Below are 288,358 nucleotides of genomic sequence, written 5' to 3' on the forward strand. Positions count from 1 at the left end.
TGGTCTTCAGAGATGAAAGAAAATTATTCCACAGCCAGAAACCCAGGAGAGGTGGTTTGTCCAGTCTTTTCCAGCTGTTGAGACTGGACCCTTTGGGCTGAGCACCTTTTAAAAATGAAGAAGCAAAGTCTGTAGGGCCTGTATCCGGTGGCCCTCAGGAAGTGCTGGGAGCAAGGAAAGCAGCCAGCCGCTGGTTGGGCACACCGCAGGCCTGATCTCACTTTGGGAACAGGCCCGTTAACGTGTTAACAAAAGGGAACACACAACGCACCCAGGAAATGTACACACGCACAAACACCCACCAGTGTGCCAGAAACAGATTTTACATCTCCTCCTCTGTCTCTCACCACAGAGCTAACAGAAAGAATATAACTTCTGGTTTCAATGTGATCTACCCAGCCATGTCCCTAGAAGAATACAGTCCTCCTTTTTTTCAGGCGAGCACTGTGGTCCTCATAAGCTGGTTCAACGTTGACTATTGTCCTGGCAATCAAAGCCAGCTGCCTCTTTCTTTCTTTCTTTCTTTCTTTCTTTCTTTCTTTCTTTCTTTCTTTTCTCTCTTTCTTTCTTCTTTCTTTCTTTCTTTCTTTCTTTCTTTCTTTCTTTCTTTCTTTCAGAGAGAGATAGAGACCAAGTGGGGGAGGGGCAGAGAGAGAGGGAGACAAAATCCCAAGCAGGCTCTGTGCTCTCACCACAGAGCCTGATGTGGGGCTTGAACCCATGAACTGTGAGATCATGATCTGAGCCAAAGTCAAGAGTCAGAGGCTTAACCAACTGAGCCACCCAGGTGCCCTGGTATTTTCATCACAGAGGCAGAACAAGGTTTCTAGCCACAACAAACTACTTGAGCTTAGGATGGACAAAAACATGACAGAAGCTGGTTCTCTAGCCTGGATAGGTGTGAGCAAACATTCTCCAACCAGCCCAAGGAGAACCCAACCCAGAGACTATGGCTGAAAGCTTCGTGGTACCTGCTGAGACCTGCTGCTTTCTGCATCACTTGACACGATACCAGATCTTATCTATAAAAAGGAAACCTCCAGAGTTTGGAGAAAGATGAATTTCCACCATTCCTTATTACCACATGATTCTTTATAGGGTTTTCCATGCATAATTTAAAATACTTATATAGGTAATGCATAAATGTGCCCTTATAAAGAAATCACACACACAAAAGCATGTAAAGAGTACCCCTACCACTTCCCAATCTCCTCCCCGCTGTTACATTCAGATGTATCTTTCCCACCATGTATTTATAAACAGGTATGTGCATATACAGATAATAGTCTTTTTAGTTTTTACATAGTATTTTTCATATATACATTTACATGTACATAATAGTTTAACACATTGGGTTTCTTCTTTTTTTTTTTTTAGGTTTATTTATTATTTATTTTAAGAGAGTGAGTGGGGTAGGGGCAGAGAGAGAGGGAGAGAGAGAATCCCAAGCAGGGTCTGCACTGTCAGTGCAGAGCCCAATACGGGGCTCAAACTCACCAGCTGTGAGATCATGACCTGAGCTGAAGTTGGACACTTAACTGACTGAGCCACCCAGGCGCCCCACAATTCTTTTTCTATTCACAATGACGTAAAAGATTTAGAAGGTCATTAATTTGCCAGATGAACTCAGTTGGTAGAGCCCCTGGCCACAGACAAATAGTAACATATAAGCTGCACCAGAAGTGTCCACCACGCAGTATGTGTTCATGAAAGCTGACAGAAACAGGTGACTGGGCCTTTGGCTTCTTTGCTGATGTTCTCTGCTCTTTACTGCCTCCCCTTCCTCCTCCTCCTCCCCCTCCCCCCCCTCCTCCTCCTTTTATAATATAAAATACAGGGGCACCTGGGTGACTCAGTGGGTTAAGCGTCCAACTTTGGCTCAGGTCATGATCTCGCGGTTCGTGAGTTCAAGCCCATGTCGGGCTCTGTGCTGACAGCTCAGAGCCTGGAGCCTGCTTCCGATTCTGTGTCTCCCTCTCTCTTTGCTCCTCCCCCACTCATGCTCTATCTCTCCCTCTCTCTCTCAAAGATAATTAAACATTAAACAATACTTTATAGCATAAAATATAAACATTTTTGTTTTAGGGCACAAAATCATAAACCAAAACTTTACTTGGGGAGTTTGGCCAAAGATACAAAAATATATAGAAGGGAAAGTATATTTAACTAATACCGTGTGCATTTTTACAATAGAGCATGTAACATTTGGATTCAGAGTTTTAACTATAGTAACCTCATCTGTTTAGTAATGATTTTTTAAATGTTTATTTTTTACTTTTTTTATTTTTAACTTACATCCAAGTTAGTTAGCATATAGTGCAGCAATGATTTCAGAAGTAGATTCCAGTGATTCATCCCCTATGTATAACACCCAGTGCTCATCCCAACAAGTGTCTTCCTTAATGCCCCTTCCTCATTTATCCTATTCCCCCCCCCCACAACCCCTCCAGCACCCCTCAGTTTGTTCTCCATATTTAACAGTATCTTATGTTTTGTCCACCTCCCTGTTTTTATATTATTTTTGCTTCTCTTCCCTTGTGTTCATCTGTTCTGTGTCTTAAAGTCCTCATATGGGTGAAGTCATGTGATTTTTGTCTTTCTCTCACTAATTTTGCTTAGCACAATACACTCCAGTTCCATCCACGTAGTTGCAAATGGCAAGATTTCATTCTTTTTGATTGCCGAGTAACACTCCATTGTGTGTGTGTGTGTGTGTGTATACACACACACACACACACACACACACACACACACACACACACATATATATATACCGTATTTTCTTTATCCATTCGTCCATTGATGGACATTTGGGCTCTTTCCATACTTTGGCTATTGTTGACAGTGCTGCTATAAACATTGGGGTACACGTGCCCCTTCAAAACAGCACTCCTGCATCCCTTGGATAAATACCTAGTAGTGCAATTGCTGGGTCTTGGGGTAGTTGTACTTTTAATTTTTGGAGGAACCTCCATACTGTTTCCCAGAGTGGCTGCCCAGATTGCATTCCAACCAGCAGTTAACACATTGGGTTTTAACTGTGTATAATGTTGCAGTTCTTTATTTTTCAAATAACCAATGCATCTTGGAGCCCTTTCTGGCAGCCATTCTTGTGAAGGGGTACATAGTATTAATGTCCCATAGTGTACATGAACCATAATTCAATTAACTCTTTCCCTACTAACATTTGGGTTTGGTCCAGTTTTCCACTGTTATGAACAACACTGTGATGAACATTTTTTTACACATACCATTGTGTCTCTGCTTAGGCATTTCTATAGGGAAGATACCTGGAAGCAGAATTGCCAGATCAAAGTTTCGCTAAACATGGACAATGGCCTTATTGATTGACATTCCCCACTGTAGTGTATAAGTGTTCATTTTCATACATCCCATCGACTGTGGATATCCATTCATTATACAAATATATATTGAACAACTATTACGGGCCAGGCACTGTCCTAGAAAAGTAGGGCACATTTCTGCTTTATGTCACTTACAGTGTAGTAGAGGAAAACAATAAACAATTTAGGTCATATTTTCTTTATGATGAAAATATGTCATGTCATATTTTCTTATGTCTTATGTCATATTTTCTTTATGATGAAAGCATGATTTCTTTAGTAAATTATGTAGAATGTTATGTCATAAATGCTATAAAAGAATAGAGTGTGGCAAAGAAAATTAGGAACGCCTGTGGGGTTGAGATTTTGAATAGGCTAGTCAGGAAGGTGTCCCCAAGGTAATATTTGAACCTTTGAAGGAAGTGAGAGTGTGAATTCCCAGCAAAGGAAACAGCCCAGTGCCAAGGCTCAGCGCAGGAAATGTGCTAGGTCTGTTCAGAGATGTAGTAAAGAGGTCACTGTGGCTTGAACAGAGTGGCTGGGAGGATCAGGAGAAAATGGGGGCCAGGGTGGGTAGGGGCTTGTAAGTAATGGAGTGATATTAGAAAGTTTTGAGCACAAGAGTGACATGCTCTGCCTTAGTGTAATGGCCTTGCCCTGGCTTCTCTGTTAAGAGTAAACTATAGGATCAGGGGTACAGGAGCATGGAAGGAGCCAGTGAGGAGGCTCCTGCAATAAACCAGTTGGGATATGGGAGGGCCTTGGGCCAGGGTAGTAGCAGTGAGGTGAAAAGAAGTGGTTAGATTCTGGATACTTAGGAGGTAGAGCCAATATTTACTGTGGGATTAGGGTGTGAGAGAGAGGAGTCAGATTATGATCCCCTTGCTTTTGCCAAGTGGACGAGCACAAGTTTACATCTCATGCTTTTAGTTTTTGTTTCCCTGTCTACTAGTGAGGTTAGCTTCTTTTCACGTGTTTACTGACCGCTTGTTTTCTTGAGAAGTTTCAGTTTTCCTTACCTTTCCTCTGGTTAATGCAATGATTTCCTTAACAAAAATCTTGTCTGTGGGGTAATTTTGCTTTATGTTTATCCAGATTCTGAAGTTAATTTCTCATTTTAGAAATACAGCATTGTTGGAGCTCCTGAGTGGCTCAGTTGGTTAAGTGTCTGACTCTTGATTTCAGCTCAGGTCATGATCTCACGGTTTGTGGAATTGAGCCCTGTGTTGGGCTCTGCACTGACAGCATGGAGCCTGCTTGAGACTTTCTCTCCTTCTCTGTCTCTGCCCCTCCCCTGCTCACACACTCTCTCTCAAAAATAAACTTAAAAAAACCCAAACAGCATTGCTGAGCCTGTAGGTAACCTGGGATTACCCAGTCAAATCTCTTTATAGATGAGAAAACGCAGGCTCAGTCGAGTGACTTCTTCAAGGTCACACAGCTCAGTATTAGAGCTGTTACTAAATTTTAGTTTTCCTGATCACTGCTCTATTTCAATTTCCATCAACTATACCATCTTAAATCTTTTTTTTACCAATAAAACTAATGAGAGTCAACAAACTCATCTCCAAGAGGGTTCAAATTTGGATAGGATAGCTGATCAAAAGGAATGTCAATAAAAATGTACCACCCAGGCTAAGACACTAGATTTGCATTGCTTTTTTTTTCCCACCATAACCTTTGGAACAGGAGAAAACAGGCAGGGTGTCTTTCCTGCCTGCTGGCCCTCTGGCTCCTGAGCCACACTGAGATCAATAATCATTCAGGCTCCTTTCCGCCTCATTACCATTCTAATTCTCCTTAGTCGAATCCACCGAAGGTGTAATTTTTTTTCCAACTCTAATAAACCAAGCTTTCAGATTAAGGGAAAAGAAAAAAGGGATAAAGCCAGCTTATCTCAGTGAAAAACGAATTGGGAAAATTAGAACATGCAAGCCAGTTCTTGCTGAGTCTGGTTTGTTCAGCAATACAGCTGTCTGAGGACCTGGGGTCCTTCTAGGAAAAACCCTATGTAGGGTGCTGGAACCAGGCAAGAGGCTCTACTGAAATAATAAGCAAAATGTCTAAAGAGGATCCATCTTTTTTTTTAATTTTTAAAAAATGTTTATTTTGAGAGAGAGAGACAAGAGTGAGCAGGGGAGGGGCAGAGAGAGAGGGAGACACAGACTCTGAAGCAGACTCCAGGCTCTGAGCCATGAGCACAGAGCCTGATGCAGGGCTTAAACTCATAAACTGTGAGATCATGACTTGAGCCAAAGTCGGATGCTTAACCGACTGAGCCACCCAGGTGCCCCTGAAGTTGGATGCTTAACCCACTGAGCCACCAGGCATGCCACAAGACAATCCATCTTAATCAGACTTTTTTTTTGTTAACTAGGCTCCACACCCAACTTGGGGCTTGAACTCAGGACCCTGAGATGGGGACTCCTATGCTCTGATGGACCAGCCAGACATTTTGTTAAAAACAAGAGGAAAAACAGAGACTGAAAGGGCCCAGGCTGGGAAGTGCTGAGGGCACACACTTGGAAAGGTGAGCAGACACTAGACAAAGCTACTGCTCCTGAGCTCTGCGGGTCCAGATCCGCTCCCTTTCAGAAAGCATCACAAAGGCCTTCTTCCAAAGAGCAGTTATGCCTGCTACAGAAAAGTTAGGAGATCTAAAAATACGCTAACCCTCTAGCCTTTTCTGTGCATGTACACTTTGTGCATACAAAAAACTGGCAAAATGCTATGCATACTGTTTTTAAGCTGTTTTTCTCAGTTAACTTATTGAGCATTTCCTCCATGGATTTAATGTCTCTAAGACATGACTGATAGTGGCTGTGTATTTTATTACATAAATTTTTTCCTCAAACAAGCCTCTTTTGTTAGACAATGTTGATGTGCTTAGATTTGGAGACTGACAAATTTCAAGTAGAGGCAGAATTGCCAGATTGGAGTATTTCTTAAAGAAAAAAGAAAAACAACCAAAACCCCCACAAACATTTATTCTTTAAAAAAGAAAGATTTAGAAGGATTTTCAATGTAAAAAAAATTAGAAATACAGAAAATAAAATAAACAACTATATTCCCATCAACATTCACATTTTGTATGCATATGCTTTCAGTTTTTTTTAAAAACATGTAAACATTCTATACAAAATTATGCATGGTTTCATAACAGAATTTTCTCATTAAATATATAGTAAGAGTATTTTCTCAGATATCTACCGCTTCTTCTAAAACATAACTTTTATTTTTTTATTTTTTATTTTTTTAGTGTTTATTTTTGAGAGAAGGAGAGAGAGAGAGAGAGAGAGAGAGACAGAGTGAGAGTGGAGGAGAGGCAGAGAGAGGAGACACAGAATCCGAAGCAGGCTCCAGGCTCTGAGCTGTCAGCACAGAGCCCGACATGGGGCTCAAACTCATGAACCGTGAGACCATGACCTGAGCCGAAGTCAGACGCTTAACTGACTGAGCCACCCAGGTGCCCTGAAAACATAACTTTTAATGGCTACAGACTTCCATTGTATGGGTACAGCACACACTCACTAGCACAGAACCACAAAGGCAGGTACTTTGTGCAAAGAACAGCACCTCTTGCATAGAAAACAGTGCTCAATAACCACTTACTGAATGAATACATGAATTTACCAATCAACTCCTGGATATTGAGCTTATTTTGGACTTTCACTATTACAAACATTCTTACACAAACATCTTGTGAACAGTGCTTCCTTACACTCAGTTCCTAGAAGTGACATTTATTGGGTTAAATGGTACACATTTTAAAACAGATTTAAGACCATCTGACTTATCATCAAACCACATCACTTCTGAGAGGACAAGGGGACAGAATTTAGGACTGTGATAACATTCCCACCAGCAGAGTATCATATGAGTATCAGTTCCCCCAGGCTTAACACTGTGACTCCACTTTTTAAAAAATTTTTTTAATGTTTATTTATTATTGAGAAACAGAGACAGAGCATGATTTGGGGGAGGGGCAGAGAGAAGGGGAGAGACAGAATCCGAGGCAGGCTCCAGGCTCCAAGCTGTCAGTGCAGAGCCCTACGCGGGACTTGAACTCACAAATCGCAAAATCATGACCTGAGCCAAAGTCAGACGCTTAACCAACTGAGCCATCCAGGTGCCCTGTGACTCTACTCTTGACATCACATACATCCTAGATTGTACTGAGTATCACTCTGCATCTTTGTTATAAAATAATGAATTAAAAAAAAAAGATCTTCCCCTTGGTCCCTTCTCCTGGTCTCAGGTTCCTTAGTCTAGGGGTCATTCAAGCATGACAAAGCAACCATGGGTTGTCTATAAATGAATGTGACTGTAGGGGGGCTTGGGTGGCTCAGAGGGTTAGGCGATCGACTTCAGGTCATGATCTCAGTTCATGAGTTCAAGCCCCGCGTTGGGCTCTGTGCTGACAGCTCAGAGCCTGGAGCCTGGTTCGGATTCTGTGTGTGTGTCTCTCTCTCTCTGCCCCTCCCCTGCTTGCAGTCGGTCTCTCAAAAATAAACATTAAAAAATTTTTTTTAGAAATGTGACTGTGTTCTTATAACACTATTTATGGACACAGAAATCTGGATTTCCTCTAATTTTCATAGGTCACAAAAATATTATTCATTTAATTTTTTTCTCCCCAGCCACTTAAAAATGTAAAAACTATTCTTAGTCTGTGGGCAGTACAAAAACAGGAAGTGGGTCAGAATTTGCTGACTCTTGACTTAGAAAATGTCTGGTAGACAACTAAAACAAACCTAGGGGATCACCGTCATGTAAATGTGGAAGAAATCATCAATTTTTCCTTTTTCCTGAATTGCATAATTTTCTGCTTGCTGTCAAAGTAGAGACGCAGCATATACATCTCCAACTATGTTCCTCATAAAAACAGACATAAATAAAAATGAGAGAGAATTTAATGGTATACACAAGTTTGCCCACTGTCTCACTCAATCGGCACATCCTTAGAGGGAGCACAGGCTGGGAGACCGGGTGCTATTCCCCCGGTTCGCCGCAGTTTCCACATGCTTTTCACAGCATACATATCTCACCTCATGGAGTGTGAGTTTACATTTTGAATATGTGCTTTTTTGTACCACACTGGTCCTAAGCACAAGCCAACACCTTTATCTGATACTCAACTGAATAAAGAACCAACTATCCTAATGCTGAAGGATAGGCTGATCTATTGGATTTGCTAATGACAGTATGTTCGTTTCTAGTGGGTCACATATAATGTACACTATGGAAAATTTAAGGGACTTTTCCAGTGGTAATTTTAATTACATAAAATTTTCCTATCATGCACTAAGTTTAGAGCCTCACTACTTACACATAAGGGATGAATCTATTTTTATTTCTTAGAAAACAAGGATTAAAACATGAACTCGATATACAATGTTCCTAAGGAAAAAAAAAAGAAGGCAGGACAGAGGAATGAAGGTTCGCCGCAAGCAGCAGGTAGCCAAGTGGCTTCCAGCCAGTTGTCCACATAAACAAACAAACAGGGGTGTTTCTAAGAGCCCATGTAATAATAAAATATTGACACTACATTTCTAGAAAGGAGCACTAAATTCCCATTATCATTTGAAATATTAATATTCCCTAGAAGATGGTAGTAAATATTATCTTCATCTCTGAATGAGGAAATGGCGGTCCGGAGTCCAGAGAAATGTAGAACAACTCAGCTAAGGGTACTGTGATTCAAGTTGCTGGGGGCACAAAGATTAACACTTGGTGCTTCATGCATTTTCCAAGCTGTCCACAATCACAAAAGACAGCAGTGACTGGAATATCAAAGCAGATTCTCTCTTGTGTGACAGTCACAAAGAATACTTAGGGCAGAGGAGGATGGTATAGGGCAGAAACAGCTGGAGGGCTTCTACAGCATGAACAATGCAGCAAGTAAAAATAGGAAAAAACTAATCCCAGATATGTTAACCCTCAAAAATAGATACAGATCTTTAATTTAAAATAGAGAAAGTTTATTCACGGAGAAAACAGTTATAGAACACCCTTGGGGCTTTTTTAGTCCAACAATTAAAATTACATTTAAAAAGTCAACAGGAAGAGTTTAGACCTAAAAGAAATCCGGAGAAACTCCTATTCCCCTTTCCTTGGATTTAGGTATACTTTATCTTTTAGGCAAGACAGACAACTATGATTGAGTTCTTTTCTAGGAGATGAGATGTCTAGTTCCGCTATCTTAATGTGTATAGGACTCTTTTGTGAAGGCCAGAAAAGCTGGAAGAGAAAATCGCAGACTCTGAGGATGGCTAGAAGGATGAAAGGGAGGCGAACAGTTGGCTCTTGGAAGCACAATCTAACCACAAATCACCAGATGGGGTAGTGGCAGGGGCTTAACGTTATGTTTCCCATTAATAAAATCTGAGGTATTTAATAAGGCTCCATTAATGTGGAAACTCACTTCTACCTCCCCCAGAGGTAACGGCAGAGGCTGAGAGGGCTGTTCTGGAAGGTCAAAGCTCCTTGGACTTCTCACGTACATTAGTGCCAACACCTAACCAGACTGGACCATAGCAAACGGTCTCTGAGCAGAGTGATGAATTGCTTTCCTCTTCAGGATGGGTTCCAAGGCAACAGTGTGATCGATGATGAATTTTTCCCTGTTTTTGGCTTGTCTTGGTGCTGAAGTCTACAGCAATACAAAAAGTGTGGTCATTTACTTAAGACCTGCCTGAGCAAAAGAACGGGCTCTCCAAGTCTCAGCTGTCAGGGTTTAACTTTGCTCGTTTTACTTGGCTATTCTCATCATCCAGATGGCAGAAACCTTCTGTGGTGATGTCTCTTTTCTTCTCCTCTGTGGGTTCCGAAGGGAAGTCCTGGTCTATGGCCAATACCTGTCGGACAGTCATGTTAACACGAGCCGTTTTCAAGTAGCTGGTGCATACCTGCCAGTCCTCCTCAGAGCAGGGCTCTACCACTGAGTCTCTGGGGAGGACGGCTGGGAGAGGCGTCTCCAGGCAGCAAGGCAGGCCTTCCCCCTGAGAACTTGGGAGGACCCTCGGGACTGCATGGTTCAACAGGCGGCTGAAACCTGACATTACCATGATGTCACCGCTGTGCATAAACATGGCCGTGGGGGCTTCATCTCTTTTGAGACCACCCAGGAGAAAGATAGCAGACTGTCCGAAGCTACGAGAAAATAAGTAAAACAATACACAGTAGTAAGTTTCTGTTACTAACCGTGGCTGGGAAAGTTATTGCCAACTGTACTTTTTTCTAATTTCAGCTTGATATTTATTGCTTGCACATCCTTTTCAAACTGTGCTAAGACCCTTCTCTTCTGGCTTGTGTAAGTGACCAACCCATGATCTGCTGCTTACACTTATAATAGCCCACAGTACTGTTGCAAAATAAAATTTAAAGCAGTTAAACAAGTAGATTAAAAATGAGAGAGAGAGAATGCGCACGAGAGGCGTAGAGAGAGGGGGAGACACAGAATCTGAAGCAGGCTCCAGGCTCCGAGCTGTGAACACAGAACCTGACGCGGGGCTTGAATCCACAAACCATGAGACCATAACCTGAGCTGAAGCCAGATGCTTAACCGACTGAGCCACCCAGGTGCCCTGTGTGATGCACTTTCAAGATTTAAGCCTTCCAATAAATTGAGTCCTTTACTATATTTATCATGCTTGTTCACTTTAAAGATAGGACAATTAATAAAAGACTCTGTTCAGGCACTTTATTTGTGAGATACAGGTGTAGCACTTTGCCCAATTTCACGTATGTTTAGGGAGACAAGGCGAGTAAACTACTCGGGGTTCTGTGCTTTCTCTTCCCTAGTCCAAACAGGTTGCTCACTTTGCCTTACAGCCTTCCACTGCCTATTCCACACACCACTGACGATACCTGTCAATACAAAAGGCAGATTCACACATCTTAAACAGAAATATAACTGTAATTTGGTCATTACTCTTAAGGACTAGGCAAATTTTACTTATAACACTGTTAAGATGCCCAAGAGTAAAAGATTAGAGAGTCCAACCATTTCTTAAAGTTATAGCTTTTATTTATTTATTTTAGCTTAAAAATGCTTTAAAAAAGGAATGAAGTTTTAGGCAGTAATCCCAAATCCCTGGAACCAGCTTACCTGAAAGACAGCAGGGGTTTGGAGTGATCTAGTTCAGATCTGTCTACATGGATTCCCAGAGTGGAGTCCAATCGGTAGTAATTTAGGATGCCTGCCTCGGCTCGGAAACCCTGAAATCCACAGGCTGCAGCTACTTGCTCTGAGAGGAAAGCCAGGTCAGAAGGGAAAGGTGTATAATGATCGGCTGAGTATTTCTTTGATAAAAGTAGGGAAAATAAGAAAAATAAACAATGATCTCAGGAAAACAGGAAACTGTGGCAGAAGATTAATTACCGCTTTAAAATGATCTAACTTACATGTAATTCTAACACAGCATGATTTATCCATCTGTTTTTGAGGCATCCGGTAATCTTATAATGAGACATTCAAAATACTGAGCACCTGACATGAATAGTCACTTCTCTAAACAAGACATCCAGATGGCCAACAGGCACATGAAAAGATGCTCAATGTCAGTCCTCATCAGGGAAATACAAATCAAAACCACACTGAGATATCACCTCACACCAGTCAGAGTGGCTAAAATGAACAAATCAGGAGACTATAGATGCTGGAGAGGATGTGGAGAAATGGGAACCCTCTTGCACTCTTGGTGAGAATGCAATCTGGTGCAGCCACTCTGGAAAAGTGTGGAGGCTCCTCAAAAAATTAAAAATAGATCTACCTTCTGATTGAGCACTAGCACTGCTAGGAATTTACTCAAGGGATACAGGAGTGCTGATGCACAGGGGCACTTGTACCCCAATGTTTATAGCAGCACTTTCAACAATAGCTAAATTATGGAAAGAGCCTAAATGTCCATCAACTGATGAATGGATAAAGAAGTTGTGGTTTAGGGGCGCCTGGGTGGCGCAGTCAGTTAAGCGTCCGACTTCAGCCAGGTCACGATCTCGCGGTCCGTGAGTTCGAGCCCCGCATCAGGCTCTGGGCTGATGGCTCGGAGCCTGGAGCCTGTTTCCGATTCTGTGTCTCCCTCTCTCTCTGCCCCTCCCCCGTTCATGCTCTGTCTCTCTCTGTCCCAAAAATAAATAAAAAACGTTGGGAAAAAAAAAAAAAAAAAAAAGTAGTTGTGGTTTATATACATAATGGAATACTACTTGGCAATGAGAAAGAATGAAATATGGCCTTTTGTAGCAAAGTGGATGGAACTGGAGAGTGTTATGCTAAGTGAAATAAGTCATACAGAGAAAGACAGATACCACGTTTTCACTCTTATGTGGATCCTGAGAAACTTAACAGACAACCATGGGGGAGGGGATGGGGAAAAAAAGTTACAGAGAAGGGAAGGAGGCAAACCATAAGAGACTCTTAAAAACTGAGAATAAACTGAGGGTTGATGGGGGATGGGAGGGAGGGGAAAGTGGGTGATGGGTATTGAGGGCACCTGTTGGGATGAGCACTGGGCGTTGTATGGAAACCAATTTGACAATAAATTTCATATTAAAAATAAACAAACCATTAAAAAAAAAGAAAAACAAAATACTGAGCACCTATAACATGGCAGGCACCATGTCATGCAGTGATAAATTAAACAAGTTCAGGGGCGCCTGGGTGGCTCAGTCGGTTAAGCGTCCGACTTCGGCTCAGGTCATGATCTCACGGTCCGTGGGTTTGAGCCCCGCGTTGGGCTCTGTGCTGACAGCTCAGAGCCTGGAGCCTGTTTCGGATTCTGTGTCTCCTTCTCTCTGTGACCCTCCCCCGTTCATGCTCTGTCTCTCTCTGTCTCAAAAATAAATAAACGTTAAAAAAAAAATTAAAAAAAAAAAAAAAAATTAAACAAGTTCACCCTGTATGGAGTCTATACATGAAACAATTATTATGTCTCTCTCTGGTATACTTTAATCCCAAATAGGATCATTCTCTTAAGATAAAAGAGCAACTCGGGGTGCCTGGGTGGCTCAGTCGGTTGAGCGTCCGACTTCGGCTCAGGTCGTGATCTCACGGGTTTGTGAGTTCAAGCCCCACGTTGGGCTCTGTGCTGAAAGGTCAGAGCCTGAAGCCTGCTTCTGCTTCTGTGTCTCCCTCTCTCTCTGCCCCTAACCCACTCGCATTCTGTCTCTGTCAAAAATAAATAAACATTAAAAAAAAATTAAAAAAAAAAAAAAGATAAAAGAGCAACTCAGAACTGTCACTGCCAAGAGGTACATGATGACCAAATGTAATGTGATGTCCTGGAACAGAAAAAGGACATCAGTTAAAAACTAAGAAAACTGAGGGGCGCCAGGGTGGCTCAGTTGGTTAAATAGCCAACTTTAGCTCAGGTCATGATTTTGCGGTTCATGAGTTCGAGCCCCGTGTCAGGCTCTGTGCTGAAAGCTCAGAGCCTGGAGCCTGCTTTGGATTTTGTGTCTCCCTTTCTCTTGTGTCTCCCCCACTCACCCTCTGTCTCTCAAAAATAAATAAACATTAAAAACAATCTAAGAAAATTGAATGAAAAGCTAAGGAAACGTGTATGAAATATGGACTTCACCATTATAATAATGTATTAATATTGGTTCATTAGGTAAGACAAAGATACCATAATAATGTAAGATGTTAATAATAGGGAAAACTGGGTGTAAGGTATATGAGAACTCTGTACTATCTTTTCAACTTTTCTGCAAATCTAAAACTATTCTAAAATACAAAGCTTATTAAAAAAAAAGCAACTCAAATATGATAGCCAGTTTGGTTTTAGGACCTTCAGCCCACATATGGCCTACTGCCAATTTCGCCGGTCAATTTGACGAGATGCCATGCTCAAAACTTTGGAACTGAAACTGACTTATACCGTGGTCAAGGCGGGACCTTAAAATGGAAGTAATTTTCAGCATTCATCTCTCTGAACTGTTTTTAGCACATAAAGATCACAAATATCCTTCTCTTTAAAAAAAAAAAGGCCAGAAGACTCTTTCTCTCCAAAACCCAGCAATTCAGGAGCACGTCAAGGTGGTAGACGAGGGTAAGGGCTACCCCAGTGAGGTAAGCCTGCAGCAGCCCCAATCCCCTTTGTCTCGCTGCTGCTCTCACATCGCCCTTTGCCCAATCAACCTCAAAATGATTAGAAAACCCACTTCTGTCTTAAATCTCCGCGAGTGTCCTGATGTACCCCAGCTGTAGCAAAGCTCTGGAGAGAATGTATTTACTTTGGCCAGAAGTGAGCTTTAACTTCAGGTTAAGGATGTGATAAGTCTTTGATGGATGGCCAAGTCTCCTCAGTTGAAATTTCTCTTTTATTTTTTCCTTTTCCTTTTCCTGAACTGTAAATAAGAGTTCCTACTTATTCTTGAAGAGAACTTTAAGGGATTTTCTCCACCCTTTCAAGTTTCAGTCCTTCACAAGATCAACTACTCAGAGCCGCTGTTCCAACACAAGGCTGGCTGTGCTGTGATCAAAGAAGAGCCTTTGTGGGCTTCTAACTCCATCCAAACTGTCTATCCACTAGTCTTCTTATATCTCTTCTACTTTTCTCTGCTTACTCATTTAGTTTCTGGTAATTTTTCACTCCACATTTTTCTTAGTAAATGAGAGTACCTTTAAGTCCTGGGGGAATAACAGTACCACCAATAAAAATAACATCATAAAAAACAATGAGCTAACATTTACTGTGTTAATGCATTTAACTGCACAGAACAGCCTAGCACTGCTGTTATGAGGGCATTGAGCCTCTGACTCTCACACCCACCTTATGAGGTAGGCACTATCCTATTCAATATTGAATACTGAATATTCATATTCAATCCTGGGCTGGCTAAGCCAGAAAGAATCACAGGCTATTTCCCCAAACACAGATATCTATATTTCCACTGAATCTGCATCACTGAAAGTAAGAATTATATCATGAACATTTCTGAGCAACATTTATCCTTATTTTGAGCAGTTAAATGTATTTGTTAATAAGCTGGGTTCACTGAAACTATGGAGCTTTTAGAAAGTAACTAGTTAGTAGGAAGATGGGTCTATACCATTCTGTTTATTCAGTTTATTCTAAGAATTAGTCCTTCCACTTGGTGGCAAACATCTCCTGGAGACAGGCTGCCAGTGATAAAGGAGGAACTTTTGGAAGCAGAGAGGTCAGGAAAGGAAATTGTACTTTAAGAAAAGAGAACTTTGTTAACTGTAGGACATTTTTTCCCATCTGTGTCTTGCTCAGACCTTATATAGCAGGCAAAGGTGTCTTTTTTGAGTTCATGGAAAAGTACACCAGAAGTATATGGAGCTCCTTTTTTTACACCAAATAGGTATCATGTAGAAAATACAGGCTCTTAGCATAACACTCTCTAGTTCCAACCACATTGCTACAAAAGGCCGTATTTCATTCTTTCTCATTGCCAAGTAGTATTCCATTGTGTATATAAACCACAACTTCTTTATCCATTCGTCAGTTGATGGACATTTAGGCTCTTTCCATAATTTGGCTTTTGTTGAAAGTGCTGTTATAAACATTGGGGTACAAGTGCCCCTGTGCATCAGCACTCCTGTTTCCCTTGGGTAAATTCCTAGCAGTGCTATTGCTGGGTCAGAGGGTAGACCTATTTTTAATTTTTTGAGGAACCTCCACACTGTTTTCCACGGTGGCTGCACCAGTTTGCATTCCCACCAACAGTGCAAGAGGGTTCCCATTTCTCTACATCCTCTCCAGCATCTATAGTCTCCTGATTTGTTCGTTTTAGCCACTCTGACTGGTGTGAGAATGTATCTCAGTGTGGTTTTGATTTGTATTTCCCTGATGAGGAGTGATGTTGAGAAAGACAGATACCATGTGTTTTCACTCTTATGTGGATCCTGAGAAACTTAACATAGGACTATGGGGGAGGGGAAGGAAGAAAAAAAAAAAAGAGAGGGAGGGAGCCAAATCATAAGAGACTCTTAAAAACTGAGAATAAACTGAGGGTTGTTGGGGGGTGGGAGGGAGGGGAAAGTGGGTGATGGGCACTGAGGAGGGCACCTGTTGGGATGAGCACTGGTGTTTATATGGAAACCAATTTGACAATAAATTTCATATTAAAAAAAAAAAAAAGAAATTTCCAGGGTTCATATCCATCCTAACTAATGATGTATTTTCCACACAATCACTCAAAGTATATAAGTCAAATCATCTACCAATTCTAGATGATCTTTGCTGTCAAATTTATTAAAATCAGTGCTTTTGTTTAAACACCTCTGGTAGACAAAGACAACGTATAAAGATATATCTATAACTATAAACATATCTCAACATGTATTAAATTATTTGATGGAAAAAAAAAGAAAATACAGGCTCAACAAACACTAAACAATAATGGAAATAAAGATTTTAATTGAGAATTGTTCTTAAATACAATAAAGAAAAATCTATATCCCTGAAATGTACTTAGAGCACCAATGACTTCTGATGAAATAATATAACGTAAGGGCATTTGAAGAAGAAATTTCATCCTGGGAAAAATTACTCATTCCTCTTGAGATACTGTTATCAAGAGGATTTTAAGAGACAGATGAAAGAGATCCCTGCACAAATGGATAATCTGATACTTTAAAATAGTGGCCAGAAAAAAAAAAAATAAATAAAATAAAATAAAATAAAATAAAATAGTGGCCAGGAAGAAATCCAATCACTGAGCCCAAGGAGTGTAAAAAGTGGAAGACAATGGAATTAGCAAGAAAATGTGAATACCTTACTGTCCCAGTTATAATGGTAGCCTAGGGTCACCCAGCGCAACTTCTCTAGTAAACTTCGGGGTCTCCGTTTATTCACTTCCTTAAGCCTGTGAAGATTAGGGACAAAAGAGGATTGAATTATTCACCTCAATTGGCAGCAAAGGCCCTCTGCCTGGAGTAAATCTGCTTTCCTTGGTATAAGCTGTTGGCCAAGATCTTGATAAGAAAAATGAGAAAAGACAAATGAGTTGACCAAGAATAAAATAACACTAAAAAAACACGTTAGCATCTCTCATTTTTAGTCCTTGTTCTAAATCCTCTGCTAAACGGGATCAATTTTAAGTGGCAAGTCTCCGGCATCTCAATAATGACAAAATAAGAATAACAACAGAAATGTTTTTACCCATCCACTGGAAATGGGACCACAGACACTACGGGTAATTGAAAAATTGGCTAACAGAGCATGTTCTATTTGGTTTGCTAAAAGTGGGGTATGATTAATCATAGGTATCACTATTTCTTTTTTTTTTAAATGTTTTTTTTAACATTTATTTATTTTTGAGACAGAGAGAGCCAGAGCATGAACGGGGGAGGGTCAGAGAGAGAGGGAGACACAGAATCTGAAACAGGCTCCAGGCTCTGAGCAGTCAGCACAGAGCCCGACGCGGGGCTCGAACCCACACACCGTGAGATCGTGACCTGAGCCGAAGTCGGACGCTTAACCGACTGAGCCACCCAGGCGCCCCGGTATCACTATTTCTAATGATGGTGGCTTCCCAGAATTATAGGTTGGGGGAGAAAGTTTGGCAAAATATAGTATACAACCAAAAATAACTGGTTTAACAAGATTTCTTTAACCCTATAAAACAGCTTAGATAATTGAGGCTTAGCTAACAATTAAGGACCACTGTAATTGATTTGGTTCCGGACATCCATTTCAAAACACAGGGGGTTTCTGTAAAACAGAGAGATGCACTTCTTGCAAGTACATCCTGTCTCATCAAATCTACGGGATTAACTATGTTTTTCCTTTTCTTTTAATGTTTATTTATTTTTGAGAGAGAGAGACAGAGGTCAAGCAGGGGAGGGGCAGAGAGAGAGAGGGTGACACAGAATCGGAAGCAGGCTCCAGGCTCTGAGTTGTCAGCACAGAACCTGATGCAGGGCTTGAACTCACGAACTGCAAGATCATGACCTGAGCTGAAGTTGGACACTCAACCTACTTGAGCCACCCAGGCACCTCATCTACTCTTTTTCTAAAGAGGAAGAAGCTTCTTTGATTTACCTCTGAATACCTAAAAATGCAAGAATGCTAGGCCTAGTAATTTTAGTTTTTTTTTTCCTATGTGATTTATATCATCAATTGATCGAATTTTTTTTGGTCCCAAAACCACTCGTGTTTAAAAAGAAAAGATTAAACTGCTTTAAGGAGTTTATATTTGACAAGAGATGACAGATAAGTATAAGAAGAAAAAATGAGGGGAAAATTCAAGGCAGTATAAAATCTGTACTAAACTGAACATCACAAGACTTTGAGGGACAATAGAATTAAGAAAAAAGGAGAGCTCAAAGTTAGCTGTCTAATCAGTTAAGGCTTCATGGCAGAGTGGGAGTTGAACAAGGCATTGAAGAATGGCCAGCACTTAAACAGGGAGTGGAGCAGTGGGCAATACAGGCATACGACATGAGCAGAAGCAAAGGATTTATTAGAGACTCACACTGTAAGTGGCACTCGTCTTGATGTTTGACAGAGTTTACAGAATAGATGCTATCTGTCCTCACAGAGTTTACATTCTAAGAAAGACACCATGACACAGATATACATCAAGACCAGCAGCTAAAAGGAATGGAACACTGATTTATTTAGGACAGCAGTGCAGAAAAGAAACACAGCAGATCTGACTGCTATCCTTTGAAAGGGGTCATTGGCAAGTATCTGGAACTCGGAATTTGGAGAGGTTGACACCGTTCCCAGAACTGCTGCTCACTGGGCCTAAACTTTTTCTGCAAAATAATAAGGTTTACGTTAAACACCAGCCTCCTTCTGGGAGTCTAGAATTTTGATATATGTCAGACAGAGACTGTCAATGTGACCAGCCCCTAGTCAAAACCTGGGCACTGAGCTTCCCGGGTAGACAACATTTCAAATTTGTCACAACTTGTTATCGGGGGAATTAAGCATGCCTTGTGTGACTTCACTGGGAGAAAACCCTGGAAGCTTGAGGCTGGTTTTCCCAGGACTCTGCTCAATTCATCTTTTCCCTTCACTGATTGTGCTCTGTATTCTTTGAACTGGAATAAATCCTATCCATGAAGACAACTATATCGTGAGCCCTGCTGGTGAATCACCAAACTCAGGTAAGGTCTCAGGGACACTTGGCATGAGAAAAAATGGATAACTAGCAACAATTTAGGGGAAACAACATGTAAGCTTGGCCAGTTACTGCCACTATCTGGGATGAACAGTTATCATGCAGAATGACCATACATTATTTACATTTTCTACATGTAAAAACTAAAAACTGAAAGAAAAAAAAAAGGAATGCACAGTTACTAACACAATCTGAATTCTATCTATGTCTTCAACTAAAGGTACAGATAAAAGAACTCCCTAATGATCCCCCAGGAGAATACAATCTACCTTACTAGACTTGAGACAGAAAAATAAGAACGACCTCTTATTTCTGGACTCAAGTGAATCTGATGTATCAGTGTGTATGCCACTTAGTTTCTGCCAAGTGGTTTCCAAATTTTAATGCTCATGAGAATCATCTAGAGGGCTTGTTAAAATTTGCATGGCTGGGCCCAGGCCTACAAATTCTGATTCAGCAGGTCTAGGGTGGAGCCTAAGAATTTGAATCTCTAAGTTCCCAAAGTAATGCTGATGCTGATGAATCAGGGGCCATACTTTGGGAGACACTATTTCAGCCAAAATTAAAAAACAAAACAAAATACCTTCCATCTTTCTAGATCAATAAAAGATCATTTTATTCTTGATGAGAAACCCATACTATTATACTAAAACTAGACCAGGGGTGCCTGGGTGGCTTAGTCGGTTAGTCAGACTTTTGATTTCAGCTTAGGTCATGATCTCATGGTTCATGAGATCAAGCCCTGTGTGGGGCTCTGTGCTGTCAGCTTAGGATTCTCTTCCCCACTCTCTCTTTCTTAAAATAAATAAACACTAAAAACAACAACAACTAAAATAAAAACTAGACCAGGGCACCTGGGTGGCTCAGCTGGTTAAGCATTGGACTCTTGATTTCAGCTCAGGTCATGATCCCAGGGTTGTGGGATTGAGCCTTGCACTGGGCTCTGCACTGTTAGACCCTGTTTAGTATTCTCTCTCTCCCTCCCTCTGCCCCTCTCCCTGACTTGTGTGCTCTAAAAAAATAAAATACAGGGAAATTAATTAAAAACAAACAAAAACCCCCCAAACTAGGGGCGCCTGGGTGGCTCAGTCTGACTTTGGCTCACTTCATGATCTCATGGTTCATGAGTGCAAGCCCTGCATCAGGTTCTGTGCTGATAGCTCAGAGCCTGGAGACTGATTTGGATTCTGTGTCTTCCTCTCTCTCTGCCCTCCCCTGAGCACACTTTGTCCCTCTCAAAAATAAATAAACTTAAAAAAACAAAACAAAATAAAAAACAAAAAAACCCCCAACAACCTAAAAAAAAAAACCCCAAGCCCCAAACTAGACCAATCTGAACAAATAAAGATAACAACAATGCAGCTCTAAAAATAATATAGAGGGTGATGGTATTTCAGACATCTGATATGGCATCAACAAGCTGCTTTTCCATCAAAAGATTCAAGGTATATGCTATTGTAATTAACAATAGCATAATTAATTTATGTAATTAATTTATGGTATTAGTAAAATTAGTAAATTAGTAAATTAATTAGTAAATTAGTAAAATTAGTAAAATTATCAAAATTATAGTAATGACCAAACATGACCAGAATCCTCCTGTACCTTTTAAAAAATTTTTTATTTATTTTTGAGAGAGAGAGAGAGAGAGAGAGAGAGAGAGAGAGAGAGGGAGGGAGGGAGGGAGGGGCAGGCAGAGTGTGAGCAGGGGAGGGGCAGAAAGAGGTAGAGACAGAATCTGAAGCAGGCCCCAGGCTCAGCTGTCAGCACAGAGCCTGACACAGGGCTTGAACCCATGAACCATGAGATCATGACCTGAGCTGAAGTTGGAGGCTTAACTGACTGAGACACCCAGGCGCCCTGCCCTCTATGATATACCTTTCACAATTTTTTCCTGTTTTAGGAAACCAAAAGAACATCTCTTTTCTACCTTAATTGTATCACTATAAGGATGGCTTTGGGTTTTGCCTTGTATTACTTGGGGGGATTGGCGTAAACGTATAAGAGCATTAAGCCCAGGCCACGTAACAAAAAAGAAAAAAAAGGCTTAAAGACTTGTGCAGTAAGGGATGCCTGGGTGGCTCAGTTGGCAAAGCATCCAACTCTTGATTTTGGCTCAGGTCATGATCTTGCAGTTGTGAGACTGAGCCCCACATCAGGCCCCACACTGTTAGTGCAGGGCCTGCTTGGGATTCCCTCTCTCCCTCTCCCAAATAAACAAACTCAAAAACAAAAACAAAAACTTAAACAAACTTAAAAAAAAGCCGACTTGGGCAGTGAAAGTACAGTTGTGATGACTGAGTGTGCCATTGTGAGGATAATTACATACACACACACACATTTTGTGTAATGTGTTAGACCCATGTAGTTAGTATATGATTCCACCCTTGATTTCACATTGTCTTCTGAGAACACAATTTCAATTCTTGTCTTTGAAGGAATTTCTGGAAGGAAAGTCACAACACTGATAAGACCAGCTTTGCAGATGTGAGAGCACTACTGGCTAACACTGGCCACTTCCTGTCTCAACACTACTTAGTGACATTCTGGTCCTTGTAGGCTTTGGGTAACAAAGATTCCAAAATATTCACTCTTAAGCACTGTGAATAGTTTAAAGCCAAAACCAAGTTTAACGCACTCCCAGATCATTTGCAAGCAGGAAATACTGATGGATTAATAAAGGGGGTGGGCTGTTCTCTTTTTAAACCTGACTTGTCCAAAAGGAGGCCAAGAAGGCTTAACGCTTGGTGCCAACAGAGCTGCCACATCCACTCTAAGGAATGCAAGGGGTATGCAGGCACCTAACTTTATTTATTTTTTTTAATTTTTTTTTTATTTTTTAATATATGAAATTTACTGTCAAATTGGTTTCCATACAACACCCAGTGCTCATCCCAAAAGCAGGCACCTAACTTTAAATCTTCATCCGATTATCGGGGCGCCTGGGTGGCGCAGTCGGTTAAGCGTCCGACTTCAGCCAGGTCACGATCTCGCGGTCCGTGAGTTCGAGCCCCGCGTCAGGCTCTGGGCTGATGGCTCGGAGCCTGGAGCCTGTTTCCGATTCTGTGTCTCCCTCTCTCTCTGCCCCTCCCCGGTTCATGCTCTGTCTCTCTCTGTCCCAAAAATAAATAAAAAAAAAAAAAAAAAAAAAAAAAAAGTTGAAGAAAAAAATCTTCATCCGATTATCTAAAAGAATGTTTTCAACCAAATATGACCTTGATTACTGGTTCTCACTGAAAGCAAACACACTCCACTCCCTGCCTCTGCTGCAGCTCCAGGCACCCATGATGGATGGGTCAGCTGGCCACCTTCTCCCCTGGTCAATGTGCCCACACAGCAGTCTGCTCATTTCCTGTCATGGCTAAGTGCTTTATGTACGCGCTGGCATTCTATGGTGCCGTTTTCAACTGTACCCTAACTGGGTGAAAATGGACTGTCCTGCCTGTCCACTCGTTGTGCAGTGGGGAGTTTGGGTGTCATAACTAAGCACTGGCATGGTCTTTTCTTCCTTGCTTCAAGGGACATTAGCAAATCGTTGTGAAAGCAAACGTCTGAGGGCAGAAAAGGTCTGAAGGCTGTTTTTGATAAAATACTATTACAGGGATTTATTTTTTTCAATCATTTTTAAAAGCTTAGAAATTGTGTCCTTCCTAACTCTGAATATTTCCCTCCATGACAACAACTTTCTGTTCTTCCTCTCCTAGTCTCTCACATCCATTAAACCTAAGGTTCCACCTCCTGTTCTCAGAACTCCATTTTCTCAGAATTTGAGTGCTTCCAGTTGTCTCCCTTCTCAACCTAAACCTCATAGTCAAACCCTGAAAATGGACATCCAGTTAATTCCATCTGGACTGCCAACACTGTTTTGCTATCTTGCAAATATTTACTCTCAGTTAATCTACCTTCTGTTCTAAACCTTCAGCATCCATCTTAAGTTGTGAGTCCTGCTCTTACTCCCTTTGAGGACAACAAGAGTCCAGAGGCCTGAGCAAAAGATCCAGTGAGCAACTTTGAGCTTTCTCTCCCATACCTCTAAACCTTGCATAATCTTTACCCTGTCCTTCCCTCCCTCCTGGTTTCAGCAGGGGTTCTACTTCTTTCCTCGAAGGCCAACTCTACACCTATGTTGCCTCCCATTTCCCTGACACAGCCTCAGAGACATTCCTTCATTCATCACCTTTCCGCTATTTTCCAGTCTTCCTCTGCACTTTGGTCTTTCTCTTGATCTGCAGAAACGTTCAACACTTCCACATACTTAAGAAAAAACAACAAGCATCTTCTTAACTTAACCTCTTAGTCAAGTACCCTGCCTATGTCCCATTTCCTTCTGCCCCACCTCTCTCCTTCCCTTCACAATCGAACCTTCCCAAAAGGACTGCACAGTGGCCACCCTCACTGCAACCTGACTTCTGCTTCCACCACTCCACCAAAAGTAGTTTCTTAATTTCAAGTACACCACTTAATTGTCCCTAGGCCTACTGACATGGTTGGCCCTTCTTTTATTCTGGAAACATTTTCCTGTCTTGACTTCTAATAGCATTCCCCCAACCCAAGCTGATACTTTCTAGAGCTAATGGCTTTCTTTTCTCTGTATGTTTTCCACTAAACAAAAACAATCACATCCATTCTCATCGCTTCATTAGTCTTTTTTTTTTTTTTTAATTTTTTTTTTTTTTTTTTAACGTTTATTGATTTTTGAGACAGAGAGAGACAGAGCATGAACGGGGGAGGGTCAGAGAGAGGGAGACACAGAATCTGAAACAGGCCCCAAGCTCTGAGCTGTCAGCACAGAGCCCGATGCGGGGCTCGAACCCACGGACCGTGAGATCATGAACTGAGCTGAAGTTGGACGCTCAACCGACTGAGCCACCCAGGCGCCCCCCCCCCCCTTTTTTTTTTAAAGTAAACTCTATGCCCAACGTGGGGCTTGAACTCATGACCCCAACATCAAGAGTTGCACACTCTACTGACTGAGCCAGCCACGTACCATGCTATACTATGGTCTTTATGTAGAACCCCCACATCTCCCTCTCTGACTTCACTCCTAAACTCAGTTCCATGTTTCCAGAGGGATACTGGACACACTTACCTGGATACTCCACAGGCATTTCAGAAACATGAATCTCTAAACTACACTAAGGATTGTCTCTGCTCCTTCTTCTCTTCCTCTAATCCTATTTCCATTAAAAATCTTAGATTATAATGTTACAATGAATGTGGAGGTGTAGTTATCTTTTCGAGACAATGTTTTCGTCTCCTCTGGAGATATACCCAGCTGTGGAACAGCTGCACCCTCTGGTAGTCCTATTTTTTATTTTTGAGGAACCTCTACAGTTTTACATAAATAACTGCAGTATTATTTGTAACAGCCAAGACAAAGAAACAACCTTAGTGTCCACTGATGAATGAATGGATAAAGAAAATGTGATACACAACCCATACACGAATATTATTCAGCCATAAAAAAGGAAACCCTGCCATGTGTGACAACATGAACCTCGAGGGCACTGTGCTAAGTGAAATGTCAGACGGGGAAAGACAAATACTGTGTGATCTTACTCATACGCAGAATCTAAAAAATCCAAACCTGCAGAAACCGAGAAGACTGAAGATGCCAAAGGTAGGAACGGGTGCGTGTGGGCGAGATGAGTGAATGTGGTCAAAAAGTGAAAACTTCCAGCTATAGGAAAGTAAGTGCTGGGGATGCAATGTACAGCATGGTGACTATAGCTAACAATGCTGTATTGTGTATTTGCCAAGAGAGCAGATCTGAAGGTCTCATCACAAGAAAAATTAATTATAACTCTGTAAGGTGACTGTTGTTAACTTATTACAGTAATCATTCTGCAATATATACACATATCAAATTGTTATGTTGTACACCCTGAACTAGTAAAATGTACATCAATTATATCAATAGTACTGGAAAAAAAACTCACAACAAAAACCTCAGTTTTGCCCTATTATCGGTGGATAATCCTTAACTTCTTGTCTCTTGATTCCCATAATCTCTTGGTCAGCAAGCCTTGTTAACAATGTCTTTTCCAGACCTTTATCATCTTGTGCATGGATTATTAAGCTAGATTTTTTTTTAATGTTTATTTATTTTTGAGAAAGAGAGAGAGAGAGAGAGAAGAGAGAGAAAGCATGTGCGCGTGTGGAATAGGGGCAGAGAGGGGGGACAGAGGATCCGAAACAGGATCCATGCTGACAGCACAAAGCCCAATGTGCGGCTCGAACTCACAAACCGAACTGAACCATGAGATCATGACCTGAGCTGAAGTCAGATGCTTAACCAACTGAGCCACCCAGGTGCCTCTAAGCTAAATTCTTGTGTTTTTTCCAACAACTGTATTTTCAGTCCATTTTCCTCATGGTATAAGAATTATCTTTCTAAAGTGAAAAATCGGTTACTAATCTTGATGAACTCCCACTGTTTATAGGACAAAGTCCACACTTTGCCATAAGGCATGCAACCCCCCTTATAATGTGGTTCTAACTCACTTTTCTGGTTTCACCTCCAAGCATTCCCCACAGGGAGGGTCCATTTTTCATGGCTGTGCCTTTGGCCATACACTTTTCTCTACTGCCATGTTCTCTCTCCTCTTCTACTCTACTCTCTGTACAGCAGATTTTTCTGACTTGCACACACTTTAACCTCCCTTCTTCTTCAGGGAAACTGTTTTCTAGTTTCAGTCTCTCCCTCTACTGTGCCCCCACAGCAACTTCCTCAACTCACTTACATGGCTTATTCATCTATAAATTCTGTATGTAAGTACTTGAACTCCTTCTTTAATTAGTCCCTTCCTCAAAGGCAGGGAGTGAATTTTAATCTCCGTATCTGTCCTAGCATCAAATATTTCCAAAAACACAAGTAGATAAGTTAACAAATTAATGAAAATAAAGTGGGAAGATACTATACAATCTTCAATTGATCCTTCTCAAATTCAGCATGTTTTTATCAGGCTAACTGAGAGAATATCAACTTAGTTAAAATAATATTTAAAGAACATCTTCTAAAATATATAAAGAACCGTGGTTGGTATCAAGGTTACAAACTTTTCAAAATCTGGGGCGGGGGAAGGGCCACGGCAGGTAGTGGAGAGAAGTGCTTGATGACTGGATTCACTCTAATAAATGTTTATAATAAATAGCACCACAAAGTTTTAAAGGAGTAGAAAAGGAGAAGGGATTAATTCTGCTTCCACACTGAGGACATTAATGGAAAAAACTTTCACATATACAAAAACAGGTGCAAAGTATTTCAAAAGCTAACTTAAGGAATAAAGCAACGTCAGTACTTCCCCTTGTCTTATTCTTTAAAGTTATTTTTGAATAGATAATATATTCACAAAATTCAAACGGTGTAAGAAAGGATCCACTAATTCCACAAATACTTATTGGCAATTACATGCACTGAAGAAAACAAACAGAAGGCAAGAAGATAAAGAGTGAGGGAAAATGGGGTACTATTTTTAACTTGATAAGGAAATCATCTCTTATAAGATGATGAGATCCAAAGACCTAAAGGAAGGAAGTCATTGGTTACCTAAGGGAAGAGCTTTCCAGGTAGACGGAACAGCTTACACAATGAATCTGAGCATTTCTCATGTGTTTAAGGAAACAGCATGGACGCCACTACAGCTGGAGGACAATAAATGAAAAGGAATGGTAGGAGAGTAGGTTGGAGAGGTGGCTGGTGGCTGGATCACCAAGGCCTTGTAGACCATGGTAAAGACTTCTGATTTTATTCTAAATATAATGGAGTTGCATTAACAACAAATTTTCACTGGCCTTTGTTCCTGGTTCTTGGGAGAGAGCTTTTAAATCACTGGAGTTTCCAGGGGTGCCTGGGTGGCTCAGTCAGTTAAGTGTCTGACTCTTGATTTCAGCTTAGGTCATGAGCTCACAGTTCTTGAGTTCAAGCCCTGCACCAGGCTCTGCACTGACAGTTTGGAACCTGCTTGGGATTCCCCCCTCCCCGCCCCCACCTTGCTTGCGTGCTAACTTTGCCAAAATAAATAAACGAAAACTTAAAAAAAAAATTCCTGGAATTTCCAGGAGGAAAAGGAGTATCTTTGTTATTCACAGTGGGCCCTAGGACCACAGCTAAGTTAACGCTGAAGTGATGACTCAGGATATGAGCTTATGAGGCTACGAAAACCAACTATGTGATTAGAGGGGTTGAGACTTTTAGTCAAGTGGTATTAGCTAAATAAACCCAAGGGGCTGAGTAGGGGGCTAGAGACTGAGTTAAACCATAGGGCTAATAATTCAGTCGTGCCTAAGTAGTGAAACTCCAACAAAAAACTGAATGCTAGGTTTGGGAGAGCTTCCTAGGAGGGTGACACATCCGGAGTCCATGGAAAGAGGACATGGAAGTTCTGCATTCAGAACCCTCCCAGACACTGCCCTACATGTTGATTCATTGGATGATCCTGATTTGTATCCTTTATAATAAACTAAATTCCTAAGTATAATGCTTTCTTGAATTCTGTGAGTCATTCTAGTGAGTTATGAACCTGAGAGGGTTATGGGAACTTCCCTGAATTTGTAACCAGTTGGTCAGATGTGTGGGTAGACTGCGGAATCTCTCAAACTTGTGGCTACGGTCTGAAGTGAGGGTGATTTGCTTGGAGACCATGCCCTCAACCTGTGACATCCTTGTCGACTCTGGATGGTTGTATCAAAGGTGAACTGCAGTACTGTAGATCAGAAACTATAAGAGAACTGATGTGATTTCTATACTAATTAGAAAACAGATGGAAGGGGCTCCTGGGTGGCTCATTCGGTTAAGTATCTGACCTTTGATTTTAGCTCAGGTCATGATCCCGGGGTCATGGGATTGAGCCCCAGGTCGGGCTCTGCACTGGGCATGGGGCCTGCTTAAGATCTCTCTCCCTCTCCTGCTGCCCTCCTCCCTTGCTCCCACTCTCTCTAAAAGAAAAAAGAAAACAGACTGAAGAGGCATGAAAACAGACACAGGGCGACAGGTTAGGAGGCTGCTGCAGTAAATGATGGTGGCTCAGACTAAGGTGGCTGTGATGCAGATGCTGAAAAATGATTTTATTTATTATGACTGTAGCCCTACTATATTTACTATAGGGTCAGATTTAAGATCTCTGAGTGGCTGCATAGTGGCTGCGTTGTACTGCTAGGTATGTCATACTTGATTAACCTGATCTCTTGCTGAGAGAAACTTAGGTTATTTCTCATTTTTTCCTGTTATGAACAATGCTGCAATGAAGATGCTTATACCTATTATAATCTTGTGCAAGAATCTCTACCTATTCACTCACAATAAACTCTGAACAAAACACAGAATTGAGGTGCCCTAATTTTGTGAACAGATCTATTTTTCCCTCTAAGTTCAAGTATTTCTTCTTCATTTCCTACTTAAAAAGTTTCTTCTTCCCTGACCACAGAAACTAGAAGATTAAAATGGAAAGGATCCTTAGAGATCCTCTAGTTCAGTGGTTCTCAATGTGGATGTTATGGTCAAAAATCCAAATCTCTAGGGAAATCTTGTATGACAGACCCTCTCCCTTTCTCATATGCTCTGGGAAAGCAGGGGAAGCTGGCATGTACTGTCTAGGTGACTATAATCCAACCACCTGAAATAGCTTCTCCAATCTAATTCCTTTGTTTCCCAGAAGAGGAAGCTGAAACACATCACATAATGACAGAAGGAGAACTAGCGTCCTAACTGATTTTCAACCACCAGCAATGTCTGAGACTATCAACTTCTTCCAACCCATGACAACAGAAGACAGGACCACCACATTTTAAATTTTTGCTAGGGGCGCCTGGGTGGCGCAGTCGGTTAAGCGTCCGACTTCAGCCAGGTCACGATCTCGCGGTCCGTGAGTTCGAGCCCCGCGTCAGGCTCTGGGCTGATGGCTCGGAGCCTGGAGCCTGTTTCCGATTCTGTGTCTCCCTCTCTCTCTGCCCCTCCCCCGTTCATGCTCTGTCTCTCTCTGTCCCAAAAATAAATTAAAAAAAAAAAAAAAAAAAAAAAAAAAGTTGATAAATTTTTGCTAATTTACTAGAGAATTAATTAGTAGCTAATTAGTAGAAAAAAAATCTCACCATTGTTTACTGGATGATTTATTAAAGAGGTTCATCTAAACTATCTTAGAAGATGACATTGGGATTTCTGCAGTCATTTGTCTGAAGAAAGAAAAATCAATTACTTGAAAACACAGGCTGGTTTAGCAGCAAACTCTAACCATGATCTTCCTTTAGTTTACTCTCAATTCTAAACAAGATACCATTAAAAGCTTTAAGACGGTTTTTCCCACTGCTCCTGACTTTACCATAGCCTGCAGACCAAGAAGATGTTAAAGGAAAACCAATGAATTTTAGTTTTCCTTTCCCCTTTCAACTTAAGGAAATCTTATTTCCCCTATTAGAAGCAACATGACAATTTCTGAAAGCTGCACTATTAGTGACCCTAAGTCCAAACAACACACAAAACCAGTGTAATGGTTTTAATGGGTTGTTCTAAACATTTCTCACAATTCTCTTGTTTAATCCTCATGCTATTAAATGAGGAAAGGACTACCATAAGGCATAGAAAGGTTAAGAAACTTGCTCAAGTTTACACACCTAGTTCAAGTCGCAGAGCTGGGATGTGAACCCAGGTGATCAGACTCTAGAACTAGTGCTCTACATCACTGCACCCTTTACAATCTGGCCCTTAATTTTTCTGCTTCATCTTTTGCCAATTCTATCCATGACTTCCAGGAAGCACCTTTTATAAACTACCTCCAGTCTAGCCACCTGAATGGCTATTTCCATATCTTATAAACTATATCTCTGTACCTGTTTATTTTATGTCTCTGCCATCAGCTAACTTACAAATTCCTTGAAAGCAGGAATTGTGTCTTGTCTTTGAATCTCTAACACCCAAGCACAGTATCTGACACACAGTAGAAATCCAATAGGTATTTGTTGAATCAATACATGAACTGTACTCCCACATCCTGTACTACTATTTCACAGAACTTATTCTGCCTTGAATATTCCCTCTTTGCTTAGGCTGCTTTCTCTACCCCAAACAACTTTTCTGCTCTTCTGACGGGCAAACTCCTAATCATTTTTGAAGACCCAGTTCAAATCAACAGAGAAAAAAGAGGATAAAAGACCCAATTAAAATATGATTTTTTTCAGGGCACCTGGGTGGCTCGTTTAAGTGTCCAACTTTGGCTCAGGTCGCGATCTCATGGTTTGTGGGTTTGAGCCCTGCACTGGACTCTGTGCTGACAGATCAGAGCCTGGGGCCTGCTTCAGATTCTGTGTCTCCCTCTCTCTCTGCCCCTCCCCTGCTCACGCCCTGTCACTCTCAAAAATAAATAAACGTTACAAGAAAAAATTTTAAAAAATAGTAATAATTTTTTCTTCTTTGACATCTCTTTCTTGCCTAGAGGAATTATTTCTTCCTCTGGCCCCCCACAGTATTTTTCTAAACACCTATCATAATACTTTCTAAGCTTCCTTATAATGATTCCTGTTGACACTGAGTTGCTGCCATAGACTATGCATTCTTGAGTACAAGGACACTGTCCTATGTATCTTTGTATCTCCAATGCTTAGCCTCATGTCTGGTATACAACTAACCCTCAATAAGAATTTGTGGTATGATAGGATGTCTGGCTGGCTCAGCCAATAGAGCATGTGACTCTTGATCTCAGGGTCATGAGTTCGAGGCCCATGCTGGGTATAGAGATTACTTTAAAATAAAAAAAACTGTGAATGAATAAATGGTGATACTACATTAAGGTGCAAATGTTAGTTCTCAAGAGGAATAACTAATCCATCATAAAACTGCTAGTAGCAGTGACTTCATCTAGGAGAGTGGAAACCAATAGCTTTTAGTGTTAATTTTTTCAGAATATCACAAATCTTCAAAGGAACTCACTTTATTTTTTTAAAAAAGATTTTATTTTTTTAAGTAATTTCTACACCCAATGCTGGGCTCAAACTTACAATCCTGAGATTAAGAGTCACATGCTCTATGAAATGAAGCGGCAAGGTGACCCTGGAACTCACTTTAAGCAGAAAAAGGGCTGAAGCTGAATGAAAATGGACCAGCTGATGAGTAAGGAGGATGAACTTGAGATACAAGTTATAAGCAAATCTTTTTTTTTATGTTTGTTTATTTTTGAGAGAGAAAAATAAATGATGAACCTAAAACAGATCTCAGTTTAATATAACTGTCAAAGTGTCTGTCCAAATGTTCCCAGGGGAAAGAAAATAATTGTGCCATATTTGCATGGGAACGAGGGGAAAACACGTCAGTCACATTCACTGAATTGTTCTGGAGTAGTTCCTATAAAGATGTGCAGTGACCTGAGCTGAATACGAACACTTACCTCAGAAACTCTTTGCTCTGTTCCCAGAGGTCTTGGGTCTCTTCTTTAGTCATGTGTTTGTCCAGGTTACACACATTAGGTTTCTGGGAATATAACTTAAGACACTGCTTCACCCAGTGCCACTGGTAACCTGGGAGGAAGGGGTTTGGGATAAAAATAAATCCTACACAAAAGATGGGTGGGGAAAGAAGGAGAGGAGAAAATTCTCCATCAGTTATATTTAGATAATTTATTTTTGTTGACATCCTTATACCCATTACTGTATTATTTATGCCCCATACCCTTTGCTCATGCTTCGTGGCTTCCACATGTATAAGCAAATGTTCTCCTTTCTATCCTCCAATTTTAGAGAAAGCGGGGAGAGAAACAAATTCTTAAGAGAAACAAATATTCCACACCTATCAACCATGTTACCCCTAAGCAAACCTTAGAATTGAAAATGCCAAAAGTCACTCCTCAAATGCACCAGGCATTTATCACTTACAGAGGTGGTAATCCCTTTCGGCAACAGCGGCCTTTGTGGTATCTCAGTGTTCCACCTTGGCCTTTTTTGTTTTCTAATATCTGGCTAACAACGGTTATGTTAAATTCTCAGTTAAAATAATTGGTGTGATTTCTGCCTCCCAATTGAAATCTGACAGAACAGCGAAGAAAGATGATATATACATCTGCTCACATGGCAGGATACCATGTGCTGAAAGGATCACCTGTGCTGAAAGGATCTTCTGTGACCTTGAAAGTAATCTAATGTCGTTTTTCTCCTGGATAAACGAGGAGTAACAATAATGAACAGGAATCCAATGCACGGTAAGGATCCATTCATTGAACATTCAACAAACACATACTATGTACTTTCTGAAACCCCTGGAGACAGGACAGCAGAGACAGTGATGCAGACAATGAATGCCCTGCAGAAGCCCGGCTATTAAGGGAACAAAGGCTGAGGAGAGTCACAGAGGAATGAAGAATTTAAGAGGAAAATTTATGGTTTTTAGGGTTTGGAAAGACCTAAGCATGCTTACAGATTATGAGGAAAGAACCAGCAAAGAGGAACTGGTTGAACACAAAAAGAGGAAAAGAGCAGAGCAAGGTTTTGAAAGCTGGAAGAGGTAAAAGAAAGTGGGATCTTTTGATAAGCCCTCCCTCCCCCCCCCCCAAAAAAAAGAAAGAGAGGTGAAGGGACTGGCTTTGAATGGGAGGAGCTTTTCCTCCTCTAAAATTGGAGGACAGGAGTGAGAACATTTGCTTCTGAACGTGGAAACCACTTTTGCATTTCACATACAGGCAAAATTCTCCAAATAATTTCAGAGGTGACAGGGGATTGTCAATATTTTGAGGAAAAAAATATGAAAAATACCCCAACAACCTACCATCTATCAGCATTGATTATAACATTCCCCAAAATATCAAAGGAAGAATATCTCTGACTTAGTGACAGGAAAATAAAGACCTCTTTAGGCAGTCCACTCTAGACAACTGTTGATTTCCTTTAATGAATTAAACTTTGCCTTTTAATTTTCACACATTGATCTTAGGTTCGGACTCACAGAGCAACCCCAAATTAGTTTCTTATTCTTCTTCAAAAATACCTCTAGCTTTAAGGCTAACATTTAATGCTCATTTCCTGTGTGCCAGGCATGGATCAAAGTACTTTACATGTACTCACATTTAATCTTCATAATAACCTTACAAAGCTGGTATGTTTTTTCATACATTTTGCATACCAGGAAACTGAGGCCAAGAGAGATTAAGAAACTTGCCCAAGGTCATATTGGATGGTTAGAGCCACAACATGAAGCCAGGTAGCCTCATGTCAGAACCTAGGCCTTAACCAGCCCTTTGTGTGTATGGCAACCTTTCAAATGTTGGATGCTGTCAGGTTCCCTCTCAGGTTTACTCTTCCCCAGACTCAATCTTCAAACTCATGACCCTCCCGCTCATTCTTGTAAGGACAGGTTGTGGTTGCTCGGGTTCCTTTATAACAAGCAGAATCCAGAAGTAAACACAATCCTTCTGATCAAGCCTGAATAAGAAGACACTGTCATCTCCCATGTTCTGGACATTACACTTCTATTAAATGCAGCTTACAATGGCAGGGAAGATAAAGTCTCTAAGGACATAATGAGGTACCAACTCACAAAATGTGGCTTAAATGTGAAATCCTAGAAAACCTCAAAATCAAGTATACCCATTTGGACAGCAGAAAATGAGAGTGGGGTTGGTAACTTTGTAGTCTGAACAAACTTTTTGTTCCCGTTTTGTTAAGGGAAAAAGGCATAGCAACAGAGAAACACAGCCTTGAAAACAGGAGGTAACCTTGAAAGGTAAAAGGCAGCCTTCAAGAAAAGTACATAAAAGACTGCTGGTGATGCATGCTCTCATTTACTCAAACTCATGGAGAGCCGTGCTTCTGCACATAAAGCCATCATTTGACATTCATTCATTCATTCATTTATTATTATTATTCTTTTATTTTTGAGACAGAGAGAAAGAGAGAGAGAGCACACGAGCATGCATACACAAGCAGGGGAGGGACAGAGGGACAAAAACAATCTTAAGCAGGATCCACGCTCAGCACAGAGCCTGACATGGAGCTCGATCCCATTACCTGAGCTGAAATCAAGAGTTGGATGCTCAACTGAGCCACCCAGGAGCCCCTTGTTTCTTCTCTTACACATAACTAAAGTGCATGAGGTCTTTTAAAGGAAGTATTGAAGCTGTTATACTGTCCTATGTTATTAACCAATACATCAGCGATCACAATGTAGTAAGAGCTGTAACACAGATCTGGCCCGCGGTACAATGAAAATTAGTATTTCTTTTTAGGATTTTTTCTTGCTGTTAATCCATATTTGAAATCACAGATACAATGTTAACTTTATGTCCTCTCCAAGAAAAAGAATGCCAGGTAAAATATATTTGGCCAAATAAGGCATTTCTGTAATTTCTAAATAGTTCATAATCATTCAACTACAATGTCCCCATGATCCTTAACAAAAAGATTAAAGGTGTCTGGCTGGCTCAAGCAGTAGAGCATGTGACTCTTGAGCTTGCAGTTGTGAGTTCAAGCCCCATGTTGGGAATAGTTTACTCAAAAAATAACAATGAAAACATTACCCATTCTTCATTATCATCTTAATTTCATTATCTGTAAAGTGAGCTACCCAACATTACTGAAATTCAAAATGCTAGATTATTGGGGCGCCTGGGTGGCTCAGTCGGTTAAGCGGCCGACTTCAGCTCGGGTCATGATCTCGCGGTCCGTGAGTTCGAGCCTCGCGTCAGGCTCTGTGCTGATGGCTCAGAGCCTGGAGCCTGCTTCTGATTCTGTGTCTCCCTCTCTCTCTGACCTTCACCCGTTCATGCTCTGTCTCTCTCTGTCTCAAAAATAAATAAACGTTAAAAAAAAAAAAAAATTAAAAAAAAAATGCTAGATTATTTAGTCTATTAGGGCTTTTGATCTCATTAACTGTAACACTTTTTTCAAAAGCTCAGCCTTAAGGACAGCAATAAATTTTTAAGTTTTTTGTTTTGTTTTGTTTTTTTGGCCATATGAGAACATAGTCACTTTGTGACTAGAATGACCACTATGAATTAATCTATCATTCAAAGCAGTTCTTCTCCCAGAGTAGGTGCTTGGAGTTGTGGCAGGGAGCCTAGAGTAAACATCCTTATTTTTGATTTGTACCTGGTGTCATTTCCTGCATTGTAAGGTAGGCACTACTGAACCCTGTTCTATCCTGCAGGAATGTTAAATAAACAGAAATTTTAGATGAGACAATTTAAAGGGGGTTTGAGAGTGAAATATTTCCGTGTTTATTTTCACTCTTTGCATACTTGCTTACAACTCTTCCCCACTCTCTTCACAGCTCTGAAATTAGACAAATGATTACATGATCTTATCTTTTGGGGTCTGCTGCACTCACCAGGATAGCCTTGGAGTCCGTAGGCTTGCCACTTGCTTACTGGCTGAAGTCCTGCTCTATGTGCATCATGGTCACTGACTGAAGACACACTCAGCTGAGATCTGATCACCTGACAGGAAGGAAACAGAAGTTGGAGGGCTAAAGCTACTTTGCAGGTCAGCTCTGAGAATCTCAAATTTCTAAAGTTATTTCCGGTATGAGACAAAATTCAGAGTCTTAAGTTTGGGCTCCTAAACTTAGTTCTACCACTTACTTGATGCAAGACTTCGATGAGTCACTTCTTAGAGCCTTAGTTTTCCCATCTATATACTAACAAACACTAGAAAGTAATATAAAATCAAGCAGAAATGAGGAGGAGGCTGATTTTGGCCTTCAAGACTACCTTTTTGTATGACGCCACACTTTGGTGATTTCTTCATGAAAGGTGTTTGGTGTACTGAAATACCCTTAGTCAAAATGCTGCCCATCTCAGTTCAGGCTATCAATGCTTTTGAGGCACTTATATACAGCTGGTGCTTAAACAGACCAATGAGGAACATCAGGCAGGAGAGGATAAGAGAATGGAGAGAGTGCTCTCACCAGACAGAATGAACATTTCAGTGAAACACTGGAAACCCTGTTTGCTGAAAGTACGATATTTATTCTTTTTTAGATGAAACTTCAAAATGAAACTCAGAGCTTTTGCCTTTGTGAATTACTTTGAAATTAAGTTTTTCAGGGCCTCATGAAGTTTTCTTTGCATATAAGAGTATCTTAGAGATGCCTTATTAAATTGGTTAAGGGATCCAACACGCAGTCACTAAAGGACATTTACGAAACAAAAACCTTTATTCTTCCACTAATAATAAACTTAGGATCTTGCTTGCCTTAGAATACATCAAATGTTCTCTTCCAAAAAGACAGGATCTCTCATCCTATTAATTTCACCAAGTGTAGAGATTTCCAGAAAAAAATACCAACAAGTGTCTGGTGTAATACCAGTTTCTGTAATAAAATGGCTACCTGGAACTCTGAGAGTCTTAACCAGCGAATTTTTCCAGGTACTGAATGTTTTTATTTTAAACATTTTGTAATGATTTCTTAAATAGACCATATTTAGTAATGTACTGTAATTCAGCAACACTCCCATAGTTGAAGTAAGTTTGTGGACCTATTCTCCATGCTAAGCTAAACCAAACCTCGAAGTTTAAAAAAAAGTTCTGCTTTTCCCCTTGCCTATTAGCTGTCACTTTCTCCACTGCTCATCAGTTGCTCTCAGAGCAACTTTCTTTTCCAATTTGCGACTTTCAATCTGTTTTGAACTGGGAAACTAAATACTGATGTTTTTATGTATTCAATGGATAGTGTATTTATTGAATGCTTACTGTTTCAGATAGTGTGCTAGACACAATATCCTCTTCTCAGGTGGCTTATATTCTAAAAGTATTTAAATACTGCAGCAAAATACAGGCAAAAGGAGCTGAATGAGGGTCTGTCCCATGTACATTATTCTCAGAGTTCAGACTTTCTGTATGTTATTTCGACAACTCTAAGACCATTTCTGCTAACGAATGAAGTTCCTAAAAAGTTCTAGATAAGTATGGTGTTACTACAGCATTCCAATTTTACTGAGAACTATTATTAAGCTTAGAGGGAATGCTCCATCCAGCCATCTGTGGACAACACCAAGGGCAAATTAAGGGATCAGGGATCCTCAGTGTTAACAGCGATTATAAAGAAATTATGCATACTATATACTATAACTGTGATTTTCCCTGTGTCCCCCTTTATGTTACTTTTCCTACTTAACATGGGGAAAGGTAGAAATAATGCATAGTGCTTGAATCCATTTGCCCTTTCCTTTCAAACGTGGAGAGATGATCTCAATCTTTCAATGCCCTTTTTCTGAGAGGTCCGGAGACGACAGGGACCTATTTTATGGACGACGGCTTAACAAAATCGATCCCTCTCAGTGGTGGGGATATCCGGGTGGTTGTTTTTTTCAAGCTGCAAAGCGCTTCCCTACCGTGTAAGAACACGGTTTATGGGCTTTTACACAAACTGAAGTAGAGATGTAAACGAACAGTTAATGTTAGGAATGAACACCAATTCCCAGGCATTCTCTGAGGCCGCAGCCAGGAAAGGCCGCGTGGAGTAACCCGGCAGCACAGCTCTTCACCGCCAAAGTGTCACTCTTCATGGACAATTCAACTCCGCGCCCACCGAGGCCGGGGATTACTCAATAACACTCAGCGAAAAGAGATGAGGAGAGCTGTGAAGACCCTCAAAAAAGCGAGGTGAGGCGACCGGTGATGCGCGCCGCTCCTCTGTCCGTACCTTGCGGGCATCAGGCCCCGTGCCGCGGGCTGTATGGGCCGCCGAGAAGTCAATGACCGCTCCCAGGTCTGCGGAACCGGGGCGGCTCTGCCGGTAGAAGCGGAAAAGCTTCCGAAAGGCGTCCTCCCCTGGCTCGGCCGCCAACGTCGCTACAGAGCCCACGGCCGCCGCCATCTTCCCCATCTCGTTGCCCGGCCTCTTCTGACCCGGAAGCAGAGTGCCGTGCTCCGGATCCGGCAGGTTCTTCCGGGGTCGTGACCACTGGTCACAGAGGTCCTTAATCTAAAGATGGCGGCTTCAGCGGTGAGGGGTGCTATGGCGCTGCGTACTAGTGCTAGCCGGCCGGTGGCTTTCGTCAGAAAAATTCCCTGGACCGCAGCCTCGAGTGAGTGATGGAGACGTATTAGGGGCGGAAGTTTGAGGCTCAAGCGATCCTCAAAAGCACTGCTTTTGGCGGGGCGCTGGAATCAGCGTGGTAGCTGGATTAAGAGCTGTTGCTCCTGAGCAAGCCAGTGAGCAGAATTTTTTTTTTTTTTTTTTTTTTCAATTAATTGGGGATGCGTCTTGAGCTTTTGCGGCACGTATTTAGGGTCTCCTGCCTGCGGGAGTGATTTGGTGGCAGTTCGTTACTTGCAAACGTTAAGATGTACGATTTAGAAGGGACTATTTTGATTGCGGTATGGAGGATGGATTCAAACTGGTAAGGTTGAAGGCGGGGAGACGAACTAAAAGGCAGTTTCAGTAATTTAGTCCTAAGAAGAGGACCTGAAATAGTGTAGTTGTAGAAAAGCGGGTCAGATCCACCTATGTTAACAGAACAAAATCAACGGCTTTTCGCGATGGTTTGAATGGGAAAGAGTACGGAATGACGGAAAAAGAACAACTTCCAGGTTTTTAGCGTTGGTGAATATCGTGGTTAGGATGTGGAAGCAGCAGGTTTACAGAAGAGGAGTTAAAGGTTAAATGTGTTGAGTTTGAGAAAAACCTGTGAGGTCTCCGTCAGCAAGTGGACAGAGAGGATTGTGTAGAGATTGAGAAGTGCCCTTTTAAACATACTGCGCAGGTTAGAATTCCACCTCGGCCATTTAATACTTGTGCAACAAAAAAGGGAGGTAATTTGGGAAAAGGGCTCACTACTGTAATTCAGTTTCATCTGTGAAATGGAGTCAGTAATAACTTTCCTCATAGGATTTTTGATTGGGTTAAAATGAGTTTATATGTAAACCGCTTAGACCTGTGCTAGATACATAAGTGCTCAATGAATGATAATCATTTTCATGATTACTGTAATTGAAGCTCAAGGGGAGAGACCTAGGCTGGAGATAGAGGGTTGGGAGTAATCAGTATTGAAATCTCTCACCAACATTGATTTTTGTCAGTTGCAGTTTTGAGAAAATGTTTTTATATTTGCCTACCAAAAATTAAAAATCCACGGTCAGTTTTATAGGTTTTCATGTATCAGGTCATCTCCCTTAAAGAAAAGAATGGAACTGGGATTACTCACCTCTTAGTTTTTGTGGTCCAGGTGTGGGTAGTGGAATGGAAAATAGATCAGTTTGTGCCTCACTTTCTCAATATGTGGCAGGTGAAGATCAAGCCAGTACAGTGTCTTGCTTAGGCTCCGTGAAACTGTGTAAAGGCCCAGGGATTTCATCAGCATCTTGCAGTTGCAGGTGTACAGACCATAATGGGTTGGTTTAAAACTCTTACAAAGAGTCTATGTAACATACAACTTTGAAACATCCTCTCTCAGTTCATTCATTCATTCAGCAAATATTTAAGGAGTGTTTGTGGTGGGCATTGTTCTTGGTGCTTGCAGCTGTTTTCCCTTAACAGTTATAGGTGATTTGGGAAGAGGGTTACCTTCCAGAACTAGTTTGTTTTGGAAGTGAATGTTTTCTAGAACTTTCAATACCTGGTTTAAAACGTGTATATTTAACACTATTTTGCTTATTCTCCAGTAACATGGTCTCTGAGGTCCTGATGTTGACAACTGATTTGACCAACTGGGAGAGCTCTTCAGAAATTTAGTCCCTATGGGTTGCTGAAGCATTACTAGGCATTTATTCATTCATCAAATATTGCCCTACTGTGTATCAGTTACTATTGACATAGTGGACTCAACACTCGGGAAAGTTATGGTGTTGTGGTGAGGGTGAGGAGACTTACAACAGATACAGGCAATTGTTGAAGCAGTGAGGTTTAGATGAGCTAGGGGAAATAACCAGGTAATATGAAATATCAATCAGGGAAAGTACAAGCACTGTAGTTCAGAAGAGATCATGTATTTTTGATTTTTAAGATTACTATGCATCTTTGAGGACTTGGGTCAGGATAATAACATTGTTTTGTATTGAGTAGATCCCCGATAAATTAATATTCAGTGGATATATTTGGCTTGGATCTTGAAGGATAATTACAATTTAGGCAGGAAGAGACAGGATTACCGACATAACAAGGGGAAATAACGATAGACAAAGATGGAAATCCACGGGACACACAGAATTTCATTTGCTATACTAGAGAGTAACTATGGGCCAGCAATGGGAAATAAAGCAGGAAGGGTAAGCAGGGTCATCTCAACAAATTTTAAAGTATCAGCTTTTTAACTGAGTGTAAACTTTATGGAAGGCAAGGGCTTAAACAACACACTACGGTTAAATTGTCTTTTGTGTGAATTTCTCACAAGGATTGTTATCCATGCACCTGACACTATGATGAAGATACTCCTCTGCAGGGGATGAAGACTACAGTCAACTCAGCAATTTATCTGTGTGTGTCCCTACACACACTTTCCCCAAATCTGGTACATTGCAGCTTTATAGAAATGGTTCTTGACTTACAGTGGTTTCATTTACAATTTTTTGACTTTACAATGTTGCAATAGTGATACACATTCTGAAGAAACTCTGCTTTAAATTTTGATTTTTTTCCCTGTGCTAGTGATATGCAGTATGATACTCTTTTGTGATACTAGGCAGCAGCAGCAGCAGCAAGATGCAGCTCCCAGTGAGCCATGTGATTACGAGGGTAAACAACTCATAGACTTACTCTGTGCCCTTAACCACCATTCTGGTTTTCATTTTCAGTAGTCAATAAATTACATAAGAAATTCAACACTTTACTATAAAATAGGTTTTGCATTAGATGGTTTTGCCTGACTATAGGCTAATGTAAGTATTCTGAGCATGTTTAAGCTGGCTAGGCTAGGGGTGCCTGGGTGGCTCAGTCAGTTAAGTGTCTGACTTTGGCTCAGGTCATGGGTTCAAGCCCCGTGCCAGGCTCTGTGCTGACAGCTCAGAGCCTGGAGCCTGCTTCAGATTCTGTGTCTCCCTCTCTCTGTTCTTCCCCTGCTCATGCTCTCTCTCTCAAAAATAAAAAAATAAACAAAAAAACTTTTTTATGATGTAGGCTAGGCTAAGCTATGCTGTTCAGTAGGTTAGGTGTATTAAATGCATTTTCAACTTAGGATATTTTCAACTTACAATAGGTTTATCAGCTGTAACCCCATCATAACCTGAAGATCTGTAGTCAGTACCATAGCTGCTTCCAAAATCTTAAGGCTTCAAGGAAATGCAAAGTAGCTCCTGTTCACAAAATGTTTGGGAACTCTAGGCCCACTTTTGGTTTCTACCTACAATCTAGGATGAAAGATACAAAATATATTAACTCCTTTTTTGTTGTTTGTTTTTAAGTAATCTCTGTGCCCAACGTGGGGCTTGAACTCACAACTCCGATTTCAAGAGTCACATGCTTTACCGACTAAGCCAGCCAGGTACCCCAAAATACATGAACTACTTTTAACATGTTTTCTCTTCCTATACAGGTGAGCTGAGAGAACACTTTGCACAGTTTGGCCATATACGAAAGTGCATCATACCTTTTGTGAGTATTCTCTTTGAAAAAAAAAAAAGTTATCCTTTCATCCTTGATCCTCAAATTTTATCCTCGAATTCTTGAGTTTTTGTCAAAACATATCAACTTGGGGCGCCTGGGTGGCTCAGTCGGTTAAGCGTCCGACTTCGGCTCAGGTCACGATCTCACGGTCCGTGAGTTCGAGCCCCGCGTCCGGCTCTGGGCTGATGGCTCAGAGCCTGGAGCCTGCTTCCGATTCTGTGTCTCCCTCTCTCTCTGCCCCTCCCCCATTCATGCTCTGTCTCTCTCTGTCTCAAAAATAAATAAACGTTAAAAAAAAAAAAAAATTAAAAAAAAAAACATATCAACTTGTATGACTTTCTAATGAAGTAAAAGCTGTTCAGAGTCTTTATGGATAAAATTATGGGTGATACTGATTAAAAAGTAAAAAAAAAAACAAACTTATCCTGCACATAACAAATTATCACAAATGTAAGGACTCAAAACAACAAACATATGTTATCCACAGTTTCAGCAGATCAGGAACCTGGGCATAGCCTTACTGGGTCCTCTGCTCAGGGTCTCATATAGTTGCAGGCCAGGTGTCAGCTGGGGCTTTGGTCTTATCAGAGGCTCAACTGGGAAAGATTGATGTCCAAGATCCCTCAGGTTGTTTGCAGAATTCATCTTTGAACTGTCGGACTGAGGTATCTACCTTTTTGCTGGCTTTCAGCTTGTAGGGACTACCTGCAGTTCCTTGTTACCTGGGAGGTCTGTAGGCTCCCCCAACATGGCAGCTTACTTCTTCAAAGTCAGCAGAGGAGTTTCTCTGTCTAGTCTGTTAAGTTTGTCTTAGAACATAGTCATGGGAGTGGCATCCCATCATTTTTGCCATATTCTTTTGGTTAGAAGCATGTCACAGGTCCCACACACCCTCAAGGGGAAGGGGTTATACAGAGGGTAACTTGGTGGGACATGTGTAGATCACAGGGCCATCTTTGAATTCTGCCCACTCCAGTATTATAGTAAGGACTTGATACTAAAGGATGATTTTATCTGAAAATTAATTGGTGGAGGGGCACCTGGGTGGCGTAGTCGGTTAAAGTGTCTGACTTTGGCCCAGGTCATGATCTCATGGTTCATAGGTTTGAGCCTTATGTCGGGCTCTCTGCTGACAGCTGAGTCTGGAGCCTGCTTCCAATTCTGTCATCCTCTCTCTCTGCCCCTCTCCTGCTCATGCTGTCTCTCAAAAATAAATAAACATTTAAAAAAATTTTTTTTTCAACTGGTAGAGAATATCTGTTTTAATCTTTATCCTTATTAAGTTGAATGCCTTTTTTCTTTTAGTATTTTTATATTTGTTATATTTCCTTTAAAAATTTTAATGTTTATTTTTGAAAGAGAGAGAGACAGAGCACGCGCAGAGGAGGGACAGAGAGAGGTAGACACAGAATCTGAAGCGGGCTCCAGGCTCTGAGCTGTTAGCACAGAGCCTGACGTGGGGCTTGAACCCACGAACTATGAGATCATGACGTGAGCCGAAGTCAGATGCTCCCCGAACTGAGCCACCCTGGCACCCCTCCTTTGCTTTCTAAGGAAGGTTTAGAAATCAGTTTATGAATTTGTTTTGCTTTATTCTGGGCTGTATTTTTCTGTGGGCTTTCTAGAATTACTGGATTTTTGATGGTGTGATGTGAGTACACACAAAGTTTACAGGTGCTTCACTAAAACTGCCCCTTTTTTCCTCATGACACTGAGAAGACTATGGTAAAATATCAACTTAAAGAAATTTAAATTCTTAACTCTTAATGTTTGTTGCTTTCCAAGGATCTAATAGATTACTCCTATCTAGTGCTAGTGAGGGTGTAGGGAAGCTGGCACTGAAATTGCTCAGAAGTTTACTTCATTTCTGAAGGGTAGTTTGGTAAAATCAAAATCCAGAATTTGTATTTGCTTTGATCTAGCAATTCCATTTTTAGGCATTTATTCTGCAGAAATGGTGTGGTTAAGAATGCTCAAAGCAACATTGTTCACTAATATAACTGGAAAGGGGCGCCTGGGTACTCAGTTGGTTAAGCGTCTGACTCCTGATTTCGGCTCAGGTCATGATCCCAGAGTTCTGAGATCGAGTATTGCATTGGGCTACGTGATGAGCATGGAGCCTGCTTAAGATTCTCTGTCTCTCCCTCTGCCCCTCTCGCCTGCTTGCACTTTCTCTCTTTAAACTAAACTAAATAAAAAAAATAGTAATATTACCAGAAAGAACCTAAATGTTTATCAATGGGATTAAATATTCATTGATACAATGGAGTTTTTTATACAGTTGATTAAAAGAATGAGGCACATGTATTACTGACATGAAAATGTTTCTATAAGCTTAAAAACTACAATTTTACAGAGTATGAAACTTGTGTTTTTTGAAGAGCATTAAAAAATTTTATCCAAAAATAGTAACACATTTTTCTTGGTTCCCATTTCCCTCTCAGAAGTATAAATAAAATAATTTAGGACCTGGAGTTAACAGGTTTAGATTTAAACAAAAGAAAATTTTGATTCTTGGTAAAACTAAATAAAATGTAACAGGAAAAAAGTTTCTGGTAAACAAATTCATGTACTCAAGTTAGAAATCCAGGTTCCTATCTTAGATACACAGTACTTAAGTTTTACACAAACCCAAAACATTTTTTTCAAATGTTTATTTATTTAGAGAGAGAGAGAGAGTGTGTGTGTGAGGAGGGGAAGGGCAGAGAGAGGTGAGAGAGAATCCCAAGCAGGCTCCACATTCAGTGTGCAGTCTCACGACTGGGAGATCATGACCTGAGCTGAAATCAAGAGCTGGACACTTAACTGACTAAACCACCCAGGCTCCCCCGACACACAAAATTTTTAAAGCTTTTACAGCAATGGTCATAAGGAGGTAGAGGAGAAATTGTATCTTTCTGAGGTAAGGAGTGAATCACTGGAACATTACCAGAAACTTCCTGCAGTCTAGATTTATACTTAAAAAGTCACCTTTTAGGAGTGCCCGGGTGGCTCAGTCAGTTGAGCCTCAGACTCTTGATTTTAGCTCAGGTCACGATCCTAGGGTCGTGGGACTGAGCCCTATGCTTTGTGCTGAGCATGGAACCTGCTTAAGATTCTGTCTCTCCCTCCATCTGCCCCCCTCTCCCACTATTTTCTCTCTCTCAAAAAAAAGTCACCTTTTAAATATGGGGGCAACTTCTTTTTTTTTTTTTTTTTTTTTTTTTTTTTTTTTTTTCCAACGTTTATTTTATTTTTTGGGACAGAGAGAGACAGAGCATGAACGGGGGAGGGACAGAGAGAGAGGGAGACACAGAATCGGAAACAGGCTCCAGGCTCTGAGCCATCAGCCCAGAGCCTGACGCGGGGCTCGAACTCACGGACCGTGAGATCGTGACCTGGCTGAAGTCGGACGCTTAACCGACTGCGCCACCCAGGCGCCCCGATGGGGGCAACTTCTAAGAATTTGGTTTGGGGGTGGTGTGGAGCACAACATAACTTTGTAACAAGATTGATGATGATGATGATGTACACTGAGTGAATAGACATCTTTGTATCTGTTCTTTTTATTTGGGTGGGGAGGGGCAGAGGGAGAGAGAGAATCTTAAGCGGGCTCCATGACCAGCACAGAGCCCAATGGCAGGCTTGATCTCACAACCTTGAGGTCATAACTTGAGCCAAAATCAAGAGTTGGATGCTTAACTGACTGAGCCACCCAGGCACCCCTCGTCTTTAAATAGCAGGGTGCTTCGAAGCACACCAGAATCTTTTCCACACGTGCTGATGTATAGGTTGGATAATAAGCACTCTTGTCCTATGCACAAAGGGAAGCACCTTGAAGTCTGGAGCTAGGTAAATAAGGGTAATACTGTATATATTTTTTCTTTTTTCCTATTTTTCATTAGGAATAGGGAGTATGTGATTATAATGTAGTAGTGGTGATGAGAGTAATTGGTATCCAAAATTACCAGAAATGCACCTAGATTTTGAGGCTTAATTAATTTTTTAGTTTCTAGAAATGAGGAAGTTAGAGTACTGTATTTATGTGATTAAAATTTCCCTTATTTTAGTGTGGTTTGTATCTTGAATGACAAAGAAACTTTACTACCTATACGTTACTTCTCAGTGGCATCAGAAAAGCAGAATGTTAAGATTAACATGGCAGTTAACCCTTTGGTAACTGAGTTTTTCGACATCTTTAATAATGTCTGTTATGCCGTTTTGGCAGATGAAAAGTTGGTAGTTTGTTTTGGAGCTCATGGAAACGTTTTTCAAGTTCATGATTAATCTCTTCCTAAATTTTGAATTTTTAGGACAAAGAGACTGGGTTTCACAGAGGTATGGGTTGGATTCAGTTTTCTTCAGAAGAAGAACTTCAGAATGCACTACAGCAAGAAAATCATATCATTGATGGAGTAAAGGTAAACATTTTTCTGTATAATGTCATGAGCTTTCTATATATCAGTCAGTAGGTCAAAAGTATGGAATGACAAGGTCTTTGGGAGATTTGTAACTAAGGTTTCCTTAATACTGGTTAAAGAATGGTGGTGGTGGGAGAGTGCCAGTTCTAAAATGTCTGGGGAGGGTAGTACAGGAAGACCCTTTAATGGTTAGCAAGGTGTATCTAACATAGAGCAGTGGGAACTTACTTACAAGGTAGGGAGACTGTTGTTGAAATCCTGGCTTTTCCACTTACCATGCAACCTTGGGTCAAACCGATTTAGTTTTAAGAGCAGGGAACAAATAACATCCTCTTGACTTATTGCTGCTGACTCCATAATAAAAAGGCAGTCTTAAAGTGGCAGTTTTCAGTCAGTTGTAATGTTTTTGCAGATACTGTCTTTCCTTACAATGCTTATTTGATTTTTCTCAGCTCCACATTCAAGCTCAAAGACCAAAAATTTTGCAAGGGGATCAAACATCTGATGAGGAAAAAGATTTTTGAGACTGTTACTACCTATTAAATAAAGTAAACAAAATTGAAAATTTTGTCTAAATGTTTTTATTTGAAACAAGTAGTTGCACCAAGCAAGAGCTTGCTTTCCCCACTCCAAATGAAAACTGAGCTCAGGAGGGGCAGGCGTCATTTGGCAGGACAGTTCTAGTATGTGAACATCCTTCTACTCACTGTGATTGGGGCAACTGTATTCATCAGCAGTCCTTTTTACACAAAATATTATCCCCAAAGTACTAACATCACACAAAAGGAAGTGGTCTTAATTTCATGTGTGGGGCAGTATGTTCTATAAATGCCAAAAGGTAGGAGAAACACAAACACAACCCACTCTTTAAAAAAACTAAATAGTTCAAAGAATTTTCCACCACCCCCCCCTTACTCCCGTAATAAAAAGTAGTGCTGGGGTCTGACACCCAGATTTGGTTTTTATCCTGGCCATTTACAAAGTGTTTCCCCATCTGACTTGCATCATTAGGGTTATGGACAAAAGTTCATTCACTTTGAAGAACGGTGTATCTACTCCTTCCTCCTCTTCTTGCCTTCATGCTCATGTTCCTTGGGGCGGCTGCTGTCTGAGGGTCTTTTAGAGCCACCGTGCTGTTTGGCTTCTTCCAAAAACTTGTCTAAACCAAAAGGATCTTCCTCAAACTGAACTGGTCCTTCTCGGCCTCTCTGCCTACGGTCTGAACCAGAAAACTCCTTATCGGGAACAAATCTAGGGAAAAAGAAAAAGGACTATGAACCACTTTGTTTTCACTAGTGCAAACAGTGAGACTGAGCTGTCTGCCTTGGTACCTGTTGGTCTTTATTCTGGCTTCTAGGTCATCACCATACATGTCCTTGTCCAGATTTTTACTGGGCCTGTAAATATTCTGGGCCATATCTTTACCACCTCTCCAGGCTTGATCATAAACATTGTAAATTTCATCTTCTCCACCTGCAAAACCACTGTCCATACCCTGTGGAACAAGGACATTAAAAGTTCACATTTTCAGCAATCTGAACTGCAAATTAAAATGATCTTCATTAAAAAAAGTCCACAAATTTTCATTCTTACCACCTTTGGTCCTTAGGTTAAATACAGTGCTAATTAACAAGTCTGACTACTTTAGTGAAGTAGTCATTAAAATTGGGGGATAGTAGTATAAACAGGTACTTGACAATTTCAATTTTACAGACAATGGCAAAAAGATGAAAGAATTGTCAAGTACCATTTACCTGATGTCACTCTGATTTATTTATCATGTAACTTCTATGCCCAACATGGGGCTTAAACTCACATCCCTGACGTCAAGAGTTGCATGCTGTATAGGCAGGCGTCCCTGTATGATTTCATTTAGAATAGGGGCACCTGGGTGGCTCAGTTGCTTAAGTGTCCAACTTTGGCTCAGGTCATGATCTTGCGGTTTGTGGGTTCAAGCCCCACATTGGGCTCTGTGCTGACAGCTTGGAGCCTGGAGCCTGCTGTGGATTCTGTGTCTCCCTGTCTCTCTGCCCCTCTCCCATTTTCACTCTGTCTCTCTCTCAAAAATAAATAAACGTAAAAAAAATTGTTTAGAATAAATGTCACAGCCCTTAACTCCCTGAGAACATCACTGTCTGCCTGCCTGCCTGCCTGCCTGTCTGTATCTATCTATCTATCTATCTATCTATCTATCTATCTATCTAAGAGAGAGAGAACATGTGCTGGGGAGGGGGCAGAGGGCGAGAGCAAGAATCTTAAGCAGGCTCCCATGACCCTAGGATCGTAACCTGAGCTGAAATCAAGATGCTCAACTGAGTCACCCAGGCACTCCAAGAACAATCACTATTATAGCAAGAGACAATAAGGCTCTTAATGAAAATCCTAAGACAACAAGGAACTTGCTTCATATATTTGGATGGTTCCTTACTACGGGATGTCCTTTTTTAGGAAAATTTTTATTACAACTTTGAAATAATTTAAGCTTAAGCTTGTAAGAGGTGACAGTCATAAATATTTACTTACATGAAACTTTCATGCCTAACCCCTTTGCTCAGCCTGGTAAATTACCACAGCATAGTGTTTAAGAACACAAACTTTGAAATCAAGACAGCCCATGTTTTAATCTTCTATCAGTTTCTAGCTAAACCTGTATGTGTCTCAAACATACAGAGGTTGTAACAAATAGTATGAAGTCATAGGGCTTTTAAAGGATTGAAATAATACAAGTAAAAGAACAATGCCAGGAATGTAAAAAAGTACCTAATAAGTTATTAAACTAAAAGAACTTACTCAAATGCTACCTTCAAATCTCCCTGAAGCCTCGGAGTCAATAAACTTTTCTGTTCCATATCCCAGTAGAACTTCACTTCTAGGTCTATATTTTTATTACAGCCTGCCTTGTCCTTATTTATATACATATATGTATTTTCCAGTAGACTTGAAGGTTCCTTGAGGGCAAAGCACATCTATCTTTGATCTAAAGGTCTTATGCCTGTAAATAATCAATGTTGGGTAGACTAAAACATAAAGATACTTCTTCAGTCCTAATGTGTCCTAGCTAGTTAGTAACAATAGCTTCTAGGAATCAGATTTCCTGATAGCTAGTTTAGCACTTAAATTTAGTTTTTTAGCTTCATCTTTTAAAGATCTCAAGTTTATGTGATTCTATAGCATTAAAAAGTTGTTTTTGTTTTTTTCAAAGATCAACAAAGAACCAAAAGAGATAGTTTTGTAGGACACTGGGTCTATTTTAGAAATAAAAGACCAATATATTAGGTTTTTTTTAAATCACCTAATTTCTTTCATTTTCTACTAGTGTCTTAAATCTTAGCCAACTGTAAGAGGGCAAAATCAGAGTTGTTTCATCTTACTTGCATCAAAGATCAAATAAGATAAAGCAGCTAAGTTATAACACATAACTTGTAATATTTTTCTCTCATTATGCCAGCATACCTTACTTAGATTGATCCAAATCTAAGATACGTTAATTTTCTTTTCCCTGAGGACTGTATTCGTATCAACACTTAAGACATGCTATTTCTAAATTCCTTGTACCTTGGACTGGTTGAAGAGCCTTTGGTCATACTGAACTTCATTGGACGTCCGAGGATTGGGTACACCAAGAGCAATGACTTCGCTGATATCTCGATTTTCATTTCTCTGCAGTTTTGACCTGTTTTGAAATATAATGTTGCTAACTGAAAACTCTTCACAGACAAGCTGAATTTCAATTTCAACCTAACCAATCTCAGAAGCAAAGTTAATGAATATATCCTGTTCAGATCTTGTGAACATATATTCCCTGATAATGCATAATTGGGCTGGCAGTCCTTACAGCACTTCAGAGATGTGATTATTAGAAGAGGTGGGGTTTTACAATCAGGCCTTTCTGTTCAGTGAAAAGAACTGTCAAGAGACTCACTCTAGACATGAAATGTTTAATACAAGAAATCACCTTACAAAAAAAAAAAAGGAAGAAAAAAAAAAGAAAAGAAATCACCTAACAGAGCATGCTGAGATAGAAAATTGCTAGTCTATATTTGCTATTATGTGAGGGTTGGACTGGGGGGGGGGGGGCACTGGATGCAAATTAGATGTATCATATGAATCACTGTCAGTAAGCCAGAATCAGTTCTTCACCTGAACCACATTTAGTAATTTTATCCTATAAGAATTTTGAGAAAAACATATCAATGACTGGATTACTCAGGATGATTTTCAATATTCAGATTATCTTAATTCCCCTGCTGTTTCAGTATGTATGCAATCTATATCATAATGAAACCCTGGTAACTGTCATCACTTATTTTACCAGAAACTCAGGTCTGTCAATCTATTTTTTTTGAGAGACAGAGTGCTACTTTTTTTGAGAGAGAGAGAGAGAGAGAGACAGTGGAAGCCGGGGAAGGGCAGAGAGAGGGAGACACAGAATTCAAAGCAGGCTCTAGGCTCTGAGCTATCAGCACAGAGACCGAAGCTGGGCTTGAACTCATGAACCATGAGATCATGACCTGAGCCGAAGTTGGATGCTTAACCAACTGAGCCACCCAGGTGGCCTGAAACTCAAGTCTTAAAATGATTTCTATAGACAACCTAATTTTCACCCAGTCATAAGTTTACAGTCTTTCTACATTATCAATTCTCATAACCACTTTACTGTTTTTAAGGGCCCAATTTATCTACAGAGCCATTTTAATTTTTTACAGCTTAGGAATTTCAGAGCAAGAGTATCATTAATTGTGCACTTTCACATTTCATTCCACTCTCTTCTACACCGCTATTATCCACAATTTGAAATTCAGATTTTCTGCTTCTCCAGGGCTTCACTTACCCAGGGAGATGAGCTATGCCATTAAATAACAAAGACCACCACCAGCAGGAATCTTCTTTTTCATGTTTAGTACATGACTTGAAAAAAAAATGGATTTATCAATAGCTCACAAAATGATGAGAGTGTGGAAAACTGCTCATATGGAAAGACAATGTTTCATAGTTGTATTTAACTCTCAGAATTCAGGCCTCAGCCTTTGAACCATAAACTTTACCAATCCCTACTTTAGTCCAAGTCCCCATGCAAATATTTTGTTTGTTTCACGCAGGTCTGTACTTATTAACAGTGCTCTGGTCCATTTTCCCAAGTAATTTTACATGGTAGCTCTGTCTTTGAATTTTAATAGAACTGCTCATGAGAAGAGGCTGATTTTCACTTCTCAAAATCTGCTCTTATCTGCCACCGTACTCGGGACAGTCCTCTGCATGTAGGAGTATCTCAATGAAAGCACAGAAGCTTTGGGGCGCCTGGGTGCCTCAGTTCGTTGAGCATCCGACTGTGACTTAGGCTTCGGTCATGATCTCACGGTTCATGAGACTGAGCCTCACATTAAGCTCTGTGCCGACAGCAAGGAGCCTGGTTGGGATTCTCTCCCCCCACCCCCCCCCCCGCCCCCTCCCCAACCCACGCATGTGCGCGCTCTCTCTCTCAAAATAAACATTAAAAAAATAATAATTTTTTAAAAAGTACAGACGCTTATTCTCTGCCTGGAGGAACAGGCACATAATGTTGGTCTCACCATTTAAAATAGGAAAAGAACAGACCAGAACAGTCCTATCTACTACCTTCACAAACATGATCTGAACTCCCTTTTCTATATCCCTCTGTCATTCGCAATTCTAGCTTATTCTATACATCTACAGGGTGATAAGAAAGGATTACTTCCAGGGACAGTCAATTCTTCTTCTAAGAAAAAGTAAATAGTTTGGTGTGAGAAAATAGTGCTGATCTAGTAAGTTATCAAACTGAAAAGGAAAGGCAGAGAAGCAAAACTGGGCCCAGTGGACTAAACCTTCTCTCTAAAAGGTTCAGAAAAGCCACTCCTCATAATTCGTATTTATCTCAAATAGCACCTACCTCTTATCAGGAGCTGCCCTGGAAAGATTCCGGTCGTGCTGTCTCTCTTTTCGCCTATCATGCCGGATTTCATCCCTCTCACGTGCCTCCCCATCCTCTGTGTGGACAGAGTTGAAAATTACTTCACCACTATGTTACCCATTAATATCTGGAACCAGAGAATATTCTTTAACCTATGACAGAACATTCCATGAATTTCTTTATAGTCACATTCAACCCTTTTAACTTACTTGCAATTAATTTAAATCCAACAGTATTGATCTAATTTTTTAAAGTTTATTTACTTATTTGCGGGGGCGGGGGGGGCAGAGAGAGAGGGTGAGAGACAATCTCAGGCAGGCTCCATGCTCAGCGCAGAGCCTGACTTGGGGCTCGATTCCCGAATGTGAGATCATGACCTGAGCTGAAATCAAGAGTCGGCTGCCTAATTGATTGAGCCACCCAGGCGCCCCAGTTTAATTTTTGAATGTGAATTCCATAATTATGCATGCAGCTGCAGTGCTTACAGGTAAAGTATACTGATGATGTCTTTAACTTAACTTGAAATGCATCAAAGTTGTAAGGTGAATTGACGGATGGATACAGATGGGTAGACAGGTAATAAAGCAAATTTAGCAATGTTAATTGTGAAAAAAAAAGTTAACTGTAGAATCTAGGTGGTGGAGATATGGTTGTTCATTGTATAATTCTTTCAACTTTTCTGTGTGTGTGTGTTTTTTTTAAGTTTATGTACTTATTTTGAGGGAGAGAGAGAGCGCGTGTGTGCACATGATCACGTGAAAGGGGCAGAGACAGAATCCCAGGCAGGCTCCACATTGCCAGCACAGAGCCTGATGTGGGGCTTGAACCCACAAAATTCGAGATCATGACCTGAGCTGAAACCAAGAGTTGAATGCTTTACCGACTGACCCTTGATTTCAGCTCAGGTCATGACCCGAGGGTCATGGGTCTGAGCCCCACGTTGGGCTCCCCTTGAGCACAGAGACTGCTTAAGATTCTCTCTCTACCCTGCCTCTGCACCTCTCCCCTGCTCGCTCTCTAAAAAAATAAAAAATAAAAAATTAAAAAAAATTAAAATTGTCATATTAAAATTTCAGGAAAAAAAATTATGTGTAAATGTACCCTTGTATTTTCAAAGACTGGCTGAATAAAGAATCTTTTGCTTGTGGTCCACCGCAGCTGGCTGCGTCTTGATCTCTACCTATGGTGTTCATGTCTATCTTCACCTTCTCTTCTCTCTCCAGTCTGAAGGGACACAGTGTGAGCATGTGCTTTGGTGGAGCCAGCCTGTCTGGATTCACATCCTGTTCCTACGACAGGTTAGCAATATGACCCTGTGCAGGTTACTCTACCACTCTGAGCTTTAGTCTCCTCTGTAAAACAGTGACAGTCCTACAACCACTGCATGGGGTCGCTGGAGGGAGTGTATAAGGCAGTACATGTAAAGTGCTCAGAGTAGTGTCCGCCATAATAAGCACTCAATAAACGTTAGTTATTAGTATCTGGCAACACATTTGTCAAAATTTTAACTAATTCTTCAAAAATCATTCTGTGCCTTCTTATCCTCACCAGTGTAGAGAACTTAGATACAGGGAAAATCTTCTAATTACCTTCAGTGGCTAAGTATATGTACAACAAGCAGGTTTTTATAACTTGCCTTATTAAGTCATTCATATATGATTCAAGGGTACAGATCACTACTTATAATCCTGGTTCTTTCTCTACAGCTGAACTCTGGACTCCTATATCCAACTGCCTGCCTGACACCTCTATCTTAACATGTCTACAACTAAACTCCTAATCGTTCCCTCTCAAACCTCTTCCCCTGCAGTCTTCCCAATATTAGTAAATGGAAACTCAATCCCTCCCAACTGCTCATGAAGTTCTGGAAATAATCCCTGACTCTTCTTCTCTCATACCTCTACGTAACACATAAGCAAATTTTAACGGCTCTCCCTTCAAAACACATCTGTATCCGACCATGTTTTCCCTACTTCTTGTAATCTCTCATCTGGATTACTGCAACAGCCCTCCAAATGGTTTCCCTGCTCCTCCACATGCCCATTCCACAGCCTGCTCATATATGGCATATTGTGCTGCTTTGCTCAAACCCTTCAAATGCTTCCCTTGTTATTTGAAGTAAAAGCCATGTCCTTAAAATGGCTAAAAGGCCACCCATGATCTGGCCATTAGTCTTCGTATTTACATTAACTACTCTGACACCTTATCTACTACTCAGCGTGCTCCAGTCCAGCTACACTGGCCTCCCTGCTTTTCTTTAACACACCCAGTATACTCCCAAATCAGGGCCTTTGCACTTGCTATTCCTTCTGTCTGGGATGCTTTTCCGCAGAGTAAGACTCACTTCCCTACTTCCTTCAAGTTTTTGTGCTAATGTTACCATCTAAGAAGTCAGGTCTATTCTGACTATCCTTTCCTTCTGGTACTTTTATCCTCCTTGCCTGTTTTATTTTTCTCCATAGAGATTATTATTATGCTATTGTTATTAATCATCTAGTAATGATAAGTAACTTTTTTGGTCTGTTTACATTCACTGCTATACCCTCAATTTAACTGAAAACCTTGTGTCTAGAAGAGAACCCTGCATATAGTAGATGCTCAATATGTATTGAAGGAATGAATAATTGTACTAGTCTAGGATTGATTATTTGAAAAAAAAATTTTTTTAATATTTATTCACCTTTGAGAGACAGAGCACAAGTGGGGAAGGGGCAGAGAGGGAGACATAGAACCTGAAGCAGTCTCCAGGCTCCGAGCTGTCAGTGCAGAGCCTAATGTGATGCTCAAACCCATGAACTGTGAGATCATGACCTGAGCCGAAGTCTGACTGAGCTACCCCCTCATTATTTCATTTTTTCAAAAATTTTTAATGTTTATTTTTGAAAGAGAGACAGAGCACAAATGGGGAAGGGGCAAAGAGAGAGGGAGACACAGAATCTGAAGCAGGCTCCAGGCTCTGAGCTGTCAGCACAGAGCCCGATGTGGGGCTCGAACTCATGAATCATGAGATCATGACCTGAGCTGAAGAGCTGAAGTCAGACATTTAACTGAGCCACCAAGGTGCCTTTAGAAACTTTCTTTTTTAAAATATTTACTTATTTAGAGAGAGAGAAAAAGCACGGATGTGTGAACTGGGGGAGGAGCAGAGAGAAGGAGAGAGAGAATCCCAAGCAGGCTCCATGCTGTCATTATGGTGCCCAATGTAGGGCTCGATCTCATGAACGGTGAAATCATGACCTGAGCAGAAATCAAGAATCAGAGGCTCAACCAACTGAACTACCCAGATGCCCTGAAAGAGGAAATCTTAAGCAGGCTCCACACTCAGCACAGGGCCTGACATGGGGCTCAATCCCATCACCCTGGGATCATGACCTGACCACTCCATAATATGCAGTTTTAAATGATTTTTAATTTAATTTAAAAATGTCCAGTGTAGGAGCACCTGGGTGGCTCAGCTGGCTAAGTGTCCAACTTCAGCTCAGGTCATGATCTCACGGTTTGTGGGTTCCAGCCCCGCATCAAGTTCTGCAGAGCCTGCTTGGGGTTGTCTCCCTGTCTTGCTCTCTGCCCCTCCTCCACTTGTGTGCACGCGCACGCTCTGTCTCAAAATAAATAAACAAACTTAAAAAAAAAAAAAAAGTCCAAGGGTGCCTGGGTGGCTCAGCTGGTTTAGCATCCAACTTCAGCTCAGATCATGATCTCACAGTTTGTGAGTTTGAGCCCTGCGTCGGGCTCTGTGCTGACAGCTCAGGGCCTGGAGCCTGTTTCGGATTCTGTGTCTACCTCCCTCTGCCCTCCCCAGCTCATGCTCTTTCTCTCTCAAAGATAAACATTAAAAAAAAAAATTCCAATGTAGTCTCATACTACATTGAAGGCCATCTTCAAATATATATTCTTTATTTTCTACTGCTACAGCTCAGTAAAGCAGAAGTTATTGTTTCATTTCTGTATTATTTCTGAAATGTCTACATTTTTATAGGTGTGTACTAGTTTTCTATGCAGTAAGAACAATGGCGAGTCTCTAAATGTTCACAATGTAAATTCAACTCAGTAAAGACAATGTCATACCTTTTTCCACATGGGTTTTGATCCCAGCTCTTCTCTCCCTGGCTTTCTGGGCCATTTCTCTAAGTTTCTCTTCATGTTTCTCCTTTTCTTTCTGAGCCATCTTTCTCTCTACTTGTGCACGCATTTCTACAGCTTCACGAGCCTGTTAGTAAAGTCAGATGTTAAATAATACACAGTTGGAGGGTAAGTCACAGCTATCATCCAAAACCCTGACTGAAGTCTGGCTTCAAAGAGCAGTTATAAGAATTCAGATTTGTTATTACCGATTAAAACAAAAATTCTTGTCCACTAAAACAAAGCTTGCCTAAAAGACACTGCAAACTTAGATTTTTCACTCTGGAAAATGTTTTAATGGTTCAAATGATAATGACCCCAATAAATCTTGTAAGTCGCTGTTTCACTAATGCTTTCTCAGAAACAACCCAAAAACTACATTAAACCAGATTCCAATTAAGCAATTTTCAGTATCAGTAACATAGCAGGAACTGGTAATGTGTTCAAAATCAATCAAGACAATTCAAGATAAAGCCTTAGCAGGAGATGATTTTTTAGAAAGGTGCTTGCTGTGATGTAGGATGTATACTTATCTATGTTTTAAGCATGTGCCATGAGGTATGTGAACTTCCAGGTCACATATTAATAATATTAATGCCATAATATTAATAGACAATTGCTATTATGACTACCATTTTCTACAGCATTCAATTCATCAGGATGTTTATTTGCCCTTCCTTGCTGACCTTTTGGGAGACATCTATATTTAAAATAGAAAAAATTATTAAAAGAAAAAAAGAAAGAAAAACATTGTAAAACCTAAAAATAGCAGTCGACAATGTCTTTAAAAATGAGATAAGCCTAGTGAACCACCATTCTGGAGTGTTCGGAGGAGGCTGGCTGGCCAGCAACGGAGTCTATGTACAAGTCTACAAAGGCTGAGACCAGGCGCAGAGCTGCAAATAGCACCTGCCATGTCTGGCGTCCATGCTACGGGTGACTGTCTCTAGGTACCCAGTACTGTACCTAAAACAGCAGTATCTTGTGTTAATCAAAACATCATGTTGTAGGACTTAAAATTTACAGTGATGAGTCAGTTATTTCTCAATAAAACTGGAACAAACAGTATCTTAGGTAACCAAAAATGGATTTACAAATGATCAAGAGCATTAAACCCGTTAATTATGACAGACCAACCTTCCGATCAGCGATATAGAGGGCTTCAGCCAGCTTGGCAAAGTTCTCATTGATGTGAACTGTCTGCAGGCCTCTTCCATCAGCAGCCAGACGCTTGTCTAATGGAATTGTATAACCCTGTGCGAAAGCAGGCAGGAATCACCAGTCATAAAAAAGTGGTAACAGATTCTTTAAAGTTAGATTTAAATATGTCCATTTTGACAACCACTGAGCTGAAGTTCTTGTTCTTACATCTTTCTTCCCAACTGTGAAACAGCAGCAGAGGCTCACACTGAGACCTTCATGTAAAGTCTTAACTGAAAGCACTTCATGTCTGTGGTCTTATTTAACCTTCACAGTGACTCTGTAAGGCTGGTAACACTGTTGTTTCCATTTCACAGCTGATGATGCTGAGGTAGGGAGCTTAGGTAATGTCCCCAAGGTCACACAGTTAATAAACAGATGAGCTAAAATTTAAACTTGGACAGTAGGATACCAGAGCCCAAGATCAGGGCAAAAAGATTCTCATGTTAATAATTATGAGTTAGGGTAAAAGGAAATCACTATCAAATAGCTAAACAGTTGTTCCTCAAGTAATAGACCAATCATACAAAGTGGAACAAATCACTAACATCAGAGTATACATAGGTAGTTTAATGTGTTGTACTGTTTTAATGACTTGTCAGATTCTTGGAATACTGTAAGTTTTAGTAAATGGAAAAAAGATATTTTGACAAATTAAGATTCTGTGTTCTGAAATTTTGCATCCTATTTTCAGTAACTCAAGGAGTATACTTGAACACCATAGGCATTTCAGGCTTAGCTTTATTCTTCCAGATTTATGATTAGATTCCTAAATGTTGACTCTTGTCCATGGTCTTTACTCCTAATACACCAAAGTACACCCTTTTGTTTTAGGATGAGTACAGAACTTCCTTTAAGAAATACTTTAGGAGCACCTGGGTGGCTCAGTCTGTTAAGCGTCCTACTTCGGCTCAGGTCATAATCTCATAGTCTGTGAGTTTAAGCCCCATGTCAGGCTCTGTGCTGACAGCTCAGAGCCTGGAGCCTGCTTCAGATTCTGTGTCTCCCACTTTCTCTGCCCCTCCCCCACTCGCTCGCTTGCGCTCTCTCAAAATAAAGACACACAAAAAATTTAATAAAAAAATAAAAAATAAATTTAAAAAAGTAGTTCTATTTAATCTACAAATTAAAGTGGCCTTCATCACCCATCAAAAATAGAATTATAAAGCGTGATTTGGGGGAAAAGGGGAAATAGTGATCAGAGAATTTATTTCACATTATTTTACAGATTCTTCATGACTCCTGCAAGCTTTGGTGCTTAGAGATGTACAGGATTTAAAAAGCTTATGCATACATTCTTATAAACAGAAAAAAAATGTTTGAAACTTAAAGCACTGCATATATCCAAACAATTACTCTTTTTTGTCATATTATTAAACTGATTTCTTTCAGAAATAATTTTAGATATCAATTCCAGTTTTCTAAAGAAGACTATCATTCATTGATATGTCACTTTAATTTACCTATTTCTTTTCTATAAGCTTCTGATACCTACAATTCACTAAAAGAATCTACATAGTATTCATGTGACTGGCATACTATATTTCTATTACATTACAAAAAAAAGAAAAAAGTCACATAAGTTGGGTGTTCCTTTTTGAAAACATTCAGCTAAGTGAGATGGTGAGGATTTAATGAAACTTTTTCAGGCTGAACATCTTTCCTGAGTGTTTTCCAGTAGGTTCTAAAAGTAGGAGACTGATTTTATGACAACTTCATTACCTTTGCATTTTTCCAGTTTGAAATACAAGGAGGAATCTTCCACTCTTGTTGTTCCTTCACAGTCATCTGAGTTGACAAAAGAACAGAAAAAGAGACATTTTTAGATTTATAGTCTAGCTAAAAACCCAAGCGCAATGTTTCTCTTCAAAGATAGTTCAATATACACTGACATATGAATGAATGTAGTCCAAGGCCAAAGTTCCATTTGTTTGGTAGCACTATATACTATGTTCCTTCACCATGGATTCTAGTAGTAATTTTAATATAAAAAAATGGAAAATAATCTATACATTATTTTTGACTATTATAAATGGTTAGTATTTTTCCATATTTAAAGTGACATGACTCCTTTGAGATGAAAACTTGTTCTTTTAGTTGGATAATAAATCATATCTAAAAAATGCCACTCAGATTATCAGGGGCTTATTAATCCCAGGCACTTACTTCTTATAACTATGATAATATTCTGCTTGTCAAATAGCAGACACTGTTCATTCCATTAATAGCAGGGGTTAGGCTAACAACAAGAAAACTAATAGCTAACATTTCACATACGTTCTCTTACACACTCTGGAACCACCTACAAATTATAGCCCTGAGTGGCTCCCCATTTGATCTTGAAAGATAACTTAAAAAAGTAGTGAGTGTGGCAAAATGTACCTGTATAGGCACCTAGACTTTGTTCTATGGAAGGTTATTTATAAAATTAATGATCATGAATACAAAAAAAGATGTTAGACTACAGCAAAGATTACCTTCCGGCTAGGGGAATGCATGACAGGTGCAGGAGGAGAAGGTGGTCCTCGGGGAATTTTCTTATTAATCCTGAAGGATAAAATCAAAGCAAAACCAGAGAGTGTTACACAGTTTTCCATTTTAGCTAATATGTCTCAAGTCTCCCCCTCCCATTTTTATAAAGCTTCAAATATATAAAAAAAGAGAGTATAATATATGCCCATCTATCATATATCAGTCACTGAGCTTCGACAACTGTTAAACATAGCCAACCTTGTCATCGTCATTACCCACCTTCATCTCCACAGTATCATTATCATTTCATAGAGTAATATACTTTTAGTAGGCTCCACATCCAACATGGGGCTCGAATTCACAACACCAAGATCAAGTCACGTGCTCTACCAACTGAGCCAGCCAGGCACCCCCACTTTTTTTCTTCTTTTTAAGTAAGTTTTTTTAAATAACAGGTACACCTGACATACAATTAACTATAAATATTTAAATGAACAGTTTAAGTTTGACACAAATATACACCTGTGAAACCATCATCACAATCAAGATGGCGAACACACTCATCACCTCCAAGTTTCTGCATGCTCCTTGCCTATCCTTCTTATTCCTCCCCCCTGCTCTCTCTACTCCCCTCCTTCACCATAGGCACTGATCTACCTCCTGTCACCTCAGATTAGTTTGCATTTTCTGGAGTTTTATAAAAATAGAATCATACAGAATGTATTTGTTTTTGTCTGGCTTCTTTCACTCAGCATAATTATTCTGAGATTCATTCATGTTATTTCATGTATTAAGTTTCTTTTTTATTTATTCCATTTTAATATTAATAGTATTCCATGTATAGATGTTCCACAATTTATTTATCCACTCACTTACTGATGGACATTTGGGACATTTTTCTCCTCTGGTATCTTTTTTAAGAATAGAGGTTTATTCTTTTTTTTTAAATTTTTTAAAATCTTTATTATTTTTGAGAGAGAGAGAGAGAGAGAGAGAGAGAGAGAATGAATGAGCAGGGGAGGGGCAGAAAGAGAGGGAGACACAGAATCCGAAGCAGGCTCCAGGCTCCTAGCTGGTAGCACAGAGCCCAATGCGGGGCTCAAACCCACGAACTGTGAGATCATGACCTGAGCCGAAGTCGGACGCTTAACTGACTGAGCCACCCAGGCACCCCGAATAGAGGTTTATTCTTACAGGCCACCTACTTACTTGAACCGTGGAGGCTCCATTGGATCTTTCTGCATTTCCACCATCCGAATAACTCTCTGTTTAGCTCCAGAGTTGAAAGCCACTCCTTGTTGAGATGGTGTGTATCTGAAGAATGCAGATGAAACTAAAGGTGTAACTAGTTCAAGCTCAATGGGTTATTTCCTTCTGTTATAATCCTAGGCTAGACTATATTGTCAATTCCTTTCACAAAGTATTAATAGAAAATTACAAAATATTTAGGTAGAGTAGATAGCAATGGAGGTAAGAGAACAGCAATTATGAGTTATAAGCAAAATGTGAACTAGAGTCATATTGGTTTGCAAACAATCCATCCTTGTCCATTTTCCACCACAGAAGGCATGGTGTTCAATTTCACAGGTAAGAGGTCTAGAAAATGGTACCTATTTTGTCAGTCTGCGTTTGAGGAAGAAACACCCCATAATATTTCAGCAGGCAACTTAGAATTAGTAGTTCCTGACTAATCATGGGTTGTAAAACAGAGAAGAATAATAGTAGCAGCCCTATAAGCTCTGAATTTTCCTATACATGTGAATCATCTCTCTACACAAAGATTTAGTTGAATGAAATCCCTCACAATTTATAAGTATTATAAAGATGCCTATTATTATATAAATGATATTAGTACATTACTATTATTCTATTATTACATGTTATATAACTATTATATAATGAATTATGACATTACCAATATACTAATATTATATCATTATGAAAATATTATATAAATATATGATGCTTATTATATATAAATGGGAAACTAAAATAGTATTTGTGGTTTGGGTCACATGCTGTAAGTAACTGTTAATTTCTAAAAACAAAAAATTATATTTTAAGAACAACATAATAGTTAATATCTTCAAAAATATCTTAAAAAATTCTGCTTTCAAGAGTCTGCAGAGTCAACAGACTTTAAGTCATTATTCAAAAAATTGCTTGTCTAATTGTGACTAAGTAGGATAGTGAAGGAATACCAGGACCCCCAACCCCAATCTAGTCCAACATGAAAGTAAGACTTCCAGGCAAGATCATACCGGATATACTGAGCAGGAGCCAGTTTATCAGCTGCTCGGACTGGCATGGCTGCAGCAACCTTCTGTGATACAGATTTTTCTAAGGCTACCCTTGTCTTTTCTGTTATCTGAAATAAGAAACACCGCAACGAGTGGTCTGGAAGCTAATAAAGACGTCAAAAGCCATCTAAAATAATTATATATGTATCAATGCCCAGTTACCTCTTTAATGGCTTCCTCATCAGGTCTTTGCAGGTCTGGGTCATCTGCATTCATGACTTCCTTGGGAACCAGGTCAGTGTACTTGCTATAAATGACCTAAAATGTTCAAACACAAGCAGGATCAAGAAAAGCAGAGAATGAGAAGAAGCAACCTCATTAAGTCATTTCAGAAGTCAGCACACTTATAAATTTAGGACACAGATTTTGTCTTTTAGATTTTAAAACCAAGGAAGCTTAAAATATATACACAAATTACTGCCCCAGCTATATAAGTTAATAATTTTCCTTTGACCTCATGCATTTAAATTATTTGAGATCTTCTAATCAAGTCAGTATCCAAATACATTGTGCCAACAAAATCTTATGCATCAGTGATCCCTATTTTTGAGACTCACTAAGACTTGAAATTAATGATGATATAAATTGCCTATTGCACCATTATCTTGGATTACAAACTCATCAGAATTTAAGTCAGGTTACCAAATAATTTCCAAATTCACTGGGCCTGGAAGATTTCATTGACCTCACCCTACTTAATAATGTTTGTCTTTTCTGACAGCAATTCTATTCACAGACTAAGTAATGAACACGTGTCATGGTCAAAAAACCCAGAACACTTCTTCTGGGGGGGGGGGGGGAGTAAAAATATATTCTACATATACCACTTATATTCATTATCCAAATTTACAAAGGCCAGAATTTTTACTGGGCTCCCCAAGTCTCTATGAAGCTGACACTGATGTAGTAGGCCCCTGACAAATAGAGTATCACTTACTTTTGTGCCCACCTATACCTTTCAAATACTTTCATAAAAACTTACATGGCAGGCTTTATTGAAAAAAAGTACTGAGAATTTAGCAAATAAACAGCATTCTAGATTTTGCTGCTTTATTAGGGAATTTTTGATACACATCTAAAGAACAACTAATGATTATAAAAGAAAACCCAATTCTCAGGTACTTGAGACCTTCAAAAATTACTACTGTAAGCCAGAGTCTTCTATCAATAACTGCATTCTACCAGGACATTCCTTAAAAACAGCTTAAAGGAAATGCTGGCTATTCTTAATTTCTTATTCCAAATGGCAGAGCAAAAAACACTTCATAGCCTATAAGACCTGACCTGGCTTTGCCTATACCTTTAATCTCCCCCATACCTCTTGCTTCCTCATTTATTATGCTTCAATCACATCAGCTCTTTTTTTTGTTTGTTTGTTTTAAACACAACATGCCATTCCCAAATTCTGGGCCTTAAATAGTGTTGTTCTTAGTTCTTCACATGAGTTCTCAACCTCTGAGTCTCAGTTCAAAGGTCATGACTGTACTTATGAGTCCTCCCCTGACTACCCTAAGCAGCAACCCCTCCTCATCCCATCACTTAGTGTCACAGCACTGTTTACTGTCTTCAAAGCATTGCTCACAGTATGAAATTATTTTCCATTTTGTCATGTATTCTATTAAAGTAATAATAATAGCTGAAATTTATTAAGCACTTATTTTGTGCCACTATTCTTTAGCTTTATATATATAATTGAATTTGTGTATCAACCCTGAGGTATGCATATGCACAATGATTACACCTATATTATTGATGAGGAATGTTTTATATAAGCTGTGGATTTCCCAGAAAAAACTATCTCATGACTATAGACTAATCCTTTAGCTTGTTTTTCTCAGGAATGAGACAAAGGATCAGGCAAGAAAAGTATAGATCGTTTACCACAAAACATAACCACTGATATGTGAGCTGTAGTGTCACCATCCTCTCAGTGTTCATTTGGAAGGGACCTAAAGCTCACTCTGGGGAGAAGAGTAAGGCTCCATACATTAACATCACACAGCTAGTAATGACCTTAAAAATCTTATTTCTTTTCAAGATGGAAACATCTATGCCACTTGAGTTTAAAATTACATATCAATACTCTAGAAAATAGTATCTAGACTATGAAGAGTTAATTACTTTTACACAGCAATCATTACAGGAAAGGATTCTAAGTAAATGGCTCCCTGGTAGTCATATAAGCTCAACATAAAGTCTCAATACTAATTTAGCATACAAGAGCCATTTGCTGCTTCTTATTTGGGTATTCCAAAGTTAATAACCCTTTAAATGAGCATCAATAAGATTCTAGCATCTCACAAAGCTGAGTGAAGGACATCTGAAGAGCAAGATTCCTCCATGGTAATTAACTATAAAACCTCAAATTTTTATTGCCCGAGAACCAAATGTGCTGAAGAAACTCAGAATATCCCAGGAGGCAAAGGGGCTGGGGAGGGTTATCTGAAAAATACAATATACTCCAGAAGGTAAGAAGAGCACAAATGGGTGCTCGCTTCGGCAGCACATATACTAAGAAGAGCACAAATGGGCTCTGTGAACAAGATAAAGCAATAAATCATCTGTGAAACTTTTTTTTTTATTACTGAAAACTGGCAAAGGACCAGATTGACCTGACTGGATAAATCTGTCAACATACTCACCATTTTGAAGGCAGAAAGAAAACACTATCTTTAGGCTTAGCTAGTTTGTGAAATCATGAACAAGGTAATATATGATTTATCTTGGGGTCAGTTTAAAGTTGCTGGGAGTTATTTGTTTGGGGGGAAAATGTTGAAGGCATTCTTTTAGGTAATATCATATATGTAACATTTGCTATGCAAATATTTCAGAAGGAAAAATGTAAACACCAAGGCTTTTTATTGATGTACCACTCAAATCACAATTGGAAAAAAAAGAACATTTTAGTTCCATCAAAATTTAATTCAAGAAAATTTTTTTCCCTCCAATTTTGTATTACTGTAAGTCTTGTCAATACAGTATTTATTTTACATGTAGAGAGATCTAGGGCCTAGACTTATCCCTTGAAATCTTGCCTTTTTCTTAATCTCTTATACCTAGAGCTAGCATTTACCATTCTTGACCTTTCACTATTAATATTTCAGTGATAACTTTCTGGTTTCTGAAGAAAACCACATCCCGCTGATATAAATCAGAAATCTTTACACTGTAATGCAAATTCAATAATCCAATAAACTATTTTCGTCCTATGTCAAAGACTCTGAAAATCAAGCCTCCTGAATGATAATGAATTTTTAAAGACCCATTTTGTACATTTAGCAGCCAATTCCTACTTCTAAAACTGGAAAATCAGTGGTTTTAAAACAGGGCACTGCTGCCACCCCCAAGGCTCTACAGGTATTTAATAGGTAGTGGTAGTTAAATTAAACATTATACAACGCACAAGACGGTCCCGAACAATCAAGTGTCCTCTCTTCCAAACGCATTTGCCAACGTGTACTCAGTTAATGTTGAATTAAATGCATTCAAAAACTTCGTGCATTAATCCATCCACTTTTTATTTTTTTATTTTTTTTTTTTTTCAACGTTTTTTATTTTTATTTTTGGGACAGAGAGAGACAGAGCATGAACGGGGGAGGGGCAGAGAGAGAGGGAGACACAGAATCGGAAACAGGCTCCAGGCTCCGAGCCATCAGCCCAGAGCCTGACGCGGGGCTCGAACTCACAGACCGCGAGATCGTGACCTGGCTGAAGTCGGACGCTTAACCGACTGCGCCACCCAGGCGCCCCAATTTTTTTTTTTTTTTTTTTTTTTTCAACGTTTTTTATTTTTATTTTTGGGACAGAGAGAGACAGAGCATGAACGGGGGAGGGGCAGAGAGAGAGGGAGACACAGAATCGGAAACAGGCTCCAGGCTCCGAGCCATCAGCCCAGAGCCTGACGCGATCCATCCACTTTTTAAAAAATTAAAATACTTATTTATTAAATTTGTGTAAGAAATTCAAGTGTATATTCCAGGGCATAATGTCCAGCAAGGAAATACATTCACCAGAAACAGTATGAGAACAGTCCAAGTACTCACTCTGTTCACTATCTTTCTTCTCAATTCATTCGGTACCCTGCTCATTTTTTTAAAAATCTTCATTCTGTGTATGCATGTACACACACGCATGTGTATGTGTTCAGAGACATTATGTTTTTAGAGTAGTTTCAGGTTCACAGCAAAATTAAGAGTAAGACACAGAGATTTCCTATATACATCCTGCCCCTACACATGCATAGCTTCCTCCATTAGGGTCAGGGTTAGTATGAACCTCTGAGTGGTGCCTCTATAAACTACTAGTTTTGGATTCATTCCTAGTGGTTGCATTATAGACAAACATGTAATGCTTTCAGTGTATAAAGAAACATTACTTTAGAGACCTTATTTGGCCAGAATACTGAAATCTAAAAATAAATAGTTATAACATTTCTGCTCTACTTTCTTTTTTTAATGTTTTATTTATTTTTGGGGGGGGGGAGGGGCAGAGACAGAGGAGGAGACACAGAATCCGAAGCAGGCTCCAGGCTCAGAACTGTCAGCACAGAGCCTGATGCGGGGCTCAAACCCACAAACCGTGAGAACATGACCTGAGCAGAAGTCAGACACTTAACTGACTGAGCCACCCAGGCACTCCCTCCACTCTACTTTCAAAACAAAATAATCACCAGTATACATGGTTCTTAGAGAAAGAAAAAACTTTCAGACACTTCCTAGACGTGAGAGAAAATTGTTGGTTTCCAGTCTTGAAATTTAATGCAAAATGGGCTACAACTGTGTGTCATTCAAAATTAGTCAACCTGCCAATGCCAAACTGTTGTCCTAAAGTGTTCTTTTTCCTAACCAATGAGAGAGGAAAGGCAGCATGTACCAATAAAGAATAATGACTATTCCAAAGAAGGAGAGATGTACCAAAACAAAGGCAAGTGAAGCCTAGTGAAGGCCTCCACAGCACAGGGCATATTTCCAGTATATGTCCTGTTGTATAGGGACCTGTTTTTCCTTTTGCAGGAGTGGACTATGCTTCCCTACTGGCTCAGGAGAAGTGGTTTTCTGTTATTCAATGAAAACTGCTATCACTCCTCAAACAAATCGTTGATGAAAGTCTGTGTGTCAAGCTGTCAGGCACTAAATTAGGTGCCAAGGAGGAAATCTGAAGATATAATCTCTGTCCTCAAAGAGCTTATAGTCAAATGACATAGATAGTAGTGAACTGATAAATAGAACAAAATGTGATGACTGCTAAGATAAACAGGGAAGAGGAAGGAAGGATACCCCATCTGGTCAGGGAAGATTAGGAAGAGTTTTCCGAAACAATGAAGAGTGAGCTGTGATTTGAAAGCAACAGAATTTAGGGACAGCTGGGTGGCTCAGTCGGTTAAGCATCCAAGTTCAGCTCACGTCATGATCTCACAGTTCGTGAGTCTGAGGCCCACAACAGGTTCTCTGCTCTCAGCACAGAGCCCGCTTTAAATCCTGTGCCCCTCTCTCTCTGCCTCTCCCCTGCTTGTGCTCTCTTTCTCTCTCAAAAATAAATAAACATTAAGAAAAAAAAAAGCAACAGAATTTAGTCAAAGAATAGGGGGAGAGCTTTCCCACACACAGGAGGACATCCATGGGAAGTTCCCAGGGTAAGAGAGAATGTGCCATATTAGGGGAGCTGCAAGAATTCCTTGTGGCAGATCTTTACAGAAAATGTCTGCAAGTTTCTTCTTCTTTTTTCCTTTTTTAAAGACTTTTTATTATTTTTAAGTCATCTCTACACCCAACGTGGGGGCTCAAACTCACAACCCTGAGATCATGAGTCGCATGCTCCACTGACTGAGCCAGCTGGGTGCCCTGAAAATTTTTTCTTAACAACCACATAACAGTGGCGATTATTTTGTACTGAAAATAAAAAGAATGGCTAAAACTGGACTGTTTATTTTTGGATTTAACTTTTCTGGTCATGAAAGTTGAGGCTAGGCTAGAAAGATAAGGAAGGGACCAAGTAGACCATAAGGAGCTTGGCTGGTTCTTACCCTAAAGGCTATGGAAACATTTTTTTTTTTTTTAAATTTTTTTTTTTAACGTTTATTTATTTTTGAGACAGAGAGAGACAGAGCATGAACGGGGGATGGTCAGAGAGAGAGAGGGAGACACAGAATCTGAAACAGGCTCCAGGCTCTGAGCCATCAGCCCAGAGCCCAACGCAGGGCTCGAACTCACGGACGGTGAGATTGTGACCTGAGCTGAAGTTGGACGCTCAACCAACTGAGCCACCCAGGCGCCCCTATGGAAACATTTTAAGTGTGCACACTTGTGTGTGTATACTGGGGGGAGAGAGAGAAAGCTAAACATATAAACAAGGATGAGTTTGTTTTTCTAAACAGGCAAAACAAATGCAAAGGAGGTGGTTTCAGACTCTGCTGCGGTAAATAAAGCAAGAAGTGATAAGGGCCTGAACTAAGTAGCAGAGAAGGGCATATACTTGAGAAGTGTTAAGGAAGAAGATAAATCCCAATGACTAACAGTTGGAAGGCCTGAAGGAAACACAAAAGAATGGAATGACTGCTCAGCAAAGGCTTTTTAGAGAACTATAGCATTATGTGTCACATCTCACATTTGAATAACCTTTGACTCAGTAAGTTCACATAAGTATTTATTTTACGCAAATATTCATGTGCAAAAAGGTATTTGTATATGGACCTTGAATAAAGTACTCTCTGAAAACTAAAAAATTGAAATCTGAAAACTAAAAAATGCTTAAAAAAAACTTAGGGCACAAACACACCTGGAATTCTATATAGATTTTTAAAAAATAAAGCAGACCTATATATACTAATAAAAACCTTCAAAACATACTAAATTAAAAAAAGCTATGAAAGTTATGAATATTAAAATCTCATTCATGTAAAAAAAGATATGTGTGTGTGTGTGTGTGTGTGTGTGTGTGTGTGTATTAAAGTGGGAATATATATATACATCAATATCTAAATCCATAACAAAGGTCTGGAAAGATACGTATTATTATAGTAGTGGTACTTACCTATGAGTAGGCACTACATACATACTTATGTACTGTTGATATCTTCTACCATAAGAATTTATTATTAGTGTATCTTTTTTTTTTTTTTTTTTTTTTTAATTTTTAAAAAAAATTTTTTTTTTCAACGTTTTTTATTTATTTTTGGGACAGAGAGAGACAGAGCATGAACGGGGGAGGGGCAGAGAGAGAGGGAGACACAGAATCGGAAACAGGCTCCAGGCTCTGAGCCATCAGCCCAGAGCCTGACACGGGGCTCGAACTCACAGACCGCGAGATCGTGACCTGGCTGAAGTCGGACGCTTAACCGACTGCGCCACCCAGGCGCCCCCTAGTGTATCTTTTTTAAATCAACAAAATAGTGGGGGGAAAAATAACTCCCAGGCTTTTAGCATAGTCATTCAGGAAGATATCACTGCCAATCACTGAGTTAGAGAATAGAGAAGGTAGATTAAGTGGAAAATTATGAATTTAGGTTTGGATTTGATGAGTGATGTTTTGAGGAAATCTAATAGAGCTGTCCTTGCGGATAGTAAGATATAAGGACCTACAGCTCAGGGAAGAAAACTCGGCTGGAGACATAGATCTAACAGTCATCAACATGAGTGGCAATTTTAGCCAAGGGAATAAATTAGATTAGTCAAAGAGATGGTGTTGTGAGAAAAGCCTTAGAGATCTTTGCCAGAGTTTATCTCCACAGACTGGTTGAGGTGAGGTTGTATTACAGTGAAATGAAGAATGAAAGGGAAGTGAAGAAGTAGAACAGATAACAACAAGCAAAAAGCTTGAAGGAAAATGAAGAAAACTAGGTGAAAATTTGGTGGTAGCTAGAGGGAGACTTCAGGGTAGTCAGGGAAAAACTTTTCCTTCAAAAGATGATAAAAGCAAGCATATTTAAAAGCTAACAGAAAGGAGCCAGTAGAAGAAGGGGAGGTGGAAGTCATGGTTGAGAAGAGTAAAGAAAAAGCGAGGCTGTAAAGGAGAGGGGGAGGAATGAAATCCAGGAAACGCTACAGCACACCTGGCAAGATTAGGTTTAGACCGAAGACATTTCTCATAGAGACAAAAGGAAAAGTCAAGACACAAAGCCAAGTGCAGGATAAAGAAAGCAGACAATTTTCTTCCACTAGTCGTTATGTGCAAACAGATGTCACCTGTAAGCTGACAGGGGACGGAGAGGAGTAGGAGTTAAAGCTTGGAGGAACACCAAGGGAGCGCAGTCTAAACCTGAGACATAGATTTGCATGACTGGGTAACTGTTTTCCCCAAGAACCCAGCACCCATGATGCAGAAGTAGAGGATGGGGTCATTACTGCAATTTTAGAGGGTAAAATGAAAACATTTAGGGAAGAGAAAGAGGCAAAGGACAAGTACTGAAGGCCCTCAACTATTTTTCGCAACATCTTCAATTCTAAAGAGATCTTTACCTATGTGTGGAGTACTTATTTACGAGGGAAAAAACTAGGTCTTCTCTTAAAAACAGTTCCTTGGCTCTGAGCGTAGCTGCTCTGTGAGGAGATTATTTTAAGTAAATTTTATTTTTGGTCTTTGGATTACCTGTAAGCAGGCCATCAAAAATATGGACAGCAAGTGCCAGTTTTATACTTAGGGGAGAAAAAAGTTTAATTCATTACATTCAAGTGAATTATTAAAATAATTAAATATCTATGTAAGTACTTTGTAAGTATATGAGACAGAATTAGAAGACTATAAACAAATCTAAATTTTGATTTTTTGTGTTTTAGGGTGCTAGAATTATAGATTTTTAGCAATTTTCTAGCATTTAAAAAATGTTAGTACTATAAAAGAACTTAAAACAAAATTTAACAATTTCAAATTTCTTTTATTTATTTTTTAATGTTTATTTTTTGAGAGAGAGAGGGAGAGAGTGAGCGAGCGAGTGAGAGAGGGAGGGCATGAGCAGGGGAGAGGGAGACACAGAATCTAAAGCAGGCTCCAGTCTCTGACTGTGAGCACAGAGCCAGACATGGGACTTGAACCCATGAACTATGAGAGCATGACCTGAGCCAAAGTTGGAGGCCTAACCGACTAAGCCACCCAGGCACCCTCAAATTGTTTTTAAAATGCTAAACAAATAAGTGAAAACCCTAAGTATATATAAGCTATCATCAATTTGGGAGATTTGAAATGAAAAAGTCATTGCTGTTATGAAGTCATAATTCATTGTTCATATAATCATGAAGTCATATTTTCAGTTAGCCTAAGTACTAACTGCTACTCATTGCTACTTTTAACAAAGCTAAATGGCCAGAAACGTATTTATCAATAGAGGGAAAAATCAACGAGAGGGTTACCTTGTCTTTTGACTGTCCCTGCCGAGCAATTGCATCATATTTAATTTTTCCTTCAGCATCCACCTGAATGGCCAGCGCATTTGACATTTTTTTCTTTCGTCCCATATCCAGTGGATACTGGGCCACATGGATCTCTGGAAAAGCACCGCCATCTCCAAAATCCTACATATTAAAAAGGAAAGAAATAAAAAGAATACTTAATAATTTGAGGTTCAAGATATATTCATTCATTCATCAAATAATTATTGAGCCCTTGTTATAGTAGATGCTAAGAGATACAGCAGTAAAGAAACAGAGGTCGCTGATCTTGTACAGTGTACATTCCAGTGGGCAAAGATGTAAAAAGCCTAATCTTTGGCTTGTAATAAATGCCTTGAAAATATAATGGGACTACAAAGAAAATCTACTTTCCTTTTTTTTTTTTTAAGCTTATTGATTTATTTTTGAGAGAGGAGAGAGAATCCCAAGCAGGCTCTGCCCTGTCAACACAGAGCACTACTATGCAGGGCTCGAATCATGAACTGTGAGATCATGATCTGAGCTGAAATCAAGAGTCAGACACTTAACTGACCGACCCACCCAAGTGCCCTAGAAAGTCTACTTTTGATACTGCGGCTAGGACAGCCTTTGTGAAGAGGTAATGTGAGTTAAAGCTAAATAATGAGAAATCAGGTATGAGAAGATCTGAGGGAAGTATTTTTTAGGTAAAGCAAGTAGCATGAAGGTACTGCTATAAGAACAAGCTTGGGATGTCCTTGGAAACAAGTGTCCAGTGAGGCTGGAGCTTACCGGGACAGAGGAGCAGACACATAGGTGATAACCTTGCATGGGCAGACAAACACCAGATCATGAAAGGGCTTCTAGACCATGGCAAAGATTTTTATATACATGACAGGATGAAATTAAGTAGAACGTTTAGGACAAAGAAAAGATTTTTAGTTTTAGCATACATAATGTTCTTAGTGAGGCAAAGGTCAAGGTATAACAGGGCAGAAATGTAAAGAATTTTTTCTCGGAACCAGATTTTAATAACATATTTATTCATGTTCCAGGAGAAGCAAATAAATAGAAAGGAAGGCTCTAGAAATGAGTTCACCACATTTCTAATGGTGATGATATGCAATTACTTAGAAGACTAAGACTTCTCAAGTAGCACAAGCTAAGTAACATCTGTTGATGAAGTTTAACATTACAAAAAAGGTAGATGGTCAAATAAACATATGAATGTTAAATACAATTTTTAAATAGCTTTGTTAAACTTAGTAATATTTGCTTAGGAATTATATTGTACACTCAACAATCCACACTCATTTAATTCCTGTATTTCAACAATCATACTTTCATATGGAAAAAATTCAAGTTTAGCAACATTAAGTGATTTTCCCAAGATGTCCTGCATAGGCAGGACTTGAACTCAGATCTTTTGACTCCAAAAAACTGTATTTTCTACTGAACTAAAATTCTTTCCTTTTTAGCTCTAAAAAGGGCAAATCAATACTACTAAAAAATGATAGGAAAAAACATTAAAATTAATCATTTAGAGGGGGTTTGATGAAAAATTTTATGTAAATAACTACTTTTATAAGACCTCCTCCTTCAAGAAATATTCCATTAGATCCTGGATATGTGATTTCCTAGATACAATATACTGACTTGCTAAAGAAAATTTTGACATTTCTAAAAACAAACAATAAAGCTGAGGGAGACATTTCTTATGAATTCGGCAGAAAATAGTTAAAATATTCCCAAGAAAGGTGCTACCTGTAGCCAGGACATCAATCTGACATATGCTCAGATCTGCTGGGGTTCTTCAACTATAATAAGTACTTCAGACTGTGGATGTGGCATTATACGGTCATTAGGCTTGCCAGAAAATCATAGCTTTTACTCTGAACACTAGAACAAAATGCTTTCTCCACAGAACGTTCACTCCCCTCAAGAAGCATTCACAGTCTTTCCAGACTGGCTGGCCATTTTGGTTTGATTTTCAAATAAACTGTTCTGTTCTGCCAAGATGTATGAAACCTTTAGTCAAGTAAGATTTTAAAAAGTACCTGAATGTCATAATGCTAAAATGGAAGCCTAATCTTTGGATGAGGTTTCTGTTGTATGTAAAATGATGTCTGCTACCCCCACTCTGTAATCTATTGAGAGGCAAACGAAGAATATCTATAATCCCTCAAGGGACACATTATCCTTCTATCAGATAATGTCAATCACTACCTTTTTGCCCCAGATAAGAGGGCATTCCAGCCCCCTTGATAATCTTCTTTTGCCCCACATCTCACAAATTACACTATCAGTGAAAACAAAAGTAACAACAAAAAACCCTTAGTAATTTTAGTAAGACTGGCTTTCACACATTAGAATTAATAAGGACTAGAGGACAGCTAAGGGAAAAAAACAAGGAAACTTTTTAAAAGACATGATCTAGTTGGAAGTTTGTCTTTTAGGCTCTATCGAGTGTTCTGGTAGGCAGGGGGAATGCCAAGCATGGGAGAGGCTGAGAATAGAGACAACAACAAATTTCAGTCCAATGAATACTTAGTTCACCATGATCTGCACTTGGAGGCATACGAAAAAAAGTTGAGGGCACAATCCCTTCACATTTGTAAGGTAAAAATCACAACCATAAAAGGACAGAATGTAACAGAGTGATAAAATGAAAATAACTGTGTACAAACATGAATGGTATAGGCACAAAGATTTTTAATAGGGTAGGCACATTCCTTGGGAAGTGGAAGAGAGAAATTTGCAGGAGTCAGAATGAATACTGAGAGACAGAGAAGAAAAAGGCTTGATCAAAGAGGAAGTAGTCTTGGGGAGGCAAAATAGTTGTCTCAAATGTTTGCTTTTCTCCCTAGATGAAAAAGGTGGTCAAGCATGGGAAGACTACCCTGGAATTAGGGAAAAGAGTATGTATTGATCTGCTCTAAAGGATACAGAGTAATTAGGAAGATAGGTACTACCAAAGAAGTTTGTTTTTTGGAAATAAGCTAGAAATATAAAAAGATCATTTCAGAGTCTTCTTTCTCCCTCACTGCCTCCAAATCAACCATCAAATTCTTTTATACCTTCTAAAATATTTATCTAATATGTATATTAGACATATATTAATATTCTCAAATTGAAGACAAGAAAACTGATAAAGAGGGGCAGAATCTGCCCAGTGTCACACAAATAGTAAGCAGCATAGCTATGATGCAAAAACACTTATTTTCACTTATTCTTTTAAACTTCTCGCCCATGCTCTTTCCAATATACTTGACAAGAAGGAAATCAGAAATAGAAATGCTGCTGGAGTTTTCCCTGGAGGAAGGCTGTCTCTTCAGGGTTACGTGGCATTGTGTATGTGGGGAGAAGGGAGGGAAAGGCACCCGAACATGAACTCTTCTTTTCATTTTCTCCTTACTTTCCCATTATTTTCCATATGCAGTAATCCCTGGATTTATAGAGAGTATGCTAATTTCTTTTGTACATGTTTAATAGTTGGACATAAGAAGAGACATAAACAGGTACAATTCTCTTATGATCACAAAGAAGTGGTAATAAGCCAGAAGAAAAAGATCAATCCTCTAAAAGGAGTATATGTCTTAGGAACTCACGACCAGGATTTCTAGCATATTGGCATTCATGTGCAGAGGTTCTAGGGTATTTTACAAGGGTATTATAATAAACGTTAACACAATTATTTACCTCTAATAACCGAGGTATCCAGCCTTTCCGGTACCCGTATGGAGGAGGTTCTCTTCGGGAGGAGACCAGTGAGGTCTGTCGTGATCTCTGAGATCTTGCCTTTTCTTCAGCCTCAAGCTGGTCCTGAGATAGCTGAGTAGGTGCAGGTAAAAAGCTATAAGCAAAGATAATAAAAGTCAGATTAAAAAAAAACTCCTACATTTGATCATTGCAATTTGGCCATCAGAGACTATTTTACCATAATACTTTTTCCCTTAAGCAAAAAAGCAAACATTTCAATGATTCATGGCAGTATTTAATATCAGTCATTTTACTTTGCCTGGAAAGAAATAAACGCTCAGAGACATACAGTAAAAACATTTGACTAAGATGCAGGCAAATGATGCCCATAATAAAAAACTAACAGATATTTCATATAATAGATAAACTACTCAGTGGTTATGCTTCCACATTTCTTTTCTTGTAACAAGCAAGAAAACATTCTCAATTACCCAGGGGCCAACTGTCCAGTATATGGTGTCTTAGTGCCTTTACTACTTTTATACTCCTTATTTTTAACTACTTTACTCTTATTCTTCTTACTTTTAACTATTTTAATGTCAACGACAACAACAAAAAAAAATAATAAGGATTAGCACTGAATGTAACAAAGAGGTGCATAAAAGAAAGAAAACACAAGTTGCATATATGAGTGTGTTTTCCCAAAGGTATCTAATTTAGAATGCAATTTAAAACTTGAGAGGTCAAAGATTCAAAGGAGAAATTCTAAAGACGTAGTTTGTCATTCTTTAATCACAGCAGCCTTTTTACCAAGCTATTCTTAACAACTTTCAAGTATGATAAATGTTATTATAGAGATACCCCAAAGTATCACAGGAAGATTCTAGTAAATTGATATGTTTAATGGAAAAGTTAGGGTTCCTTTGTGATTCTTGGCGACTAAGCATATTTGGATAAGCAGAACTTATTTATTCAAAATATTTATTGATCACTTGGGTGCAGGTACTGTGCTATGTAAGCAATGAGACTATAAGAGAGAGGTTACAGCCTTGCAGAGGAGAGACAATCAAATGCTTACACAATTCCCTAATTACAAATTGTATCAAACGATGAAGGAAAAGTGTACAGTGCTATGACGGTATACATCAGAGGGTTCTAATCCAGTCCAGAATGTCAGGAGTGTGACAGCTAAGAGCTCAGAGTTCAAATCCAACCTATGCCAGGTAGTAACCCAGATAAGTTACTTATCTCTCTGAACCTCTGTTTTCTCATCTGTAATGACAGATCAAAAGACCACCTACGTCACAGAGTTGCTCTAAGTAGTAAATGTGAAAATCTATGACCCCCTTGGCACAGTGTCTATATACTCATCAATGCATATTGTTCCATACATACTTGATTATGCGGAGCCATTCCGTGATTCCACCAATTTGGATCAGTTGCGCCCCACCCATGCTCCCACAAGACACTCTGTGTGCCACTACTATAACATTTATCTTACTGTATCACAATCATCTACTCATTTACCTCTTTCTCTCGCCAGACTGAGCAACTTGCAGGAATCATGGCTTCTGCTTCGTTTCATCCCTAACTCTCTAGGCACTGTCCAGCTCACAGCGAGGGCTACTTATGTGTTTGCAGAACTAAATTCACTCTGCCCTTTGCACTCACCATCTTTATGTCACTACAATCTTATTGCCTTTCCTTTTGCCATCTCAAGATCTTTACATTTGCTATTCCATCTACCATAAAATGCTCCATTTATTAAGAACATTCTTTCCTGTAGTGCTTTTATGGAAAACTCTTTCCTAGATCATTCATTCATTCATTCATTTTAAAAGATTTTGTTTAAAAAATTTTTTTTAATGTTTTTATTTATTTTTGAAGGAGAGAGAGACAGAGCATGAGCGGGGAAGGAGCAGAGAGAGAGGGAGACATAGAATTTGAAGCAGGCTCCAGGCTCTAAGCTGTCAGCACAGAGCCCGATGCGGGGCTCGAACTCACGAACTGTGAGATCATGACCTGAGCCGAAGTCGGACGCTTAACCGACTGAGCCACCCAGGTGCCCCTAAAGATTTTATTTTTAAGTAATCTCCACACCCAATGTGGGGCTTGAACTTACAACCCTGAGACCAAGAGTCTCAAGCTGTACCAAGTGGGCCAGCCACACACCCCTCCTAGATCTTTTAGTCCTTGCTTCTTAGCGTTCTTGTCTGCTCATTTATACCTCTCCACAGCTGTTTTCTGACCACCTTGTCCAAAACAGGACCCCACTCCACATTTTGAGTCACTCTTTGTCCTTTCATTTTTATTTCTAGTAATTCCTATCTGAAATTGTATTGATTTGTTTACTCATATATAGTCTATCTCTCCTAGAATGTAAGCTCTTTGAAAATAAGGAGTTTGCAACACTGATTTAATACTGTAAAACCAGCACTAGAATAGTGCCTGGCACATGGTAGATCCTCAACAAATATGTACTAACTGAAGGATGGATGAATGGATGAACGGAGCCAAAAGTTTTGGGTTTCTACCATACTTATTTTCAGTATACCATGTATATCCAGTACATAGAAGGCATACAAAGACAGTTCCAAAGAAGCTACAATATTTACTTATTTTACTCTTCTCTTTACCTTCTGCTGGAGGAACTGGTCACTAAAATGATCAAAAGGCAGGCAGCCTGTCAAAGTGGAGAATTCAGACAATCCAATAAACAGGTTACCTGGCCTGGATTAGGGTCTGAACATACTCTAGCCTTCCAGAGGGTCTTAAATTTGCAGTTCCTTGTAAAGGATGACATTCCTACAAAGAGGCACACTCCTGCGGTAGCAGGGTAGGGGAAAGGGGTACAGAGTGGGCTGCATATGCAGGCCGAAAGGCTACTTCAGTGGTTCTCAACTGGGGGGCAAAATATTTACAATGCAGGCGTATGATAATACCTAGATACATACAATTCATTAAGATTGTCAAGACTTGGGGGTAGAGAATGGGGGTAGTATCACTGGCATCTAGTGGGAGGAAGCCAAAGATATTGCTAAACATCTTACTATACACAGGACAGCCCCATACCAGAATGAATTATCCAGCCCAAAATGTCAACAGTGCTAGTGTTGAGACAACTTAGTCTACCCTCCCCCTTTACTAAATAAAGCATACTAAATGCAAGTGATGTTATTAGACACATAACCTTAAATATACTTGAATTTAGAAAACTTAATCAGTAGGACTTTCAGTCTTTAGTAACAATAACTGGTGACACCAAGACTATAACATATCAGTTCCGTCAAGTCTCTGCTGTTAAGAATCCTTGGTAGATCTTGGAGATAAATAACACTTCACCTGGAAACTTGAGACCACCTCTAAAAATCAAATTAGTCAGAACTCAACAAAATCAGAACACTATGTAGTCCCCAAGACTAGTCATTTGAAGACTGCACCCTGTCACTGCAATTTTAAGCACACAATACCCACGACATGTTATTTTTCCTGTGTGTCCTTTTCAAATTCCAGCTTTTCCACAAAACCTTTACTCGTAACTCTAGTAATCTTTGCCACTGTGCCTCCCACCTGGAGGTGCACTCAAAAGTCTGCTGTTTGTAACATTTACTAAAGAAAACTTCCAGTCCATTCAACTCATTTCATCTAATTCTTTTTGCACTTAAGGTTAGTACTACACAAGCGAGCATTTGTGTGCCCTTACTTCTTTCATATCTGTATGCCTTGTACCCCCATCTTCCCTGAAAAGACTGTTAGATTTCCTTTTGTATATACACAACCCCCAGGATAAAGCAAGGAACCCAAACCTAATTCCCCCAAGAATTTTCTGCTTAAAACTTTAGGATTCATCAGCCAGGAAAATTAAATAGAAGGAGAATCAAATGTGTTTAGAGAACTCAAGCTTATGTCCTAAAATGATTACTTTCTTTACGACGAACTTAGACAACTCAACTTTTCCCGCTTGCATTCGCATGGAAAGTTTTTCCACTTAGATGGGGCAGCAAGGTCGCACACCAGTAGTAGTTACGTAACTCCTCGGAATCTCCCACTTAAACATATTTTTCTCAAAGGCGGGGACCACTTTATATGCGGTTACCAAGGCAACCGGGAACAGCAAAAATCTGAAGCGGTTCTATCTACGGAAGAAATTCTAAGGTCCAAAATTATAGTGCAGAGCAGCGACGCCTTATTGGCACGCAGCGGTCACTACAGTAGCTAATTTAAAATCTCTGTCCAGCACCGGGCCCGCTTTTTTCAAGAATCCTTGTTTCGGGACAGAGACGAGACTTCGGCAGACCCACCACCGTTAAGCCGGGCAGTCACCTCCCGCCGCTTCACTCCGCCCAAATAAGCTACTGTTCTCCACATTCCCACCGTGCCCGCGCAAGCCGCGGACCGGACGGAGAGCTCGCCACATCCCCAAGATGTTCAAGCGAAAAACACGTGCGACTCCTTGCCATCGGAGACTGAAAAACTATTCACCACGCCGAAGCTTTCGGCTCTAATCGGGGTGGGGGCGGGGGGGTACTCAACCCGGGAAACCGCTCAGGAAAGACCCCAGCTTCGCTGAGGCCTAGTCGCCCCGGAGGCCGGCAAGAGGGCCTAGCCGTGGTCGCGGCCCACGTCGCTCTGTGCCCTGAGCCAGGTCACCGCCCGGAGACAGTGGGCAGAGAAATGAAAAAGGTGGGTACTCCCAGACCCTTCCGTATCGAGGACCCCAATCAACAACCCACCTGGTGAGCGCCATCTTCTTCCGCTTCTTCCAGCGCGAGCGACAGCACCGCGGGGCGGGTCTTTCCCCTTGACGAGAAGTGGAGAGGAAGAAGCACGCGATACGCAAGCGCCTCAGCCGAAAGGCCTTCTGGGATTTGTAGTTCTTTGGACAAGAGTACGCTTTGGTTCTGTCCTAACCAGACCGACTGGTTATTGACGGGATGAGGGCTTCATTTAAGAAAGGCAGATGTACACTGTGACATGATGCAGCGTTCCCTAGGCAAAATAACGAAGGTGAGAGATGCCCTTTAAACTGCTTTATTTTATTCCCCACTCAGTCTCATTCCCCATGTAGGGAGGGATCCCAAATACAAGAGTATCCCGGGAACAGCAACGTTAAATAAAAGGGTGACAGGGTTTTAAAACAATAGGAAATTGTGGGACCGTCGAATGGAGAGTTTTAGGACGCTCTAAAAACATTCACACCCGAAACTTTTCTTTCCACACCCCGCCCCCAAAATACTCTACTGGGAAGATAGTGTGATCCTTGGTTAAGTTACCTTTACAACACTTCCTTTGTATACTATGTATGTTTGTGTTTTAGGTAGTTTATATGTTTCACTTAGATTATGGATTAAATATAATATTTGATGAACTGATAGGATAAATGAAATCTGCTTACAAATATTGGAGAAAGGGAAGTGGGTAGAGTACAGATGAAATGAGAATAGCCATTTTTGATCACTGTTCAAGCTGGATAATGGGGAAATGGATGTTCGTTATACTCATATATTGGACATTTTCCATGATAAAAAGTAGATACAATCTTTTAGTTGCAGTATAGCACACATACAGAGAGGTGCATACACTGTAAATGTGCAGCTTTTTGAATTTTCCTGAACCAAACACACTACTTTGAACAGAAGCAGCAACATCCCCTACCCAAGATGAATCAATTTCTGGTGTGACAAGATGTTATAGGCTAATCTAGTACTTTTTCTGCCCCAGACTTGGAATCAGTCATTTCTCCAAGGAGCCCTCCTTTAAGTAGGAAAGTGATATTTAGAGAAGACAATCTAGATGCTACAAATATTCATGGTTACTGGGTTGATTATTGTTTGTAAGACTTTTTAATTGGCAAAACTAAAACATTTAGATATACACACATATTTTTTGAGAAAATGCATCATGCATTTATATTAATATTTCTGGGGCAAACTTAGGATTTCACAGATTTTGCTTAACTTTGATTTTATATGCATATCTCTTCTGAAAATCTTGGTACCTATTGGCATTAACATAATTACATTTGGCAATAATGGCAATGACATAATCAATTAACATAATTGCTTCATCCTACTGTATTTATGAAATAGTTTCAGAATAACAGTACTAATGTGATTACTTATTGAAACTTAATACTTTCTGATTTTTTTTTCAATTCTTTTTGCCCTTAGAGTATATCTCTCTAGGCATGTATAGTCAAATTGCACGGCTTTAAAGTGACTTGGGGCAGGGTGTGCCTGGTTGGCTCAATTGGTAGAGCATGTGGCTCTTGACCTCAGGATTGTAAATCTTAGTCACATGTTGGGTGTAGAGATTTTTTAAAAAAAGAAAGGAAGAAAGTAAGAGACTTGGAATAGTTCCTCTCTGTGGGACTATGCCACTAACTTGATAGTTTTATTTCTTTTTGCTTTGGATTCTTAGGAGTTGCTTAAAAAAAAAAGTTTTGTGAAACAGTTACATCGTTTCAAAGCCAAAATTTACCAAGGTGGTACATTTAGAGAAGTCTAGGTTCTTTCCCTGACTCTTCTGTCATTTTCCCTTCCTCTCCTTGTAGATAACGTTTAAAAATTTTTTATGGTTTATCTTTACATTTAAAAATAGACACAAATACATATATATTTGTATGCTCCTTTTCCTTTCCTAGACATATGGTAGATACCATACACACTTTTTTCTACCTTGCCTTTATTCCATTTATTGTATCGTGGAGATCACTCCTTTGCAGTATATGGAAATCACATTGGAAATTTTGAGCAGAGAAAACACATGATCTGATTTATGTTTTAAGAAGATCATTATGACTGCTGTGTTGAAAGTGGACTCCAAGAAGCAAGAAAGGAAACAGGGAGACCAGTTGGGTGGCTTTTGTGATAATTCAGGAATAGATGTTGATGGTTTAGGGAGGGAGGTAGTGGTAGAGATGGCAAGAAGAGATTGGAATCTGGATCTATTTTGAAGGTAGAACGAACAAATTTTAATACTAGAATTGATGTGAAATATGAAAGAATAATCACGGATGGCTCTGAGGGTTTATGTTTGAGAAATTAGAGGGATGGAGTTGCTATTTACTATGATGGCAAACTGCAAGAGAGTCATATTTGTGGGAGATCAGGAGTTTGGTTTTGAACATCTTACATTTGAAATGGCTGTTAGATATAGATAGCCAAGTAAAACTGTCAAGTAAGTAGTTGTATATACAAGTTTGAAGTGTAGGGGAAAAGGTCTGGGCTGGAGACCTTTGTGAGTATAGATGGTATGTAAATTTATGATACCAGATGAGATTATCTAGAAAGTGTAGCTACAGAAGAGAAATTTTTCAAGGACAGCCTTCTGGAGTGAATTCCCATATTTAGAGATTGGAGAGATGAGAAACCAGTAAAAGAGACTGAAAAAGAATGGGCAGAAGTTTGATCAATAGAATCAATGAAGAGGAAGCATCCCTCTATCTTTTGGATCAGAAGCTATAAGATTGAGTTGCCAGTATTTATCTATCCTGGCATATAGCAAGACCCTGTGACAGGAAAGAATGAGGCCACCATGCAAAAACAAGGAGACCAGAAGGGTAAAGAGACGGGAAGAGAGATGTTGAGACCTCTGACAACATCATGGAAGTTCCTGGATTCAGCAGTGCCTGAAGACCACACCATCCTGAACTTAAAAAAAAAAAAAATTATTTAAGTAATCTCTACACCCAACATGAGGCTCAGACTCACACCCCCAAGATCAAGAGTCACGCACTTCTCTGACTGAGCCAGCCAGGTGTCCCACCGTCCTGAATTTTTTAAATTAAGTGAGCCAATAAATTATTTTGTTGGCTTAAGCTAGTTTGAATTGATTCTCTATCATTAGCAATGAAAAGGACTTTATACAATGTTTGTTTTCTGTGCTCCAGTAATACTTGTTCTTCCCCCAGTCTTAACATTTATCACACTCGATAGATTTTGATGGTTTACTTTACTACAAAGAAGATTGAATCTCTCTCCTCATCTGTGCCTGAACAATGTTGGGCAAGTCCTCAACCCCTCAATGGATATAGACTCTTTATCTGTAAAAGCATAGAGTGGGCCCAGATAATATCAAAGATCTCTTTTAGTGTCAATATCCTTTTATTCTTGGTACTTTATTCTGTTGTTTTTTTTTTTTTTTAATAGTAAACTCTGTGCAGTATGGGGCTTGAACTTACGACCCTGAGATTAAGAGTTGCATATTATATTGACTGAGGCAGGTACCTACTTTTTTCCAGTTTTTAAACTTCTAGATAAAGAGTTTTAGGGGTGCCTGGGTGGCTCAGTTGGTTAAGCGTCCAACTTCAGCTCAGGTCATGATCTCACAGTTCATGAGTTCGAGCCCCATGTTGGGCTCTGTGCTGACATCTCAGAGCCTGGAGCCTGCTTCGGATTCTGTGTCTCCCTCTCTTTCTGCCCCTCCCTTTCTCATGCGCTTCTCTCTCTCTCTCTCTCTCTCTCTCTCTCTCTCTCTTAAAAATAAACAAACATTAAACAAAATTTTTTTAGGGGCACCTGGGTGGCTCAGTCGGTTGAGCATCCGATATTGGCTCAGGGCATGATCTCACGGTTTGTGAGTTCAAGCCACACATTGGGCTCACTGTTGTCAGCCTATCAGCACAGAGCCCACTTCAGATCCTCTGTCCCCCTCTCTCTGCCCCTCCCCAGCTTGCACTCTCCTCCCAAAATAAATAAATATTAAAAAAAAAGTCTGACTTTGGCTTAGGTCATGATCTCATTGTTGGTGGGTTCGAGCCCGGTGTCAGGCTCTGTACTGACAGCTCAGAGCCTGGAGCCAGCATCGGATTCTATGTCTCCCTCTCTCTCTGCCCCTCCCCCTGCTCACATGCTCTCTCTCTCTCTTAAAAATTAAACAATTTTTTTGTGTTAATTTTCTATTCTATGAACTGTTAATACACATAACTTTGATGAATCTGAAAGGCATCATGCTGAGTGAAAGAAGCCAATCTTAAAAACATATATTAAAGTTGGCCCTTGAACAATGCAAGGATTAATTAGAGACATCAACCCTCCATGCAGTCAAAAATCCTTATCTAAATTTGAATCCCTGAAAACCTAACTACTATTACTTAAAATAAGATAAAATAACTTAAGGGGCTCCTGGGTTACTCAGTCGGTTAAGCATTCAACTTTTGATTTCAGCTCAGGTCATGATTGCACGGTTTGTGGGTCTGAGCTGCACATCAGGGCTTGGGATTCTGCTTGGGATTCTTTCTCCCTTCTCTCTCTCTGCTCCTCCCCTGCTCTCTCTCTCTCTCTCTCTCAAAATAAATAAAAATAAACTTAAAAAAAGATTTAAAAAAGATAAAGTAACTTAAAACTTACAATATGGTGAACTAGAAAAAAGAAAATGTTATTAAGAAAATCATAAGAGAAGATACACTTACAGTACTATATTGTATTTTCAAAAGTCCATGTGTAAGTGGACCATGTGATTTAAACCCATGTTGTTCAAGGGTTAACTGTATAGAATTCCATGCAGTTATTCTTGAAAAGATAAAACTCAAGTGACAGAGAGTGGTTGCCAGGAATTAAGGGTGGGGGACAGATGTGACCCCCACAAGGAAGTTTTTTTGGGTGATGGAATTGTTTTGTATTCTGATTGTGATGGTGGTTACATGCATCTATACATGTGTTAAAATTCATAGGACTGTATACCAAAAAAGTCAGTTTTACTGAATGAGAATTAAAAAAAAAAAAAAAAAAAAAAGCCTGGTCTAGCTCTAATGACCCTGTTAGAAAAGAAATGGAAAATGTATTAATTTTCTTCTTTTTTTAATGTTTATTCACTTTTGAGAGAGAGAGTGAGCAGGGGAGGAGCAGAGAGAGAGGGTGATAGCGAATCTGAAGGGGGCTGTACACTTATAGCAGTGAGCCCAATGCGGGGCTTGAACTCATGAACCGTGAGATCATGACCTGAGCTGAAGTCAGACGCTCAACCTACTGAGCCACCCAGGCTCCCCTGTGTTCATTTTCTATTGTTATGTAACAAATTATCACAAACTTAGTGATTTAAAACAACACCCTTCGTTAGCTCACATTTCTGTAGTTCAGAAGGCTGGCACAGCATGATTGGGTTCTCTGCCCTGGGTATCATAGGCTGAAATCACAATATTGGCCAGGCTGGATTCTCATCAGGCTGAGGTTCTGTAGGAAAGCCCATTCACAAGTGCATTCTTGTTGTTGGCAAAATTTCGTTTCTTGCAGTTGTAAGATTGAGGTGCCTGTTTTGTTGTGTGCTGTCAGTGGGGCTGACTCTCACCTCCTGCTGGCAACTCTCAGGTCCTTCCCACCATGGACATTTGCTTTCTTTCAGGCCAGCTGGGGCACATCTCTCCAACTTTCTCTTCTGCCGCCAGGTGGAGGAAACTGTCTGCTTTTAAAGGGCTCATTGATTAGGTCAGGCCGATCCAGATAATCTCTTTATTATAAAGTCAACCTAGGAGCACCTGGATGGCTTAGTTGGTTAAACATCCAACTCTTAATTTCGGCTCAGGTCATGATCTCACTGTTGTGTGTTCCCCTTTAGGCTCTGCATGGACAGTGCAGAGCCTGCTTGGGATTCTCTCTCTCCCTCTCTCTCTCTCTCTGCCCCTCTCCCACTGGTTCTCTCTCTCTCTTTCTATCAAAATAAATAAAGCTTTTTAAAAAAAAGTCAGCATTAAAAAAAAAAGTCAACTTTGCCATATAACCACATAATCAGGGGACAGTTGTCTCATATTAACAGCCCCAGAGATTATGCTGGGCATGTACCTAAGGGGTGGGCAGGGAGGAGATCTTGGGATAGATCTTAGAATCCTGTCTGTCACAGCATGTAAGCCAAAAGGAAAAAAAAAATACAAAACAACTATTTTGGTAAATGCAGGATTATCGATCACATTGTGTAATGTAACAAGCACAGTAGGAGTCTGAAGATATAAATTCAGGCTATAGCTTCACCAATAAACTGTGTTATCATGGTCTATGTGACATGGACTAGGAGTGAACGGTGTAGAAACAATTCTTGAGGCTTTACGGTGCAAAAGGCATTTTTATGAAAGCATGGAGACAGGACCCGAGGGCAGGAAGAACTGCATTGGGATTGTGAGGAATGATTGATTGTATACTTTTAAGTTGGGGGGGGGGGGGCGAGGGCGAGTAGAGATAAAGGAAATTTCTGATGAGATTTTTATATGTTAAAGAAGACTTACGGGATCCTGGAGGTCTGGCTATAGTCAAACTGAGCTTGCTTTCTGCCTCTAGCAAAACATTAACATTAAGGCAGTTGTGAGTTCCTTGAGGAATGTCATACTCTGCCTGTCTTAATAATTTATCAATGGGCTACAAGTAGTAAGGATATTTAATTTTATCTACATTTCTTTTGCCATTGTTCTCCTCATCAGTCGAGATGCTTCTCTGGGCCCCGATTTTATTAAACTTAATATGCTGATCGTGTTACATGCTGTACATCTATCATGGAGTGTTTAATTGAGGTAGTGCAGGTGAATATGTTTACTCAACTCTAAAGCGTTATGTAAATATATTAGTTATTACTGTTAATATTTTGGTTGACATTGATCTGCTTTAACCTCTGCTCCACGAATGTATTATTTCTAGAAAGAGTATAAAAGAGCAGCAAATTAGACAAGGTCCCAGAAGCCAAGATCAAGGAGCTTAGATTTAATTCAGCAGGTGATTTGGAGCTGAAGGAGGGCTAAAATAGAGGGCTGGGTCACAGAAACTGGCAATAAAGACAGTTCTTAAGTCCGAGTGGGTTTCTATGGTGATGAGAGACAAAGGAGGCCACTGAGGACAAGGTTAAAGTAATTAACATGGGAAGTCCGTAAGATACCGACCAAGACCAGGGATGCTGAATTGAAAGAAAGGGGCGGAGAAGTGTTTCTACCATCCACTCTCGTTTCTCACAGAAGCACCTGCGTGTGAAGCATTTCTACCAGTCATGGTCCCTCACTGTCCTTGGGGTATATGCAGAAGAGCAACTGACTTTAATAACAATCTTGGCAAAACATAATTAAGAAGGCAAATCTACTGCACAAGTAATATGATATTATACCCCGAGGCCAAGCCCTTTATTCAGTTGTGTAGGTGAGGGGGTTTGTGTTCCTCTGTGCTGGGTCTTCCTGCCACACAGCCCTCCTTACCCAGGTATTAGCAGCTCAAAATGGAGGGCCCCACGTGGGTCAGAATTGGTGCTGCTCCAGTTGGCCAGGACCCATCTGCTCACTCCACTCTTGGTATTCCAGGTAGAGGGGAAAATTCATTCTCACAGAAGCGAGGACCTAACCTGATTCCTAACTAGCTGTGACTCTGTAGCCGCAAGTGAGGTGACAGGGTGGAGTGGTTAAACACACAGATTGTGAAGTCAGTGTCCAAAGTGGTTAAACACACAGATTCTGAAGCTCCTCTCCCGACTCGCTTATTTACTAGCTATGCGTCCTGGGCATGCCACCTTGATGAGGGAGCATGAGGCAGGCTAAGGGACAAAGAACAAGCTAGCACAACCCCCCTCCCCCCCCCCGACCCCCAGGTGGAATATGTGTGATATTCCTCAGACACTCCTGGCTACCCGAGAACAAAGGAAAGGGGTTTAAGTACTTGCCATGGTGAAGTGGGAAACTAAGGCAAATGAAAAATTAAATTCCCTTACTGACTAGAGCCCATTGACAAGTCCTTGAGACCGGCAGAGTGACCTCTCTCTAGGACCTTAGCTGCCTCAAGGATGACATTTTGCTGGGGGCAAAAGAGAACCTTAGCTTAACATTATCCCAAACTCCAGGATCCTGCAAGTCAATTTCTTTTATCTCAACTTCTCAAGATATATGCTGGCAATCATGCTCCAAGCTTATGGCCCTCCATATACACCTGAAGGGTCTCGTGACTGATGTTTTATTAAACGGTAATAAATGGCGTTTTCCTATCAACGGCTAGCCCCTCAAGGTCCTAGAAACCTTGCTTCCAAATACCTTAGAGACTTGCTCTATCCCTGATCCCCTCCTAACCTGAGGGTATATAATGAGTTACCTGTCAGGACCCCAGTGCAGCTCTTCCTGCCAATGGGTCCTGTCCCCATGCTTTAATAAAATCACCTTTTTACACCAAAGATATCTTTAGAATTCTTTCCTGGCTATTGGCTCCAGACCCCAAGAACCCCCCATCACCCCAAAACTTCATCAACCTAACTTCTCTCTCAGTTTGCTTACTTATAACTGTTTGCATTTCTGTGATGTTGGTTGTTATTTCTCCTCTCTTATTTGTGATTTTATTTATTTGGGTCCTTTCTCTTTTCTTTTTCATGAGTCTAGCTAGAGGTTTCTCAGTTTTAGTACTTTTTTCAAAGTACAGCTCCTGGTTTCATTGATCTGTTCTATTGTTTTTTTTTTTTAGTTTCTATATCATTGATTTCTGCTCTAATCTTTATGATTTCCTTCTTTCGGCTGGCTTTAGGTTTACTACCAGCATTTTTCACAGAGTGAGAACAAGCAGTCCTAAAATTTGTATGGAACCACAAAAGACCCCAGATAGCCAAGGCAACCTTGAAGAAGAAAAGCAAAGCTGGAGGCATCACAATTCCAGACTTCACGTTATATTACAAAGCTGAAGTAATCAAAACAGTATGGAACTGGCACAAAAATAGACACATAGGTCAATGGAACAGAATCGAAAATCCAGAAATGAACCCTCAATTACATGGTCAATTAATCTTTGACAAAACAGGAAAGAATATCCAATGGGTAAAAGACAGTCTCTTCAACAAATGGTATTGGGAACACTAGACAGCAACATGCAAAAGAATGAAACTGGACCACTTTCTTACACCATGCACAAAAATAAATTTAAAATATATTAAAGATCTAAACATGAGACTTGAAACCATAAATATCCTAGAAGAGAACACGGACAGTAACCTCTTTGACATAGGACCTAGCAATTTCTTTCCAGATATGTCTCTGTAGGCAAAGGAAACAAAAGCAAGAATGGGGCGGGGCACCTGGGTGGCTCAGCGGGTTAAGCCTCTGACTCTTGGTTTTGGCTCAGTTCATGATCTCCACAGTTCTGTCAGTGCAGAGCCCGACGCAGGGCTCAGCCTCATGAACTGTGAGGTCATGTCCTGAGCTGAAATCAAGAGTCGGGACGCTTAACCAACTGAGCTACCCTGGCACCTGCCTCTTAGTTTTGATAATTCATTAGAGGGACACACAGAACTCACTGAAAGGTGTTATCCTCATGGCTTATTACAGGAAAAGGATCTAGATTCAGATCAGCTAAGGGAAGAAAGAAATGCATAGGGCAGAATCCAGGAGGATTCCAAATATGAAGCAACCAGCTGTCCTCTCCCTGTGTAGCCAGGACAGCATTGCTCTCCTGGCAGTGATACATGACAGTCTTCAGGGATTATTGCCAACCAGGCAAGCTCACCTGAGCCCTGACATCCAAAGTTTTTACTGGGTCTCCATCATGTAGGCGTGACTGATTGCTTATGTGGCTGATCTCAGTCTATAGCCCCTCCAGACATCTACTGATACTGGGTAACCTAGACCCCTACACTAAAGCACATTGCTGGACTTTCTGGCCATCCCCTACCCTGACTATTTGATGTGCCCAGTACCCACCCTAAATTATATTTTTAGACAATCTGGTGACCCAAGACTCCCAGGCAAACAACGATGCCCCTCTTAAGCATGACATTTCAAGAGCTTAGAAATTATTCCCCAGAAGTTGAGGACAAAGGTCAGATCTCTGTGCAAGGTTAAATTCTTGACTATAGAAACCTCGGAAACATTATGTTAAGTGAAAGATGTCAATCACAAAAGGCCAGATATAATTCCATTCATATAAAATTTCCAGAATAGACAGATGGTAGGGACAGAATGATTAATATTTACTGGGGGGGGGGGGAGGTGCTCTGGGTGGCTCAGTTGGTAAAGCATGCGACTCTTGATCTTGGGGTCATGAGTTCAAGCCCCAATTTGGGTGTAGAACTTACTTAAAAAAAATTTACCTGGGGCTGGGTTGGGTAGGGGGTGGAGGATGGAAAAGGTGAGTGACTACTAGTGGGTACAAGGGTTTATTTTTGGAGTGTTGAAAAATTATATAGTGCTGATGGTGGCACAGCTTTGTGAATATACTAAAACCCACCAGTCTGTGCACTTTAGAAGGTGAATTTTATGGTATGTGAAATATATTGCAATAAAGCTGTAAAAGCAAAGTCAAGTAAAATGCAAAATTAATAAAATGAATAAATAACTGAATAAGAAGTATGACATAGTATGCCTTCATTAATTTTTTCCAAATTAAATTTAGAATTATTTTGACAAGTATTTAAAAAAATTTTTTTAATGTTTATTTTTGAGAGAGAGAGAAAGAGAGAACGAGTGGGGGAGGGGCAGAGAGAGAGGGAGACACAGAATCTGAAGCAGGCTCCTGGCTCCCAGCTGTCAGCACAGAGCCTGAGCAGGGCTCGAACCCATGAGCCAAGAGATCATGACCTGAGCTGAAGTCAGATGCTCAACCGACTGAGCCACCCAGGTGCCCGAGTATTTTTTTTTTAATGTTTATTTCTTTTTAGAGAGAGAGAGAGAGCATGCGCACGCGAGCGCGAGCATGAGTGGGGGAGGGGCAGAGAGAGGGGGACGGAGAGGATCCTAAGCTGGCTCTGTGCTGACAGCAGAGAGCCCAATGCAGGGCTGGAACTCACAAATCATGAGATCATGACCCTACCCGAAATCAGACACTCAATCGACTGAACCACCCAGGCGCCCCTGTTGAGTACTTTTTGAAAAGCTTTTAGGAATATTGTTATTGAGTTGACCATGAATTAACTTAGATTAGCTGATATCTTTACATTTTTATGTTTTAGGAACACTGTTTGGGTTCTGGCTTATTAAAATCTTCTTTCATCACTTTCAATAATATTTTGGAGTTTTCTTTATATAGATTGTACCCGTCTGTCAGGATATTGATTCCCAGGTATTTCATTTCTTTGTTATCATGAGTGCAATATCTGTTTTTATATTGTTACTAAAGATAACAGTAATTTTTATTAGACAAACTGAAATTGTTCTGGAATGCAGCAATTTTTGAGTAGAATCGATTATTCGACTCTAGATGACTTAAAGTTAGGGTGAACTTGTATGTGGTGGGACGGGCTCCTGCATTTCCTTCCTGGGACCGAGCCGAGCCGTTCTTCGTTTTGAGGTACAGGAAAGCAGCTTTGCCGTCAGCTGCTTCCCTCCCTGAGCTCTGAGACTTCCTGTTTAAAAGCACTGCAAGACCTGCTGACCCCATTTCTTTTCAGAATTAATTATTCTTTTTGAAAGCTGGCTCTAACCTGAAAGGGATTTGAAACGTAAGGCTCCAGTGGGGATGAAGCTTTAGACCCAAGATAACTATTCCTTTTTCTGTTGAATAGCCTGGCAGGGGAACAATTTGCCCCCTGCCCTGAGCGCTGTCATTTGTTTTGATCATTTTCATTCCTATCGAGTGTGCTGCCGGCTCAGAAGGCAGCCATCTGATATCTGAAGTGACTCCTTACATTACTTCCTTGTCTCTTCTCTAGTAGCAAGATATTCCACCTGAATATCCCCGATTGTGGATGAAGAAGCTTCAGTGTGTGTGCTTGGCTATGGATTTAATAACCCTAAAGGGGAAAATACTAGCACAGTAAGAATAGTTATTTGCTGATGAGCTCCTCTGTGTCTGTTTAACTCATTTGCCCCTTAAAACCTTATGAATAGTTAAAACTCTTTTTTTTTTATGAGAAAGAGAGAGAGAAAGGGAAAGAGAGCGTGCAAGCTGGGGAGAGTGACAGATGAAGAGAGAGAATCTTAAGCAGGCTCCATGCTCAGCATGGTGCGTGACATGGGGCTTGATCCCACGACCCTGGGAATTTGACTTGAGCTGAAATCATGATTCAGACACTTAACCAACTGAGTCACCCAGGCAACCCAGTAGTTAATTCTTATTATCTCCATTTTACAGACCAAGTAATGGAGGCTTAGAGATGTTATGTAAATTGCCTGATGACAAATAGAAAGTGACCAATCTGGACCTTAGTTCCAGAGAATATGATCTTAACTACTATTCCATACTGGGCCTGGAGTGGAAGAGTCTAGTTTTCTTTATTTTTTTAATGTTTATTTATTTTTGAGAGAGTGAGACTGAATGGGAAGGGGCAGAGAGAGAGAAAGAGAGGAGAGAGAGAATCCCAAACAGGCTCCATGCTGTCAGCACAGAGCCCGAGGTGGGGCTCGATCCCATGAACCATGAAATCATGACCTGAGCCAAAATCAAGAGTTGGGTGCTTAACCAACAGAGCCACCCAGGCACCCCTGATTCTACTTTTCTAAGAAATCTGGAGTCAGACTTGAGTTTGAGTCCCGCCCCCTTTGCTTCCTAGCTCTGTATCCTTCAGCAAGTCTACTTACCTCATAAGGCTGTGAAGATGATGTGAGATAATGAATGAAAAGTTCTTACATGCTTGGGTCACAGTGAGTGCTAAATGGTTATCTGCTGTTATTCTTCAAAAATTTATCAAAAATTTGTCAGAAATTTTTTTTCTTAAAAAAAATTTTTTTTAATGTTTATTTTTGGTATAGAGAGAGAGACAGACAGACAGACAGAGCATGAGTGGGGGAGTGGCAGAGAGAGAGGGAGACACAGAATCCGAAGCAGGCTCCAGGCTCTGAGCTGTCAGCACAGAGCCCGACGCAGGGCTCAAGCTCAGGGACTGTGAGATCATGACCTGAGCCAAAGTTGGAAGCTCAACTGACTGAGCCACCCAGATGCCCCTGAAAAAAATTTTTTTCTGTACCAGCAAAAAAAAAAACAAAAAAAAATTTTTTTTTTCTGTACCAGACCCTGTGCTAATTTGGGGGACTCAGTGAAATACTGATAGCCCAAGTCCTAACAACCAGTGGATTGGTCCATCTGGGGCTTGTGGACTAAACCTGGTCTTCAGAAGTATTCTGTTTGTCCCCCACACATACACTTTAAACTTTTTGAATTAGTTGCAGATAATTCAAAATGGGGAGATTTCAATAAAATCTGGAATTACCACTGCTTTTGGAAAACAGCGGAGCTGGGCCTGCGTGCTCCCATGGTGGCAGTCCTCTAGAATGCATTTGGTCATGTGGCAATGTGGGCCACAGACCCCGCCACCCCCTGTTGCATCCAAAGCTGAGGGAGTCACTGGCTGTTCATTGTTGCAGCTGTACTGCTTTTCTTATGATAGAAGTAAAACCTTTCATTTACCTAGGATGCTCTCAAAAGAGATAAAAAAATGGGTCGAAGTGGCTGCATGATTTCAGACAAATGAATGATCTTTTTGTTTAAAAGCCAGGATTATTCTCATGTCTGACCGGCTTCACTTATTTTGATAATTTGCTTGGCCTCTGTAGGCATATGCATTTGCAGCCCCTGGTGTAAAAAGGTAACCTCACAATGTGATGAGTGCCATGCTGGAGGTAAGCCCAAAATGCTTTGGAAGTACCAACAAGAGTCCCTTCACCAGGTCTGGGAGTTCAGAGGATGCTTCCTGTAATATCTATCACCTGACCAGGGTCATATACTATTAGTGGGTGAGGCCTAGAAGGACAGTGGCAGAGGTTTAGGCAGTGGGTGGGGTTGAGAGGCTGTTTAAGCAGATGGAACAGCTTGAGAAAGTTCTCAGAGGTAGCAGCAGCAGACTTTGGATCTTCTTTGCCTATTGACCTGCCTTTGACCTTCTACCCTGACCCCTTCTCAGAAGGGGTCATGTCCCTAGCTGTTACATCACTAACAAACAAAAGATGACTGAACCTGGTCAATGGCCAAGTCCTTCTGGTTCCATATACCAGCTGCACTCACATCTTCACATTTCCCTGACTTACCAGAAGGACACACGTGTACCCTGGGGGACCACCTCTCAAAATTCCATCAACACAAGTTCCTAACAGAAGGAGTTTTCACATCCATCACTCAATTACACATCAACAATAATATAAAGCTATTCATTTAGATGACAGTTTGAGAATATTTTAGTGTTTAAGTAACAGAAATCAGAATCTGTGTAGCTGGTGGAATTTACACCCCTCCATAAAATAAACTATCTACATGCTTGTTCCTGACAAAGGCAAATCAAAATTTTCCCAGGGCAATAAAGAGAAGCTTCCAGAGGTGAGAGTGTTTCTCTTTGAGCAGTCCAGAGGAGAGAGAAAGAATCTAGGATCTCTCAACTTGACAATGGAAGACTGTCTGAATGGTCAAGGCCAGGCTCAGCCCATAGGAAAAGTAATGATAGTGGGTAGACCCTGTGAACTTTTTTTTTTTTTTTTTTTTTTTTTTTGAGGGCATGCATCCAGCAAGGGAACTAGCAGGTCTAGCTGTGACTGGTGGGAAGGTCAACTGAAAGTGAAGGACCGGAGCCTGTCCTTGCTCACAGACATGAGTCCGCTCCTACCAGGCGTCTGAGAGACATGGCAGAGGTTTTGTGAAGGCTTGAGGATGGAAGAGACTTCCCTTGCAGAGATCAAGGTCAAGTTCAACCTACAGTCAAGAACTTTGCTCCAAACCATAATAAGATACCATTCCACACTCACTAGGTTGGCCATAATAAAAGAGATAGACAGTAAGAAGTATTAATGGGGATGTAGAGAAATTGGAACCCTCATACATTGCTGGTGGGAATAAAGGGTGTAGCTACTTTGGAAAACAGTTTGGCAGTTCCTCAAAATGTTAAACATAGAGTTATTATATGACCTAGAAACCCCACTCTTAGGTATATACCCCCCAAAATGAAAACATGTTTCACAGAAACCTGTACATAATACTCATAGCCCAGCATTATTCATAATAGCCAAAAGGTGGAAACAACCCAAATGTCCATCAACTAATGAATGGATAAACAAAATGAATCTCCATGGGATAGAATATCATTCAGTAGTAAGAATGAAGTAGCAGCACATGATATGACATGTTTGAACCCTGAAAACATTATACCAAGTGAAAGAAGCCAGTCACAAAAGACCAGATATTATGATTCCATCCATATGAAATATTCAGAACAGACATGACCATGACAGAGCACGGGTTAGTGGTTGCCTGGGGCTAGGGCCAGGGTTGGGGGATCGGAAGGGGGGACCAGGAAAGACCAGTGACTGCTAATGGGTGCAGGTTTCATTTTACACTATTGGAAAGGTTCCTAAAATTAGATACTGGTGATGGTTGTACAACTCTGTGAATATAATAAAAACCACTGAATTGTACACTTTGAAAGAGTGAATTTTATGGTATGTGAATTATATCTCAATAAAGATGTTATTAAGAAAAAGATCTCTGCTCCAAGTTTCCTGAGACCCCCTGTGAGATAACTGGAAGCCACAATGGACTTTCTCCTTTTTTTTTTTTTTTTTTTTTTTTAATTCTTGAGCCTCTATTTATTTATTTATTTTTTTTAACATTTATTTATTTTTGAGACAGAGAGAGACAGAGCATGAACGGGGGAGGGTCAGAGAGAGGGAGCCACAGAATCTGAAACAGGCTCCAGGCTCTGAGCTGTCAGCACAGAGCCCGACGTGGGGCTCGAACCCATGGACCGTGAGATCATGACCTGAGCTGAAGTCGGCCGCTTAACTGACTGAGCCACCCAGGCACCCCTGCGCCTCTATTTATTAACTCTGTATCTGCTGGTTTTTCTTAAGGTTCTGCCTTAGAGTATGCTCCATGAAGACAGACTCCTGGCTTTTACCACTAGTTGTGTGATATTGAGCAAGTTAGTGAACCTCTTGACTTCAGTTTCCTCATTTGAAAATGGAGATGGGGCGTCTTGGTGGCTCAATCCATTAGGTGTCCAACTCTTGATTTCGGCTCAGGTCATGATCTCACGGCCTGTGAGATCAAGCCCCAAGTCGGGCTCTGTACTGACAGTGTAGAGCCTGCTTGGGATTCTCAGTCTCCCTCTTTCTCTGCCCTTCCCCAGTGCGTGCTCTCTCTTCTCTCTCTCTCACGTTCTCTCTCTCAAATAAATAAACTTAAAAAAAAAGCCAATGGAGATAATAATTGTACCTTCTTCATGGGTTAAGTGTGAAATATATGATAAATATATGAGTAAATACACGGAGCCTATTTAGAAGAGTACCTGGCACATAGTTAAGCTCTGCATGTATTTGTAATGATTAGTATCAGCATTTAGCACCTAGTAAGTGCCCTTTGAGTACTAGTTATTGTTATTATTAGAGAGGGTATTGGCTAACTTGTCTAAGACTTTCTGTTCTACTACTGATGAGCACTTGGGCGCTTACAATTTGGAGTTAGTAAAGAACAATGCTGCTGTGAATATTGGTGTGTCAGTTTCTCTAGGGTACATATACCCAGGAATGGATTGCTGAGTCATGGGGTATGCAGATCTTCCTGCTTGTGGATAATGTCAAACCAGTGTCAAAGTGGTTGATTCAGTTTATGTTCTCACCTCCACCACTTAATATGCTCACCTTGTAAAATTTTATATCTGGTATGTAGTGATGGCATCAATTTTAATTTGCATTTCCCTAATTAGTAATGAGGAGAGTGCCTTTGGTTTCCTCTTTTTTTAAAAATTTTTAATACTTATTTATTTTTTAGAGAGAGAGAGAGAGAGACAGAGGGCAAGCAGGGGAGGGGCAGAGAGAGAGGGAGACACAGAATCTGAAACAGGCTCCAGGCTCTGAACTGTCAGCACAGAGCCTGATGCGGGGCTCAAACCCACAAACCATGAGATCATGACCTGAGCTGAAGTCGGACTCTGAACCGATTGAGCCACCCAGGTGCCCCTGATTTCCTCTATTGTGAAGTTCCTGTTCTAATGTCTTGTCCCTTTCTTACAGGTTATGTGTCTTTTTCTTGTTGATTTGTGGGAATTCTTCATGTGGTTTGGAAACTAGCCCTTTATCTACCACATGTATTTCTATTGCTCTGCTTGTCTTTTTGCTCCAACATGGTATCTTTTGATGAACAGAAAATTGTGATTATTAAGCCAATTTATGAATCTTTTCTATTCTGGTTACTGCTCTTTGTGTTGTCTAAGAAATTCTTCTCTGTGCCAAGGTCTTGAACATGCTTCCTGTATTATCTTATGAAAGCTTTCCAGTTTTTCCTTTTACATGTAGGTCAATTCCACCTGGAACTGATTACCATGCATGAGGTGAGATAGGAATGTAATTTCAATTTTTTCTACATGGATGCTCAATTTTATCAGCGCTCTGTATTAAAAAGTCTGCTCCTTCCTTACCGATCTGCAGGCCACCTCTGTCATGTAGCAAATGTCCATAAGTGTAGAACTGTTTGGGGTTTCTTTTATTCTGTTCCTGTTACAACTGGTCCTCTCACATTGGTCTCCTTATTCAGTAGCCTCAGATTTCAGTATTTCCTCTTGGATCTTTACCTTGAGAATCAGCCTGTCAAGTTCCACACCCCCCCCCAAAAAAAAATTAAAAGTCAAAAAATAAATAAAGCCATGTCCCCAATCAGTGTACATCTCAAGATCTGACTGGAGGGTAGTGGGCAGGAAGTCTTTCTGGAAGTGAATGAAGAAGCATGGAGATTTAGTTGCATCTCTTTTATTGGAAAGCTGCCTTATCCCAGGGACATTGGCATGGGGTTGAAAACAACAGACAGAGAAGGGCAGAGCTGCCAAAGTCACTAAAAACAGAGTCAGACCATGTCTTCTAAATCCTTCTTACCTTTGGGTGCTGCAGCTTTATCATTTTGACTTGAGGTTTCTTTGAGATCCAACCAGAAGCATCCTAACTTATCTTAAATACAGCTGGAATGCAGAGGTAAGTAAAAAAGCCTTTTCATGAAAAGGAAAGCAGCTGTCACAAAAGCTAAGAATTTTTTTCTATAGGAAGGTAATATGTAATAATAATAATGATAATGATGGTAGTTATAACTAACATTTACCAAGCCTGGCACCATGCTAAGAAATGTCCAGGTAATATATCATTACATTTCTGATCTTACTCAATGGCCATGATGTCCCAATGTTATTCTTTTCCCAGATCCAGAGAGGTCAGGTAACACTCACAATGTCACAGAGCTAATAGGATTCAAGGATAGGCCTGTCTGGCTTCAACACACTTATCAATTGCTCTTTGGACTCAGAATTCCTTATGAAATAGGGAAAATTAAAACCTCCCAGAAGGGTAAGGTTTGGTAAAAGGGGAATTCTACCTTACTCCTGGCAGGAATATAAATGGGTATAACCTTAGGGAACAGTTTGATAGTATGTATTAAATACCCAAAAATATTTCTCTTCTTTTAACTACTAGCTCTACTTTTAAAAAAAGAGTGGGGCCTCCAAATAAACATTTTCAAGGATGTTCAGAGCAGCAAAATTTTTTAGTAGCAAAAATAGAGTTTTGACTAAATGTTAGGAACTAAAATACTATTGTAACTATTAAGAATAGTGTTTTAGAATTTTTAAAAACATTTATTTATTTTTGGGAGAATGAAAGCAGGGAAGGGACAGAGAGAGGAGGACAGAGGGTCTGTAGCAGGGTCTGCACTGCCAGGTTGACAGCAGTGAGCCTGATGTGGAACTTGAACTCACAAACCACGAGATTATGACCTTAGCTGAAGTTGGACGCTTGACTGACTGAGCCACCCAGATGCCCCTAGAATTTTTAATGACAAGGAAAAATATACTATCTTAAGTGAAAGAAGCAAATTATAAAACAATATTCACAGCAGGATTTCTGTTATATTTAAAAAGCAAGAAGGGTATACAGCAAAATGATAGTAGTGATTATCTCTGTGGGGTGGGATTATGGATAATTTAAATTTTCTTCTTTTACTTTTCTGAAAATTTCAAGTTTCAACCATGAATATGCTGAACATTTTATTAAAAATCTCAAACATAGGGGCGCCTGGGCGTCTTAGTCAGTTAAGCCTCTGACTTCGGCTCAGGTCATGATCTTGCACTCTGTGAGTTTGAGCCCCACGTCAGGCTCTGTGCTGACAGCTCAGAGCCTGGAGCCTGCTTTGGATTCTGTGTCTCCTTCTCTCTCTGCACCTCCACCTCTCATGCTCTCTCTCGCTCTCTCTCTCTCAAAAATAAATAAACATTAAAAAATTAAAAAAAAAAAATCTCAAACATACTCAAAAGTAGAGAGAACAGAAAAATGAACCTGATGAATTTACCACCAGCTTTAATATTTTTCACCATGGGGGCAATCTTGCTCATGGTACCCCTGCCACTCCGTTCCCCAGATTATTTTGAAGCAAATCTCAAATATTGTATTTTATTTGCAAATATGTCAGCATTCTTCTCTAAAAGATATGGACTCCTTTTCAAAAACCACAAAGTACCAGTATTATACCTAAATTTAAAAAATAATGAATTCTTCAGTATCATTAAATATCTACCCAATTTTGGTCTTTCTCTGATAGTCTTAAATGTTTTTGTTTTGTATGTTTCTTGTATGTTCTTGGTTTTGCTGTTTTAATATATATATATATATATATATATATATATTTTTTTTTTTTTTTTCTTATTTGAATCAAGATCCAAATAGGGTTTATCCATTGTGACTGGTTGATGTGTCTCACATCTCTTTTATAGTTTCTTATTTTTTTCATGCAATATTTTGTTGAAGAAATTAGATAATCTGCCTCCTAGAGTTTCCTATAGCTTTGATTTTGCATCTTTGTGATATTGTTCTTCCTCCATTTCCTGTAAATTCTTCATTAGCTCTAGAGGCTTGATCAGATTCAAGGTTTTGTTTGGCTTTGTTTTTGTTGTGGGGCTAGGGGAGGGACAAAGCAACTTCATGCATGATGGTGTTTACTTCTATCAGGAAAATCCAAAGTCTGGTAGTCTTTCTTGTGATGTTAGCAGACATTCATGATCATTGCTACACCCATAAATCATTAGGAATTGCAGAATTGTGATGTTCTAATTGTAATTTCTTTTTTATTTATTAGCCGGCATACTTTTATAAAAGAGAATTTCACAAAGGAAAAGAGAATGAATGCCAGATTCTTTCTCTTTAATGACCCATTTTAAAAATAATTAGGTGGTTTTCTTGCATTCTTCAGCGATGACTTAAAATTTTTTTTTCTTTTTGGAGTACCATCATAAACTCACAGAGGTAAAGATATTTGATGTGTTTCAATCCATTGATATTTTTAGCAGATTATCAAATTGTCCCATCCTTTTGCAAGTGGAGGCTCTTCATGTTCACTTCTGAGTTTTTCTGACCTAACCCTAGTAGTTGTCGATAGCTTCCATGCTTTCTGGTATGACAAGATATTTCAGGATCATCTTATCTCATACATTTCCATCCCCAGGTGTGGAATGAGGCTCTAAAGAGCCTAGATTTCTTTTAGTGGGACAATTGGTGTACTAGGAAGTGGTAAATAAATGCTTTTTAATAAAAAGAGTACCAGAGACTGGATGGTGAATAATGGTACAAAATGAATAGAACTGTAAGAGTATCACCACCCAGGACCCCTTTAGAGAGGGAGACATCAACAGAAATGTCCTCACCATATCATGGACATGACTCCATGTTTTCACCAAGAAAACTTACACTCTGTTCAGCAAACTTATTTTACAAGGTAGTGTAAAACTTTTAAAAGGTTACATGTGTGGGTAAGTCCTAGTTACCTGCAAAATTAACATAAATAGAATGTTTCATTCACTTCAATAGTAGTTCTCAGGCTCATGCTGAGAATACAGTCATTTAGGGAGCTTGTCAAAATACAGTTTTCTGGGCTCCACTCCAGACAGTCTGAATCCAGGGAGTAGTGCTTGGAATTTGTATATTACTAAGACGTCCAAGTGATCTTGATGCAGGTGGTCCTAAAAACCACCCTTTAGTGAACTCTGCCAGATAGATAGATAGGTAGATAAAGTAAGGGGAGGAGGAGAGATGCTTTTTAAGAATGTTCCTGGGAGTGTACTTATGAGAATTAAATCACATTAAAAAAATTTAGTGAGTCTCATTTTCTGATTTTAAAAGGATTTTATTGTCTGTGAAAATTTGAAAAATAGTAAAACAGAATAAAATAACCACCTGCAATCCTATTCCCCAGACACAATGTGCATTAAGTAGATATATCGCCTTCCAGCCTTCCTAGGGGCATTTCGTTGCTCTTTTTCCCCAGCAGACACCATCACTGACTTGCCTGGGGGCACTCAGCTAGTAAGTGGGAGAGCCCACACTGGAACCCAGCTGCTGAACCTGAACTTCATTACGTTCCATTCTAACTGAAACAGAGGAGCTCCCTGTCCGCCACCCCCCCCCCCCAGTATTACTTTACACATGTCTATATAGCATTTTTAAAATTGATTGTAAAATTAAAAAACAATAATCTGTGTCTACCATCAGACTACGGGATTCTCAGCATGGCAGGAAAATCATATTATTTACATCAGTATCTTCAAAACAAGGTGCTTAATAATGGCTCAGCACCTGGGACATAGTAGATACCCGACAACTGTTTCTTCCAGGTGGGAAGGGGGAGACAATTAGGTCTTCGTGGCCTCTTATGGAACTGAACTTCAGGTGCCCTAGATTTTCCCAGACTGGCTTGGTTTTCTCCCAAAGAAGCAGTTTGTAGCATCCCAGTATTCAAGAAACAGAGGACCTTCGTGAAACCATGATGTGGGAACGTGTGAGGGTGTAACCTTTCAGACATTTCCTGTTGAGGCAGCTTCCTTCTGCCCTGTTAATTTTCTGGAGGATGGGGCAGCTGTGAACTGTTAGCAGCCAACACTCACAGGAGCTGAGTAATGGGGATACTGGCCTGGTAAAGGGGACCTGGGCAGAACACTAAGCATGTGTATTACACCACCGAAAAGTACCTAGTGTATGCCAGGGGCACCTGGTGTATACCATAGTGTATACCATAGTTGAGAAAGTCCCAGTGTAGAGAATGGCATAGTGAATGCGGTGTTTTAGGTGGTGTTTTGTGGAATGTCTGTGAGGGGGAGGAGTCTGGAGAAAGGGGGACCAGACGGAAGTCTGTGGAAGAGTCTAGACGTGGGATGTGTGGGGAGCCTGACAATGCTTGTGGCGACAGGAATGGTGAGGAAGGAGAAAGAGGGAAAGATAGATGGAAGGGTCAATAGCCTCAGTGAGGTGGGACTGAGGAGAAGGAAGGGAAAAGGAACCTGGGAGCCTGGGAGAATAGCAGGGTCTGGGCAGCCATCGAGGTTCAGGGCGAAGAAGCTAGCTTGGTCCTTCTGTCAAGACCGAGAGAACAAGTCTCTAACACTAATGTTTGTGGGAATATCTTCTCCTTTGCTTTTGTCCAGAATATCCATTGTTAAAGATAAGGATTTGCTCCTCCACAGATTTCAGTCAAAGGGGCCTCCTGATAGCCATCAAAGCCCATGTGCCCTCCTCTTCCCACAGAAATGCTAACCCACCCACCTGCCCCGTCAGCAGGGTAGGGCCAGGGTGTCAGCAGCTCTTGTGGGAAGCTATAAGACCCTTGCCTCTCTCAGGAGGGTTGAATTAGCCCTTGACATGAGTCACATTTCCAATTGCCTTTCTTTTTTGATAAGAGGGTCCTCACTGTCTCCTCTGCCTCCCTTTCTTGGCAACAGAAGGGTGGTGTGAGATTTAATTTCTCAAGAAAATAAAAAAAAAAAAGACACAAAGATCCCTAGTCTCCATTTCATGTGAGCTAAGATCTTCCTTGGGTGTAGAGGGTCAGTGCAGACAAAGGCACCCTGATCACTTGTCATAGTTTCTCTCTCTAATTATAGAAAGTATTTAGTTATTGTTCCATAATTGCTCATTGCAGTTGGGTTTGAGCATTGTGGTTTTTTTTTTTCTTTTGTTTTTGTTTTGACAAAAGCCTGCTTTTCTGATGAGTTGTTCTTTTTTTCTGCTTTGGTCCACTGCCATCCCAGTCCCTGGCTATTCCACTACATATCTGAAGGAGGTGGCATGGTATTTCTGGAGAAGCCACTTTACCTCATCAAATTGTTTTCATGGCTTCCCCACTCCTCCCAGTTGCGTAATAGAGAAAGGGAATTAAATTTATTGAACATCTACTTAGTCTTTGGCGGGCAATGTACTAAGCCCTTGCATAGGCTGTTTTATCCAGTCCTTATAGCAAGCCTGAGAACAGATATTATTATCCCCAATTTACAGAAGAGGAATCTAAGGCATTTTTTAATAGACTTTGGCTAGTAAAATAGTGTTGTTGATGCTTCCAGCGCTGTGGGAGAATTGGGAATCCTGCTCCCTTACTCTGAAAGTGCCTATCTCTAGGTCCCCTGCTAGTGGTAGGGCTTGGTGGGGAGGCCTGCAGGACTTTGATAGGAGGTGGGATTCCTGTGTTGTGGAGTTCCTGTGTTGAGGTCTGGGATTCTGTGACATGGAGAAATTTCTGATGTCATGGTAGCAGCAACAAGGAGGGAAGCCACCTCACCACCAAGGGGGCAGTAGCAGAAAGGGTCCTGCGGGAAACAGGGGGCATGTTCAAGGGTTTCAATGCAGGGTGTTGAATGAACGAATTGTTCAGTGGAGGCATAAGCAGTTAAGGGAACCAGCCAGTGGTGGGGAAACAGCTAGAAACTGGCACAGCAGGAAGCCATCAACGCTCTCAGGTCTAAGGGGGCACAGTGTGGGAATGGTGGTGTTCCTGCAACCCAATGAGAGCTGGGGCTGGGCAGAAGTGCCCCAGCGGAACTGTGGCAGGAGAGGAACCCAGCCTCTGCTGGAATGCAGACACAAAGGGCAGGAGCGCACACAGGATTCAGTGTGTGTGTGTGTGTGTGTGTGTGTGTGTGTGTGTGTGTGTGTGTGTGAACAGATATACAGATACCTGGGCCTCTCTCTCCTTGGGCCTATCTGTCTCCTGCTCCTGTCTCCTGCTCCTACCACTGGCTAAACCACTTTAAGAGGACAGGGGAGCCCCTGGGGATGCAGCTTGCGCTGGTCAGTCTCCTGGGCACAGGGCAGGGCAGAGAAGGGTGGAGAGAGGACCTCTGGCAGGATACAGAGGATATTCAGTGTAGGGTCTTACTCAGCTATGCCCTCTGTGTCAGTCTATAGGAGGTTGGACATTGCTTCCAGACTCAAAGAATCATGGAATGTGGAATGCTGGAAGAGACTTTAGAGTTCTGCCCCTAAAATTCCTTTGCTTTACTAAAGAAGATCCTGAGTCCGAGGGAGGAAAAATGACTGGTCCAAGGTCCAAGGTCGGCAGCCAACAAGTAGCATAGGCAGGACTGGAACCAGCTAACCAAACTCCCAGTCCATCCTCCCTCTTAACTGAAAGCTGTGGCCACTTAATGGTTGATAATAAAGGATTACTGCTGAGCCAGCTTGCCTATTTCCTGTTAAAACTGCTCAAAGACCTCAGGGCCATAGATTACCTTGGCCCCAGAGACATTTGCCTCAAATGATTCCTTTTAAATATACCTATGATCAGAGTGAACTGCTTATTCCAAAGTATGGGATGCGGAGTCAGATTTGTGGGGTGGAATCCCAGTTCCACCCTTACAGAGTGATCATGGACAAGCTGCTTAACTCTCAGTGCCTTAGTGTGCTCAGCTATAAAGTGGGGGTAATAAAGATGTCTAGCTCATATATCATGAAGGTAATATGAGAAAATATACTTAAAGCACTGAGACTAGCAGCTGGAAATATTAAGTGCTTGATAAATGATAGCATATATATGCAAATATAACATTTATATATATAAATATAGTATGTCCCATATATATGTATATATGTATATTTATGGAATATATATGGGATATGCACACATATCTCTAGTAAACTGATTTAGAATTCTGGTTAAGAATTCATTTGGTTCTTTTTATCAGCTGTTTCTTGCAAGGAATTTTTTTTTCTTCCTCATGACAGATAAGAAAACTGAAGGGTGTGACAATTATATCTCAATAAAGCTGGAAAAAGAATAAGAAAACTGAAGAGCCTGTGTGATGTGCCTTTTGTGGGATCCTTCAGCCAGTCAGGGGCAGATAAGAAATCCCTGCTCTCCATGTCACTCCAGCCCCTGGCTTGGAAATGAATTCCAGATTACTCATCTTGATTTACTTCTTCCCAGGTGTTAAAAAATATCCCTTTAAACTCCCATCAAGTCCAGGCCAGTCTGGCCATCCCACGGGGCAGGCTGAGCAGGTTTCTATCTCATGGTCATTGATACCTAGAAGTGTCCAGAGCCAGCAGGCCTTGCTCTCTTTCCAGCCCTAACCTCTGCTCTTTGACCCTAGCACACAAATGTATATGGCCTATGGATTGGCCTGCAGACTTTCTGGCAAATGTTCAACTGCCCTCTGGGTATCTGGAGGCTGACCTTCTGGTCCTGGATCTAGGTTGATTGCTTTTCTCCTGCTGGAACACTCTCTGTCCTGGGCAGGTGCTAATACAAGCTCCAGCCCTCCAGCTCAAGTCTCCTTCTGTGGTTGTTACCCAACCAGGGCATTGTTCATCTTTGGAATACTGGTGGGAACCAAATGCAGCTTTCTTGCTTCCTCTACTACAGGCCCTAAGACTTTCTCCCTCCTGCATAGCACACAATTCCCTTATTACTCTCTCTGCAGTAATGTTTTCTCATTGTCTTAAGCAAGAATCTTGCTCCTTGGATTCTCTTGCTTTTCCTCTGGTTGGCTGCTGTGTGACGCTTCCTTCCAGATAGTCCACTTCTGAGACAAGACACACAGCATCCTGAATGAATGCCTCTCATGAACAGCATTCTAAATATTCAGTTTACTAACCCCAGGCCTTACTGCCTCAGAAACTCAACTGGGACTTTGTGGTCGGTTGTGAAATAAGTTAGCCACTTCCCCTGATAGCTTTGGTTGCTCAGTGCATTTTCTGTTTAGCTTCTTGGGTCATATCCCATCTCAACAAAATCCTTCAATGGCTTTCTAGTGCACTTGGACTAAAATCCAAACTAGTGAGTGCTCTGAGGTCCTCTACCTGCCTCTCCTACCTCCTCCTATACCATTCTCTCTGCTTCAGTTCCACTAGGCTCCTCTCTGTTCCTCAAACCTGCCAGGCTCTTTCCTACCCCTGGGCCTTTGCACTTGTGTTCCCTCTGCTTGGAATACACTTTCTCATCTTCCTCATGGCTGGTTCGCTCATCCATCAGGTTGCAGTTTCCTCAAAGACACCTTGCCTGACTTCTCCTTCCAAAGACGCCATCTCTGGCCTCTGTTTAGTTATTCTTTATCACACACCCCTACTTCTTTCTTTCACAGGGCTTATTATGTCATGCAATGATCCTGTTATTTCTTTGCTTATCTGTTGTCTATCTCCTTTCTAGGCACCGAAGATCTAAATCCCTGCTCTCATGAAGCTTTAAGTCCAGTGGAGAAAACAGATAAAAGCCATCTAAACAAATGAATAATATAAAGTACTGATGAGTGTTATAAAGCAAGGTAAGGGGATACAACGTGTCTCAGGGAATGTGTAGGGTTGGTGGTGGTTAGATAAGGGTAGTCAGGGATGGCCTCCCTGGAAGGGTGACATTGGAACAGAGAACAGATTGCTGGGATGGAGCAGACCTTTGAAATTATGGGGGAACAGCAAGTGTAAGGGTCTCATGGCAGCAGCCAGTTTGGCAGGTTGAGGAACAGACAGGAAGCTGGTTAGGCTGGAGTGGCCTGAGCTGGGAGGGAGAAGGGTGGTGAGGGTGGAGACGGAGGGAGTAGGAACAGGCCCAGGGGTGCCATGTGAGTTAAGAGTCTGGATTTTCTTCTAAGCTTAATGGAACATGTCTTCACAGCAATATCTGGTTTTCAAAGCACATACCCCATCTCACCTGATCCTCACAAGGACCTCTGAGGCAGGTAGGACAGATGGTGGTTAACACCTTTTATCAAGAAGGAAACCACCATTTTATCATTTTACCATTGGTAAATCAAAAGGAAGGTCAAGCTCTGCCAAATTAGAAAACTTACTTTAAGTCACACAGTCCAAACAAGACTCTTTAACTCAGTGGTGTCTAACGTTGACTGTGCATTGAAACCATCCGGAGAGCTCTACAAAATAGTTACACCTGGGTCCTTTCCCCAGAAAATGACTTAAGAGGTCCAGGGTGTGGCCCAGGAGGATTGTTAAAGCTCTCCAGGTGATTCTAACCTGGCTGAGAACCACTGTTCTCAATCCACCCACTTTTCACTACACGAACTGCCTCCTTGACAGAGCTTTCCACTAAGCTGCCCATTAAAATCACTGAGGGAGCTTTCTAAGAATTACAAAGGGAGATCCACATCCCAGACTAGACTCTAAAATCAGAAATTTCTGGGGCTGGGGCTCACAGGCTTGTTTATAAAAGTCTTATTTCCCTATCTGTGTTGGAGCTCCCCACATTTATTTTTTGATTTTTCCTATCTGCTGTTGTCTCTTGTTCCCTTCGGCTTTTATGACTTTTTTATTTCTTTCTTGTCATTTTCAAGGGATTTCAGGAAGGAGTGGATTTAAATGAGTATACTCAACATACCACGTTGAACTGGAAGGCTTAAAAATTATAATAAATTTTTTTTACATGTTTAAGTAATTAAATTTTAGTTGTGAAAGTTATATGCACATTCATTGTAAAAGAAAATTCAAATATGATACAAGGGCACAGAATGCAAACTGAAAGTTCTCTAGCCTCCCCTCCCCATTTCCATTCCTCAGGGTAGCTGTTAGCCTGCTGGTAACATTTTCATAGTTAAACTTAGGGGGGCAATTAGAGGAACCATATTAAGTTTTTAATATATTTATTCTGTCTTCTCTCTCTGGTTTTAAATTTCCCATTTTATTTTATTTATTTATTTTTTTTTTTTTCAACGTTTTTTATTTTATTTTTGGGGCAGAGAGAGACAGAGCATGAACGGGGGAGGGGCAGAGAGAGAGGGAGACACAGAATCGGAAACAGGCTCCAGGCTCCGAGCCATCAGCCCAGAGCCTGACGCGGGGCTCGAACTCACGGACCGCGAGATCGTGACCTGGCTGAAGTCGGACGCTTAACCGACTGCGCCACCCAGGCGCCCCTTAAATTTCCCATTTTAATTTAAATACCTTTATGTCTTTTACTGTATTTTACTGCATTTTTATGCTTTTTTTTTTTTATAGGATTTTTTTTGATGCCGACAACTTTCTCCAGGGGAGCCCCTATTCAGACTTTAATTCCCAGCCTCCAAGTCAGTTCTTAGTTTATGGAGCATTTCAGAATCTCCTGGGCAAAATTACTGCTCCCTTCTTTGTGTTCCTATATCACTTTGTTCATGCCTTCAGCTCACACTTCTTACACTGCTTGAAAATTATTCATGTTTTTATCTTAGCATGCATACACTGCCCATGTGAGACAGTGGGGCTGTATTATGCAATTCTATACTATTGCTGTCTCTGTACTGCAATTGTCTTAGTCTGCGGCTTGTTTTGTAATGCTTGTCGATGAAGAGAAGTTATTGAATTTAATGTTGTCCAAATTTATCAAGGTATTAAATAGTTTGTGTCATTTAATAAACCCTGAGATCACAGAATGTTTTCCTTTATTTTCTTTTAAAACATCTTATTTTGCTTTTCCCGTTGAAAGTCTTTAATCTACCTGGAGTGAGGAATCCAACAGATAACTAGTTGTTCCAGCTCATATACTGAATAATGTGCCTATCCCCACTGACCTATAATGCTAGCTCTATCATATATCAAGATCCCACCTATTCCTAGATCTGTTTCTGGGTTCTCTAGGCTGATTTCTTCTCTCTCTCCCCACCCGGGATCTTTATACTAATACTAAATGGCCTCAATTTTTTATAGCATTATAATAAATATTGATGTATGAAAGGCCAAGTCCTTGAAACATGTCATTCTCCTCCAGGAGTGTTTTGGTTATGCTTTACCCACCCCCCCCCCTTTTTTTTTTTTGCATATAAATTTTAGATTAGCTTGTGAAAGTCCAGGCAAAATCCTGTTGGAAATTTGACTGGAATTGATTGAATTGATAGATGACCGCCCCCCCCCCTCCCCGCCCCCATCTCTGCTCCCCGGGGAGTGGCTCAAGAGATATTTGTGGAATGAACGTCTGATGAATGTCTCCAAAGCACATCTTATAAACATGCGATACAGGTCAATGAATGAACGAAGGGGGGCCAAAGATAACTAAGATCAATCAGCACATTCTCACCACTCGTTAACTGTCAGTGAATGCCTTCCTCTCTTGTTCTAATACCTTATTTGAAATGCACAAGCCCACAACTCCATCCTCCACGGAACACGAATCTACGCCTCCTTCGGAAAGACTATTGAAAACAAATTTCAGAAAGATTGTGTGTCCGCAGCCCGGGCAAAGAAATAAGTGCCCCTGGCAGGTTAGGTGTCTTGACCCCTCTACCTCCTCGGAAGGAGCGGTCCACGGGGAGCGCGGGTCCGGCGGCTCGCTTGGCCGCGGCTTAGGGAACCACGAACTACAAGTCCCGGCAGGCCGCGCGGCGCCTCCGCTTCATTAGGCGCAATCAGTGGGCGGCTGAGAGCCAAGTCCCGGCGAATCCCGTCACCCAGCTGCGGCGCGGAACTCGGCGCCGCGTCCCCGCGTCCCTTGGGGTGAGTAGGGTAGTCGCACCAGGGTCGCGCGGCGCGTAGAGTGCTGGGGTGGCGGTGCAAACGTCCCAGACGCCCGCCTCCGCTGGAACTGCGCGGGAGGGAACCCGCGGCCTGTGACCTTGTCACCCAGGCCGGCGCGCGGCCACGTGACCGGCAGGGCCCCGCCTCCTCTGCGGTCACTCTCCAGCCCGGCTCACCAGTGGGCAGAAGTGTGGACTGGCTACTTCGATGGCGCAGTCTCGCATGTAGGCAGGGCTGGAGCTGGAGGAGGAGGCATCGGGTGGCTCACCCAGGCGATCTCTGCCTAGGCGGTGTGTGGACTCCGAGCCGCGGGTGGCCGGGGGCTGGGCGTGATCTCTGGACTAGAGCGTGGGGTGCCGCCCAAATCTCTGCCTTCCGTCTGGTAGCTTGGCGTGCCCCGGAGCGCCCCTGATCTCCCACACTTTGCGGGGCCCTGCGCTTCCAGTTCTCCTGGAACTGGAACGTGCTGATGACAGCTGTGCATGGAGAGCAGCCCCTGGAAGACACCTAGCACAGCTCTCTCCCCAGGTTAAGTGGCATTTACTTTCTACTAGGTAGGAAGTCAACCAATTCAACAAGTATTTATTGATCACGTCCATGATAATTGGCACTTAATGGGTGCTCAAGAAATATTTGCCGAGCTGAAAGTGAACTAGACTTTATCTGTGCCTTTGTATGTTTTCTTTAAGCATTTTCTTATTGCACAAGCTATCAAACTGCATCAGAATCATCTGGAGGGCTTGTTACTATACGCAGTGCTCGACCCCATCCCCAGAGTTTCTGATTCACTGGGTCTGGGCTGGGGAGCAAGAATTTGCATTTGTAACATGCTCCCTGGAGATAGTGATGCTGCCCCGGACATAATTTTGACCACTGCTGCTTTATAGGAAAAAAAAAATCCTGTGAATTTAAAGCACCAACTTCTCAGACTGGGTTATGCGTCTTTGTGTCCTTATTTGCCAGTTTAACATTTTGTCATGATAAACATGTGCATATCACTGTGTACACTATTAATTTGCCCCTACATTATTTTATATGCAGATTTACACTTCTGTCATTTTTCCTGGATTACATCGTATCCTCTTGTGTTATTATTGGCTTGGCTGTTTCTCAACAGCCTTTACAGATGTAAGATTTTACCTCTGCCGGGAGAGCTTGCATTTTATTCCTTCCTGCTAATATACATTTTCTTGCAGACAGGGGACCTATAAGATAAGAATAGTGCTTGGTTCTGGTATGCATTCTCCGACTCCCTGTCCAGCTCCCTGGCCCCCAACTAACTAAATCTGGATTTAGATTTTTATGCCAGAGGGACTCCAGTGACCTACCTTTTATCTGCCACTTGCTCTTTGTGCTTGATTTTCCACTGTTTTCCCTGAGTCCCTACTTTCCCAGGATGAACTGAATGGGGAATTTCTATTCCTTGCCTGGGTGAGATTTATTTTCCTTGTCTGTTCTGGGACCGTGGCATCAGCCAAGGATTCCTTTGTTTAATCAATATTGATTCAGCCACCTTCTGGACATATGATTATATTTGGACTGCATCATTGGTGGCAGGTCAGGTTATAAACCTCATCAGGCCAATTAGATGGTCCCTGGGCATTGACTGTGCATCTTTCCAGACTTGAGAAATGATGATATTTTCCACCTTGTTTGCTTTTTTTTTTTTAAGTTTATTTATTTTGAGAAAGAGAGAGCACACATGTGCATGAGTGGGGGAGGAACAGAGAGAGAGAAAGAGAGAATCCCAAGCAGGCTTGGCATTGTCAGCACGTGGAGCTGGAACTCAGGAACCTCAAGATCTGAGGTGAAACCTGAGCTGAAACCAAGAGTCAGATGCTAAACCGACTGAGCCACCCAGATGCCCCTCACCTTGTTTGCTTTTCATCCACATCAATTACCAGATTTCCCTGAAAACCTGATCACTCTCTCCAAGGGTATTATTGAATCTTTTCCAGTCTTGGGAGTAGACCAGAAGAAATAATGCCCATTTCTCTAATAGCCTCTTTAGGAAATGGGAGGAGACTGCGGTTACTATATGGGATTGATGGAATTAGAGCCCAGAGTGCCTTTCTTCTGACCATTCTCACCTGCGCACCAAGCAGGGCATGGTGATTCCATGCTTATTGACCTGGAATGTGGCATGGGGACTGCGGATGATGGTAACTGGTGGGCCTAGCCACTCTTTGGCCCACCACAAACTGTAAGTGCTTGATTCCCCATTTAGTTCTGTCCAGGGGATGGACATTCCATTTGACTATCAACTACCCATTTGTAGAGCTTTCCACACTTGCCTTTTGCCTCATTTCATCACCTGCTGGGGTGTTCCCTATGGTCCAGCAAGATGGATTCCATTCTTACAGATTTGACAATAACACAGCTCTCCTAAATGTTTCATAGACTGGAATCGGTTATTTCTGGTGAGGTGCTTTGGTTGATATTCTGACATGTTGATTTCCAGGGCTCTAAGCAGTGTCTTCCACATGCCTGCCATTTGGGCAGGGTAGAGGGTCAGAAAGCAGAGTCGCTGCCCACAGTGACTGATACGGTTATTTGTGAAGAGTGCTAAGGACATGGGTGAACAGAGTCCCTGCTAAGGAGGCCGTGTGCCATAGACAGGCTCAAGCTCCAACTCTGCCGTTTACTGGTTGAGCGCTTGGGAAAAATCTCCCAACTCTTTCCTTTCCTCATTTATGCCTGTGGATGATGATAATATTTGTCTCATCTTACTGGGTTGTGTGGAATATCTAATGAGATAATGGGTGCAGAGGGCTTTGTAAAGGTTAGTTGTTGCTAAAATTGTCATCTAATTTTTAGGTTTTTAGGGTCTTGGTGTCCTTAAGGCCCCTCCCAAAAGTGTGTGCTCCTGTGAGAAGTAACTCAGGTGAAAGTGAGAAAGGCAAGTAAACAGAACAGGGCAGGTGATTCATTAGCAAAAGGTTTAATAATGAAAGGTGTTTTTCATCGACAGACATATTTCACGGCTGACAGGGTCTTTTAAAATACCCTGAGGGAAACAACTCATTTGCATGTTAAAGACTCACTGACACCGTATGGAAAACTCCAGCTCCAGTCTATTTAGGCACAGTTTGGCTCCTCTATCATCTATTTTATGTTTTTCAATTTCCACCTCTTTTATTACTGAGGACATTTGCATGAAAACCAGGTCTTGGGAATTGTGTCTGTTTCTTGCTGTGGCTTCCCCTCCCAGGGTGGGATGGTCTCAGGGCTCCATTGCCTATAGGGACAGGCCTGGAGGATGGTGCACCAGGAAGATGGGGTTTAAGAGGCAAGAGCTGGGAGGTGGTGCTGGGGTGCTGGGGTAGGATGGCTACTGAATTGATAGCCCTGGAGTGATTCTCACCTGGGGATCTGTGTTGTTACTGGCTCTGCACAGGCCTAGTGAGGTATAGTTTCTCCCTTGATTCATCCATTCAGTAAATACTTTTGGAGCACCTACCACACCAAGGCAGAGTTTGGCAAACTGTAGCCTCTGGGCCACATCTGGCCACACTCATAACTTTATATTTTGTCTGTGCTTGCCATTTGCCTTGTGCTACAATGCAGTATTGAGTAGCTGTGACAGAGGTATTATATATAGTCTGCAAAGCTGAAAATATTTAATATATGGCCCTTTACCGAAATAGTTTGTGACTCGTGTGCTCGACAGGGAGAACAGCAAGAGCAAAAGCTGTAAGGCCACAGTGTGCCTGGTGGGTTTGATGAATAGCTTGGACGTTAGTGCTTTTGGAGTGCGGTAGCAAGGGGGAAAAAGGAAGGGCCTGAGACCTTGGAGGAAACTGGGGGATCAGATCAGATAGGGCCTTGTCGGCCAATGCCTTGGGTCTTCATCTGAGTGAGGTGGGAGCCATTAGAGAGTTGAGAGCAAGGGAATGCATAATTGGACTGAAGTTTCTATGTTTAGGTGGAAAAATTCACTCTCTTACTCATTCAATTATGTATTTGTTAGAAAACTTATAAATTAGTTATGTAATATATTAACAAATTCGGCCCTTTGCATCTAGTAGAAGAGGCAGATACAGGACCAAATTCTTAGAGATAAAAGCAGTGCATAATAAGAACAGATGGGAAGGAGCAACTAATTCTAAGTAGTTGGTTCACTTAGAGGCTTCATAGAAGGATGAGGGGGGACTGAGTGTGCAGAGGTATTTGGGAGATGAAGCAGGCAAGGTGGGGCGGGGTGAGAATAGGGTGGGCCTTGAACCCCTTGCTAGAGAACTTGGACTTTTCTGTAGGTGGAGGGGAGGTAGGATAATGAGTGCATGTGGAGGTTAGGGTCGTGACGACTCTGGTGGAGAGTAAGAGCCAGATGAGATGTGGGGAAATGGCTTTGGAATGGAGAATGGTTGAGCAGTTCAGTCAAGATAAGATGGGCTTCCTCCCTTGCTTTATTAATTGTACAAGGTTGTGTGCCAAATCCTGGTCTCTCAGGTTCTATGAGTTCTTAGTCTACATAAACTTGTTAGTGTTTCTGGGAAGAAAAAATGAAGTTTAAAGTGACAGTAAGGAAAAGACGTCTTACTTGCTGAGTATGTTAGGTATTATGTTAAAACAGCATCTCCTCTAATGCTCACAGTGGCCCTAGGAGGGAGGTACTATCAAGAACTCTTTTGTAGATGTTTACGTGGAGGCTCCAAGAAATGTGGCTTGCTCAAGGTCACAGAGCTGGTGAGCAGCAGAGCAGGATTCTTCCTGGCTCCAGAGGCTGAGTTCCTGACTACCAGTCCCTCCATATGGCCATTTATCTATCTATCTGTGTATCTATGTATCTATCTATCCATCCATCCATCCATCCATCCATCTATCTACCTACCTACCTACCTACCTACCTATCTACCTATGTTTATTTATTTATAAATGTTTATTTATTTTGAGAGAGAGAGAGAGAGAGAGAGAGAGCACACACAGGGGAGGGGCAGAAGGAAAGGGAGAGAGAGAACCAAAGCAGGCTCTGTGCCGTCAGTGCACAGCCTGACATGGGGCTTGATCCCGTGAACTGTGAGATCATGACCTAAGCTGAAATCAAGAGTCAGGTGTTTAACCGAACTAGCCACCCAAGTGCCCCCAGATGACCTTTTTAATGTGGGCTTCTTTTCAGGCCCCACAAGGAATGGTCCCTCATGGACTACATTGATGATCTTGAAGGAGGAAGATGTGTAAGGAGCTGAGTGCACTCAGCCTAATGTAAAGCCTGCTTCCGGGTCCATTTGGGAACCTGTGTTTTGGCAAGACAAGGTAGAGGGTGAACTGAGCATGCTGCTGCCCTTTTTAAACATTTTTTACTTTGGGGTGCCTGGGTGGCTCAGTTGGTTAAGCGTCCAACTTTGACTCAGGTCATGATCTCACAGTTCATGGGTTCGAGCCTGGCGTCAGGCTCTGTGCTGATAGCTCAGAGCCTTCTTCGGATTCTGTGTCTCCCTCTCTCGCCTCTCCCCTGCTCACGCTCTGTGTCTCTCTCTCTCTCTCTCTCTCTCTCAAAGATAAATAAACATTATTTATTGTTTATTTATATAAAAATATAAAATATAAAAAACCATCTTTTATTTTGTGTGTGAGAGAGAGGGCACAAGCAAGGGGAATGGCAGAAGGAGAGGAGAGAGAGAATCCCAAGCAGGCTCTATACTGTCAGCATGGAGCCTGATGCAGGGCTTGATCTCATGAATCGTGAGATCATGACCTGTATGCTACCCTTTTTGATAGCAGATCCTGCAGGCTGAGGGTGTAGAGAACAAGGGGAAAAGGTAGGGGGAAGTGGGAGCCTGCCAGGATGTTAGAAGCGGGGCATGCAGAAGTCCTGCAGAAGCTGATAGCGGTGTAAATGAGGTCCTTTACTGGAGCATGGCATTGGGAGAGGAAATAATTACTAGTAATAATAATAATAAGAGATAACAACAGTGTTGGTGATAGCAGTTGCTACTGTGTTCTTACTGTGGAGGTGGCTCTTTGCTATACATTTTGCATGATTTCCTCGTTCCTCACCACCCCATCCGGTAGACACTGATGTCATCATCCCCATTTTATGGTCACAAGATTCAGAGAGAGTTAGCAGTGTGGCTGCTAACCCTGTGGGCAAATGACTATAGGGGCTCCAATGCAGGCCTGCTGGAGTGCATGTTCTCAACCACCGTGTCTCTGGTCTGGAAGGAACCCTTGGCTTACTAAAATGTTGGCAGAGGGGGTGCCTGGTTGGCTCAGTGGGTAGAGCATGTGACCCTTGATCTTGGGGGTTGTGAGTTCGAGTCCCATGTTGGGTGTAGAGATTATTTAAAAAAAAAAAAAAAATCTTTAAAAAAAATAAAATTTTGGAGGGGAAGGAAAAAAAAAAAAAAGGAGGGAGCCAAACCATAAGAGACTCTTAAAAACTGAGAATAAACTGAGGGTTGATGGGGGGTGGGAGGGAGAGGAAAGTGGGTGATGGGCATTGAGGAGGGCACCTGTTGGGATGAGTCCTGAGTGTTGTATGGAAACCAATTTGACAATAAATTTCATATTAAAAAAAAATAAATTTTGGCAGAAAAAATAATTAAAATGCAGAATGATGTGGGGATAGGGAGGCTTTCCTAAATAAAGAGAATATAAAGAAAATAAAGCACATTCTACAAAACAAGGTTTTAATTTAATTTATTGTTTTTATTTATAAACTCCCTTTTTTTTTTTTTTTTTCCCCAGAACTGAACCAGGAGCTGAGCCAGAGCATTTGTGTTTAGGGAAAGAAATGAGTTTCTGAAATTATTTCTTTAAAAATAATTGTTTGCAGTCACTCTTGTGTGCCAATTGCAGACACTGGGGGTTTGGGAGTAGGTGCAATAAACTGAGAAGGCTTGATTTTTGGGCATGGTTTCACTGATGGATTTGAATGCAGTGGAGCCTCTTTATTAAAGAGTAAAAATCACCCTTATGTTATTAAAATGCAGACTCCTGAGTCCCATCTCCAGGGTTGGTGATTCAGTGGGTCAGTGAGTAGACTTCAGAAATCTGCATTTTTATGTGTTAAACATTTTTTTTTCTTTTTTTCTAAAAGTTTTTATTTTGAGAGCTAGAGCACATGGTGAGGAGGGCGGAGTGTCAGAGAGAGAGAGAGAGAGAGGGAGAGAGAGAATCCCAAGCAGGTTCCATGCTGTCAGCACAGAGCTGGACGTGGGCTCAATCTCAAGAACTGTGAGATCATGACATGAGCCAAAATCAAGAGTCGGACACTTAACCGACTGAGCTGCCCTGGTGTCCCTAAATTTTTTTCTTCTGATGAGAACTTTTAGGATTTACTCTTAGCAACTTTCAAATATGTAATAAAATAAAATAAAACCATACCAATTAACAATAAAATATTGTTAATTATAGTCCATGCTGTATGTTACATCCTCATGAGTTATTTATTTTATAACTGGAAGTTTGTACCTATTGATCCCCATTGCCCATTTTGCCCACCTCCACGCCCTGTCTTTGGTAACCACCAAGCTGTTCTTTGTATCTGGAGTTGGTTTTTTGTTTTTTAGGTTTCACATATAAGTGAGATCATATAGTACTTGTCTTTCTCTCTCTGACGTATTTCACTCTAGGTCCATCCATGTGTCACAAATGGCAAGATTTCTTTCCTTTTCATGGCTGAGTTATATCCCATTATATTCACATATATATCACATTTTCTTTATCCGTTCATCCATTGATGGGCATTTACGTTGTTTTCTTACCTTGGCTATTATAAACAATACTGCAGCAAACATGTGAATATATATATCTTTTTGAGTTAATGTTTTTGTTTTCTTTGGATAGCAATTCCACTTCTGGGTATTTGAGTCATATGGTAGTTCTATTTTTAAGTCTTTGAGGAGCTTCCATACTGTTTTCCATAGTGGTTGCACTAATTCACATTCTCACCAACAGTACACAAGGGTTTCTTTTTCTCCATTTCCTTGCCATCACTTGTTATTTCTTGTCTTTTTGATAGTAGCCATCCTAGCAGGTCTGAGGTAATATCTCATTGTGGCTTCAGTTTGCATCTCCCTGATGATTAATGATGTTGAGCGTCTTTTGGTATAACTGTTGGCCATTTGTATGTCTTCCCTGGAAAATATCTATTCAGATCTTCTGCCTGTATTTTAATCAGGTTTTTTAAACTGTTGAATTGTATGGGTTTTTTATAGATCTTGGATATGAATCCCTTATCAGATATATGATTTGGAAATATTTTTTCCCATTCAGTAGGTTGCCTTTTCATTTTGTTGGTGGTTTCCTTTGCTGTATGGAAACTTTTTAGTTTGAGGTATTCCCATTTGTTGTTTTTGTTGCTTTTGCTGTTAGTGTCAGATTCAAAAAGTCATTACCAAGAGCTATGTTAAGGGGCTTATGGCCTATGTTTTCTTCTAGGAGTTTTATGTTTTCAGATTTTACATTCAAGTCTTTAACCCATTTTAAGTTAGTTTTTGTGTATGATATGAGATAGGGGTCCAGTTTGATTCTTTTGCATGTGGCCATCCAGTTTTCCAAACACTATTTGTTGACAAGACTGTCATTTCCCCACTGTGTATTCTTGGCTCCTTTGTTGTAAATTAATTGCCCATATGCGTGTGGGTTTATTTCTGGACTCTCTATTGGCTTCCGTTGATCTATGTGTTTGTTTTTATGTCAATGCCATACTGTTTTGATTACTACACTTTTGTAATATAGTAGTATAATCAGAGACCATGATACCTCCAGCTTTGCTCTTCTTCCTCAAGACTGCTTTGGGTATTCTTGGTCTTTTGTAGTTCCATATAAATTTTAGGATAGTTTGTTCTATTTCTGTGAAAACTGCCTTTGGAATTTTGATAGGGATTGCATTGTATCTGTAGATTGCTTTGGGTAATATGGAAATTTTTTTTTTAATTTTTTTTAACGTTTATTTATTTTTGAGACAGAGAGAGACAGAGCGTGAACGGGGGGAGGGTCAGAGAGAGGGAGACACAGAATCTGAAACAGGCTCCAGGCTCCGAGCTGTCAGCACAGAGCCCAACGTGGGGCTCGAACTCACGGACCGCGAGATCATGACCTGAGCCGAAGTCGGCCGCTTAACTGACTGAGCCACCCAGGCGCCCCAAGGAAATTTTAATAACATTCTTCCAATCCATGAACACAGAATATCTTGCCAGTTATTTGTGTCTTCAATTCATTAGTGTCTTATAATTTTCAGTGTATAGGTCTTGGTTAAATTTATTCTGAGATATTTTATTTTTGACGCAATTATAAGTGGGATTTTCATAATTTCTCTTTCTGATTATTCATTATTAGTGCATAGAAACCCAACAGATTTTTGCATGCTGATTCTGTATCCTGCAACTTTACTGAATTTGTTTATTCTGATGGTTTTTTGGTGGATTGCTTAGGGTTTTCTATATATAATATGTTATCTGCAAATAGTGGCAGTTTTACTTCTTCTTTCCCAATTTGGATGCCTTTTACTTCCTCTTGCCTAATTGCTCTTGCTAGGGCTTCCAGTACTGTGTTGAATAAAAGAGGTGAGAGTGGGCATCCTTGTCCTGTTCCTGATCTTAGAGGAAAAGTTTTCAGCCTTTCACCATGGAGTATGATGTTAGCTGTGGGCTTATCATATATGGCCTTTACTATGCTGAGGTATATTCCCCTGTATCTACTTTGTTGAGAGTTTTTAATCATTAATGAGTGTTGAATTTTGTCAGATGCTTATTCTGCATTGTTGAGATGATCTGATTTTTATCCCTCATTTTGTTGATATAGTGTAAGAAATCTACATTAAAAAAAGATTTTAGTATAATATGACTTCACTCATATGAGGACTTTAAGATACAAAACAGATGAACATAAGGGAAGGGAAGCAAAAATAATATAAAAACAGGGAGGGGGACAAAACATAAGAAACTCTTAAATATGGAGAACAAACAGAGGGTTGCTAGAGGGGTTGTGGGAGGGGGGATGGACTAAATGGGTAAAGGGCTTAAGAAATCTACTCTTGAAATCATTGTTGCACCATGTGCTAACTAACTTGGATGTAAATTATAAAAAATAAATTATTAGATTAAAAAAAAGATTTTAGGGGTGCCTGTGTGGCTTAGTTGGTTAAGCCTCCAGTTCTTGATTTTGGCTCAGGTCATGATTTTGCAGTTTGTGAGATTGAGCCCCGTGAGATCTGACAGCACAGAGCCTGCTCGGGATTCTCTGTCTCTGTCTGCCCCTCCCCTACTTGTGCATGCACACATGCTTTCTCGAAATAAATAAATTTTTAAAAAAATAAATAAGATTTTATTTTTGAGTTAAATTTATCCTCAACATGGGGCTCAAACTTACAACCCTGAGGTCAAGAGTCTCATGCTGTATCCACTGAGCCAGCCAGGCACCCCTGAGATCTGCATTTTTGAAATGGTATTTTTACAGGTATTCCTCTGACCATTCTTTAGAAATGTTGGATTAGGAAAAGAAGACTGCAAAGGAGAAAAACAACAGAATTATAAAAATTATTGAGTCCAGAAAGGGTCAAGAAAGGAGAGAAAAAGAAATAGAACAGGTAGGAAAAATAGAAGACATAGAAGAAGATGCTAAAATTAAGTCTAAATACATAGGTTATATTAATTGCAAAAAGAAAAAAATCAACTATATGTTGTTTAAAGAAACAGTATAAATTTAAGTTGAAAGTAGAAGAATGGAATAAGATGTACCTGTGAATACTTAAAAAAAAAAAAATCTGTGGGATGCCTGGGTGGCTCAGTCGGTTGAACCTCTGACTCTTGATTTTGGCTCAGGTCTGTAGGATTGAGCCCCGTGTCAGGCTCTGTGCTGAGCATGGAGCCTGCTTAAGATTCTCTCTCTCTTCCTCTGCCCCTCTTCCCCACTCGTGTTCTTTCACTCAAATAAAATTAAAGATTTTAAGAAAATCTGTGGCTATACTATGAGGCATGAGTCCAAATACATTTTAAAGAAAATGAAGACAAGACTGTGTGTAGCAATAGTTTTCATACAAAGAGGAAACAGAGGCACAGAGCAGGGAGGGGATGGTCACAGACTGAGTCCAAAGCAGAGCAAACAGTGATGGCCTGAATCTTCCTGCTGCTTCTATACAGGTTTGCACGTGTGGATGACTTGGTGATTCACTTCTCCTGGGTGGGACTTCTCCCCTGGTACCTGCAGCTATGGTCGAGGATTTTAGTCTGATATAGAGTTCCCAGAAATTGAAGAGGAAGCAGCCCATTGGGTACAGTGACCTCCAAATGCTCCAACAGTCCACCTGGTGGGCTGAGCTGGTACAAGTAGGGTGGGGAAGGGTATCAAAGAGCCTTGAGCCCACTTGAACCTACCGACTGGGAGTATGTTTGGTTGAACAGATCAAATCAGCACGTGGACATCGAATCCCTAACTGCATAGTATCCTGCAAGACTGTGAGTGGACGGTGTACTAATAGTCATGGTGTTTGCCTTCAGGCAAAACTTCAGGGAGCTCACAATCTAGACAGGGAGGAGTTTACTCTAACTGAAATAAATATTTTGGAAATCAGCCAGACACTGAGAGCTTATCTGGCTGATTCTGACCAGCTGCCATTTTGGCTGTGGCCTGAGCACTTCAGACCTGGGCACGGAGGGCTAATGATGCCTATATGTGCATGGTGGTACAAATAATAGTTACAAGTAACGGTGGTTAGTATGTTCTGCCACTTCCCCTGTTTCAAATAGCACCTCTGTCACATATTCATCATCCTAACTCTTACCCTCTTTTTCTTCTCCGTACTTAATACCAGCTGCTATTCTAATATATGTCTGTTTGCTTCTGATCTGTTGTCCCATCTAGAGTGTAAGTCCATGTGGGCAAGAACTTTGTTTTGTTCCTTCTGTCCCCAGTGCCTAGAATGGTGCCTGGCACTGTGGAAGGAAAAATGACCTTGAGAGTTGGCTTGTGCCAGGTACTCTGCTAAGCCTTTTATGTACATGATCTCATTTTATCCCAACGACTTTTGAGGTAGCTACCCCAAAAACGAGGAAACAGAGATCAGCAAGATTGAGAAAATGACCCAAGGTTGTATAATCTATTAAGTGGCGGAGCCTGAATTTGAATCCTGGTCTGACTAACTATGGAACTCAACTGTTCCTTTTCTCTGCTTTTCTTCGGCAGGGTCTGGGGACATGGCCCGAAGGGCTCTCAAGCTTGCTTCGTGGACCGGCATGGCTCTTGCTGCCTCTGGCTTCTTCCTCTACAGCAACAAGTACTTGGATCCTAATGACTTTGGTGCTGTCAGGGTGGGCAGAGCAGTTGCAACGGTAGGTTTTTCTTATTGTCAGGGTGGCAGAGGAATTGCTGTATTACCTGCAGGTGTTTGTACATGTAACAGATATACATGCCAGCCACACGTGTGGAGCTGCATGTGTGCCCTTCCTTGTGCAAAGCTCCCTCTGCACAGTAGCACAGGCATGGGTGTGCACCCTCAGGCACCTATATTCCTGTACGCCCAGCCTCTGTCATACTAAGCCGAAATAGAATGGGATTGCACAGGGTCTCTGTTCTGCAGCTTTGACATGTTAGATTCTGTATGTAATTTTAGAGACAGACCTGGACCGGTGCTCCTCAGCAAATGTATGTGGAAAGACTTTGCAGCCTTGATTAAACTCTACCAGAAAACTTGACTTTCTCTTCAGTGTGCTAGTGTGAGTGGTTCCTGATGCAGGGCTCATAATCAGAACATCTGGGCCTTGGAAAACTTTGGGGCTCCCCTCCAACCCTCAATCTAATCTGAGGGGTCCTGGGTGGCTCAATCAGTTGAATGTCTAACTTTGGCTTAGGTCATGATCTAACGGTTTGTGAGTTCGAGCCCTGCATCGGGCTCACTACTGTCCGCAAAAAGCCCACTTTGGATCTTCTGTCCCTCCCCACTTCTTTTCCCCTCCCCTACTCACAATCTCTCTCAAAAATAGATACACATTAAAAAAAAAAAGAGCATCTTAGTTGAATATTTTACCATTAGAAGTTTTCTCCAGTGGCTCAGGAACATCCTCCTTGTTGAATCATGTCCTCCTAACTCTGCTGAAAGGAGCTCTCCCAAACATGCATATATAACTGCCCCATTTGTGGGTCATTTGCCACATGCTTCGTGCTTTCTTGCCTCCTCTGTCTGCTGCAGGATGAACTCATCCTTTCTTCCCCTTGGCATAGATATACTCTGTGCGCTGTCTGTTTGGGTTGTTGTCTGATCATTTCCTTAATACTCAGTGTTGCGAAGTCTTCTCCCTAGCTAGTCATAGAATCTAATGGACAAATAGATAAATAGATAGGCCATAGAGTATGAAATGATTCCTGAGTGTTTATCAAGTGCTTTTTGGGGGCCCAGTGTGGTCTTTACAGGCTTTGAGAGGTAGAAATGAACCGTCCTACCCACACCCAGCTTTGAAGGAGCTGATGGTTGAGGAGTGCTCATGTAAATGGGTCAAAAAGCAATGGATTTGTTTTAAAGCCATGGATCGGATCAAGATGTGTGATTCAGGTGACCACTGCTACGGGACCTCAGACAGAAGAGTGAGACCCGTAGGCCGGGAGTCAGGATGAGTGCCCTAGGGGAAGCAGGCTTTGATGGAACCTTAGGGGTTTGAATATAGTTGACCCTTAACAACGGGTTAGGGTGCTGACACCCATGCAGTCAAAAATCCATGTATAACTTTTGACTCCCCCAGAGCTTAACCACTAATAGCCTACTGTTGACCGGAAGTCTTACAGATAACATGAAGAGTCGATTAACATATTGTATGTCATATGTATTATATACTGTATTCTTATAATAAAGTCATCTAGAAAAAAATGTTATTAAGAAAATCATAAAGAAAGAGTGCCTGGGTGGCTCAGTTGATAAAGCATCTGACTCGGCTCAGGCCATGATCTCATGGTTCATGGGTTCGAGCCCCATGTCAGGCTCTCTGCTGTCAGTGCAGGGCCCGTTTCGAATCCTCTGTCTCCCTCTCTCTCTGCCTCTCCCCCCGCCTCTCTCGCACATGGTTACGCTCTCTCTCAAAAATAAATAAACGTTAAAAAAAAAAAACCGTAAAGAACATACATTTACAGTACCATACAATGATTTACCGGTAAAACCCCACGTGTAAGTGGGCCTGCACAGTTCAAACCCATGTTGTTCAAGGGCCAGCTGTAGCTGGGAATGAGGGAAGAAGGCATTTACCAGTGATTTATAAACCAGCCACTAGGCTGTGCATTCTTTGAAGGCCAGGGCTCTGGTCTTGATCAGCCTTGTGCTTTGTTCAGTGACCAACTCTTGTTCGCAGTTGGCGCTCAACACATTTATATCGAGTGGAATAAAGCTTTGGGAGTGTAGACAAGGGAGCAGACTCCTCTAGGTATCAGCCTTGTAAGCCTCTTACCTTCCAGGGGCCTCAGTTGCTCAGTTCTAAAAAGAAAGGGTTGGCCTAGGTAATCCTCAAGCCTCCTCCATGTCTGAGATATCTGGAAGCCTGTAATTTCCTGATTTCACCAAGAACATGGGGACTTTTCCTAGACTTTTGGCCAAGGGACCCAGAATCAAAACTTAGGCTGTTAGAGCAAACATAAATGTAAAACGATGTTTACTTGTGGTAATACATTTATCCAACAGCATTTGTTCAACTAGTCTTTACTGAGCATTTACCTGTGTATCTGGCACTGTAAAAAGGGGCTGGGGATGCAGTGATGAGCAGGAAGGACAAGCCTCTGTGTTTATAGAGCTGAAATTCTAGCAAAGAGGAGATAGTCCACCTACCAGGAAACAAATGAGTGAGGTAATTTCGGATAGGATAATTTTGTTATGATGAATAATTGAGAGTTCCTGGTGGGTGGGGCAGCCTTCGATTAGGGCTCTCTGCAGAGGTGGCATTTGTGCAGACTGACAGGAGGAAGCCGGCCAGGCTAAGATCTGGGGGCAGAGCATCGCAGCGGAGGGGTTGTCTACTTCTCTAGACACACTGCCTCTGTCAGGGGCCGGCAGCTGCGGGACCGGGTGGATGAGCAATATTGAATGTCCAGGTGCTAAGCCTCTCTTTTCCTTGGTTCACAGACAGCTGTCATCAGTTATGACTATCTCACCTCCTTGAGGAGTGTCCCCTATGGTTCAGAAGAGTACTTGCAGCTTCTATCCAAGGTAAGGAACCACGGGCCCAGCTGAGCCAGGCCAAGACTGGGTGGTAAGTCCTGAAGTACCTGCCAAGCCAGCGAGCTTTCTGTGTGGAGCTGAAGGGGGGCAGGGGCTGTGCGAGGATCGAGGCTGGAGGCTTGGAGGCAAGGAGCAGAGGATCTTTCCTCATTGGAGGTGTTTTTGTGCTGATGGGCCAGGCTACCAGGCTGACATCAAGCTGGATCCTGTGATACTGAGGTTATTAATCTACAAGGCACTGTTGGGGAGGCTGGTGTATGTTTCTGGGGAGCACAAGGTGTCTGGGATGACTCAGGAGGGATGAAGGCTCTGTTCCTGAGATAACTCAGTTGGCTTCTGAAGTGCTTTGTCAGGCAAAACCCAGTTGAAAGAGGTTAATTGCTTTCCTGTCCTCTCAAGGCTACACTGGGGCTTCCTGTTAGGCCTCTGAGTGGAGCTGTTGACCCCACTCCCTGTCTCCTCACTTGAAACAGTCAGTTGATTTTGATGCTACAATGAGATGAGTTGGGGCATCACACAAGAGGGCATTTTTTTGGATGTGAGTTGAGTTTGGGGTCAAGTGTAGATACTTTTGGTTCCTCCAGAGAGAGGTTTGTGATAGATCTGTATGTCTTTGCTCAGCCTGCAATGCCCTTGGCCCCTTAGAAAATCTCTAGTCATCCTTCTGGTCTCAGCTCAAATACCTCTCCTCCGTGACACTTTTCCTTCTCAATCATTCCTGGTGGATGGGGTAATTAATTTTAAAGTTTTTATTTAAACTTTTCATTATACAAATTCCAACCATTAACAAGAGTAGAGAGAATAGTATAATGAACCCTATGGAACTATCATCCAACTTCAGACATTATCAACATTTTGCCAATCTTGTGTCATCTACTCTATTCATTCATTTATTTTTGCTGAAATATTTAAATTTTTAAAAATATTTATTTGTGAGAGAGAGACAGAGAATGAGTGGAGGAGGGCCAGAGAGAGAGGGAGACACAGAATTTGAAGCAGACTCCAGGGTCTGAGCTGTCAGCACAGAGTCTGATGCGGGTCTCGAACTCCTGAACTGTGACATCATGACCTGAGCCAAAGTAGGATGCTTAATGACTCAGCCATCCAGGAGCCCCTTTGCTCAAATATTTAAAAGCAAATCTTAGGCATTATATTATTTCATCTGTAACTACTTCACTTTGTATCTCTAATAGATAAGTACCTTAAAAAAACTATGATACCATACTCCTAATTAACAAAATTAATAATATGTCCTTAATTTCTTTTTTTAATTAAAAAAATTTTTTAATGTTTATTTTTAGAGAGAGAGAGACAGAATGTCAGTGGAGGAGGGGCAGAGAGAGAGAGGGAGGCACAGAATCTGAAGCAGTTCTAGGCTGTGTCAGCACAGAGCCCGACGCTGGGCTTGAACTCATGAGCTACATGATCATTACCTGAGCCAAAGTTGGCGCTTAATGACTGAGCCACCCAGGAGCCCCTGTCCTTAATAATTTCTAATATCTAGAGTATACTCAAATATCCCTGGTCCCCAAAATGTTTTGTTTTTTTTTTAAAGTTGGTTCATTGCAATCTGGATCCAAATGAAGTGGCATATATTGCATTAGGAAACAGCAACCAAAATCTTCTCCAATCTATAATATCTCTCTTTCCTCCTCCCCCTCCTTTTTTGAGCTATTTGCTTATTGAAGAAAGCAGATCATTTGTCCTGTAGAATTTTGCATATTCAGGATTTGGCTGATTGCGTCCTCAAAGTGTTGTTTAATGGGAACTAGATTCACCTGGCATGCGATTCCAAGTTTGAACATAGAAACATTTGAACATAGAAAATGATCCTCCTCCTGCTGTTCTTCACATAGCTAGTTTTCCTGCCTGGGAGTGATGATCATCTTGTCCTGTGTATCCTTCCAGAGATATCTTCCTGTTTGAATTTAATCATTCTGTCGCCTTTATTCCTACGAAAGATGATAATTGGTTACATGTCTCTCACTTTAGAATATAGATTCTTTTAGGCCAGGGATTGGCTCATCTTTTCCATATTTTCTACTTCTAGAGATGATGCCTAGGACTGAGTTGACTTAATATCTGTTTCAGGCTGCACCCTGCTAGCTCCTTCCTTGGGAGAGGACCTAGAAAGGGTGCTAGGTTTGTATTCGGAAGACCTGAGTTTGTGCTCTGTCTTTGGGATGGTCATTTAGCCTTTGGAGCTGCCATTTTCCTTTCTGTAGACTGCAGTTGGCTATGCCACATATTGCAGATTATATAGATATCTGAGAGGGTGCATTGTGAAATGTAAATGTACAGCAGGTTTCAAAAGTAAGTCCGATGTCTACTGGGAGATGTTCTCCCATGAGGACAGAGACTTGGTCTGTCTGTGTATCTCCATGTCTGTAGCACCTACAGCAGTACCTCAGACATGGTAGGTCCTGAATAAAGGTTTGTTGAACAAATGAATGAACGAAATGTTAGTTTGTATTGGAAAATCTCAAAGCCCTCCATTTCTGGGACTTAATGCCAAACTTCTGCTTTTCCCGGCCCCTCTTTCTCCATCTAACCAGTGCTCCGGGCCTTGGGGCCCCCAGAGTGACATTCTGCACAGAGGCCAGGCCGAGACACAGGGGCAAGTGCTCTGCAGAGGAACAGGGGATGGGTGATGTGCAGACAGTTGCCCTCACGTGTAAGTCATCTGAAAGACAGTGGTGCCGCAGCTCCTGGAGAAGCTGACGACTTTGGGGGTTGCAGGAAGGAAGGTGCAGTGTGATATTTGACAAGAGGGCAGCATGTGGTAGTTGGCACTGATAACAGGGGTGCAGACTGGTCCCTGGGAGTTGTGCCTGGGAAGGCGAGCTGGCTGGCACTAAAGAGCACAAGTAAATACTGCAGGAGTGTGTTCTTCCATTGGAACACTTATCTGTTCTTGTCTTCGTGACTGATAAAAGAATGAGTGAAGGGTAAAACATAATTATCTCACCTGTCAAGCCAGTGTCCCCAGGTCCCGGAGTATGCTAGAGCCAAGAGACAGTGACTTAGAGAAGCACTTTTAAGGTTGGCGCTCATCTGGCTGGTATCTCAGTGACTCAGCTTCACATCAGGAGGGGGTAGGAGTCAAAGTGAAGTAGTGTTTTTTAGGGACTCAGTGGCACTTTGCTGGGCAGCTGAGGGGGTGTGGCAAAGCCCCAGGGCTTTGGAGAACCAGACTCTCGGTGTCCAGGATGCTTATAAACAGAGATGACAGGTGTGAACCAGTATGTCCACAGGCAGAAAGAAGTAACAGCTGGTATGGATGTCCAGACTGGACTGGAGGAGGCGGGACTGCGTTGATTCTGACCAAGGGGTTGGGGTGTGGTAGACATACATTAAATTTTCAGTTCAAGAGCCATTCTTGTTTTGGGAAGTAGCATCCAAAACTTCTTTTGGGGACCCACTCATATTTCATGTAGTCACCATGAGGTTTGAGTGAGGCTCACCCCATCCTCAGCTCCAAGAGGGGGCACTTGACTTAGGTCATCCATAGAGTCCATTCCTCTGGTCCTAGAGATTGGTTCAAGGACGGGCACTTGAACCAGTATTGGTCAGTGAACATCAGGTCCAGGACTTTTGGGGGTATCCCCCACAGGACACTGCCTTTTCTGCTGTATTAGCTGTGGGTATAGGATGTTGACTCGAGCTGCTGGAAGCCATTTTGCCACCATGAGGGGAAAACCTGTCTGTGAATGGAGTCAGTATTGTGGAGAGAAGTAGTCATTTGAGTCCCTAGATCTTGCTGAGCCTGAAATAGACTTTCTAGGTATATGTGCCAGAAAATTCTTTTTTTTTGCTCCAGATGGTTTGAGATCAGTTTTCTGTTACTTACAATCAAATGAATCCTGATACATTGGGGATTCTTGGAGAAGCATGCTGGATTTTTTTTTTTAAAGTTTATTCATTTATTTTGAGAGAAACAGAGAGAGAGAGTGCAAGCAAGGGAGGAGCAGAGTGAGAAGAGGACATAGGATCCAAAGTGGGCAGAGAGCTTGATGCGGGGCTTGAACTCATGAACCATGAGATCATGACCTGAGCTAAAGTCAGGTGCTTAACTGACTGAGCCACCCAGGCACCGCATAAGAAGCATGCTGGATCGTGAAACACAGTTAAGGTTTTGATCACAAAAGGTCTGGTAATTCAAAGAAAGAAATGAAATAGAAATTCCAAGGTCTAAATAGGGTGAGGAGAGGTTTGCATTGTGCAGAGTAGTATTTGAGCCATTTTGGCCCTGGAGCCAGGTTCTTAGGCTCATGATCTGCCACCAAGCACCTGCACTTCCCTGTCTGTAAAGTGGGGGCCGTGACCTTTGCCTCAGCTAAATTTGTAAGAGGTGAGAAGCTTTATTTAATTAAATACTGTGGATTATTTAATCTAGCCAGAGAGGAGATCAAAGTGCACAAGGGTTGCCTCAGCGACTCCTTATCGTTTTGATGAACAAATTAATGATTTCCTATTTTCCTTATTTCTCCATTTGTTAATTGGCATTCTTTTGTGAACCATCCCTTCTCCTTCAGTTGTTTAATTATTTTTGTCACTGTGAACTCATGGATATTTATTTTATTCTACAGGTACCAATCCAAAGCAATCATCAGTTCATTGTTCCAATTATTCTAATTTTGGTCATTAGGAGCTCTTTCAGGTTGATTCCTGTGTCCTTTTGTATGTCTCAATTCTTTACTGAGCACTATCTTATCTTTTTTTTCTTTTTTTAATTTACATCCAAGTTAGTTAGCAAAGAGTGCAACAATGATTTCAGGAGTAGATTTCCTTATTGTCCCTTACCCATTTACCCCATCCCCCCCTTCCACAACCCTCCTGTAACCCTCTGTTTGTTCTCCATATTTAAGAGTCTCTTATGTTTTGTCCCTGTTTTTATATTATTTTTGCTTTTCTTGCCTTGTGTTCATCTTTTCTGTGTCTTAAAGTCCTCATGAGTGAAGTCATATGATATTTGTCTTTCTCTAATTTCACTTAGCATAATACCCTCTAGTTCCATCCACATAGCTGCAAATGGCAAGATTCCATTCTTTTTGATTGCCGAGTAATACTCCATTGTATATATTTACCACATCTTCTTTATTCATTCATCCATCGATGGACATTTGGGCTCTTTCCCTACTTTGGCTATTGTTAATAGTGAGCACTATCCTATCTTTCTAAGCCCCAGACTCCTCTTGTATTTTCCTTGCCCCAGCCCCAGCCCCAGCCCCAGGATCAATCACTTCTCCAAAGAGCCCTGGCTCCTTTTCTTGGAGAATGGTATTTAGAAACCAAGATGTTGGTGCTAGGTCTGCGTTTTGCTCCCAGAGTGCCATTGTTTCTAGGCCCTCCCAGAAGACAGGGCTAGGAAATATATGTATGTGTACTTACTCATGCATACACACACTCATCTATTAAAAAACCATGAGTTCATACTGATATCTCCAATTTCAATCTAACATCATAGAGTTTATTTTAACTTTCTCCCATTCCTTATGTGTAACTTCTCTGACAGTGAGAAACCTGCCTCTTATTATCTATAATATATTCATGTACACTTGTTCAACCCTAATATACCCTAAGACAGTTAAGACTCCCGAGGTATATCAGAGCAGAGAGAGTGGCCCAAGCTAGGTGAGATTGAATGAGTTAAGTGAGTATTTGAGCTGGGTTTGGAAAGGGGGTAGGGTTAAAACATGTAACACTGTGGACAGGTGATTTTGGCTGAGGTTGATGGGTAAAATTTTGGGGATTGTCTATAAGAAACAGAGATTAGTTCGATGTTACTGGGGACTAGGGTATGGGTGAGTGAAGGGGCATAGTGGCAAAGAGAATTAGAGCTAGGTCACAGAGGGACGAGAGGCCAAGTTTTATACCAGATGTAGTAGGGAGCTATGGCAAGTTCTTGGGTAAAATATTTTAAGCCTTCAGGGAATAAGAATGCTTAAAGTCATCAGTCACTGAATATTTTTTTGTGCTTCTGCACTATAGACAATGAGTAGAAGCATGTGAGCCAGAGGGTGGGGGGAGACCAGGGGGAGAGAGAGGGAGGTATAGGGAAAGAGTGAGATCACAGGTGGTGCATCTTTCTTTGTTAATCAGAGTCCTAATGTAGGAGGGACCTCAGCTGCTGCTGTGACTGGGAAGTTTTTTTTTAGCCGAATCCAATTTCTTGTTTCTGAGTAGGTCACTGGGCTTCTGTTGTATCAGATGCTTCAGGTCAGCAGTGTGTGTGTGTGTCATATTAATTGTTCTAGTACTTACGACTTGGGCCGGAGGAGGTAACAATTAATACTCTTTTCCTCTTTGTCTGAGAAGCCAAACCAAGGAGATGCAGGTCTATGCCAGGAAGAGCTCAAAATGTCGGCTTTATTACTGATAAATGCTGGGCTGGAGCCTGTGTCTTGGGTCTGTGAGCAAGTAGGCTTGTTGAACTTTCACTCCTGAATTTAAAAATTTTTTTTTTTAACGTTTATTTATTTTTGAGACAGAGAGAGGCAGAGCATGAACAGGGGAGGGGCAGAGAGAGAGGGAGACACAGAATCTGAAACAGGCTCCAGGCTCTGAGCTGTCAGCACAGAGCCCGACGCGGGGCTGGAACTCACGGACTGTGAGATCATGACCTGAGCCGAAGTCGGACGCTCAACCGACCGAGCCACCCAGGCGCCCCTCACTCCTGAATTTGATAGACTTGCCACGCAGGCACATTCGTGGCAGGACAAGCCTCTCACATGGGAGCCTGCCTCTTAGGGCAGGGAAGGGCTGAGTATCAGTGTCCTGTGGGTGTGTACAGATCCCAAAAAGGGAGGGGAGTGGAAGGGGTGGACTGAGCATGAAATGTTTCCTTTCCCAAACTCACCATTCTGATTGCTGATTCGTCCTCCCACGGGGAGTGAGAGGGAGAAGAGAGGTCAAGAGCAGTACACCCCTAGTGGGGCTCCTATATAACTTAGAGATAGGAGGTTCACCAGCAGTACTTACCTGCAGATAAGAGGTTGCTGTAAGAACCTTTTGTGCCCATTAAATTCTGCTAACATTTATACCTGACCTTGTTTAGGGACACGGCAGCTTTGGGCTTGGGTGTGGGATAACAATTTCAACATTACTGAAATCTGCATTTAGAGGGAAGGATCATATGTTGTCAGCTTTTAGAACCATGGCATGTGGTAGGGTGTTTTGGGGGAAAAGGATACTGATGAGAGGAGTGGAGTAAGGGGCTTAGGTGGGGGGATAACTCTATTTATAATTATGTCATTGACCTTGAGAAAGATATTTTCAGCACGAGTTAGCTCAGGCCTCTGATGTACAGACAGAACTGAAGGTCTAGAGGCGTGATAGGATTTCTTTAAGTGCCCCCCCTCCCCTGACCCTGCAGTTTTGTGGCAGATCTTGGGCTTGGACTTGGACATCTAGATCTTGCCTGATCTCATGTTCTTTGCACTTTAACACCTGGTTGTCTCCCTGTTTATCCATTTGCAACCTGGGGGAAAGCACCAAGTTGGATAGAAAGTGTAACCAAAGTCGCCTGTGCAGCCACTCTTGCCAACCAGCTGCTGCTGCTGAGTTGCTTCTCCCCTGGCTCCATTCCCCTGGTGTGAGCCCTGAGGCTGTGGTCCTGCTGGGATGGGTTTGGAAACACAGAGGAGGAGGAAGAAGGGCCATAGAACCTCCTCCTGGGAATTCCTTTTTTTTTTTTTTTTTTTTAAGTTTATTTATTTTTGAGAGAGACAGAGATAGTGTGATTAGGGGAAGAGCAGAGGGAGAGAGAGAGAGAGTCCCAAGTAGGCTCTGCCCTATCAGCATAGAGCTCCATGCAGGGCTGGAAGTCACGAAACCATGAGATCATGACTTGAGCTGAAATCAAGAGTCAGATGCTTAACTGACTGAGCCACCCAGGTGCCCCGGGAATTCCTTTTTGTATTTAATCAACCAACCAAAGAGTTAATTCAACAAATATTTGGAATTTGCATTTCCTAGTGGAGGGAGGTATAGACCCTCCAAAGGAATCCGTAGATGCTAGCTCCTTGCTTTGGGAAAGGGTTTCAACTCGTAAGCTATGGAACAACTGCCAGTTTTGAGGATAAGTGTGCTACCAGCTTAGTGAAGGTATGATGACTCAAGAAGTGTTTTAAAGATCTTGTTGCCCAGCAGGGGGAACTGTAGCAGTGTCTGGCTCTTCAGGCATATTCTCTGAAACCTGGGGACTGTCCTGGCCAAAGCAGGACATGTCTTCACCGTTCTTCCAGCCATCTGTTTCAACAAACCTTAACTGAGCCTGCTCTGTGCCAGGGCTTGCATGAGGCTCAGCCTCAGAAGATGTAAAGGGAAATAAGACTTGACCTCTGCCCTCCAGTTGCTCACAGTCCAGTGGGGGAAGCAGGGGTGAAATCACCAGTTGCAGAAGGATCGATTTGTCTTCATTCCAGCTTTGGCTCCTGACAGCAGCTAACTTCCAGCCAAGGAGTGGGGGGTGGGGAGGGTAAGAGCCTTGCATGGGAGGGGCTCCTAACCCATCTTGGGGGGTGAGGGTGGAGTGCATACCTAGGAAGGCCTCCTCTGGTGTAGTGGTATCTACTTGGGCCACTGTTCCTCTGTGTGTGCACGGTAAACCTGGTGTGGAAGCTTTTGGTGAGTTTTCATGTATTCTGTCCCTAAGACCCCCTTTTGCTGCTTTCATTTCTCATCCTGGAACATTTGTCAGAAAGTCTTCTATACAGAAGAGGAGGAGAGAAATGGAATCCTTGCTGTCTTGGTGACTGGCTTTCTCAGAGTTTGTGATAATTTTTGCCGGAGCATGAGCTGCATTTAATTTGCTCTGCTTGGGTCATCTAAGGACCAGGCCTGTGGAACAGGGAGCCAGAGTCTGAAATGGCAGCCAGTGCCTCCTTTTTAGCTTTCTGTGTACCCAGACCTTTCTGAGTACTGCATTGCAAACCTGCAGAACTTTCTGCAGTGGCCCTGATTCGGGAAGAGTTCCACAGAAGTAGGAACTGGGACCTAGGCATGGTCTGGGGAGAGATGTGGCAGGTCTCCTTCTGTCCTTGGGGACCCTGGAGGGAAATGTGGCTTGACTCGGGGTTCTCCCTGGAGGTTGCACTCGCTGTGCGGTGGCTTCTCTGTAGTTCTCAGACAAGGCGTGCAAATGTCAAGTTGTCTTCTTGATTGCTCTAGACTTATCAGCCACCTATGGACCTGCATACCCCTTGTATTTTTAAAAGCATGTGAAATGTATGAGACCTAAGGAAAGGTATAGAAAATAATTTAGTGGTCACTCGTATACTCACTGCATAATTTCAGAAACAATCCTTACCCATACAATTTTAGCCTCCTGGGTACTACCCTGATTCCAGCCTTCCTCCTACAAAAGCAGAAGCAAGCACTATTTTGAATTCATTGGTTGGCCTTCCTATGTACTTCTTTGTAACCAACTATTCATGTATTTATATGATATTTTTCATCCTGTTGACTTTTTCCTTTACTTGGTTTTGTTCTAAGGAAAATTACAGGCTTGATAGACTAGCTGTCTCTTTTTTTGGGGTCTGCATATGCAAATAAAAAGTGCCCTGGGTACCACCTGAAATTGCTGCTTATACTGTCTTTGTGCACGCTATCGCTGGTGCCAGGTCACCCCTTGAAGAAGCAGGCTGCAGCATCTGTAGCAGATGCTGGGCCAGACTCTGGCTTGCACCCATCCTTGCCTCGGTCTTTCCCCTGCTGGGTGTCGCCACTCTGTCCAGCTCTTCTCTTGTCTTAGCTCACCCTATTTATCTCCTGAGGCTGATTCAGACTTGAAGCTGCCTGATAGGATGGTATTTGCTGCTGCTCAGAAACCATGATCTCTTTCCAGAGGCCACAGCTGAAATGAAATAAAATAAGCCCTTGTGTTTCTGGTGATGGGATGCCATTGCCATGTGCTGGGCATCTCTCTGTACTGGTCAGAGCAATTAATGGCATTAGCCAGTTCCTCGTTTGCCTTACACAGGCTGCCTGGGCACACAGGGCTGGCTTCTTCCTGCCACAGACCTGATCACCACTTGCCCCTGCTTCCTGGTTCTTGTGGGGGGGTGGAGGAGGCCAGAGTGCCCTGCTTCTCAGGGATAGTGCTATGTTAACGTTAGCCTACATCAAATGGGGCAGGAGCTGGAGGAACCTTAGCTGGAGAAACTGCCCTTGTCCATCTCAGACTCCATCTCAGACTAGCTGTGCTGGGCTTCTCATTACTTTATTGCTTTCCCCACTGAAAACCTCACACCGTTGCCTTTCCTGCCCTGGATTGGGTGATTCCACTACGACCCAGCTGTTTTCTACTTGTGCTGAACAGTGCTGGGGAACGGGGTAGTGCTGGGGAGTGGGATGATGCTACGTGATGAGAGATGCCATAAACTAGGACTTTCTTACTGCAAAGGTAATTTAGTACTGCAATGGGTTACCAGGGACAGCTGTGAAATCTGTATCTGGAAGGGCAGCTTTCCAGAAACAGAAGAGATTCTGTCTGTCTGTTATGGAGGTGGGAATGTGACAGCTCACTGGTGGTTTCTAACTTGTCACACGATCAGAGACCCCTGAGGGTCTTATAAAGTGCAGAGACCCCTGAGGGTCTTATAAAGGAGCCTTATAAAGTGCAGATTCCTAGACTCTGTACTCTAAAGATTTGTTTCCAGTGATTCTGGGGTGAGGCCTGGAAAGCTGTATTTTTAATGAGTTCCCCAGGCAGGCTTCTGATGTTAAGAACAAGTGTTTACATTGATTGAATCCTATGGGAAAGGCACTGCACTAAGGGTTCTTTCTATATTATCTCCTTTAACTTCACGACAATCTGAGGTAGATACTATTGTCATCATCTCCATTTTACAGATGAAGAAACAGATTAAGTAATTTGTCCAAGGGTCTGTGGCTAGTAAGCAGGTGTATTAGCTTCCTGTAATTGCCATAACAAGTTATCACCAATTGGGTGGCCAGTGACAACAGAAATTTATTCTCTCATGGTTCTGGAAGCCAGAAGTCCAAAATCAAGGTGCTAGTGGGGCCGTATTCCTTCTGGTGGCTTCAGACACGCCTTGTGGCTGCATCACTCCAGTCTTTTCCTCTGTCTTCTCTTGCTTATGAGGACACTTGTCATGGGGTTTAGGGCCTATCTGGGCAATCTAGAGAGATCTCATCTCGAGATTCTCTGTAGTTACATCTACAGAGGTCCTTTTTTCTGAATAAGGTCATAATCACAAGTCCAGGGGGTTAGGACAAAGGCATATCTTTTGGAGTGCCACCATTCGACCCACTACAGGGTCTTCGATTTAGTCACAAATAGTGTGGCTCCCAAGCCTGTGTTTATAACTGTGTGACTCCTGGCTCTCTGATCTGGACTGGATGAGCTTCAAGGGTTCCTCCAGACCAGCAGCCAAGGCATGGGTTTCCTTATTGTGCAAGGGAGTTTGGGCTATTTGTCAAGTCTTGACAAACCAGTGCTTTCCTTGCCTTCTCTCCCACCCCCTCAGCCCTCTACTGTTGTTCCTGAAACCCTTTGAGCTATTTATTCCTGACTCCGAAATTCTCACATCTTCATGTACTCAGGAGGTTAGGCCACAGGGGCTGTGAGGCCTAACTCCTACTGGCAGGGGTGGGATGCATTTCTCCTGCCTCAGCGTCCACGTCTCCAAAATGGGAATTGCTAGAATAGCAGGGGTAGATGGAAGGCCGTGAAATAACTAATAAAGTTGGTGGAAGGCAGTCTGCAGCTATAAGGTTGATGGAGACGCTTGTTAACCACACTAATAATCTAAGAGCCTGTTCTTGATTTCCCCGCTTCTCACTGTCTTGGCCCCAAGCAGCTATTTTCTACCAAATTAAAATCCACTCAGCTCCCTTCCTGTCCCTGAATAAAAACTACCCTCAAAGCTCTTGCCTGTTACAGCAAGACTTTTTAATAGACTTTTCCTTGTAGAACCGTGAGACATATGTCCAATTAGCAGAATAACTTCACTTAAATATACAAATAAACTGTTGACTGATAATGGTGCGACATATGTGAGGCTAATTTAAGGCAACGTGTCTCGGAAGCTGGGGTACTGCCCCCTCCCTCACCCTCAGATCCCATGCCCCACACTCTGTAGGACGAAGAGGGATGTCTCCAGGCTCTGCCTGATCACAGTGCAGAGCACCTAAGCCACTCACTGTTCACACAGCCAATTATGTAGCAAATTTTAATTGAACACCTGCTATGGGCCAGGCACTGTGCGAGGTGCTAGGTATACGGTGGTCTATTCTCGAGGGGATAGGAGATATTTAACAGCGGTGGAACTCATGAGAACATCCTTTCCAGGAGGGCAGGTGTCTGTTCTGCTTGCTGCTGTATCTTCAGCACTTAAAACAGTGCTTGGCACACAGTGGGCTCTTTTTAGTGCATCAGTGAGTTAAATAAACAAGATAATGTTGGCTCTTGCTGAATGTCCAAAAAGAGATAAACTGTGGTCATGGAATAAAAAGCGACCAAAGCTGGGCTGGGGAAGGGGTTTCTGGTGTAGGTTTTCCATTTGACACGGGAAAGTGATGGAAGAGCAGCAGGTGAAGAGCAGAGAGAGCATTGTTGCCGGAAGAGGCAGGACGGGCTGCCTCATTTATAGGGCTTAGTGCAAAATGGGGCTTTGGGTTTCCGGCTGGGGGTGGGGAAGTTAGTCTCCCCTTTCCGTGGCCCTGCAGCCCCAACACACCATGAATGGGCAGCCCCCAAGAGATTGCTGCCTCAGTGCTGGGATGTGCTCAGGGTCTGGGTTGGGGGTGGGTGAGGGATCCCTGCTGAGTCTCCTGTTGAACTTGCCCTGGTGAAGCTGGTCTAAATTGGGGAGGGATACTGTGTGCCGTGTGCGTGAGTCTACCCTGCCTAAACTTACACTCAAGCCCCCAGCGGGGACGGAGGATAGTGGCAGAATGCAGGTCTTCTCCACCAGTGTGACATGATTGCCACTGTGAGTGGAGAAGCAGCTTGGCTGTGTGGTGGGGAGACTGTGTGCAACCAGGGCACGGGGCTGGGGTGGGGTGTGGTCAGCCAAGAACTCGCTGGGGAGGTGGGACTGTGTGGGAGGTGGGAGCTGAATCCCCCTGGGGCCTGCTGCTTTGTCCCATCTGGCTTCATTTGCAAAACACAAATTCAAAGATAAAATGAAGAATTTCAAGCCAGCTACTGTATTGGTTTCCTACTGCTGCTATAACAAACTACCACAAACTTAGTGGCATAAAATACTACTTTATTCCTTTACGGTTCTGGAGGTCAGAAGTCTGAAAAGCTTCTCTCTGGACTAAAATGAATGCGTCAGCAGGGCCGTGTTCCTTCTGGAGTCTCTTGGGGAGAACTCACTTGTTTTTCTTGCCTGCATTCCTTGGCTCATGGCCCCCATTCTCCATCTTCAAAGCTGGCAACATCCGGCCAAGTCCTTCTCCTGCTGCCGGCTCTCTGGTTCTCTTTTTCCACTTCCCTCTTCCACTTGAAAGAACCACCTAATCATCTGAGGTCATCTCTCTAGCTCAAGGTCAGCTATCAGCAACCTTAACTTCATCTGCAACTTTACTTCCCCTTTGCCGCATAGGTAATATGGTCACATGTTTCAGCGAGTAGGTGGTGGGCATCTTTGTTGGGGTGCAGGCAGTATTTTGTCTTCCACATTAAACCATGAGTGTGGGGTCCTTCCAAGGGTGGGCCTTCCTTTTTTTTTTTTTTATTTTTTTTAATGTTTATTTTTGAGAGAGAGAGACAGAGAGAGAGAGCAGAGAACACGAGCGGGAGAAGGAGCAGAGAGAGAGGGAGACACAGAATCCGAAACAGGCTCCAGGCTCCAGGCTCCGAGCTGTCTGCACAGAGCCCGACACGGGGCTCGAACTCACAAACTGTGAGATCATGACCTGAGCTGAAGCCGGACGCTCAACCGACTGAGCCACCCAGGCACCCCCAAGGGTAGGCCTTCCAAGTGTGGCTGCACTGGCCACGTGCCCATGAAGCTGGCCCTCTGAGAAGATTGCAGCCTAAAAGCCTTGAGATGGGAATGAGCTTGGCTTGTTCAGGGCCCTGAAAGGAGGCCAATGGGATGGAGTAGAGTGAATCACAGGACGAGTGGTACAAAATGAGGCGGGAGAGGCCGGCTTGGGAAGAACATAGGGTTTCTCGGCCACAAGGAAGGGTTAAGAACAGCAGGCTACTTAGGATCTGTCTTTGAACCTTAAAAAAAAAAACACAAAAAAACTCCTGTATGAAAATTCAAATGCAATTAAAAAGTAGGAAATATGATGAACCCTGGCACCTAGATCTAAAATATGTTGCTATAATTCTTTCACTTATTTTTTTCCTGCTGAAGAATTTTAAATTGCAGAAATCATGCCATTTCACCTGTAATTTCAGCGTGTATCTCTAATAGCTGATGTTTTCTAAGTATTCCCCTCATTATCACAATGCATGAAATTAGTGAGAGTTCTTTAATTTCTTCTAATTCCTATATGTGTTATGTTGTCCCCCCAAATGCTCCTACCACTGACCTTGATGTCACACATGTGCTTTGCACGTGTTCCCTCTTTCTGAGGTCAGAGTGAGGCCTCCTTCCCTGTATCGAGGATCTTGCTTTCTCTTCCTTGCTACCAGCCCCCAAGATCTCAAGGCTGTGAGAAAATGAAAAAGACTCCTGTCCACGACCCAAGCCCATGGCCTGAACAGGGATGATGGAGAAGGGAGGGGAAGCAGGCTGGCTGGATATGTTATTCTGCTTGTGGCCTAACATTTATTCTTCTTGTCTGTAATTGCCATTCCAGAAATGCCCTCGCTCTTCTAGCCACAGAGCAACTGTTGAGAACAAATTAATTATGCATCTTCTCAGTGTGTGTGATTAAGGGGCAGATGGAGAGAAGGGTTCTCTTCAGTTTTTCTGGCAACTAGGTTCCCAAATGGATGCTTTCCAGACCAAAGAGTGCATGTCCTGGGCTCCTGTGGGCATCTGGATTTGTCTGTGTGGTGGCAGGCTTGCTCACTGGCAGGCAGAGTCACAAGTTGCCAGTAATAATATTATTAATCCCTTAAATTTGCAGCACATTCAATGTTTGCTGAGGGCTTGCGCACTCACATCAGTTCATTTGTTGGGATTTCAGGGATGCTGGAACAACTTTCTTTGCTTAATACCTCCCTAAATCATTGCTGATGCTTGTAATTCTACCATTAGAGATTAATTCCTTTGGCCTAAAACTCTGTTCTCTATTAAAATGCAAGTATCCTTGGCAGCTGTGATGCATGTTTTATTCATGAAGCCTTCTCAGCCACTAGCAGCTGCCCTCCCCAAATGCCCCCTCCTACAACTTTCTTTTTAGGATGGCCTTCTCTGAAACAGAACCTATATTTGGAACATATCCCATTTCATAGAACTCTGTTCTCTCAGTTGCCGAGGCTGGAAAAATGGACAGGTAAAGAAACTCCTGCCAAGGTGGCAACAACGGATAATTTCCGGTATTATCACCTCTAGTGTGTATTTGGAACTTTCTGGAAACACAGTGCTTAATGCAAAGGAACCTGTATCCCTTCATCCTGTCATGTCATCCTGCCATGGCCTCGGATCTCCTCTTTATTGGGTTCCCTTACAGGAGCAGAGGAAAGGGGCCTGGCAGGACCATGTTGAGAGCAGATACAGTCTGTATAACACAGATCAGGCATTGGCTTGGGGCGTTGTTTATCCTAAAGATGAAAGAAGTAGAGCTGGCCATGTGTAACATAATGTCCATTTTGCAGATGGAAGACTGAGGTGTAATGATGATCTGGTTGCAGTGGGACTAGAATTAAAGTTTTGCCTTTAGAACCCCAGTAACACACTTGTAAATTCTGAGAGTCGGAAGACACCTTAGAAACAATCTAGCTCTGGGAAGGCAAATGCATTTCATTTGCCGACTCCAGTTGTAGGTAGTGGTTGTCTGACCGCAGCATAGAGAATGAGCATGTCTTCACGTGGGCTCAGTGAACGTGTGTTGTGGTTGGTCGCTGATGTCTGATGTGAGCCGTGGGTATGGTAATAGGGGGGAGACATGTATGCCACCCACGCTATTGCTGCTTCTGTCCAACCTCTCATTTTACAAATAGGCCAGCTGAGGTCCAGAAAGCTGGGAGGATTTGTTCAGGACTTGTACAGTAGGAGCGGTAAGTTAGAGGCAGAATTGGTCCAGAATCCAGGGTTCTTGAGTTCTGGTTTGGAACCTTTTCTTCTGATTGAGCTAGGTATTCTAACAAGCGTTTCACTGTTGCTAGGGAGCGTTGCGGTCTTAAAGTCACACTACCTGGGTTCAGATCCCAGCTCTGCCACCAGTTAGCTATGTGCCCTTGGCTGGGCGATGTAACTTCTTTGAGCCATTGCTGCTTCATCTGTAAAATAGGTGATAATAATTGTGCCTACCTTATGGGGTGGTTATGGAGTGAAATAAGATAACACACATATAAAGTGTTTAGATGAGAACCTAACACCTAGTAAATAGTAAATGAATATTAGTAACTTAATCTAAACATTAAGTTTTATTTTATTGTCCTTTTAGATTCTTGCTAGATAGTCACCCCCTCTGCAGAATTTAGACACCTGCTCTTGTCCTTCCCTGTTGAATGCTCTGCGATCTTCTGGGTTTGCAGTACTCTTGGAATTTATAATTTGGTGATGAAAATTCCCGCAGTACCAATAATCAGGTGTGAGATGGTGCCAGGTCTGTCAATGCCTGCTCTTCTGGATGTCCTACTTCACAGAAGTTTATTTTGGTTTTGGACATGTGACGAAACCCTGGAGGCCTGCTGTGGTTCTCCGAGGGCCAGCTGCCAAATGGGGTCCTGGTGACCATTTTGCCTGGTTTCTCCTCCGATCGGAACATTGCTATAACATCTCCCCCAGACGGTCCCTGCTCCCTTATGCCAGTGTGTTCCTAGTCTGCAGACTGGGTGTCAGTGCCCAGCTGGTGCCAGCCCTGTCCCTCACACCCATTTCTCCTATGGGCTTAGATGGCAGGGCCCAGTCAGAGCCCAGACCCGAAAGCTGTGCTGTGGTTACTTCCATGCCTTACTGTAGTCGCGCAGGCTGTTGGTAGTGGTTCCCTTTGGGTGGCCTTGACAGGGAGGCCTGGGGAGTTGGAGGAGTCCAAGATCGTCCTGGGAGTCTGGCCAGGGGTGACTCCTGCAGGATGAATGGTCTGCCCCTGGCATTATTTGACCTTGCCTCCTGGTAGAGTGGCATTTCCTGATGGCAGCGGTGTCCAGAGCCCCCTTGGAGAGTTTTTAGGGAATGGCAGCGGTGGGGAGGGCTGCCTGGGTGCTGTGTGGTGATGGGCGTGTGGCTTCTGTTGAGTGAATCATCACTGGGTTCAGTCTTGCCTGGTTGCAGAGAATAAAACCTCTGCTTCAGACCCTCAAGGAGGCCTTCTTGGGATCTGTCTGCTCCCTGAGAAAGGGATGAGGACTATGGGAAGGAGGCTGCCCTCCTTGGAAGATGGCTCCAGCATCATCCCTCACATTTGGAAGCTCTGTTGCCCTGGGCCTCTCACCTTGGGCCCAGCCTGGTCTGGTTGCAACCTGGCCATGTGTGCAGTTGCCTCCCTGCTGTTTGTCATCTAGAGCAGAGCCTATGATCATAGCCACAGAGGTGCAGCATGGGCTGAGCCCGGCTTTGTCCCAGGGAGGCACAGACGAATGGAAGGCTGAGCCACACTGGGGCTGGAACTCTGGGCTCTGCTGTTAGTTCTGTGATGGGGGAGGCGGTAGCTGCATCTGTAAGAACGAGGGGCTGGCAGCTGGCGGGGAAGAGAGTGGAAGGGGCCAGGCTGGGACTGGGAGGAAAGGAGGGGTGGGGAGAGAGGCCTGGGTCCAGGCCGAAGACGGTTTTGACAGGTGTAAAGAAGTGAGGCATGGTGAGATTGTGGAGTGTCCTGTGCAAAGGCGGGGGCGGGGGGGGGGGGAGAGTATGGTGCGCTGGGTTGGGGGGATAGCTGATGAGGGGAGGGCAAGAGATGAAGCTGGCAGGCGTCTGGGCTGCATCGTGCTGGGCCTGGTTGGCCCAGGTAGGAGTTTGAATTTCATACCAAAGGCCCTGGAGACTTTTGGAGGGTTATCAGTGAAGGTTGTCCTCCTTTCCCAATGTGGCCAGTGTCCTGCCCCTTCCTGGGCCTGCCTCCTTGGGCTGCACAAGCCGGTGGCCTTGTCCAGTTGCTGCACTGAGAACTTATGCTTCTTGGGCCTTGCTCACTTCCTTCACTCAATAGTTCTCTGATTTCTGTATGACTGGTGCTTTCCAGGCCTCCGTGACTTCATGAATTTGTTCCTGGTCTTAGTGTTGTAGCTGGCTTACTGGAACAGCTCCTGGGAGCCCAGACATGATCAAGCCCTGTGGTGGCCATGTGGCCTGGCTGTGGGAAATAGCTGAGGCTCAGCAAGGGGTGGGAGTTGGGGGATTGTGAGCACATAGGGAGGGCAATGCTGAGGGCCCATAGCAGGCACTGGCTGCCTGGAGTTTCCTTCTAATCCATGAGGAATATTTAACAGTGTGTTTGGGGGGGCAGCAGAATTTAGTAGGAGACAGGTTTTGGAATTGTACAACAGTGACTCAAACCCTGGATATACTACTTACTGGCTCAGTAATCCGGGCAAACCCCCTAACTGTTTTGAGCCTCAGTTCCCTCATCTGTGCAATGGGGAGAACGATAGTATGCTCCCCCACCCCCTTCAAGGGCTCTTACCTGGATCAGGTGAGGTAATGTGTGTGAAAGGTTTCATGCACTGTAAAGGACTGTGCATTTACTACTGAGGACCCGTAGTACGGAGTGTGTGGTGAACAAGATTTTGTTTTTTAGCTTATATTCTATGCTGGTAGAGTGAGTCAGTAATTCAAACAGAAAGAATGATTATGGAGAAGAATATGTGAAAATTATAAATCAAGGACCTATTTGTGCTTCCATTATGCTGACAGGTCATTTGGCACCTTAAATTTGTTCCTCATTTTAATATACATTATTAGATGTTAGTAAAACATTAGATGATAAGATACTTGTACATACTTGGATGTTCACAACGTTTATCATCTATTAATGAGTACGATAGACTGATTGAAGACAGAAATTTTTTCATTGCAAAGACTCAGGACTTCACATATACATGAAGTGGGACTAAAAAAATATAATTGGTTTATAAACATAAAACAATGTTCTAGAATTAGGTAGAGGTGACAGTTGTACAACTTACTGGATATAGCAAAGCAACATTGTACTATATAGTTTAAAATGGTGACTTTTATGGTATGTGAATTATTTCTTAATTTAAAAATAGAAAAGCAATTATTAAATCAATAATTATGTTAACAAATTTAGAGATTCAAGAAGCAATTACCTATAATTTCACCAAATCAAACTCATCATGATTTTTATATACCTTCTAATACTGTTCTGTTACATCCACAGTATCCTATCAATATGATGAACTGTTTTTCTCACTTAACTTGTTATCCTTAGTATTTTCCATGTTGTCCTGTAGTCCATTTAAAAGCAGTTTAACTCACTATGTGACTGTTACCCGATTTACTTAGCTTTTCCTTTTTCCCACTTTCAGGATGCGTCTACATATGTTTTTCCATTATAACTAACACTGTGCTGAACATCTTTGTACATGGACTGTTTTCCATGTCTTAGATTAATTTCTTAGGACAAATTTCTAAAGTGATATATATGAATCAAAACATTGCTGAGAGAAAATTTTAAAAAGACCTAATAAATGGAGAGGGGTGTATTATATTCATGGGTAGGGAGACTCAATATTGCTAAGATGTCCATTCTCCCCAAATAAATCTATAGATTCATGGGAATCCCAGTCAAAATCCTATCAGGCTTTTGTGTATAAATTGACAAGCTGATTCTAAAGTTCATATGGGAATGCAGAGGGTTTTGGAATCAGTGCTGAAAAATAACACTGAAGAAGAACAAAGTTAGAGGGTGAATACTGTTTGATTTCGAGACTTACTATAAACCTATAGTAATCAAGACAGTGTGGTATTGGTGTAAAGACAGACAAACTGATCTATGGAACAGACTAGAGAGTCCAAAAATAGACCCACACATATATGAACAACTAATTTTTCACAATGGTGCAAAGGCAATTCAGTTTAGAAAGATTTTTTTCCAACAAAAGTGCTAGAACTATTAGATATTCTGATGCAGAATTGAACTTTGATCCATACCTCCTACTACATACGAAAACTGATTCCACATAGATCACATACCCAAATGTAAAAACCTGAAACTATAAAAATTCTAGGAGAAAGCATAGAAAATGGCTGTAGTTTGGGATAGGCAAAGATTTCTTAGGTGTACAACGCCAAAAGTATGATCCGTAAAGGAAAAAGTGGTGAATTTTACTTTATCAAAATGAAAAATGACTTCTTTTTGGAAGATGTTGTTAAGAGAAAGGAGAGACAAGCTACAGACTGGGAGAAAGCATATGCAAATCGTATATCTGATAAAGTACTTATGTGTGGAATATATGAAGAACTCTGTAACTCAGTTATAAAAAAAAACAACAACAACAACAATAAATAACCCAATTAAAAAACAGACGAGATTTGGACAGACATTTGACCAGAGAAGATGTAGAGATGGCAAATAAGCACATGAAAAGATGCTTAACACATGAGTCTTAGGGAAACACAAATTTAAACCATAATGGAATATCATTACACATGTATGAGAATGACCAAAATGAGAAAGACTTCTTACACCGAGCGTTGGGGGATGTTGAGGAGCTCTTCCACACTGGTGGGAATGTAAAATGGCACAACCACTTTAGAAAACAGTTTAATTTCTTAAAAAGTTAAACATATACGTGTCACACAATTTGACCATTACATTTCTCATTTAATGAGAAATGAAAGCATATGTCTGAGCAGAGATTTGTACATGAATGTTCATAGCAGCTTTGTTGGTACTCCTAAACTGCAAACAACCCAAATGTGCATCAGCACACGAACGAATAAAGAAGTTTGGTACATTCATACAGTAGAATACTACTCAGTAAGAAAAATCAACAATAAATTGTTGATAACATGCAGCAACAAAATAGATCTCAAAAAATTATGTTGAGTGAAAAAGTCTAGACCAAAAAAAAAGTATATGCTGTATGATTTCATTTATATAAAACTCAAGAAAATTCTTGACTACTGAAAGAAAGCAGAGTGGTGGTTGTCTGGAGATGGAAAGTATATAGAGGGATGGAGCTTGACCAAAGGACACTGGGGAGTGATGGATATGCTTACCAGCTTGATTATGATGATAGTTTCATGAATGTATACATATATCAAAAAATATGAGATTGTACATGTGTAGTTTATTATGGGTCAGAATACCTCAGGGAGGCTGTTAAACAATGATAATAACGGATTGTGATCTATTGAAAAAAGCAGACATTCGTGAGTCCAAGTGCACAAAAACAAACAAGATGAATAAATTGAGAATTTGTAAAGAACTGGTTATTTCTAAAATTTGGTAGTGCTTCCTCACATGCTACTTATAAAAATAAGTAGCTTTAAGTGAGGAAGCCAGGTGGATAACTATCTTAAAGAAGTGATGAAAATTAACATTGCCTGTAGGGAGACAAATCAAAATTGTGCACCACTTGATAGGATGTAATGAGAACAGAGCCTTTTATTAAATTATTGGATTTGATTAGCTAATTTTTTTAAAAAGAATTTTTACATCTATGTTCACAATTAACATTGGTCTGTAGCTTCTTCCCACCCCCCTTGTATTTAATGTCTGGTTTTGATATTGGGGCAATGCTGGTCTCATAGAATGAGTTGGGAAGTATTCTGTCTTCAACTTGCTGGAAGAGTTTGAGTGAAATGGTAATATTTCCTGCTTAAATGTTTGGTAGAATTCGACTGTGACACCATCTTGGATAGAAATTTTCTTGTCTGATATAAACATAGGCATTCCAGCTTTATTTTAATTAGTGTTGGCATGATATATCTTTCCCCATCCTTATACATTTAACCTATTGGTATTTTTATATTTAAAGAGCATTTCTTATAGGCAACATATACTCAAGTCTTTCTTTTTTTATCCAAATTGACAATCTCTGGCTTTTAAACTGGGGTGTTTAAACCATTAATATTTAGTGGATTATTGGTATGGTTAGATTTATGTCTTTCATCTTGTTCTCTATTTGTCCTATTTGCTCTTTATTTCTTGTTTTCCCTGCCTTTTAGATTGGATATTTTTTATGGTTCTATTTTATTTCCTTTATTGCTTTTTTTAAATTATTTTAGTGATTGTATCAGTTTACATCATACATTTTTTAATTAAAAATGTGCATTTTTTTAATTAAAATGTTTTTTAATGTTTGTTTATTTTTGAGAGATAGAGAGAGAGAGACAGTGTGAGTGGAGGAGTGGCAGAGAGAGAGGAAGACACAGAATCCAAAGCAGGCTCCAGGCTCTAGGCTCTGAGCTGTCAGCACAGAGCCTGACGTGGGGCTCGAACTCATGAATGCAAGTTTGTGACCTGAGCCAAAGTCGGACGCTCAACTGACTGGGCCACCCAGGCACCCCTACAGCATACATTTTTAATTCTTCACATTCTGCATTCAAGTGATATTATACCACATCACAGAGTATAAAAATCTTATAATAGTATACTATCATTTTTTCTTCCTAGCCTTTTGCTATTGATGTAATACATTATGCTTTTACATATGTTGTAAACTCCACATTACTTTATTATTTTTGTTTAAGCAATTGCTTATCTTTTAAAGAGTTAGAGTATAAGAAAAGATTCTTGTATATTTACCAATGAAGTTACTATTTCTAGCCTCTTTTCCTCCATAGATCCGTATTTCTCTCCTGTATCATTTTCCTTTTACCTGAAGGAATTTATTTAACATTTTTTGCTGTACAGGAAGATGAATTCTCTGAGCTTTTATATATTCCTGAGAGAGTTTTAATATTATCTTTGTTTTTGGTGGGTATAGAATTCTGGGTTTTCTTTCACTGCTTTCAAATTTTTATTATTATTTTTAATGTTTATTTTTGAGAGAGAGAGAGCATGAGGGGAAGGGGCAGAGAGAGAGGGAAACACGGAATCTGAAGCAGGCTCCAGGCTCTGAGCTGTCAGCACAGAGCCCGACATGGAGCTCCAACTCATGGACTGTGGGATCATGACCTGAGCTGAAGTCAGACGCTTAACTGACTGAGCCACCTAGGCGCCCCTCTTTCACTGCTTTCAGAAATGTTGCTCTACTGGCTTTTGCTTGTATTGTTGCCAGAGAGAAATCTGCTGTCATTCTTATGTTTGTTCCTCTGTCCATAATGTGTCTTTTTCTCTGGATACTTCTAAGAGTGTTCTCTTTGTCACTGATTTTGAACAATTCCATTAGGTGGTTTCCTTCATGTTTCTTATGTTTGGAGCTTTTTGAGATTCTTCGATCTGTTGGTTTATAGTTTTTTTAGAAAATCAAATTTGAAAAAGTTTCGGCCATTATTTCTTCATGTTTTTTTTTTCCTACCCTCTCCTATATCCTCTCCTTTGGAGACTCCCAACCACGTGTTTACTGGGCTGCTTGAATTTGTCTGATAGATCAATGATGTTCTCTCCATTTAAAAAAAAATTCTTTTTTCTTTGTGTGTGTGTGTTTTTTTTTTTATAATTTTGTTTTTCAGGGGCACTTGAGCAGCTCAGTTGGCTAAGTGTCTGACTTTTGATTTTGGCTCAGGTCATGATCTCATGGTTCATGAGATCAAGCCCCACGTCGGGCTCTGCGCTGACAGCATGGAGCCTGCTTGGGATTCTCTCTTCCTCTCATGAGTGGAGGAGGGGCAGAGAGTGAGGGAAAGAGAGAATCCCAAGCAGGCTCCATGGTGTCAGTGCAGAGCCTGACGTGGGGCTTGATCTTATGAACTATGAGATCATGACCTAAGCCATAATCAAGAGTTGCATGCTTAAATGATTGAGCCACCCAGGCACCCCTGTGTATTTTGTTTTGAATAGTTTCTACTGCTAGGTCTTCAGGATTACTAATGTTTTTTTCTACCATGTCTAATCTACAATTAATCTCATCCACACATTTTGTACATCACACATTACAGTTTTATCTCTAGAATTTTCATTTGGATCTCACTCTATTTTTTTTTTTTAAATATTGTTTTTGTGTCTGCTTAGCTTTGGACAAATGAAATGCAGTTACAACTGGTTTTAAGGTCCTTCCCTACTAATGCTAATATAGGTTTCACTTCTGGTTTTTTAAAATTATATTTTATTAACTTTCATTTTTAGTTCTGAGTTTTTTGTGTTTTTGTTTCTTCACTTATTTATTTCAAATTTTTATTTAAATTCTAGTTAGTTAACATACAGTGCAATATTGGCTTCAGAAATAGAATTCAGTGGTTCATCACTTAACATGCAACACCCCAGTGCTCATCAAAACAAGTGCCCTCCTTAATACCCATCACCTATCCATTCCCCACCCACCTCCCTCCATCAACCCTCAGTTTGTTCTCTATCATTAAGAGTCTCTTTTGGTTTGTTTCCTCTCTCTTCTCCCCCACCTTCCCATATGCTCATCTGTTTTGTTTCTTAAATTCCACATATGAGTGAAATCCAATGGTATTTGTCTTTCTCTGACTTATTTCACTTAGCATAATACACTCTAGCTCTATCCATGTCATTGCAAAAGGCAATATTTTATTCTTTTTGATAGTTGAGTAATATTCCATTGTGTATACATATATGCCACATCTTCTTTATCCATTCATCGGTTGATGGACATTGGAGCTCTTTCTATAATTAGGCTATTGCTGGTAGTGCTGCTGTAAACATTGGGATGCACGTACCCCTTCAAATCTGTATTTTTGTATCCTTTGGGCAAATACCTGGTAGTGTAATTGCTGGATTATAGGGTAGTTCTATTTTTAACTTTTTGAGGAACATCCATACTGTTTTCCACAGTGGCTGCACCAGTTTGCATTCCCACCAACAGTGCAAGAGGGTTCCCTTTTCTCCACATCCTTGCCAACACCTGTTGTTTCTTGTTTTGTCAATTCTAGCGATTCTCACAGGTGTGAGGTGGTATCTCATTGTGGTTTTAATTTGTATTTCCCTGATGATGAGTGATGTTGAGCATCTTGTCATGTGTCTGTTAGCCATCTGGATGTCTTCTTTGGAAAAATGACTATTCATGTCTTCTGCCCCTTTCTTAACTAGATTATTTTATTTTTGTGTGTTGAGTTTGATGAGTTCTTTATAGATTTTGCATACTAACCCTTTTTCCATAAGTCATTTACAAATATCTTCTCCCATTCTGTAGGCTGCCTTTTTGTTTTGTTGATTATTTCCTTTGCTGTGTAGAAGCTTTCAATCTTGATTAAGTCCCAATAATTCATGTTTGCTTTTGTTTCCCTTGCTTCCAGCAATGTGTCTAGTAGGAAGTTGCTATGGCCAAGGTCAAACCGATTGTTGCCTGTGCCTTTAGGATTTTGATGGTTTCCTGTCTCACATTTAGGTCTTTCATCCATTTTGAATTTATTTTTGTGTATGGTGTAAGAAAGTGGTCCAGTTTCATTCTTCTGCATGTTGCTGTCCAGCTTTCCCAACACCATTTGTTGAAGAGACTGTCTTATGTCCATTGGATAGTCTTTCCTGCTGTGTCAAATATGAGTTGACCATATCGTTGTGGACTCATTTCTGGGTTTCTATTCTGTTCCATTGATCTATGTATCTGTTTTTGTGCTGGTACCATACTATCTTGCTGCCTACAGCTTTGTAATATCATTTGAAGTCTAGAATCATGATGCCTAAAGCTTTGCTTTTTTTCTAAGGATTACTTTGGCCATCTGGGGTCTTTTGTAGTTCCATACAAATTTTAAGATTGTTTGTTCTAGCTGTGGAAAGAATGCTGGTGGTATTTTGATGGGGATTACATTAAATGTGTAGATTGCTTTGGGTAGTATAGACATTTTAACAAGGTTTGTTCTTCTAGTCCATGAGCATGGAATGTTTTTCCCTTCTTTGTGTCCTCTTTAATTTCTGTCCTAAGGGTTTCATAGTTTCCAAAGTTTAGATCTTTTACCTCTTTGGTTAGGTTTGTTCCTAGGTATCTTATGGTTTTTGGTGCAATTGTAAATGGGATTGATTCCCTGATTTCTTTTTCTGCTGCTTCATTATTGGTGTATAGAAATGCAACAGATTTCTGTACATTGATATATCCTGCAACTTTGGTGAATTCATATATTGGTTCTAGCAATTTTTTGGTGGAGTCTTTTGGGTTTTCTACATGGAGTATCATGTCTTCTACAAATAGTTGAAGACTTCCTTGCCAATTTGAATGCCTTTTAATTCTTTTTGTTGTCTTATTGCTGAGGCTCTGAGATGGTTTTGATTGGTTGGATTTCCTCTCATTTTGTATTTTTCTTCTTTGCATACCTGGCAATTTCTTATTAGGTGCTAGACATTGTTGTACCTTTATATTTTTGGGTGTTAGATGTTTTTGTATTCTTTTTATTTTTTATTTTTTAATGTGTTATTTATTTTTGAGAGAGAAAGAGAGAGAGAGAGAGAGAGAGAGAGAGAGAACAAGTGGGGGAGGGGCAGAGAGAGAGAAGGAGACACAGAACCAAAGCAGCCTCCAGGTTCTGAGCTAGCTGTCATCACAGAGCCCAATGTGGGGCTTGAACCCACAAACTGTGAGATCATGACCTGAGAGGAAGTCAGACACTTAATCGTCTGAGTTACCCAGGTGCCCTTCGTATTCTTATACTCTTGAGCTTTGTTCTGGGACACACAGTTCAGTTACTTGGAAACAGTTTGATTCTTTTTCAAGCCTTTCTTTTAATATTTGTTGGATGGGAATGGAGCAGTGTTTAGTTTGGGATATTCCCCATTACTGAGGCAAGGCCCTCCTGGGGATTATAACAAGTGCCTCCAGAATTATTGGATTTTCCAATCTGGCTGGTGCAATGGGCCTATATGTGCACTGGGTACTGTTAATCCTAGTCTTTTGGGGTTGCTCTCTCTTGAGGCTCATGTGGTTTTCTCATGTGCATGTGCTGAATATGTGACATGGACCCTCCACACATCTTTTTTTTTTTTTTAATTTATTTTTATTTTTTTAATTCACATCCAAATTAGTTAGCATATAGTGCAACAATGATTTCAGGACTAGATTCCTTAATGCGCCTTACCCACTTAGCCCATCCTCCCTCCCACAACCCCTCCAGTAACCCTCTGTTTGTTCTCCATATTTAAGAGTCTCTTATGTTTTGTCCCCCTCCCTGTTTTTATATTATTTCTGCTTCCCTTCCCTTGTGTTCATCTGTTCTGTGTCTTAAAGTCCTCATATGAGTGAAGTCATATGATATTTGTCTTTCTCTGACTAATTTTACTTAGCATAATACTCTCTAGTTCCATCCACATAGTTGCAAATGGCAAGATTTCATTCTTTTTGATTGCCGAGTAATACTCCATTGTATGTATATATACCACATCTTCTTTATCCATTCATCCATCGATGGACATTTGGGCTCTTTCCATACTTTGGTATCGTTGATAGTGCTGCTATAAACATTGGGGTGCATGTGTCCCTTTGAAACAGCATACCTGTATCCCTTGGATAAATTCCTAGTAGTGCAATTGCTGGGTCTTAGGGTAGTTCTATTTTAAATTTTTTGAGGAACCTCCATATTGTTTTCCAGAGTAGCTGCACCAGTTTGCATTCCCAGCAGCAGTGCAAAAGAGATCCTCTTTCTCTGCATCCTTGTCAACATCTGTTGTTGCCTGAGTTGTTAATCTTAGCCATTCTTACAGGTGTGAGATGGTATCTCATTGTAGTTTTGATTTGTATTTCCTGGATGATGAGTGATGCTGAACATTTTTTCATGTGTCGGTTTGCCATCTGAATGTCTTCTTTGGAGAAGTGTCTATTCATGTCTTTTGCCCATTTCTTTACTGGGTTATTTATTTTTTGGTTGTTGAGTTTAATAAGTTCTTTATAGATTTTGGATACTAACCCTTTATCTTACACATCATTTGCAAATATCTTCTCCCATTCCATCGGTTGCCTTTTAGTTTTGCTGATTGTTTCCTTCACTGTGCAGAAGCTTTTTATTTTGATGAGGTCCCAATAGTTCATTTTTGCTTTTGTTTCCCTTGCCTCCAGAGATGTGTTGAGTAAGAAGTTGCTGTGGCCAAGGTCAAAGAGGTTTTTGCCTGCTTTCTTCTCGAGGATTTTGATGGCCCTCCACACATCTTTAGGGCTCCTTCTTTGTATAGCTCTCTCCTCCTCAGGACTCTGTCCTGTGAACCCTAGTTGCTTTGGCCTTCCTGAACTCTCAGCTCCATCTCCTCAACTTAGGGAGTTCTCTGGGCACCTCTTGGGTTCCCTTTCCTGATGCTGGGCCTGGAAACTTTTAATGCAGTGAACTGGGACAATTGTAGAGTTCACCTTGTTTGTTTCCCATTGCTCAGGAATCACTGTCCTTCGCTGCCTGGTATCCCATGCCTTAACAGCCATTGTTTTGTAAATCTGAATAAAAAATCAGCTGGACTTTTATATTTGTAGAAGATGTTGAAGGAGGGATGATTAAAAAAAAATTCTTCCCCATTATGGATGTAATACATAGGAGTTATAAGAAATTTGGAAAATACAGAAAAACCTATGAAGAAGAAAAATACTTTTGTAATCTCACAGCCTAAAGATACTACTGTTTACATTTTATTTTTTATTTTTAAAAATTTTTTTATGTTTATTTATTTTTGAGAGAGAGAGAGAAAGAGTGTGATCAGGGGAGGGGAAAAAAAAGAGGGAGACACAGAGTCCAAAGCAGGCTTCCAGGCTCTGAGCTGTCAGCACAGAGCCCGACACGGGGCTCGAACCCATGAGCTGTGAGATCATGACCTGAGGCGTGAGATCATGACCTGAGCCGAAGTCGGAGGCTTAACTGACTGAGCCACTCAGGTGCCCCTACTGTTTACATTTTATTATGTTTCCTTTGGGTCTTGAATTTTTGACTAGAAGAATTTATCAAAAATCTTTGTTTTGTTTTGGGGTCTTTTACTTACTCTTTCATGATCTCTCTCTTTTTTCCTATGTTGGTGGGGCATGTCTGTGTGTCTGTCTCTTTCCTCTTTGTGTCACAAACATGTATAGTCAACCCCAGTAAAGATACTGCCCAGTTCTTTTTTTTTTTTTTTGAATATAACCTCAAGATTTTATTGTCTTCATAATGTAACAAAATATGAAGCTTAGAAACTAGATCACTTGGCCCTTTCTCTTCTTATCTCCTCCCAGTTCAAAATGCTTGCATCTCTTAATAGCCAGCATTCTCTTAAATCTGCAGTTGGGCTCAACACATTCAAGCCTCAGCACAATCTTCTTTGTAGTTTCAGCCTTTTTCTGGAAAATCGGCTTAGTCTGTCCGCCATAGCCATTCTGCTTCCTGTCATAACACCGCTCTCCCTGGGCATAAAGAGAATCTTTGCCTTTCTTGTACTGTGTCACTTTGTGGGGTTGGTGCTTGCCACACTTATTGCAGAAAGTCCGGTGGGTTTTTAGGAATGTTCACCATGGCTGTGAGAAGGCTGTAGGCACAGAAAGATACTGCCCAGTTCTGATGAGGAGCCTTGTTGATTCAGTCTGACTTTGGTACCTTCCTGCTGAGTTTGGAGGCCCAAGCCCCTGCTCTTGGGTGTTGAGACATGAGTCAAGAATTGCCCTCTTTGGGCCTTTGTTCCCTCCCTCCCAATCAATAATTAATCAGTACTGAGTTGATCTTATTAGCTATTCACTTTCAAAACTCTAAACCAAGCTGGCTAATAACAATGCTTTTAATTAATATGAGGCAGATTAAAACTCATTACAGCAAGGTTATTGGTAATGAGATAATCATAAGGCAAGTTATTGAGCTGGGAGTGAAAATGAAGTTGGAGGAGGGGCAGGGAGACCACGCCAGCTGTTCCTGCCGTTATTTTGGGAGGGACAGAAGGGGGAATGTCAGGCCTCTGCAGTGAGGACATGCTGCAGCTACACCCCCAACCAGCCAGAGAAACCAGGTGCTTGGTTAAGGCAGCACTTGGGTCAGTGAGCTGATAGGTGGTCGGTGTTAGTAGAGGAAGTAGGGTCTTGGGGCAGAGAAAGTTAAGTCAGTGTTGAGAATAACGCTGTATCGCTGTTTGCATTTCTTGTGTACGGATGCTCTGCCATTTAGATGACAGAGCATGAAATTAGCTATTGTTTCTATTAGATTGTGGTCTAGACTTGTTGGTCTGAACAAAAAATAGGGAGTTTGGATGGGCCCGGAGTGTTCTTTTTTATTTTTATTTTCAATTTCATTTTTCTAGGAATGGTGGTTTCCACTCCCCCCACCATCTTTTTTGATTCATATATTGAGCAGTGACTGTGTGCTGAGCCCTGTACTAAAAACTCTTTTTTATTAATTACTTCATATGACCATCACAGTGACAGTCACCATTTTTCTCCTCCTTTTACTGATGAGGAAACTGAGGCCCCAAAGTTAATTAACTTGTCCAAGGTTATAGGGCAGGTAAGTCTCAAAGTAGGATTTAAACTCAGGTGTTTTTGATTCCAAAGCCATTGCTATTAATCATGTTTTATGACTCCCATCTTGTTGTGTTCAAGGCCGTCTGCAGTTTTCATTGGCCTTTTAAATGTATACGCTTGAGGGGTGCCTGGGTGGCTCGGTCGGTTGAGCATCCGACTTCGGCTCAGGTCATGATCTCACGGTCCATGAGTTCAAGCCCCACGTCAGGCTCTGTGCTGACAGCTCAGAGCCTGGAGCCTGTTTCAGATTCTGTGTCTCCCTCTCTCTCTGCCCCTCCCCTGTTCATGCTCTGTCTCTCTCTGTCTCAAAAATAAATAAACGTTAAAAAAAAAAAATAAATGTATACGCTTGATTCAACTTCCATGGCCGCCCCGGTGCCAGCCAGGTGTTCTCATACCTGGGAGTTACTGGGCAACTACCTTTATTGCCTGCCATCGATGATTCTAGTGTCATGGTGCATGGCCACCTCTTGGTCTGCATGGTGAACTCCTTGCCCACGAAGACCATCCCCACAATGCTTGCATTCCCACTGTGCGAGCACGTGGAGAAATTCAGTTCATGCCTGCTTCCAGCACATGCTTGAACACACCACCATTTCATCCTTTACTGACTCTAGGACCTTGGGAATGTTACTGAACCTCTCTGAGATCATTTTGTCATCTTTAAAGACACATATTAAGATCTATTTTATGGATATATGGGGCAGATTTAAAAACAATATCAACCACGTATATTTCAGCATTTACTGTAGGCCGGGAATAGTACGTAGACCAAGGCACTAAATAAATGATTATTTATTATAGTTGTTACTGATTTATAATCCTGAGCTGTCCAATATGGTAGCCATTAGCCACATGTGATTATTTAAATTAATTAATTAATAATTAATGAGTGAGAGGGAGCAAGTGAGCAAGGGGCAGAGAGAGAGAGAATCCCAAGAGGAGCAGAGAGGGAGGGAGGGAGGGAGGGAGGGAGGGAGAGAGAGAGAGAGAGAGAGAGAGAGAGAGAGAGAGAGAAAAGCAGGGCTCACCTGAAGCGGGGCTTAAACTCATGAATGTGAGATCATGACCTGAGCCAATGTCAGATGTCTAATGACTGAGCCACCCAGCTGCCCTGATTTAAATTTAAATACTTTAAAATTAAGGATGCCTAGGTGGCTAGGTTGGTTGAGCGTCTGACTCTTGATTTTTGGCCCAGGTCATGATCCCAAGGTCATGGGATCTAGCCCTGCATTGGTCTTTGTGCTGAGTGTGGAGCCTGCTGGGGGTTCTCTCTCCCTCTCCCTCTCTCCCTCTCCCTCTCTCTCTGTCTCTCTCTCTCCCCCCCCCCCCCCCCGCCCCTCTCCGTTGCTTGTGCTTTTTCTCTCTCTAAACATTAAAAAAAAATGGAGAATTCAGTTCCTCAGTCACAGTAGCCACATGTCAAGCGGCCAGCAGCCACTGGTAGCTGCTAGTGGCCACTGTGTTATTGGACAGTGCAGATGTAGAACATTTCTGCCATTGCAGCGACTTCTGTTGTACAGTACTAGTGTAAACCAACTTTTGTCGTCCTTCCTGCTGCCTATGCCTATGTAGGTGCATGCTTGAAGATGTGTAGCATGAAGGAGTAGATTCAGGGGAATGCAGAGATCCGAGATTCCAGGAGCTTTGCCTTTTCATTGAGCACGCTCCTTGTTGGGGGAAAGGTTCCTGGGTGGTAGAAACCATGGGATCCCTGTGGATGGTCCCTGCTGCCAGCAGGTACTGCCCCTTAAGGTATCAGATTAAGGAAGTAAATGCTGAAAGGGGGGTTTTTACTAAGCTAGTAGTTTCTTGAAATTTTGAATGGGACCCACCTTCTGATCCCAAAGGACAGTGAAGCCCTAGGAGCTGGAGCTGAAAAGGGACCCTGGAGATCAGAGGCCCTACTCTATTCTTCAGCATTTGTGTCTTTTGGCCTTAAAAGAATGTAAGTTTTTGGTGAGTGGCAATGTTCTTCGTGTGTGTGTGTGTGTGTGTGTGTGTGTGTGTATTTAGAAGCTGGTTGAAGGTGACTTTGGAGCTTCTTTAGTTGAAATGTGGGTGCCATTTGCAGTAGATGCTGACTCAGCTTCATGGATGGTGGTTTTGTGAGTATATAACCCATAGTTGTCATTAATCTACATTTATGGCACATGGACAGCTTGCCCTGAGGTACACAGAGCGTATAGGGACACACATGGTCTCCGCCCCCGTGGCTGTGTGCCGAGTAGCTGGTGAGTTGGGGACTGACTAGCTTTCCTGGGCTTGTGTGACCAGAGAGGGCTCCCCGTATTGCCCAGTGTCTTGAAGGTGACCATTACTTTGTGCCAAGAGGTATCCTGGGTTCAAGCCACAGGTGAGGGGCAGTAGGCTGATGCTTTCCTTCTTTTTTTCTAAGTTTATTTATTTTGAGAGAGAGAGAGAGCGCGAGCACATATAAGTGAGCATGGGAGGAGCAGAGAGAGGAGAGAGAGAATCCTAAGCAGGCTCCATGCTGTCAGCATGGAGCCGTACACGAGGCTTGATCTCATGAACTGAACCGTGAGATCATGAGCCAAAATCAAGAGTCAGACTCTTAAGTGTCTGAGCCATCCAGGCGCCCCTAGAATATTACTGAGGGCTGCCAGCAGCAGAGACAAATGCAGATGTGAATCCAGTCTAAAGAAAAACGAAGTTAGGTCTTCAACAACACACATACATGCATGCAGATATGTAGTCCTGTATTGCTCTCTTGATCTGAAGTGCCCTTTTTATCCTAATTTATTCAAATTTGATTTCAAGGACTAATCTTGTGTATCCACCAGGGACCATTCACACCAGTAATCTCTCTGGGGAAGACTTTTTAAAAAGTTTTTTACATTTCTGGTATCTTTATTTCACATTGATTATTGTGTAAGTAAATTGTATAACACACACTGTATTAAAAAGTTTAGAATGGAATCCACCCTATTTTTTGACTATTTTTGAAGTTTTTATTTAAATTCTATTAGTTAACATACAGTGTAATATTAGTTTCAGGTGTACAATATAGTGATTCAACACTTCCATACGACACCCAGTGCTCATCACAACAAGTACACTCCTTAATCCCCATCATCTATTTCACTTATCTCCCACCCCCTCCCCCATCTCCCCTCTGGTAACCATCAGTTTGTTTTCTGTAGTTAAGAGTCTGTTTCTTGATTTCTCTCTCTCTTTTCCCCCCTTTGCTTCTTTGCTTTGTTTCTTAAATTCTACTTGTGCGTGAAATCATATGGTATGTCTTCTCTGACTTACTTCATTTAGCATAATATACTCTAGTTCCATCCACGCCATTGCAAATGGCAAGATTTCATTCTTTTTGATGGCTGAGTAATATTCTATTGTGTGTGTGTATGTATATATCTATCTCTCTGTATATGTATACATACATACACGTACGTATATACACCATTGTGTATGTGTCTATATATGTATATTTATGTATATATATATATATATATTTGTATATCATATCTCCTTTACACATTCATTAGTCTATGGACACTTGGGCTGTTTCCATAGTCTGGCTATTGTAGATAATGCTGTTTTAAACATCAGGGTGCATGTATCCCTCTGAATTAGTATTTTTGTATTCTTTGAGTAAATACCTACTAGTATGATCGCTACATTGTAGGGTAGTTCTATTTTTAACTTTGAGGAACCTCCATACTGTTTTCCACAGTGGCTTCACCAGTTTGCATTCCCACCAACAGTGCAAGAGGGTTGAGTGGGGAAAACTTAATAGAAAAGATGATTAATTAGGAAAAGTAAAAGGTAGTTAACTCGAGGAGTGAAAAAAGATTCTAAGGGTACAGAAGTAGTAAGCATATAAAGCAGCTGTTCCCTCTGGGGCTGAAGGGTAGTGAATAAGGACAGAACTCAGCTGAGGGCCTCCCACCTGCAGGGCTGAGATGGAGGTCTGCCCAGTGGTGAGGAGACATGGTGGAAGGCAGGGTCCGTGGGAGCAGCCTCCTGGGTGACAGTGAAATTTGTAGGAGTGTGGCCCAGAGCTAATGTATAGGAACCCTCTGCTAGCTGGTCAGAACAATTGGCTGGAGGGTGTGGGCTTGAGCTGGGCCATAAGAGGGGCCTGCCAGTTATGGGAAAATTTAGTGAGGCGGGTCTGGTCTGGGAGGGCCACTGAAGGGGGCACCCTCAAGCCACTGGCCTGCCGGCTGCTGAGCTAAAATGCCACACTGGCTCTGGTAATGGGGCCTCCTTGCTCTTCTGTGGCCTCAGTGTCCCTCCAGAGTCCCCTAATAACAAACCATCTGATAAAGGAGAAATGACAGGATGCAGCCCCAGGATCACAGTGCAGGGTGGAGAAGGATGGATTTGGAGTCTGGAGGCCATAGTTCTGAGCAGCACACACCCACTGCCCTCCTGTGAGCCAAGCCTTTGCTCTAATTCCGGTCCTCCCGTTTCTTGCATCTAAGCTCCTGCGGTTCTCAGTGTGATCCTGTTGTGGCAAGTCATTCTCTGTGCACGAATGGCTCCATCACATCTTCCCATGTGCTGGAGGGCACGGGACTGGCCTGCTGTAAGTCCCAGTGAACACAGTGGTTGATGCCTTTCCTGGGCAGGGAGGGGAAAGTGGGATGTGGCCTCACCCCACCTTCTAGTCCTCTGCTTCAATGTGGCCTTGACCCCAGAGCAGCTTTGATGTAGGGGCTGAGCCTGCCTCCTTGGGGGAGAGGGTGGCCGGGTGCCGGGACAGCCTAGCCAGGAGTGTCCGGTTGGATGTGGGCTCCGGCCGTACCGTATCTTAGGACTAGTGGATTGTGGATGCCTATGTGTTGCGTCTTATTCTGCCAGTGATTTTGATCTCTCTTCTTCTGGGTTGGAATTTGGGGAATGATTGTTCACACTAGCCTGGACCTTTGTACCATGAAGAAATGCCCAGTTCCATGGTTGACCACAGTTTGCCTTCTTTCTCACTTCCTCAAAACCAGGGCTTGAGCATGGCCTTGGCCAGCCATAGCATTGATTTACTGCCCATGTGCCACTGGCCAGCTGAGTCCCCAGTTCCAAATTCTTTTTTTTTTTTTATTTTTTTTTTAATGTTTTTATTTATTTTTGAGACAGAGAGAGGCAGAGCATGAGCAGGGGAGGGGCAGAGAGAGAGGGAGACACAGAATCTGAAGCAGGCTCCAGGCTCCGAGCTGTCAGCACAGAGCCCGATGCGGGGCTTGAACTCACCAGCTGTCAAGATCATGTCAGATCATGACCTGAGCCGAAGTCGGACGCTCAACCGACTGAGCCACCCAGGTGCCCCCAGTTCCAAATTCTTAAAGAGAATCCACCCCATTCCCACGATCCTTTGATCCATCTAAAAGCTTTCTCTCCTCTTAATCCTTAGGGTTAATTTCCTTTTTTCCGTGCCCTCCCGGCAGGGTAAAAAAGACTTTGTGGCCCAGCTTGGACCAGGTATCCACATCAAGGCTGGCATACTCTGTGTAGGGGGATGGAGTCATGTGTATATAGGGTTCCCCAAGGGTTCATTGGGGTGGGAGGTCGAGGTGTCCAGTGGAGCCAGTACTGGGTGCCCACAAGGGTCTCGGCACAGCCCCGCAGTGCCTGGAGTCTGGGGCATCTGTTGTGCTGTGGTGAAACAGGGCAGATGGGCTCCTGGGCTGCTAGGACAAGGGTGTTCTCTTCTTAATTTCTAAAGTAACAGTTTTATGTACGATGCACTTGGCAACTAACTATATAGGATCTTTAACTGTTTGTTCCATCATTGTTGCCAAAAGTTATTTAACTCCTCAGGTGGTTTATTGCCTCCAATATGTGCTTAATTATGTCGGCATCTTCCATAACACTCAAGAGAGTGTAAGTCCGTGTAGATGTTTACTCCCTCTTTGTTGATTGCATGGGTGGAAGAGGTTCCCAGAGGGCACTGGGCTCCCTTACCTTCTGTGTGTGCCCACAGCCCTATCCTGCCACAGAAGCTGTAGCTCCAGGAAGACAGGACCTCACAGTTCCAGGACCTTCAGCTGAGCTGGGGTGATGACTGGGGACACATAGCCCAGTGTGTCCCCAACGGGGGCCACCCCCCAGCTCTGGAAGGACAGCGGGCATCAGGCTGAAGGCTGCCCTGTCCTAGGAGACCAGCCCAGCTGCCTGCTCCATGCACCTGACACTTCCCAGTAAAACTTTTCTTCCAGTTAAGAGGAGACCCCTGCTAGGGTTGCCTGGGTGGCTTAGTCTGTTACATGTCTGACTCTTGGTTTCTGCCCAGGTCATGATCTCATAGTTTGTGAGATTGGGCCCCATGTTGGGCTCTGTGCTGACAGCATGGAGCCTGCTTATGATTTTCTTTCTCCCTCTCTTCTCTGCCCCTCCCCTCCCATGCTCTCTCTCTCTCTCTCTCTCTCAAAATAAAAAAAACTTAAGAAAAAAAGGAGACCCCTGCTAAAGTTTGAGTTAAAAGAGCCCTAGGTTTAGCATGTTTTCTAGATTTTCCTTTGACATTTATTAGCTACATTAGCTATTTTTGTATAAGCACAACATCTGAGTTTCTTATTTCTATCATTTATTTATTGTTTATTTCTTAATATTTTTTTAAAGTTTATTTTCGAGAGCAAGAGACAGAGTGTGAGCAGGGGAGGGGCGGAGAGAGAGGGAGACACAGAAACAGAAGCAGGCTGCAGGTTCTGAGCTGTCAGCATGGAGCCCGATGTGGGCTTGCAAGATCATGACCTGAGTCGAAGTTGCACGCTTAACTGACTGAGCCACCCAGGTGCCCCAAAGTTTATTTTTGAGAAAGAGAGAGAGCAAGAGAAAGAGCAAGCACCCGAAAGTGGAGGAGGGGCAGAGAGAGAGAGAATCTCAAGTGAGCTCCACACTGTCAGTGTAGAGCCCAACTCAGGGCTCAATCTCACGAGATCATAACCTGAGCCAAAATCAAGAGTCAGATGCTTAACCGGCTGAACTACTCAGGCACCCCTGAGTTTCTTATTTTTAAATATACCAATACCTGACTCCCTGAGCTGCCGTAAGGATTAAAAGAAAGAATGTGTATGAGCATGTTTTAGAAATTGTAGACCTCCAAACAGATAGTATTATTGGTATGTCTGAGGGTTGGGTGGCAAACATATCAACTCAGTGTATCCACAAATGAATCATCAGTAGATTAGATTTGCTTAAAAGCCTTGAACAACTGCTCTGGTTCGTGGGCCAGGTAAGTTTTGATGGAGAAAAGACCAGAAGCATGGGCACATCGGGCCCTATGAAGAGGCCAGCCTCACTCAGTATGAGGTCAGAATTGCTGGCCCTAGGTACTGAGACCAAAGGAGAGCATTGAGGCAGAAGGTGAATGAAGGGTGTGTGTGTGTGTGTGTGTGTGTGTGTGTGTGTGTGTGTGTGTGTGTGTACGTACTCTCGGAGCGAATCAGGCTCTTCAACCAGTGGGGGCAGGAAAGGGAAAGAATGTCCAGTGGGCAGTGTGCACTCACACCTCTCTGTTCCTGGCCCATCTCCCTGCAGGTGCACCTCCGTTCTGCCAGGCGTCTCTGCGAGCTCTGCTGTGCCAACCGGGGCACTTTCATCAAGGTGGGCCAGCACCTGGGCGCTCTGGACTACCTGCTGCCTGAGGAGTATACCAGCACGCTGAAGGTGCTGCACAGCCAGGCTCCACAGAGCAGCATGCAAGAGGTCCGCCGGGTCATCCGTGAGGACCTGGGCAAAGAGGTAGCTGCCCATGCCGGGAGCGATGGGTGCTGGGATGGGATGCTTCTAAGGCTCTGGCAGAGCTGTCCCTGCTGGCTGCTGGGGCTTCACCCCTGGAATGGAAACATACTTCGTGGCAACTTTCAGCAGTGAAATCGAAAGGGTGAGAAGGAACCTCAGTGGCCCTCAGTGAAAAAGATGGTTGAACCGTATGAAATAGTTGATGTGTGATTGTTTTTGCCCTGCAATGTGATGGGATTCATATGGCGCAACCTAATCATATCTATCAGTTATGGAGGGTTTACTGTGTGTGGATGGCAGTGCTGTGTTCCCTGCATTATCTCACCTGATCCTCACAGTAGTGTTAGGTACCTACCTGTCATTAACCCCATTTTGCAGATGAGGGATAAAAGCTTGGGTGGTGGAGATTAAGTGGAGGGTAAACCCGATTTAGGGCTAGAGTCAGGAGCAAGCCCACAAGCTAGGAGGAGCAAGGTTAGGATGGAGATACCCCAGGCAGAGGGGACCAGATTGGCATGGCACAGGCCTGTGCATGGCTTTGCTTCTTGCCAAGGCTGTTGGCCTCCTGCTTCCTATAGCACGAGATTCACCCCCCCAATTAAAACTAAATAAATCACTGTAATAACAGTGTGAAGTGCATCATTGCTGGCATGTGGCAGCTCGTGGGGGCGGATGCAAGGGAGGGAAGGCAGCAGATTAACCCTTCTAGGCCGGCTTGTCTGTGGAGGGCTGGAGTGGGAAGCAAGAGCGGGTCAGTGGCCCCCTGTAAGCCAGGGTAGAGCGAGACGAGAAGTTTGGGGTGTCAGCAGTCACGATGGGCCCACACAGCTGGCCAAAGGATGTATGGGGTTAAAAGATTTTATTTTTAAACGTTTTTTTTTTTATTTATTTATTTTTTTTTATTTTTGGGACAGAGAGAGACAGAGCATGAACGGGGGAGGGGCAGAGAGAGAGGGAGACACAGAATCGGAAACAGGCTCCAGGCTCCGGGCCATCAGCCCAGAGCCTGACGCGGGGCTCAAACTCACGGACCGCGAGATCATGACCTGGCTGAAGTCGGACGCTTAACCGACTGCGCCACCCAGGCGCCCCTTAAAAGATTTTATCTGCATCTTCAGGGCCTCTTCTCTAGGCCTCCCTGGCCATGTGGTCCTGAGCATGGTGGCCTGAGGCTCCTGCCCCACAGGTTGTCTTGAGCCCTCTGAATAGGGCAGGCTAATGTCAAGGTCACGGTTCTGAGGGGGCGTCCTTCACAGCTGGGAAGCTCGGCAACCTCTGCTTTCTTACCCCGGCCCCCACAGACGCACAATTGAAGTCTTTCCTCCCCCTCTTCCTCCTCCTCCTCCCTCCTGGGAAGATGGCATTTGTTCCCTGGTGACACACTTTCTCATTCTGTGGGTGGAGGGAGGGGAAAGGGGCTATGTGGGAACAGGGTAGGTGGGTGTGGGGGTGTGAGGGCGGGGAAAGTCACTCACTTTGCACTTCCCTCCTCCTCCTGCCTCTGCCACGACACTTCTTGGGGAGCAGCTCTCCCCACCAAGAAGATATCCGAGTGGACCCCACCGACTGTGGGCTCTACACCTGCCCTGGGACCTCAGTAGAAAGCTTTGTTTCATCCCCAGTTTCAAGAACGTGGTTAAAGGAAGCCAAGGCTGTCCTGTATCCCCATCTGCTGTCTGGGTTCGAGTTCTTGGATGGGCTCCGAAGACACCTGGAGCTCAAAGACTACATAGCTGCCCCTAAATCTCAGACTGAAGTGCAGGGGGGTGGCCAGAGTGTTCTGGCTGTGCTGGTTCATTGTATCTACCCTTCCCATCAGCAAAGGCCTTACAGGGTCACTAGTGTCCTTACACCAGTCCATGCCCTCTCCCAGGCAGATGGGGCTGATCCTGAGGGGTCCCCCAGCAGGGTGTGGGAGATGAGCATGAACTTGCAGTTCTTCTGGACCCTGTGATTTACATGTGATTCTGGAGCAGTGCATAATCTCTGCACTGCAGCCGGTGCCATCAGTGTGGAGGGGAGAGCGAATAAAGGGGCACTGTCCTGGCGTAGGGATGTGTGGGGTGGGGATGGGACCACAGAGCTAAGGGAGGGGCGTGTGAGTGACAGGACGAGGCCTTGGATCTTCTGATTACCAGACCAGTGCTTTGTCTCCTACAACAGAGCTTCTGTCTGGCAGAAATCTTTCAGAAATGTTTTTTGTGTCTGTGTCTTAGAAGTTTCTCAGCTAGTATTACCAGAAAGAAACTTGCTTTTTCCCTTTTATTTTGAATGTTAGGCCTAAGTCCTGCAGGACACGTTCTGGGAAGCAGTTGGAAGCCCGAACTCTAGGAGGTGGCATCATTTCTGGTGTCTCCAAAGTCACTTGGGTCTGGAGTGGGTTGGGAATGGTCTCAACCTTGGTCTCCTAACTGCCCTTGGGACTGTAGGTCTAGGTGCAGTGCTGACGTTGGCCAGCAGATGGCGCCGGAGCTTGAGCGTCAGGGAAAGGTACTGAAGGCTTGGCCCTTTTCAGCAGAGGGGAACCCTGACAGGTGGCTGAGACTTGGGTTCCTTATTCTCCTGGGCATGATTCATGCAGAGGAAGGAGCCCAGGCTGACACCTTTGCACCCTGAACAAGCTGTTGACTTCTCTGGTCCCCAGGAGTTCTTTCCTTCCTGCTGAAGGACCTGGCAGGGTTCTGACCACCAACCCATCCTTACACATTTCTCTTCTGGGCTAGGACTCCTCAGATGCCCCCTGCAGTCACTAACAGCCTGCAGTTCTGTGTTTGGACACCTTTTCCTTCATTTTCCCTTCCTTCTCTCTCTCTTTGTTGCCCAAACAGCTGGTATTTAGTGAAGAAAGCACAGTTCTAGAAACTTTGGATGCAGCTAGGTTCTTTCCTAGCTCTAAAATTCTATGAGAGACTGAAGGAAATGAGGTCAGCTTCCAGAGTGATGCACAGAAATACCTTTGTTAGGGGCACCGCTTGTACTGGTGTTGGGGGATTGGGGTCTGGCTTGTGCACTCTGACATGTGTTTCATTAGTCTTTTACCCCTGAGCTCCACATGGTAGGGATCTAGACTCGTACTTGTTTTATAATTTCCCATAGTACCTGGGGAGAAAGGCTGTCATAGGAGATCGGCATTCTTGATGGACCATCTGACCAGAGCGGCCACTGGAACGTGGAAGAGAACCGCTGTGTATCAAGTGGGGGAATGCATACCTCATTGTTTCTTATGAACCTACAGGAACAGGTGGAAGGTGATGTTCTTGTCTTGCTTTGCTCAAGGTGTAAGCAAAAGTTCAGGGAAGAGATAAAATAGCTCTTCCCCCAGGAACCTCCATCATTTATCAAGCTTGGTTGGGGTGCAGAGAGAAGGTGCTCTTGGCATGAGGACCAGCAGAAGCAGAAGTGGAAGTCAGGGAGGTGAGGCAGGAGGCCGTCTGGCCTGTGTGAGGGGCTCCTGGTGGTGGGGGTGCTGAGTGGGGGCAGTGCAGAGACTGGACAGAGACTGCAGCAGGGGCTTCCATGGAGGCCTCAGGGCTGGGGCGGGGTGGGGGGGATGATGGGCGTGGATGGTGAGTAGCAAAGCCTGGGATGACCCCTGTCATTACTGCATGCCTGCATGCGGGATCTCTGCTGGTGCATGGAGAACTGTGTGAGCAGCAGTAAAAGGCACCCCCTCCGGGCATCCCTTCCTTCAGGTGGCAGCTCTGCCAGGGCTGGATTTCATTCTTCTGTTAGTCTATCTTCATCAGAGAAACAGAGCCAAGAGGGTGTGTGTGTGTGTGTGTGTGTGTGTGTGTGTGTGTGTGTGTGTGTGTGTAAGTAAAGAGAGATTGATTAGTTGGAAGGAATTGGCTTATGCGATTTGGAGGCTGGCAAGTCCTGCATCTTTGGAGGGGGTGTCCATCTGGAGACCCAAGAAGAGCTGATATTGCAGTTTGAGTCCAAAGGCCATCTGCTGGCAGAACTTTTGGTGCCCCAGGCAGTCAGTCTTATGCTATTCAGGCCTTCAGCTGATTAGATGAGGCCCACCCACATTAGGGAGGGCAGTCTGCTTTGTTCAAAGTCTACTAATTTAAATGTGAATCTCATTCAAAAGCGTCCTTATGAAAATATTAAAGTTTGCCCAAATGTCAGGGCACCATGGCTCAGCCAAGTTGACACACAAAATTAACCCCCCTGGTTCCCACGTGGCCCTCAGTCAGGACCAAACATTTCTACCCTTGGTCTTGCCTTCATATGACAGTCAAGCTTCCTATTGAGTCTTGAAGGTGGGCTGGAGCTAAACTGCTTGCTGGTTTATTGGCTGTGTGACCTTGGACATGTTACTTATCTTCTCTGTCTCTTATTTTCCTCATTTGTAAAATGGGGATAACAACAGTACATGCCTGTGGGGATTACATGAATTAATGGATGTGGAACATGTAGAGCATGCCCGGCAGAGAGCAAATGGCCAGCAAATATTAGCAATGATTTCTGTGTTACGCTGGCTGCTTTATATGTGTGAGAACCGAGATTCTGAGAGATTAAATGGCAGCGTTGGGTCTTTAACCAGGTTTTCTGATGCTGGTACAGTTCTCTGTCCCAGATACTATTTTGCTAGTAGAATCCTTCTTTCTCTTCCGTGATCAACACCTGGTGTTCCACCTGTTGGTCAGCCCCTTCCCTTCCACTGTTAGAAATGTCCCACAGGCTGCCTTGGGAGCCTGTCTCCTGGGCTTCTTGAGCACTGCCCCGTGACCCCCAATCTGGGGGCTGCTGGAAGCTCAGCCAGGCAGTTTCAACCATTGCAGTGTCCTGAGGCCATCAGTAGCATCTATGTTGTGCTCTTGGTCCCTAAAGCTGACACAATGGACATGGGAATAGCCACAGGTGCCCAGGGTCAGGAGTTGGTGGCTGTGCTGTGCTCCTCCTTGCAGGATGGCAGCTGGCTCTGCTTCTCATGTCCTGGAGGAGCTGGGTGTGGGCAGATGCAGGGACAAACACGCCCTAGGTTGGACTGGGGCAAGGGACATGGGCAGAGGGGCCAGAGGAGCCGATTCTACCTGGGGTACCCGTGGCTGGCAGAAAACTCCCCCCCCCCCCCCCCCCCGCCCCCGGTGACACATGCCTCCATGTCATATTCCTTGCTGCCTTCTTTCCAGCGCTGATCCACCTTCTCCCTGTCCTTCTTTTACTTGCTCACAAATATTTACTGAGCACACCTCTGGGCCACGTGCTGTGTCAGCCCCCGGGCGTCCCCGCTCTCTGCAGCTCTCGCCACTGTTCTTGCACATTGCCAAAGATCCGCCTGAGGCCAGCTCACCCTGATTCACCACCCCTGGCTGCCCCACTGGCCTGGAGCTGAGGGCCACCTTGAGGGCTTCAGCTGCCTCTTGGCCCTCAGCACAACCTTTGTTTGTTCCGGCGTCTGGTTTCTTTGTCTCCCCAGACGATCCCCAAGACGGCTGCCGTGTGAGCATGCTGGGAGTGGAACAGAAGGAGCTGGTGGCCACAAAGCTGCGTGTGGGGAGGACTGGGGGGCGAGGGGGAGAGAGTCACCTCCTCCAGACTTCCCAGCAGCTCTCAATAAAAAATACATTTATATTGAAAACATAATGAAGAATAAAAAAAACATTTTCCCCCCAATAATGCTGAACATCAAAAGGAGATTTTTATCAATTATGAGAGAGAGATTTTGGCCATAAAATGGTAATTTAACGAGTAGGAGATGGATGGCGGGAAGCATTAGTGTCAGCCGGGACGGATGGTGTGCCATTAGTCACTGAGGGAGAGACCGAGGTGGCTGCCGTGGTGGTGGCTCCTCTTCCCCAGGCCTCCTGGCCCCGGCCTCCTCGCTGAGTGCTGCCCTACCTCTGCCCCGAGAGGCTCCTCCCTGGGACCCCGCTCCATCTCCAAGGCACCTTCGGCCCATTGTTGGACAGCTTCTGCATGGCTCTTCCACAGCCAGTGGAATGGAGCCCCCAGAGAGCAGGTCAGGAGCTGCTCCCCGCTTTCTTTCCAGCCTCATGGCCTGCTCCCGTCTTCACACGGCTACGCCCTGGCCACACGCTGTGGGGGTTCACTCCATGCACTCCGGGTCTGTCCTCTCTCATCCCCTTCTTAAGTCACTAGGCTCTTTCTCATCCTCTGAGCTCGGGGTCTGACAACAACAACATACACATGCACACACACACACCCTGAGTGCTTGCCAGGGGCAGGCACTGCCTCAGAAATTCCACACACATCAATTTACTTCTCACTATGACCCTCTGAGAGACGTACTGTTATTACTTATTTTACAGATGGGAAACTGAGGTACAGTTTCCAGTGAAATTGTACCTTGGCCTCCTCACATACCCCCTGAGTACTTTCCGTCCCCTGTCGCAGCTCTTATGCAGTTATTTGTTGCATTCAGGTGGGCTGCTTTCCCATCTTGAACCTCCCATGGGGCCTAGTGTGGACTCTGCACATAGTAGGTGTTAGTAAGTGTGGTTGAGTTGAATTGCAGAACTACTTGGAGTCCCCCTGTCCCCTTGCAGCCTTCGGTGGCTTCCTCAGCCAGGTTGGACTGTGAATCCAGAGCACTTGACTTGTGTCTGGTCATTTCAGTGCTGGGTTTATGTTCTTGGGGTGGGTGGTCTCCTCCCACTCATCCTGGGGTCCTCTCAGAGCACTGTCCAGTGCCTGGCACAGCAAAGGTGCTCAGTAATGGGTTGTTACCTGCACTGAGACACTCTGTCTGACGCGGGATGTCATGGCATGGCGTTATGGGTCCTAGAGTCCTCAGGGTGGTCAGCTCTGCTCCTGCCTCGGTCTCCCTTCCATAGCCCCCTGGGACGTACCCATGGGAGCCTGTGGAGGGCTGTGTGAGGGCATGTCTGGGGCTATCTAAACTACGGGGTGAGGGCAAGGGCAGGGTCTGGCTTCCGGAAGGAACAAAAGGGTCATTTCTGAGGCAGTATGGCCTCATAGTTAATAAAATAGGCTTTGGAGGCAGGGGGCCTTGCAAAAATCCTAAATGCTACCGACTTTAACTGTGTTGTTAGTTCTTTCTGAGTCTAGTTCCCTTGTCTGTAAACCGGGATAAGAGAACCTGCTCACTAATAGGGTCATGACAGGGCTTGAGAACTATAGCCCATCTGGGGGGCGGGGCCTGGTGCACAGTAAATCCTGCAGCTGTTAGCTCTGGTTGTCACCTGCAGAGCAGTTGTGAGGACAAAATGAAGCAGGGAGACTGGGACCCCCAGATTACATCCAGCACCCCACTGGGGTTGACAAACACTGACTCCTCTTGTTTGGCCTTCATTGTTCAGTGGCAAAGCGCCTTAGATGAAGGTGACCCAAGGGAGTAACTAACTCCCGGGTTGTAACGGTTTAGAAGTCACCTCATCCAACCCTCGTGTTTCAATGGTGAGGAAACAGGGGCTCAGAGCAGGAAGTCACTGGCCCAGAGTGGCACAACTGGGTGGCGGGAGAAGCGAGACTTGAACCCAGGCCTCCTGACTCCTGATCCAGTGCTCGTCCTCCTGGACTGTTCGTTCTGTTCAGGGCTGGGAGCATACTGTCTGGAAGTGAGACGACCAACTCTCAGAGATGAGGCTGGTCTTGCTGGCAAAGAAACGTGGAGGGGCTCAAGTGGCTTTCACCTCCTTGGGACCTTGGAGTCTCCTGTGGACTTTAGGAAGCTCTATTTTCATAAGTTGATCCATCATAGTAAGAGGATTCTAGGGTATTCTTTGTATCCTTCAGCCAGCTTTCCCGCTGACGGTGGTTGGGATGATCATATCCGCGTACTCACTGTTCCCCTTCAATCTGCAGACCATGCTTGCGGCACGTCCCCCTCTTTGGGGTGTAACCTGCAGGGTGGTGCCCAGACCCAGACCCTCCGCTTAGCTGCTGTGTTGGGCTGTTTGCTGGAGAAACTGCCTCAGCTTATGGTGGCCCCGTTCACAGACTCGGGAAGGTTGGGGCCCACCACTGACTGCTTTGCTCGCTCAGAAAATACAGACTTGTTGAGCAGCTGATAGGTACTTACCTCTCTGCCAATGCTGTGGGGGATCTAGAATATGTCAAAGCCACGTTCCACCCTCCCTCTCTCCCAAAGCTGGGCAGACAGAACAATTCACAGAGGAAGTAATTAGAGAACAATTAAGCACTCAGCTGTGGGGCTGATGCAGGGAAAGTTCAGGGGGAAGTTCAGAAGAGGGTTCTTGGGGGAGGTGGCCCTCGGAGGATGAGTGAGATTGGCAGAGGGAAAGGATGGGGCCATTCGAGGGTGGTGAGTTCTGAGCACAGCTCCAGGTGCCCAAGCATAGAGAGCAGCAGGGCGGGATGGCAGGCCCTTTGGGTGGGGGTGTGTTAGATTACGAGGGCTGCTGTAACAGAGCACCGCAGACTGCTGGCTTAAACAACAGGAACCGTAGTCTCAGTTCTGCTGGGCAGGAGTCTGAGACCCAGGTGTTGGCAGGGTTGGCTCAATCTGAGGCTGCGAGGGGCAGTCTATTCCAGGCCTTTCCTCCAGCCTCTGGTGGTTTGCTGGCTATCTTTGTCATTCTTTGCTTGGAGAAGTACCACCCTGATCTCTGCCTTTATGCTCGCCTAGTGTTCTTCCTGTGTGTGCGTGTCTGTTTCTGTGTCCAAATTGCCCCCCTTCATAAGGACACAGTCATATTGGATTAGGGACCCCCCCCAACACCAATGCCAGTGTGACCTCATATTAACTAATTACATCTGTGATGACACTATATCCAAATAAGGTCACATTCTGGAGGTTAACTCCTGGAGGTGATGGCTTTATCATAGGAATAGTTGGAGGCCGCAGATCAAGCTGTCATAGATGGAGGCATTAGTGCTTTTGTGGTCACGAGGATCAGAACCCCAACTTGAACGAGCCGAGGCAAGAGGGCAGACTTAGTGTGTCCTGTACCCATGGTTTAGGAAGGGACGGGGTTGAGTGGGGCCTTTGGGGTGCTCTTCCACTCCTCTCTGTCGCTCATATTCTCATGTTCATCCTGCTGGTCAACTTCGCTTACAGTTGGTTTCCTCCATGACTCACTTGCTGCCTTTGGCGTCTCTCAACCTCACCTCTTCCTAGGTTTGCCCCTAGCAGGGACTCCACACTCCACAACCCCAGTTTCCTTTTATGAAATTATGGATCAGGACTCTGCCTAAGTGTTGTACTGGGTTACTTCATGTCCCCCACACTTCTGGACCCCATTGCTATTCTACCTAGAGCCTGAGAATGTGAAATGAGGTGTTGGCAGCTGTCATTCGGTAACTTAAGGAGTTTATACTGGATTGGGGTGGGTCCTAAATCCAACAACTGGTGTCCTTGCAAGGAGGCCATGTGACAGTGGCAGTAGAGATTTGAGTGGTGCAGCTGCAAACTCAAGGAACAGTGAAGATTGCTGGAAATTAGGAAGAGCAAGGAAGGCTTCTCCCTGGGGCCTTCAGAGGGAATGCAGTCCTGCCAGCACCCTGATTTCAGACTTCTAACCCCCAGAACTGTAACACAGTATATTTCTGTTGTTTTAAGCCACCGCATTCGTGGTGATTTGTTATGGTAGCCTTGAGAAACAAATACAGATGTCCATTCTCTGACCAAATCACCGAGGTTAGAGGAGGTGGGGTCCATGAGAAGATGTCATCCCTCTCATTTAAACCCCAAGGTGACCGGTGGGGTGGGGTGGGAAGCAGCAAGGCAGAACATGGTGTAAAATATGTTCATGTCCACGGATGATGATGTTAGAGTTTCTGTTTGTGTGGTACGTGCTGTGTAGCACACATGCCTGGATGTTTTACAGATACAGTTTCTAACCCTGCAAGGTTGGTAGATTTGGCCATTCCAGTTTTCCAAATGAGGAAGCAGAAGCCCTGACAGGTTAAGTAACAGCCACAGTCTCATAGCTTAAAGTAGGTGGAACCAGTTTTGAACTGTGTTGGCTCACAGTTGGCCACCCCACTGTGTTGGCCCACCCCTCTTGCTATGCATCTGCTATCCCCGGGGAGGGCCTGGTTTCTGGGGGGCAACAGAGTGCGTACGGGTGTTGGATCTTGATGTGCAGGCTTTGGGGAGTCACCGCAGGCCCCAGGTCTTAGAACCTGTGTTAAGTCATATCAACTAATAGTTTCCATGTGCATGTGCATGAGTGTGCAGGCCTCCACGGCTGATTTCGGGCAGAGTCAGCCAATCGTGCAGGATGGCTTGAGGGGTACAAGGCAGGAGCTGTGCATGGAGGCCTTTTTCTTCTTCCACATCTGGTAAAGGTGAACTCTCCCTTTTTTGAGGCTATGTTAGTTGTCTCCCAGAGCTGGGGCATGGCCACTTTTTCTCCCCTTGCCATCTCCTGGAAGCTCAGTGTGAGCGTCCCAGGCTGGGCCGTGGGTCAGGAGGCCACAAGCCAGAGAATCATTGCCACAGCCACTGCTCTTGAAGGAGCTTCCCTGACAGATGACCCTATGTCTTCTGGGACTGCCAGACAGACCGCAGGGCCCTCATCTTCTCCTTGAATAGAACTTGTGGCCTTCCCTTCCTCTCCAGGGAGGGGGAGTGGGTCTCCTCTTGCAGGCTGTTCGGGGCTAAGGTTGGCAGTATGGGCAGGGTGGATGTGATTGCTGTGGTTCTGATGCCTTGTCCTTACGTCCAAGTGAGCCAGAGGATTGTCTGTACTGCTGATGGCTGGGGCAGAAGCAGTGATTTGAACCCCAGGTCCTGCACTGCCTTAGAAGGCACATAATCATCAACTTCAACTGGGTTCCCATCCTGATTGGGCACTCCCAGAAGATGACTCCGAGGAAAGGATTCTGGTGGAAGTGGTTTTGTGGGAAGGTCGGGTGCAGCCAGTAGGGAAGTAGGAACATGGTTCAGGGAAGAGAAGGCGGCCAGTGACTGTGTGCCCTTAAACTAGCTGTGGGGACACTGGGAAATAGTGGCAAACATTCACCTTAAGATCATCCCACCCCTCAGTTGACTGAGTGTCTGACTCTTGATTTCAGTTCAGGTTGTGATCCCGGGGTCGTGGGATCAAGCCTTACATCAGGCTCCTTGCTGAGTGTGGAGCCTGCTTGGGGTTCTCTCTCTCTCTTTCCCTCTGCTCTTCTCTGCTGCTTGTGTGCACTCTTTCCTCTCTCTATTTAAAATAAAAATAAATAAAAATTAAAAAAAGTCATCCCACTCCAGGGCCAAGAGAGAAGGTTGGGTGTTTAGACCCCAGCATCCTAACTTCATGGTGATGGTTGCTCCCGAGGGCCGTTAATTCCTGCAGCTATGGAGAAAGAGCCCTCTCTGGCTCAGATGCAAATACTGAAAGTATAGCAGGGAGCAGGGGGTAGTATGGGAAGGAATCGGCGGGCACTGCAGGTACTGTGCAGTGCCCTCTCCTATAATCCCCACGGTTGCCCTGCGAGAGTACTATTATCTCCATTTTACTGACGAGTAAGCCGAGGCCAGAGAGGTTGAGTCATGTGTCTGAGGTTGCACAGAAATCCAAGGCTGAGTCAGGAGCAAAACCAGGCCTGACTCCAGAACCCAAGGTCCTGACCCCTGCGTTCTGTTGCTCCTTATAAGGGGACCTGGGCCTCCCCAGGTTTTGTGTCCTAGCAGTTTATGATTTCTCCCAGAATTCCTGAGTGGGAGGTGGGACAGATGGATGGGGAGCCCCAGCAGGTCAAGGAACTGTTTCTTTACCGTTTTCTCCTTCCCTAACATGTGTTTAGATGTTTCAAACACACAGTCTCATTTTAGTCCTCACAGAAGCTCAGCCAGTCAGGTATCCCTCTCCCCATTCTTCCCAGATGTAAAAAATAAGGTTCAGACATACTAAGTGACTTACTCAGGATCACATAGCAGGACAGCGGCTCAGCTGGGAATGGAACCTGAGTGTCTCTGACTGGAGGGACATACGTGCTTCAGTTACACAGGCTGCTGCTACACACGCCAAAGGGCCTGTGAGACCCAGCCTGCTTCTGAGGGCCACGCTCTTTCCCCTACCGGCACACTAGCCTGCCACCTTGCCTTCAGCCCCAGGCTGGCCCTGGTGCTGTGTTGCCTCACCAATCAGATGGCTGAGGAGGTGCTCTGAGAAGCATGCAGTGAGGTTGTTTGGTCCTTCTCCTTCTCCTCTGGAAAAGGTGCTGCCCCTCTGTGCTTGCAGGTGGGGGGCCGGTGACGGGGGTGAGGAGTGGTCTGCTCTCCCTTGTACTTCCTGAGAGCCGGGCCCTTCTCTAGGGAGGACCCCTAATCTCCTCCTACTGCCCTGGGGCCCCACGCACTGTCTACCTGCCGCAGCTCCTTGGTGGCAGAGAGAAGCAAGCCATCCACATCTGGCTGATTTATGTTCATCGTTGAAACAATAATGTTTAATCTGGAAAGGGCTAATCAATTTTTTATGCTGATTATGAATAGGCCAGCTGTGCCTGCTTCTTTATTCATGGGGCTTCAGGAGCAAGCCGATGTCCTAGGTTAGGCTTCCTGGGTGGTTTCTGCGTGGGGGGCCCTGCTTCAAGGAGAGCCCGTCAGTGGCCTTGCCTGTGACACTTTGGAGGTGGCTCCTTGTGTGTGAGTGCACCTCTGTGTGTCACTGGGAAGGGTCAGCTGACTCCAGGTGGACAGCCAGGTTGGAGCGTGTGTGTGGAAGGAGGCTGGTGTGGGCTGGGGCACAATCATGGGAGTGCAGCATGGGAAAGTAAGAGTTACAGGATCACAGAATCAGCAAAGTCGTCAGGGACCAAGTACCCCAACACCCCCCTCACTTGTAAAAGTGAGCAGTTTAGACCCAGAGAAGCTGAGCGTCTTCCCTAAGGTCATGGGCCTGGTAGGTGGCAGAGGTGGGACGGGAACCCCAGTTTGCTCGCTCAGAGGGTAGAAATCTTTGCACGGAAGTACAACCGAGGCGGGAGAGTCAGGAAGGTGCTGTGTAGCCGCTCTTGTTGAGTTACTGACTCATCACACAACTCTGACAGCTCAGGAGCTTAGGTACAGAATGCACTAGAGACATAGCTCAGCAGGAGGTCAGGATGAGATGAAAGTCACCTGAGGTTTGGGTTACCGCTTTTAGAAGTGTCCTTGGAATCCACAAATAGGGCTGCAGAGAGGGGTGAATTGGGGTCTTCTGGAGAAGGCAAAACCTGAGTAGGACTTGAGTGTTCTCAGAAGGAGAACAAACACAAAAGCCTGGAGAGGGCATTTTGGGCAGGTGGAGTGGCCTAAACTAAGGATGTCGTCCTTGGGGAGGTGCCTGAAGCCAGAGTGAGACCCGAGGGGCCTGTGGCTGGAAACGTGGGGCCCTGGGCTGGGTGAGGGCAGGTGCTTGGCTTGGACGGCTTGGTCGTCCCACAGTCATGTGTTTGGACCCTCCGCAGCCTTCACTAGCCATTTGTTCATTTATTGGCTCAGCCAATGTTTATTGAGCTTTTGTCGTGTGTGTGCTGGAGGTTGTATGGCTGAACAAGCTGCTGTCCTGGTGCTTAGGCTCTAGTTGTAGGGGAGCAGCGGATGTTAAACAAGCGATCACAAGAATAAAAACTTAATGACCCTTGTGATGAACGCCACGAGAGAAAAGCATAGGGTGCTCTGAATTTGGGGGTCTGGGGGAGGGGTCTTTCCAAGGACTCAGTGGCAATTAAGCTGGGACCAGGGATAATTAGGGGAAGGAGGGTAGGACAGAGAGAACAGAGAATGCAGAGGCCCTTGGGTAGGAAAGAGCATGGATCTGTGTGGGGACAGAAAAGGGGTGGTGGCGGCAGGGCAGAGAGACACCAAGAGATGTGGCTGGAGACGTGTGTGAGGCACTTTCAGGAGATCCGTGGTTGGTAGCCACTGAAGGGCTCTGTGCAGAGAGTGGCACAGTCCAGTCCTCAGTGGCTACTTGGGGCCAGGGGTGGAACTGGGAGAGAGTTACAAGGCACTGTGGTCATTTGGGCAAGAGTGACAGAGGAGGAGTGGACAGACATAATTTGGAGACTGAATCAGCAGGACTCAAGGAAGAATTAAATGGGGAGGGGCTGAGGGGCAGGGAGGGCCACTAGCGGCTCCAAGGGCTCTGGTAAGAACGCTGGGGGCTGTCTGAGAACAGACACGGTGCTGAGAGGGCTGGTGGGGCAGTATCGGCAGGTCACCCTGCTGGCAGTTTGGGGAAGGATTTTTCTGCGGGGCTGGGCTTTGCACAGTGGCCCCCTCTCTCCTTAAGAGTCGGTGGTCAGAGAGTTGGTGGAGGGTCCATGGGGGACTAAGTGATTTGGGGTCTAGCATTGAGAGGTTGTGCCCAGCACTGGGTTCCTGATTTCCAGACTTAAAAAAAAGTCATCAGCACCCTAATCTAAGGAGAGGTCTAAGTGTGTGCGTGTGTGTGTGTGTGTGTGTGTGTGTGTGTGTGTGTGTGTGTGTGTCTTCCCATAGCCGGGTTTGTAGGAGAGGCTGTTACTTCAACAACTGGAGTGCCTCCTGCTTATTTATTGGAATAAGTCTCCCCAGGCCCCCGCTGGTCTTCGGTTTTTGGTGTGAGCTGATGACTGGTGGTTTCTCGTGAGCAAAAGCAAACTGAACTTCTTGGGAGGAGGGGAGGCTATCCTTTCAGCCAGGCTGGTTTTAGGATTGGGCCGGACTAGCGTGTACGTGGCAGTGGGGGGAGCAGAGGGCCCCTTGCCCCAGTGTGGGGGAACAGGACCGGTTCTGGGTGTTGCCTGGCACAGAACCAGAGTCATGATGTGTCCTCTTGGTGCCTCAGCTTGGGCTTCACATGTGACCTGTGTTTCCACACTGCCAGGGCAGCTCCTGTCTCACCCCCCCAGCTCTCTAGCCTCAGCACCGCCCTGGGAAATACAAAAGGATGAAACTGCTGTACTGAGAGTGTTAGGCTAATGCGCTGCATCAGAGGTCAGCAAACTTTTTCCGTAGAGGCCTGGGTTAGGGTCCTAGTGCTGCTGTAACAAATTAGTGTGAATTTAGTGGCTTAAAACAATACACATGTATTATTTTACTGTTCTGTGGCTCAGAAAACCTAAAATTCCAGTGTTGGCTGTGCTGCATTCCTCCGAGCGGCTCTAGGGAGGAATCTCTTGCCTTGTCCAGCTTCTAGAAGCTGCCTGCATTCCTTGGCTTATGGCTCCTTCTTCGTCACAGCCACCAGTGTGACGTCTTTCAGTCTCTCTCCCTTTTATCTGGACTTCCTTTGTCATAGTTCCTGCTCTGACTCTGACCCTTCCACCTCCCTTTTATAAGGACCCTGTGATTACATTGGGCCCACATGGTAATCCAGGATGCTCTCCCCATCTGAAGATCCTTAACCTAATCACACTACTGGGGACTGGGACATGGACATCTTTGGGGGGGAGGGGTCGTTTTTCTGCCCACCCTAGGGCCAGCTAGTAAATATTTTAGGTTTTGCAGGCCAGGCAGTCTCTGTCACAACTGCTTACCTCTGCCATGGCAGCATGGGAGCCGCCACAACGTGTAGTGAACGGGTGTGCCGTGTCCCAGTCAAACTTCACTTAAGGATACTGAAATCAAAATTCATATAGTTTTCATATATCACAAAATATTATTCTTTTGGGTTTTCCAAGCATTTAAAAATATAAAAAAGGATTCTTAGCTGGTAAGCTGTAGAAAAAACCAAAACAACACAAAAAAACAACCGGCATTGACCTGGATTTGGCCCACGGGCTATCGTTTGCTGTCCTCTGTTCTAGATGCAGAGTGTCCTTTAACACTTAGAATTCCCTTGCAAAATAGGTGTTGTTATTATCACTCCCATTTTGCAGAATGGTAGTGGAGCTAAGCACTGCCCAAGGTCACATGGCTAGATGTTGGCAGGTAGGGCTGCTGACCTCAGAGCTGATGTTCTTTACAGTCTGCTTCGCTGGGGTCAGCCAGGAATGTATGTGGTTTCCCCAAAATGTGGGCTTTCTCTTCCTGGTAGATCCTGAAAGTCTGGGTTTGCCTTCCTTTAAAAAATCCCTGGGCACTGCTGCTGTCACATGCAGAGCACATCTGGAAGACTTCTTACTGGGTGGAACGTGCTCCGATCTCAAGGACTTTGGTACCTGAGCTCTCTTATTGGGGCTCTGAGGCATAGGGACATACCTTAGCTCTTTTGCCATGTGGCATTTTACCACCTCCCAAAGGCTAAGGAGGTCTTTCCTGACAGCAACTATTGCCACTGTGAGCAAGGATGTCTGTGCTTTATTTCCTCTCTTCCTTACTTTTTGGGTATAGGAACATCTAAAGGTTATTGGAAAAAGGCCTTTGGAGTTTTAGGAGACTGAGCCCATCAGGTTTTAGAAGTCCTGGGACCTCACCAGAAATGCGTGTGAACCACAGAGTCCAGGCTTTTTTCTCCATTGCAGGCATGAGCTGTAGTTAAGGACTTTGCCAGGGGAAGACCCAGGGGGCCCAAGGCAGCCTGGATTCTGGGTTGGGAGTTGTTGGCCACCTCCTTCCTGGCTCTCATGTCACTGTGTCTTATTCCCCTTTGTAGGGTTTGCACAAGTCCTTCTCTCTGTCTAGATGGCTCTTTCTTTCATCCAGTTGAACTGGCTCCTTATCCTTCAGATCTCAGGTCTTTGTCACCTCCTCCTAGAAGCCTTCCCTGATAGGTTTAATCCTCTGAACACAGCTTCTATGGTCAGCTACCTCTCCCTTTGTAGCACTTATCAGAGCTGGCCATTTACCTTTATCTTTGATGACTTCATTAATTCCTGTCTCACCACTTCAGGTTCCAGTAGTGACTCCAGAGGGTGGTGGCTGTACCTGATTTGGACCCAGTTCCCATTAAGTCCCTGGTGACTAGCACAGTGCCCTGCTTATATTAGTCACTTAAACATTTGATGGATGAATAAACAAAAGACCTTTAGCCAATATATTCCTCTCTATAAAGTGGGTGCAATTATATCTCTTCTTCCTAACCTCGAGAGAAGGTTGAGAGCACTTTGAGGGCAACGGACATTATGCAGCGGTAAGGAAGTACCCATGGTTGAGCATTTAGTCCCTGTGACCAAAGATGTTCTGACATCCCTTTACCAAACCAAGCTATACCAAACCAAGCTCAAGTTCAAGGAGGAGGTGCTGGGTCCTCATGTGGGTAGGTTGTAGTAGAGGGGGTAGAGCTGTCTGCCTGATTCTTGGGGCTGAGCTCCTGACTCCACCTGGCTCTCAGCCCTGTGATGGGGTATAAGCACTTGGCTCCCAGACACCCCATGGCTCCAAGGATGGCTCACTGCCTCACTGCTTCTATACTGTGGTCACCCTGCGGATACCTACCTGGGCTGGGCCCGGGCTGTGGAGGTCCTGGCTTCATAGTGCACCTTGTACTGCATAATCTCTTCTATCCCAGAGATCTCTGTCATAGGCAGAGACATAGACATGTCACCCTGTGAGGCTGTACAAGTTATTAAGATGGGGAACGTTGAAAGATTAGATTTATGACAGCCAACAGTGGATTATGAAGAATAATTCATCAAATGTCAGCGCCTGCAGCCTGCAATTTACAGAAGGTTTGCTTAAGCTGAAGAGATCTGATTGGACTGCCCCCACCCCCACCTCTAATGAATGACAGATCTAATGGATGGCTTCCCAGGCTGGCCAACGACACTGGGTGTTTATCTGCTTTTTATTAATCATTATTATCACAACATTTCCATAGAGTCCCTCCACCCACGGCTCTCGAAGTGCCCAGCACCAGCGAGCCTCCCTCAGCTACTTTGGAGGAACGGTAGCCGCCTCTGGGAGATGTTTTAGCTCCCCCCGGTCAGCTGGAAGGCCCAAAGTCCCCCCACCAGGAAGAGGATAGGGAAAGTTGAACCTCATGCATTCATTAAGAAATATTTATTGAATACTAATTATGTGTCAGGTGCTTTGGATACAGTATTGAGCAAAAGTGGAAGAAGTCTGTCATTTAGAAGGAAAGAGGGAGATTAAGCAAATACAAACCGAGGTAGAATGCAGCTATGTTAATTGCTCTCTAGAAGGGCACCCTGAATTCTGAGGATATACACAGGGAGGCTTCCCTGAAGAAATGACAGTTGAGGTGTGCTTTGGAGGATGAGTAGGAGTTACTTTGATGAGGAGCAGAAAGGGGAGCCTTTTGGGCAACGACGACAGCATATGCAAAGGCCCTGCAGTGGGAAGGGAAGAAGTGTGCTGGTGATTGAAAAAAGCTATCTGGGCAGGACAGAGAGAGCTCTGGGGGCAGGGGGAGGAGATGGGGCAGAATCAGACTCTGGATTGTGTTAAGGATTTTGGCTCTGGGAAGCTGGCGATGTGGTTTAAACAAAGAGAAGTGACATGATCAGCTTATGTTTGGAAAACGCACTTTAGCTGCATGGGGTGGATAGATTGGAGGAGAAAGGAATGCAAGTGAGTGGACCAGTCAGGAGGCCATTACAGTCTCTGGGTGAATGAAGACAGTCGCTTTTACTCACTGACAGAACAGAACTGAGAGCCTAGAATTGCTAACTCTTTGTCTAGTGCCCTCCTCATATACCACTCCTTCGTGGAGGCATTAGATAGGGCACCCATTATTGGGGGTCTTCTGTAGGCTCTATTCTAGATCCTTTACGTGTGTTGTTTCACACAACAACTCTGAGGTAGGTACTAAAATTCCCATTTTACAGATGAGGAAACTGAGGTACAGATGGGTTGTATAATTACCCAAGCTGGTGCACCATGGAGCCAGAATTTGAGTGTGGGCAGCGCCTTGCAGCCTATGATTGGGTTTGCACTGGCTAATTCCAGCCTACAATTCCAGACCTTGCATTGGAATTACTGTGCCCTGTTGCCTCTCAGGACTCACTGTCCTGGCCAGCTGGTGGGCATTCCCAGGGAACACACCTGCAGCCCTAGGGTATGACTGCTCCTGGCTTCATACTTCTCGGTCAGCTGTTTGTTACCATTCTTTGGGAGGATAGAAGCTTGGTCGGGACTGTGATGCCCTTGGCAGAGTCAGGTGGACGATTGTCTTACACCTAGAGGCTCTTTAGTAAACTGGTAAGTGTTGAGTGTTGTGCCAGCCTCCTTGTGCAAATTTAGACAGCACCACTGTTGGGTAATTCCTGGGGTTGGCCCTTGTCAAGAAAAGCCTCAGGTGCTGCCGCTGGGCCTTCATTCTTTCTTCCCAGCTAGGCAGTAGCAATAGTTAATGGCTCTGTAGAACCGACAGTTTGATCTTTCAAAACTCCAGAAGGAACACAGATTCCATGGAATACAGGGACTATGTGTCCTTGAGCTGTTATTGTCATTATTATTTTTATTATAATAAATTGCTCTGTCTGGGAAGCTGGGGGTGGGGGTATTCCTGGCTTGAGTTAGGGCAGCCACTGAGTGGGGAGGAAGAGACATTTGGATGCCTTGACCTCTCCCTTGACCCCCCCAGGGTCTACATAGTGATATCAGAAGTCTCCTCTTACCTTGCCAGAAAGTCCCATCAGGATTGGGTGAATTGGTACTGGGCAGGGAGCACTGCCTCCAGCAGGCCCTGCTAAAAAGCAAGTATGGGGCGCCTGGGTGGCTCAGTTGGTTGAGCCTCCGACTCCAGCTCAGGTCATGATCTCATGATTCATGGGATTGAGCCCTGCATCGGGCTCACTGCTGTCAGCATAGAGCCTGCTTCGTATCCTCTGTCCCCCTCTCTCTTTGCACCTCCCCTGCTTGAGCTCTCTCTCAAAAATAAACATTAAAAAAAATTTTTTTTTTAAAAAAAGCAAGTATGTTTCCTTGGGGCTGTTGCCTTATTCTGCAGACTGAGACCTCCTCATGGCGAGAGGTGGTGTCTGTTTTGTTGGTTTATGTACCTAGGATGGTTTCTGTCATGTGGCAGGCCTGCAGGTAAGTATTTGCTGATTGGCTGACTGACTTTAGCTAAGGAATGGCAGATTGATTTCGTTTCCTATATTAATTCTGATCTGTTGGTAGTGGCTTCCTGGAGTACTGTGTTGAGAGAGATTCTGAGGCATCATCTGTGCCCAGAAGAAATGAATGCTGTGATTGATTAGTGATATCTGGCATGAGTATGCTTGAGGCTTATTAGTCAGCTATTACTGCATAACAGATTACCCCCCAACAACAAACATTTGATATGTTGCAGTTTCTGTGGGTTAGGAATTTGGGAGGACCTTACTGGATGCTTCTGGCTCAGACTCTCTGTGAGGTATAGGCAGGGTGTTGGTGAGGGCTGCAGTCATCTGAAGGCATGAGTGGGGAAGGAGAATCTGCTTCCAGGATGGTTCACTGTGGACAGGAGGCCTTGGTTCCTTACCCCATGGACCTCTCCACAGGCTGCTTGAGCGTCCTCATGACATGGCAGCTCGCTTTCCCAAGAGCACGCTCTCCGGGAAAGGACAGGAAGGATGTCTGGTGATGTCTAAGAAGGCATGCACTAATTTCCTCCATATGCCAGGTCACGAGTCTAGCTCACACTCAGAGGTGGGTGGGCAGTAGGCTGCACCTCTCAAAGGGAGGAGTTGTTAAGTACCTGTGGACTTATTTTAAAACCACTGCAGGGGGAATGAGAGGACCATGTGCCACCTATTTGCTGTCAGCATCATGTGTTACTTACAAGGTGCAGGAATGACCCTGAACAGGTGGGATATAAACCAGGCATGTTTAACGGGGAGAAGGAATTGCAGCAAAGTGGGGTATCAGCCAACAGGGTGACTGTGAGATGGAGGCATGCCTGGGGCAGGTCCCTGGGAAATGGTGACAAGAGGAAGGTCCCTGAGAAACGGTGACAAGAGGGTGGGTTTTAAGCAACGGCATATAGGATGTGATGGTGGGTTTTCTGTTCAAGGCAGTCTGTGCTTTGCAGAGTCCTTGGTAGCTGGGCCTGTCTTGTCTGCCGCAGGCTCAGGGTGGGCTAGGTTCACTCCAGTTACTCCATTAGTACAGGGACTTGTCCCTCTCCTCATCAGACTGTAGTGGATGGCTGCTGGCACCCAGCCAGGCACGGGGAGGGGGGCATCTCTAGACCTCGAGATCCAGATGTTGTTTGCTGCTGATGCCATGGTAACCTTCCCCAGGTGCCCTGGGCAGTCTTCCCAACTCCTAAGTGGGAGCTGCTTGGCCTTGGCAGCTAGGCCTGGACTTCCCTGCTTTGAGGCAAGCTCCTGTCTTCAACCGGAGCCAGCCAGTTGTGGGTTTGTTCGATTTGTTGGCATTATCTTAGGTCAATGTAGCTTGATGTAGTAAATCCAGAATAGGTCCGATGTGCATGACTATGGGGACGCCAGGATGGGATATTTGAATTTGGGCCATCTTGGAAAATCCAGGACATCCCCCTTCCTGTGGCTGGTGAGGGGCCTGAGGCTGGCCGGCTGAGAGACTTATGTGAAACTCCTCCCCAGGAGTCCTACTATGGTGTTTACAGAAGATCCTCACCCTCTTACCTTATTTTGGGTGAAGTGAGGACCCTGGCCAGTGCTTGGCTGCCCAGTGTGGCATTTTGGAAACATTTATCCAGAAAACTGGCTTCATGAGAATCTGCAGACCTAACTTCCCAGAGAGTCTCACACTCTGTCCTGTACCTGGGTATGATGTCATGTGGCCTCGGTTTCCTGGACCCCAGCTGATGCCAGCCCGCTCAAGTCTTAACCTGAGCCTGTGGGGGAAGACACATTTCTTCTTGCCCTTCTGATGTTTTCTGCTCATAAAAAACCAAACACCGCCCCTTACATTTGCACGCACACACATACACATACACACACACACGTACCCTGAAAAACCAGATAATACAAAGCTAGAGAAACTTTTTTCCTGATTATTTTTCCTTTTCTAGACAGGGACATCAGTATATTTGAATCATGGGCTGACAGTAATTAAAAAGCACAGCTCGTCATTTTAAAATGCAGTTGTCTTACTTAATTGATTTTGCTGCCAGACCCCCAGGAAAGAAAGAGGAGCGAGGGAAAGAAAGCCCTAGAAGGGGAGACAGGTTTGTGTGAGGGACTGAGGCAGCTCAGGGCCCCGCTCCACTCTAGTTGCTGTGCATGCTGCCGTTGGCCTCCGCTAATGGCTTTCTGCTCAGAGGGCTGGGGGCCGGGGCCTGACTGGAGGGGGTGGTGTTTGTGTCAGCCACGTGGGGGGCGTAATTCTGCTTTCGGGACAGTGTCTATTTTTCCTTACTATCTATCAGCACAAAGTACTTGCACTGAATACTTTGAATCAGGTTCCATTTAGAGATACTTTATTCATATTTAATTACAGGCTGTAGCACCAATCTTTAATTACCTTTTTTGTAAGCCAGCTAGGAACATTCACTAGCAATCAATTTTGTGTGTGTGTGTGTGTGTGTGTGTGTGTGTGTGTAAGCACAGGAGGGTGTGGGTGTGTGACTTGGTTCCTGATAGAGGGGAAAGGATGGCTGCAGGGGCCCTGAGAGGTGGTGGGTGGGCAGGGGTGGGGTGAGGAGGGGATGTGCCCAGCAGGTTCCCTGTGCAGAGTGAGTGGTGCCTCTTCATTCCCCATGCCTCTCTTTGCCTCCATCGGTCAAATTGGGGATTAGGGCAGGTCCTCACAGCTGGGCCTTGTTCAGGGTGCTGAGTTGAGGCACCTGAGTTTGGGTGGTATCCTAAGCTCTGGACCCTGTGCATCCCCTGGTAGGGGCAGGGGATTGTGGGAGGACCCCATCTTGTTCCCTGGGGAGATGGTGGGCCAGGCTTCCTTTCCCCCTGGAGATTGGGATATGCTTGCCTCAGCCCTTTCCTCCCTTCACCTCTCCCTGGAGTGCTCCTGGCAGCTGTTCTTGCCACACAGCCCTAGTGATGCCATGTCACTCTTCAGTTGCAATGACTCTGCAGCGTCCCCGCAATGACACTGATTTGAAGACTGGCTGTCCTTAGAAAATGAGCAAATGTTCCCAGGAAGCCAGGTGGAGGCTTGGGGTGGGGAGTGGGGTCAGATGACCCCCAAGTCCCTTTGCAGTGGGAAGATGGGGCCGTTCCAGCTGCCTGGGAGATGAGGGTCTGAGTTCACAGAAATGCTCCAGAAAACGTTCTCCTTGGTGCTCCTTTAGGAACAGCCAGAGGGTTTCTAAAGGAAGTTGTTGTTGATTTCATTATGTAATGGCCAGGAATATTGCTGAAGCTCTCCCTCCCTTCTATTCCTGGATCCCTGTCCCAGCAAGAGGCCACCGAGGAGAGGAGAGAGGGGAGGCCATGGAACTCGCGTTTACTGAGCCTCTTGGGGGTGCTGGGCACCATGCTCATGTTTCTTTCATCTACCCCAGATGGGGCCCAAGAAATATCAGAGCCCCTCTAGTCCTATGTGACAGAAAACAACTCAAACTGACTTAAGCAGAAAAAGGAATTATAGGGTGGGTATTCAGGCATGGCTAGATCAAGGGGCTCAACCATGGATTCACTATCTCTTGTCTCTGCTTTCTTCTTTTTGCTATTGAGATTCCTGATAGCTCCAGACTTCAAGTTCAATTTTTACGTTCAAGTTCAGCAGAAAGAAAAAAATCCCTTCTCCTACAGTTCAAACAGAAGTAAAACAGTTGAGTCTGATTGGATCAGTTGGGTCACCTGTCCATCTCTGAACCAGTCAGTGTGACCCAGGGTATTCAGGGTTCTGATCGACCAGGCTGGGGTCTCTCATACCTGCCCTGGAGTAACAGGGGGAGTCCACCTAGGTAAATTCCATACAGGACATGTGCTTTTACATTTGAGGATTTTGGATTAGTAGGAGTGTGGGAGCAGGAAGGCCCAGCCATTTCAAAAGGAAGAAAGAGTTGATTGAGTTCCTCTCCAATGGAGAGAATAGTGGATTCAGTCTTTCAACAAATATGTGTTTGGCACCAACTGGTTCTGGGGCTCTTCTAAGTGCAAGGAATTCGACAGCTAACAAGACGGACAAAAATCCCTGCCTACCTGAAGCCGATGTTCTGATGAGGTTTACAGGATGGTGGTTCTTTCATTCTCCCAATCCAAGCCCAAGTCCAGAATAAAGGGTTCTTGTATGGGGAGACTTGGGGTGATTGATGTAAGGGAGAATCTGGCCCTCAGGGAGCCTTGAACTCAGGAGGGAGGGAAAGAGACAAGTATATGGTTGGGGAAGGAGGTGGGTAAATAGGCACTGGGAGGAGTACAAATAAAAACCCAGGAAGAAGAAGGGGGACAGGGAAGCCAATCCATACCCATCTCCTGTGACAGAAGTGTGGGCCCCTCCCATGTTGCCTGGACCTTTGACCTCCAAAGGATGTTGATAAATGGGATGGAGTTTCATGAAAGATACAGAAATGATGACAGGGCTGGAGGGAGTGATTTATGAGGGAGATTAGCAAGCTACTAGTGCAGCCTAGCAAACAGAGGGGTGGGATGGTGGCCATGGGCTGTCTGACTGCTGAAGCCCCAGGAGAGGAGGGGGCTGAGGGGCAGGGTGGAGTGCCTGCTGCAGAAGGGGGGCGGCAAGAGGACTGAATGGGTGTGAGAGCCTGGGGGACATGAGAAGGAGGGCCTTGGGACTAAACATGCATGGGCACACTTATGTGTGTGTGTGAGAATGTCTGGACCTTCCAGGATTGGGAGGCTATACAGGGACTTAAAGAAATGGAGGGAGTGAGAATTTCAGCCTTGGACATTTTGGCAAGAGGTTTTTGGGGACCTCCTTCCCATCTGGTAGAATATTCATATCTGGACCATGTAGGTGTGACCACTCAAGTCACAAAGACTTTTTTCCTTTAGGAAAATTTGGTATGGCATTTCTAAGAGGGAAGGAAGGAAGAAGAAAAGACAGAAAAGTTAGTAGTACATGTTCCATTTCATAGACAAAGGGCAAGGGATCTGCCCAAGGCTCCCTTTGGGTGGCATTGCAGGTAGGGGCCAAAAGCGAGGCTGGGGTGTGCGGCCCTGGGGTCCCTGCTGGGTCTCTGCTCCACTGGCCGAGAGTGGGCTTGAGGACCCATGTTGAGCCTGCTGCTCCGGCAGGAACAAGAGGCGGCTGTTAGGTTTGGAGTCTCCAGCCTGGGATCCCTTGAGCTCTCCATGTTGGCTGGTTGGAATATCTGATCCCTGCCTTGGGCTGTCTGGTGCCCTGGTTCTGCTTACTCTTGATTTTATGTGTGCGCATGAGAGTCCCAGGGGTGCAATGTTGCATAATTAAATGAGCAGACGGTACTCCATTCTGAACATTCTAGACAGCACTTCTTTGGCCTTAAATGGAGGTGCTCTGAGCACCCATGCATGTGTATGGGGACACACCCTCCACATGTGTTTTCTCTCTCCCTCCAGATGCTTGCTGGGAATCTCCATGGCAGCAGGGAGCCCAGGCAAGGTGCTGGGTTGACATACAACCGGTGGAGCAGAAAGTCTGTTTCGGGGCATCAGGCAGCACTGGCCCTGGCCCATCCTCTTGGCCCCTTTCACTGAACTGGGTCATCTTATTCACTCCATTCTCTCTCCACTCTTGACAGATCCATGATTTGTTCATGAGCTTTGATGACACCCCCCTGGGGGCCGCCTCCCTGGCCCAGGTCCACAAGGCAGTGCTGCATGATGGGCGGACGGTGGCTGTGAAGGTCCAGCATCCAAAGGTACAGGCTCAGAGCTCGAAGGACATTCTCCTGATGGAGGTGAGAGCCTTCCCCTTTCTCTTTCCTTTATCCTCATTCTATATTTCTCTGGAAACTAGGTGGCTCCTGTGACACTGGTTCAAGGCAGCTGGGTGGAGTGTGACCTTTTGAGCAGCAAGGCAGGAGAGGAAAGCTTGAGACCATGACAAAGGAAGTGTTGTGACTGTGCTATGACTGGGGTGGGGTCGGGGGCGGGGGGGGGGGGGGGGAGGGTGGGCCCTTGGCTGGGTTGGTCAGTTCTTCTTAATTTGTTCCTAGGAACTATCTGGGGATGGTCTCAGAACATGATGGGCAGCTGTTGGGGCCAACGAGACCTCAGTTGCATGTTGTAGAAATGAGATGAACCAAAAGTGATTTCCTTGGGGGTAGAAAAGTTACAGCTTAATTTGTTAATTTATAACAGAAGAGAGCATGTGGTCAGCCCAGGGATGTAGAAGTGACAGGAAGATCACATAGAAATATTTACGTAGACTGTATGTTCATCTCCCAATGTTTTGAGTGAACAAGCTTGTCTACCTAAAAACGTTCCTGGGAAAAGCCCTGATGGAAGACTGTGTCTCTGGACTTTTCTAGCTCTGTCCGCAGAGCAAGGGAGGGTGAGCCAGGTGCTGGCTGGGCGGTAGCCAGCACCCGGCCTGGGAGGTCAGTGCATTTAACCTGCCAGCATGTCCCTCCCCTTGTCTGCTGTCTCCCTTCCGTTCCTTTCCTCACTCTGGACTCTTAGTTTGTTCCCTCAGCTTACCTTGACTAAACTTCGCACACACATGGAAAGTCTCTTTTGCATCAGGCACCAATGGGTGCTGGGGACACAGGAGTGAGGAAGCTCTGTCTTCATCCCTGTTTAGCAGAAGGGCAGGTCTGGATACAAACAGCCACCGTGTGGGGATATGAGCTCCACGAAAGAGGTGTGTGCACAGTGCTGTCAACTCTGTGCCTGGTCTGTTGGGGGCATCCTGGGTCGGGGAGGTGCTTCACTGAGGCACCGGTGAGATAGCCAGGTGGGGGAAGGATAGCCCAGCCTGTGCCGAGGCCTGAGTCTCGGAGAAACAGGGTGTGCTTAGAGGAGAACTTGAGCTGGTTCAGGTGATGTGTCTGGGAATGGTTACAGATGGGGCTGAGGAGGTCGACAGGACAGCACGGAGGGCCTTATGTTGCAGGCGAAGGCATAGAACAGTATACGCAGCAAGTATGGAACTGCTATGGAACTGAGCAGATCTGATTCTCTGCTGTAGTCTGTGGGGAACCACTCAAGAAATTTAAATCAGGGTAATGTCATGATCCGATGTACATTAGAAACAAGAGTCTGTTGGCAGTTTGGAGGATATACTGGCAGGCAGGCAGACTGCAGCCAGGGAGACTAACGGAGGGGCTGCTGTACTGGTTGGAACCAGAAATACTGTTGTGAACCAAGGCAGGGGAATGGGAGTGAAGGGGAGGGATGGGCTCGAGGGACAGACTCATCAGGACTTTGTGACCAGCTTTACATGGGGTGGTAGCAAATACTGGCATGAATGAAAAGGAGGAGAATAAAACAAATTGTACGTTTCTGGCTTAAATGATTAAATATGGATGCCTTTAACCAGTGTATCCATCAGGGTCCAGTCGGGAGGAAAGAAAATTGATCTAGGTATTTCCAACAGAGGGAATTTAAAACAGAAAATGGGCTGGGGCGCCTGGGTGGCTTAGTCCGTTAAGCGACTGACTTTGGCTCAGGTCATGATCTCACGGTTTGTGGGTTTGAGCCCTGCGTCAGGTTCTGTGCTGACAGCTCAGGGCCTGGAGCCTGCTTTGGATTCTGTGTCTCCCTCTCTGCCCCTCCCTTGCTCATGCTCTCTCTCTCTCTCTCCCAAAAATAAATAAAATTAAAAAACAAAACAAAACAGAAAATGGGGCTCCCAGGGGATGGAATTGCAGAGAAGACAAATGGGATGGTGAAACAGTTACCAACTGCAGGAAGCCTCTGCCACCCTCATGGTGGAGGGACAAGGAGAAGAGATGGTTCTCTGGACCCCAGGAGCTGGGGCCACCCAGTGGAGCTGGCCCACAATGAGCTGGTCCTCTGGGAGGCCGATCACAGCCGTAGGGCCCATCACCTGGGAGGTGGAGCCACAGGCCCTGCCTCAGCATTTTGCCAGTGTTGCCCCATCTGGCCAAGCCTAGATGGAAGCCAGTTAGCAAGGGAGCCTGGGAAATGCAGTTTCTTATGAGATCAGTAGCGTCAGGATGACCTCAGAACAAGGGAGGACGGGTGGTGGAACCACCGTGAGGTGTAAGATACTGTGGTCAGGAGATTGGATGGGGATCGCTCTGCTGGTCTGCATTCAGGATGGAAATAGAGATGTAGGATTTAACAGCAGGGACGCTCATGGTAGGTAGCTGAATCTGGGGGAGTAGTTGAGGTCACTTAGGAAGGTCAGGCAAAGAGAAGAGGAGAGGGCAAGGGAAGAGCTGTGAGGAACACCGTCATGGGGGGTGTATACCCAGGAAGATAAGCCCCCACAGGAATGGAGAGGGCAAGGCCAGAGAGATTGAAGGAGGACCAGGACTGAGCAGTGCTGCTACATGCAATGGAAACCATTCAAGAAGAGAGTTAGAAAACAGCAGCTTAAAACAATGGTCGTGTGCTTTGCTCATGAATCTGCAGTCGGGTAGGGTTGGTAGAGAGACTCACCAGTGTTTCATGCGGTGCCAGTGAGGGGGCCTGGCTGATGATCTGCTTCCACGTGGCTCACTCACATGGCTGGCAGCTCAGTGGGGGCTGTGGGCAGGGCCTTGGGTCCTTCCAAGTAGGCCTTCCTGTGGCTGTTTGGGCTTCCTCACAGCATGGTGGCTGGGTTCAAAGAGCAAGTGTCCCACGAGAATAAGGCTGAAAGCACAGGACACTTTTATGACCTAGCCTAGCACTACTTCTTCCTTACTCTGTTGGTAAGAACAAGAGTCATAAAAGCCCCCTCTGCGCGACCAGGTTCTAGAAGAGCATCAGAGTGGGAGATATTGTTGCAGCCATTTGGGGAAATACAGTCTGCCAGTATTACTCAGTGCTGTCAAATTGGAGATAAAATTAGTAAAGCTCTGGAAAGGGCCTTTCGGATTTGGTTATTGGGAGTCCTGTGGAGGGAGCAAGGAGAATGGGGTGAAGGGGTGGGAGAAAACTGAGGCCCCAGGTAGTGGAGACGGTTGATGCAGAACACTCTTCTCAGATGTGGCCATGACACTGGGGAGGACCATGTTGTGCTTAGAGCAAAGCACAGGATTAGAGGCGGGGACTGGAGCAGGCTGTTGCTGATGGGGAGGGTGGCCATGGAGTGTGGGGGGACTGGAGATCTAGGAAAGAGAAGTAACTGACAGATCTGATTCTGGGGGAGACTCTCGGGGTTCGGCTCTAAGGACGTGGGTGGAAGCATTAGCCCCAATCAGCCTAGATTGAAACTAGAGGAAGATGGTGAGGCTGCACACAGATGAGTGTGTGGGGCAGAGGGGGATGATGGAGGGAAAGTGGGCAGCTGAGTTGTACCAGCCTGATAGCCTCTATTTTTTTCGCTGCAGTAGGAGGCAAGACCATCTGCTGAGAATGAGGGGGTAGGAGGTGGCATCGGAGGCCCAGGGTGGGGGTGAAGGTTTGGAATAGCTGCTTTGTGTGATGGAAAAGGGAGCTGACCAGGGCTTGGGAGCAGGGTTCCCGAATGGCACTGGGCATCCATCTGGAAACGCAAGTTTTCTGGAGCACCTGTCAGTGGATACGGAAGAGCCATACTTGGGAGTAAACTGGGAGTCTCGGAGCATCCTTGGGTGTCCTGGGACCCAGCAGCCACTCCTGTCCCCAGTGGTGCCATCAGGACCCACTTGGTTTAGGAGAACCGCTGCTGGCATTTCTGTAATCAGAGCCTCATTCTCTAAGTAACGGTGGCTGTCAGGTCAATAGCAATAATAGCGGCAATAAAGATTTGGCATCCTCCTCCTGGAGATAAGCATCAGATGCTTTTCTTGGGAAGTACAGCCTGACAACTGTGTCCAGAGTACACACAGAGTGGCTCATGCACAGTGACCGAGGCAGTGCTGGGGCTGGGGTCACAAGGCTGATCAGAGATCTATACTCATCGCCTTTAGAAGAGAAGCCAGAGACGAGGTGACCTCTGTCCAACATCAGTGTTCACAGCAGCACCAGGGGCACTGCCTTCTCACTGGGCTTGGTCTCTGGTGGAAAAGTGTCCTACCTGGCCTCACCCTTCTCTGTAAAACTAAGAAGAGCCTAACTGGAAAGCTCATTTCATTTTATATTTAGGAATGAAAACCCCAGAAAGGTTGTCGTGTGTGTTAGCAGGAGAAGAATGATTTCTAGGGGGCATTAAGGTGACCTTAGCCACCAGAAACTTGGAGACAAGGGAGAGGAAAAATGTAGCCTTCTGGTGCTTTCTTTTATGACCACTGCGGGTATTTTGTGTCCTCATGCTTCCCTCTCGCTGCACACTATTGTCCCTCTCTCCTCTCCAACCCTATGATTCCTCACAGCATGGTCTTGAGATGAAGATAATCTGACCAGAGTAATTCATAGTAAGGAGAGAGTGACTAATAGGCTTAACCTTTGAATATGTGCAGTGTAAGAAGTGAACTTGTAAATCTAAATTAATGTCTGCTGTAAGGACAGGTTTGGGAGTGAGGTTTTTGAGAGTGAGGAGGTGGGGGGGCTACTACCAGTTGTATCAATTAAGATGCTTTTGGCTGCAAGTACCAGAAAAATCCAATTAAAAGTGGTGTAAATGATAGTAGCCTGTATCATATCACATTCCAAGACAGCCAGAGATAGTGTTGACTGTTCCAAGGTTGACTGATCCAGCACAGCACTGTTTTTTTTAAATAATTTATTATTATTGTTATTAAAATTAAATTAAATCCAAGTTAATTAACATATAGTGTAATAATGATTTCAGGAATAGAATTCAGTGATTCATCACTTACATATAATACCCATTGCTCATCCCAACAAGTGCCCTCCTTAATGCCCATCACCCATTTAGCCCATCCACCCACCCACACTCCACCAGCAGCCCTTTTCACTGTGGTTTTTAAGGACCCAGGTTCCTTTTGTCTTCTACTTTGCCATCTCCACATCCTGGCTTGTCCTTCTAAGGTAGTGCTCCTCATGGTCCCAAAATAGCTGCAGCAGTTCCTGCTATTACAAGTAGGTAACATCCCGTGCCAAAGAGGGCCTGTTTCTACCTTCATATTCCTTATCAAAAAAGAGCCCCTCAATAGAATTTCCTTCATATCTCATTGGCCAGAAGTAGGCCACATGCCCAAGTCTAAATCAATCTTGGCAAGAGATGTAAGAGACTTGATCATGATTCACCTTCTCCGACTGAGACCTGCCTTTCTTGGGGGACATGAAAGATGCACAAAATTGGGGTTCTGTTAGCCAGAAAGGTGAGGGAAATGGCTTTTGGGTTGGCACCTAGTAGCATAGGTGACCTTAGTGTTTTGTATCTCCTGCGAACCTGGCACTTTTCTTGGGGAAGGGGATGGTCTCTCGGGTAGACTGTTGAATGGTGGCAGCCAAGTGGAAGCCGACTCTCAGTAAATGGTGTTTGATGAACCTAATGGTGTTGGTGACTTTGCACAAAAGACAAAGGCACAGCCAAGGGTGTTTTTCAGCTTTGTCATTATCATCTGATATTGTCCCTTTAATAGTTGGGGCACCTCTACTTCTAGATGCACGGCCAGTGACTCTTATTGATTTGAGTGGCTGTCCAGAGCCAGACTCATTGGGCCCAGAGATTGGAACAATGATTCAGCAGGCAGGGGTGAACTGACACGGCAGAGTCTGTTCGGCTGCTGGCCGGCTGGCTTTGCAGCAGCTCTTGGCCACCCACAGGAGCAGGGAGCTCAGCAGGCTGGACCTCACTGCCGTTCTCACTGTTAGAGACACGGCAGGACTCAGAGGACGTGTGAGCTGGTGGTAAAACCATAATACCCAGGTCCCAGTAGCAGCACCCCGTATCACTCCCTGTTGTCTCGTAAGCTTCTGAAATTGATGATGAATACTCTCGTGCTCTGTCACTCTCTAAAGAGTCTAAGTCCTGTCCCCAAGGTGCTGTGCCACACAGGGGTGGGACTCTGGTCTGAGCACCAGAATCCACTGTTTGATATCCTCTGGCCCATCCCAAGGGCCTCTAAAAATAAAGACCCGTGACGGTCATGTTTTTGACTTTTTTTGAACAACATTTTCAGTGCATGCTGTCTGTCATCTTGTTTCTTTTCTGAATGTGTTGATTGAACAGTGGGTGGCTAGGTAATGTTTGTGTTGGCACAGACTCCCAATAGCTGATTTTATTTTCTATAAAATACATTAAAAAACCCCCAGAGATAGACTATCCCATGGAAACTTCTCTTCACCCTATCATTCTCTTTTCTAAATCTGTGCACTTTAATAACTTATCAGAACAAAGATAAACCCTGTGAATGGCAAGCTATTTACATCACTCTGAATTGATTTTCGATCCTTGTCGAACATGCATTTTTTACCAGTTCAGATCCGTGCAGGCGTTCTATTTAGTGTGCTGTTTTCCCATAAAGCGTTATTCCTTTTATAAGATATAATAACTTAATAATAGTCGTTCTTATTTCAGTTGGTTTTAACAGTTCACAACAGTTCTTTTTATGCCTTATCTCAAGCTTCCTATTGTATTGTCCTGTATTGTATTGCATGAGTCAGGCCTGCATAAAGAAAAGAGTGAAAAAAGCCTGGGTCCAAGTCCTGCATTTGAAATTACAAGCTATGTGACCTTGAGAAATTCTTTAACCTCCTGGAACTGCCTTCTTTCTCTGTAAAATGGGCAAGAAGAGGATTAAATGAGAGCATGTATAGAAAGTGCCTCGTAGCACAGTGCCTGGCATGGGGTAGTCACTAAATAATGATAATTTCCATTTTTTTTGTTGTTATAACTGGCAATCGGTAGTTTTCAAACTTTGATGTGACTTTCAGTTTTTCCATTATATTTCTGTGTGGCTCACAATTGATTTTTCTTCCTGTGAGCCAATGACCCTATAGGAAAATAATTTCATTATTCCACCTTGAAGGAAATATTAATGGTTGAACATACCTCGATTGATTCATAAGGTTTCAAATCACGTAGAAGATTCTCAGGCATTCCAAAATTGTGTTTACCGAAAATTCAGAGGTAATCCCTCTTCCCACCAAAACCTCAGAAATAGAAAAATTTGATGTATTTGAATAACGCGTATGTGAACATATTATTCTCTGGGGAGAGGACAAACCCTTTGAAATGTTCATTTGTTCATTCATTTATTCACTCATTCACGTGAATATTCAATAAACATCTGCTGAGTATTGAGAACATGCTAGGCACTGGTGGAGACATTGGCTTTTGGAAGAATTTTATGGAGAAGATACATCTTGGGAGAAAACTCAAAAAAGCCAAATTGATAACAACACCTGTTTTATTTTAGTTGGCTGCAGCTGTTGTCAAAAAGGGAAAACTTCAACCAATCTACTTAGGGCAGGCTCTTAGGAAAGAAATTGAATGAAAACAGAAGGTGAAACTGTTTTGTTTTATTCTCCTCAGCCATGAAAAGTCTAAAATGGCAGCAACCCAAGCCATTTTAGATTTGGACCAGATGACTGACCCATCTCCCCACCCCCTTGAAGTTCAAGGGGTTGGTAACTCCCCTCGATTATGTACAAAATTATGTGAGTATGTACATCTTCTGGGCTTCATAGCCAGCATCACATTTTCAAGTTGTTAAACTTACTCTAAAGGGGATGGTATCCTTTTATCAAGCTGTGAGCCACTAACTTCCATTCAAATAGACTCTCTTGTTTTATGTTAACCAAGGGAGTGACTCACCCACTATGCATGCAATGCTTTAGAAACCAGCTTTATAAGTACTGTAAAGTTTTTTGGGTTACAAATTGGTTTACTGATTAGCTATTAGCAATTAATATCAATCAATAAAGTCTTTGCTTTTATGATTAATGACATTAGGTATTTATAACCAATTGTACTAGTAATGCCTAATTATATAATGATTAGTAACAGAAAAATCTTTAAAATGCCTTTCAATGCTCTTTGGATATTAATGATGGTTTAAAATGTCACAAATAACAGTGACCATACAATAAATGATGAGGATTTATGGTTTGGCCAGAAGCTTCATCCCCAGGTAGAGACCCCACTAGGGTACATGTAGCTCCCTGTGTATGCCCATGTCTGGCCCAGGGTAACTGCCTGGGAGGTAATCAGTAAATACTGATCAAACAAATGACTGAGTCCCATTGTGGTTCCTTTTCTTGGCCCTCCTGGGTGAGAACTTCTGGAACTTAGGCTGGAGCAAAATGTCCAAGAGGTTTCTCCCTGAACTTGGAGCCCAGAGAGTGGAATTCAGGTGCTTCAGCTGACAGGTGTGGACTGGACAAGTGCTTCTGTTTCCTGTGCACCAGCTCTGCCTCCCCATTGGTGGCAGCTGAGGGCTGTCTGAGGGCATGGCGATGAGAGGCGGTGCCCCGGGGACTGCTGCTCCCTGTGCTGGGCTCTGACACATGCAGTATGGGCTTCACTCTTGCCACCTCTCCTTCCTAGCTCTGTGTGACTCAAACAGAAACAAAACATAAACTAAATCAATTATCATAAGGTCACAGGTCTAGCTCATGAAAGACTAGACAAGACTTAAAAGAAATTAGACTGCAGCAGAATGTAATTAAAAAGGGTTTTGAGGGGCGCCTGGGTGGCGCAGTCGGTTGAGCGTCCGACTTCAGCCAGGTCACGATCTCGCGGTCCGTGAGTTCGAGCCCCGCATCAGGCTCTGGGCTGATGGCTCGGAGCCTGGAGCCTGTTTCCGATTCTGTGTCTCCCTCTATCTCTGACCCTCCCCCGTTCATGCTCTGTCTCTCTCTGTCCCAAAAATAAATAAAAAACGTTGAAAAAAAAAAAAATTAAAAAAAAAAAAAAAAAAAAGGGTTTTGATAGGAATTGAGTGTAATAACTCTGAGTGGTGATTCCTTTAGAATGGCATCTGGGACATAGGGTTTAAAAACAAAGCCGTAAATGCCTTGTAGTTAATGGCCCTGCTTTAGATCTCTTTCTTTTGTATTGTGTGTACCTATAACCGTGCTGGGCATGATACAGACCAGGACAAAAGGAAGCATATGACAAGCTTCATAGCTGGGGCTCAGTGAGTCCTTATGGATAGATGGGATGGCGTCTTAGTCTGTTCAGGCTGCTATAACAAAATACTATAGACTAGGTGACTTAAATAACATTTATTTTTCATAGTTCTGGAGGTTGGAAGTCTATGATCAAGGTGCTGGTTAATTTAGTTCCTGGTGAGGATTTTCTGGCTTGAAGAGAACCACTTTCTCTCTGTGCCCCCACGTGGAAGAGCGCTCTGTCTCTTCCTCTTCTTATCAGGCACTAATCCCATCATAGGGCCCCTGCCCTCATGACCTCATCTAAACCTAATTACCTCCTTGAGGCTCCATCACCAAACACCATCTCTTGGGGGTTAGGACTTCAACATTAATTTTGGGAGGGGGATACAGACATTCAGTCCACAAAAGATGGGGTAGGTCTCTTGGTACCAATGGGCCCATGGTTTTCTAATTCTTGCTCATTGCTGTTTGGTATAACCATGGGGTAGAGATGGGTATTCTCAGAGAACTTGGACTATAATTCATGTCAAGAATTTCTGGGAGGATTGATCACTTTGAACACTGACAGGAAGGCTTATAGTAGAACAGGAGAGTTGCCTTCTGTGTTTCTCTTGGGGAATACTGAAACATCTCCCATGTTCCTGGCCTCCCCCTCATCACCTACTGCAGAGCCATCATCCATGAACTTTCTAGATCATCTTAAATCTAGAGCCCCAGTGTGCAGCAGCCTCAGAACTGAGTCCCAGACCATGGAGGGGACATGGCATACTCTACAGATATCACTGGGCTCCTGTTCTCTGCCAGGGTTGTTTAATTTCATATTACTAAACTGATAAATGCCCTGTAAGTCCACTAAAATCCCACTTTTCATCGTGTTCTCACTCAAGAATCCAAAGGTGGCCAAATTGCCAGAAACCTGAGCTTTTTGTCCTAGTAGTCACATCCCTTGTCTCTTACTCCTCTTGTCTTGTCCAGCCTTGTTTTCTTATTGCAGTGTACTTTTTATCAAGAAATATTCTAGACAAGGGAAAAGTATAAAAAAAATCACATTATAAATGCTCCGTGTATTCACTGCTCAGCTTAAGAAATAACAAAATGCCACACAGTTGCAGCACCCTCCCTGCCCTTTGTAAACAGGACCATGAGGGACAAGTCTGGGAGCAGCAAAGGCTGAAGGCAGCAGTTCAGTAAGTGAGGAAGAGCAAGGGTTTGGGGGCGAGGTCGACTCAAGTGGAGTCCTGACTCGGTGCCTCCTTGCTGGGCGAATTTGGGACAGTCCTATAAACTCTCAGAGCCTTGACTTGTTTGTTTATAAAATGGGGATAAGTGCATATGGTTGACGCCCAGAGTTGTGAAGACCAAATGGAGTCACGGTCTAAGCGCTCAGCCCAGCACTGGGCATGCGGGGAGGGCTTGGCACATGGGAGTCGTGGCTGCTGGCAGCTGTTGGGCTTTTATCCTCTTGGATTTGAACTACAGAGATGGGCCCCTGGGGAGCAGGGAGGCCTTACTTCAGAGGAGGCCTGGGGAGCTGTTTCTGCCTGGACCCAGGCGGGAGGGCAGGGACCCGAGCTTCTGTGGTGGGTGCCGTGGGCTGACTGACGGGGTGTTTGGTGCATTTCAGGTGCTCGTCCTGGCTGTGAAGCAGCTGTTTCCAGAGTTTGAATTCATGTGGCTGGTGGACGAGGCCAAGAAGAACCTGCCTTTGGAGCTGGATTTCCTCAACGAAGGGAGGAATGCTGAGAGAGTGGCCCAAATGCTCAAGCACATTGACTTCTTAAAGGTGGGAGGGGCAGGGCAGTGGAGGCAAGGTGGTCTGGTGAGAGAGCACAGGGAAGGCCTGTCCCTGCCCTGAACACTCCCCCTGCAGGACATGAGTGGGGATGCCCCCTTCCTGAGTCTTCTTTCCGAGGATGGATGATTTGTCCCTAGCGTTGCTCCTTAAAGCTCTTGAAGGTAGCATTACAAAGAAATGCCAAATGTGATCGTTGGCCTGTCAGTCAAACAGATGTTTATTGAATGATTGGCAATTCTGAGACATTGAGTGCTACCCAAGGGCCTGTAAGCTGGGTCTCTGCCTCCGTGAAGCATGGGCTGCTGCTGCTGCTGCTGCTGATGGTAGCTAACGCAGCTGAGCTCTGGCGCTGTTCCTACCATTATATGTATATTACCTCGCTTAATATAGTCAGTTCTGTTATAATACAACTTATGTTTTCCTAGAAATCTCCACAGGATGCAAAAATCACACAACAGAAACCACAGGGCTTCTTGGGGGGAAAATAGGGCTAGGCTTACCACAGTGCCAACACCCACATGAAAAGGAATTCAGCATCACTCGTCATCAGGGAAATGCAAACCAAAGCCACACTGAGGTATCACCATGTACCAGTCAGAATGGCTAGAGTCAAAAAGACAAGAAATAACAAGTGTTGGTGAAGATGTGGAGAAAAAGGAACCCTCGTGCACATTTAGTGGGAATGTAAATTGGTGCAGCCACTGTGGCAAACACTTTTGGAAGTTCCTCAAAAAACTAAAAACAGAACTAACATATGATCTAGTAATTCCACTACTGGCTATTTACCCAAAGAAAAAGCCCACTAAGTTTGAAATGTGTTTATTGCAGCATTATTTACAGAAGCGAAGATGTGGAAGCAGGCCAAATGTCCATCCACAGATGAATGGATAAAGATGTGATACATGTATATGTACGGTACTTACATTATATGTAGTCAGTATATAATATTACCAAATGATATATATACACACACACATCTATAATATTCCATTGTATATGTTATATACATTCCACAATATATATTATGTATATATAATATATATGTTATATATAATGGAATATATATACTATTATATATAATGATATTATATAATGTATAATACTATTATATATATACCATTATATATATTATATACATTCCACAATATATATTATTTATATATAATATATATATTATATATAATGGAATATATATATACTATTATATATAATGATATTACATAATGTATACTATTATATATACCATTATATATAATATATATAATCCATTATATATATTATATACATTCCACAATATATATTATGTATCTATATAATATATATAACACATAATATATATATTATATACTGAAATATATAATATATATGCCATATATTATATATATATATTCTAGTATATATATTACATATATTTCAGTATATATTATATATTATACATATCCCAATATATATAATGGAATATTATTCAGCCACAAAAAAGAACGAGATCTTTCCATTTGCATCAACTTGGATGGACTAGAGTATGTAGTGCTAAGTGAAATAAGTCAGAGAAAGACAAACAGCATATGATTTCACTCATGTGGAATTTAAGAAACAAAACAAATAAACAAAAGAAGACAAAACAGGCTGAAATACAGAGAAAAAGCTGGTGGTTGCCAAAGGGGGGATGCGGGTGGGGGGATGGGTGAAATTGATAAATGGGATTAAGAGTACACTTATTGTGATGAGCACTGAGTAATGTATAGAATTGTTGAATCACCCACCTGAAACTAATAGAACGTTGTATGTTAATTACACGTCAGTAAAAGAAAATAACAAAAAGAGACAATTCGCAAAAGAGAAAATGCACATTTTAAGAAATGTCACCGGTGACCCAGAAAATAAAAGAAGGTAGGAGCCTAGTGAAAGCAGTAGTGTAGTTTTTGCACACATTAAATGGCTGAGAAGTACGTAAGGCAGCAGAACAAGGGCCTCTACCTTGACGTCTGCTTGTGAAACTGGGCATCAGAGGAGTTGTTGGAGTGTTGTTCTGAGGTGTGGACGGAGGGTCGTCTGAAACCGGATGGAAAGTGATGATGGCGGGTGTATGCACGTGGCGACATTTAGGTGTGCGTCTGTGTGTGTTGTGTGTGCCCATGTCGTGCAGTTCAGCTGAAGCAGTTTCCTGAGGTCATACAGTGCTTCCTGTGGATGACAGCCCATAGAAGCAAGTGCAAAATTTGGATTAGGATCAAACTGACCCCTGGTAGATCAGTCACGTTGGAAAAAGTTTGTGTTTTCAACTACTGTAGAACTGCCTATATGGTGACGGAAGACTCCTCCTGAGGGAAATGATATTGAGTGATACGAAGTAGCAGCTCTGTATGAGGTCCACTGGTAAGTGTTCTAGAGATTTAGGAGAGGGGACTCCTGTGGTAGGGAGTAGGGTAGGGTAGGGAAGGCTCTGCCGAGGAGGTTGCCACTGGTGCTGGCCTTTGAGGACTGGCCTGATGGTCCCCACTGGCTCCATGGGGATTGGGATGAGAGAGATGCACGTCACCGCCACTGTTCTTAGAACGCGTTAGGTCTGTGGCGGGGTGTGGACCCGTTTACCCAGGGGCTCCTCTTCATGGTGCAGGGGCCGGGCCCCTCTGGTAGTCTGTATAGAAAGCTTGGCTTTCAACTCTTTGAAGAAATCAGGCCCTTCTCTCTTCACTCAGGAAGCGTGGAGCAGATGGGAAGGGAGGTCACAGAGCCTTTAGGAGCTCCAGGTGCTTGTTCCAGAGCAAACAGTCAAGCAATGCTCTTTTGGGGAGGAGGGTGTTTCAGTGCATTGAATGGGAAGGTCTTTTGCTCTGGACTAAAGCATTCGTGGCTTCTGAAGACATCCGAAGAAATGGAGGTAGTGTTTATACTTCTATCCAGATTAATTAACAGAGATGGGGAGACTGAGGGTGTGTTTCTACTAGCCACCTGAGAATCCTGAAGCTCAGCTCATGGGAGGGAAAGCTGCAACTGTGGGTCAATGTAGTGTCTTGACACTGATTTTGGTGAAAGATGTAGCCATTGGCAAAGTTTGACTCTGAGTGAGTTGAGAGCCAGGTCTGTCTAAATGCCTGCTGGACGCTTGACTGATTTTTCCTTGTAAACCTGCGTGTACAGACCCTCTTGTGCCTGTAAATCCAGATGTGCAGACTAGATCTGGTAATCCTGCCCCAGCCTTGAAGTTCAAGCCACCAATAAAATAAAAACCTGGCTCTCTTAGACAAGGAGTGAGACTAATTAGCATAGTGCTGTGGAGTCTAAACTATGTTTGCTTCTACTTGCATATCCCGTTCCTTCCTTCCCTTATCTCACATTTCCTGAGTTTGTTGCTCTGCTAGGAGCTAGGGGTCCCTGGATGAGTAGGAGAGGGTTTGGCTTCTACCTGAGCAAACTTCCCATCTAGCGGGGACAAACACACTGTTGCCACAGTGCAGGTCTGTGCCATGCACATAGGTACATACTGTGGCAGAGACTTTGCTGTGTTTCTGTGGATGCCCAAGAGCAAGTACTTAATTCTACTCGGGATAAAGGAGCTCAGAGAGGGGTTCCAAGAAGTGTTGATTGTACACAGGGATAGGCAGTCCTTACTAAATGTTTCTTCTGCTGCCCTGAACACTTTGCAGGTACCATGACATTGAATCCTGCCAGCAGCCATCATCCCCTTCTACAGATGGCAGTCTTAGAGTAGAGGGGCTAGGGCTACAACCCAGATTTTCTGATTTCATCTCTGGTGCTCGTCTGAGGACATTCTGTTGCCTCTTACCCGGCAGGGGTGCTCCTCAGCACCAGAACTATGAACCTGACAAACAGAACCATCTCCTTCACCGTTCCCATGGAAACAGCAGATCGTCCTCTGGCTGAGGCCAACTAGCGCCTGCCAGACCAAGACATGTAATAATAATAATAACACAAATTTTTGAAATGAGGATGCCAAATGGGTAAATAATTAATGTAACGATTCAACCTGCTGCTTCTAAAACCCACACACTGTTCCTAAGACAATGGTGCTACTAGGGCTCCTGAGTAATTAATTTTGCTTAAACACATAACAAGTGGGAAGCGAATTTTGCACTGTGAACCCAGTTCAGCTCTTAAAACTGGAGATAGATTGCTTTTGCACACTGGCACCCCATCACAACATCTGTGCGTAATTAAGCCTCAGTGAAGAGTTTACCTCTCAGTGTGTGAGGCATCTTCCAGTGGGGTTTAATAACCTCAGCCCCACGCCATAAATCTCGGAGCCTCAGACGAGCTCTGAATGCAAATGTGGTGTCAGGGAGACTGGGAGAGGGCGAGAGGGCAGCCAGGCTGAACGGTCAAGACCAGGGCATTTGTGGATTTGTAGTCAGAGTGTGTGTGTGTTATGGGGAGGGGACAGAGCATGCGGAGAGGTTTGTGACTAACCCAGGGGACAGCTGGGGACAAGGTAGGAGGGAGAAGCCTTATAGCCATGGGGTTTGAGGCCGGAAGACATGAGAGTGCGCCTGCACATGTCAAGGCAGGGTAGGTAAAGTGGTCGTCTCCAGAGCAGGGCCACTCCAGGGTTCCTTAGTGCAAGGTTAGGATCCTGCGACTCTCCAGAAGTTGTGGGCAGATCTTGAGGGATGTGTATGCTTTTGGAGAATAATTTCCTACAAATAAAGATTAAGAACCACTGATGTATGATAATTAGTGTGAGTTAATAATTTTCACATGTCTATGCAATGTTAGACACCTTTTTAAAAGTGCTTTGTGTATATTTACTTTTTAAAAAATGTTTATTTTTGAGAGAGATACAGAACACGAGTGGGGGAGCGGCAGAGAGAAAGAGGGAGACACAGAATCCGAAGCAGGCTCCAGGCTCTGAGCTGTCAGCACAGAGCCTGACGTGGGGCTTGAACTCATGAACCGTGAGATCATGACCTGAGCTGAAGTCAGATGCTCAACCGACTGAGTCACCCAGGTGCCCCTATTTACTTTTTAATGTTTGTTTATTTTGAGAGAGAGAGAGGGACAGGGAGGGGCAGAGAGAAGAGGGAGGCCCAGAATCTGAAGCTGGCTTCAGGCTGCTGTCAGCACAGAGCCCGATGTGGGGCTTGAACTCACGAACCATGAGACTGTAACCTGAACTGAAGTCAGAGCTTAACCTACTGAGCCACCCAGGTGCCTCGTATTTGCTCTTTAATCCTTATCTAGCCATACGAGGAAAATGCCATGATTAGCCCCATGTCAATGGTGTGGAGATTAAGGCCCAGAGAGATGAAACCATTTGCCTGAGGTTACACAGCTTCCTGTAAGGGGCAGAGGCAGGTTCTGGATGGAGGCAACCTGGCCCCAGGGCCTGCATGTTAAATCACTGTGCTATTCTGCCTTCATGATAATTCATGGGGCACAATAATTTATTGTGCTGAACTGTCTGTAGTATTAGCTCTTAGCCCTGGTTGTGTATCAGAACCACCTGTGATACTCTACACGACTGTCATATGGCAGCTGATGCTTGTCTAGCAGGTGCTAAGTGTGTGCTGCTGTGTTGAGTGCCAGGACTCCACACATGCTAGTGGGAAGTTGGGGATGTTGCTTCAATGTCATCGCCTTTTTTCAGGTAGGAAGCTGGCACTTGGAGAGGTCATGCAATGTACCTGCAGTCACATAGCTTGGAGGTGGCAGAACCAGGGCTCCAGCCTGACGATCTGACTCCGGGTCTGTGCTCTGCTTCCCTGGGCTCCCTCAGGTGATGGGCACTGGCCCAGACGAATTGGGGCCTGCTTCACAGTTGTGTTCACCAAAGCGCAGGAACAAAATAGAAGCGTGAGGTCAGGGCCAGATTATGAGGTTGAGGCCCAAGGTCTTGAGCTGGAATTTTCCATAATCTGTGCCTTCCTTCTTTGGATCAGGACTGGCCCCAGCATGGGGGTATGTGGAGCCCACGGGAGTGGGGCCTATGATCTTTATTAAGGAGATAGATTTTGGATCTAGAGTCCTGATGGCCAGGGTGTGACCCTTGGGCCTCGCTGGCCATGAACCTCCCTAGGTTCAGTTTTGTTTGAAGGAGGTGGTGGGTTCTTCTCATTGCCTCTTTAAAATGATTCTCTTTCATCTTTCCCTACTGTGATGGGTAGGGAAGAGTAAGGCATGGGGATGAAACACTGGTTTTGGGGTGAAGGGAATTTCACCTTACACTTCAAACCCTCCTGCCCACAGGGTAACTTAGGAGCAAGTTGTCTACCTTACATCCCACTGTCCAGCCAAGTTTCTCCTAACTGTGCAGGGAGCAGATCTGCCTTTTGAAGTCCTTTCTGTGGTGTCACCATCAGGGGGCAGTTGCCATCCTCCCTGAACTCTCATGGCAAAACTCTCTACCTCCCGGTTTAGTATTCTGTCTACCTCCCGGTTTGGTATTCTGTCATCTGAGATCTAAGCAGGTGCCGCAGAGGGCCATCGTGTTGTCAGACAGGGATGGTTGCATCTGGGGGGAGACCGGGGAGAAAGGTGGAGGCGCGGGGAGTGCAGCCTCCCACTGCCCTTATTAACAAGGCCAGAGTCTCCAGTCTTTGGGTTTTTCTCTTCCATCTGTGGCTCTTTCAAGCTGTTTTCCATGTTGCCCCAGGCGGACCCAGATGGGGGTTCGACCTCATGTCCCTGGAGCCCCTGGTGCCCACTGCCAAGCTTAGGTTTCCAAACAAACCTGGGGAAGAACTTAACCCCAAAATGTGTCCCTTCCCTTTGGAAGCCATGGTCAAGGACAGCAAACTTGCACTCATATTTTGAAAGGTAGCTTTTGAGAAGTGCCAAGCAGGACTGAAATTTCAGTTCACAGTCCTAGAGAATCACAGATTTCTCTAGCCCAGATTTTCAAATGGCCCAAACTGTAGGAAAGTAGCAAACCCAAATGACACCTTGACTTCAGTTGGGACCCTCGTTCCAGGAAGCCCAGGGTGTTTTACTGGTACCCACAGCCCCCGTTATCCTCAGAGCTCCTTGCAATGGGGCAGGAACAGTCCTTTGTAAGGAGGAAAACTGAGGCATTGGAGGTTAAGTGGCTGGACTAAGACATGGCAGAGTTAGCAGAAGTAGGAAGGGAAACAGGTTTCTTGACTTGAGCACTGGGGTCTTGCTGCCAGATGAATTTTGGGGGTCGAGATGAGGGAAGTCCTTATTCCCCAGAACCCTTGAATTAACTGCCCTAGTTTCTTTATTTGTATGTGGAAACGAGCCCATCAAGTTGTTGGGGAAACGTGACATGCTAAATATCCCAGTAATTCCTTCGTCCTGGCATTGGTGGCACTCTTGGCTGTCACTCACTCATATGGCAGCCCAGCAGCCATTGGTGCGGTCTGACCTCCTGCCTAATCCTGATGAAATCTGTTCTTTTTTTTTGGCTATTGGGTGTTCTTAGAGTCCAAGGGAGTTGGAGAGCATATCAATTAGGAATGCATTTGTCTACAGGTAACCAATAGCCCAATTTAGAGTATCGTAAACAAACAAAAAAGATTTATTTTCCTCACATGGCAAGAAGGCTTATAGCAGTTGCCTGCTGATATTGTGTTAGTGGTTTGACCGTGTCAGGGCAGGCATCTCTGATTTTCTTGGACTTTTCCTCATGGTTGCAAGATAGCTGCTGCAGCTCCAGGTATCACATTCACTTTCAAAGTAGGACAGAAGGGTAAGAAGAGCTGCACCATTTACAAACATCCCTTTTTATGAAGAAAATAAAAACCTTCCCAGAGCTTCTAGCAGACCTCCACTCATAAGCCAGAACGGTGTCCTGTGGTCATACTGATAGCAAAGCAAGCAGGGAAAATATTTCATTTTTCCTATCTCTGGGGAAGAGGAGGATTGGGAATAGGTACTGGGTTAGGATCCAGCATTGTCTGCCACAGAAGACCTATAGGAACAGGCCTGAGAAAACTCGGGACTTCCTTACTGAAAAATTTATCATCCAGTAAAAAAATTTGTTCTTTGGTTAACTCATTCATAAACATATACATATAATATATCCATTGCACAGGTGTAGAAGCTGAGGCAAAGGGATGAGATTCATGTGAGGAGCTTGCAATTGGCCTAGTGAGAGAGGGAAATAGCTTTTAATGCCAAGTCTCAATTTTACTTTTGGCTCTTAATTGTGTCTGGAGGCACTGAGGAGGGTGGGGAAGCCGTTCTATGGTCCCCAAGCAGGAGGGGGTCTCTAATGGAAGGACCAGAGGCCTTGTTGGCAGAGGAGGCAGCCTGGCCTGCCCTCCTGTCTTGGCCCGACCCTCGCTTTCCCCACCTGTTACTGCTCAGGTCCCACTCAGGCTTCGTCTCCTGTTCCTGGCAGGAGCATCTGCCCTTGCCTGGCTCACTGTACCTTTCTGTGGTCCTGGCCCCTAGCTTCCGGCCCGCCAGCCCTTCTGACCTGCTCTTTCCCATTTCAGGTCCCCCGCATTTACTGGGAGCTGTCCACCAAGCGGGTCCTTCTGATGGAGTTTGTGGATGGCGGCCAGGTCAATGACAGAGACTACATGGAGAAGAACAAGATTGATGTCAACGAGGTGAGGTTGAGCTCTCATGGCTGTGGTGCGAGGGACACGGGCTTTGTCGGGGCTGCCCATCGAGGGCAGGTATGTCCCGGTAAGGTCTCACTGCCTTGAAATGGACCTGTTGACCGAAGAATTACAATGTCGCTGAGCACCAAGCACCCTTCCAGGGCGTCCAGTCCAGTCCTCTGCCTTGTCTCCTAAGGTGGGGGTTGGGAGCACACAGTGGGGTGCAGGCACATGCTGAGGCCCCGGTGGTAGCCCCTGCCTGGACAAGTGATTACCATGTGTCTTCTTGGGCCATCTGCACCCCACGGAGCTGAGCGGCCCCAGAGAACAGTGATGTGAAATCTGTGGGACTTACTTCTTCTGCCCCCGTGGGGCGTGGGCACAGCTTCTTCCCACTTCCGCCGTCCCCTCTCCCTGCCACTCCCAGGCCTCAAGGGATCAGGCCAGCAGGGGACAGCAGGAGCCAACTGCTTCTACTTCAAAGAGCTATGAGAAAAGTGAGGCTTCTGTCTCCCACCTCGTGCCCTGTTGATCTCAGGGAAAGAAAGCTGGCCAGTGGGGTGGGGACTGTACCCCATTTTCTTCTTCTTGATTGCCATAGGGTCTTACAGGTACGGGTGGAATTGTACTTTTTCAACAGCGCCCATCATTTTTGTAGTCCCTCCTATGAGCTGGGTATGTGGGTTCAGAGGGGACCACACATATTTGCCTTCTTTAAGGAGCTCCCCACCTAGTGTTGCAGTCGGGTGCACAGCTAAATCCTTGCCGCCACCCTGCAGCAGCAGGAGGGGTGTGGGCGAGATCCCAGAGAGCGGCAAGGAGGAAGTGCTGGCGTCTGCTGTGTGTGGGCTTCCCCAACAGGATGAGTAGGGATCTGCGGGGTAGAGGAGTTGGGGGGGGGGGCAGCGATGGCACTGCAAGGAAGGGGAAGGGAATGGTGAAGTTTGGCAGGGTTTCCAGGGAGAAATAGTGGAGGAATAGGGTGGGCGCAGGTAGTGAAGACCTCCGGCAGGACCCCGGAGGTCCTGGGGAGTCACAAAGGTGTTAAGGATCGTAATGACGTGATCTAGCACTCTGGGTAGGCGAGAGGAGGGAATGGAGAGAGGTGAATGCTCTTCCTTTCCCTACTCCAGGCAACATATGAAGATGAGCCTGTGGTCCCAGTGGTGGGATGGCCCAGAGGAGGAAGCCACGCCCTGGCTCAGCACATGAGCCAGTAGAATGGTAGGAGAGTGTGTGGTTTGGGAGCCCAGGCCTCCGGGTGTCTGTGTGGCCTCTGTCAATGGGGGCAGTGACAGTACCTCCTTCTACGAAGGTTATGAGGACCACACGAGTGCTTAGCATGGTGCCTAGCATGTACTTAGTGCTCTGATTTGGAAGCAAGATTGTTGTTTTCATTCTTTTTAAAAAATTTTTTATTTAAAATTTTTTTATTAAAAAAATTTTTTAATGTTTATTTTTCAGAGAGACAGAGACAGAGACAGAGAGACAGAGTGCATGCAGGGGAGGGGCAGAGAGAAAGGGAGACACAGAATCTGAAGCAGGCTCCAGGCTCTGAGTTGTCAGCACAGAACCCGATGCAGGATTCGAACTTACGAGCCATGAGATCATGACCTGAGCCGAAGTTGGACGCTTAACCACTGAGCCACCCAGGCACCCTTATTGTTGTTTTCATTCTTACCTTTGGGCTCTGCCCTTTCCTCCTTCTTCCTTTTCTCCTTCTTCCTTTCTTCCTTCCTCCTTTATTTCCTTTTGCCATTAATGTTTATTGAATGCCTAACTCCCTGTGCCGGGCCCTTTTCTCTGTTATAAACTTGGGAGGAAGGTCTTAATGTCTTCATTTTGCAGATGAGGAATCAGAGATTCAGAGAGGGGAGGTAACTTTCCCAAGGTCACACAGCTAGTAGAGCTAGGATTGAGACCCAAGTCCCTCTGACTCCACTGTTTTTTAGTTCATAAAAGGAGGGGCTTTTCTGGAAGAGATCTCCCTTTGGGGGCTGGGAAAAGATAAGAAAAGGACTGTTTTAATTGAGCTCTCCACTTTACAGATGGCAGGGAACTCAGAGGAAGGGCAGGTGTCTTTCCCTAGGTCGCTTGGCCAGTAGCACAGCTTGGGTCTTCTGACTGCTTCTGTCACTGTTGCCTTCTAAGGTGGGCCTGGGGAGGGTATTTGGGTCAAGCTCCCGCACAGGAAGGAGGGAGGAGACCTGCTTGCCCATCTCTTCCACTATTGGTTGGGGTGGGGTGGGTCCTGTGTCTAGCCAGGGATCCTCTGCCCACCAGGACCCTCTAGTACAAAGTCTTTGGCTCTAGTGGGGAGGGGAGGGAGATCGCTTCTGGCTTTTCCTGAATAGCTTTAAAGGGAGCAGGGTCTCTGCCTGCTGATCAGGAAAGATGCCAGAGGCCCATGCCTTCCCTTCCCCCACCAGGTTGCTGGCATTTACTTACTGCCAGCTGCAGTGGGATTTTCATTGCAGCAGCACCCCCAAATCCATTAATCTCTTTGGATACAGTGAGTTCAGGGCTGTAATGGTGTTTTATCAGAGGCAGCTTTGATTTTCAAAGACAACTGCAAACAAAGATGTGCTCTGCTATAGTTCTTGCTCTCGTGGCTGAGTGCTGTCCTGGGAGGACAGGCAGCTGGGCTGGAGGTGGCCTGCAGGAGCTGGGCAGGGTGATGCCCTCTGAGAGCCTGGGCTCATCTGCCCCTGCCTCTACCCCTCTTTAAATGGCCTTGCAGATAAGGCCAGTGTTCTGTGCAGAGCAGACGCTCAGTGGACGTCCTCTGAATTAGTGGAGAACAAATAAGCCGGCCTCATGCCCTGGGTTAGCCTCTGTGAGGCAGGGCTGGGGTAGAGCGTTGGTGTTTTGTTCTCTGTGGACATGCAGAGTGGGGCAGGCTGATATCAGAGTGATTTGGGGAAAACAACAGCAGTAATAATAATTATAAGCAACTAAGATGTGCCAGGCACGTGACACACATCGTCTCTACTCCTTACAGCTGTCTTGTCAAGGGTGAGATGAGAGACCATAACCCCATTTATGGATGAGAGAGCTAAAGCTCAGAGAGGTCAAATGACTTGTCCAACCTCACACAGCTAGTGGGGACAGAGCCCAGCCGTTTGAACATAGTTCTGTTGGACATCAAAGTCTTTGCTCCTCCACCTTCTCCCTCCCCCTCTCGGGGATTGGCCTGGGGCTGCCGTGGAACCAGGGCCAGCCGGGTGACGGCCGCATCAGTAACTCCTTGGAGATGGAGGTGCAGAACTGACTGAGAAGCTCTGTCCACCACACCAGCACTATCTGAATGCAACCCTTCTCCCTTTAACTCACATCAGGCACGGTTTTTTCCATTTCATGTAAACATTCTTCCATTTTTAGAGAGATGAGGAGGAGATAAGCAGTGCGTGAGCAGGGCTGAGCATCGCGCCTGATGTCTGGTTGATGCTCCAAGTTGGTAGTTGATTATTACCATCATGGGGCGCTGTCCTTTCTTCCTTTACCTCCTTATACCATTAGCATTTACCATCCCTGTGCCAGGCCCTTTCTACATTGTAAACTTAGGAGAGACGGCTTAGTGTGTCTGTATTTGCAGGTGAGGAATCGGGAGACCCAGAGAGGGAAGCTCCCAGATCTGGATGGCACACTTCCATCGTTTCCACATGGATTTCCCATGTAATCTCCAGCCAGATAAAGATGCAAATTGTTTCTAGCCCTCTGGCAGGCTCCCTTACCCTCACCAGAATTGCCTTTCTGACTCTGTCACCAGAGGTCACTTCCACTCACCGCTGAAGTTCATATACACGGAATCACACAGTGTAGTCTTTTGTCGTCAGTCACCTGTGGGTCTTTTCTGGAAGCTGTGTTCTCTTCCATTGGTCTATTGGTCCATCCTTGCAATAGTACCACACTGTCTTATTTACTTAGTTCCTCAGTCCCCTGCCCCTGGCGTCTGGGGTCTGCGTGATCTGGGAGTCTCTTTGGTATTCTGAGATGATGTCATTAAATACGTCTCCAGAGAACTCAGGCTGGGCAGTGGGTGGTGGCCCATGTGCTCTACTGTGCTGTCACTGACCATCGGTGATATTGGGAGAAGACTGGGGACAGGCCCTACTTTACAGAAAATAATCTGTTGTGTCTCTTACCAAGCAGCATCAGAGCCACAGGCCGCATGGAACACTAGTGGGGGTGAAGGTGTGTGTGTGTTTGTGTGCATGTGGTTTGAAGACTCCACATTCCTGAAGCCTCTTCTAACGGACTTCTGAGGTTCTGAAGTCTCCTGAGGACTGTGGGGCTCCGTGGGCCGGTCCTGGAGTGAAGCCCTCCATAGGACAGCCTGGCTAGGAGTGTTCCTCGGACAGGGAAGTACAAGGGACAGACAGAAGTGATACGGGGCAAACATCTCACTCCATATCCTGGGCACTAGGGTGTTTAGTGGTGTCTCGGCTGCCACAGGCAGGTTCCTCAGCTTGAAGTTGGGGCTCAGGAAGTGGCTGTAGAAGGAATCGCTTTGCAGGTGGATGGGGATGACTCCAGACCCCCAACCGCTTACCGGGTCAGCCCCACTCCACTTTGGAGAGGCCCCTCACCCTGCAGCATCCCAACCTAGCTGAGCCTAGCATGTGACAACCTGAAGACCAGTCTTAGTAGCCAGTATCCGATAGACTCAGGTAGAGAAACACCGGGTTCGGAGGCAGAAGACCTAAGTCCAAGCTCTAGCTCTGCCAGTGGCTTGCTGTGTGACCTTGGACAAATCACTTCCCCTCTCTGGGCCTCAATTTTCTTGCGGAAGGCATTGGATTAGCTGGGCTTGAAGGGTACGCCCCGCTTGAATATTTTACACAGCAGTGATTCCTGGCTTGCTGGGGAGCTAAGACTTCACCCATCTATTTCAGAATCACCAGGGGGAGCTTATTTTACAATACAGATTCCTGCTCCACCCCAGATTTATTCCAGAATCTGGAGTGGAAAGGGTTGCAAGAATCCGCGTTTTAGTAAACTTCAGGTGGTTCAGATGCTGACTAGAGCCCAGCAGCCACCCGCCACCCGCCACCAGGCCAGCCTCCAGGCACAAGGCAGCCTGCCCAGGTGTGCTCACTCACCTGGCGAGCATGAGGCCTTGGGGGGCCAGCAGCCTGAAGAGGCCCTCTTTTGTTTTAGTCTCTGCACTCGGAAACAGCACATTACCGAGGGCCTGACCTGCTGATCATATTTGCCAGTCACATTAAGAGCTGGTGACAGTGACTGTCATTGATTTTATTAAAAGTAAAGGTCGAGCAGGAGCATGCTTTCCTAGGCTGGATGGAGCCTCCTCAAACCAAAGGACGACTATTGATTGCAGACCTTTTATCGAAGGTTAATTGGATTTCAGTGAGTGTGTGTTTAAGACTCTGCCTGGGCTGAGGCTCAATTGAATTTGTGTGAAATTAGCTGAGAGAAAGGTGACAAAGTTGGGAGGTTGGGGGTGGTGGGGATGGGGCGTGGGGGCCCGGCAAGCAGATGTCTTCTGTCTGCCAGGAGTGGAGGTGGGTGCAGGGATGGGGGGCTTGCAAGAGATGCCTGGGAGCCAGCTGGGGGAAGAGGGCAGGAGGCTCCCAGTGCTCATTTTGTTGACTTCGATTCAGTCCTCTGTCCTTGGGATGGCCCTCTGGGTATGTTGTGTGGCCCCCAGAGCCTGTCTTTTTGCCTCTCCGGAAAGTAAATCTTGCCTTGAGTCAAAGGTGGCGGGGTGGGTCGGGATCTGGGGTTCAGCTCTCTGGAAGCCTTCCCACAAATCCTCCTTTTTCAAGACCCCCCAACTCCTGTTTACAGAGGTGTCAGGGGCCCTCAGTCGCTGAGCCTCTGTGGGCTTGGGGCAGACATCAAGCGCCCCCCTTGCCAGCTTAGGGTCCCTTGTTGTACTAAGCCCGTTCTCAGTAGCTGTCTGCTCCCCCTCTGGCAGCACAGTCTTGCTCATCTCCTTTTCTCTGCCCTGTTGTTGGGGGCTCTTTGTATGGTTTCTGTTAGTCATTTTAGTGGGGTTGGGGATGGAGTGGAGTCAGTGCACGGATTCAGTCTGCCACATTTAGCCAGAACCCCTGGCCGTGCTTCTTCCTTCCAGCAGTGTTAAAACCCATCCCCTGTCATGCTGGGAGCCGTGAAAGGGTCTCAGCTGTGTCTTTCGGCAGACGTGTATCACGCACCTACTGTGTGCAGGCGCTGCGCATCGGTGCTGTGCCCAAGGTGGGCACAGCGTGTGGGAGAAGGTGGTGCTGGGTGAGGCCTCACTGAGGCTGGGCACTGTGGTGGGAGGCGCAGAGGGTTTCAAAGTAGCGGCACCCCGGGGTTGTGCCTGGCTCTACCCTTTGTTGGTCAGGTGCCCTTGGGTAAGTTACTTAAACTCTGATTTTCCACCTCTGTGCAGGTGGCGTCACACCGGTACTTACTTCACAGGGTTCTCGTGCAGACTGCAGGCTGTGAAGTTTGTAAAAAAATCATTTATAATTTATGGTATCATTATTCACAGAGGCATGTCTTCCTGAGAATGTTCTTTGCGCCTCTCCTTTCTACCTTCGTCTGTTGTCCTGGGTATGTAGACTTGGAAAATGAGCGGTGGTCATCGACTGAGCAAATGGTGACTCCCCATCTGTAAACGCCAGACTGCAGTTAGTCCCCCAGTTTCCCTGTGGTGAATACCACACTCAGTGGACCTCCGGCTCTATGTTAGGAGGTGCTTAGAGGACCAGGGAAGCAAGGCTGAAGAGGCACCAAGGACCCTACTTACTGAAATCACTAGAAAGAAATCATCTCCTTCCATCGTCCACATACAGAACTCCATAACTTGTCAGACCGAATCTTGAGAAGCATAGGGGATGTTAGAGAGATACAGGTGCATGAGACAGGTTCCTGGAGATTTCTTTCCCCAACAGCAGGGGAGTTAGGAGTGGAGTCGGCCTTCCTGGATTCTGGTACCAGCTCTGCTACTTACGAACCATGCTGCCTTGGTGAAGCCAGTCACCCTTTGGAAGCCCCAGCTGCCTCTTGTAAAGTGGGGTGCAGGAGAATAACCCATAGGATTGTTTGATGATTGAAACATGAAGCGTTAGGTGTAGTGCCCACAGCACATGCTCAATAGAAGTTGTTTTTATGCTGGAATTCCAACCCTCAGCCCTCTCTGTGGCACTAGTGGTCAAGTAGTTGCCAGAAAGAGGAAATGTGTAGGGAAGAAACCCTTTCCCCATTTCTTCTATTGACACAGGTAAGGTGGAAGGATGTGGAAATACTTCTCTGGAGTGCGCTGTGCCCAAGGCAGGGGATGTCAGATGTCGACAGCTCTTCCTTAACTGTGTCTTCAATAGTCCTAGCCCCTAGGACCCAGTCCCTCTGGTCGCTGTGATCATTTGAACCTGTCTGGCCAGGAGACCCTTATTGGCCTTGGGGATACCCCCTGTCCTGGCTCTCAGGTGATGTGTAACCCAGAGAAGCTTTTGCCAGGCTCCAAAATTAGAGTAACTCCCCCAGCTGCCTCTAATTAACCAACTCGTCACCTCTGTGGTTGGAGAGGCTCCCCATGTCTTCACATTTAGGGATTTCATCTCAATGTTGGCTCGTCCAAGATGGACCCTCTCCATGGATAGATTTGGCCTCACTGGGCAGCAGCAGGTAATCTGAGGTTTATGGGTCCCCAGGGAGGTTCCCAGGGCAGCGTAAGGGTGGAGAGTAAAATTCTGTAGGCAGTGGTCTGGTCTGGTCTTTCAGGCTCTCAAGAAGCCTGGCCATAAACTGACAGAGAGCAAGGAGAGTTTGAATTATTAACCTCTTTATAGTTAATATTGGGCTACTTACATGATTATTAATATCCTGCAACACCAGCCTCCTGTTTCTTTGAGAGTTCTTGGCCTTGCTTGTATGACACCCCCAAGAACATAAATAGACGTTCCCTTGGGGGTGGGAATAAATTAATCCTTGCAATTATAGAATAATTAAAGCACTTTCAGCCAATTCAAGTTTTGAGAAAAATCCAAAAATAACTCCTTGATTTAAATATTATTTACTAAATTAATTCTTTACTCAGCCTTTTTATAGATTCCTGTTTTTTTTTTTTTTTTTTTTTTTTTAAACCTCCCCACTGTCAGGGAATAAAGGCATTGAGTAATTACTAAAGTCACTTACACGAATGGACATTCTTTTTACACGGAACAATTAAAAGACTTGTCACTGACTTTTTTTCTAAAAAGAGCTATACTATGGCTTTAGTTAACAGTTTTTTGGTTAGAGAAGCAGTCCTGGATTTCCCTCTGAGACTCTTTTCTCCAAATGGAATGCCTTCTTGGATGCCGTGAGGACCTTCAGAGGGTTTTGCTGCAGCCCCTGCCTTTAGGGGCTTCCCTGTGAGTGGAGGAGGAGTATAGCGAGGTGATTGACAGCTTGTTCCCTGGACCCAGACCACCTGGGTTTGGAGCTTGGTTTCACGAACTGCTGGCTGGGCGGCCAAGCTTCTTTCCTTTTTTATGTATTTCTTCCTCCACTTGTCTCCTACAGAGGATGGCTGTGAGTCCATGGAAAGTGCCTGGAATGGTGCCTGGCACAGAGTGTTAGCTGTTACCATTCTAAGAAGATGGCATTTCCTTGTCTTTATGCAAATGCCACTGTCACAGGGCAGGGGGCAGCCTTAGAGGAACTGAACATTTTTGCAAAGGAGACATACACGTGGCCAACTGGTACATGAAAAAGGTGCTCAGCATCACTCGTCATCAGGGAAATGCAAACACAAACCACAAGGAGATATCACCTCACACCGGTTGGAACGGGCATTGAGAAGCTAAGAGAGCGAAGTGTTTGTTGGTGAGCATGTGGAGGAAAGGGAACGCTTGTATGCTGTTGGTGGGACTGCAGATTGGTGCAGCCACTGTGGAAAACAGTGTGGAGGTTCCTCCAAAAAGTAAAAATAAAATGACCGTATGATTCAGCAGTTCACTTCTGGGTATATATCTGAAGGAAATTAAATCAGTATCTGGAAGAGATACCTGCATCCCCATGTTCAATGCAGTATTTATATTTGTTTGCTCTTAATCACAAGACATAGCTAAATTATTATGGAAAGGGGATGGGAGAGAGGGTTGTGTGCCCAGCGATGGCCTTAGGTTTCTTCTGGGATCCTCGGTGTCTCTGAGTAAGAGAGGGGCTGGCTGCCATTCTCTGGGCAAAATGGTGCCAAGGAAGTATTTACTGAAACTCTGACAGATGTTAAGAAAAATTACCCAAAATTTAGAAATTAAGGGCAAGAGTGTGCAATGTGTCCTTTCACAGTCCTCCTTGGGTATTGTGCAGGCAGCCCACCGAGGGCTTTTTAATATCTAGAGAAATGTACTTTTGTTTGATTCTGCTATTGACAATTAATTAGGGGCTCAGACTGAAGTCGTATGTCAACCTGTAGATCTTATCCTGTAGAGATATGCAAATAATTTCTGCCCAGTGGAAAAGATAACCTCAAAGGTTACGATTTCCTTACTGCTCTGTAGAGCAATAACCAGTTTTATATCTAATCCAGGAATCTCAGTCTCTTATTCCTGTTTAAGTTCCCATAAATACCCAGTCCCTCGAAATTCTCTGAACCTGCTCTTTTTATGTGCTCCTCTATTGGCGAGGTGAACAATCTATGACATGTATTCATCCTATATTCTTATGAGTTATGTTTTTAGCCTTTTGAAAATGAAACTTTGATCAAAGTGATAATGGTTACGTTTTTTTCTCCAAGTCTTAGATCATAAGCTGCCACATCACAACAAACACATTTGTGTGTCTTCTGTAGTATGAAGCACCTTGAGGTCTATGCAGATCTAGCAGACGCATAGTGTATGGCATAGTATACAGTGTGGTATACAAAGTGCTTTCCCAGATGCGGTCACATCTTGACCTTGAACGTCGAGGTTACCCTGGGAGGAAGCAGAGCAGCTGGAATTAGTTCCACTTGACAGCTAGGGGAACTTAGACCCGGACTGAGAAGGCAGGTGACTTGTCCTCAGGTCACCCATGCCATGAGTGGCAGTGCCAAGAGGGCTCCAGAGCAAAGCTGACGGCATAGGCTGGTCTCCCCTCTTGTCTGTCTCTGTTGGTGAAATCTGGTGAGGGTGAACATCAGGAACAGCTCCCAGCTGCAAAGACACCCAAGGAGGGGCAGCTGGCTGGGGTGTCGAAATGGAGGGGGCCACTTGATGGCTTTGCCTGCATGTGTATGAGCTTCAGTTGGCAGTGCCTCTTGCTCCTCCTGCTCCGGCAGCAGCTCACTCCTCATGGGCAAGGGCTCCCCCGTCCTGAGTCCCCAGATCCCCGGGGGCTATCTTTCAGTGTAGTAATAGGGGGCCCAGAGCGATTAGCAATATTTCAGAGAGCTCAGGGGAGATCATACATCTCCCCATGACAGGTCTGCCCAGACTAAATGAAATGTCATTTCTCTGCTTTTGGCTGGAATTCTGTCAGCTCAGTCTGGCTGTACTGCTTATCTTGGGCTGATCAGGAGCCCTGATTGGACCTTATATGCATCCTTGACAAATAAAAATGAATTATTACTTAATAAATGCAATTGGTTTGGCAAATGCATCCTTTCAGAGCATGGCTCCATGGAGGTCCGAAGAGCCTAACAAAAGGGCTTCTCAAAAGGGGACTTGCCGGCTCAGCCGGGACCAACTCCACTGGGCCCGCCTCCGAGGAAACAGAAAATGGTGGCCTGGGACATCTGACATCTCAGCCTGAGGCTGAGCACCCGACCTGGGGCAAAGTCCTCCAAATGCCGGCAGAGTACCTGGCATTCATTTCCCCCAGCATGACATCGGATAGGTGTCAGGACTTGAGACAACCTCTTTAACCCCGGTGTCTTCATCTCTTAAAAAAATGTAATGGACTCTGGTCTGCCACTCTCCCAGGAGTGTTGAGAGGAGTCAGTAAAAACGGGGCTGCCAGGAGGGGTCACTGGGCTCCAAGCACCTGGATGTTCTCACTTGTTTGTGGCACTACTGTTGTTTCCGTTGTACAGAAGCCGAGAGTATCAGCAACCCGTTTAAGGTCACAGAGTTCACTTGAGAAGTGCAGACGTTGTCATGAGCCTGCGTGGTAGAGTGGTTACTGGAAGGCTGCGGGGTCCCACCTGGCTTGGGTCCTGGCTCCACCTATCTGTAGTCCTTAGCTCTGTATAAGTTGCACCCCGATGAGTCTCAGCTTCTTATCTGCAAAATAGGGATCATAATTGTACCTACATGTAAAGCTGTTATAAGGCTGTCAGCTATTGTAGGGCGATTCTTGATGATTTATTCTGGAGCCAATTACAATTGATTGGGATTCAGAAGAGATGAAGGGGGTTAGGATAAGCATGAAGGCAGGAACCACAGCATCTCAAAAAAACATAGGCAAGGGTCTTATTCATGTTGAAGACAGAGTCCTATATTCACATGTTTGGCTTATTATAGGCAAGTGGATGCTGAGTAGAACCAGTCTATGGTATGTAAATTATACCTCAATAAAGCCATTTAACAAAATAGAGCCAGTCCTTGCCATCTTAGGAGCTCATAACAGTGAGCTACATAGTCATTAGTCAAATAATGACACAAATAGTGTGCTAGTACCATGAAAGAATAGTACAGAGTTCTATGAGAGTTTATGCCAGGAGAACCTCATCTAGGCTGGGAGGTCAAGGAAGGCATCTCCAGAAAGGTGATGCTGAGCTGGGGTGGGGAGGAAGACAGGGGTGAACCAGGTGAAGGGAGGGAGGTGGGAAGAAGCCTCTTGGCAGATGGACTATCATGTGCAAAGGTCCTGAGGTAGGAAGGTACAGGGTCATTGGAGAAGAGAAAGAGCACAGACGTGACTATAGTATCGTGGCATGAGATAAGACCGGGGAGGGAGGCTGGGCCTGGTTGTGCAGGGCTTTGTAGGCAAAGGAAAGGAATTGAACCTTCATCTTAAGACCCCACTCCTTATGTTTCCCACCCGTGGGCCCCAGCTCCTCTCCTCTGGCTAGGACATATTTGCTAGTGACCATGGGGTCCAGCAGGGACTGAGAGAAATGTCAAGGGCAGTGTGTGTCCTGGGGCATCAGCTTTGTGAGTTGAGCCTCTCTTTGTCCTCTGGAAACCCATTGGCAGACCATCTGTGGGCCCAGGTCTGGTGCTATTCAGCAGCTGTTCCCTAGCTGGGAAGAGGCTTTTTTAGCTTTAATAAAAAGGGAGTAAAGATAAGAAGACCGCCTCGGCATGGAGGGCAGCAGTGACAGGATGATTTAAATGGCCTCTCCAGTGTCATTTCTTCTGTGCAGACACCATAAATCAGATTAGCCCTGGTCTCTGGCGGGGAGGTGTGAAGGGAAAGGGGCCTGAAGGAAAGGGGAGCAAGGCTGTGACTCTGGGTCCTCCTGGGACTGCCTCAGAGCTGGTGGGACAGCTCTAGGGGGTGCCAGGGTAACGTATTCCTGATCCACAGCCCTCTAGATCTGCTTGTTGGAGAAAGGGAAGTTGGGATGGTGTCACAACCACTCCAGCTCTCCAGCTCATCTTTAGCTTTGGTGGGAGAATGAAGATCCTGAGAAGAGAATAGGGAAGAGAAGGATTGGGGAAGAGTGGAGGGCAGGGGTTGGGGGTGGGAGTTATAGCCTTTGGGCATGCTTGAAGCAGTGGTTCTACCTCGTTCTATATTATGGTCATCTTGGGAACTTTAAAATAAGTGCTGATGCCTGGGACCACCTCTAACACTTCTGAGTTCTCGGTGATTCTAATATGTGGCTGAAGTTGAGGATAACTGGATTAGAACTCAGCTTCTGTCTTAAACTCAAGAACTATACAATCACAAGCCGTTCGTCCCACCATGACCACTCAGGCCCACCCAGCACTGCTGGCCTTCCTCTTGAAAGTGACCAGATTGAGGGGCCAGTGTCGAAGTCTCTGAGATAGGTATTCATGTGGTGTAACTCCCACCTGCCTCCCTTCTCTTTCAGATTTCACGCCACCTGGGAAAAATATACAGCGAGATGATCTTTGTCAATGGTTTTGTGCACTGCGACCCCCACCCTGGCAACGTGCTGGTGCGGAAGCACCCGGGCACAGGAAGGGCAGAGATTGTCCTGTTGGACCACGGGCTCTACCAGGTAGAAGAGGCCTTTTTTACCCAGCCAGTCCAGGGTCTGGTCCTGGGATCAGAGGTTGCTGATCTCCCGATCGGCCACAGACATGGGAGGCAGATATCCAGGGCAGATGGAGAGGCCCTGCCCTACCCCTAGAGCTGTTGTTCTGTGTAAGTCACATCATACAAGCTCTCTCCAGTTGAATGAGGTTGGTAATGCTTCCTTTATAGGCTGCTGTGGGAAGTAGATGGGGATATGCCTGGGTATGTGCAGGTGCTTTGTCAGCTGTAAAAACCTTGCTTCCCAGGGAAGCCTAGGCCAGCCCACTGGGAAATGAGCTGCCCTTGGATGAGCTGGGAATTCAGGGTAAGGAGGTAACTCAGCCCCAGGGAGGACGTAATGTGTAGTGGGAAAGAGGGCTAGGAACTGATAGGGGCTGGATGCCCCCAGACTCTGTCCTCTGGAACTTGGGACTCATCTGGGTTCAGGTGAGCCATGGTCTCCTGCCTGGAAGTTGGGAAGTTCACTGCCAGTCCTGGGAACCAGGGCCTATCTTGAGTTCATGGCAGATGGTCCTGGGGAGATTTCCCCAATGACCTCTTACTCCTCCCCTCAGGGCCTTGATCCCACCTCCCAAAATCTTAGCCTCCTTTGAAAGACTTACTGACATTGGGTACATTGGTTTGAGGTAGGCCAGCTGCTGTCAGACACAGCCCCCCAAACAAATGATGGCCCAGACACAACAGACATCTTATTGTTGTCTCGGGTAGGTGGAGGTGTCTGAAGGCAGGGGCTGACTGAGGCTCTGCCCCACAGGCTTCCCTGGGGGTGGGCTCATCATCCTCCAGCAGCAGGGGTGGGGGCTCAGAGCAGTATGCGTGGGAGAGTTTTTGGCAGCTGGATGTGGAGCTTCTGCCACATTCCATTGGTCAGAGCTCAGGCAGAGGGCCACATCCAAGTAGGAGGGAGGCGGGGAATGTGATTTTAGTGGGCAATTGGTAGCTTTTGGCCCTCAAGACCAAGGCTGGCCAGATAGTAGCTTTGAACTTGGGCCTTCAGGGATGGCTGAACTTTGGGAGAGAAGCAGATGTCATGCCCTAGTTCCCCGGTCTTCCCCTTCACTGTGATCATACCAGCCAGGGTCTAAGTCTTCTGTGGGGAAAGGAGGCTCAGGTCCTGCCACATTGTCCCCACACAGGTGCTTACGGAGGAGTTTCGGCTGGATTACTGCCACCTCTGGCAGTCGCTGATTTGGACTGACATGGAGAGAGTGAAGAAGTACAGCCAGCGCCTGGGAGCCGGGGACCTCTACCCCTTGTTTGCCTGTATGCTGACGGCCCGGTCTTGGGACTCGGTCAACAGGGGCATCAGCCAAGCTCCGGTCACCGTCACTGAGGTGGGTGGTCCCCTCCTGGCCCTGTCTTCTCCTGAATGCAAGGGATGGGGCCAGGGATGGTCTTTGGACCCCTGCCAACCCAGGGCCTGAGGTTGTGGGCTGGTGGGCTGTGGCAATGGGACTGTGGGTAGCACTGGAGATATACTGGAGGAGAAGCCGCAGCCCTGGATGCAAGGAGGGAGAGGAAACGGTATCTCACTGTATCCCTCCTGGCCTTACCAACCTGGTCGTGTTGACTGTATAACCCAGACTGCTGTGGCTTTTGCTCCAACATGCTCACATGAGATTTCAGGCTTCCACCAAGTTCTCCTCCAAGACTTCTAGAAATCCCCAGGGACTGTCTCATCGATACGTCTAGTTCCACTTGAGCTGCCTCCTGCTGGGCACGGTCTCCCATTGCAAACTTCCTGTAGGGCTCCCTACTGGGGAGAGCACCTCAGTTCCCCACGTGGCACTTGTCCCATTGTTCTCCCTGAGTGTAGCAAAAACAGGTTTGTAGTTCACTTCTTTGTTGGATCTAGATGAGAGTCCCATGGAATCTGGGCTGAGACTGGTCCTAGGAACCCCTCCTCCCTGTACTCACTGCCACCTCCCTCCCAGGCTTCTCATTCTCTCATGGAATTGGCTTCTGTCTTCCCAGCTTGCTGGACCCATGCACACTTGCCCATAGCTGTGTGGGGACGGGCTTAGGCTCAGCCGAGGCCCCTGCTCAAGGTTCTGCTTGTGCAGTCAGATAGACCTGGATTCTAGTTGTAGGTCCTGCTCTTCCTGGTGGCATGGCCTTGGATGGTTCTCACCACCTCTTGGAGACTCACAATCCTCCTTAAGCTGCCTTGTGATGGGGGCCTTTAGGAATGGCTGGATGGAATCTCAAATGTCGTCACCAAAGAGACCACCTCTCCTGTCTCTTGGCTCTGCTTTCCTGCAAATTGACATCATTCCCCCTCAAGCTTGGTGGCAGCATTGACTGCCAGCTGCCCCAGGCTTGTGTGGCTTTAAAGCTCATTATCTTGGAAGTGAGACCATCTCCTTCCTTTGTTAAATAGGGATGATAACTTCAGGGATGCTTTATTGATAATGCATGTAAAGTGCCTGCCCATAGTTCCTGAAGTTTGTTCATTGAACAAACATTTGTTTTTGCTGGAACCTAAACTAGGTGCTGGGGATCCAAAGATGAACAGACAGGCCTTCCATGTAATTTGCACTGTGATTGAGGGAGACAGTAAACAAGTGAACAAGTAGGTAACTGGAATAATTGCAGGTTATGGGTACGGGAGGCAACAGGTGGGGTGAGTAATGGGGGTGCTGTAGACTGGGTGCTCAGAGATCTTGCTGGGAGCTGACATCTGAGTTCTGGAGGACAAGAAAAGCAGCAGCCAAGGCAGAGCTTGGAGAAAGCATTCCGGGCAGAGGGCACACGATGCCACAGAGCAGGAGGGGAAAGCGTCAGCATGGTCTGGATTGTGGGGAGGTGGGTGCTGGAATGGGAAGAATTTGGGGTGCTGGGCAGAGAGAGCATCACACGGGGTCTCATAAGCCATGGGAAGAGGTTCAGATTAGTTCTCAGTACAAAGCAAAGCATGTGTCAAGCAGGAGAAGGATGTGCCCAGAGTTGTTACTTTAAGTACCTCTCTGGACGGGGCAGGATGAGCACAGGGGCAGTCGGTCAGAAGGCTGGAGGTGAGGGGGGCGCAGACCTCACTAGCGGCAGCAGAGCTGGAGGGAAGCAGACGGAGCCAGGGTGTACTTTGGATGGAAGATTGGGAGTCCTTTCTGTCAACTTGGATGTGGAGAGGAGGCGAAGGGCGGGCAGTCAAAGTTGCATCCCAACGTGTTGGGGTCAGGCGTAGGGTAGGGGGTGAAGCTACTTCCTGGCATAGGGAAGACTGGGAAGGACATAGTTAGGGGGCAGGAGACAGTAGTTAGAGCATTCAGATGGAGGTGTCATGGGCAGCCAAGCTTGGAGCTCCAAGAACAAGTCCAGGCTCAAAATATAAATTTGAGAGTTCTCAGGGTATACTTGGTATTTAAAGCCTCAGAGATGGGCAAGATTGCATGGCGCACAGTAGGTACTTGGTGTATGATATGTTTTGTTTTTTTTTAATTTAAAAATCTTGTTTTTGTTTTTGAGAGAAAGAGCACGAGTGAGGGGAAGGGCAGAGAGAGAGAGGGAGACACAGAATCCGACACAGGCTCCAGGCCCTGAGCTGTCAGCACAGAGCCCTATGCAGGGCTTGAACTCACGAACCATGAGATTGTGATCTGAGCCAAAGTTGGACTGAGCCCCCCAGGTGCTCCTGATATGTGTACTTATGAATTACTCACTTATAAAGACCCAGCATAAATGCTATGTATTAGTCTGCTTGGGTTGCTGTAGTAGAATACCACTGATGAGGTAGCTTGAGCAACAGAAATCTATTTTCTCACAGTTCCGAAGACCAGAAGTCCAAGATCAAGTTACCATCAGGATTGGTTTCTGGTGTAGCCTCTCTTCCTGGCTTGTAGGCAGCTGCCTTCTCGCCATGACTCACATGGCCTTTCTTCTGTGTGTACACGCTCCTGGCTTCTCTTCCTCTTCTCTGAGGGACATCAGTCCTATTGGGTTAGAATATAAAGTCACACTTCACCCTTATGAAGTCACTTAATTTTGTTGACCTCTTTGAAGGCCTTGTCTCCAAATATAGTCATACTCGGGTTAGGACTTCAACGTATTGATTTGGGACACAATTCAGTCCATAGCACCAGCCAGGAAGCTCCTGTTCATCACCTTTGCCAAACATGGCCCCTTAATACTTGTATCACTCACATGCACGCCATCTTAGACTCTGAGAGTGGCTGTTTGTATACTTCTGTGAATTCTCCAGCTGGGTGGTGAGTACCTGGAGGGCAAGAATCCTTTCTTGCACATCTTTTTATAAAGGCCTGCAGTCCTGGGACCACATCTAACAGAGAGGTATTGGTGTAGGTTCTGGAGACATGGAATCCATTTCCTCACTTTGGACGAAAACCCAGAGAGAGAATAAACTTAGCTGCTCCAGACCAGCCCCAACCCAGTCTCTGAGATGTAAGGGTTCCATTTTTCTGAGTCTTAGTCTTATTGAGAATGAGTGTAACCTCCAACATTGTGTCAGGGTAGATGTTTTTCCAACTAAAAGTGGCTTAAACATTTAAGCATTTATTTTCTTCATAACAAGAAGCCTGGAGGTAGGTGGGTCCAGGTTGGTTAACTGAGTAGATCAGCAATTCAGGGCTCTGGGCTAACTCTTGTGGTTCTAAGATGACTGTGGCAGTTACAAGCTTCATACCTTTATACCCTGATTGACGTCCAGAGGTGGGAATTAGGGGCCATTTCTTCTCATATATTGTTCCTTAATAAGAAAACCTTTCCCAGAGGGTTCAAAAGACTCCCCCCTAGGTCAATTGGCCAGAATTGTGTCTCATGTCTATGCCTGAGCCAATCACTTGGCAGAGGCATTCCGCTCAGGGCACACCATGGCTGAGACCAATCAAGATCCCCCACCCTGGGACTCGCCTCCCTGAAGAACATGGCCCCAAGGGGTCAAGCAAGCAAAAATGGGGTTCTTTAGAGAAAGGAGAATGAGGAATGGCTGTTGGGTAGGCACCCAACAGAGTCTACTGCAGACACTCACCAACAGGATAGTCCAAGCTTGAAGAGATGCCCCCTAGAGGGAGCCTGCGTGGGTGCAGGTGCTCTGAGAGGGGCTGTCTCCATCCAGGTCAGTCCCCACCTTGCTGAGGGGGTCCCTCTGGTGAGCAAGGCCTTGATCTGGCCTTAACCCTCGGGCAGGGTGGCCTGTAACTATGGTGGGAGGCGGTGGGGAGACAGACAGCCTCAGTGTCTGGCTTGGTGTTGAGATGTTCCAGTCTGATAGCTCCTGCCTGAGGGACATTTCGAGTTTCACAGCTACTCAGTTATCAGCAGTGCACACGTATTCCGGAAAGGGCTGAGAGTCCTGCTTTTGCTGCAGAAGGCGGCCGCGTGGGGAAGCCTTTGGCAGCATTGCTGCGCCCCTTGTCATGACTTGGATTAGCAAGCACCAAGCATCTCCCCGATCCTTATCTCTGCTGTCCCTCTTGGTCAGACTGGGAGGTGGGCCCAGGGGGCCTCAGCATTTCCAGTTTTTAGGTGAGGACCCTGGGTTCTAAGAGATGAAAGGACTTGCCCAGGGTCGGGGTCCCTGCTGTGAGGTGAGAGGAGGCAGGTCCTGGTGGTGGTGGTGGCCTGGGCTCTGCAAGGATTCCAACCCTGACTCACCACTTACTAGCTGTGGCCCGCAGGCAGGTTGCCTAACTTCTCAGTCCTTTGGTTTCCTTTTCTCAAAAGGGGGTGATACATTTACCTGATAGGGTCATTGTGAGGATTAAATGAGCTAATGCCTGCAGCCATTTTCTCTGGAGATTGAGAAGAGGTCAGAAGTGCACCATCATGCTCAGGGCTCTGGCTGGGGGCAGGTGTTTGCGCAGAGCCCTGCAGAGTTCAGGGGCAGGGAAAGAAGCCAGACCTCACACTCAGACACCAGCATGGGGTAAGCCCTGGCTCCTGCTCTTTGGGCAGCGGGACCTCAAGCACTGAGGGGGCGGCGGGGCTCTGGGTGTGTCTGGTGGGGCACAGAGTCAGGCAGGGGATAGAGCTAGACTTTGGAGTTGGGTTAGGGTCAGGAGCTGAGATCTATGAACTGCACCAGCCTGGGCTTGGCTGAAGGGATGGGGGACATGACTCAGCTGGCACCAGCTTCCAGGGCTCCTTCCAGGCCTGTCATCAAATTGGTGGCCAGTGAGAAAAGCCTTGGTTCACCTCACACGGGTGAACCCTTGGGCCAAAGGCTAGCTAACTCCAGCCTCATCAAATGGCTGATGAGGAAGTAGACTTCCTGCCCCAGTCAGTACTGGCTTGTGGGCTCGGAGGATCGGTATTGGTGACCTTGGGGAGCCAAGAATGGCAGAGGTCCTGTTGATGTGCTCCTGTACTGCGTCCAGTGCTAGGCCAGAAGTTGGGGTGAGACGTCATATCCAGGTTTGTCAGACTACAAAGCCCCCGTGTTAAGCTTCCTTCTGGGGAGCTCCCTAGTGGCACCGAGGCAGCCATATGCTAGAAGCTCCCTTCTGGAGCCTCCTTGCAGCCCCTCAGCCATAGGCACCTACCACCCTGAGCCCCACTTCCCACACCAACTCTCCATGTCTGTCTCCCTGTTGCTGCTTCAGGACTCAGAGATCCGCAACAATGCCGCCAACTACCTCCCCGAGATCAGCCAGCTCCTCAACCACGTGCCTCGCCAGATGCTGCTCATCTTCAAGACCAATGACTTGCTCCGTGGGATTGAGGCTGCCCTGGGCACCCGTGCCAGTGCCAGCTCCTTCCTCAACATGTCACGTTGCTGCATCAGAGCGCTGGCCACGTGAGTGTGGGCTCTGGCCTCTCCTTCCCTCCTAGCTCCCTGGCCTGCTCCAGGGGTCTCATTTGCCTCCACTTTCTCCCACCAGTCCCCAGGGCCTTGCCTGAGCTCCCTAGTCTGCACCTGTCCTTGGAGGAAAAGTTAGGGGCAGGAGACAGCTCCGGTGAATTCGCTGATTCCGAGCTGTGTTTTTGGGCAGTCCAGAGAGCCACCTGTACTTTAAAGTATGTGGATTTTAGGACCTCACCTCCTAGTCAGGTTTTCCAGGTAATTTTTTTTTTTAAATTTTTTAAAATGTTTTATTTGTTCTTGAGAGAGAGAGAGAGAGAGAGAGAGCGAGCCTGAGCGCATGAGCAGGGAGGAGCAGAGCGAGAGAGGGACACAGAATCCGAAGCAGGCTCCAGGCTCTGAGCTGTCAGCACAGAGCCCAACATGGGGCTCTAACTCACAAGCCATGAGATCATGACCTGAGCCAAAGTCGGACGCTTAGCCAACTGAGCCACCCAGGCACCCCTAGGTGATTCTTACCTTCACTAAAGCTTGAGATGCTTTCTGAGAGTCTCAGTCCCATCCAAGTGTCCCCTGGGCTTGGAATCAGGACACCCTGATGCATGCATCCCATCTCTAACTGGTCCCAGGACCCGTCTCCGCAGGATTGGCTAAGCGGCAAGGCCAATGTTCTTTTCCCTGCACGTGTGGCTCTGACTCAGGGAAGTGTCGCCAGCAGGTTCACTTGGGATATCAGATCTTTTTAGATGCCTCAGTGCCCTTGGAGTATTGGTGAGGGAGGGAAGGTACTTCCTCAGGGAGGTATTGCTAGAGAAGTGAAGGTTCTAGGCCTTTCTCCCTGAGTGTGCAGATACATGGTAATGGCCATGCTCTGGCTGAATTTTCTCTTCTGAGAGAGGAGGCCTAGACTGGTGTCAACTCCCATCCATCCAGTGCAGGGAATGGGTCATTTTGGCAAATTGATGAAGGGAGTGTTGACCACATACATCATGCAACCATGATCAGATATTGAATTAGATTATAGCAAAATAGACTGCACACAGAAAGGTCTGAGCATGATTTATTCTTTGAGGGTTCTGGGAACCAAGTCTTAAAGGGTCATTATCATAACACCAATTTTTGTTATGTTCTTTTGTTAACGCAGAAGGGGTTGAGCTGGGTTGAATCCATACTGGCCTCAGCCTCTCAGGGCCACCTGACCTAGTTTCCAGGTGATTCAGTCTCAGAAAGTTTGGGAAAGCTTTTATACTGAATTTGGGGGATTTGGGATTAGCATATATTTACTAACCTTCCAGAAAAAGGGACACATTGGAATGTTCTACCCAGTGGGTCCATTAGATCTTTGATGCCCTGTGAAACCGCTGCTTTTATTACCCCACTTATCTGGAAAGTTCCTTTGGAGTAGTTGAGTCCCTCTGGTCTCTGGGTGGGTGGGCAGTGCTATGATCATGTAACCAGGAGTTATCCGCTAGGGCAGGGGCCTGGTAAGTTGACTAAGTCAGGATCTTCTGTTGTTGTGATACTGAGTGCTTCTTGCCTCTTTATCTCTTGTTCTCTCCTCCCTTCTTGTCTGTCCTGCAGGCACAAGAAGAAGAGTACCTGTTCGTCCTTCAGAAGGGCCCAGATCTCTTTCAGCGAGGCCTTCGACTTATGGCAGATCAACCTTCATGAACTCATTCTGCGTGTGAAGGGGTTGAAGCTGGCCAGCTGGATCTTGGCCTTTCTTTGCTGGCTGTTGCCCACTCCATACTGAGTGGACTTGCTGTCCCCTTTCCCTTTCCAGTGTGATTCTGTGGTGGGCAAGTTGACTTTTCACTCCACTCCTCTGTCATGTCTCCACCCAGGTGCCCTATTTCTGTCACATGGTGGCCTGGGACCCCACGATCATTGTCCATGGCACCACTATACTTCACACCTCTGGAATCCCTCCCCTATGCTATAGCCCTTGTCTCTGGGCCCACAAGCTGTCCCCTGCAGTAGGCTTCTCCCCTGATCCAGGGAGATGGCCCACCACTCTAGGTGGGTGCCATGGGGCTGGATGTCACCCTACTTCCGGTAACAACTCCTGTTGTCAGGATGGACCATGAATCCCACTGACTTCCTACATGAATTCCTACATTTAACTTGTGGGCACTTTGATTTTGTTGGAAGAGAGCATTGTTTCTGATCTTGCTGGGAACAGATTCCCTCTCCTTGTCCTGTCATTCCCCAGAGGTGTTGCACCTGAGCAAGGTGGCTCGGCATCCAGGGCATGAGTTCACTGCTGTCACGGTGACCCCTTTGGTGTTTTATATACTGTGTTTCAATAAAACCCCTTGAGGGTTGCAGGGAAGGGCTTTGTTGATGGGATTTTTATTCTAGGTTGGGGGTGAGTCCACATTGGCCGTTAGGTAAGAGTGGACCTGGGTGTCTTGTGCCACTGTGTTCTGCTTGGCATCTTGCCCCTGTCATCCTTCCAGCCTTTCCCTGTGTGGCCGCTTCCTGCCGCATGTAGGCTTTTCTTACTTTCCAAGACTCTGAGGCTTTGGTCAGAGGAGTTAAGAAGCCCAAGGCCAAGAACTCAGAGGCTCATCTGAAACTTCTGCCTTTGGTTTCTCTGGGTTCTCCACCTGCTTTGTTCTACTCATTGCTTTGTTCTACTCATTGTTCTACTCATGTCCTGACTTAGCCCTTCGGCTCCTCATTTGACGCTCAGTCCTGGAGACTGTAGTGTAAGCCTCAGTCACTGTGGCTAGGGTTCCACTCTGGAGCCTCCTTGTCTCCTGTCTGGACTCCATGCTTCCATCTGTTGCTCATGGCCAGGGCTGCCCCGCCCCCACTCAGTCATCTGCTCCTGTTTCTGGGTCATCCCCATAGTCATGCTCTAACTCCAGGTCCCTGAGAGACTCCACATTTGGCAGGTCCTACTATTACCGAGCACCTGTGCTCACCGGCAGTAATTGTGTTTGAGTGTCTCTGATCTTACTTCATCCCATTCACAGGGGCAGAAAACCCCTGGATCCAACTCTCATCTTCTCTTTGTTCATGATACAACAAGCAGGTTTTCCGCTGACCAGAGATGATTTTCAATCCCTTTATTTCCTGAAAGAATTAATTGTTCTTAGTGACCAGTTGGATGCACCCGGGGACCTGAGAGAATAATTTGCAAGATCTGTTATTAATCATGAGGATGCATGCTGCATATTATATTTTATGGTGTCTTTTATAGCCACTGAAGTAAATATATAATGTCCTTTTTGTTCAAGGTAATGGTTACTTCTCACTTTTAGTTTAATGGTTGGCTCCCTCCTGCCCTGGGATCTAAAACATCAGCATGTTGCCAGTGGGCCCAGCACCCAGAACAATTATCCAGGGAGAGTAGATAATCTGGGAGAGTTTGGGGTATAGGGAAGTTTGAAAATAGGAAGAAAGTTGGCTGATGATAATATTGAGTGCCTTCCATGGGGAGAGACCATGCTAGGCTCTTCATAAATAAATTACATCATTAAATTGTCCTGTCAGCTCTATGAGGGGGAGAAGTCATTAGTCTCATCTTCCAGAGATGGGGACCAAGGCTCAGAGAGGTTGACCTACTTCCCTGAAGTCACAGAGCTGCTAAATGGTGGTCCATTGTGGAACTCCATTCCGCTGTGCTATAGTTCTAAATCACACTCACTCTTTGGCCTGTCATATGTGCCTGAATGGAGTCTCAAAAACTTTGATTTCAGAAGGAATTGGATTTTCAGTTGAGATAGGAGAGTCCAGCATGTTCCCTGGAGCCTGAGGCAGGGTGGATCTGGACCACTGTGGCCTGCATGCAGTTCTGACACTGACCACCCAGAGCTAGTGCAGAGTCCAAAGGCTTCAGGGCATAGAGCCTTTGAGACTCATGTCAGGCACAAGCCGCAGGTTTGGAGCTTCGCCGGGCCACATGAACTTCTGACCGGCTGACTACAAATTTGGGTGTCCCCATACCCACCCTCCCACCCCCAAATTCTATAATTTGCTAGAATGGCTCACAGATCTCAGGAAAGCAAGATACTTGTGATTACAGTTTTATTATAAGGGATACAAATCAGGACCAGCCAAATGAAGGGACATGTAAGGCAAGGTCTAGGAGGATCCTGAGTGAGGAGCTGCCGCGGCCTCTCCCCTGGGGTCAGGCATGTCGCCCTCTCAGCATATCCGTGTGTTCACTGGGCTTCAGTGTGCAGAGTTTTTCTCAGGGTTTCCTTGCATAGACACAATTGAATCATTGATCACATGATTGAACTCTGTCTCCAGCCCTCCTTTCTCCCCACTCCCTGGAGAAAGTGGGCTGATCTTGCCCTCACCCTGGGCCATCTAGTAAAAACCCGGGTGTGATACAAGGGACACACTCTGAAAAGGATACTCCTATCACCGAGAAATTCCAAGGAGTTACAGTTACCTTCCCAGAAGCCAGGACAAAGACCAGACAGATTATTATATAATAACTACTCTGGTGTCTTCTTGTCCTGTGCCCTTGACCCGAGGTATATCTCTATGGACTGACCGCTGGCCTGTGCTTTCTGCTTGGCCTGGGTGGAGCCATATCTGGAGCCCAGAACTGTAGGAGATCATTCTCTCTCCATCTCTATTCCGTGGTTCAGCGATAGCATGGCTGAGTTTCTATGTAAGACCTTGCTCTGATCCCTTCTCTGGCCTGTGGAACTTGCCGTAAATTGATTTGGGTTTGATGCTTCCCAGTAAAATCCTGTGATGTTTTTTTCTCCCAGCAGCGACAGTGTGTCAGGAAATCACCAGCTCACTCTGAAGAATGTTTTACCTTTTAACACTTAAATTCTTATTCAGTTTAGGTGTTGGCTTCTTTGATTTGGGCAACATGGATATTTCCTCCTGCTTCCTCTTTTCGGTGGAGTAGAGAGAAATTCCAGCTCTATGGCCATGTGGTCTACATCCTCTCAAGTATGTGCTCAGTTCTTAGCAAGTTCAGAATCCTGGCTTGTAGTAAGTGCTAAATAAACATGTAAGTATTTTCTTTTTCAAATTTTTGAGAGAGAGAGAGAGAGAAACAGAGAGGGAGACACAAGATCCAAAGCAGGCTCCAACCCCTGAGATGTCAGCACAGGGACTGACATGGGGCTTGAACTTGTAAACCATGAGATCGTGACCTGAGCCGAAGTTGGACACTTAACTGACTGAGCCACCCAGGCGCCCAACATGCAAGTATTTAGAATTTCAGAATACTTTATCTTCAGGGCTCCTGAAATCCGTACATTAAAAATACACTACATGTGTCGCTCATCCCCTGCATAAGGAATATTGCGTTGTCCGATAGACAGGTTAATTTCCGCAGAGCTCCAAGCCTGCTCCCAGGCCTCCAAGAATGTGAACAGCCAATGAATGACCTCTCAGAGAGCCAAAGTGGTTCCTAGAGGCACCTGAGCAAATCCTTAGCAGCAGGACTCATTGGGAGGTTGAGAATTACCCTCAGTGTAAGCAACTGAGAGAAGAGGTAAATGGAGCCGTGCAAGTGACACTTGGGCTGATGTAGTTTCCAGGTATAGCCATGAGGGCCTGGGGTCTAAAAGTTGGGAACTGGTAAGGGGTCAAGATCTTAGTAGGCAGGACAGACAAGGCCACAGAGAGTGGCATGTTCTTTGCAGCCTGACATTTTGGGACGGTGGTGTTTGTCGGGCTGGATCAGGAAGGCCTGTATTCAACAAGAGGCCTTGAATGCCAGGTATCCTGGTACCCACTGCTTGCAGGTAACTGGCCAAAGGGAAACTGCAGGAGGCCCAGTCTCCTCAGCCTTAAATCTATAAACATTTTGGTAAAAGCTCGTTTGTTCAAAAAGGCTATTCGCACCTCCTCTCTTCCCTCCTTCCTGTAAAGTAAAGCCTCTTATGAAGCTGCACAGACTGGCTTGGCACTCTCTCCTTTTTTGGAGGAAAGATGAGGTCAGCCCTCAGCAGAGTACATGTTAAACCTTGGGTTAGCTGTGATGTCCATTTTCCTGTGGTGAGTGCCTCCTGGCCTGCTTTCTCTGGAGGCTGCCTCAGCCGTGCCATCAGCCAGGTCACTGTGCCCCTGGCAGGCACTGCTGGGGGCAGAAAACACTCTGCTCAGTTCTGCCTTCAGCTTAATAGTTGCATGGTTCTGTCGATGTTTCTTCCTGTTTTTCTTTTTCCCATATGTGAGAGGCAAGGACAAGCTCTTAAGACTGGTGAAGTGCTAGGTAGGAAGCCCTTGACCTCTGCCTTTTCAGCTCCCATGACTTCATCCCCTCTCCCTGCACTTTCATTCTAGAACAGTGTGTCTCAAAATTTTGTGTAACAACCATTAGAACACAGGATTCTGACTCAGTGGGTTTGGGGCCTGAGAGTCTGCATTTCTATCAAGCTCCCAGGGGATCTCTTGCTGCTGGTCCACAGTGCACACTTTGAACTGCAAGGACCTAGATGGTTCTGAAGGTGTGGTTCTGCCCCGGCAGCCGCAGCATAACCTGGGAGCTTACTGGAAACGCAAATTCTCAGCCCCCACCTCAGATTTGCTGAATCGAAAACTCTGGGGCAGGGCTCAGCAATCTTTTAATAAGCTCTCCAGGGAATTCTGATGCACATGCTCATGGTTGCAATCTCAGGTCTATGGTTCACAACCCTACCTGCACACTGGAATCACCAGTAGAGAGCTTTGAATGCCCAGGATTCTGATTGGATTGGCTTGAATGAGGGCTAGACATTTTTTATTGTTTTTTGTATTGTTTTTATTTAAAAAAATTTTATTGTTTATTTATTTTTGAAAGAAAAAGAGTGAGCTAAGACAGGGCAGAGAGAGAGAGAGAGGAGCACAGAGGATCTAAAGCGGGCTCTGTGCTGACAGCAGACAGCCTGATGCGGGACTTGAACTCACGGACCTCGAGATCATGACCTGAGCCGAAGTTGGACACTTAACCGACTGAGCCACCCAGATGCCCCTGGTTTTTCTTGGGGTGAGACTAGGATAGGATGAGGGCTCCTGTGTGTGGGCCGTGGTTTCCATAATTTGAACTTTTCCAGTAGTATCAATGGAGGGAACACTTGGGCATTCATATCAGTTTGCCCAGACTTGTGGCCAAAAGGAAAAGAGAAAGGTGGGGCTTAGAAGCTGTCAGAGTAACCTCAAAAATGGAGTCAGACTCTCTCTCCCCTAAGAAAATCCAACAAGCTGAGGATAGCCCACCAGAAAGATTGAAGGAGCCTGGGTCTTAGATGAACCCCTGCTAAGGCCCCTTGCTAAGTAGTGAGTGTGGTCATGTGTATTCGTAAGAATAAACATGATAAATATTTGCTGGAGAAATTAATGTGAATGGGGTTCTTTTAGAGTATGGGGAGGCCTTCTTCTGAGCGTTCTTCAATAAAATGCTCCCTACACCCATGCCTTAAGGGTGGTAGTCAGGAGCCCCATGCCAGGTCATGGTGATGCTGACCACCGAGTGGCTTAAAACAACGTACAAGTTCGTTATTTTACACTTCTGGAGGTCAGAAGTCGAAAAGCAGGGTATCAGACAGGTTGCATTCTTTCTGGAAGCTCTAGAGGAGGATTCTTCTCCAATTTCTAGAAGCTGCCTGCATTTCTTGGCTCATGGCTGTATCACGTGTACCTCTTCTTCCTTTGTTGTGGCTTTCTCTGATTCTGACCCTCCTACCTGCCTCTTATAAGTACCTTGTAACTACTTAACCATCCCCCAAGGTAATCCAGGAATCTCTCCCCATTCTCAAGTCTTTTTATCACCCCTGCAAATACTTTTGACCACCATGTAAGGTCACATTTCCAAGTTCCAGAGACTAGAAAGCACACCTCTTGGGGGAGGGGGAGATACTATGCTATCTACCACGCAATTGAATTCTGTGGGTAGGCTTGGGAATCCTAAGGTAGACTTTGTTCTGAGTAGAAGAATTAGTTATCAATAAATGATAAAATATTAGCAATAATAATAGCTAATTTTGAGCCCTGACCATGTGCTGGCCTTGGATTTGATTTCACTTAATTTACATGATAACCCAATGAAGTGTAGGGGCCGCTATTATCCCGTTAGTACAGGTGAGTAAACTGAGGCACAGAGGGCTTAGGTTGCTTGCTAGAGGCACACAGGCAGTGAATGGTGGAGGCAGGTTCTGAACCAAGGTGGTCTGCAGCCAGAGCTTAGGCTCTCAACCTCTGACTTTCCATTTTCTTCTGTAAGAGTAGACTGTTTCCACCAAGCCTGCTAAGAAGTTGGACCCTCCCAGCCTTCCCACAGCCTCCTCAGTCTGGAGCTGGGGAGGCTCTCGCAGTGGGTTCAGCTGGGCAGGGACACCTTGTGAACAGCCATCTCTCTGTGGAGGGTAGGCCTGTGTGGCCCAGAGCTCACCTGGCCAACAGCGCCTCAAACATCAAGCCCCTTAGGCCACTGTGGACACTGGGATATGCCCCCTTCTAGGGAAATTCTTGTAAAGGGAGCTAACAGTGGCAGAGATTGCAGTGTGCTCCATGGAAAGTAGGAATATAGAGGGGGTCTGCCTTTTTTACCTTTTCCTCTCCCAAGTATGCAGGGAGAGGTGACAAAAGATGGGGGAGGGGGAAAAACCACCAATGTGGGACATTTATTTTTTAAAATTTATTGAGAAAGAGAGCAAGAGAGAGTGTGGGGGAGGGGGAGAGAGAGAATCCCAAGCAGGCTCCACACTGTCAGCACAGAGCCTGGTGCAGGGCTCAATCCCATCAGCTGTGAGATCATGACCTGAGTTGAAATCGTGGGGTGCCTGGGTGGCTCAGTCGGTTGAGCGTCCGACTTCAGCTCAGGTCGTGATCTCGCAGTCCGGGAGTTCGAGCCCCGCGTCGGGCTCTGTGCTGACAGCTCAGAGCCTGGAGCCTGTTTCGGAATCTGTGTCTCCCTCTCTCTGACCCTCCCCCGTTCATGCTCTGTCTCTCTCTGTCTCAAAAATATAAATAAAGGTTAAAAAAAATTAAAAAAAAAAAAAAAAGGAATTGAGTCAGATGCTTAACCAACTGAGCTACCCAGGTGCCCCCAACGTGGGCCATTTTAATGAGTTTGTTAGAAGTGACTTCTGACTTGTAACGGTTAATGTCTCTAATAATCTAATGGCAAGATGTGCCCAGAGCAGATCTGGAACTTCTTCCTACCTTTGGCCTGGACCAGCGTCTCTGCCCATACTGGGCCAGGCAGCTGGAAGTAGTCCCATCGCCCTAGTTCTGCTACCAGTGGACAGGTTGCTTTGGTCTTGGAGCTTCTGCTTCCCCTGCTGTGAAATTGCCTGGTTTTCCGTAGGTTGCCCTTCTCAGAGGACTGTGGTGAATGCGAAGAGTTAGTGCTAGTAAAAGCGACAGGGAAAAGCAAACATAGATAAACAGCATGCACATAGACAGTTTACCCAGTAAACCTTGCACTTGTACAGATTTCCCCTTTCCTGCAGGGACACCCATTCCTGCAAATGTGCTGATCCAGGAGCTCTCACAAACCATGGGGGTAGACAGACGGCCATCTCTCTGGATGCAGAGGTTGGTTCCGGTAGGGGCTCATGACCCGAAGGACCTTCCTGTAACTTCAGCTAGAGATATGGAGAATGACTACCTTCCCACTGGTTGCTAAGCTCTGGTGGCTATCTTGCCTGCCTCATCCTTTAAACCCCTAGATCAAACCATTCCTGTAGGTCAGATCCATCCTTGATTTTTCAGTTACTTGAGCCAACAAATCTGCCTCCCCTTTTTTGTGTAAGTTGTTTTAAATTGGGTATCTTATGTTTAACCAAAAGGGTCCATATCATTGCAGCTATTATCTTTAAGGGCCCTGGACTCATGTTTGGAGGATGTGGAGAGCCTCGAGGAAATCTAGAGGAAAATAACAGACACATCCATAGAAAAAATAGAGATGATTATAGACTGGATGCTCTCCGTACAACTGAACAAGAACAGACAGAGTTAAATTACAGTAGGTTTTTTATTGCCATTGTTGAGACAGAGTGAGGGCTACTAGTTGGTTACTTTAAATGCCATTTTCTGGTCAGAATGAACACAGGGACCCATGCCGTTCTGGCTGGATGCCATTTGTGTGGATGTGCTTTTTATAGTAGTCCTGCCTGTTTTCTAATGACCCGTGGGGTTCTCAGAAGCTGGCTCTTTGGCTGAAATAGGCTTGATTTCTCTTATTGATTCTGCTAGTTGCTGTCCACAGGTCACCCCCAGAGAGCTGGCGGGAGCTCTTTAATCACACTGTTAGGTTGATAGAGACGTCCCTGGGAGCATTTAAGATAAAGACAGGTGTTCCCTGTAGACCTGAGAGCTGCACAGGCGAGTTCACGGAACTTGAGCTTAACCAGGGACAAGTTTAGGAACGGGTCTGTGTGTGTGGAAGCTTCTGTCCCTGCTCCACTCCCTAGTGCCACATGTCTGGCCGAGTGAGATGAGGGCTCACATGAGGATTGTTACCTCTCTCTCTCTCTCTGGGTTGTGGGCTTCCTAAACAGGCTGATCTCATTGTGTTACAGACACCAGGCTCACCCATCTCCATGGCCTTGCTCTTGTCCACTCTGCCTCCTCTGCTTGTCCTTATATCTAAGTCCCCTTTGCTTTCTGCTCGTGACAGCATTCAGGCCCTGCTTTGCGTAGGGAGCCTCCCAAGACCACTGGGCCCCTGTGGCTTCTTTCTCCTCCCAATTCTGACCCTTCTCTCCATTTCCACTATCCACACTCAATTTTCTACCCTCTGTCTGCAGGTCTTGGAGGGGGAAGAGCACTTCTTTGTCTCATGTGTGACAGTGGAGGCCATAGCAGGCCCTTTACTGGTCACTGTGTGGCCACCTACACATGCCTCAGTTCATGCATATCGCATGTAGTCTCTCAACACCTATTTATTGGGGAGGGAACGGGAGAGACAAAATGTGACCTGTGGTCTCTCTGACAAAAGGAGATGGCTTTGGGTAAGGAGGGAGGCTATTGCTGGTGGAGGCAGTGGTGAGCTGGGAGTCTGTGGCCTGGGAGGAGAAAGGGATTTAAACAACTCATGGGGACGAGTGCTGCCAGTCGGCAGCTCCACCTGAAAGCAAGATTTGATGAGACTATCTCTAGGTTCTCTTTTGGGCTATTATTTCTCCAGATTTCATTTTGACCAAAGGGCCCACTGTCTCACTGGATGGTGCCACCCGTAGTCGCCCAGGTCGAGAGCCAGGCATCAGCCTGTACCCCTCCTTGACCTTCAGAGCAACCCCTCCCCCCATATTCAGCAACTCTCCTCTACCTCCTTACCACCACCATCCTGGTCTGGATCTGGTCCCCTCCCTGTCCTCCGAGTCTCCCATCTTGTCCCACCAAACTGGCTCCTGTCCAATTCACCTAAGGCCAAAATGTCTATAGTCACATTGCCAAAAACCCATTTGCCTAAGGATGGGTTCTCTCCAGAGACAAGTTTATCTCAAATTAAGTGTTCTTGAATGTTTACAGATCCATTTGACCTTCCTATTGTTTCTTGCCTTTTTTTTTTTCATTTGTAAGATTAAAAAAATTTTTAACTTTATTTTGGGAGAGAGAGTGAGCAGAGAGAGAATGAGAGAGAGAATCCTAAACAGGCTCTTCCCTGTCAGCACAGGGCCTGACTCGGGGCTCAAAGTTACAAACTGTGAGATCATAAACAGCCAAAATCAAGAGTTGGACACTTAACTGTCTGAGCCACCCCGGTTCCCCCATTTTTAAGATTTTTTTTTTTTTTAACATTTTTTTTTTAATTTTTTTCAACGTTTTTTTATTTATTTTTGGACAGAGAGAGACAGAGCATGAACGGGGGAGGGGCAGAGAGAGAGGGAGACACAGAATCGGAAACAGGCTCCAGGCTCCGAGCCATCAGCCCAGAGCCTGACGCGGGGCTCGAACTCACGGACCGCGAGATCGTGACCTGGCTGAAGTCGGACGCTTAACCGACTGCGCCACCCAAGCGCCCCAAGATTTTTAAAACCAGTTCACTTAAGAGCATTTGACTTAATTTTGTATTTCTTTATATATATATATATATATATATATATATATGATTTATATATATATATATATATATATGATTTATTGTCATATTGGTTTCCATACATATATATACACACATATATGAGGTATATATGATATATATATATACATATATATATATATGATTTATTGTCATATTGGTTTCCATACAACACCTAGTGCTCATCCCAACAGGTGCCCTCCTCAATGCATTATACAGGCAACTTTTAAAAAAATGTTTATTTTTGAGAAAACGTAAGAGAGAGGGGGACAGAGGATCTGAGGCAGGCTCCATGCTGACAGCAGTGAGCCTGATGGGGGTTTGAACTCACGAACCAGGAGACCATGACTTGAGCCCAAGTCAGATGTTTAACTGATTGAGTCACCCAGATGCCCCAGGCAGCTTTTTTTGTCCTGTCTGTGTCTGTCTGTCTGTCTATCTATCTATCTATCTATCTATAATGTATCATCTATCTATTGAGAGGGAGGGACTGTGTGAGTGGTGGAGGGGCAGAAGTAGAAAGAGAGAGAGTATCTTAAGCAAGTCCCATGCTCAGCCCTGAGCCTGATGAGGCAGAGTTGGGGGAAGGAGGGGAGATCAGTCCCACGACCCTGGGATCACGATGTGAACCGAAATCAAGAGTCAGATGCTCAACCAACTGAGCCACCCAGGAGACCCAGGAAGCTTTTTAGAATGATCATTTCGTGTTCATCTAGCTGTCTTTTTTCTAGGTCACCTACTTTCATTGACTTTAAAGATAACCAATATTTCTGGGGGTCCCTGGGTGGCTCAGTCAGTTAAGTGTCTCTTAATTTCAGCTCAGGTCATGATCTCATTGTTTGTGAGTTTGGCCCTGCATCGGGCTCCTTGCTGACAATGTGGAGCTTGCTTGGGGTTCTCATTCTCCCTCTCTTCTGCCTGCCCCACCCCTGCCATTCTCTCTCTCTCTCTTAAAATAAATAAACCTAAAAAAATTTAAACATAAACAATATTTAGCCATTTTGTCTAAAAGACACTTGTACTCAAAAGATAGTTGTCCTAGCAAGAAATATTCAAGGCTCTAGTTACAATCAGTCATTATGTACTGTGTCATCTTGATCCCTTACCTAAGGGTACATTAATTTCAGGTGGAAAATGGTGGACACTCATGTTGAGTTTTGTGTGATGCCTATTACTTTATGAATTCGGGACCTTGAAAAAGGATGATTCTTATGTGCAACGCAACAGGCTTGCCAATGACTGGTGTATAACACACTGAGCTTGTGGTGTACTGAGTGAGGGAGTGAGATTCTGAGGCAGGGTCCTAGTACCACCACTCATAGCAGATTATCTCACGATTGAACCGTGTCAACCATCAGGATGGAGATATTTGCCTGAAATTTTAAAGAATTAAATGGAATGAAATAGACTGCTGTTGGTAAAACTAATGAGCGTCTGACCTAGGCAAGTACACTGGATTTGTCTGGGGTTCGAAAACAGGTATGGCAATACAGCATGGTGTTGCCAACCCCTACCATGGCCAGTGCAAACTCTGAAGTGATCACTGCATCCTTTTGGTTTGAGCTGGGATGTGATTCTAGAACGCTTCTTAGCACAGCATACCAGTCAACTGCTACTGACGGAGCAGTGTTGGCAAAAGCCCAGTTGCTACTTTTGCTCTCAAAGCTGGATCCTTTCTTTACCTGCGATAGTTTCAGGGCTCTCATTAGCAAACACAGGAGGACAAACAAGTTAACTTCTCCACACTGACAGAACGTTCCTAGCTTTCTGGTGATGGGGAAAGAGACATCTTGGGCTCATTTGGACAGATTGATTTAAAGGCATTGTGATGTCATTCCCTAGCTTAGAGGACTTTATCAACACTGCATGACAGTGTTTTCTTTTGCAGGGAGTTTGATCTGGGGTTTGCGGAGCCATCCTGAGTTTCTGCATTGGAACCCAAAGGATTTCTGAGCAAAACCTGGATCTCCTCTGACCTTGTTCATCTTGGGGAGCTGCAGCAGGGAGCCAGGAGGGATCCTGCAATGGGAATCCAGAGACCTGGAGTGCTGCTGACCAGCTGGTCACTTAGGGCAAATCTCCCCCTCCTCCACCTCTGACTTCTCACTTACATATTAAGGAGAACTGGTTATAATCAGTGGTTCTCAGTGGGGGTGCTACTACCCCCAGGCACTTCATGGAAGTGCTTGGAAACAGTTTTGGTTGTCACAATGACTGGGGGGTTGTTACTGGCATTGAGCTGGTGGGGTTGAGGATGCTAGATGTCTTCCTGGGGGCATCACAGCCTCACTCAACAAAGAATTTTCCTTTGACCTTGTGTGATTTCCAAATGTCCCATAGGATATTCGTGTGATGAAAATCATATATAATGAACTGAGTCTACAACCTAACTCAGTTTTACATGTAAAGGTAAAGCATTTTTTTTTTGCATGGTTTTTAATACCATTACATTTTCCAGAAATGTAATTGCCATGAGAATTGAGGGCTGATTGGTTTCTTTAGGAATTATTGTTCACCTGCATTGGACCTGCATTTGAATGGTCATTACAACTCACCTGTATCGATCTGACTTTGAAAAAATCATATATATAATTATGTAGGTAGATTATAGTTTCTATGGATTTCATTTCAGATGGGAAGGGGCAATACAAAATATTTGTTGTAAAAACGCTGTGTTAGGTCTGACTGGGCTAAAAACCATTGTTCTAAAGATTCCCCCAAAGATCCTTCTTTAGTTCTAACACCCTCTGGGGCTGTGAGAGTTGAAAAGAAATTCACATGGCATGAAAAATGGAAAACATGCAGCAGTAGAAATGGATCAAGGCAAATTAATGTCCCCAAATTAAGCAGAGTCCATAGCAGAGCGTGCCCACAGCTCCGTAAGCTTGGTATTGTAGCATAGGGCTTGATTTTGGATTCTGCATCCAAATGGGATTCAAGATCAGAACCCCCTAGTTACATAGCTGCGTGAATCTTTTATTGCTGCCAAGGGGGCCAACTCAGCCTGCACCATACTGTACACGGAAGCTTCAGTCACAGCTCCTTTCTATCTGAAATCCTTCTACCAGCCCTGTTTTCATGATGTAATTTTAGTAGAATTAAACCTGAACAGCCCAAAATCATATAATTAATTACATTCAGCTTCAATTACAATTACTAATTGATCAAAGCCTGCTAGCACAACACTTTCATTATTTGGCACACAATTATTGAGCGCCTACTTTGCGCTAGGAATAAAGTAGGAAATGGTCAATTTCTCCTGAGGTGGGAGGATGGGGTGGGGGCTAGGGTTGTCATGAAAGGCCCCCTAGGGACATGGGGTAGGGGAAAGGGGTAGGTGGGTAAGTCCTGCTGGCCTAGTAGTTCACTTATGAATGTTTATATGCTAAAAACCTTACATGTGCCACACTCGGGGATCAGACAGACTCGTTTGATGCAGGTGACACATATTCTATCGTAGGTATCTCTGGTTTTTTTCTTTGTCAAATAATAATTAGTTAAGAAATTAATAGATGCTATGAAGATCTGCCCCCTAAGGTACTCTTAATCATGGCACTGGTCTTTCCATTCATAACCCTCTCCTCCCCCCCCCCCCCCCCCCTCTCTCTCTCTCTCTCTCTCTTTCTCTCTTTCTCTCTCTCGGCTCTTTTCTGTCTGTCACAGAAGGCCTTCCTACGGGAACCTCGCTATGCATTCTTGTTAAATGCAGAGTCTGATTTAGTAGGTGGCCACATGTGTCCTCTGACCTCACATCCCTCTGGAATCCTGAGACATAAAATAGCAAGGAAGAGGGTTTAGGACTCCAGTCTGGGACCCAGTGATAACTCAGCTTTTATAATTTTTTCTTGGCCATCTCCCCTCCTACCGGACTGGAATTTTTTTTTTTTTTTTTTTTTTTTTTTTTTTTTTTTTTTATTTAGTCGGGGTTGGGTTGGAGAAAGTGGCAGAGAGCATAGAAGGGCGGGGGAGTCTTTTTCTTACTCCAAATATTTCTCCCAGATCCTTCGCTTAAGTTTTGAGTCTATTACATTCCCTGAGGGAAGATCCAAATAGCTTGCTGTTTGAAATCGAATGCCAGGAAGAGATTCCCTCCCCAACCACCCCTTCTGGAAGCCTTAACTTTTCCCAGGCATTCAGCAGAGAGAAGCCTGGTGGCCCCTAGATGGTGACCCTGGGGAGGAGGAAGGTGGACAGGAAATGGGGAAGGGGACGATCCCATCACTGAAGAGTGCAGATATCTTAATCTGCCACAACTCTGCCACGTCTTCCATTTGCTAAAGCATCTATAATATACTTCTAACTTTTTTCTCTTTTGGCTTGCTGGGCCCTCCAACTGTCGAAGGGTGCCTGTCCCTTCCTGTGCCCCTTCTTCTCCCCCAGAGGCCATGCCGCAGGCTCATCCTAGCTCATAGCAGAGCCTTGTGCCGGTGAAGCAGGGGTGTGCAAGATCTCTCAGTGGGAAATCATGTCTGCTTTGTTTGTTTATGGTGGTTTTGAAGTTTTAGGCAATTCTCTGCCTTCCAGTTAAGCCGGGCGTGTGTTTCTGTGTAGCTTGAATTTCTTGTTTTCTATTGTTTCTGGAGGGAATCTGGGGGTGGGGTGGGGTGGGCGGGATACAGATAAGGGCACACATCCTCTGGCAGGTGGGGGTGAAGGGGATAGGAGGCGAAGGGGCCATTTAATATCCTGACAGATGGAAGGTGTTTCACAAAGTTTATTTGCATGGAATTTGGGACACAGAGCTGGATTAAAATTCTGGGTCTGCCTTCTATTACTATTATTCTATTACTATTATTATCATTACTATTACTAGTATTCACTCACTATCTCAAGCTCATCCTTGACAAGCATACACTCTGATGAGCATGACTTCAGGAGGTCTGATATATTTTTTAAAGTTTTTATTTAAATTCCAGTTAACATACAGTGTAATGTTAGTTTCATGTGTACAATATAGTGATTCAACATGTACATACATCACCCAGTGCTCGTCACAAGTGCCCCCCTTAATCCCCATCACCTATTTCACCCATCCCTCCCACCCCTTCCCATAACTTTGTTCTTTGTAGTTAAGAGTCTGTTTCTCGGTTTGAAGGAAGCCTTATATTTCAATATTAAACATTTTCCCTTTAATTTTCTTAGGTGGTAGCAGTAATAAATTTCCAGTTTTGGTTTCAAATCCTGATTAAATTCCTAGTCTACTGCCTTGCAGACAGTGAGTAGGTGCTCAGTAAATAATGAATGATAGTCCATACTTAAAAAAATTTTTTTTAAATGTTTATTTATTTTTGAGAGAGAGAGAGCGAGTGAGCCGGGGAGGGGCAGAGAGAGGAGACACAGAATCTGAAGCAAGCTCTGAGCTGTCAGCACAGAGCCCGATACAGGGCTTGAATCCATGAACCATGAAATCATGACCTGAGCCGAAGTTGGATGCTTAACCGACTGAGCCACTCAGGCACCCCAATAGTCCATATTTTTTATTATGATCCCAAACTAGTGGGACCATCTTTTAAATTTTGAATGCTCTTTCTCTCTAGCATATGCATTCAGGCACACCCCATTTTTAAACCAAATTCAGCAAGGCTTTGAGTAGATTTAGAAAGTATATTAACTTTCTACTCTGTGTAACAAATTACTACAGAGAGAATAAAGATAGCAGACATTTTTTTCTCACACTTTCTGTGGCTCAGGAGTCCAGAAGCTTAACTGGATGCTCTGCTCAGGGTCTCACAAGGCCACATTCAAGGCTGGACAGTGTCAGCCTGGCTGTGTTCTTTTTCCAAGCCTGGGGTCCTCTTCCAAGTTCATTCAGGTTGTTGGTGGAATTCAGTTCCTTGTGATTAGAGGATTGAGGCCCTCAGCTCTCACAGGCAGTTTCCACAGGCAGTTCACAACATGTCTGTTTGCTTCTTTAAGGCAGGAAAGTGTCTAACTTCGGGAAGGACTCCGCCCCCTTAAGGGCTCACCTGATTAAGCCAGGCCCACCAGGATAATCTCTATTTGGGTGAGTTCTGAATCAACGATACTGCAAAAATCCTTTAACATAACAGAATTATGAAGTGACATCATATTCACAGTCTCACCCACATCTAAAGGAAGGGGGTTATACAAGACGTGTAGGGTTGTATTGGGGGTGGGGGAATTTTGGGGGCCATGTTAGAATCAGCCTATGACATCACGTGATTTCTACATGCCTAGGGCAGTCCGGTAGATATTTTTACAAATACTCCAAAATACGTTTACTCCAAAATGCGTTTCTAGGTTGGAGTTGAGATACTTTGGGCCTTGTTGAGGGCAGCCCCTCATAAACACTTTGTGGTGCTTATGAGCACCATAAAGCCGATGGCATTAATAGTTTCTAAATGCCAGGTGCCGCGCAGAGGAGAGCTGGGGTGTGGACCTGTGCATTCCCACTCTGGGGCCTGTTCGCTTAACTGCCGTGTCCTAAACAGAGTTTAGATAGATATGCACTGACAAACGAATGCATGATAAATGATTTGAAATGACGATTGTGATGGCAAATTTTATGCCGGGCTTGATTCCTCTCCCTCTCTCTCTCTCTCTCCCGCTCTCCGCGCCCCTTCCCCCGCCCGCTCTGTGACATAAATGCTTGGTTACTCAAGGCCACAGTAACAGGATGCTAGATAAACAGTACACCCCCACCCCCACCCCCCTTTCTTTCCAAGACGTGAAAAGGGAACAGAACGTTAGGGGAGGAGGCTGTCGCGGCGTCTCAGGGGGCTGGCGGGCCTGTGTGGTGGCCGTGAGGTCGTGCGGACGCCTGGCCCAGTCGCTGGCCGGCGATCGCGATCGGCGGTCACGGCCACCCGGGCTGCTCGTGTCTCCGAGGGGACGCTCCGCGCTGCTCTGACCGTGAGCAGTTAGGTGTCGCCCGAGCCTCTTTCTGGGGGCTAGGATGTCCCTGGCCCAGCGCGTGTCCGGAGTAGACAGTGGGACCCTCCGTAGCCCCTGCAGAAACGAGTCTGAGGCATAGAAGACGGGAGGTCAGCCAGCCGGGGCTCCGCACTGCCTCCCCGCCCTTCCCACGCCACCGTCTCCCCTCAAACCAGGGCTCGGCTTCTGACCTCCCCCAAGCCGCTAGAGACCCCATCTGGTGGGCTTTCCTGCCCGCCCCCTCGCGGTGAGTGACTGCAGCACTGTGCCTGCTCGCCAGGGGTCGCAAAGTCCCGGCTCCAGGGGTCAGGTGGGTTCCATCTCTGTGCAGCTACTCTGGGAATTTGCACACATACACATAGTGTTTGCATATGAAACCAATAGAAATAATTTTTTTTTTGTTGTTGCTTCTGTAAAGAACTACGAGCTCTCCTATTTTTGGTAGAAACATGCAGCTCTTTTATTTATTTCTTCTGAGCACACTCAAGAACTAGCCCTTTCTCTCTCAAATTCATTGCAGGTGGTTTAGATAGAGCTAACCCCCCCACCCCCATACACACGAGTCTGCACACAACCCAGCCCTCATCAACTGGGTCATCTCGTTCCTCTGACCATATTCATCGGGTAAGACATGGTTGGATGAGCTGTGCCGGACCAGTCGGAGTTCTCCCTGAGACTTTCCTCCTCCCAATTTCTGGGGAGAGAAGCTCTTCCTTCTGAGGCTAAGCTGGACCCTGACTGCTGACAGCTATTCCTATCCCTAGAGAAATCTTGTCTGAGAAACGGAAATGCAGGCAGAGCACTAGTGATATCAGTTGAGCTCCTGGATACCATTATGCCTGAAGCCTTTTCAGCTTCACTTTGTGAGTATATACAAAATACCACCCCGCCTCCCTTTTTGGCTTAAGTTGGGATCAGCTGGTATTCTGTCACTTGTGACTGAAAAGTTCTTATATAGGAACCAACATTCTGGAAAGTTCTACCACGTGCCAGGCACTGGGCTTTAAATACTTACCTGTTTTACTCTTTTGTTCAAAGACCTTGCATGGTAAGCATGACTAGTCTTACATCAGCCTTACAAGCTTGGAGAGGGACAGAACAGTTAAGTAATTTTCTCATGACCATACAGCAGGTGGCAGAGCAGATATCCTGTGCTTTCTGCCCTGAACTCCTATGATATTTATCATCTTTGCTATTCCTTGATATTTGGGACGTACTACCTGATAGCATTATTTCACTTCTCCATAAACCCATATCTGACTAAACTGTCTAAATTGTAAGATCCTTGATGGCAGGGATCATGACCTATGCTCTGTTTGCTGACCCCAGTGTTATTACCACCATGCGAGGCAATAGCACCTACCGTTGGGTGAGCTACATCATAAATCTTAAACAAACTCTTATTGAACTCATGACATGTCCACGGCCCTTCACTAAAGCCTTGTCATAATCCAAGTCATGGAAGAGGAGGCATGGAATGTACAGTTGCACTTTCTGAGCTAAACATATTCTGTGATCACTATAACCGATTTTCCCCAGGAGTTGACCCCCATGAGTCTCTATCTGATTCATTCATTCAATATCCATCCATTCTTATTTTTAACAAACTTTTTTATGAACACTTATATACTAATCATAAGATTTAGGATACTGAGTGAATAAGACATGACTCCTGTCCTCAAGGATCTTAATTGTAATTGCCTTTTAATTACCCTGAAGCACACTTCGATGGTTCATCACTGGGACTTAAGCATTATCCAGGAGGAAAAAAAGCAGCCCCTATAGTGGACTTCATCAGCTAACTAAGCCCTACATCAACTAACAGAGCTGCCACAATGCACAATTCCAGGGGGCACCATTCTCATAGACTAATGACATTTTCAGAAGTTGAGCAGTACACAGCCTATACAGCTGTACATGGCAGCCCTAACCAAACAAGACCCTTTAATGATGTCCCTTTCTGTTCATAGTCACATTGGTAGAGCACTTTTGCAGTTTGTAAGGAATTTTATGTACATTATGTGAGTTGAACTAAGAAATTATATTTTGGTTCCCATAATGCAGTCTCTCTACCCTTCACCCTGTGGGATTCTCCGTTGGCTCCATGAGCTTCCTGTAGCCCCCTCGCAGCTGGTGACAGCTCAACTGAACTGGTGACAATTACCAAGCACCAAGTCGCATTGCCAGCCCCAGGCTTCCTTCCACCCTACAGCACTTACCTGGAATTAGCTGTGGTCGCAGCTCAGCAGAGGTGACTGTGCTGGTGATTACGAACGTACTTCTTGTTTGTCTTTTCAGCCCCGAAATCCTGTCAGTGAGGAGAAGCGATAATAGCATGTTATTAAGTTCTTTCTGGGTAATGTAATTCAGGAGTCAGGAGGCAGCTTGGTCATTTATGTCTTTGAAAAGCTTAGAATAATTTTCAGTGTCATTATCCCCCATTTTAAAGAGCCAGGCTCCAATAGAAAAATATATACCTGGCCACTCCTATGGGTATATATAGACACACATGTTCTCCTAGGTGTGCCCATGTGGACGTGTGTATGTGCACATGTGCATACGCACAGATTATGGACAGGTGTGTGGAGAAATCAACACAAGCTTCAGCTTATTTTTTTCTTTTTAGGTTTTAACTGTATTTTCCTCCTTTTTAGATTTATGTTTTCTACAATCCAGGCTTTCAGGAATTAAATTTTATTCTTGGCCTCTCCCCTGACATGTTGTAGAGTCTCCAACATTGTTATTTTTACTAATAATTATAATGCCAAAAAGAAGAAGAACCCTAGTAATGAACACGCATCCAAAATGTGCAGCGCCACCCTATGGGGACTACATTTTAGCTGCCCAGGCTTCTCCATAGCTCCCTTTTCCAAGGCCCTAGTTCTTAGTAACCTTCTTAGAGCTGTCGATTCCATCAGAAAAGTCTGTCTGGCAGGCCCCAATTATTTATTGATTTTTCCCTTTGGCCTTGTAGCTGGTGTTACAGGAAAGGTGCCTCTGTCCTATGTGCTAATCTCCCTTGACTCTAGACTGTGGAATTTCCAAGCCAGAAGGAACTCGAGGGATTATGTGAGCCAGCCCACTCTTTGCACAATGGGGCAGGGGACAGTCAGAGTGTTCAGTAACCAGGCCAAAGGTCCAAAGAGTTAGTAGCAAAGCCAGGCCAGGAACCCATGCTGGTCCTCTGCCCAGAGCTCGTTCTGGTAACGTGTTTCTGCCCTTCAGAAGGCCACATTGCCTCGCTCCATGTATGCTCTTCCTATATTTCGTGGTGAGCACAGAGATGGAGACTGGAGATGGGATCGTCCACAACCTTGGTACAGTCCTGATCAGCTCTCATCAAAGAAGTCATAGTAAAAACATAAAGACTAAAGCCCAGCTTCAGACCCCAGTTTTGCCAAACGACCCCGGGCAGGGTCGTTTGGTACTCATTTAGTTGTCTGTAACATTAGGAATAGTAACAGTATTGAACACATCGGGTTGTTGTAATTTAATACATACAGGGTGCCTGACGTGTTTTATGCGTCGGCTGTTACTCTTAACCGTCACCTGCTCTACAGCATTTTCATCCTGTTCTCACTAAACTCTTCATCTCCAGGTTAGACACTTTGCACGGCTTGTGAGTTCATATTTCCCGTCTGTAGCTTTACCTCCTCCCTCCAAGGTAATTTCATCCACTCCCATGGCTTCCCAAAGCTACATCTCCTGGTTCTGTTTACATGAGTGTCCTCTCGGCTATATATTAGCTTTATTCATTCATTTATTCACGTAGATACTTACAGAGTGCCTGTTATGTGTCAAGCACCATTCTAGGTGCTAGGGATTTAGCAAAGAATAAAATAGCCTGAAATCCTCATTCTCACAGAGTTTACAAACCCTGTTGGGAAGGGAGAGGTTGTGGTGTTGGCCGACAGGGGCTCAAATCTTGTCATGCTGTGATGAGAAAGCAGGAAGAGGGGGTGGGAATTCCTGGAGGGAGGGCAGAAGCGACTAGGTTAAATAAGAAAGGCTTCCTCAATGAGATGGCATTTGAACCCCTAAGAGATGAGGGAGCTGGCAGCTTGGCCTTCTAGGAGATCATTCCAGGCAGAGGGAACAGCAAGTGCAAAAGCCCTGAGGCTGGCATGTGCTTGGTGGATCTGAGGTACAAGGAGGCTTGTATAGCTGGAGTGGAGAATAGGAAAGGGAAAGCAGTAGCAGTAAGATTGGAGACTTGTTAGCCAGGAGGGCAGATCAAGAAGGGCTTGGTAGGCTATTGTAAGAGCTGGAAGGTACTTAGAGTAATATGGGAATCCAGTGGGGTGTTTTGACTAGAGTGACTGGATGTGACATATGTTTTTTTTTTTTAATCTCTATTTATTTTGGGGAGATAAAGACAGAGCACGAGCGGGGGAGGAAGAGAGAGAGAGAGAGAGAGTGAGACACAGAATCCGAAGCAGGTTCCAGGCTCTGCTGTCAGCACAGAGCCCAACGCGGGGCTGAAACTCACAAACAGTGAGATCGTGACCTGAGCCGAAGTCAGATGCTTAACCCACTGAGCCACCCAGGTGCCCCATATGTGACTTATGTTTTAGTGGAATAATTTTGGCAGGGATGCTGTGAGTAGTTGGTAGGGGGCAAGAGTGAAAGCAGGGAGATCATTTGGAGGCCACTACAATAAGCCAGGACCCATGATGGGACTGCAAACATCCTGTTCTGGATAGACCTTTAAAGTAGACCCAGTAGGTTGCCGAGGATTGGATGAGGAGTAATGGGGGAGAGGAATCAAGGAGTCCTGGTTTTTGCCTGGTTTGTGGCCTGGGTGGCTGGTGAGAAGGTGCTGTGCTATTAACTGAGAACAGTGGGAGGCGAAGGTTCTATTTTTTTTTAATGTTTATTTATTTTTGAGGCGGGGGGAGGAGCAGAGAGAGAGGGAGCCCAGAACCTGATGTGGGGGTCAAACTCACAAACCATGAGGTCATGACCTGAGTCAAAGTCAGACACTTAACCGACTGAGCCACCCAGGTGCCCCATAGTTTCTATTTTTTTGTAAGGGAGGAGTTGAGCTTGGTTTGGACATAGTTACTGAGATGACTTTTAAACATCAAGTGGTCATTTCGAGTAGGAGAGGTTGGAGCTAGAGATATAAATTTGGGACCCTCAGTGTAGAAATGTTGAAAGTCATGAGCCTGGGCAAGATCATAGATGATTGGGTATCAACCAAGAAGGCGTGAGGCCTGAGAGGCCCAAGGCAACCAGATAGTACAGAGCTGGGGAGATGAGATGGAACATACAAAAAGAAGTGTGAGTTAGGAAAAGGAGGACAGTATGAGCTCTGGAGGCCACGGACAGCAAGTGTCTCAAAGAAGAGGCACGGCCATTTTTGTTAAATGTTGCTAGTAGTATAAATAAAAGAATCAAAGGTTGACAACTGGATTTGGCAACGTGGAGGTCTTTGGTGACCTGGTGTGATTAGGGGCCTGGGGTCCAAGCCTTGAGGTTGCAGCTGTGTGACAGCAAGCTAGTGGCACAATGCACAGAGAAAGCAATCATCATGGCTTCTTTTAAAAAAAAGTTTATTTAATATTTTTTAATGTTTATTTTTAAGAGAGAGAGAGAGAGCATGAGTGGGGAAGAGGCAGAGAGAGAGAGAGGAAGACACAATCTGAAGCAGGCTTCAGGCTCTGAGCTGTTAGCACAGAGCCCGACGTGGGGCTCAAACTCACAAACTGTGAGATCATGACCCGAGCTGAAGTCAGACGCTTCACCGACTGAGCCATCCAGGCGCCCCTAAAAAAAATGTTTATTTATTTTTGAGAGAGAGAGAGCACAAGCAGGGGAGGGATAGAGAGAAAGGGACACAGAGAATCCCAAGCACGTTCTGTGCTGTCAGCGCAGAGCCTGATGCGGGGCTTGAACTCACAAATGTTGAGATCATGACCTGAGCCAAAATCAAGAGTCAGATGCTTAACCAACTAGCCACCCAGGTGCCCTTATCCTCATGGTTTCTAAACACATGGAAAGATGTTCATTGTCACTGAATGAATGAAATGGAAAGATGTTCATTGTCACTGAATGAATGAAATGCAAACTAAATTGCACTAAGATACCTTTTCCACCTAAGACATTAGTCAGAAGACAAAAAGTTTAGTAATACACTGTGTTGCTTAGGCTATGAGAAAAAGTGGCGGTTTCCAACTTTGCCGATAGAAATGCAAATTAGTATAAACACTATGGAAGAGTTTATCAGTCTTCAGGGAATCAGAATGACTTGAGGTATTTCAAGCAGAAAGGGATTTAATAAAGGGACTTAGATGATGGCGTCCACTGGATGGACTAAAAGAACCAAATTTAGGATGATAGGATTATGCAATGATTTTTTTCTCTTTTTTTGGTCACACTGCCCCAAGCTGCCATCCAGAGACTAGGAAGTCACAGCTCAAGTCACAGCTGCCTTGTAGTCCTGAAGCCAGTGATAGGCTTACTATTGCAAAACTCACAGTGGCCAAAGCCTATGTGTGTTGGCTGCCATCAGAACCAGATTAAGAACAGCTTCTATCCCTTTAGTCTTTTGTGTTTCACTGTGAACACACTTCATTGGCAAAAACTGATTGTTTGGGAAACCAAACCCAACTTCCAGTTGGGAAGAAAATCTGGGAAGTGTAGTTCCTGAGTTTCTAACCCCTGTGTTCTATATATATATCTCCCTGTGGGAGAATATAGGAGGGCATTGAAAGGGGTGCTGAATGCCAGTAGATAGCATCTCATATGATCCAGCCCTTTGGCTTCCCAGTATCCATATGTACCCTTTTGTCCATATTTAAATTTCCAGAAGCAACAATTCAACAACATGCTTCCATCTAAAAGAAAGCATAGTTACACAAAATAATGCAAACAAGAAGGTAGCCACTCTGTTGTCAGTCACGGTGCCCATCTCTGGCTGAATGTTTTTTTCCCCTTCTAGTTCAGTCACAATCCATCTGATATTCTAAAGACTACATTATAAGGTCAGCTACCACTAACACCCCTTATGTAAAATAACAGGGGGAGGAAAGAGGAAGAAAATACTTAACAAAACCAGGAAGAATATATATGCATGTTTACTACATTTTGGTCATTATAACTTCCTGCCTCTGCCATCTATTCCTATTCCTTTTGCCCTCAGCCAGCATTCAGCTAGTCAGGGTATTCTATCTGGTGGAATGATCCAAGCCTGCCTTCCTGAAGGATGTACTCTCTTGGTGATTCTGCCTGTGTTTGGTTACTATAGTTTTCCATTAACTTTTCCTAATGGACAAGTAGGCATCCCAAGGAATCCTGTCATTCCAGACATATGCCTCTCAGGTCACCACTGAGTAGCATCAGTCTTATTTTCCCTTGACAATCAAGATCAGTCAGAACTGAATTCCACCAACAACTTCAATGAGGTTAGAAGAGGAGCCTGGGCTCCAGATGAGAATGGAGCCTGCTGACACCTTGATTTTAGCCTTGTGGTACCCTGAGCAGAGAACGTAGCAATGCCATGCCTGACTTCCCACCTGCAGAACTGAGTTAATAAGTAGGTGTTGCCTTAAGTCTCTAAGTTTGTAGTAATTTGTTGCACAGCAATAGAAAACTAATACACGTTCAGAGATCAGAAAGCTACAGGAACCCAATGTTCAAAATTAGTATCATTAATAGTGGGACAACTAGACATTACCTAAGGATGTGATAAGAAGTTCAATGGAAAGTTCACAGCATCACTGTAAACTATTTTGACCAGTGGTGTAAAATCTGAATCAAACCAAGCTTTTAGATTACATGACTGTTTGCATTTGTCAAAATGCAAAGAACTGTAAAGTAAAAAGGATGATGTTTACAATATATAAATTATACCTCAATAAATCTGACCTGAAAAACCTCCAAGCCTTTTGATCTACCTCATTTTACAGGAAATACCAGGGATAACTAAACGACAGCCTAAGGAAATAGATGTATTTAGAATGTGGGACATTCTACATGACAGCAGGCCTGATCTCTTCAAAGAGTCAATGTCATGAGGGGGATTGTTCCAAATAAGACAAGACTTAAGAGGCATAACGAACAAATACATTGTATGAACCTGTTGGATCCTTGTTTCAAAGAAACAACTCTAAAATGTATTTTTAGGACAGTTGTAGAAATTTGAATATGAAGTGAGTTTTAGGTGGTATTAGTGAATTGTTGCTACTTTTATTAGGGATATTATTGGTCTTGTTAATTGAAGAACTGTCCCTACTCTTTGGAGATATGTATTTAGGGGTGAACTGTCATGGTCTTTTTAATTTACCATAAAATGATTCAATTATGAGGCAAAAATGACAAAATATTAATGATGGCTGAAACTGGGTGGGATAGTACATAGGTAGGTGTTCATTGTATTCTTTTCTTTCCTGCATGTGTGAGACCAGAACTGACATTACATTGAAACAAAGAGCAGGTGAAAGCTCTTCCTGGACCTACCCAGCTGCCCTATCCAGCCTGGAGATCCAAAGTGGGTGATGGATGGACTGCACAATGTGGAGCCTTATAGCCAGTGCAAAAAGTCATGAATGCTGAAACAGATGCCCCAGCAACTGCCACTGGCAAAAGAACAAGGGCGTTTGCCTCCCTTCAATCTTCCAAATCATGGGTGTGTGATTGATCAGTCTGAATCCAGAACCTTGCTGGCCAGGGGCATTTTACCATGCAGGTAAGGGAGCTGAGCCTTCAGAGCCCTTCACTTGCACAGGCATTGCCCCGGAGAGCCTTAGCATGTTCACATGGTCAGGTGCTCTTGTGACCATCTTTGCAGAAGTAACATATTCTAACTGCAAATGGCTCAGCCTGTTGTCTATTTCTATTCTGCTTTTCCTTGTGTCACGCTTTCCCTTGGGTTGGCTGGCATTGGAATGGTCATGGGAATTTGGAGGACCCAGCCAGGAAGAAGAGGAACTGGGGTTGCATTTAGTTGGTGTTTAACTGGACACGCTTCTGTGGTTTGCAGTCATTTGCTCGTCATCCTTTTGTGGGAATGGCTTCCATGGAACACCCCTGCTGGTCACTGGGCCGGCTCCCCCTGCTTTGGATACCAAGTCATATCCCAATGTGAACGAGTCCTATACCCAGCATCAGAAATCTTTGGTAGTGGAAGAGGAAAAAAGGTTAAAATGTATGGAGCCAGAAGCTAGTCTGTGTAATATTCTCCCACTTAAAGAGATATACAAAATTGCAGGTGGAGAATTTGGTATTCACTGATGCCACATAAAATGGGAACTTTCTCCTATTGGGAACATGTTCAATAACTTAGCTTATACATTGATAAACACACCAGATATTTTTTTTTGATAGGCATTGTGAATCATAGACTTTATCAGAATTCCTATATTTGTAGGGCAAAATCTGTAGTAGTACTAGAAATAGTATGTGTCACGTGTTTTATGCATTTCAACTATCAACAACAATGATAAATTTTAACGAGCTGTGCTGAAGGAAAAATTCAATTACCTTTTTATTTATTTTCCAGGAGGTATTATAAAATCTTGTCCTGTGATAAAGTGATCAAAGATCATGTAGCCAAAAAAAAAAAAAAAAAAAAAAAAAGTAAGGAAAAAAACCTATTATAAAGGTATGGTGGGTGGTTGAGAGGTTATATTGTTTTTCCCAGATGTTGTGATGTTTGTGTTATTTCAGCTTTTAAGAATTTGTATATATTATTTTTTTCTCACTCTAAATGGGTATGTGTAATTTTGTATTCTTTTACTGAAAGAAGGCCTCCATAGTTGTATAAGCTTTGAATGGAGAATGGCACAGCAGAAAGATAGAATCCTGGTCCCTCTTGACATTTGGGAGCCCATGGCAAACAGATGGCCCACTGCCAGACTCCTTTTATTCGAGGGAGAAATAAATCTCTATCTTGTTTAAGTGACCATTATTTTGGCTTTTCTGTTATGAGCAACCAAACAGAATCTGAGTTGATATGCCCTTTGTCTCAGCAGTTCTATTTCCAGGAATTTATTCTACAGATATACTGGCACATATACACAATGATGTATGGTCAAGGTCATTCATTGCAGCAGAAGATGGGACATAGTCTATATGTCCATCAATGGAGGCTGGTTAGAGAAATTATGTGCATCCATACAGTGAGATAGTAAGCATTGTAAATTGGGAGGAAGCTTGTCATATCGATATGAAATTATCTCTAAACTGTACTGTGAAGAGAAAAAAATAAGTATAGAACAGTGTGAATGCTTATTTGTGTAAAATATAGTTGTACATACATATGTACACACACACACACACACACACACACACACACACACACACACACGTGTGTGTATTTATATATAGGCTGCCAGTTCCTGTACAGGCAACTAAGTGGCTGAGGACAGGAGTCAGAGGGAGACTTTTCTCTGTGTTCTTTTTGAATAATCATTATGAACTTTAATCTATTTTAAAATAAGTAAAGTTAAAGCTAGAAAACATTCTTTTTTAAAGTATAATTTGTTGTCAAGTTGGCTAGCATAGTGTGTACAGTGTGCTCTTGGTTTTGGGGGTAGATTCCAGTGATTCACCGCTTAATACCTGTATAACAAAACATATTGTTTGTTATAAAAAAACCTCTTTTCGGATTGAAGAAAAAAATCCCTGAAGTCACCTATAGATAGTGATATCATATTCCTGGATTGCTCAGTACAGTCTTGCTTTATGCCTCTTATTCTGGTGTAATTATCAACATTGCCTGACTTCACTTTCAGTGGTGTCCCAGCTTGAATGATTAACTGTCTGGGAAGCTTACAAAGTGCATCACAGCCCACAACAAGTCCAGCCCACTACACTTACCACAGTGAACCCCGAGTAATGTACAGAATTGTGGAATCATTATGCTGTACACCTGAAACAAATATAGTATTGTATGTCAACTATATGGCAACAATAAATATATTAAAAAAATAAAAAAGTAGTCTGGCCCACCCTGTGATGAAACTGATCCCGCTTCTTTGGCTGATGACCAGATGAAGTGGCTGGCTTGAGTTTAGGGGCCTTGAGTGAAGAAAAATGTGGCTTTTTAATAGTGAACAAATGTCAGTCAAGCAGGCAATGATCACACCAAGAGAGATAAAGGCAAGTGGAATACATGGAAGGTACACTAGTTTCACATCCTACTTCATGCCAGTGCTGGGGCATCGCTTAATGGGAGGAATGGTGGGTGAAGCACTGTATTGTTTATCTGATTTTCTTTCTTTTTTTTGCTGTATAATTGCATGCACAAATGTTACATGCATATGTCATGATTCAACTCTGTAGAACTTAACCACAGTGTGTTTGCAACCTGCTTCTATGTCATAGGCTGTGAGCTCTCTGACAGCAGAGAGCATGTGTGTTTTCTCCTTGTGTCCAGCTTATAGTCATACTCACTGAATATTGAATGAATCGATGAACTCTGTACAGACCTATGCTGACATCTGGTGCTCTCTTTTCCGTAGATTCTGGTTGTCAGATTTTGAAGACTATTATCTTTATGAAGACAGGAACTAGATTTACTTGAATCAACATTGGAACCTCACTACAGAACACTGATATAAGTGCTAATTAATATCAGTATATGCCTAGTATATAGTAAGTACTAAAAAATATTAGTTTGATGAATGAATGAATGAATGAATGATCCAGTTTTTGCAGCAGTCACCTGAGGACCAGTTTTTATACTGATCACTCCCATCACTGGTGTTATGGAATGAATGTTTGTGTTCTGCCCTGCCTCCCCAATCCCTATGTTGAAGCCCTAACCCCCAAACTGATGTTATTTGGAGCTGGCATCTTTGGGAGGTAATTGGAGTTAGATGTCATGAAGGTAAGGCCCTCATGATGGTATTGGTGGCCTTATCCACCAGAGAGACATCTCTCTCTTTCTCTCCACTTGCACACACCAAGGAAAAGCCACGTGAGGACATAGCAAGTAGGTGGTTATCTGTAAGCCAGAAAGAGTCCTCACCAGGAACCCCATCTGCTGCACCTTGATCTTGAACTTCCCAAGCCTCTAGAACCCTAAGAAATAAAAGTCTATGGCTTAAGATGTTCAGTCTGTGGCATTTTGTATGGCAGTTGAGTAGACTGGAGCAGGTAGATGCCCCTGGCCCTGGGAGGGCTCTGGCCTTGGGCCAGACAGTTCTCTCACACTGGTGGAGGAAGAGTTCATGGGGGATGCAGTGTTTGCATACCTTCTTGAATGAACACAGGGAGCATCTTACAAGCTGTCACAACTTCCTATTGTCTCAGCAAAGTGCCCTTTTGAGCCTGCAGTTTCTTTCGAGCTTCTTTTCCTAGCTGTTGTGTTCATGATGGATGATATTCCCGTGTCAGGGAGTATATTCCCTGGGGATACTCAGGTTTTGATATAGTCTAAAAAAAACCTGGAAGAAAGTAAAGTGCTGTAACAATTCCTAAATGCCACATTACTAATAATATAGCGGTCCTGATTATTCACTTGGATTGTGCCATATTCAGAATGGGTTGTGAGTCATGCACTTACCAGTGAACCAACTGCCATGCCATCCTCTCTCTTCCATCAAGAATACATACATAGCACGTTCAAGTCACTGTGGTGTGGTTTTAAGAAAGGTCCTGAATTTGTTCCAGTTTTCCAAAACCTACCTAATCCACAAATTTTAGTATTTTCACTGCCAGTAGTGAAAATCACCTTACAACTGATGGGGGCATTCTAAGGTAGGGAATCAACTCTTCTTTTTAGTATTGCCTCCTTCTGCATCCACTTTAAAACTGCATGCTCTTGAAGGATAACACGTCCCTAACTCCCTAGTCACTTCTCTATATAATGTTGGAGTGGTGTCAGTTGTGTGTGGCTGGGGAGGTAAGGGGTTTGGGGTAAGGCTGCTGGAAAGGGGATGGATGGTACAGAGAAGGGGGCTGAGGGCTCTCAAGTCACATTTTGCTTTGGGCCCCAGAACAAAGCTCAGAGACCAGCATAGGGCCATATGTGATAGTCACCACTTCTCCTTACCTGTGTATCATCAGGCCTCACCATCCTTTGATAATCTATTGGCTCTGGGACACCCATCTTCTAAAGAGATGTTGGTGCCTGGCACACACTTGGCCTCTCTTTTGGTGTCTAGGTCCTGGATGATCTCTGGCAAAGGGTGAGTGGTTTGGTGATGGGAGGAAACTGAGAGCTTGGGGTTGGATGGACCTGGGCTTGAGTTCCAGTTCTGTCACTTACTAGTTGTGTGGTCTCGGGCAAGTCACTTGACTTCACTGAGCCTCAGTTTCTTTATAAGTAAATGGGGTTTATAATAAAACTTTCCACCTCATACAATTGTTATATTAAAACTGATATAATGCTTAACATGGGTCTTGGCACATAATAAGCCTTTGATAAATGTGAGCTATCATTTTTTCTGTATGTTTGCTTATTCTCTGATATGTTGAAGATCAGGTATAAAAAGATTTTAGGTGGGATGTTACCCAGTTGTCACTGACCATTTGCTGTTCAGCTTGGGATGAGGTTTGATGCTAGGACAAACCCCAAAATGGGTGGGCAGAGCCTAGTAAGTGTCCATTAGGGGAGGCTTGCCTTTACTGAGTCATTTCCAGATGCACAGAGCACCTGGGAGCACTGAGTTTCTTTGAGGAGTCCTGAACATGCAGGAGTAAAGCAAAAGTTCAATCCTGGGAAGGGTTGTTGGAGTCCAAAGCACAAATTCTAGAAAGGTGGAGTCTGGGTGGTCTCCCCAGAGCAGTCCTTTGGAGGGAGAAAGGAAATGTGGCAGTACCAGGCTACAAGGACAGGGGTATAGGCATCCTACACATCACTGATTGCTGATATAGAGCCTGAAAGCCATCTCTCCTGGACAATGAGCTGCTCAAGTTGAGGACAGTGCTGTGGGAATCTGAGCCTACAGCCTGGAATGGACCAGCCTGAGGCTCTGGTTTTAACAAACAATGGGCAGTGAGTTCAGCATTTGGAGGCTTGTCACTAATCATAGGATCTTCACTAGAAAGCGCCTCTCTGGGTTTTGGTTTCCTCACTTGTGTGTTAAGAGGATAGATGTTTCCTGGGATACCTTCCATTTCTGCCTTTCTGTGGCTGGGAGATGGTAAAGGAGGAATAAATAGTTTGGTTTTGGTGGACTGCCTTTTTTGCATCTCATTGTGTATGCCCCCTGCCATTCTCCCCTGACCTCGGGGACATTCTTGCTGCTATCTGATGGACTAGGACTCCAAAATTTACTGTCATCTCAGTCACCAGTACTGGTTACTGTGAAAAATATCTCATCTGCCTTTCTCTGCCCATGCACAAGGATGAGTTTTGCATTTCTCCTCTTACCTTTCCTTCATGACAATGGTACCATTAGGTCATTCATTCGTTCATTCACTCACTCATTCATTTATTGGTTCATTCACTAGGTACCAAGCACAGTGCCAAAGGCACAGGAGAGAGCAATGGGCATTGTTTTGTGCTTGTGGAGTGGGCATGATGTCGGAAGAGACAAATCTGGTGACAGGTGTAATGAGAAAGGAGAGGCTCTGTGTGGAGTGGAGGTGGGGAGAGTTGATGGGGAAGGGGGCAGTAAGATCTTTTTGAGGATGGGCCATTTGACCTGAGACTTAAATGGTAAGTAGAAGTGAGACAAGAGAAGCAGGCATCTGTGTTGGGGAAGGAGAGGAAGGGGCACAGGAGGACGGATGTCAGCTCCAAGAGGGCGGGACCTTTGACTCTTGTTTGCTGACTCTTGTATCCCAGTGCTTTAAATGGTAGGCAATCAACGAATAGTTGTTGAATGGAAGAATAAATTGAGCCACGGGGGTAAAGTCTCTGTGGCGGGAAAGAAGCTGAAAGAAGGTGAGTGTCCCTGCAGTGCTGTCACTCAGAAGCTCAAAGAAGTTAAGAGTAGAAGTTGGGGCCAAGTGTGTATGTGTGGGGGGCGCTCATCTAGTTTGGATTCCCTAAGAAGCAGATGCTGAGAGGGGGATTTGGGTGTAGGCAGTCTTTATTTGGGGAGCACAAGTGAGGGAATGGGGTAACTGAGAAGAAAAGGGAAAAGCCAGTAAATAGAGGGGGGGGTGATGAATGGGACACCACTGTGGGCCTGGGAAGAAAGGCTGAATTTTGTGGGGGCCTCAGAGGAGTCTTGTGGGTATTGTCCTCCCAAGGGGGGGTGGTTACTTATCGATGAGTCTTGTTCTCATTGGTTGAGGAGGGTCACTTGGGTGTTAAATCTGTAACACTGCCTGCTGCCCAGCTCAAGGGCTGAGCAAGCTATCATGCTATGGAAGGAAGCCCTGGGGGGGTGGGGCGCTGCAAGCCCACCCCCACCCCCCAGCTGCAGATGAGCCCGGAGGAGGCTGAGAGGGTCTGGGGTGAGTACCTACTGTGTCTGCTGCAAAGACAAACCAGGGGTTCCAAACGACAGAGGGTGCTGGCTTTGATTACGGTGGTGGCATTGCATGTGGAGGGAAGTAGGTAAATCTGAGGTCCTCTTTGGAGGTGGAAAATGATTAACAGTAAAGGGTCAAAGCTTTTTCTTTCTTCCTGTCTCTCCTCTTTCTTTCCACAAATGCTTATTGTTGTGGTTTGGCTTCCTGGCAAGTGACTCTGAGACTAAGATTGTGGAGTGGGCTGTTTAAGGGGTGTCCCTGGACCAACACCTGTGGAAAGCAGGGCAGAGATGAGGGAATGGGGCACAGGGAGGACGACCGATGCCCTCGGCCAACCCCACGTACCCCTTGGAGCTATACCTGCCCTCCGCTGCTGTCCTGGGTGGGGCCCAGAAGCTGCACCTCCATCAGCCCGTGGGCCCCCCTGGGAAGGGCCTGTGTGATTCTGGGCCAAGCAGCTCTCTTCAGCTGAGGCGATTTCTATCATGGTGTCCACCAAGGTTATTAAGAGTCTCGCGGGTCGGGTACTGCTGCAGGTGCTGGGACCATAGCAGTGAATGAGAACGTCCATAACAAGGGAGAGGCAGTAACAAATATATATAACGTCAGACAGTGAGAAGCGCAAAGCAGAAAACAAACAGGATTAGCTGAGTGATGGCTAGACCAGGAGGGGGAAGGTGGGGGTGGAGGGGAGGCAAACCTCGGAGAGGCCTGACAGTTTAGAGGCAGGACAGCCCCTCCCTGGAGCAGCCAGCTCCCATCTCTCTGCCTCTGTGTATGGGGTAGGGGCACCACCCCCTCCCATGAGAAATGTGCCCTGGGACCCTCTGCTTTCTTGTTTGCGGGCAACCTGGGGTTTTAGGAGTTGGGGGATGGGGTTCACACGGCGTCTCAATGGTGCTGCTGCCTTCTACCTGGAACAGCTGGCACAGCCTCGGGCCTGATCATTATTAACCCAGGGAGGGGGGTGGATTGGCAGAATGCACGCCTGGGCCCCAGCCAGGGCCGAGATTGTGTGTGTGTGTGTGTGTGTGTGTGTGTATGTGTGTGTGTGTGTGTGTGTCTGTCCTCATGCGTGTCCTTGGCCCACCTCACCTGGGCAGGTGCCTGCAGGGAGCCAATCGCCTGCCCCCTACTGGAGGCCAGGGATGGGGAAGGACCCCCAGCCTGCTGCCCTCCCCCGACCCAGGCCCTTGGGTTTGCAGAGGAAGGTCGAGCAGCGCAGCCAGCCGCTGGGGGAGGCCAGGAGCCGGTGTCTGCGCGGTCACGGATCATTAGGGCCGCGCAGGCTGGCGCAGTCTTGGCCTGGGCGAGGGCGGCCAGTCAGCCAGTGGAGGGGCGGCGGGTGGCGAGTCTTCCTGGCACACAGCCGACCCCGGGCGGTGTGGCAGCTCCCGGCAGGGGAGGGTGCTGTCCAGGGGGTGCGCAGCTGGGGCCCGGAGGGCGTCAAGGGCCTGAGAGTGCAGCCCAGTCCGGGTCTTGGTCCTGCTGCGGGTTTCCCATAGGAAGCCACCGCCACTGCCCCCTCCCCACACCCCCAAATGGCAACCAGCCCCTCTATTTCAGATGCCTCGGGTCGGTTCCCTGGTGACCGCAGAAATGAAGCCGTGGGTGACGACTTTTGGAAGACCCAGCACTTGCTCACATTAGCTAATAAAAACAGTACTGACTTGTAAAATAAATGTAGGGAAGACAAAGTTTTTAACTGTTGGTGCAGGTGTGTGCAGTGGTGGGTTGGCTGTTTTGCTGTTGTCCCCCTGCAGCCCCGGTGTGAGGGCTTCCTCCTCCTCTTTTCCCTTCTCTGGCTTCCTTGGGGCTGGGCTGGCAGAGGCCAGGGACTTTTTAGCATTGCAGCACTTACCAAATAAAAGTACCAGTTAAATTTGAATTTCAGATAAAGGAACTTTGTGTGTATGTGTGTGTGTGTGTGTGTGTGTGTGTGTGTGTGTGTAAGTATGTCTCATTCATTATTTGAAACATGCTATACTAAAATTATTCATTATCTGAAATTTGACAAATTTGTAAAGTGTAAGTATGTCCCAAATAATACATGGGATATACTTATACTAAAATATGGTCATTTATCTGAAAGTTATCTGAAATTCAAACTTAATTGGAATCCTGGATTTTATCAGGCAACCCTACTCTGAGAGCCACATCTCCTGTGTCCCACCATGTCCAGGAAACAAGGAAGGATGGTAAGAGCCCTCATCGCACCGTACCTCACCTCACTCCCAACATTGTGAGAGCTTCCGAGCTGCTTCTGAGTTCAGGCTCTGGCTCAGAAGTGGCTTGTGGGTGTTGAATTAGGAACCAGAAGGCCTGGGCTCTGAGTCCCTGCCCTTCCAACACGGAGTTAGGCACGGTTAGCGTCCCTGAGACCCGCTTCCTCAGCTTTAAGAGGGTGTAATAGCTGATGATCATGTGGCTGGAAGGTCACCCATTCTAGCACATTCACTCTGTGCATTTGAAGGAGCAGAGGGCAGGGGTCTCAAACTCTGAAGACGATAGGTGCTGTCTGGGTAGGTGGAGGGTAAGTGAAGTAAGAGCGGTTCCTCAAAGAGCATAATCCAGGGAGGGAGGGAGGGGGCAGCTGTGGTCTGGTTCCAGCTGGTAATTGTCACATGGTAAAGTGAGGTCAGATCCTACAATTTTTCTAAACAGCCTAGATATCGGGACTTTTACACAAAAAAATGTGATTTGAAAATTTTGGCAACTAATTAATATTTTTGGTTAAACATTTTAAACACTGTGTAGTCCTAACAAATGCAACCTAACAGTTGTGCCAGATACTACTCTGAGAGCTTCCTGTATATTAATTTGTCCAGCCACCCTAGGAGATAGATATTATTACAATCCCCATCTTACAAATGAACACATGGAGGCACAGAGAGACTAAGAGCTGATGCCATATTTGGTCTGAAGGCAGCCAGTTGGTTGTCTTTGAAAAGCAGTCCTTTCTGAGCCTGCGGGCACTAGTTATACTGAGCCATGCTGAGGGCAGCACAGTGGCTAAAAGCCCAAGCTTAGGAGTGAGAGAGACGTGGGTTCAAGGCCCAGCCCTTCCTTCTCTCACCGGCTGTGCCATGCTGTGCCGGGAAATGTTTAATAGTGGGCTCTCCAAGGTGTTTGCCCATTTCCATGGTGTAAATACTCCCACCACTTTTGATCTGAAGCTACCAGGGTGCTGGCTGTTCCGTTAGCGAGAGAGGCGCACAACTTGCTCTGCTATGCTACTGCTGCTGTGACCTTAGACAAGCTGATTCATATTTGCGGCCTCCTTGCCTGTGACACTGAAATCTGAATGCCACCTTTCAGCGTGAGAAGTGAAGAAATGATGTGAGTGATGTGCTTTGGCCTCATGCTTGCACACCTAGTACGTGTTTAGCAAAGATTCAATGAATCTTTTTGTTTAGGCTCTTGACTTACAAAAATCCTCCTTCTTCTTCTTCAAGCCCAGGCATCTTCTAGGCCTTCCATGATGCCCTCCTGCCTTAAATTGCCCCGGTTAGGTGGGGAGGTTTCTGACTCAGGAGATGGGGGCCCAGGGCATGGGCGCCCCCTTGTGGCAAAGAACAGCAGCAACTTCTAGGGGGCAGAAGGCTGGCCTGGTTGCAGATGCTAAGACATGTGTGAGGCCTTAGGAAATCTTGCACCTTCTCTGGCCCTAAATTTCTCTGCCTGTAGAATCGTGGTGGTAGTGCTTTTACTGTTCCTGCAGCTGAGGGGCAGATATGTGCCCCCTGAAAGGAAAATGCTTTGAAAGTTAATTCATCACATCTTTTAGCACCAACCCCTCCCGCCTCTGTGTGCTTTCCAGTTTTGTCATCTGTAGAATGGGAATAATAACTGTTGCGATCTCATAGAGTCCTTGTGAGGATTAAATGAGTTAATTAATGTAAATTAAATTAGAATGGACCTGCCACATATTAAACATTACGTATATTAGCTATTCTTAGAAATAAAATATAACATTGTAAATGATATTGAGGGGTGATAAACTGTCAGTTTCCCTTTCAGGAGCCTGAGGGGTTCTTTTGAACAGATTCTGCTGGTGTTTCCTCCTTGCTGGATGCTCAGAACCCAAAGCCACGGGGCACCTGAATTTACTTCTTCCTACTCTGCACGCAGAACCCTGTGGGCAAGCACACACACCTCACACATGCTGGTTCCTGAGAAGTTGTAGACATAGCAGTGAGCTGGAAAGCTGTCTGTGCCTGTGGATGCAGAGTGGAGATATCTCCATCCTACCTTTCCCTTTTAGCCAAAAATATTTTTTTTAAGTTTATTTATTTATTTATTAAAGAAAGTGCACGCACATGTGAGGTGGTGAGGGGCAGAGGGAGAAGGAGAGGGAGGGAATCCCAAGCAGGCTTCACACGGTCAGTGCATAGCCCAACATGGGGCTCGAACTCATGAACCATGAGATCATGACCTGAGCCAAAATCGAGAGTTGGATGCTTAACCAACTGAACCACACGGGTGCCCTTAGTGAAAAGTAGTTTTTAAGCCCCGAGGAGGTCCAACGCCTAGACTGCACTGGTTCTGATCTCAGGGGGGACAATATAAATATCATAAAGTCAGGACTGGAGTCAGAAAACCAGACTTTGCCTGAGTGCTCTTGGACAAGTTATTCAGCCACCCTGAGCCTCAGTGTTCTCATCTGTGAAATGGAGGGATTGATCTCTGAATATTCTTTCCATTTCTAGAACACTGTGTGTTCCTTGGTCGTCTTCTTCTCTTGGCTGTGGAGGTCGGTAGGGGTGGAGGAAGTGGGAGATGTCAGGACTCCTTTTTTGGCTCTTGCTCACCCTGGATGCTGGCATCTGACCGGAGTGAATCTGTAAGGGAGAAATTGTTGAGTAATAGGGAGGATCTTAGCCCATTTGTGAGGAGCAGTGTAATGGTGGGTGAGAGCTCATGGCAAGAGAAGGGGGGGTGGTAGTGGAAGCTGAAGAAACTTCTGGTGCATAACTACGGTGCTCATGCGGGTCATTGGTTCCTTTGTGGTTTGCTCTGCCTCCCTTCCTTTAGGAAACTGTCATTCCCCAATACCTGTGTTTCAGGTGACCAGTCCCTGACCTGCAGTGGGCTTATGACCCAAGCTGGGGAAAGCAAATCCTTTTCAAGGACCAATATGGATGGTGAGGGAGAGAGGGGCAGACTCCTTTCTCTGGCGTCACTGCCTGTGTGACTGCCTGGACCATCTTTGTTGCCACATGGAGAGAGCCTGCCTGAAAATGGAGCAAACTCAAGGGAAGGCAGAATAGCAGCAGAAGGTCCTAGGGACATAATTTGAGCTCCTAGATGCAGCCATGCCAAAAGCCAGTCCCACCCTTGGATTTCCCATTTACTTGTACTTATAAATTCCCCCTTTTTATTATTCCAATTTGAGTGGGGTTTCTATTGATGACAGTTGACAGAGTCCTGGAAAATTTAATGTCCGATAAATGTAATAGCACTTCAGGATGATATGTTAGATCTTTTCTACTCAAAATGGTCCATGCACCAGCAGCACGGGCATCCCCTGGAGGCTGAAATGCAGAATCTCAGGCCCATTTCAGATCTAGTGAATCAAGATCCCAGGATTAACAAGATCCCAGGATATTCACATACACATGGAAGTCTGAGAAGCATTACTCTAGACCAGTGGTTCTCTGCTCTAGCTACATACTAGAAAGTCTCAATACCCTAGCTACACTCCAGGCCAATTGAGTCAGAATCTCTGGCGGGGGGGGGGGGGGAGCAGACCCTGGCATCAGCATTTTTGGAAGTTCCCCTGGTGGTAACAACATACAGTCAATGTTGAGAAGACCTGCTTTGGTGTGATTTGCTTGGTGGGAGCAAAAGGCCTCATGTTTTGTGATTTAGCCTGGAATGGGAACCTGCTTTTGTGGAGGGTACAGCAAAGGGACTCCCTGGTAGTGATGGGGATCCCTTTGGAATGACATGGGAGCTGCCCTTGTCAAGCAGAGGGGCCAGACCGGACTGTACCCCATAGGCACCCCAAGGGGGGTTTACCCAATCTGGGAATACTTTCTTTTTCTGTCACCTCAAAATGTCTTCTTTCCTCTGAATCCATAACCCAGGACTACATGAAAAGCTCTTATGCTTTCAAAAATCCAACTTCCCCCGACACAGGCACTTGAACATAAGTACAACCTGAATCCCAAACTGAACCCAAATATTATTTTTTTATTGAACCGTGAACTACCCCCAAAATATGTTGTGAGTTTTCATTTTCCTTCTTAAAAATCATTGTTGTGGTGAATCAGTTCACTCTGGAACTAATCCAGATGCTTTCTAAAGCCAGTCAACTGGAAGAAAATGGGGATATCAAAATATTCTCTGAATTGTACCTGAGGGAAATTCTTTGCATTGGGGACTTTGCTACGACTGGTCACTGTGGGAATTTGGCCCTGTGGCCTCATCTTTCCAGTGACTAGTTGGATGCTGTGTTCTCCTGCCTTTCCATCTCTCTCTGAGTGAGGACCTTGCCAGGACCTGTGGGGGCACCTGTGACCAATTATGGATAGGTCCAGGTGGCCTCATTAGGATGTTAGCAGGTGGCAGAGGTTGGTGTGCTCAGAAAAATGAGGAAGATGGAGGTATCCTGTTCAGGAGGAGAAGAAGGATGGGCAGGGAGTTTCTGGGGCTGCTTTGTGTTTGTTCTTTATGGTCTTAACTGCTGGCAAAGAACCATTTCCTTCCTGGAGCTCTGCTTGGAGCAGGGAGAGGGGTGGGAGTGCCGGGGAGAAAGCTGGAAGCCCTTCTCCTACTCACCTAGTCAGCAGCGCATTAGGATTCTAATCAGGCAGAAATAGCTTCCCGTCAGCTCATTACAAACTCTTAACAAGGTCCCAGCTCCAGGTCGGGGCTGCTTTTCTCCTGCTGGGGACAATGATGAGCAGCTTGTTGGAACCTTTGGTAACTCATTTGTTACAACATGTGATTCACAGCAGCAGGAGGGCTCTAGGGTGGAGGCGGTGGAGGAGGGAACAGGGGAAGAGATGGAGACAGGGACCGCCTCACAGAGGACAGGAAGGCAAAATTGTCCAGTGCTTTAGGGAAGCCAGGCCCACACCCTAATGGACAACTAGAATCTTCTGTGAATCTGGGCCCAGTTATGTGTGAGGTGACAACTGTGTGTGGGAGCAAGTGGCATCATGACCACTTGCTGGCAGAGACAAGGCCCAGTTTTTTATCCAGTGGGGACAGCACTCAGGAGCTCTGCTTTGCATGCGCGCATAGCCTGAGGCCAATCCTTGAACTTACTCAGTGATTTGAAAGATATTTGCATGCCATAATTTTCCAGCTCAAAAACTATCAAGGGTTCCCAAATTCCCATTGTCTTACATTTAAACTTCTTTATTTGTCTATCAGGACTCTTCCTAAAACAACCCTACACATACTAGTCGTATTTCAAGTTTTTACCCCTATCCAAAATCCTCTATTGGAAACTCTTGAGGGCCTGATTTCTTCAGTATCTCATAGAAATAGTTAATTTTACCTTATCCCTGGTTTTCCTTCATATTCAAGTTCTCTCCATTCATCAAAGCTTAACCAAAGCATTATATCTTCTATATATCTTTTCATGGTTATGCAAACGTTCACTGGATGCCTACAGCATGGCTTAAAACAGGAATCAGCCAACTACAGTTCGTGGGCCAAATCTGGCCCACTGCCTATTTTTATAAATAAAGTTTCATTGCCACACAAGCCATGTACTGCCATTACTTATTGTCTGTGGCTCCTTATCTACCATAACAGCAGAGTTGAGTAGCAGAGACTGTATGACCTGTGAAACCTAAAGTATTTACTATCTGCCCCTTTGCAGAAAGTTTGCCTACTCCAGCTTAAACTATAAGACATAGAACACGCTTCCTTAATTTCTTTTGAAAAGCCTCACCAGATTCTTCTGTACTCCTCCTCTCCCTATAGAGTGCCCGCTTCCCATCTTTTCCTGCTCTGAATGTCCATCACGTTTTACTGTTTGTTGCTTGTGGTACTTTTCTCTAAAACTTTAAGTAGTCACCTATTGAAGGGCATGTTTTGTGTGATCCTCTAATCTGTAAGAGCTTTGAGGACAGAACCTGTTCAGACCCACCTCCACAACCCCTTGGTTCTTAACACAAAGATCAGTAAGTGGGGAGAGGACCTTGTTGGTTGAAGTCTGCTGTGGCTCCTGAATGGCCTCCTTGAACTGTCACAAGGGCATCACCAGCTTCTGGAAGGTCTGTGTAGATCATGGCAGCATGGTGACTGCGTTCCCACTGGGCTATGGCCATCTAGTCCCGCCCTTTAACTGGGAGCCAGACCCTACATCCTTAATATTGAGACCAGCATTTCAGGGACGGAGGGATGTTCTGCAACTCTGAGGATGATTTATTGGATGCTACTAATCCTGGCCCATGTCCATCCCTCCTTCCTTTAACTTGAGCCTACATTTTAGGGAATTCTGGGTGTAGGACCATCAATTCCATGGAGATATCCAAGAAAAATAAAGGCTTCCTGTCTCTCAATCCTTGTTGTAAAATCACAGTGTAACTGTGGTAGGCAGAATAATGGATCTCCAAGATGCTCATGTTCTAATCCCCAGATTTAATGATGGTATTAAAAAAATTTTTTTTATTGCATTTATTTATTTTTGAGAGACAGCACAAATGGGGGATGGCAGAGAGAGAGGAAGTCACAGAATCCAAAGCAGGCTCCAGGCTCGAGCTGTCAGCACAGAGCCTGATGTGGGGCTTGAACCCACAAACCGTGAGATCATGACCTGAGTTGAAGTCAGACACTCAACCGACCGAGCCACCCAGGCATCCCTAATGATGTTATTTTAAAGTGCCAACGTGAGTCTGAAGCTGTGATTAAGTATAAGAACTTTGAGATGGGAGATGACCTTGGATTATCTGATTGGGTTCAATTCAATCACTTGAGTCCTTAAAAGGAGAATAGGCAGGAGAGGCCAGAGAGCTGCCATGTGAGAGGGATTTGACCCACTGTTGCTGGCTTTGAAGATGGAGGCAGGGAGTCATGAGCCCTGCGGTGAGGTTAGCCTCTAAGACCTGGAAAGCTAAGGAACAGATTTTCCCCTAGAGCTTCCAGAAAGGTAGATGGTCCTGGCAACACTTTGGTTTTCGCTCAGTGAGACCCATGTCAGGCTTCTGACCTCTAGAGCAGTCGGCTAATAAATTAGTGTTAAGACTGAATTTGTGGTAATTTGTTACAGCAGCAGCAGATGACTAATACAAAATACTCCCTACCCCGCTTTTCTTTTTAGCCTGGAATGGCTGACCCTCCACTTGCACCAAATGGTTCAGTGACTCAGAGGCATATTGGGGAGGTGGAGGTCAGATGGGCATTTGCCCATTCATTACAGAAAAAAAGCCATGTTGTCCTGGAGCTAAAGCTGCACTGGTTGTCTTTGAAGTCATGACCTTTGCCTCTAAGAATAGATTGGGCAAACATGAATGACCTTTTGCTGGCAGCCTATCGGGGAAGGGATGGACCAACCTTGTGGGTTTTTTGTTGTATGTGTATATAAACTTTAGGTTTTTAGCACTAGCTGGTAGAACTCTGGTCCTCAGAGAAGCAGGAGCCCTAAAGTTCAGGGCCTGAGGTGCTTTCCTCTGGGCACTGCTGTGGTTACAAGAATAATCGGATGAACCTTGTATCCGTGATCTGGTGACATGATGATACTATACAACCCACCACCCACCGAACCTTACTGACTTAGAATGATAACCCTTTATCATAGCTCACAGGTTTATGGATTGGTTAGCCAACTCTGCTGATCTGGGCTGGGCTCAGCTGGGCTTGCTTATGCATCTGTGGTCAGTTGACAGGTTGGCGGCAGGCTGATTGGTCTAGGGTGACCTCAGCTGGGGAGACTTAGCTCTTCTCCATGTGCTCTCTCATCCTCCAGAAGGCTAGTTGCTCTTATTCTCATGATGGAGACAGAGAGGGGGTGTGGGGAGTGGGCGAGGTCTCTCGAGGCCTAGGCTTGGAACTGAGACATTGCTGCCCACTCGTGCTGCTGCAGTCTGTTGGTCCAAGTAAGTTACAAGGCAACCTAAATTCAAAGAACAGGGAAATAGACTCAACCCCTTGATGGAAGGAACTACGGAGTCACATTGCAAGTGGTGTGGGAAGGATGGAGAATTAGGGCCATTTTTGCATTCAATCTGCTACAAACTCTGGGGAGGAAATAATGCCCTTGTTCCAAATAGCTCCTGACGGCTGAGGTGAACTAGGCTCCTGCCCACTTCTGGCTCCTCTCTGTAGGCTGTGAGCCATCAGAGCCTCCAGACCCTCTCTCCTCTTCACTACCTGCCCCTGCCAGTAGAAGCCATAATTCTCCCTGTGAATTGCCACCCGCCAGCCCCTCCCTTCTATGTCTCTCTGCTTCAAGCCTGAGGGCTGTCGTGGGCGACCTGCTGGCTTGATGAATGCAGCTTCTGTAAACCTTCCCCTGGCCTCTGTCGCAACATCAGTGTGAAATGAACTTGCTAATACTCCGAGAGCCACAGTCCTTTTCCTCTTCCCCAGCGCGACGCATCAAATCGATCTGGCCGGGTGAGCCACGACAAACCCCACAGGAAAAAGCATCAGCAAATTTAAAGCCTCGTTCGAGGTCTTGATTCACCATAAACTAAGTTGCCGGCAGCAGGCATTGACACTTCTTCCACTGAGGTTGATACTGGGATTTATCGACTTGCCGTAAGATGTTGATATTGACCAAGACTGAGTTCCAAATGAAAAGGCCCATGGCAGTATATCTTCATTGCTCAAGTAATCCGAGGACTTGCTAATCCTTCCTTGTCCCACTCAATAATGTTTTGCAGAAATTCTTTTGGAACGGAGAGACTATCACTTAGACACAACAAGATGCTCTTTCCCCACAAGCACTCCTGAAAGAGGGATGGGGTACAAGCAGTGTGTTGAGAACACGACCAAAGTGCTGGAAAATCTATTCATGCCCACACCCCAAAACCTTTCACTTTTTAGAGACTCAGTTCTATCCTCCTGGGAAACTGCCCAGAAAAAAAACACAATAGGACTTCACACGGGACCTGCTCACGAATAGTGTCAGCTTCCCTTTCTCCACTGGTCCTCGGGCTAATGGATCCCGATCCCAGGGGATGCTCTGATGTCATCCTTAGCCCTGGTCCCTGACAGTGAAATTAATGTGACATTTGGTTCTTGCTAATTTCAAGGCCCACTAGGAACACAGAGAAAGAAGGGAAAATTTATTACCTGCTAATTTATTTTCTCATTGAAATACAGTCTGCAGCCCTCACTTTAGGGGAGGATATGTTTGCAGTAGAATCATATACAGTGAGTTTTGAGTTATTTTAGGTGGCAGGGTCCCTGGGGAAACCAGCAAAGAGAAGATGAGCAGACAGAACAGGGCCAAGGAAGTAGCCCGGAGAGGCAGATAAAGGAGTGAGCCAGAGGGGCAGAATTTCCAGCCCAGCTTCCTTACTCAGCTCTGTTCCGCCTGATAGTCTCTAAAGGCCCATTCAAGGGGGGAAAACAGAGGTCAGCAGGGAGAGGCCAAGGAAGAGCCACAGGAAGATGGGGCTTTCACAGATATGCGGTCAGGGAGGCACATGCAGGATGCCCAGATGTTGATCCACAGTGGGACCCTTCCTCCATGTTCCATGCAAGACCTTTGATGTCATTAGCAGTGCGATCATGACTAGCCCTCCAGCTTGACACTCCAGGGAGGGAAGGAATTGGTCACTGCATCAAATGCATCCCAAAAAGGCACTGACACAGAGATTCTGAGCACAGGCTTGGCAGTCGGACAGTACTGGGTTTGAAACCTGGCCTCAGCATTTACCAGCTGGGTGACCTTGGGCAAGTCTCTTATCCTTTCTAAGCCACAGTTGCCTCATCTGCAAAGAGGAGGAAATAATAACACTGCCATATGGCAGACACCATATATTGCCTCCTTTCCTCCTCTGCCAACAGAAGATCAGTTTTGTTCAGGTATCAGTTCAGGTGTGATCTCTGGGGAGGTGGGCCCACTTCCTGATCCAGGAACGAATGTGTGAATGAGATAAAAGGGAATATTTCTGGGTGATTCTGAGAAAGATGTTCACTCCCTGATAAGAGAAGTTTTGACATGTGCTTCCTTCCTGATGTGGAGTAGGTAAGGGAAGAATCTCCCTGATTTTGCTGCCTTCTGCTTCCTATGGTGGAAATTTGAAAAAAAGTTTTATTTATTTTTTTGAGAGAGAGACACCGCGAGTAGGGGAGGGGCAGAGAGAGGGAGAGAGAGAGAGAGAGAGAGAGAGAGGGAAGAGAGAATCCCAAGCAGGCTCTGCACTGGCAGTGTAGGGCCCGACATGGGGCTCGAACTCACAAAACTGTGAGATCATGGCCTGAGCTGAAGCCAAGAGTGGGACGCTTAACCAACTGAGCCACCCAGGTGCCCCAGAATATAAGTTTTCATTTCTTTAGGATAAGTAACTAGTAATGGGATTGCTAGTATGTGTATATTTAACTTTTTAAGAAATTGCCAGATTGTTTTCTGGAGTGGCCGTACAATTTTGCATTCTTACCAGCAAGTTCAGAGAGTTCCAGTTATTCTACATTTTCATCAACACTTGGTCTTTGGGGTACTTTAAAATTTATCTTTAGCCATTTAATAGATGTGTGGTGGACAAGCCACTGATTTTTAATTTGCATTGTTCTAATGGTTAATAATGTTGAACATTTTTTTCAACATCCATATATCCTCTTTGATGAAGTGTTTATTTTATTCCTTTGTCCATTTAAAAATTGTATTATTTGTTTTTGTATTGTTGAGTTTTAAGAATTCTTTATGTAGTCCTTGTTGTATATATGATTTGAAAATATTTTCTTCCAATCTGTAGTTTGTCTTTTCATTCTCTTACCAGTGTCCTTTGCAGACCAAAAGTCTTCCATTTGGAAGAAGTCTGATATTCAATTTTTTCCTTTATGGATTATATTTTTGGTGTTAAATCTAAGAATGTTTTTCTAATTTCACATCTCAAAGATTGTCACCTGTTTTTTCTACAAGTTTTATATTTTATACTTAGATCTATGATTTATTTGAGTGAATTTTTGTGTAAGACGTGAAATTTAATTTGAAATTCATTTTTTTTTTTTTAGCATATGGCTGTCCAGTTGTTCTAACACCATTTGCTGAAAAGACTGTCTTTTCTCCACTGAATAGTTTCTGTACCTTTGTCAAAAATCAGTTGGCCATATTTGTGTGGCTCTATTTCTGGACTGTATTCTATTTCACTGGTGTGTGTGTGTATTTTTTTTTCTTTTTAAAAAATGTTTATTCATTTTTGAAAGACAGAGAGACAGAGCACAAGCAGGGGTGGGGCAGAGAGAGAGGGGGACACAGAATCTGAAGCAGGCTCCAGGCTCTGAGTTGTCAGCACAGAGCCTGACATGCGGCTTGAACTTTGAGCCGCGAGATCTTGACCTGAGCCGAAGTCGGATGCTCAACTGACTGAGTCACCCAGGCACCCCAGTGTGTGTGTGTATTTCTTTGCTAGTACCATGTCTTGACTTACTGTACCTTTGTAGAGAGTGTTAAGATCGGGTAGTTTGATTTCTCCAATCTTATTCTTTATTTTCCAAAATTATTTAAGCTATTTATCAGTTTGGGCTGCTATAACAGTACTGAGTAGCTTAAGTAATAAACATTTATTCTCAGCTCTAGAGGCTGGAAGTCCAAGAATAGGGTGTTGACATGGTTGGGTTCTAGTGAGGGCCCTCCTCCTGGTTCATAGATGACTGCAGTCTCACTGTATCCTCACATGGTGGAGACAGAGAAGAAGAAAGCTCTCCTTTGTCTCTTCTTATAAGGGCACTAATCCTGTCATAAAGACCCCACCCTCATGACCTAATTAGCTCACAAAGGCCCCATCTCCAAATACCACTACATTGAGAATTAAGGTTTCAACATATAAGTTTTGGAGGGGACACATACATTCAGTCCATTAGCACCGTTTTGTTCCTTTGCTTTTTTGTATACATTTTAGAATTAGCTTGCCCAAATCTATACAAAAATCCAGTTGGGAGTTGGATTAAAGCTGTATTGAATCTATTGATCAATCTGGGAAAAATAGACATGTTTACTGTATTGATTTTTCTACTTCATGAGCATGGTATGCTTCACAATTTATTTAGGTCAAATGTGAATTATTTCACCAGCATTTTATAGTTTTCAGGATACAGATTCTACATGTATTTTGTTAGATTTATATCTAAGGATTTAATTTTTTGAAGTTATAAATGGTATGTATTTTTGCTAGTATCTGAAAATATGATTGAGTTTTCTGTGTTTATCTGGTAGCCTGTGATCTTGCTAAACTCATTCTTGTTTTCAGGAATTTTGTTGTTTTCTTAGGATTTTCTACCTTGAAAATTGTGAATAAAGTCAGTTTTATTTCTTCCTTTCCAATCTGTTAAGATTTTCACCTGAATGGGGCTGGTGAGAATATGTTTTCTTCCCAGTCTAGGGGAAAAGAATTTGATGTCTCACATTTAACATGATGTAGCTGTAGGGTTTCCCTAGATGCGCTTTATTAGGTTGAGAATGTCCTCTTGCACTCCTAGTTTACTGGGATTTTAGAGTGATTAGATAGTGAATTTTGTTAAATGCTTTTCTGCATCAATTGATACAATCCTAAGGGTTTTCTTCTTTGGGCTGTTGATATTGTGGATTGCATGGATTGATTTTCCAATATTGAATCATCCTTGCATTTCCAGAATAAACTCCACTTGTCCTTCTATATTTTCCTGGACTTAATATGGTAATATTTTTTTGAAAATTTTAAATCTATATTTATGAGGGATATTGGACTCTAGTTTTCTTTCTTTTTCTTTTTACCTTTTTTGGGGGGGAGAGGTGATATAGTCTTTGGTTTTTGGAGTCAGGGTAATCGTAACATCATAAATTGAGACTAAATGCTCCTTTCTTTTCTATTTTCTGGAAGACATTGTCTAGAATTGGTATTATTTATTCCTAAACGTTTGGTAGAATTTGTTAGTGAAATCATCTAGTCCTGTGGCTTATGTTTTTTGGGAAGGTTTTAAACTGTAAATTAAATTTCTCTAATAGTGATAGTACTATTTGGGTTATATATTTCATTCTGGGTGAGTTTGGGTAATTTGTGATTTTTAAAGACTTGATCCATTTCATCTAAATTTTTGAGTTTATGTGTGTACAATTGTTCATAGTATTTCTTTATATCCTCTTAATGTCTGTGGGGTTTATAGTGATAGCACCTTTTTCAATCCTGATATTGGTAATTTGTGTCTCTTCTCTGTTGTTTTTTGTTTGTTTGTTTTTTGTTTTGGTTGGGTTTTGTTTAGAGGTTTTCAGTTTTATTGATCTTTTCATATAACCAGCTTTTGGTTTTTGTTGATTTTTTTAAAATTTTCAATTTCATTGATTTCAGCTCTCTTTATTACCCCTTCCTTAACTTGTTCTCTGTTTATTTTGCTCTTTTCCCCGCCCTAGTTTCTTACTATGAAACCCTAGGTTATTGTCTTTAGACCTTGATTATATTCCAGTATAATCATTTAATGCTATGCATTTCTCTGGAAGTACTGCCTTAACTACATCTCACAAATTTTGATGTGTTGTATTTTCACTTTTATTTAGCTAAAAATATTTCCTAATTTCCCTTGAGACTCATCTTTGACTCCTGGGTTATTTGAAAGTGTGTTGTGTTGTTTAATTTCCAAGTGTTTGGAGGTTTTTCTCTTATCTTTCTGTTCCTGATCTAGTTTAATTCTAGTGTGGTTGGAAAACATTCTTTGTATGGTTTCAATTCTGTTAAACTTGTTAGAGTTTATCTTATGACCTACAACATGGTCTGTTTTTGTGAATGTTCCAAGAAAATGTATATTCTGCTGTTCTTGGGTGAGCCGTTCTATTGAGAAGGATATGTTTTATTGAGAAGGATATTTTTCTGTGGTTGGGTGGAGGGCTCTATAAATGTCAGTTAGATCCAGTTTTTGATGGTGTTGTGTAGTTCATCTATATTCTTGCTGTTTTTCTGTTTACTAGTTCTATTTATCATTAAGGGCATTCAAGTCTCTAGCTATAATTATATATTTGCCTACTTCTCCTTTCAGTTCTTTTCAGTTTTTGCTTCCTGTGTTTTGATCTCTGTTGTTAGATATAAACTTAGGATTGCTATTTCTTCTTGGTGAATTGACCCCTGGTAATTTTCTCATTTCTTCTTCTTATTTATTTATTTATTTTTGGCTGATATTAATATTGCCCTGCTGACTGTCTTTTGTGTGGTATTTGCACAGTATACCTTTTCCCTTATTTTTACTTTTTAACCTGGCTTTATCATTATTTGTGAAGTGAGTTTCTTATAGACAGCATATAGTTAGGTCATGGGTTTTAAAATATCTATTCTGACAACATCTGTCTTAATTTATATGTTTAGATCACTTTCATTTAATGCAGTTATTGATAAGTTTTGACCTAGGTCGACCATTTTATTATTTATTTTATGATTGTACCCTCTTTTTTTGTTCCTTGAATCCCCCCTTTCTTGCCTTTATTTAGACTATTTAAACAGTTTTAACTTTTTAATTGTTTTTATTTTAAAAATTTTAATGTTTATTTATTTTTGACAGAGAGACAGAGGGCGAGTGGGAGAGAGGCAGAGAGAGAGGGAGACACAGAATCCGAAGCAGGTTCCAGGCTCCAAGCTGTCAGCAGACAGCCCAAAGCAGGGCTTGAACCCATGAGCTGTGAGATCATGACATGAGCTGAAGTCAGACAACTTAACTGACTGAGCTACCCAGGAGCCCCTAAACAGTTTTTAGTATTCCATTTTAATTAATTTATTTTTTGCTTATGTCTCTGTACATTTTTTCAGTGGCTACTCTAGGGATTACAATATACATCTTAACTTTTCACAAACTACTTAAAGGCAATATTTTACCATTTTAGGTAGAATGTAAAAATCTTAGCAATTGTCAGACCCTCTCTTCTCTCTGTTTTATGGTATGGTTGTCTTACATAGTACATCTGTGTACATTGAAAGGTCCACCAGATGATGTTATAATTCTAGTTTGGATTATCAAACATATTTTAATGAATTTAAGAGATGAAGAGTAGTTTATCATGCTTAACTAGACACTTATCCTTTCTGGTGCTCTTCTGTCATTCTGATGTTCCACATTTTCTTCTGGTATTATTTCCCTGTTGCCTGAAGAACTTCCTTTAGCAATTCTACTAGAGGAGACTGGCTGGCAATAGATTCTCTTAGTTTTCCTTCATCTGACAAGGTCTTCATTTCACCTTAATTTCTGGAGGGTATTTTTGATAAGTATAGACTCCTAGGTGGTAGTTCTTCACTCTCAGCAACTTTAAGAAGGGTGTGACTCTCTTCCTGGTCTCCATGGTTTCTTATGACAAATTCAGTCATTGGAATTCTTGTTCTCCTATTGATAATGTGTTGTTTTTCTCTGGTTGCTTTCAAGACTTTTATTTGGTATTTAGTTTTCACCAAATTGATTACAATGTGTTTGGGCATGAGTTTCTTTGGGTTTATTGTGTTTGGGGTTTGTTGATCTTGAATTTGTAAGTTGATTTCTTTTTCCAGATTTTGGAAGTTTTCAGCCATCATTTGTTAAAAAAATGTTTAGCAGCACACTATCTCTTTTCTCTGGGACTCTAATAACACAAATACTAGAACTGATTTCTCTAATTCTTAAATCATGCTCTTTTGCCTTAGTTTCCCTCTTTTTTTTCCTGCTTCATTTTTCTCCATAAGTTTGTCCTCTATATTGTTGATTCTCTGCTCTGCCTCATCCATACTTGCTGCCATGGCATCCATTCGAGATTGCAGCTCAGTTATAGCATTTTTTATGTCATCCCGACTAGCTTTTATTTCTTTTATCTCTGCAGAAAGGGATTCTAATCTTTTTTCGATTCCAGCTAGTATTCTTATTACTGTGATTCTAAATTCTGGTTCAGACATCTTGTTTGTATCTGTGTTGGTTAGGCCCCTGGCTGTCATTTCTTCCTGCTCTTTCCTTTGGGGTGAATTCCTTCATTTCATCTTTTTGAAGGGAGAAAAGGAATTAATGAAGTAAAAAACGTTAAAATTACAAAAATTAAAATAAAAAAATTAAAATAAGAAAATTAAAAACAACACACACACACACACACACACACAAATCAAATAAATGATGCTAGATCCTAGGTGTGTTTTGGTCTGGGTGTTGAAAGGGGCTTGACAGATTAGAGAAAAAAGGGGAAAGAAAAAAAAGGAAATCATTTGAAAATTTGAAAAAATGAATACACTGAAATAAAATAAAATGAAATGATGGAAGTAAAATAGAATTTGAAAAAATTTACACAGAAGTATGAAATATGGTAGAAAAAACAATTTAAAAAATGTTTTTAATAAAAATTGAAAATAAAATTTTTTTCTCTTTCTGTATTTAAGAAAAAGAAAAGAAACAAAAATGAGAGAGGAAAAAAAAGAAAATGGAATAGATGGACCAGCGAACAGACTGAAATACGATTCAAATTACTTTGTTTTCCCCTAGAAGTCAAGCTATGAAGCGCTTTATAGTCCATAAACTAAGCAGGCGGAGAGATTTGTGTTCCTGAAGAGTGAGGTTGGCCCAGTTGGGCGGGGCTTAGTGTAACAGCTCCGTTCTCCACTAGATGGTGCTGCTTAGCTTACTGGGGTGGATTGCTGGGGCACTCACAGGTGTGTATGTACATGTGCGGGAGTGGTGAAAATGGCGTCACCCAGCTACCCAGCGTCTAGTATCTGAATTCTGTTCTCCCTGATCAGCAATTGTGCACCCGTCCTTTGTCTTCAGCCTCCATCCTCTCCCCACTTTTACACTGTCCATGACGAAGCCCAAGGCAGAACCTTCTTCCTGAGTTTTATTTTAGATGCGGCTTTTTTTCCCAACCCCTTACTTCTGAGGGACTGTGGCTTTGACCTGCTCAGACCTTCTGGGGGAGGGTCTCACTAAGCAATTGCTGGTGCCGGCTGCACCCAGGAACATTCACGGGACTGTGCTGTGGCCGATGCCCAGAGACTGTGGCTGGGCGCCAGCCTGCCCCAGAAAAAGTTCACATGATCGTGTAGCAACAGTGTTTCGGGGGTTATGGTAAGTCACAACACACATCTGGCACCAGGCTTTACTCCCAGATCTTGTTCCAGCACTAGCGAATGTGGTTGTTCTCCCAGGTCCACTGGGGCCTTTGCCTGTTGGAGGACCACACAGCCTCTACCAGATGTCCTCCCAGCAGGGGAACTGCCTCTCTCTATGTGGCCCAAAGACCACAGACTTCACTCTGCTCCTGGGGATTCACACTTCCTGCCAGAGCACTGCCAGGTATTGAGCTGCATAGTTTCAGACTCTGCACTCCCCCTGTTTATAGAGTCTTAATGGAATTTAAACCCTCTCCTTTCTCCTTTCTCCCTTTTTAGTTCAGTCCCTGCTGCCATTTCCACTTTCCACTTTCTCTCCAGCTGCTTTTGGGAGGGGTGCTTTTCCCATATTCTCTCCCCCGCCGATCTCCATCTTCTCTCTGCACACAAAAACAGCTCCGTGCCCTCCGTGGCTTCTCTTTCCCCCAGTTCACCTCTCCATGCCGTGTACTTGCTGAGTTCTGTGGTTCAGGTTGTGCAGATTGTTGTGTTAATCCTCAAATCAGTTTTCTAGGTGTGCAGGATGGTTCAGTGTTGATCTGCTTGTATTTCATGGACATGAGACACACAGAAAAGCTTCCATGCTGTTCCACCATCTTGGCTCCTCCTTGATCATTGTGTTTCTTAAATACATATTGACATACAGCTAGGTCTCAGCTTCTTATGCTTACAGTGTTTAATCAACTACAAAACAAAAGGATATTTATAAATTAAGTGCAAACAAAAGTACAACACAAAACAATTCAAATCAACATCGTTTATTTAATGTGACAGATGATGTTTGCTGAAACTGAATAGCTGTTCGTACTGTGAATTGTAGTGCATGACTGGGGTACAGACTCTTTTGGCACATCACTGCTCCCTTGCCCTGAGTGATGACTCAGTTCTCCCACAAATTTCTCTATCGAACCACTGTACCACCCTGAAGCTTCCATCTGCACAGTGTGATATGACATCATTTGGCCTATCTTTAACTCAAGAAGAATTTACATATAAGTTAGTCTCTCTCTTTTTCTGTCTCTCTCTCTCTTTCCTTACCAGCCTAACGTCATTAAAGTAGTAGTCATTGGTGCCAACACTTGTGTGAATGGCATCAAAACCTCTGATGCTGAAGTCTTTCAGCGGGACTTAGTTCTGACGCAGTCAGCCAGAGAAGATCTGGAATATGTTAATATTAGAATCTTAAATCTACTAGCCAAATGGAAAACTATTCCATTAAAAACGTAGTTTAAGAAAATTATTAAGACTCAGAAAACATGTTTGTAGATTCCCATTTAAGAAACATTGAAGTATTTTTCAATGTAATTATTTCAACAAACATTATTACCTCTACCCTACAATGAGGAAACTGGGGCTTACAGGTTAAATAACTTGGCCAAGGTCTCATAGCTGGTAAATAGCCAAGTTGGTCCACACAGAGAGCACCCAGCCTGTCCATCTCCAGAGCCTCCACTCCTAACTGTGACTTACTCAAGGCTGTTTTCTCATAAAAGCTCATGCTATGATCTGGTGGCTCAGTTGGTTAAGGCTCTGACTCTTGATTTTGGCTCAGGTCATGAACTCGAGGTTCATGGGATGGAACCCCATGTGGGGCTCTGTGCTGACAGTGCGGAGCCTGCTTGGATTCTCTTTCTTCCGCTCTTTCTTCTCCTCCTCTGCTCACTCATATGCTTTCTCTCAAAATAAAATAAATAAATTTAAAAAATATCAAAAACATAAAAGCTCGTGCCATAATCCCTTTTTCCAAAGTGGGCAGAGGCTACACAGGACCTCCAAACTACCTCACATAGCTTCCCTTCATTCCTTGATCTAAGTCCTTTATGTTTCTCTAAAGAAAGACTTGTTGAATTCTACCCTCAAGAAAAGGAAGAAAACAAGGAACATAGAACAGTGTTCACTTTATTACTCTAAATTTCCTTATGTCCTTATTACTGTACAGAAATGCATTTTTCCACAGGTGTGATACTGCACAGTTAATCACACAGTTAATCACTCCCTTTTCTCTTCAATATATGGTACTCTAGCTCACAGGCCAGATGTAGCACTTTTTACATTATATCATACTTGCCTTTCTTTTCCCAAACTGTGAGCCTTTTGGGGACAGAGAATTCATCTTCCATATCTTTGTAGCATTGGAAGAGCACTCACTGCACAGTTTGATGCGCATTTTCTCAGTTGAATTATGTCATGATCTCATATGTTAATTGGACACATGTTAAAATAAACCTGATCTCTTGGTTTTCTCCCTGGATGTTTTCCTACCCAAATCGTGTGTGTGTGTGTGTGTGTGTGTGTGTGTGTGTGTGTGTGTGTGTGGTGACTGTTGCTGTCTTCATGATGATGGAGAGGTAACTTTTGCTAAGGGCTGTCAGAGTACCAGAGCCAGTAATCAGCTGGAGAAAGTGGCCGTAATCATGTTTCCTGCTTCTATCAGTGCCTTGGATCCTGCAAGACACTATAGCATCTTGCTGGAGCCCATCCCACGTGGGAGGCCCCAGGAAAGGCCCATAAACACAGCTATGGGGGCTTTGTCCATCCTCCTTTATAGTCTACAGGGTCTGGGCTGAGAAGGCAAAGTTTTTGGAAACTTGAAGGTTGACTTCTGTGTATGTCATTACTGTTAAATTAGGGATTGGATGAGGCAGAGAAATGGGACCTCTGTGATGAAAGTTCACATCTGCTTAGAGACTATTTGCCCTGGTGGGTGTGAACTGAGTGGGCAGTGGGCTCTTGGATATACTTGATGTAAGCAGTGAGGGATAAAATACTTCTGGGCCCTCTGAGGACACGTATATTATCTCAGGAATCTCTGAAATGAAAAGGGAGGAAGGGAGGCTCTGCTTTTACCGTTTTTCTTCACTCTCTCCCTCTCTTCCTCATTTTTCTTCAAGAATTTATTGACTGATGATTGGGTAAGATGATGTGGTCTATATATACAGTGAAATATTACTCAGCCATCAAAAAGAATAAAACCTTGCCATTTGCAACAATGTGGATGGAATTAGAGGGTATTATGCTAAGTGAAATAGGTCAATCAGAGAAAGAAAAATACCATAAGATTTCACTCATATGTGGAATTTAAGAAACAAGACAGATGAACATACGGGAAGGGGGGAAGAGAAGAGAGGGAAACAAACCTTAAGAGACTTAACAATAGAGGGGCGCCTGGGTGGCTCAGTCAGTTGAACGTCGGACTTCGGCTCAAATTGTGATCTCACAGTCTGTGAGTTCGAGCCCCGCATCCGGCTCTGTGCTGATAGCTTGGAGCTTAGAGCCTGCTGTGGATTCTGTGTCTCTGTGTCTTTCTCTGCCTCTCCCTCACTCGCTCTGTCTCTCTCTCTCAAAAATAAATAAAAACATTAAAAAAATTTTAAAGAGACTTGACAATAGAGAACAACTGAGGGTTGATGGAGGGAGGTGGGTGGGGGATGGGCTAGATGGGAGTGGGTATTAAGGAGGGCACTTGTTGGCATGAGCACTGGGCATTGCATATAAGTGATAAATCACTGAATTCTACTCCTGAGACCAATATTGCACTGTATGTTAGCTAACTAGAATTTAAATTAAAAAAAAAAAAAAAGAATTTATCTGAGCACTTGCCATGTGCTAGAGTTGGGTGATATACCTGTAGAAAAACCACACCAAGAAGTTCTCCATTTAGCATGGGACATTACAGACAATTATGTAGAGCGACAATGACATCTATGCAAGGAATCAGGGGGGTAGAGTGGGGAGGACCTGACTACTTAGAATGGGAGGTAGGAGCTATGGAGGGGAAGGGTTTGTGAGGGAGCTGGCATTCGTCATGAGCACTGGAGGAGTTTTCCTGGTGGAGAAGTGAGGCAGGGCACCCAGAAACAAGAAACGATACAAAGAAAGGTTTGGAGGTATGAAGGGGAATTGGATAGGTGTCCAGGAAATAGGGTGTATAGCGTTCCAATAAAATTTATGTGTGAGCAACTCAAAATAAAGTCTGTCTGTTGTAGACCATTATCACAGTACACTGGTGTTGGTCTTGGGAATTTTGACTATTAGTGACTTTGCGAAAACGGAAATTGATATTAACATCTAGCTAAAATACGTTAATAAATTGTGAATGTATTTTATTAGATAGACATGGGTTGTTGTGTGTCTGGAACATAACACGTCAGGAGGGTGAGAGATTGGAGAATGAAATGAAGATGCATAGGGCCAACTTAATGTTGACTTGCTACTTGTGTGAAGGTTTTTTCTTTTTTCCTCTTTCCCCCTTTTTACAATGGAAAATCTTAAACACACATAAAGATGGATTAGTATAATGAAGTCTTACATACCCATAGCACAGCTTTAGTGAACACCAGCTAACTTCCACTTTTGTTTCTTTGATTCCTTCAGTTTTCTTTTTTAATTGTTGGAGCATCTTGAAGCAAATTCAGTACCCATAGATACTTCAGGATAGTTTCTTTTTAAAAAAAATATAACCGCAGAGGGGCGCCTGGATTGCTTAGTCGGTTAAGCGTCCGACTTCAGTTCAGGTCATGATCTCATGGCATGTGAGTTCAAGCCCCACATCGGGCTCTGTGCTGGCAGGTCAGAGCCTGGAACCTGCCTCAGATTCTATGTGTATCTCTCTCTCTGTCCCACCCCCACTCTCACACTGTCTCTGTCTCTCTCAAAAATAAATAAACATTAAAAAAATTAAAAATATAACCACAGATATATATATATATATCTGTGGTTATATTTTTAATATAATATATATATTTTATTTATTTATATATATTTATTTATATATAAATATATATATATTTATATATTTATATATTTATATAAATATATAAATATATTTATATATAAATTTATATAAATATATAAATATAAATATAAAAATATATATTATATATTTATATAAATATAAATATATTTATTTATTTATTTATATTTTTATATATTTATATATTTTTTATATTTTATATTTTATATTTATAAAAATATTTTATATTTTTATATATATATTTATATATATATGTATATATATAAATATATATATACATATATATACTGGATTATTTCTTTTAAAAAATACAACTACAATATCATTTTCACACCTGACAAGATAAACAAAAATTCCTTAGTATCAAGTAAAATCCAGTCCATGCTCAATTTTCCCTGATTGTCTGAGAAATGTCTTTTTTACAGCAGTGTTTAAATCACAACCCAAACACAGTCCACATATAGCGTATGGATGATTTGTCTCGTCTCTCAATCTGTATTAGTTCTCTATGCACTCACCCTCTGACTTACAACAAATTTTTAAAAAGTTTTTAATTTTAGTAAAAAATTTGTTAGGAAACTGGGTTGTTTTTCCTGCAGAACTCCCTGCAGAGTTTGGATTTGGCTGATTGTACCCTTGCGGTGCTCTTGAACAAGCTCTTCCAACTGCCACATTTCCTAGGAACTGATAGAGCTAGCAGCTGGTCAAATACAGGCTCTTTCTTTTGGTAGAAAGGCTTCGTAGTTGATGCTTCCTATTGAATTACTAGTTGTTCCGGGGCGACTGAAGTTAACTTTAGTTACTGGGTTCAGGTAATGTCAGGCTAATCTATTCATTATAGAGTTTGTATTAAGGTTTTGGGCAGGCTAGGCAAAAACAGGTTTGCTTTACAAAGACCCACCTGCTGACTATATGGAGAACGAGACTAATGAAGTGATCCCGGAGACAGTGAGATCAGTTGAAAACAATTGCAGTGGTCTAGGTGAAAAATGAAAATTTCTTGCTAAGATAAGGGTTGTAGAGGTGGACAGGAGGGTCCACATTTGGGAGATATTAAGCAGGAAGAGGGTGTCTACTGGAGGCAGGGGTAAAGAGGGAGAATGCAGTTAATCATTTAGCCTATTTGTCTTTTTTTCTCTAGATACATCATACCTTAGGTGATTTCATTCATTCCCTTGGTTTTTAATCCCCTTATATGCTGGTAACTTCAGAAAGTTGTATCTTTGGCCTTAGCATTTCATCCTGAACTTCACACATTTATATCCGATTGCCTGCTGAATATCTTCACTGGGATCTTATCCTTCCATGTCCAAAACTACTCTTATCTTGTCCCCGCCAACCAGCTTCTCCCCCAGTCTTCCCCATCCTATTAATGGCACTACTAGTTGTTCAGACAAAATCCCTAAGAGTCTCCTTGTTTCTTACCTGTCCCTTATACTCCCATCAAGTTTTGTCAGCTTTACCTTCAAAACATATGTGAATTTGAACCATTCTCAGTGACATTGTTCTGGGCCATAATTTAATCATCTTTCAGCTCATCCTCAGATCTCACTGTTTTTACTCTTGCAGGAGACCAGGTAGGAGAGGTAGACAAAAAGATTTAAGGCTTGAGGATGGTGCCTGTTAGAATTCCTCTTCAGTTCTTGGCAAAGACAAACTGCTCATTCTTCTTTGCTCGTCTTTACTTTCCCTCTAGTCCTAAGGCATTTGGTACACTCTCTTCACAATGGTAATGTGGTAGATCACACAATGGCCCAAGTTCTTCAACCCTATCTGGATCTACTTTTGCCACATAACTTGGCAGTGCTCTCCACTG

General features: G+C 44.0%; 4 protein-coding genes, 1 long non-coding RNA gene and 1 pseudogene across 11 annotated transcripts; 3 read left to right on the top strand and 3 right to left on the bottom strand.

Annotated features, from left to right (window-relative positions):
• Positions 1 to 9,303: 9,303 nt before the first annotated feature.
• ALKBH1 (alkB homolog 1, histone H2A dioxygenase) lies at positions 9,304 to 38,285 on the bottom strand. 2 transcript variants are annotated; one of them, XM_078447956.2, is made up of 6 exons: positions 38,062 to 38,285; positions 35,746 to 35,854; positions 31,820 to 31,949; positions 17,090 to 17,180; positions 11,455 to 11,648; positions 9,304 to 10,496 (listed from the first exon to the last, which is right to left on the bottom strand). In XM_078447956.2, the coding sequence occupies exons 1-6, from the start codon at positions 38,242 to 38,244 to the stop codon at positions 10,067 to 10,069; spliced, it is 1,137 nt and encodes a 378-aa protein (XP_078304082.1). In that variant the 5' UTR covers positions 38,245 to 38,285; the 3' UTR covers positions 9,304 to 10,066. The 2 variants fall into 2 exon arrangements, with proteins under 2 accessions (XP_078304082.1, XP_060476401.1); XM_060620418.3 differs by having other exon boundaries at positions 31,820 to 31,982; positions 38,062 to 38,284.
• A 33-nt stretch (positions 38,286 to 38,318) lies between these two features.
• Positions 38,319 to 46,923, top strand: SLIRP (SRA stem-loop interacting RNA binding protein). The gene is made up of 4 exons (XM_060620419.3): positions 38,319 to 38,446; positions 41,888 to 41,946; positions 46,251 to 46,358; positions 46,811 to 46,923. Exons 1-4 carry the CDS (start codon positions 38,350 to 38,352, stop codon positions 46,880 to 46,882), a joined length of 336 nt encoding a protein of 111 aa, XP_060476402.1. The 5' UTR covers positions 38,319 to 38,349; the 3' UTR covers positions 46,883 to 46,923.
• Positions 46,917 to 80,250, bottom strand: SNW1 (SNW domain containing 1). Its single transcript, XM_060620413.2, has 14 exons — positions 80,152 to 80,250; positions 75,419 to 75,572; positions 71,723 to 71,884; positions 62,544 to 62,639; positions 62,343 to 62,449; positions 61,291 to 61,395; positions 60,087 to 60,156; positions 59,332 to 59,397; positions 57,547 to 57,663; positions 56,356 to 56,497; positions 52,267 to 52,363; positions 49,914 to 50,031; positions 47,690 to 47,853; positions 46,917 to 47,609 (listed from the first exon to the last, which is right to left on the bottom strand). The coding sequence occupies exons 1-14, from the start codon at positions 80,163 to 80,165 to the stop codon at positions 47,411 to 47,413; spliced, it is 1,611 nt and encodes a 536-aa protein (XP_060476396.1). The 5' UTR covers positions 80,166 to 80,250; the 3' UTR covers positions 46,917 to 47,410.
• Positions 80,251 to 80,310: 60 nt separating this feature from the next.
• ADCK1 (aarF domain containing kinase 1) lies at positions 80,311 to 233,148 on the top strand. Of its 5 annotated transcripts, XM_060620414.3 has the most exons (12): positions 109,576 to 109,970; positions 111,994 to 112,194; positions 122,121 to 122,266; positions 125,035 to 125,118; positions 163,208 to 163,411; positions 188,782 to 188,940; positions 199,728 to 199,886; positions 208,316 to 208,432; positions 221,388 to 221,537; positions 222,712 to 222,909; positions 228,133 to 228,326; positions 229,914 to 233,148. In XM_060620414.3, the coding sequence occupies exons 3-12, from the start codon at positions 122,132 to 122,134 to the stop codon at positions 230,083 to 230,085; spliced, it is 1,572 nt and encodes a 523-aa protein (XP_060476397.2). In that variant the 5' UTR covers positions 109,576 to 109,970; positions 111,994 to 112,194; positions 122,121 to 122,131; the 3' UTR covers positions 230,086 to 233,148. The 5 variants fall into 5 exon arrangements, with proteins under 5 accessions (XP_060476399.2, XP_078304081.1, XP_078304080.1 ...); XM_060620416.3 differs by lacking the exons at positions 109,576 to 109,970; positions 111,994 to 112,194 and adding an exon at positions 80,311 to 80,425; XM_060620415.3 differs by lacking the exon at positions 111,994 to 112,194 and having other exon boundaries at positions 109,581 to 109,970.
• Positions 154,375 to 154,709, bottom strand: LOC132670149 (large ribosomal subunit protein eL42-like; annotated as a pseudogene).
• A 13,326-nt stretch (positions 233,149 to 246,474) lies between the features above and the next one.
• Positions 246,475 to 264,272, top strand: LOC132670150 (uncharacterized). 2 transcript variants are annotated; one of them, XR_009606469.3, is made up of 6 exons: positions 246,475 to 247,525; positions 249,280 to 249,478; positions 255,624 to 255,904; positions 258,681 to 258,813; positions 261,971 to 262,054; positions 264,157 to 264,272. It is a non-coding gene; the product is annotated as an uncharacterized LOC132670150 (long non-coding RNA). The 2 variants fall into 2 exon arrangements; XR_009606468.3 differs by having other exon boundaries at positions 246,477 to 247,525; positions 249,280 to 249,466.
• The last annotated feature ends 24,086 nt before the right edge of the window (positions 264,273 to 288,358 follow it).

This window comes from Panthera onca, chromosome B3, assembly GCF_046562875.1.
Source record: "Panthera onca isolate mPanOnc1 chromosome B3, mPanOnc1 haplotype 2, whole genome shotgun sequence".
In the NCBI taxonomy this organism is placed as follows: domain Eukaryota; kingdom Metazoa; phylum Chordata; class Mammalia; order Carnivora; family Felidae; genus Panthera; species Panthera onca.

Coding starts and splice junctions, on each gene's coding strand:
- ALKBH1 (XM_060620418.3), bottom strand. CDS start 38,244: ATGGGGAAGATGGCGGCGGCCGTGGGCTCTGTAGCGACGTTGGCGGCC. Junction 35,855..38,061: donor CGGGGCCTGATGCCCGCAAG/GTACGGACAGAG, acceptor CCTTCCTGTCAG/GTGATCAGATCTCAGCTGAG. Junction 31,983..35,745: donor CGGACTCCAAGGCTATCCTG/GTGAGTGCAGCA, acceptor TCTTTTGTGTAG/GATTTATTTTTATCCCAAAC.
- SLIRP (XM_060620419.3), top strand. CDS start 38,350: ATGGCGGCTTCAGCGGTGAGGGGTGCTATGGCGCTGCGTACTAGTGCT. Junction 38,447..41,887: donor TCCCTGGACCGCAGCCTCGA/GTGAGTGATGGA, acceptor CTTCCTATACAG/GTGAGCTGAGAGAACACTTT. Junction 41,947..46,250: donor GAAAGTGCATCATACCTTTT/GTGAGTATTCTC, acceptor TTGAATTTTTAG/GACAAAGAGACTGGGTTTCA.
- SNW1 (XM_060620413.2), bottom strand. Junction 71,885..75,418: donor GGATACCTCGGTTATTAGAG/GTAAATAATTGT, acceptor TTTAATATGTAG/GATTTTGGAGATGGCGGTGC. Junction 56,498..57,546: donor TCTATATCGCTGATCGGAAG/GTTGGTCTGTCA, acceptor CTTTACTAACAG/GCTCGTGAAGCTGTAGAAAT.
- ADCK1 (XM_060620416.3), top strand. CDS start 122,132: ATGGCCCGAAGGGCTCTCAAGCTTGCTTCGTGGACCGGCATGGCTCTT. Junction 188,941..199,727: donor AGGACATTCTCCTGATGGAG/GTGAGAGCCTTC, acceptor GGTGCATTTCAG/GTGCTCGTCCTGGCTGTGAA. Junction 199,887..208,315: donor AGCACATTGACTTCTTAAAG/GTGGGAGGGGCA, acceptor TTCCCATTTCAG/GTCCCCCGCATTTACTGGGA.